Source organism: Numenius arquata, chromosome 10 (genome assembly GCF_964106895.1).
Source record: "Numenius arquata chromosome 10, bNumArq3.hap1.1, whole genome shotgun sequence".
Lineage (NCBI taxonomy): Eukaryota > Metazoa > Chordata > Aves > Charadriiformes > Scolopacidae > Numenius > Numenius arquata.
The window spans coordinates 23,756,839-24,014,435 of NC_133585.1; the positions used below are offsets into that span (position 1 = coordinate 23,756,839).

At 40.3% G+C, this 257,597-nt stretch overlaps 1 protein-coding gene across 5 annotated transcripts; it reads right to left on the bottom strand.

The window, feature by feature from the left end:
* Window positions 1–55,572: 55,572 nt before the first annotated feature.
* On the bottom strand, window positions 55,573–234,189 carry MAPK10 (mitogen-activated protein kinase 10). 5 transcript variants are annotated; one of them, XM_074155185.1, is made up of 14 exons: window positions 234,128–234,189; window positions 233,752–233,845; window positions 148,278–148,349; window positions 138,326–138,495; window positions 113,733–113,862; window positions 109,916–109,974; window positions 107,966–108,104; window positions 106,523–106,688; window positions 103,281–103,352; window positions 86,675–86,857; window positions 84,366–84,490; window positions 63,557–63,620; window positions 62,859–62,936; window positions 55,573–55,715 (listed from the first exon to the last, which is right to left on the bottom strand). In XM_074155185.1, the coding sequence occupies exons 1-14, from the start codon at window positions 234,187–234,189 to the stop codon at window positions 55,573–55,575; spliced, it is 1,557 nt and encodes a 518-aa protein (XP_074011286.1). The 5 variants fall into 5 exon arrangements, with proteins under 5 accessions (XP_074011286.1, XP_074011288.1, XP_074011287.1 ...); XM_074155187.1 differs by lacking the exons at window positions 103,281–103,352; window positions 233,752–233,845; window positions 234,128–234,189 and adding an exon at window positions 95,140–95,211 and having other exon boundaries at window positions 148,278–148,343; XM_074155186.1 differs by lacking the exons at window positions 233,752–233,845; window positions 234,128–234,189 and having other exon boundaries at window positions 138,326–138,551; window positions 148,274–148,343.
* Window positions 234,190–257,597: the final 23,408 nt, after the last annotated feature.

A 257,597-nucleotide genomic window follows, 5' to 3' on the forward strand; every position in this document is an offset into this window, starting at 1 on the left:
TTTGTCCAGACTGTTACCTCCAAAATCTGTGGCTCCTGAGGGCTGGCCTGAGCAGTAAAAACTGAAGCAAAGAAGGCATTCAGCAACTCCACCTTCTCTGCATCCTCTGTCACCAGGGCACCTGTCCCATTCAACAGCAGGCCCACATTTTCTCTATTTTCCCTTTTACCTCCAATATACTTGAAAAAACCCTTCTTATTGACTTTGACATCCCTTGCCAATTTTAATTCCAAGGAGGCCTTGGCTTTCCTTGTTTCATCCCTGCATACTCTAACCACATTCTTGTTATCTTCCCAAGTGGTCAGTCCCTTCTTCCACTCAGTGTAAACTTCCTTCTTCCACTTGAGCTTTTTCAGGAGCTCCCTGCTCAACCACACAGGTCTCCTGCTTTCCTTGCCTGATTTCTTGCTCTTAGGGATGCACCAATCCTGAGCTTGGAGAAAGCGATATTTGAGTATCGTCCAGCTCTCTTGAGCCCCCCTACCTTCCAGAGCCCTATCCCATGGGATTTGTCCAAGCAGTTTCTTGAAGAGCTCGAAGTTAACCCTCCTGAAATACAAGGTTTCAGTCCTACTTGTTGTTTTGCACATACTACCCATGATCCTGAACTCTTTCCAACGATTTCCAACAATTAATGTTCAAAAGTCATCATCAAAAGATAATGGAAGGGAAAACAGATCCAGACCACATTTAAAATAAAGATGAAATCTGAATCCCCAAGAGAAAAATAAATACACTATTAAAAATGGAAGGCTAAGGACCAATACAGACTTGCAATAAATGGATAGAAAACCAGAGATGAACAGGTTTCTAGTCAGTATGGTCTATTGGTCCAGTCTAGTCTGGTCTATCATCCGTACCAAGGAATTTTTTGATTTCATGACACTGTCTCAAATTTCAGTATGTCCACTTACAATCGAATTGGATTATTCAGATTAAAAGATCTTGTCTTTTCCTAGGGACTAAAAATACATGATCTGCAAAAGCAAACTTTTTGTGCTAAACATTCTAAAGGAAGTATGCCAAGCATAACACCGCCAACAAAAATCGCCCCCTAATCCTTATCTACCACTCCACTTTTCCCCATCCTGCAAAATCCTGATTCCTTTCAGCTGTGACTAAATAACAGTATGGACTGTTCTATAGCAGGTATAAGCTGATTCCCTATTTAACATCACTAGGGAGACAAGAAGCATGTCTGCGCAAACTCCCAAACATGTTACATCAATAGTAAAAGAATCCTACAGAAAACAATTTCTTGATCACAGTGAGACGTGTATGAATACCCACCCAGACACCCAGGCCTCAGCTGTAGCAGTGTAAGCTTGACAAATAAAACCAAACATCACAAGACACTAAACACATTTCAAATTGGTTTGGAAAGCCCAAGCAACTTTCAAAACATCAATCATTACAAACGCAGCCACACGCAAAATGGCACAAATTGGGATTTGAGTAGGACTCTCATTGAAGCATAGCTGCCTCAGTAACTTTTTGGTAACTTTTCTTCCTCAAAACTATCTTGAAGCTGCTGTGCTTGTCTATCACAGAAAAGAGCAGGCCAACACATTGGTTATGAAGATTAAGGAAGCTTCCACTAAATGGTTCTCTGTCACCAAGGAACTGACCGAAGCCAGCTGGGATAAAGAGTTTATGGGTAAATGCACGGCCAGAGCTCCCCATCTGTACATTCCACCTGGTAGCAGCCAGGGACCATTAATTTAACAAGATGAAGCTGACAGTGAAAGCGCTTGGCTGAAAACATACTCCTTACCCACTAGTTTGTTTACCAGGGATGTTTTTCACAAGGAGAAAAGAGAAATTTGTAGGAATGATAATGTTCGCAATGCACAGTTCTTCCCAATTGCCTCCTTAGATTCTGGGAGTCTTCAGTAGTGTCTGGACCTTTGTGAATATAGAAGCTAAAGTGCTAAGTGCTCAATACACACAAGAGCTTTTGGTTTGGTGAATGCCTGAGCATTTTGATAAACTGCAACATAATGACAGTCTCGAGTAATTTATGTAAGAGAAAAACATATAAAGCTTTCATAGAATACAGTGTCAAAACTAAATGGATTGCCTACCGTCACATCTTAGCCCTCTAATTGCAGTTACGTCCATGATTAATGTTCACTTTCCAATTAAAATTAATCACTATTTTAAAAGTTTATTTAAACTCTTACGGCTAAGACTCAGAGAAAGGACATTGGGCGATGGCAATAAGAGACAACAGACTAGGAACTGCAACCTCTTAAAATGCAGGAAAGAGAAGACAGAGTAGAGTTATCTCCCTTAAGCGTAAACTTTTAGCTGGTTTCAATTGAGGAAAGAGGGACTAATCCAAGGCGAGAAGGTGAATGGAACTCAGGAAAGCTGAACAGTATTGGCCTAAGATGACAGAACACAGAACAGCAAGTAAAGTGAAGCTTTACTCTTGTACCAACAAACTAGTCTGCTTCAAACTTCCAAAGGTGCTTCTAGCAGGCACTCTGTTTTTCAAGGTATCGAGTTGACTGGCAAAGAAAACTAGATGCACTGGCAGAGTTCTCAATGGACTCTCAGATTCCTGTCAGGCCACTTTCTTGCAATGAGTCCTCTCCCTGACTCTTCTTTGTTTAAAGTAAGCAAGATCTGTTGTGCCGGCATCCTATGCCCTGTTTCTTTCACTTCTTCTAATAAAAAAGGACAAATTAACATTGAAAAGGTGCAACTTCTACAGATGAGTTCACTTCCTTTTTCCTTGGGACAGCGTTATGGTGGCATCTTAATACGAAGCTGGAGATGACATGAGGAGTCTTAAAAAGCTAAGCACACCCTGTTTCTGCACCTTGCCTCACAAGGTGAGAAGTCCAGGTGCAGTCATGATCAGGAGGCATGTCAAAGGTCTCGGTGGTATGAACTCAGCATGAACTGTGAAGGCGTGGATTCCTTATTCAACCTGAGAACCACACAAGATCCTAGCCACAAAACATCCAAAAAAGGACATTCACACAGCGGAGAGCACAACACAATGTAGGAAGACAGCAGAAAAATAAAATAGTTAACACTGGAGAAGCATAGACGTGAACATTGCCTTCAGATTGCTTGCTCTGGGATAGAATTTGCTCCTAGACCATATAGGAGTACTACTTCCATAGGAAAGGAGTTGCATCATGTGGAGGCAGCTCTTTTTTGCTCCAGGACAAGAGAGTAAATTCAGGTGTAAATCATCTGTATCAACAAGCCCTGAATGCAAGTTCTCACCCTCCACACCATTCAGCCCTAAGCTGTACAGGCAGCACAGTTCCAAAAAAGAATGCTGCTTAAACCAAAGGCCTCTCCCGTATCTCAACACTTCCTTTAAAGAGCCTGTTTACCTCTGAAGGACCAACTGCCAGCTCCTGCCTCTAAGGCAGATGGCTTATACACTCCTTGATGTATGGGATGGGTAGTTCTGCCTCTTCCCTGTAAAGCAAGCTCACTAACCTCCTTGTCCCTCCCCTCCACAGTCCCAACAACCCGTGTTAAAAGCACAATACCTATGGAACATCCAGACAGTGCCAACATAACAAATGAAGCCACAAGGCAGCCTGACACTCTCTCAGTCCAAGGTAAGAGGGAGAGCACAACAGGAGCAGCCCCTCACACCAAATAATACTGTCAAAATTACTATTTGCAAGGTGTATATATATTTTTTTTCCCACAACTTCCAAAGTTTTCAAAACACCTTGCTTTTTAATTATTTATGTACGCAGTACAGATGTTAAATGCTCAAAATTCTCATTTCCCCCAACCACCAACTCTTTTCCTTATGCATTTTAAATTTGAAATTGAAGGTCTACAACAGCAGTCAAGAATTAGGAAAAGCTTAATGGCCTATTCTTTCTAGATTTTGTTGAACTCTTGCCAGCTGAAACATTAAGAAGCTACTGCTATAACTGTGTTTAATAAAGACTGTAACATCAGTAATTTTGTCCAAAAGCTCATAAAACCAGACTGAAATTCAAAGGCCAAACTGCTTCAACTTAACTGGTGCTTGACAACTTTGTGTTTTGGTTTTAGTAACATGTATCCCTTGCTTTTTTACTTACCTTCTGCATCAGCATTTTTCCCCATGTTTTAACTTCAGAACAAAAACTTCAAGTCAAAAGCTGTGCTTTAACAACATCAGCTAACTAAGATGCTTGCAGCACCACATACTGATTTGATATCTCATCGGGATACACTGTCAAGAAACATGGAGAGCAGCTGCTCTAGTCACACACTCTAGGTTTTTAGAAATATGAAACAGTGAAAAAAACATAAAATATAAAAACATTGTTAGTTTCTAGATAATCACATAAAATACTCTGGTATTTGTTTTTATCCTTTGAAAAAAATTTAGAACAGAAAAGAGACAGCAAGGAGGCTCTATAGAAATCCAAATTTTTTTTTTTTTTTTTTTGTGAGAAAAAGGACCTTATTTCTTCCATATAAAACAGTTCTAGCTGACTTTATCCGTCCTAAAGGGACATTACTGCCCCTTTGCTCCACAGGTATACTTGGGCAAAAAGTGGCAATTTCTGAGGAGCACTTGTTCCTTCGTGGATAAGCAAAGAGCCCTTTCTCAGCCTCTCCTCCGTAAATACAAATGCCTGAAAGTAGAAACAAGTTTAACAAGACAATTCTGTCAAAAGGATCCTTTTAAAATTCACCTTTCTAAAGCCACGATTAGCTACCTAAAAATAAAACACTGACACTTTCTTTATTCAGCACCCACTAAGTATGAAGTGCTTTCTAAAAGCACTCAATAGACACAAATCCCAGTGAAACCAAACTGGAGCTATACCTGAACAGTTTGGAACGTCTGGCCCATTTCAGTACCTAAGCATCTGAAGTCATTGCCATTACCCGTAATTTCAGAATGCTGGCATCTATACTATTTATGTTGACTCATGTCCTACATCCCTGAAAAAGATCCGGAATGCATCTACCAGTTAGTTTATCCCAAATAATACTATTTCTGAAACCGTGCTTGAGTGTGGAACCCTGGAGCCAAGTTAGAAAGATTGTGCTTCAGTAGTCTTTGAAACCTTATTTTCAAATATGCACATACTTAGATGGGTGCACATAAAATGTGGTTTCCTATAGCTGCAGATTAGGCTATCCATAAAATAAAGCATTATTTGCAAATATTCAAGTCAAGCATGTGATTAAGGTACATATACAAGCTAATCAAGTCAACTGTGTTTAAAGAATTTTTTTTTTTTTTTTTAGAATCCTGCTCTCAAGTTAATTACTACACATCACTCTCGTTTATTGTCTTGAAGGATACAGAAATAAACCCTCGTGCCATGACCACTTTTTTCACTTCTTCTATAGATACAAAAAGGGGACAAAAAGTCCCACAAGATACAAATCCCATTCTCCCCTCCCCCCCCCTTTTTTTATAAGTCTCTAAATAGCTGCCAGAAATTGTGTGAATCTTAGTTTTTGAGAACAAACACTTCCACGGTGCTTTTCATTCAATCAGCTACCTGACAACAATATTATCTTAGTATAAGCACTACTCCTTCTTCCTTCATTTTGGAGAGGTCGGCAGAGATTAGTATTACCGCCCAATAACTTCCTCCTCCCAGCTATGGAAGAGATTAGCTTCTTCCACTCACATTTTTCCTTCCATGTACTCCTCTTTTTCTCCTGTAGGAAAACAGGATGAAATGTCATCAAAACAGTCCCATGCTCCTAGGCCAATCCTCAAACTATACCAAGAAAATTTCTTTAAAATTGCATCTCCTCTTCAAACTGACAGCTTGCTCCTTACCTTCTAAGTAAAGGAACACAAACTAGCTCAAATTTGTGATAAAACACAAAGAACATGAGGACACTGTCCTGGTTTGAGCAGCACAGGATTAATTTATCTTTCAGTAATTTTACCTTAGAAGTAAGGGAAAAATGCATTTTTAGAAGACTCAAGTGTCTGAATTTGTGAAAATATTTACTTTATAGCCAGGGATGTGCGGTATGTGAGATTCAAGGTCTCAGTGTTTTTGAGTTAGCCAGGTCCGTGGATGAGGAGGAGTGAGACCTGGGCACCTGACCCAGGCTGGCCAACAGGATTACTTCATACCATGAACGTCACACTCAATATAAATTAGGAAGTTTGCTGAGAAGTTCTCTCTCTTCTCAGCTGCGATTCTGAGAAGTTCTTGCCCCGGTGCCAGACCCCTGAGTCCTTCCCCTTCCTCCCAAAGCCGAAGCGCTCGCGGTGTCCGGCGCTTGCTGTCCACTGCTGGGAGTGCACAGCTTCCTGCTGACAGAATTGGCCGAGTATAATCCTTGTATGTTTGATAATGGTATCAGAATCAATACTGGCTCTTTAGTATTATTCTATTAAATGTTTATATCTCAACCCTCATGTTGATTTGTTTTTTCCCCCAATTCCCCTTCCCAGATGGGGAGAGGTCATCAAGTGAGAGAATAATTGTCTAATTGACAATAAATTGTTCTGGGTTCTTCAAACCATAACACACTCCCAGAACTATAAGGCACTGTTGGCCTTATACTTGAGCACACAGCGATGCTCTCACACTCACTGTAACACACGAGATGTTAGCATTTCTCCTCCTAAAGCCTTAAATTAATCTTGTATTCCCATGTCTGGAAGACAGAAGAATGTGACACATTGAGAATCCTGGCTCGCAACTCTGGGGCAAGCAGTGTTTATTTTACTTGAGAAGTGCTTGCTTTCTTTCCTGGAAGGTGGAAAGAAATCAGTTTTTGGCATTGGACTGAACTCACAATGGAAGCAAGGGTTATTGCTGACTCCCTCTCTTTTCTGTCACCAGAACCAGATAAACAAGTTTATCTGAGGCTTCCTGTAAGGCAAACTAGTAAATCCAGTCCAAAGTGTATAGAATAATCATGAAAGTCATGTTTTCTAGGCAACCGTAGAATGTTCTTTTATACATCAGGGTAGCTGATGTTTCACATCTGATATTAAAATTGTATTCAGAAGACTACATAATTACCACTACAAAGTAAGCTTAATCCGCATAAATCGGGGCATGACTCTTGTATCACTCTCTTAGTTTAATTGTCAGTGTGAGATCCTCGGGCAACTCCCTAATTTTGCTGTTGATCTGCTCCACCTCTGAAAGGCACGTCTCCTTGGTGCATTTCTCATACTTGCAGCTTTCATTTTAAGTGTTAAACGGGAACAGAGGACCTGTGACTAAGACAAACTTTATAAATGGAAAAGCAGAAATTTCAGGACTGCCGAACAGCTTGGCAATAGTAGCACTTCTCAAATGGCAGATCAAAAAATAATACCCTTGTTCACATGAAACTCTTCCAATGACATGAAATAATCACAAGCAAAAGACTATTGACAACGTAAGTTCATGATGTGGTGATGTACTGTCTATCATGTAACTTCACTTACAACAGAAACTCCAGACTGTGCAGCAGTCTTGACGAAGATGCCTTCCTTGGCATCCTTCCATACTGCTTTTTTTCAGTGTACAGAGACAGTAACACTCTTCATGAAGTACATGGGGTACACGACTGTTGCTAGGGCTGCGTGGGTGACGTGCACCGGTCACTATGGCGAGGACAGACTATGCTGAGAGAAACTAAGGATGGCACCTCCAGCTTTAGTCCAGCAGTTATTCCATTGTTGCATGCCAGAGCTACACATTCCTCACATACTATGAACAGGTCGTGACTGAGGTCTGTCCTTACTCACTTGTGGCCCTTAGCACAGATGGAGAGGGAACGGAAGTTATCGTCAGAGGAGCAGAAACAGTAGCACACACATGATTTAGGTATCATGGAGTCACTAGGAAGCATTATTCTAAGCCAGTAAGTAGCACTTCCCGCCATCTGCGGCATTTTAAAAGTACCTACAAGTAAGACAGTGATGAACAAGTCAAGCAAGTAGTGACGATTGGACAGGACAGAGTAACTGCATTTCCATACCACTACAAAGATTATTTTCTTTATAATCAGTCCCCAATGTTTGAGAAGAATAACTGTCAAATATTTAACACCAAGGCATAAATTGCTAGACTAGAGACTCAGTGACTCTACAACTAAGTTTCAATGATTTAACAGGTACAAATTAAGCCACTATTGCTCAACAGATAACTCCCCTAATGGATAAACTTACTCGAGTGGGTTTTTAAAAGCTTGTGGTACTGAAGAAATAAAAATTTTACTACATTAAATAAATTCTCTAGTACTGAAGGCTGCAGATTCTGTTCAATATGAATCCTTCCAGTTTCAGTAACAGACAATGATACCTTGCTTTATAAACGCATCTTAGTATGACAGCCCTTTGCTGCAACAACCAGTGTAAGGCAGCACAACTGGATCAGCAAGAAACTAAGTGTGATATGCCAAGGGAGTAAGAGTCCTCAAATTTCTTGGCTGTGGCATTAGAAAGTCAACTTCAGGAAGCTTTACAGCTTTTTTTCTCCCCCCCCTAGTCTCCCTGAAAATTGCTGACTTTCAGATAAGTTTAGAAATATCATGATGTTAGTGTGCTAAAATATTGGGGAAAATAATTTTTAATACCCACCAACCTTAGTAATAAAGACACGTTAGGGTTGTAGTATATTTGTAAATCACTGTTAAAGTCAAAATACTCTTAACAAGCATTAAGACTGAGCCCACCATATGCTATTTCAAAAACAGATTTTAAACCTATATATTCACGTCCAGTCCTTCAACAAAGGACGTTTGCTGCTGTTATGGTGGGTGAACTGTGGGGTTCACTTCGGTTTTTTTAGATTTCTTCCCCCTGTGACAGAAGGGTGGATGTGAGCAAAAAAAAAAAAAAAAAAAAAAAAAAAAAAAAAAATCGCTATTAAAAAAAATCATATATTTGACTGCCAGACATTTTAGAAAAAGAAATTAGCAGAAAAGATACTTTACTATGGCATCAAAACAGTTTCTCCATAATTAGAACAGTTTAACGTATGGTACTTATGTGACAAATGTACCATTTTCAGAAACAATTCTGTTGTGGTTTTAGTTTGAAAGGAGTACCCTCGCACACTCATGTCAAGAAAGCTGTCTGCAGGCAGGGAGCATAGGTTGTGTACTCAGCCACAACAACCCTCTAGTACCCAGAGGATAGCTCATACTAACAGCTACTTCATCTGGCCTGTCTAGGAAGGAAACAATATCTAATAGAAGAAAAACTGGTGAAGTAACAGAACAAGTTTGAAAATGACATCTATCAGCATCTGTTTCCTCCAGCACTGCTTTACCTAGCCAGACAGGCAGAAGAGCTACACTACTACAACACAAGGATTTTTTTTAAGTACACTTTTAGTTCAATATGAGAGCTAACAAATTCCCACAATGGATCACCCCACAACTACCAATATTTCTACTAAACTGTACTTATATGTATTTTTTTGCTATGAAAATGAAAAAAACCCAACCAATTTAAAAATTATCACCTAGCAAGTGTTTGCTTCAGCTAATCATCAGTTGCTTTAAATAGTCTGATGGCTTTCTTACCCAATGCCCTAAGTCAATCTACATTCTCACATTTTTTCTGCTCAGGACTCTTGGTGAAAACAGCTGATGAGAGTCCAAATAATTACTAATGAAGACAGACCATCTCCCAAATAACAACACTCTCCTCAGCCATGACCCTGAATGACGTTTTAGTTTCTGGTGACTGTCAAAAACAAGTCCAAAGCAGCACTACAGCTGGGGGAAGAAGTGATCATGTTCTCAAACTTTTAGGATGCCTGAGGACGCTATCCATCTGAAGGGTTTATCTTGTGCCATTTCTTCAGTCTTTGATGCTCAAGACAGTAATATTCCCAACTCCTTGGAAATCTAGACTTCTTTACATGACTACATATGCTCTACGACACAGGCAACACCACAGAATCCCAGCATTTGTAGCAGAAAAAAAAAAGCATGCTACCTGACCAGGCAGTTGTGATTTTTGGTTCATTTCTGGGGGGGGGAAAAAAAAAAAAAAGAAAAAAAAAAAAGAAAAAGAAAAAAAGAATGGAGATGTGGCATAAGGAACCAAACATTATGAGGTCTGCAGCTAGATGACACCATGGATATCTTATCTGTGAACTCACCTGTCTGGGAGTAAAGCTATTGCTCACACAAGTGATGACTAATTCTTATTGTGAAAGACTGAATTTCTACCGTGAAAAACAGACAAGACTGAACACAGACCTACATTTCAGCTGTCAAAAACTGTATACACAAGAGCAGCTGCATCTTGCATGGGACTGTTTAGTTTGACAAAGAGGAGGCTGAGGGGAGACCTCATCACTCTCTACAACTACTTGAAAGGACACTGGAGAGAGGTTGGTGCTGGTCTCTTCGCACAGGTAATTAGCGATAGAACAAGAGGGAATGGCTTCAAGCTGCAACAAGGTAGGTTTAAAGTGGACATTAGGAAACAATTCCTCACAGAGAGAGTGGCCAGACACTGGAACAGGCTGCCCAGGGAGGGGGTTGAGTCCCCATCCCTGAATGTGTTTAAGAGTCGCTGAGATGTGGTGTTGGGGGATATGGTGTAGGGGAGAACTTTGTAAAGTGGGGTTGATGGTTGGACTCGATGATCCCAAGGGTCTTTTCCAAGGGTCTTTTCCAACCTCAATGATTCTATGATCTTCAGGACCAAGACATAAGTTGAGAGATCCTTCCTCTACTTATCTGTAAGTTGAAGAAAACACTAATTCAAGCTCAGTAGCAAATATTAAGTGTTATTCAAAGAGCACTGCATTTTCTTTACTCTTCTGTAGCAGGAAAAAAAAAGTAATTTTGCTTTCAGAGAGCCTTCCTCTACTCAGACATGGTAGTACAAGGCATGAGATTTATGCTTTTTATAGGCCCCAAAATACAATAAAAAAAGGTCTATGATGTATTGCCTTCCTGTTAGGTATGAAAATCTGTACAAAGATATATGCTAAAGAAATTTAACGCAGGCGGAATCAGTGACTAACTTTATAAAACAACTTCATACATTACCAAGTGAGAAACAACTTCAAGTGAACTACCTCTTCAAAACAGAGGTATCTGATGATATTCCATTCTCACACTGAGACCTGATCAGGAAACCCACACACTCTGAGGCAATAGCAGACATATGAAGAGGCAGCTGGCTGGATTTGACCTGGAACAACAGTTCCTACACTGAGAAATTAGAAAGACAACAAATGATAAGCTGCTGCCTTATAACTTTCTCGTCAAATGAAGGCAGACTGATTCTAAGGAAATGAGAAGCACTGGCATGTGAGATTCCATACCTAGCACTCTGAACTTTATGTCAGCCTTCAGAAAGGATGTTCTTTTTATAGTGCACACCAATTTGAGAAAGAGTGTGTGTGTCCACATGTATACATGTGTGCATATACATATGCATGTATTATGTTACCACAAATCAACATAAAATGTAGATGTACATTTATCTGCATGTGTATACTTAATATACACCAAACAATTCACTTTTAAGTCTATGCTGCAGGACAGGAGAAAAACCCTGAAGCACAAATGGAGTTGTAAAGGGGCAGAAACACTGATCTATCTCTAGAAGTCAATATCGGGTACCTAAAAGCCTTGTTAGAGGGTCTCTAAAGCCTATTAAAGGTTTTGGCCAAGGCAGATTTAAAGTAGGATTCTGTAAGCATTTGTAAAACCAGATTTGATACCAGCAGATGGGCTGCAACTGTAGTAACAGACCTCCATCTGTCCAGAAACCAGCTCATCGTTCTACACACGTGGTACTGCAAGTGTAGTGCTAACAAGTCTTAAAGGGTAGAACCATTTCCTGAGAAGCATTTCAATGGCACTCATCATCTGTGTATACACCTGTCCTCATAAGAGGCTTTTCAGCTACTAACTTTCCAGAGAAAAAAACAACCTATTTAACTGCTACTTCTTGAAAGCACTCAGCTGCTGTTCAAGTGGTATAAAAGATGTTTCCACTTCCTGAAGTGATGCTGAGCTGAGGAGCAGACTGTTGGAAATACATTAATGTTGTCCTTGAACAGGATACATCTTTTTTTCACTCAGTAACTGAGAATCTGTCAATGTAATCAGGTGAGCTACTGATAAGGTCCAGACATGAACTATATTAAACAGCATTGGGTGAAATCAATAATGAAAAAAACCACAAATGGATAATGCAGAAGATAATTGAGCTGTGAGTTAGATGCACACAGTGCAAACATGGAGATTCCTTACTATGCCTAACACCTGCTTGTCCCAAGCACAGAACTCATGACAACTAAGGTGATCATTTGTCCTTTCAGATTGCAGATCCCTTCTTTCTGCGCTTCCTTCCATACTCACGCATACAGAAAGACAAAAGTTGTACATATTGTCTGCCTACACACTCCCAACCAGTAACCAATTTGCAGGGCACATGAAAATCTGAGAGAGCAGAAAACACGCAGCATATACTTTCAAGCTGTTAAACAGACCCGTTGCCCAGAAAAAGGAAGACAAGCTTTATAGGAATGACAGGAATCCCCTACTTGTTCATTACAGGATTTCCAAATATTCTCAATCATCTGCTGCTGCTGTTTCCACACTCCAGTATTTCTCAAGCTCACAAGTTGTTTAGGTTCTCTGTTAAATCTATCTTTAGCAGGGTTTCTAAGCACATTACTCACCACTATCTTGCAGGTATTGAATAAATGCTGGGTTTTTTTAAAGGTTAACTTTCTTTATCCAACCATCCATAGTCAAACCATTTCCTGCAACTGATAATACATATCAAGATTTACTTACTGTTTGCTCATCTGCTCCACTCAACTCTTTAGACGCTGTATGGAACAAGTATTGAGAACAGAATAGTCCATGTCAAAACTATCACCAACTAATTTAGCAGCACGTCCAGAGATACCTATCAGTTGAAAGATTCCACACAAAACATGAAGTTTTTTGGTCATGGATGCCTGTATTTTAAATGAGCTCTTTATGGAGGCCAAAACCTTCCCTTCCTGAGCAGCTTATACCGTCTAGTTTAAATCCTGCAATTAGGAGGTTTTAGCTCCAGATTAATTAGTAGACAAAGCTACTTGAAGACTCGGAATGCCTATGGTTAGGAAATCACAATCTTGCTCCAAAACATGAGTTGACACAGCACATATGGCTTTGTACCAAAATTATATAAGTTAGTTGGAACCTGACCGATTAACCAGAGTCCCTCAGCCTGTCACTCTGTTCACCGCACTTCAGAAAAATATATAATTAAATACTGCATGATTCAGTATGCTGTTCAGAACTTAACAACTGTTAAATTGATGTCGCCAGAAAAAGAAAGTTCAGGGAAGTTTTGCTTTGACTGTGTAATAAATATATTCACATTAGCAGAGTTACAGGGCAATGAGCCGTATTACACCCTCGGCTGCATAACAAGGACAAACTAGCAGAAACTTTTCCTCTACAGGCTAGAAGCAGTGAGAGGAAAGCGAGAGCGAGTCACAGCAGCATCTTTTTTTTCTTTTAAGAACATTCCTATGAACAATAATGGAGAGCTAATCAGACTGAGTACATACGCAGACAATGCCCATGTACAAATTATACTTGCTGTATTGGAATGGGACCAAGCAGAAGGTCTTACTAACCTCTGAACCCACTGCCCTAGTGAGGGATTAAGTGAAAGGAGAATAGAAGGATAATATAACAGTGTGTGAATCTTTTATTGATGCAGCTGGACCACAGGGAGTTAGACCAGTTAAAGAATGCATGACATTTTGCTGCCTTCTCAATTAATTTGATAATTCCGTGTACAGCAGCTTAACCCCATCACTCTTATTTCATGGAGACCCAAGAAAACACTAACTAGAACCACCTAAAATAAAGAGAGTGACAAAAAATTTATCCCTCCAAAACCTGAGAGTTCAAGTCTTATACCATACGGTCTGTATACGACATTCCAACTTTCATCCTCTCCATGCATGACTAGAACTTTTACAACAATCCACATTTCTCTCCAGTCCCGAATATAGTATTTCAATTTTAGTCTTGCAAACTTAAAAACAATTGCTGTTAGAAAAAATAATATTTGCAATTTCAGCATATAAATGGCATAAACTTCTATTATAAAGTGCTGCTTTTAGGAAAAAAAGCAAAAGAATCTGTGCAAGAAAAAAAATGGGCTGAAGCTCTCAACTCCTATTTCCATCTTTCATTGCTAAATAAACTCTTTGGAAAAGAAGCTGAAGAGATTATTCGTTGATACATCACATAGAAAATTAATAAATTTAAGGCTTTAAAAAAGCACTTGGGCAGTTGCCTGAAACAGGTTTCAAAACTTTAGAATGTTTTATCAATATTTTCAAAACATTTTCAATTTTGATATATGTTGTCTCGCTACCCTGCCCTTCCTATAAACTTTACTTATAAAATACCGCATTTGAAGGATAGTTTATCAAACTGGACCGGTTGTATTGGTTTACCTCAGGCTTATCTGAGAGAGAGTAGTACTAGATAATCAGTGAGAAGCATCAAGGGTTTATCACTACTAGAAATACCCAATGTGGTATTAATGAAAGGAGGCGAGGAGGAAAAAAAAACAGGGAGGGAAGCAAAAAATTTTACAATCTTGAGATTTAAATCTTAAAGACAGGAGAATGTACTATCTGCTCAGTCCATAGTGGGAGAAACAATCCATAGATTCCTCAGTGTGCAGAAGCATAGAAGTTGGAACCAAGACTTCACCTTGTAGAGAGAAAAACAGAAAGAAAGTGTGCATACACAAAAGCATACACGTTATGTTTTAGGCAAGGAAGAAACACCCAACTTACAGACAAAGTAGCAGTTAGGGGCATCAGAAACTTTCACATAAGAAAAATAATTTAAAAAATCATTACGGATGCCAAGCCTTGCTGGCAAACCTAAGGCATTCCATGGACCATTACTAATCAAATATAGAAGAAAAATACTTATGCATAATTGTTTTGAGTATTATTATGATTTGGTTTACACTACTGGCCATTTTTCATCCACTTACCTAGAAGCTGAGTATTACTTCAATCATTAAGGGGAAAATAAATGCACAGAATCATTCACAGCCTGCATTTTAAAGGCTACAGATTTACAGACTATAATTTTTAGTTTTGGCAAAAAAAAATTACTGAAGACAGTTGGCGCTAACCTAACTTTTACCTTTTATCACACTGATGAGTGATCTCTCCAATATTTTAGTGATCATTGTCCACAAAAATCAGACTTCAGTAAAAGTGTCTGTAAAACTTTACCCTTAATTTTACACCAACTGTCTACAGACGGGCAATAGAAAACCAAAAAAGTTTATCCAACTGACAGATGGGGGAGGTGGGGGAACAGGGGGGAGAGGAAGGAGAAGGAAAGACAAACCTTCCTCACCCAGAAGTCACACACAATTTACAATTGCTCTATATCGAAGAACCTGCTGGTCATTAATTAGAGCTTTTGTCACACAGAAAAATCTGAGTTCCACAAATTCTTTGAAAACAGTTTAAACACAGTATACCTCAGGCTTCAAAAACCATTATAAAAAGCAATCACTCTTATTAGATGCATTTTTTTTTTAACTGGCCTTTATAGCCTATTATTGAAAATACTTCATAAGCCTTGAAACAAATATTGTCTACATAAAAAGTAAATTTATATATAAAGTCTAGACAGGGAATAGCTTTTCTTCCACTTCTCCAAAACCACTGAAGAGGGAAGCAGAACAAACGTATTTTGCATCATCATCAGACTTCCCAAACAGCAGTTCATATTACAGTGAAAAGTTAAATTCTGTGATCTTCAGTTCCTTAATGTTCTCAAAGCAAAGGCAATGGGTGGTACAGAATCAGTGAGAATTAATGCATGTATCAAAGAGCTCAGTTAATGTCAAGCACAAAGTATTTTCTATAATATTGCAAACTATATTCTGCACTGTGCAAGCACCAGGGAAATTTCCACATACCACCGTAAATGCAATTTGCCGATTCTATTCTGCTCTTCAATACTCAGTACTGAAAGACACAAATCCCATCAGCGTCTGACAGTATCACAAAACTAAAGGGTTTGCACTGAAAAATGCTCTTTTGACTATTCTATGCTTATATCAGCATGCAATGCTAAAGAGCACACAGAGTAAAACAGCACACGTGCTACTATCACCAGAGAACAAGAATCTGATGTTGAGGCAAGCAAGAACAAAAAGAATGCTTTCTATTATTGCAGAATGCCCTTTAGTTCTTAAGTAACATGTTTCTCATCTGTAAAAGAAATCAAACTATTTATGTCTCCACAAGTTCTTTGTTGTGTTTTTCATGCTACCATTTAAAATGACAACTACTTACATAATCTATTTTATCATTTCATCAAGTAGTATATTTTCACTTTCTTCTTTAGCAACAGCTAATACTGCAACCAAAACTCTGTGACATCACCAAAGTGCTCCTGTCTTTTTATCATCTCTTCCCAAGAGCTGTATGCATGAAAATTAACTCCTTTGATTACTTGACTATCCACCGTTTAATTTCTCCTTAAGGGGTCTGAAGAAAAGGGAATATGGATTCCATGACAGACGGGGTGAAAAAACAAGCAAGGAACTGCAGCTCAACGGCCTGTTTACATTTTTTTCAGCTAGATGGAAATTTCTCCCATCTTTCAGGTACAGCCAATGCAGAGCACTGACTTCACTGGAACCAAGGCATTGCTGTAATGCAGCCTCTCATGGACAGCACAGCAGTCCCCAGTGTCCGGATTCCTTCCATTCTTAGGGATCTTCTCTCAACAGCAAGCCCATGTGCACACACAAGCTTCAAAGGCAGATCACAGGAGTCTTCTTATTAACCCTTTTTTCAAAAAAAGGTTAAAGAAATTTTCAGTTTTGAGAAGCTTCTTATTTCTTTCTTTTTTTAGAAGCCTAAGCAATGCAATACAAGAAGAACTGTATGAACCAGCCCACCTCTCCCATCAGCCTTCCCTGGCAATCACCAGTTGCTTGCATTCCTGAGCTAAAGGTTAGAGCTGCGCAGTCAAATCTAATAGTCACTAGCAGTCTCCGTTCTGTTAATTTCTCTAATCCCTTTCTGAACACATTTACGCTTTTACTTCACGTGACATTTTGTTTCAGCAACACAGCTGTAATTAAGCAGTTCACAAGAGTATTTTCTTTTGTTTGCCGTGAAGACAGTAACCTATCTTCTCAAATTTGTCTAGAGAAGAACATGGTAAGGGTCTTCAAGGACCCTGTAATGCCTCATGGTCACCAGACTTTTACCAGCCCCTCAGCAGTAAATGTTTGCAGCTACCGAAAATAACAGAAAAATGTTTTCTGCTGCCAACCTTTGCTGTGTCCGCTACTGCCACAGTGACTTCCAATAATCTTCCAGCATACAAAATATTTTCTATTCTGAAGACAATGCATGCAAATAAAATTACAAAATTATAAGAAAAACATTTTTAGGGTTTTCCTTAGTATTTTGTGGCAAAACAACAAAAAGCAGCCTTAAGGTTTTCTTCCTTTACATACCATATTCCTCAAACTCACAGAGGACAGAACTGTACCAGGGAGCAAGGGAAAAGAGAGAACTGTTCTTGCTGGAGCCATTTGCCAATAGACTAAAGCAAACACTAGTGCTAGTGTGACAGAACGGTATCAAAAACTACTGAAAACAAACAAGAAAAAAACCAACCAGAGGTCATTTTTTTACAATGGATCATACTGTTCTGAAACACCAGCATCTTGTAACAATCATTCTGAGCACACACATTTTAATTTGAGGTGAAGGACCTTTGCAAAGCTATCCCAGTAATGCAGTTGTACACAGTTGTCCATGCACTTAAAGCTCCAGGCTGATTTGGCTGTCCCACACGTGATAACCCAACTGCAAAGCCACTCAACTAATAAGCCTATATAGCTGATGAAACAAACTTTCATCACTGGCAGCTAGCAAATCTTTATAATCAGATAATCTTTAAATTTGTTATTACGGTCACTCAAGGGATTGCAATGACAGGGCACACTGAAAAATTAAGCTGTTCAAAATTTAGTGTTCTTGGGAATTAGCTTGTTTTTTTAAGCATGCACGTTTGCCAGATAAATAGCATCAGAAGAAACCTCTTTCAGCAAACATAATCTCTGAGTAATACATGCATACAAGCAGTACTCCCTTATTTCCTAGAAGTCAAATTAATGTGAAGACATCCAATTTTAAGAGTTACAGAAGATGAAAGCAAACTGGCTTCAGAAGAACAAACAGACAAAAAATGCTCCTCAATCATTAAAAATAGTTAAAACATGCAAAGGCACTTGAAAGAAATACCATTACAAAACCTCTGAAGGAAAAAACAGTATTTATCACCTGTTGAAACATACGATTTAAGGCACTTACATAGTCTTTAATTAGGCTGCTAGAGGGATAACTCTAAACAAACCCAACCACACAACTATCCAGTCAGCAACGAATACGACAGAGATGTCTCCCAAAGTAACACATGTGCTGTTAGTCACTGACATTAAAAAGTAAAGAATAAAAGTAGCACTTGTACCACTGTATCAACCGTTTGCTTGTCAGGATGCAAACTCCCAAGCTGGTTCATTGAAAGCAAATAACAGCTTTGCATTGACTTGGGAAAAGTAAGCCATTATTTCACTGACCATAACCCCAAGCACTAGGAAGGGATTTTCCACTTACTGATTTTACAGTAAAGATTCTAAAAGGTAAAATGTCTGCTCTCTTTCCCTTCTCTAACTTTTGTCTTTACTGAAACACTAAATTATACAAAGAGGGAAAAGGATAAAATCAGTAATAATTTACTGTTGCACTTGATGAATTGTGACTAGAGAAGAAGAATCAGCAAGATTTTTTACAGTACTAATACTCTAATGAGAAAACTAGGTAGAAAATTTATATATTGTTTAACTATCTATGGACGACAAGGATAAAAACTTAAGTACTCCATTTTTTCATGCCTCTATTACTTAAGGCAATATGCAAGTCCAAATCTTTCATCATTTAAACAAGGCATGACTTTGCTAGCACAACTATTTCTAACATTTTAAGTAAATTTCAATCTTACTTAAAAAAAATTTAGGCCCCTCTTTAGTCCATTTAATCTTCTAATAATTACAATATATAAAAGGGGTTAGCAGAAAAAGACAACAGCCCCATCAAGAAAGGAACACAAGACCAAATAAGGTTGCTTACAAGTCTCACATTTTGTAGTTAATATTTCAACAGTGATGTCCTATAAGGTCTCTAAATACCTGCTGCGCAGCAGACATGGCTTTACATGTCAAGTCCCATTACCTTTCCCTGGTTACCCTAAGAAAGCCCTGGAACCACTAGCATCACAGGTTTGTAAATCACTCACGTACAAAAACCTGAAAATACAGTAGCCCGTCTACACACACTACTGAGATGCTAACGAAATTAGTATTAAAAAAGAAAAATCCTTATCTGAAACATAAAATTAATCACTGGTAACCGATTCCCCTGCACAAACAGGGAACTGCAAATGAGAGTGTCTATAACCCTTGAGATAATGAGATAAACCATGTTCTGTCTCTACTCAGTAATAACTTAGAAAGCCTTTGCACTCAGTTCCTTGGGGCTTTTTTTCTGTAACAGGTTTTGAGGGTCTGTGTGCTACCCGAGTACAACACTATTACATGAATAAAAATAAAGACAGACTACAGAACGGACATGAGACTCATGCTTACATTTCCAAGCATGCAACTTTACTGTAAATATTATTCACATTAACAACTCTTCATGCCTTTCAGTGTCAATTCTGAAATAGCACTGAACCCAACAGAGAATGCAAAAATACATTGACGTAACTACAGTATTGCTATGAACTAGTATTGTTAGTTTTGTACAGCACGCAGCAGTGGTGGTTAGATTCCAACATACAAGGACATCCTGCAACCTACTGGGAAGACTACTGTCATCTGGCTGCTAGAGAACATCAGCTTCACCTACATATGTATATATGTACATATGTAGTCAAAACAGCTTTTACAGCTGTTGTGACACTGAACATGAAACACAGGAGAACACGGTATTTCCACTGATATATCCAGTAAGAGTTTAGCATTTGTTATGATGGAAAGCGTTTTACCTTCAAAACATGAGGAATTTCTGTTTAAGTTCTCTTACTTGAGAAAGAGTTAAACAGGAGTGTTTCCTATTAAACTCAGAATCAATTCCAAGCTTACAGCACAAATATAAGTCACCCGCAACAGCATTGTTGAAAAAAAGACACACAATTAGCCTTCCGCTCAAGATATTTTTTTTCCTAAATAAAACAGACTTCAGATATGCCACTTCTGAGGTGCCTCTCTGCACATGTGCCTGGAATCAAGTACCTACAATACATACAAATACTCAGTTGTGTAAGATGTCAACATAATATGAAAGCCATTTTTAGATTCACTTTCAAAAATTTCAGCAAGCTCTATAGGATGTTCCTTCCCATATATCTCCCACAGATACAGACAAATGTTCTTTACTAAGATAATTTTCAAGAAACAAAAAAAAATAAATTTTGTTATCCAGAGTAGGGAGAACACCCCAGAAAACCATGTCCTTCCTCTGACATAGTAGAAATAAACAGAAATTTAAAGCCTTTTCATCTCAGAATCCGCTGAAAAAAGTGTGGTTTTTGACAGCATCATATTAGTTCATGGAGAGGTTTGTGTTTAATTACAAACTTGTGCACTTAAATTTTCATTTTTTGTAGGTCAGTCAATTCTTCTCCCCATGCTTTACTTCTAGCTATGAAATGGGAGATAAAGCTTCCCTCTCTTTCCAAAGTGTCCCATCTCATCTAATTTAACATCAGACTGTTTGGAGCAGGAACAATAAGCTAACACAACACCTAGTCCTAAATCTGACATTACCCTATCATCTACAAATCCTTAATAACACTCAACATCCTGCAAAACTACAGTACTCCCTATAAATACCACTAATCAAAAGTCAGCAGTTCTAACACTAGGTCTCCTTTAATTCTTGACATATTACTTGCAGACATTTCTGTGGCATATTAAATTTACACATAGAAGATAAAGAACAACAAATGAAACCCTGAGAACAAAGCCTTCTCACCTCTGTTACTCTACCTACAGAGTTTCATAAACTAACTGGAGCAGATCTCTATCGTGCCACTGGATTTCAAATTCACAAGGCATATCATTGTCCCAAGGCAGCCTACTCAATTCATTGCCTCTTATGAAAGCACTTTAATAGATAATGATGCACAAAGAATATGCCTAGTTGCTTACCACATATTTAACTGGCACAGGAGAAAGAGAAGCCCGGACAAAATAAAAATGGCACCAAAGAGTCGTCTTCTGCCCTTCCCATCTGCAAATGCCAGCTTCCTTTTCTCCACTTCAGGAGGAGGTGGGGCTGGGAAACACTTCTTTCAGAAGTTCCACCCTTCTTTACAGATGCACAGATTTCATTTATAGTTAACTGGCGACATACAACATTAACTTACTCTGGTATTCATAGCTTTCCATCCACGGTTGTCCCATGATAAACAACAGCTTAGGGCAACTGCTTACTAATATTTTCTGCACCACGACACACTACAAGACTTAACTTTTCAGTCTGTCTCACTGACTGGCTCATTTTAAAACAGCAAAATTCCAGCCAGTTTTTCTGCAAGCAGAGAGGAAAAAAAGGGAGACTGTCAGAGCATTGGGCTGCTAACCAACACTCCCTCTCAAAAGTCCAAATGCAGCAGCCAGATCAATGCTTAAATGTTCTTAGGTTTAACAGACTCCTGGCGAAATCACCTTGAGTTTTACCGATATCATCAATGGACTAAAGGTTCTAGGCTTGTTGCGTGGGTAAACTGGAATGTTCTTCAAAACAAAATCATTTCCCTTAAAGAGCTGACCTTGCTCTTGCTGAAGTTAGTAAGTCTTGACAGGTGCTTTGAAACAACCATTAGAGAGACTCTTGAGTGTGAGGTGACCTTAACTGTGAAGGAATTGGAACAAGAGGATGTCAGTATTAACTAGGCCCTCTAGGCCATATTGTCATGTATTTCAACATATATATACTTGAAATCATTTAATACACAGCAGCATTCAGAGACTTCAGTAATAAGAAGAGCTTTGTCCAACTAACTGGCACTTCTACAATAAACTCCACTTAAGATTCGGCCCAGTCTCATTTTATCTGTCTTACTACTTACCTCTCTTGCAGGAATAGCATGCTATTAAGGTTTGCTGATTAAGATTTGAAGGCACTTCGAAGATTTGTTGTACTACACAACTGGTAATTACTGTTGTTCATAACTGCATTTGGTTGGGAGGAAAACAGCTATGCACCAAATAATTTCCGTTCCACGTGTAAAAGTGAAAATATTTGCTTTGCTGTGCTCTTTAAAAAAGTAAACAGATAAAAGACTGCATTTTAACTTGCAATCCTTCACTGTGGTACTTACTCTGTAAGAACCACATGGCTGAAAAAATCCCACCATAAAGGAAAAAAAGCAAAGAAACACACCACCTTCCTTCCCACCGGAACAGGCAAATGCAACATTTGTGCCTTGGTAACTTCCCACCTGCAGGAATGCAATCTCCTCTCTTTCCTTGGCTTCTTCACTACTTCCCTTCAAGGCATCCAAAATGCAGTGCTATGCACAAGTTATCACAGGTTCAAGATGACCAGTTACAGCGGTTATTCACCACTCATCCATATCACAGCCCATTTTTACTTTCAAGGGCTTGTAAATAGACCACTGAATCCCATCCTCTCCTTACACTCTGTTATCCTGGTGAAACTATGTGCAGTGAACTCACTTAACGCTTAACATTCAGCCCATCCTTCTCCCACTTTCTTGCTTCATGCATGCTCTTTCATCCATTCAAGTGTCGTCCAGTCTGTGGCTCTCATAGCCTCAAATTCCACTCAATAACTGTCTCAGAATGAAGAGATTTATATATTTTTTCATTAAGCTGTTATAACTACACCCTGTCTCATTTTACATCTGATATATTCAAAAGTATTCATGTTTACTGCATCTTTAACTTAAAAAAAAATCACACTGAATGGCAAAAAAAAAAACAACAACCCAAACAATAAAACCCCCCTCATCTACAGAAGATTCATTTTTTTACCATACAACAGCAAAAGAAAAAAAAAAAGGTCCATTATGGGCAGAATATACATTATCTGCTTTTCCAGTCATCAGATAGGATTCATTAAAAATTAGTAATAAAATCTTTAAAAGCTATACTGTAGGCTTTTCTATCTATTCTGTCATTCTTTTCTTTCCTTAAATTACTGCTTACATTTAAAAACTGTTTATGGAAAGACATGCTTGTTGACAGATAAAAAAAGACACTCCAGATGAAAAACATATGCCCCATGTGAAAGCTGAGCAGAGAGGTACGTTTGAAAACACTAGGAGTGGTAGCAAATTCTGTTGTAACTGCACTACCAAAAGATTCTAAGACTAGATTTACTCTTTCCTCATCAGTATTTCTTGCACAAGAACCAAACTATTTAAATTGTTTTCCAATTGTATCTCAGTAGTTTTTAACTCTTGCAGAAATGTCTTTAAAACATATTTCTGGTCATCCAGAAATGTATCAGTCAGAGAGGCCTGACACATAATGTGAACACAGAAAGCAGTCCTACTCTGGAGTCATTACTTCAGGTATTAAATGTCATCACTTCACTAGCCTGAGCCCAAATGAACGACCTGGGAGTCAAGACACCTAAGAACATATGTATTCAATGACACCTTTCCTACCCCAGGAGAAAGTCTGTGTATTTTGACCCAGTTTCACTGTACAGTTTCACAAAACATGTTCTCTTCCCACTGAGAAGGCTTCATGAACTGATCACAGTTACTGCCCCAGCTAGTTCCACATGCAAAGACTTTCATATTCGCTCCGCCAAAACTCACACCTTAATAAGATGGCTAGACGCAGATTACCTGCAACCAACCTTACAGTTTTCATGTCCTACATTTACTTCTGATCCCACCTACAAAACCAAACCGGTTCCCAAATGCTTCCCCAATAAACAGGAGGGGTACAGAGTAGCTCCTGGCGGTTCCCTATGAAGTCACTGCCTTTGTTGTTTTAAACATGCAATTTAAAGAGAATGACACAATCCAGAATATGAGAGAGATTATCCTGCGGTCTGCGGAGGTGCGGATTGCTGGGAGATAAAAATCCAATGAAACCTACGCTATTTCTCATCACCGGTCAACACATTTATCCTTCATTTCTGTTCCTCCAAAAACGGCTAATAAGGCAAAAAGTTTCCCCCCGTTAAGGAGTTCGGGGGGTCGCTTCGTTTGCTTTGCCTCAGCAAAAACCAAGCCCTTTGCCGACGGCGGACGCACCCCCCCCACTCCCCCCCCGCGTACTGTTGTTACCGAAAGCCCAGTCCAACCCAAAGGGGCCCGGCCTGGAAGCCCGGGGAGGGGGGAACCGCCGCCCGTCGCTCTTCGGGCAGCCCTTCCTTCTCTGCTCCCGCCGCGCTCCCAGGGCTGCCACCCTGCGCCACCCCGCACAGACGCGGGCCCGGTACTTCGCCCCGCCCGCACACCTCCACGGGGCCCGAAACCTCCCTCCACAGCGGCCGCCAAGCGACCAGCGGCCCGGAGAGCCGCGGACTTACCGGCCGGTCCAGAGACGCCGTTGGAGCATGCAGGGCGGTGATGGAGCCGAGGAGCCCGAAGCTTCGCCCTCCCCCGCTGCAGCGCTCGCCTAAGGTTGTGGTCGACGTCTGTAAGGGAACGCGGGGAGAGAGTCAGAGCGCAGCAGCATCGCCTCCCGCGCCAGCCGCCGCACGGCGCGGAGAGGGCGGGAACGGCGGCGCTCCCCGCCCCACGGCTCCCTCCCTTCCTCCCCCCTCCTCCTCCGCCCGGCCACCCCGCCGCCAGCAGCCGCCCCTCCGACCCAGCTGGCAGACGCGGGTACCCACCGCAAGCCACCCGGCCCCACCGGCCCGGCCCGGCCTGGCCCTCCCGCTGCCCGCTCCGCTCCGCGCCGCTCCGCCGGCTGCTGCCCCCTCAGGGCCGCCAGCAGCGCGGGGAGGCAGCCGCGCAGCCGCCCTCCGCCCCCGACGACCGCTCCCTCCCTCGCGCCCCCGAGGCGGCGGGGAAGCTGCTGACACAGGTCCAGCCCGGCCCGCCCTCTCCCTCAGCACCCGGCCCTGGCCCGCCCTCAGCGCCCCGCCCGGCCCCGGCCCCGGCCCCGAGCCAGACCCCGGCCTCCCCCCAGCGTTCGGCCGGAGCTCGAAGGTAACTTGAGAATTGACTCTCCCGGGGGTAGAGGGCTGCGCTGGTAGCGGCAGTCTGTTCTTGGGCCCAAAGGCGGTTTTGTTTTCGGGAATGATCTTACTTCTGGCTGCTCCCGGTCCTTGGCGCTTAAACTGGCAGTCTTGGTTCTCTGCTTGAGGAGTCCGGTGCCCTTCGCACAGCCACCCGTCCCTGAGGGAGCTGAGGGGATGGAGGAACCAGGGGAGACAACTGTGAATAAAGGTTTCCCATCACTAGTCAAACCGTTGCTATCTTGTCGTTGCTATCTTGTTTGGGGGCAAAAAAGACCAAAAAAAAGTTGCACAAAGCAAACTTACACAAACAAAAGCGTTAATGGCAAAGTTTTCAAATATGGCCGATTGTTTTTAGCCTGTCAGACAAATTGTGGTGACAAAAAGGTCTGCTTGGCTACGTTTGGTTGGGGTTTTTTTGAAAATAAGGCTTTTTTCCACTTCGAATGTGAGACCCATGGTGGGCACCGACTGACCACCTGTGCCATGGGGTTGGAGCTTCTCCAGTGAGTTCCTCTGGGGTTTCTGCACGAGCTCCCTCCTTTGTGGAGACAGACTGTCAAAGGAAATAGTCACAGGGTAGGAAAAGTACTTTTAGTTGCAAAGAATACTGTCACCACAGATGTGGCCCCAAATTCAGGCTCTGTGAAAATGAACTTTCTCAGATTGATAGTCTAGAAGAATTGTTTCTGTTTAAAAAAAAATATATATTTGTTGCTTTAGAATAAGTAAAAAATGTTTGGCTGTAACTGTTTCATAAGTAAATACCAATTCCTTTGTACTAAGTATTAAGGACTCAACATGAAAGTAAGTCTGCCATAAGTAAATGTTGGTGACTTTGTGTTGTCATAACAAAAATAAAGATGAGTAGTAGGACTAATTAACATTTTAAGAAGCTACAGTAATCTAAGATGTTGTTAGTTATGTAATTCAAATATTATTTTCTTGTAATACAAGTTCTTTGAGTTGATAACTATCTACTTAAATTTTAGGATTAACTGAATATATTGGTATCTACATTTCCAACAAGAGCTCATTTTGATCTCTGTACATCCCATGGTAAGGGTCCACCTCGTCTTTCTACAGGTCTTACTGAAATAAGATTTTAATTTTTTTTTATGGATGGGGATAATCTGTAGTAGATTTTATCCTAAAACTCTACTTCCATGCCTCAGGTCAATTTATAGTTGCTATAACCCATATTACTATATATTCTGTCTTTTTTACTGTGTTTGAAGATGGGGCACAGAAAGAACTCTTTGTAGGAATACGGTTTTTTGCAAAGATACATTATTAATTCAAGTAAACAGAATAGGTAAGAAAGGACTTACAGATGTGTTAAAACCCAACCTACATAATAAGGCAATATTGTCTTCTTGTACTAGAATATGCCTCTGAATATGGAGGTCTCCTCCCCAAAAAGTCACCTCTCATAAAAAACTGCAAATTTAATTGTAATTTACTTTCCTCTAAAGAAGACTTAGTTCCTTGTTCTTCTTTATAGTAATGAGCATCAATTTGGGACAGCATTTACCTTAGCCCTGTAAGTGTATGTGAATGCCTTAACTATTATCTCAGCCTATTTGATTATTTTTTTTAAATTAGACATCTTCAACAAGGAAACCTGAGGCTTGGGATCAATGGAAAATATAATTTCCATCTTCACCTACTGTGCATTTTACAGGGATGCAAATACATGGAAAACATTGTAATAACTTGAGAAACTTCTTACATCACTGACTAAAAGAAAGACAGAACACGTCGTGCACAGAGACTGATGCCTCGGACTGCCTCCACTGTGGAAAATGAAATGGCTTTTGTCAGTGTGGCTTTTGTCAGTGTGGTACTTCTGCCATTTGTCATGAATGCAACGTACATTTATTGCAAAGACTGACAGTACTTAACCTCATGGATTCCTGAGTGTGACTTTTTCCTTAGCTGTTCAGAGGAAGTTTCCATGCTAACAATACTTACAAACTTTAAATTTTCCTCTGCAGAGACTGTCTGGCAAATAAATATACTCCAATTACTCCACCACCAAAATCTCACATCATTTCCTCATAGCTTTTGCTTACTGTAGTGCAACTTTGCTAGGAAAAAAAAGCACCAAATTGCATTATTTGCTGTTCTTGTTGAAACTTCCTTAATAAACAGGTCTGCCTCTCTATCTATGTCTAAGGTGGGGGATTTATGAGCACCTCCAAGTTCCTAGTTTAGGATGCATGTCTGGCCACACCTTGACTGCGTATCAGGGCAAAACCTGTAATAAACTAGAATCCTCCCTTAATCTCATGCTTACGGGTAGCTGAGGAGTCAAAAATTGTGTGGCACGCTGCAGAGTACATGCAAAGGTCAGTTTAGAGGAAGACTTAAGTCTGACAATTCACACTTTGCGACTCAGGAAAAACATTAACGAAGAAAGAAAAAAGCCCAACATAACTGCATGTTGGGGCAATTCACACACAAGTTCTTGGCCCACAAAGCACCTTCTTTTTGAGTTAGACTGTATTAGGGTGTTAGGGGTTGTCCTTACATTATTAAAGCATCCTAAGGAAATGACATGAGTTGCTCAGAAAGAAGCAGCAAAGAGAAATAGCTACCACAAAGATTAAATCTCTGAGAAAGATTAAGACTTTGTACAGTGACTGATTTTCAAAAGCGACGATTAATTTTGGGTGTCTCCCAGTTTTGGTGCCCAAACAGGGACCTTATTTTCAAAAAGTGCAAAATAAGTGGTGTCTGAAGTTTGTGACTCGATTCACAAATCCCTTTAGAGCTATTAGCCATTTTTTGTTCTTTGGCTAAATGACAATCAAAGGACAGGGAGAACACTGCCTACAAACATTTAATGAGGCTGAATGCCAGTGAGAGGAAGGAAGTATTTTTGGTCCTTGTCTGCAATGAAATCCATTTGGTAGGCTAACGCCAGTGAGGTTGAAAGTGTGCTTGTTGACCTAGATTGGTACAGTTGCAGAAAAGAGGCCTGAAACGTATTTGGGCATATGTAAAACAGAAAAAAATAGAGATTTTACTAGGAAAATATTTCTTATACCAAGATTTACAGCTCTTGAGGATAATCATCAAGAAAATCTAATTTACAGAAGCGAATTAGCTTTAGATACTTAAAACCAGACAGGTTGAAATAGTAGTAAATATACGGTAGAGAACAATCTTGCTCAGACAGAAACTACTTGTTCAAACAGGTCCGTTCTGCGTTTAACTTTGGAGTCTATCTTAATGAAGGTTTTGTTTGGGAGTATTGCAGTCAAGAGTTAAATCACAGCAGCGGAAGAGAGACATTAAAATGTATAGGGGGAGTAGGAGAAAAGGAATTGTTTTCATTTGAGATTTGAAATGAGATGAAGAGTCTCCAAGGCTTGAGAAATACACAAAGGCTGTCCCAGACTACAGCCTGTTTTGAAGAAAAGGCCCTCACATCAACAGTAGCTAGATTGTGAGGAGGGGCAAACCAAAGTCTAGCCCAGTTGCAGGGGGGAGGAGGCACAGAGAAGAGAGAATTTTTTCCAAAATTGTAGTGTTTCTATAATTCCATAATTGATACTCTCATCTAACCAAATTTTAAAGGCCAGGCAGACAATTTGGATTTTGGTATTCCTTTGTTGTAGCTCTCCAACATCTAAAAGCTTTGTGTTTATTTTCAACAAATTCATTGTTCTACTGCTGCAATGCAATTTAGCACCATCCCGTGTGCAAGTGCTAGTGTGACTTTTGCTGAACACAGGAAGAGCTTCATAGCTCCCTTAAACAGAGAAGGCTCGGACTTGTAAAAATTACTGCATTATATTTTGCACTGATCTTCACTACTCACATGTCAACAAAAAATTGAGCTTATCCCTTGCTAAATTCTGTAATTTGGGGGTCATCCTTTATTTCTGTTTTTAATGTCATGCAGTGACATTGTGCACAATGACAGTGTCAGTAAGCAAATGTCTGCAGGCAAACAATCTTAACATGTAGATGCAGCATTTACAGCTCATGCAGTAATTTATTGCACTTCCAGAGCTTTTGAAGTGCCTAAGGCTACTCACGTAAATTTTTTCTGCTTAATCAAATCTCACTTTTCTAAGGTGATAGAAGTGACTGGAAACTAAGTTTTTTATGGTAATCCTTAAGGATTGTATAGTTTTGCTATTTTTGACTAGTGAGTATGTGCATATTCACATGCCTGATCTTAAACCTAATTGGAAAGGATGGGAACAGAATGTATTAATTGCAGTACTTCTTATTAGAAGGTAGCAAAAGCAGTAAAAGAAATACAAACCGAGTTAACATAACCCAGCTTTTTTCCAGAACTTTTTTACCACTGAATTTCTTTGTTGACATCTAAGAGATTTTTTTTGCGGTTTCTGGCATTGATAACATTCACTCAGGGACACTGGTTGTAGCAACAGTGCAACAAACTCTCTGGTCCTGGAAATTGTGCTTAGTATTTTCTTCATGCTTTCTATATTCCCAGTGCCATCTTTTTGGGGACAAAACCTGGGTCAGCATTTTTTGGTAGCAGCAAAACGTACATAAAGAGATGGCTGACATTACAGGTTATGAAAGATCTTGGTAAAGATTAAAATATCCATGAATGAAGAGATAATGATAAGAGAGACACATCTGTCGAATCATTAAATGCTTTGAAACATCCAACAAAAAAAGGTTGAAAATAGACTCCAGGTAAACAGAGTGAGAGAATCACAGAATTAAAGAGGTAGGATCCCTGTAAAAACTAGTAAAAGTACTATCAAAGAGTCAAAAGAAGACAAAAATTAGAGTGTACATTTAATGCCTTAGAAATATTGTACTCCCTTTAATGGTGCTAGAATTTCCATACTCACCAAAATCTCTTCTACCTGTCTGTAAATCTCTTGAGAGATTTACCCCTTAAGGGTATCATTCTCTACAACAGTTCCACCAGAGTAAATCCAGAGCAATTACACTGAAATCTGTGGAATTACTCCAGATTTACATTTATGCTGCAGAGACCATAATCTGACTTTATAGGGGACGGTTATTGTTTCCCCTACTTACTCTAGAAACTACTGTAATTTACATTTCTACTCACATTTGCCATAAAAAAGCTGTGAATTAATTTGACCAAAAAGCTGCTTTGTTCCTAAGAAATGCCTCTCTGTTCTTATGTAAGAATAGGGATTATTTTAATATATTTTTTTAAGTTGTACAAAACTGAGCTTTTAAAAAGCTACACGCTGGGATATCTGATCATAGTTTTTTACCTAATCAAACAAAACTTACTTTGTCAAACTAGAGCTTGACAAGTTTCACACCAGGAGTTACAACCTTTTCCCATAGTTATGCCCACTGAACGGGGTTACTTTTAATTTTTATTGGAATAACTGTACATGCTTGTGCACTTTTGCAGGCATTTTTTCAGGACTTTACCTTGCTTTCTTAATTATCAACAAGCTACCATGGTATTGTTACTTTTTTGTAATTCATTACCAATTAGCTTTGCTCTCATGGATTTTAAATCAAGTGACTTTAAAAAAAAAAAGACAGACACTTGCTTTTCAAGATGAGAACTCCTCACAGAGTAAGTGGCATCCCTCTTTTCTGGTAAATTTTATCCTCAGCATACCAGCCACTCTAGTTGACTTGTGTGAGAATTGCATGTGACCATGTGTAGAAGTTTTACATTTACTTTGGTGATTAAAAGAATTATATTGATTAATATATTATCATTTTTTTGACACTTCTTTCCTACTTCTCTTTAGCTGTGTCACATTGCTTCCCTTAATAACGTTTTACTGCTTTGTTAACTGGAAATTGTCTTTGAAGTATGAAGCAGATGACACAGCATGTTGGACAGTCCTTTTTATGTTACTGTTGTACCATATATTTCCACAACTGGAAATCTTAAACAGAATTTATAACAGTCATTAGCCCCAAAGAGAAATTTTTTTAGTATCCCCTGGTCATAAATTACTTTAGAACAAGCAGAGATGGAAAACAGTTTGCAGTAGAAGCATGCCTTTGGAAAAGCTTCTTGCTTCTAAAAGGCAGGTCACTGTTTAATCAAGGGGAATTCTTGACAGTTTGGTTCAAGGGTTGATGAAGTGCTTAATTTTCAATTCTGTCTTCATAATCCCAGTTATATATTTTCATGTGTCATTCTATCCTGACAATATTTTGATGTCTGTAACTCCTGCCTCTTGAAGCTTTCAAAGCATGTCACTATACTGGTATGCTAAACCTCACAACACGTATGGAAAGGTAATACTGTTCACATTTCAAATAAGGAAAAACTGCTATATTCAGGGTTATGCAGGAAACTTGGTGCAAAGTATTGGAAGTTTTGACTTTCAGTCCCACACTCTTCCTACAGAAGAGCTGGTAGTCTCGAAGGAATCAGACTCTTGCTTAGTCTCTGGAAGGTTTTATTCTGGCTACACATAGCAATAGTTATTAATCTATTTTCACTTCACTACCTTTCATAAGGTATGACCTGGACTATTTTGAATCTAAAACATGCCCTTGTCTCTCTGCAACTGTGGGGATTGTTAGGTAGAAGACTATCTTATTTAAATTTCAAAGGGCTGCTTTGTAAAATACTTCCTTATGGTGGAACCACTAGTTTATGCTTTTAAATAAAATCTACTCAACATGTTTAGAAATTACAGGGCATCGCACACAAGGAGCATTTCAGGCTACATCTGCAACAGAATTTATTGTGTACAAGTGCAGTCAGTGTAAGAATGTTCTGATTTTTTGAGTAACTTCCATTGTTCTGAGGTTGCAACTCTTTGGCTTGACATTACTTTAACTAATTTACCCATGCCACCTAAAAATCAAAGAAACCGTACCTCATTTTCTTTGGCAGCTTGTATTTTTAAGAACCTAAGCATAAAATACACCATGTATACTTACCACATGACTAATTACAATCCAACTACTTTGCACTCACGGAATGCATCTTATGTCAATTACAATCAGTCATTAACCACACAACAGTGGCTGAATCCATTAATATGAGAAACAGCAATACAGGGTGGACTGATGCAACAGCAGGTTTTCATAGCCTCATTAAATTCTCGAGCACTTTCTACATCCGCTTTTCCCAGTGAACCATGGCAATACATGGCACAATTTCATCAGTGAACAGAGACAGAGGTTGTACACCGGCAAAATCACCAAATGGGCCTGTATCATGCATCTAAGACAGCACATACACCCTGAACAGGTAAGGAGAATTCAGGCCGTAGCTTCTCCTTCTGCTGCTCCCCACATGAAGACTGCCATTTGAAAGCAAGAGCTGCTGGGGCTAAATAATTAGCTAACAAACTGGATATGCTTAGTTGAAATTTGAGTTGCTGGGGCTGAGCTGAGTGTGTGCCAGGGGCCCGTGCAGGTAGGTGTGCATGGGAGGGCTGGCTGTAAAGCCTGTGACAGGTGAGCAGAGCTGCGTCACTGGAGTCAGGACGTGGGTTGGTAGGACAGGCTCAGGAGCATGTCAGGGAGCTGTCAGACAGACTCTTGTTTGGTAACAAGGCTCGAGGCACAGTGCTTGCCTGCCACATCCACAGCAGCTCTGAGGCAGGCAGATACATGATAGGCATAGAGTCAGGAATAGGAAATTCTATGAATTCGAGTGTCTGTGATGTATACGGAGAGCACAGCCTGTGCCATGGCATTTGAGTGATGAGAAAACAGAGCCACTGGGAGACATTATTTGTCTTTTGTTACCACTGGTGCAAAGAATACTCTGATTCTAAAATGATGGTCCTCAACTAAGCTTTTTAAAGCGTTTAGTTCCCATTTAAGCAGAAAACGTATAATTTTTCTTTGTTTCTGGTACTAGGATTTGATTGTGTTCTCCACATCTCTGTAATTTATCACATTGCATGGAAATAGAAAATAGTGGTGCCCCAGGGAAGGCACATTTACCATGAATGCAAAATATGTCGCAGGGGTATATTCAAATTGTACAGAATGCCATCACAGCAAATCATAACCACATTACCAGTTAAAGCTGGAGAAAAAAAAATATGTATACAGGTCATCATTAACAGAGGACTTTTATTACTTGGATTATACTATTGCACGGATACAAATAACACGTAGTCCCCTGTGATACATATAGTAGGTCTACCTGAGGTCAGAATTGGGAAACTGGCATTATTTACAGAGAAAAATATTGACAAAATATTGGAAAAATGTTTTTCCACAACATATTTTCTGACTCTCATGTACCATAGTTCCATAGAGAAGTACCTTGACAACTTCAAGAACAGCAGACTATTTCTGGGCTTTGGAATGGAGCAGTAGTACATTTTCGTGTTATTGAATTTTTTTGCCTTGTTAAGGAAAAGCTGACCTTTCTCCACCTATAGACTTGCATAGAGATAGCCCATTTCTGTAATGATTCTTGTTTTTTCTAACTACCTGTATCTTGTTTTTCTGTCAGAGGATGCTCTACTTTTTCCTCACTCTCTCCCCAACTGTGAATTTCTCATTTAAGTGTTCAGAGGTTGTTCTTCCTTAGTAGGGACACTCTCTGCCCTTTCTACAGATCATCAATAGTGAATGGTCCTTTAGAGATGCACCATGAAGGATTTTGCAGAACCAGAGCTCCATACCCATGTGGTAGACAGCAGCTGTCCAGTGACAAAGGATCTGCAGTCAGTAAAAGCAAGGTGTGAGCTGTCATGACTTTGACAGCTCCTCCCCCAACCCCAAGACTGAATGGAAAAATCATTCTGTGTGACAGCACTGTATTTAGGGATGAACTGGGAAAACTGAAGAATCCTAATCTAGACATACCTGTAGTTCTGTGAGGTTTGCCCATTGAACAGTATTTCCTGGTAATCTGGAAAATTAGTTTAGTAGTGGAAAATTAGTGTTAGTACTTTCAGGGTCTGAGGGAGTCATTATAATTTAAAAATCCATGGAGATTCTTGACTTCGAAGCATCATAGACAGAAACAAAAGCTCGCCAGCTTTCATGTAACTATTAGGAAGAAAAAGGAAGAAAAAAATCTAGGTGAAATAAAATTAATAGGGGGCTGTCTAGCACCCTCTATTAATCAAATCATCTCCTTTATTAATCTCTATTGGGGAATGCACCCAAATGCAATGTGACCAAGTCTGTGACTAACTTACCTGGTTTGTATGACAGTTTAAAATGAAGCTTAAGATAAGGGGGTTCAGCATTTCCCACTGGATCAGATGGTGGCCCAAACCCTTAGCTGCATGCGTTTGGGGAGAAGTCTTTTCTATTACAGGAAACTGTTGGGTGTCAATTATTTCCTTTACAACTTCTAAATAGAACCATTTTCTCCAAGGCTTGTCAGACAGAGGTTTAAACAAGTAAACTTAAACATATGTTATGCACACAGGAAACAAAATATGAAAGAAAATATTTTTCATTTATTATTTTAATCTGAATGAATTTATTATTGCTAGATAGCCGGAGGAATGCATTAGATATTAAATCACCAGAGGAAAACAACCACGTTTTTTAGGCTATGTAAGAGTGGGAGTAAAAACGTGAATTAGGGATAATGAATTTATCTGGAGATCACTGAAAATTTGAAGAACTTACTTATCTTTTCACAGTTCCTGGGAAAATATATTAGTATTTTTAAAAATAGTCTCTAAGATTTGTATTCACTGCTGGTATGGCTGCCTTATACCAATATGAACCGTACATTTTATACAAGTCAGCCTGACAAGTTCCATTATTGCATTGTTGGTTTTAATTTTTCTAAAGAGAAGCAGGCATGGCATTACTCTATTTTAATATGAATGAACTTTTTGACAGTAAGCTAGTCTGTGTCAGCTCAGGAAACTTACCTGGTGAGTGAAACATGGCTGAGAACTGAAACTACATTAGCTCAAAAGTTACTGAATTATTTAGCTGGAGAAGTCTGCCCTGTGATTTATGAATTCTCTGCATGTAAATTGTGAACTTATTTTTTAAGTGGTCTGAGCAGTAGTATGTGTAAATAAACATGAGCCTGTGGATGGCTCATGTTTGTTCAAAACAAGTATAGTTTGGTTATTCAGTCTTTGGAATTACTCAGGCAGACTAAGTGGGAGCGCACTTAAGTCAAATGCTATGGTTGCTCTTCCATGAGTAGACAACTCGAATCTGGAGGCTAAAAGCAGATGTACCTTGCAATTAAGAAAAAACAAGATTCTTTTGCTATTGGGCCCTAAATCGAAGTTGTCTGAGTATCACTAGGCATAAAATAGGACTTAGAAGAAAAGTAGTTACAAAAAGAAAACAAGGGAGGACCAGAACAATCTTATTATGTAATTTGGAAAAGGCAAAAGAGGAGGAATTCCTTCCAAAAATTCCACTGTGTGGGTGGGTATTTTTTCTTCTCAAGTCTTTTGGTGTTAATAGTTGTCCTTGTGTTTCTTGGGCAGAAAATAACAAAATAACCTGTGGGGAGGTCTTAATAATTTTAAAAATACCATATATACGAGCCATCAACAAATCAGCAGTCATTTGAGTTGTACAAATTAACTTCCTCTTGACCCACTGGAATTCAGAGCAGGGGTTTTCTGTTATTATTACTGTGCCTGCAGTCTTCTTCCCTGCTGTGTAAATTGATGTGGTACAAGGAGACTTCACTGGAGAAAACTGACTTGCAATTGAGGTCCCACATCCAGTGACAATGTGATTTGCTTTTGGAATTTAAACACTTGAGGAAACAAACATCCTTCGCAGTAGCACATCTTTACAGTTACAGAGCTGTAACAGGAGTTTCCTGTCTTGTCTGTCTGATGCTATCCTGCACTTAGGCTCTGTCCTGACAGTCCTACATACACACCCCTTTCTTTCAGCTTTCCCAAGAATTTCCAGGTTCAATGAGGTTAGGTTTCTGTGGCACAACCACACTCTTGCTGCAGGGGTGTGGGTGAGATGGCTTCATTCTTGGTTGCCACCTTAGCCATTTCTATGTCCAACTAAAACTTGCTGCTCAAGTGTTTGTAGTTCTCCATGAACACAATCACCTTTTGACTCAAAACATCGTGCATGTTTCCATCCACATTTCCCTTTCCATGTCTTTTCTCTCCTGCTCGTGTTGGGAGTTGCTTTCACCAACAGTGCAGCACCCACTTTTATTTTATACCTAGAAATCTAATTTTAAAGCAGTTTTTATTTGTTTTAAGTGCATTAGTCTACTCCAATGCCAGCGTCATTTGTCTGTCTTCATAATACTTCCAATGGTCAAATGTGCTATGAAGCGTAGGAAGCATAACAAGAATTATTCTGCTTTAGAAAATAGAATGCCATGTGGTTTCTCTCTAAGGGAGATGTTGCAAGTAAGATCATTTACTGATATTCCATAAATACACTGAAGTCAATGGAGCTGCACTGATTAACTATGCCTGCTAAAGCTCGGAGTAAAGTCCTTGTTACCATTAGTTGTGTAATTATTACCCAAGAAGGGGTCCAGAGGATATTTTTTACAACACTGCTGGAGTGCTTTCTATTACAAGATACTAGCAAAACAGTAATCCAGAAGCAGGTACTTCAGTCTACTGCTCACTTGTAATTGACTTAACACTATAGATACTCTTTTCTGTCTCAGAAACACACTGTACTGCAAACCACAGACTGTTCCACAGACACTTTAAGTCAAGTGACTTAAATGTTCAAGGAAAGAAATCTGAAACTCAGCTGGTTTTGCTAATGTTATTTTGGCAATGCTGCAGAACTGAAATGCATTCCTTACACAAGGGACGGCAGTCTGATGCACGTGTTCTGCTCTGAAAAAAACAAAGTAGCTCTCTTTTCACCCTGGACATCTTTTGTTTCACTGTTAAAGCAAATAATGAACAAAATCAGGTAGTCTAAGAAATGCACATGAAATTAGCATGCTGCTTAATCTTTCAGTCTAATATTTTGCCATCTGCATGCTTGGGTGTTAAGCCTGTTTTATATTTCATATAATTTGCTTCAAGTACTTGCATCAAAGCAACACCTTCTTGGCACAGCTGGCACACCGTTAGCATGGATGCTGTCACCAAAATCTGTCTCCTTCAAAACACCAGAACAGACAGCTTTCTGGAATAGCATGTTTCTCCCCAAAACCTATGGTCCCATAGTGCTATTTAAACAAACAGATGAGCGCGACTGAAACTCTGGAATTATTTATACAAAATGTTTTTATACGTGTATTTTCCCTGTACCATCTGTTACTTTCTTTGTAATTAAATTTACCTCAGTCTCTTGCTATCTCCTGCACACTTACGCATTCATAGATGTTTTAAACAATAACAAAGCTCTTACCTCTATTTCTCCATTCTTTAGGAATGCAAGCTATCTTTTTATAATTGATAATGAATTAATATCCAGCTTCACAGATGCTTGAATACAGGGAGGCCCAGGCAAATTTTAATTCAGACTGTGTGTGGGATAGTAAAAAATTAGCATCATCAGCATAACAAAAGTTCCTTAAGGGACACCGTAGTGTTATTTGCAACTCCTTTGACAGTCTCTTATTTCTGATAAAAACAGGTGGGGAAGAGGGACGTGATTGGTTTTCTGCAAGTGATTTTGGATGAACAGGTAGCCATCCTGGGAAGTTTGGCTCCAAACAGATGAAACTGAATTTGCAGCAGGTTTAAGGTATGCTCACACATGGCCAGTCCTGATTTGTAGTACTTCTACTAAGACAAGTGAGGGATCGCAGGGTGCTGTGGATAACATAACAAAAGAGCTGTAACATTTATACAAACATCCAATCTCAATGTATGGCAACACTCATAAGACGGGAACACGTGAAACAGGAGCACACCGTAGGTAACAGTGAACATCCTGACAGCCTAAGAAAGTGTATGTATATATAATGTTAGTTATTGAAACAGTAGGATAGACTGTGGTTGTGCTGTTTGTGCCAATAGATCTGTCCTTGACTAAAAAAAAAGATATGAATAATTTTATAAAATGTCAATATAGAATGAGTTTCAGATTTCCCTCTATAAAATGTGATTTAATTTTTGTCGCTTGGAAGAAATATCCTGATGATGGTGGAACTTCAGAATACTGTTGGAAATGTTAGATTCTAGTCTAGTATCCTAACGAAATTTGTAAGATAACAAATGATCAAGATGCAATATGAAAAGCATTTCACTTTTTTTAAAAAATCAGAGTACCTTCCTATTTCCATTCTAATTCAATCTCTCATTGAATAAAGGTTACAGCTATGTATAAAAACTATTTATGAGCAATGTCTGGAGGAAAAACAGGGTTTTTCCTCAGTGCTGTGGTTGTAAATTGATTTGAATTGTTAGAGAAACAGCTGTAATCAAAGCACTAAAGTAAGTATAGCTAACATTTTTATACCGTTCCTGAATACCAAAGTATCAGAAAATAAACCAAAACAGAATTCATCCTGGCAGTAAATTGTTTTCTAGTTCGGTATATTATTCAATCTTTAATTCTTATGTAAAGTAAGTGGCTGAAAATATTACATCGTATCAACTGTGTACCACCACAAGCCAGAGTATTACCACAATACAGAAACTAATTGTATCTAGAGATCCAGTTTCTCTAAATTGCAAGGCAAAGTTCTTTTTATTTGCTTCGCTGTTCTATGGAGGGTAATTGGCAAACATGACTGTCCTGCATTTAATGATAATAATACTCTTGAAAACCATGGTTTGAGATGTCAAAGTGTATGAAGCAGTCCACACTATGAGTTTGATTTCGAAGACTTGCTTTTATTTTCAATCACGTACATATAGTAGTTATTCATACAGAGGAACTTTAAAATCTTGAGCATCTTTTTGGTTCTTCCTTCTAAAAAAATATAATTAGTTCAGGATAGGAGACATAGGTAAGTTGTTCCCTGAAATTATTACGCTTTTTTGAAAAGTCTGGGGTGGTTGAAGTTGAAATTCAGGGAGCATAGAAGGGAATGGGGCTGTCAGACTCTTACACTGTACTGCTGTAGAGAAACTGTGCATTCAGCTCCTCTTCACACCAGAACAAAATCAGTCACAATCAGTACAAAAGAAAAAAAACACACAAATGCTTGAGCTGCTATTTATTTAGATATTTTACAGAAAATAATTACATTTAGTCTCAGCAGTTAAACAGTTTCTTTCTCCTCCTCCATCCATATATAAGGTTTGACCTTGATTCTGAATTCCTTGTTCAGCCAAATATCCTCTTAGACAGTGAAGGAGGATTTTTTGCCTGAATGAGGGATACAGCCTTGGACCTGTGTTAGTAAAAAAGGATGTACGCATGGGGCATGGAGTCTGCAGGGCAGGAATGACTGTAGCAAGTAACTGCATCTCCCTTTCTCATTGAGGTCTTAACTCTATGCCGTTGTGGCATCCATGACTGAGATGAGGAGGAAACTGTATTGCATCACATTAGTAACCTCTGCTCCTACAATGTTTATATCCTGAAAGGGGGGGACAAGATTTTAGTGTGTCAAGAACGTGGAAGGAAAGGGTTAAACTTTAAAGGGTACTCTAAAGGATAAGAGTACACCACTCCTAATTTTATCACTATCAAGTTAGTTCTTTTAATTGCTATTTTACCTCCTGCTTAGTTGAAGAATAGTAATTTTCTTTCACAGCCTTAGGAGCTGCCTGCCTTAGTCTTTTAACTATCTGAGTGGGTAGGTCAGAGCCATGTGAGTTAGTTAGAAGAGGCCTCCCATGGGCAAACCAAAGACTAGTTCTTAGCCTGTGTGACAATAAACATTCCAGTTCGCATTACTGAACCTCAGGGAAAATATCATGCGCTAACTGAAGCAAAACCTACGAGTCAAATTATTTGTCATCAAAGGCCACAACCCCCAAACCAGCAATTGCTCTCAGAACACTGTGCAGAAACAGGGAAGTCCTCCTGGCACAGAGAGGAATGATGGATGGAATGCAGTGTAAAAACAGCACGCCCGTATTCACACGGTGCGACAATGTGCTGACCGTCCCCAGCTCTCTGTTCTTCCCTACCCTGATGCATAAGCCTGTGTGTGGGTGTTTCAGGGGTAATCTTACACAAGGTTACAAAAGCCTGATGCTCCAACAGCACGTATGGTATTGAACCAATTTCTGACCTGGGCTGAAGGTGAAGTTCTGATTTGGTATTAATTACAACCATTTGCCTACAGGAAGACTGTTTCCAATAAACAGGTATTACTTTGGTCTGTTATGCTCATTAAACTTATTATTTCCTAAAAGAGTGATGAGTATAACCAGCGTGGCTGTCAGGCATTCATTCATCAGTTCAAAACACTGAACAACAAATGAATTGCTTGTAGTTATCAGAGCTGTTTCAACCAGCTGCTCAGCACTCCGGTAGTGTAGAAGTTCATTAGTGTTGGTTATTTGCACAGCTTGGCTGAAACAATTGTCCAACATTCTTAAGAGCCTGCTTTGTTTTCTTTCAATATAAAACCTCCTAAAAACATCCAATGCATTCTCACATAAAGACTTGAGTAACTGCAAAAAAAGCCACTACGGTACATTATTTGTTGCTACTACTGAGACAACTGTACTCCTCAGTAGTTAAAAGAATGAAAGGAAGAGAAAATATCCTCCAGTGACCTGGGGACAAGTCTATGGCCGTATGTCAGTGTTGTGTTGTAACAAAAAAAGAGAAAATGCTATCGTGCCAAAATGTTTCTAGGGACATTTCACCAAAACACCCCACTAATTTAAAGCAACTGCTGCCTATATACAATGTCATTTACTTTCCTAACTAGCCTTCAAACACATTAAACATTGTGATATGACTTCCTAACACACACAAACCACACATAGTAGGTAATTCATACTTGAAGAAATACTTGATAGAAAGTCATTGCCTGAGACGGGCCTTACTGGATTCTGTTTTTTAAAAACAAAACAAAACGCCACCACACAAAAAACCCCAAACCAAACCAAAACCGGTAAGGAAATATTTTGCATTTAGCTTGGTGAATTAATTGCAATTTTTCAGTTAGTTGCTATGTTGTTATTGTTCTGACAATGATCTTTTGTGAAGAAAGAAAAAAAGCTCTTGTGAGCACTTACTATGTTTAGTAGCTGTCCCCTGCATACTAACTGTACCTCACCTACACCATCAAATCAATGAAAATATTAATCCTCTGCATGCGCTTCACTATGAAGTGCAAAGTCATAAGCTCCTCACAGCAAGATTATAATGTTGATGCAGTAACATTTTTTTCTTTCCTTGCAATACACTTATTACAGGCAACGTAGCAGGAATTTAGATGTAATCGTCATTTCAAGCAGCTTCTCTGACATGGTGAAATGAGAGATGTGATGATTACTGAATGCTGTTGTCTTTAAGAGAGCTCGTTTCCTGAGCTGATGGAGTAGCATCTAATAAATACTTGCACTAGAGTTTAAAACCAGAAGACACGAACTGTATCAGTTGGCAAGATGAAGGTTTTCTAAATGTTACAATGGTTGCTCTGTGTGGGAGCATCAGGTTCAATTGTATAGATCTAGCCTAAAGCAGTACTTAATTACAGTAGTCACGTGTGATTTCTTTCAACTACTCCTGACTGCTTCCACTGCTAAAAAAGTTGTTATAGAGATAAGGACTAATTAATATTATGACAAGGTTAATCTCCTGTAGTTTGGTTGCACTGATGAGACCCCACCTGGAGTACTGCGTCCGGGTTTGGAGTCCTCAGCACAAGAAGGACATGGACCTGTTGGAGCAAGTCCAGAGGAGGGCCACAAAGATGATCAGAGGGCTGGAGCACCTCTGCTATGAAGACAGGCTGAGAGAGCTGGGGTTGTTCAGCCTGGAGAAGGCTCTGGGGAGACCTGATTGCTGCTTTTCAATACTTAAAGGGCGCTTATAAGAAAAATGGTACAAGCTTTTTAGTAGGGCCTGTTGCAATAGGACAGGGGGTAATGGTTTAAAACTAAAAGAGGGAAAATTTAGACTAGATAAAAGGAAGCAAATTTTACCATCGGGGTGGTGAAACACTGGAACAGGTTGCCCAGAGAGGTGGTAGATGCCTCATCCCTGGAAACATTCAAGGTCAGGTTGGACGGGGCTCTGAGGAACCTGATCTAGTTGAAGATGTCCCTGCTTATTGCAGGGGGATGGGGGGTGCTGGACTTGATGACCTTTAAAGGTCCCTTCCAACTCAAACTTTCTATGATTGCTCCTGGGTAACAAGGCAGATGTTACTACATGTTGCAGTGCTACAGAATTGTGGAAGAATGGCTGGAAAGCTGCCTGGCAGAAAAGGACTTGGGGGTATTAGTTGACAGCCAGCTGAATATGAGCCAGCAGTGTGCCCAGGTGGCCAAGAGGGCCAATAGCATCCTGGCTTGTATCAGAAATAGTGTGGCCAGCAAGACTAGGGAATGATCATCCCCCTGTACTTGGCACTAGTGAGGTCCCGCCTTGAGTGCTCTGTTCAGACCTTGAGGGGCTGGAGCGGGTCCAGAGAAGGGCAACGGAGCTGGTGAGGGGTCTGGAGAACAAGTCTCATGAGGAGAGGCTGAGGGAGCTGGGGGCGTTCAGTCTGGAGACAAGGAGTCTGAGGGGAGACCTTGTCACTCTCTGTACCTACCTGAAAGGAGTTTGTAGTGAGGTGGGGGGTCCATCTCTTCTCCCAAGTAACAAGCGATAGGACAAGAAGAAACAGCCTCAAGTTGTGCCAGGGGAGGTTTAGGCTGGATATTAGGAAAAAATTCTTCATTGAAAGGGTTGTCAAGCATTGAAACAGGCTGCCCAGGGAAGTGGCGGAGTCACCATCCCTGCAGATATTTAAGAGACATGTAGGTGTGATGACACGGTTTAGTGGTGGCCTTGGCAGTGTTAGCTTTACAGTTGGACTCAACAATCTTAAAGGTCTTTTCCAAACTAAATGATTCTATGATTCTTCATTACACACCACAATGGTGTGCAAGACTGAGTCAATGACAGATTCAGTTAGCATGGCAATCTTTTTTTAGGAAACAGTTACCATTACAGATGTGTAATTACTTTTTCTCCAGTTTTACTATGTGCCTTTCTTTTTTTAATATATACTACCTCAGTAAGTACAGGTGGAATGTCTGGAGGGAGCCCATACACCATCAGGGCAGAGTCCACTGAACAGGAGAGTCCTCAGAAAACAGGAAACAGAGACTGGCAACATCTTCCTGCCTGGGAATTGCTTTGTGTTAAATATAGTAGTTTAACCAGAAAAAAGTTCTGCACAGATTCCAAAAGGTACTGCAGTAAGTCAGAAAGCTCCACCTTGTTTTTACTATTACCAGAAATTGAAGGAATGCATATTTAAGATATGGTTCAGACAATGCCTTTCTGTTAAAGTGGACATAAAAGGAAAAAAAAAAAAAACTAGAGCAGAGATTTCCAGAGAGAAAAACACAAAGGAATTTCATGTTGTCCAGTTGTCTGCTGTCTGAAGGCTGAGCTATCTAAACGGAAGAGAAATCTGCTTACATAGCATGTGTATTTGGACATATCTGTATGCTCTGTTGGAAGAAGTTTTTACTGTGTAATTTCATGTAGACACAGACCAGCCAAGTAGAAAATTTGTGAAAGATAGTTACCTAAATTCTTTGTGGCCTTTTACTTCCAGGACTCCAAATAGTTTTGAAGAGATTAATGGTGGCCAAATACACCCACTCCCAATCGGTCTAGCACCAGTCATTGACCCCTCAATTCTGCTCATTTGACCATCTTTCTTGTCATCCCCTGTGCTACAGGGAGCAATTTACACACATTAATACAGAAAAATTATTGGAAAATGAAGAAAAATTAATGAAAACTTACTGAAAATGTAGAATTATGCTTTGTCCAAGAAACGCTCCAGACCATCAAGTACATGACGAACTATCCAGGGTGAGTCTGGCTGGAGAAGAAATGCAACAAGCTGATGATTTACAGGGTGAAGGGTGCACTCAATTTTGCGCTTCCTGGAGCCTTCAAGCACATTTTTGCCTTTAGGTGGCACTCTTCACCTGTACTGTGCATCTTCCTTGCTGAACGGAGCTGTGTCTATACAGCTCTGCAGTACCACATTCTGAGGAGTAAGATGAGCGTAATATTAACCAGAGATAAGGGATCTGATCTAACACAGAGCAGAAGCCAGAATAATCATGGTTGCCTTCCTCCATCAGCTTTAAAAAAACCTCTTTGCACTGCACACTGATTTTTTATTTTTTTTTTCTCCCCAGTTACTGGACGGTTTTGAGAACTGGCTGCAAATTCGTTGTGGAATCATAGTCCGCCTGAATTCAGTGTTACATAATAGTGGCAGTGATTTTTTGCAGCGTTTGCCTTTGTCTGTGTGATAACTGCTTAAAAACCCAATGCTAAAACTGATGGATAGCTTGGTTATCCTGTCAGTTTGCTCATGCTAAAAATTATGGCCAAAAAGGGAAATTAAAACTTCCTTCATATATTTCAAAAATCACAGGACATTGTTGGCAAATTAATTATTTCGGCAATACATGCTGTAATTTTATTGCCATGTCCACTAACCTTGTGCTAACTTGTGCTAAAACAGAGTGAGAAAGTTAAAACTGATGAGGACAACTGTGTTGAAACCTGGCCAGCATCCTCCCACTGACCCACCTGTGGTCAGCAGCATGGTATTGGGCTGCAGTGTTGTTCAAGGAGATGTTACTTTTCTCCTTCTGGTGCAGAAAAGATGAGAGGTCTACACATTGCCAAAAATTAGTGTTTTCCTTTATGCAGAGACTCACATTTCAGAAAGACATACACTAAAAATTTCAGAGGACTCCTGCTCTGAGAAGAAAACCATGTATTCTGATCTGTTACACTGCATTAGGTTTTTGAAGAAGAATTTGTACAATGTTCTGGCTCCTTGGAATGCTGAAATTCATCCGTATTCAAACATGAGGTTTGATTCCTGGACTATTTCTTATAACGTTCATTGATTTTAAAGCCAAAGCTTCATCTTTCAGTCCACTCAGCTACACACTGGGCCCTAGAGTACTTCCAATTTTGTTGAAGAGCGCTTTTGTTAACATACTCTGAATATATCTGTGTTCAAACCCTGTTAATTCTGCATTGAGGCTGAGACTAAGAAGGAGTCTCCATTCCCCTGTGAACACCTACGCCTGCAAATCTTCTGAAAGGCAGAGTGCTCTCTGTAGAACAGCTGTGGGATGGGCACTTTTAACAGCACCCTGTAGTGACATACCTCCAGGACTTTTGCTATTAAAGTACTTAGGGAAATGATTCATACAAAAAAGAAGAAAACCAAAAAGTGAACATTTATTCTAGCTATGATTTGGCATTCTGATGAGAACACTTAAGATATATCCTTTCTCATCTAAGATGATGCAACTGAACTGAACAAAAGGTAACTCCAAGAGCAGTAATATTATCTAGAGAATGCTGAGGACAAATCCAGCAAAGCATGTGCATAAGCATATCTTCCAAGACAAAAAAATTCCAGAAGTAATCTTTCTGAATATTTGTTTATAACTAAAACATTTGTTCAAGACTACAAGATGTTTTCATAGTATCTACCATGAATTTCTTAATCACTAACAGCGTAATCTTGTAATGTCAGGCACGTCTTTACCTAGCTAGGGTTAACAGCAGGAAGGGGACATTGTACAGCTTTTTACCTCATCCACACATTAAACCATTAATTGTTCTGGAAATTGGAAGGAGTATTTTGTTGCAGCAGCAACTTCTTTGTAGTTTCTGCCTCATGCGTTTGTAAGAATCAAAGATAATTCCCCTTATTCTGTAATGTTAGATGTGGAGTAGAGGTGGGAATAATTTCACACATTTCAAATTTAGCCTAGAGAAGCATTAAATGTGCCCATCGTTAGTTCCAGGCTTATGATGCAAGAAAGGCTAAAATCTTCCAGACAGCAACAGTCAGGCACTGCCTGTAATGGGACTTACTTAACAAAAGCCCCAGTCTATCCATTAAGTAGACATATTCAGAAAGAGAGCTATTTTCTCCAGTACCTTAATTACTATTCCATATGTACGTGCTCCTGGAATGTGGACAGAACATCATACGGAAACATCAGGAGACTACTCCTTCCCAGCAGTTGATTTCAAAATAAGACAAATACAGTAGGAAATCAGTGTTCATTTAACCAGCTAAAATTCCTCCCTGGCTCCTTACACTATACCAATAATCATGTTTTCTTGGAGCCACGGCTTTTTTGCAATTCAGCTTCCAAGCTCTGCCATTTGGAAGAGCATGTTGAAAAGCAAGAGAATGTCGGTCTGTATCTGTATGTACTCGACGAGAGTCCCAGCCACAAGGCAGCGTATGGAGCCTGCGGAATTGTTGCTTTCTAAACATCAGCACACAGGTAGAAACAGAGCCAAAACTGAACAGCCTCCAGCAGAGGGTTCCAGAGGAGAAGTGATACTTCAACTCTGCCGTCAAACCAGCAAATTCCTGCCACGTGCAGATCACACCAGCCATACATACTGTCAGGGACTGTGAACTGGTCCCAGTGCATTTAAATGGCCATAGTAAACACTCATCGGTTTGAGCACTGACCTTCATCCCATTTGTTTGCTTCAAGTGGAGAAGGAGAGGGAGTTTTGCAGAGGCGCTCCGATCTCCTTCCTTCAACTCTGCTTCAACACAGACAATTCCACGGATTTGCTACAGCTCATCAGTGTGCAACACACGCTCCCCCTTACCAGACAAGAGAGGTTTAGGCTATCACGCAAGATGACTGAAGAAAAATTCCAAGGCTGGTCTGTTACTACGAAAGGTACTTCCACTGAATATCAAGGAGCATTATAGGAGATAGGCCTGTTCAAATAGATTAGATTAGAATAGATTTTTTGGAAGTTAGGACTCTGCATTATTTGAAGCTAAATCACAGTTACAGCTGGATTCAATGACGCATAAATCCCTGGAATATGGTCATAAAAACTCTTAGTCCTGGAAAGGGTAAACCTCTCAAGAAATATGAATCTTCAATTCTCTCAAAAGGTACCAAGTAAAACAAAAAAGCTGGTCCCTATGCTGCTCATTTTGCAGTAAGAATCACAAAGCCAAAATTCCCTAGCCAGTGCAAAGCAGAGGTTTGTATTAAACATTGTAGCTTAGCCAATCTTTGCACATGCAAACTGGGAGAATAGACCTTGAAAAATCATCCTGTTTTAGCAAGTCAGAGCAAGAGTACCAGCTCTGCACAGGATGCTTGAAATGGCATTTAAGTACCAACAACTGTAAGAATTTCTTCCTTTACAGTGCTGACAAGGTGCTTTAATTAATTCTTTTCTAGAGCTCCCCCCTTCAAATTATTTCAACAGAAGGCTGTTTGTGATTTTCATCTCTACACATGATAAATTAAAACATAAAAATGTCCTTTGTGTCCTTTGTGTTTGACTTCCTTGGAAATAAAACTGGCACAGATAGCTTGTACAAGAATTGGGAAAAACAGCAATGTTTCCCCAAAAGCAGCATTTCTCTCCTTTTTGTTCTTTTTTCACTTGGAGTGAAGTGTATTCAACTCTGTGAAAAATCAGTCCCCAAATAGGAACTGCAGTTGCTATGGTGGTTTGGGGTCTTTTTGTTTTGGTTTGGGTTTTTTTATTGGCTTGATTTTGTTTCTCATTTTTTAATGGGGGAAGAGATGGGAGAGGGACTAGCTTTTACTTGGCAGTTTTTCTTCACTCTGTCCAGTCATATGGTCATTTTTTCCCCAATATTTTTAGGCAGTCAACCAGAGGAATACACTCTTAAGCTACTTAAAGATAAATCTCAGAGTCACGTGCATTAAGATTCCTTTGCATTCCTGTAGCGCTGTAAATGTTTCTTAAATGACTGATGGTATACAGGATTAAGCCTGTGAAGCATATCAGATAGATCACTAATGGGATTCTGTAATCCTGGCAACTTCCACATGTTTACAGCTTTATCTGTGTCCCCTAGCGAGGGCTGAAGGAGAAGAAAGAAGAAGCCAGGAGACCTATACGAGCATACTTTGTATATTCTTCATTGATACCCTTCACACCATTCAAATAGGACTTCGGAATACGCTATTTTAACTAGCAAAGCTTGTTTTAAGGTAAACAACACAAACACTCCTTATAGAACAGTCACAGCCTGCGAGACATACAGGCTTTTTGGTAAGATCACATTCAAACAGGATGAAATTCACCTCTGTGCATGGCCCCCCAGGAGGCCCTCCCACCGCTGGAGCTTCCACGTAGCTGCTCTGGGTAGCAGCCAGAGGTTTGGGGGGTAAGGACCTAGGTTCATTACAACTTTCCTCCAAAAAAAAGATGATCCAAATCCACATCTGTAAAGATCAGCAGTTTTAGCACTATAAGGTCATAAAGGTGTTATCTAGGCGTCATGCATACCGTATTGCAACTGAGTCCTGTCCCTGCACGACCTTGAGCCCCTGTGAAAGTACAGATGCACAACACACATGTAATGAAACCCTCAATCAATGCAGTTTGCTGCGTTGTGCTGTTTATTGGGAACACTGCAAAGTCATTCAACTGACAGGAATCAAGACGGCAGTGAGAAAAGTATCCTCATGAGGAAGCTCTGACAGGACTCCTCTTGACATACGGGAGAACAGGAGATTCCCATCTTAATTCAGTAATTGCTAAACAAACAGAAATGAGAAATCATTGATGCGACATTGACCCATAAAACACTGATGACTGAGGCCCGTTCCCCCCTGTACGACACAGGGAACAACAGATGGTCAAAGGAAAACAGGGTAAGAACAAAACAATATGGAAATAAGGTTGGTTCCTTAACAAATGTCACTACTGCAGTCCGTTTATGCTGACTGACACTGGTTGTTCTTTTTAGCTATAAGTGCACAACAAAATCAGACATGTCTCATCTTCCAGTCTTGATACTGAACTGTTGCTGTTGTTGATTTTCTTTTGTTGGTCAAGTTTTTTCTTTTTTCTTTTTTCTTTTTTTTTTTTTTACATCTACATTTATCAACAATGATACATTACAGATTACAGATCTTGTTAGGTATACTTTGAAGTCTGATCATGCAGAACTACAGGCAGGTGCAACTTAGATCTTATTACAGGATGGACATGGCAAGGTGAACGGTTGTTTTTGCTAGTTAAGATCTGGAGCTTTGTTACTGTCGCGGCTTAATGTATACTGACCATAAGTCCCACTTACTCAATTTACTAAATATACATGATTCTATATGTACACTGAAACCTACAGCACCCTCCTTTTCAGCATATGACTGACTTAGGAAAAGGTCAGAGGTCAACCATATTTAGGCATACAGCGGCCTTATTGTAAAAGATTTAACAGAAATAGTGTGTTGGATTATTACATATTAATTACAGAGAAAGGAAAAAAAAAACCAATGCAACTATTTACATTATAAATATCTTGCTTCTCAGAAGACAAGGATGGCCCTGTTCAGTGAAAATTAGCAAAAGAGACAGGCTTACCTGTTTGAAATTATAAGCAAGTAGAGATACATTTATTTCCCAAATTGACTGTGTCTTCCTTCAATATGTGCTTTTCAGCTTTTCGCTCTCAGGTAAAAAGGCACCATTAGCCTCAGTTGAAGTTTTTCAACATTCTTTTGTTGAATCAAACCCTCTTTAAAACTCAAACTTGCCATGGGTCAATGAGCCCAAACAGAAACTAAGTTAAACAGTTCACCTCTTGCAATCAGTAGTTAATTACACCAAAAAAAAAAAAAAAAAAAAAAGGAAAAGAAATTTAAAAAAAAAAAAAGGAAAAGAAATTAAAAAAAAAAAGAAGCAGGCCACACTGGCAAGTCTGTAATACACTAAGCAGATTCCACTAAACTCCACTGGACATGTCGGTTTTCCAGCTCATCAGGGAAGATGACACATTCACTATTCCCCCACCTCCCTCAAGTATCTTACTAATTAAGACATTACGTATTTGCAGAATATTCAAACCTACTGCACAATGATTTTCTTTTTTGTGTGTGTGAAGATCTTGCAATTAGTTGACTGTGTCCTTTGTAAAGTGGTGGAAGTTCAAATAAGCACAGCCATCAGATTCTTGAAGATGCACCATTATGTTACAATTACGCTTTTTACCCACACTGAGAGCTTGGATCAAAAGCGAATAGAACACAGGCTCTAAAAATTGCATCCATATGCACTCCCTCTCTTTCCCACACGCACATACAGAAGCAAAGAAAAATAAAAGCCTAAGCTTAAAGTGAACCACCAACTCAGACTTTTTTCACCAGGCTATTAAAAGAAAAGTCTAATTCTTCCCCGCAGGTTTTCTTTCCTGTTGCTCTCTCTGGAAGCACACAGAGTTTGTTGCAAAATGCCATTTTTCTTTGTTTGTTTTTGCATGTTTGAATTCACACAAAATTTTAAAATCTCAATAAGCATGAAGAAAGAAATATAGGTAGATCTGAAACTAAAATAATTTTTGATCCTTTGAAATACTGCAAAGCTTGTAATATAAATAAGCTAACACTGGCTACTAAAAGTTATTTTGAATTAAAATGTTTCAATTACATTTTAAAAGATGGGTTGACATAGTGCTCAGTAACATGGTTTAGCGATGGGTTGTTTTTTTTTTTTTTAATCAGAGTTAGGTTGATGGTTGGACTAGATGATCTTAAAGGTCCCTTCCAACCCAGACGATTCTATGATTCTATGATTTCAGGATACTCAGAATACATTTTCCCTTTTTTCTTTTTTTTAAAAAACAAAAAATTTGGGAGATTTGACTCTCTCAGGCAGTTCTAAAATTGACAGCATATTTTTCATCAGAAAATATGTTGGTGGAAAAGAAATCACTGGTGCTCCCTGACAAACATTATAATACAATCCAAATCAGTGAAGTAGCACTACTGTGGAAACCTTCCTAAAGGCGCTGCAACAAGTCTAATTTCTTCAGTATCATTAGCCCAAAGCTTGAAGGTAAAGCAATATACATGAAGATAAAGCCATATATATGAATCTGTTCTTGGTTAAGAATAGAAGATAAGTTCAGAAGAGGGATACAGTGGCACAGTCATCTTTCTTATGTAACCTCTGGAGGCCAATACTGTGCAGGAACTGGTGATTTCCAGAGGAAAACCTGATCAGGCTTTCTGTGGCTTTTTCTTTTTTTTTTTTTCTTTTTTTTTTTAATATACATTACTATACTTGCATTTCAATTTAAGCTCCACTTTATATAATGCAAGCGTGCTAAGATTCCTGAACCTATCTGTGCCATGGAATTCTAGATAGTATGGGAGGATTATCAACAACAATATGATTCGAATAAATCTGTGTGACCAACTCAAATATCTGAACTTTCTAAAGATCTGTTACATTTTAATGGAAGATACTATTCCAGCTACCAAGTCAGTACCTGAAGATTGGTTTCAAAAATTACATAAAATTTTTGATTGAAAACATGCATAGCCTTGCATCAACTTGAAGTAAATCAATACCACATCCTCATTTAAACTCATCAGTGAGAAGGAAAATGGAGGAAGGGTCTTTTAAGAGCAATTCTAACCTTTTTTTTTTTAATTATTTTTTAGTTTCTCATACTATCCAGAAGTACTCCATCTGAAAATAAAGCAGGAATGTTTTGCAGCAGCTTTCCTCTCTACCTTCTCAATGCTATTTTTTGCAGCTAGTGCTCTAAGCAACCACTGATAGTTAAGATTCTTTTGCCATTTTTCTCACCCTGCTGATGGCTATCTACATTAATAAAGCCACTTGGGACAGAATTCCTTTTGGTATTCAGGCACTTAAGATACTGATAAGCATTTAGGTGTATTTTCAAAAATACCAGAGTGTCCAGATGCCATTCGTGCTCATGGAAGGTGTGCCACTTCTGGCATAGGCTCTCTGATTGCCCTGTTAGTGCCCAAATACCTTCGAACGTCTCTGCAGTGGTGGCAATTATGTTTACAACTGCAAACCTCAGAGAATGAAGTGAAAATTGTTACTCAAGTACTCTTTAGTGACATTTTAAACAGAGGTAGATTTAAAAGACCACTGGCAAGAGAAATAAGCATCTGTCATTATCAAACTGAACCGAATGTTGGAATAAAGGGGAAGAGATTTGAAGAGAAGGGTATCAAAACTTCTGTAATCTGAAAGAAAAAATTTGTTTACCTTAAGACAGCTACAGAGTGTCATCACTGCATTCAAGAGTAGGTGCCTTCTTGTAAGGTATCAGCTGACAGCACCAACTTCCTGACGCAACACAAAAGGATGCTATTCCTGTTCCATGGTTGCCGCTTCAGTTTGGACATACAAGGGCCAGAATTGTAACAAACTATTGCTCTTCTTCATTGGTGACTTTTTTCTGGACAGTTCCAAATCTCCTCCCCCAGACAGAGCTTCACATAAAGGAGACTAACTAATTTGAGGACAAAAAGAGATGCAGTAATTCTTGTAGGCCCCATTTCAGCAAGGCACTTAAGCACATGCTGATGTCGCTCACTGCGAAGCAAAGGACAAAAGCACGTGCTAGTCACAATTATGTATGCCTCCCTAGAGTCTCCATTAGATGTTTGTACAAGCACTGGTGCTTAGCAGAATCAGGGCTTCTAGGAATAAAGCTATATATCTTGTGAGTTCATTTAATGCCAGTCACTAGGACATCTTCTGTGGTGGCTTGTTCTCCACCCAGCACTTACGAACCCGGACAAGACTGAATTACACAATGAGACTAAGAGCACGTTTTTGGGCTTCAATGGATGAAACATGGGAGACCAGTTAAGTGTCTGTCTACTATAAATGACTTCTCTGCTATGCCAATGCCACATTTCCATAATACCACTGGCAATGAATTGTGATTATTCCTGGTTTCTGTGGTCTACATTTGTGGTATTTTTGCAGTTTCTCTTACATACAGCTTTGCCTCTTTGAGACACTATTTTTTTCTGTTTTGTTTAAATAACACACCCAAATGGTGCACACTAAGGAATGTAAAGCAGATACTAGTTACCTGAATATTATTAAAACATATCTATGGTGAATTAAATCTGGAGGCGATACATTTCATTATTGCTAAGAAGTCACCCTTGGTGTTATTGCCTTCATACCTACAGAGCATTGCTGTTCTACCTTTCAGTACTTTTATGATCATTGGCTTTGAAGTGAGTTGCATCACTCAACAATGACATGATGTTTCATGGCTTAAGAGAGAATATTGCTAAATATTTTTAGCAGTAGTAAATTATTGCTTCTACAATTACTGCTCTGAGTTTTTAGAACATTATCAACCTAATTTTATTCTCAAAAAAAATTCCATAAAATGTCCCAAAAATATACCTGGGGAAAAAAGAATACCTACTACAATTATAAGACAGCTCAGACCTACCAAGTCTGAAATTATTTCATATCCACTTAATTCTTATCTCCCCTCCTCACAACCTGGAGAGAAATTTTTTTCTTTGCTTTCTTCCCTTTGAACACAATCTGACTTGATACTCAATTTTTTTTCCTACCACAGAATGGCAGGCTTGTAAGCCATGCAGTGGAACAGTCCTATTTTGGTAGAATTTTGAATACATAGGAATTAGTGAATTTAAAATATCCAGTAATACATTCTAAACAGTTTCTCTCTCTGGCATTTGGAAAAGCATTAGAGTATGATTTAGCTCATTTCAGTTTACATGGCACACTTTGGTAAGAGGAGAGATGACTCAGATTTTAGTTCATTTCAAACTCAGGTAATGAAGACCTTGCAGTGGAAAATGCTAGTTGCTATTTTGGCTGGAAAAATACTCAGTTGTTCTGAAATTCTATGTGAAGTTTTGCCATTCTTTGGTAAAAACACTCACAACTGGAAATCCTAGGTATTATTAGCTGGTAAAATCAATTTGATATTCAGTCACTGTTGGGTTCTTCGGAACTTGTCAAAACTGCCCAAGACACCTGATGGAGAGCCTAAGATCCCTGACTGAGACCCCTTCAGCCCAGCGCACTAGCTGACTGGTATCCTCTGCTATTACTTAGAATATAGGCGTACCAGACCCATGCACTCTGTGGTTCTTTTCCACGTAACATAGCTGATTGATTGAACTTCCTGGGGAGTCAGATGATTTGTCTCGAGCAAATGAACAGCCAAAAGCACCTGGTGAAGGCCTGTTCTTTTAGCAGTGGAGAACTCTGCAAGGGAATAATTTAAAGGGCAAACGACCTCTAAGCCACAAACATACACTGAGAGGGAGTGGGCCACAAATATCCTTTCTCTATTTAACCTAGTAAAGATCTAGACATAAAATAAAAACAAGTTGTTGCATGTCCTTTTGCCCATAATCTGCCCGTTCCCCAGCCCTGTCGTACTCCCCAGCGTACAAGCATATGTGTAATTCATAACAGTGAGCCTGTCTATGAACTAAGATGATAACTAACTTAACATTGACAGGAAAAGTTGCTTACTGAGATAAATCTTTCTGGGCTTAAACATGCATAAAATCCCCTTCATTCTTGTTCCCTGTAGCTTGCAAATATATACGTACTTCCTTCTAATCTGGTCATAGTTTGGCATGTCTGCTCTAAAAATCAGAACAAGTCTCACCATTCACAAACAAACTTTTTTCTATGAAGCTCTGTGGCATTTTCTTTCAATACAAATTGGTTATTATTTCAAAATATATATACAACTCAGCAGAAATGTTGGTGCTACATCTTCAAGTGTCTGAGGGAGCCACAGTTCAATGTGGTTATTTACACTTCCACAAATCCTCATACAAGATATGCAGCTTCATCAGTGAACAAACAGATAGAATATATACTAGTACTATCACGTATGTAGTTATGCAGTTCACCTGAAATGGGCCATTTATTTGTGGAGTGCACACTAAGTACACACTGCATAGATGTGCATGTTCCTACAGGCACACAGCTGCGTACACTGCCAGAATTCTATTGGCATGTGTGTGTCTGTGCTATTTGTATATGAAGAAAAATGCATGTCTATCCCTATCATCTGCTTCACTGGGCAGAGGATGACGGAACAGAGGGTGAAGGCAGATACACACTTGTATGCTTGAGAGTGGCTACTGCACACCTTGTCATGCCAGTGTGGAAAGGACAGTTGCAGGTTGCTGGTTTTGCAGCCGTTAATTTTACATCTTATAGGGAGAGGTTAAAAAAAAGGATTTTTGAGTTCCTTTTTTTTCCCTCCAGTAAGCGTCATTGGAAAAAGACCAAAGCAGAGCAACTATAAGTTAAATATACACTTGAGCTTAGCTGCATTACATAACTCTGTAGGAGAAGCAGGCTGAAAAGACTTTTGTTTTGTTTGTGTTTGTTTGTTTTGTTTAAATCTTTGTATTTTGTTTCTCTTCCTTTTCATCTCTTAACTCCTGTTAATTTTTACTCCTAAATTACATCATCCTCTGAAGAACGCTGGGTTTCGCAGGCAGGCGGCTAGTCACCTGCAACAACCGAGGGGTCCCGCAGAAGCTTCCAGGCTGCTGTCCGTGTCAGACGCCAGTGTTTGATCCGTGGACATGGATGAGATGTCATTGACAGATGAGGATGGGGGGAGGCTTTCACTGCTGTTCACTGCTGCACCTGTGCTACGAAAACAAACACCAACGTGATTAAACCTGAAACCCCCAAACTTCTCACATTTTAAAAAGCAAATGATTGCTTTTTAAACAACAGACATTTAAGTACACAGACCGTTTTAAGCAATGGCAAACATTAGCAGAAAATGGGCCATACAACTTTAGGCATTAGATAATATTAAATATTTTACCAGGAAATTCTGTCCCTCAACAGTCTGTTTCGAAGAGGTAGAGCTCATGTTGGGTCTATCACTGCACTTCTTTCCAGCCTTAGAGTTAGAAAACACCCGATGATCAGATGTCTGCTAGGATCACACAGGCACCAAAAAGATGATTAAAAAAAGCAACCCAATCCTCCAAACTCTCTCATAAAATCCCAGTTTCCTTGTAGATCGTTTAGTAGAATGGGTGGCATCAAATCACCTAGTGGCAATGGAGAGAAGATGGCTACGTGGGAGGCAAGGCTGGTTTCTTCCTCTTAGTTAAGGACTAGGTAGACTAAGCCCAGGATTTCAGTTCTGATAGTATTTTTGTGCATCCTAATTTACCTGCCCTCTGTAAAATGATGATAGTACCAGGTATTATCCAAAAAATCCCTTTGACTTTGTGAAACGAAGAAAGTACTTTCATGAGATTATCGTTAATGTGACTGAACATTTTTCACATCCCTGAATATTATCAGGCATTATCTGTCCTATAAATGCAGATGAATGTGTGAAAAGTACAGAGCCACGAGAAGAATGTATTTATCGTGCACCTATGACTGCTCGACTGTCACTCTGCCCATTAATCTCAACTCATACTTAAGTTCTCAAAGTAGCAAACAGTTTGATTAGTATTTTTTTCCACTGAACTTTGAGGCAGTGTTTTGTTGTCCTCTTTCTACCAAAATTAACACTGTCTTCAGTTTGGGAGTTAATTTTCATTAAATATTCATGACAATAAAATGTGTGATTTTGTATAATATTGCACAGCTGGAAGTCATAGCTAATCACCCTGACACTCAGATCTTTGTTCTGCAGATAGATGCTGTTTCATCCTTATGGCCAAAAAGTTTTCTCAGCTGACTCATTTTCTCAAAATGTACAGAAATTAACATCTATTGCCTTGAAAAGCAAGAGAACACACCTAAAAACCCACACCTAGTAGAATTACTAAATTCTTATAATCTTAATACAGAAATTAATAGCCATCTATAGAGTCTAGGCAAAATATATGATGCTATGGACAAAAGGAGAGGATTTCTGTCACTTTCCAGTTTGCAATAAAAACAGTACTTCGAGAAAACAAGTCACCGTACCATACTTCCAACCACTCTTCTATTTTCCTCAACTTTTTCTTCCCTTTATAGGCATCTACCATAAATACGTACATAACAGAGACAGATACATTCAGGGCTCTGGATGGGAGCTGCTTTCTGCTGTTGCAGTAGTACAAAGATATTCTGGCACCAGAAGAACCTTTGAATTAGTTTACTCTCCTGATAACATTTGGAAAATAAAATAGTTACTTTTGTAAAGGCTGTGAAAAGACAGAGCAATCTCAATGATGTCTCACTGGTGACTGCAGACAGCAATCATCCTTCTTTTCTGACAGAAGATCTGTTTTTCTAAGGGTTATTTACATGTACCTCATTCCTATTGATCAGTAATCACCCAGCACAATACTGTTACTTCATGTTTACCTGTTATTAAACCATGTGGCATTTTATGAAAATACTAACCGCTCAAAATAAATGCATTTAGAAATAGTCAAAATATGACTGAATTTAATGATATTAATGACTAAACAATATATTACTTTTCTAAATGTTTACAGTGCTGGACAGAAGCCTACCATTAAGTCATGGATACTGTCCCAGGAATCAAATGGAAAGAATTCCAGTATGTTCAGTTGACTTTTGATCAAACTGTTGCTGTGCAGCTTGCTTTGACGAACATGCGATTGACTTAGCTACACAAAATAACTGCAAAAATACCTGCAGAAATTGTATAGGTGAAGATTTTGTCTGCTTTGATTTGATGCTCTGTCTGCTTTAGCACCACTGAATTCAATAAACTCTGCTATGTTCATTTCAGCAAGTACCAACTCAGCTCCTAAGTTTCTGGAAAGCGCATTTTTATGCTTATTCCTAGCTTTCAGCACAATTCCATGTGACACGACACACAGACCTGATAGCTACTGCTGCAGCCCCAAAGCACCCAGACTCACAAAATACTCACAAAACCAAAGGAAGCCACACTGAACATAAATGACAGAACGAAAGAATAAAGCAGCGCTTATGCAGCAATGCTTGGAAACCCAGCCACAAGCTCTCCTACTCAGTAGGTAATGCTTCATTTGCTATTTGCTATCATTTTGGCACCTGCCAGGTGCTACAACAGCTTGATCCTGAGGGGATGGGTGCCAGGTGAAACAGTGCAGAAATGACAGCTGCGCATTGAAAAGAGAAAAAGGGACCCATTTATGAATATGCTTGTTGGCAGGAAGCTTCTCACTGGCTGCAGGCTTGAGGAAAAAGAGCAAAAGGTTAGAGCAGGTGAAAAAAATGCTCCTGGGACCTGTTCCTGGCTCTGCCATTGACTTGACAGCTACTCTTTTAAGCCACGCATCAGCTTCTCTGCTGTAAAGCAAGGATTCCTTCCTCAGAGGGCTCCTGTGGAGCCCTATTTAATTAGCGCCTATGGAAGTGCCTTTAAGACTTCAGCTGTGAAGTGGTAGAGGTGTAGGGAGGGAAAAACAAAGGAGAACTGCAGCTGTTTCCAGAAAACACCTTGTGTTTGTCTTGGGGATTTGCTCAGCTTCTTATAAATGATGCCATTAGTAACTCTTGGCATTAGCTTGGCAGGTCCATCAGCTGTTGATTTTAGGCTCTGCACATGACACAAGAGGGCTACTAAAGGCATCCCGTAGTTCTTGGGTGATAGCAACAAAACTGACCAAATCAGACAGCAACAAAAAGACAGGAAGGGAATAATAAAAGAGCAATTTTCAGCAAGAAAGGGGACTGTGAAGAATAAGCTGCACTGAGATGAGCTCTATTTACTATACTCAGTATCCAGAAATGACAAGCCGGTTGGAGAGAGTGTGAGAGGAAGTTAGATGGTATGCAGTGTCAGAGCAGAGGAAATCTGCAAATAGCAGCAAGGTTATTTAATTTGAACAGAACTTAAGTTCCCGACAACTGGAAAAGGAGAAACATAACTCCCATTTTTAAAAAGGGAAAAAAGAAAGACCTGGGGGACTCCAGGGTGGTCAGTCTCACCTCTGTGTGCGGCAAGATCATGAAGCAGATCCTCCTGGAATCTCTGCTAAGGCACATGGAAAATAAGGTGGTGATTGGTGACAGCCAACATGGCTTCACCAGGGACAAATCGAGCTTGACAAATTTGGTGGCCTTCTACGATAGGGTTACAGCACTGGTGGATAAGAGAAGAGCAACTGATATCATCTACCTACAGTGTCCTGCACAACATCCTGATCTCTAAATTGGAGACACATGGATTTGATGGATGGACCCCTCAGTAGGTAAGGAACTGGCTGGATGGTCACACTCAAAGAATTGCAATCAATGGCTCGATGTCGAAGTGGTAAGCAGTGACGATGGTGTTCCCCAGGGATCAGTACTGCGACCGGTGCTGTTTAACATCTTTGTCAGCAACATGGACAATGGGATTGAGTGCACCCTCAGCAAGTTTGCTGATGACATCAAGCTGTGTGGTGCAGTTGACATGCTGGAGGGAAGGGATGTCATCTAGAGGGACCTGGACAGGCTCAAGAGGCAGCCCATGTGAACCTTATGAAGTTCAACAAGGCCAAGTACAAGGTCAGGGCAATCCCAAGCATGAATACAGGCTGGACGGAGAATGGATTGAGACCCCATCTGGAATACTGCGTCCAGCTCTGGAGTCCCAACATAACAAGGACATGGGCCTGTTGGAGTGAGTCCAGAGGAGGGCCATGAAGATGATCAGAGGGCTGGAGCACCTCTCCTATGAAGACAGGCTGAGGGTTGTTCAGCCTGGAGAAGAGAAGGCTCCAGGAAGAGCTGGATGGGGCTTTGAGCAACCTGCTCTAGTGGGAGGTGTCTCTGCCCATGGCAGGGAGTTGGAACTCAATGGTCCCTTCCGACCTAAACCATTCTATGATTAATTCTAAATAATCTACAACCTTGTATTAAATCTGTTATTTAATGAAAATACCTGCTGTTTTATAATACCAGTCAGAAACACATTTTTTAATGCATTAACCAAATGAAAATGGTATTGGTAAACTCCTCCCATACCTTTGCATAAAACAGTTTATATCCTTTGCTGCTCTGCTTCAGAAATGACAGAGCAGGAGAGCCTAAGACTGCTAGTGAAAAGTTCTACTGCACTTCTTGGTAAAGAGAGTAATTTAAAATAAATAATACATCTTCTGTGGAACCCGTAAGGAGACCTCAACAGAAGATGCACATACATATATATGGCTATCACACATGTATATGTGTATTTTGGAGAGGATATAGGTGTATGAAAGGTATATATCTTCGTGTGGGTGTGAATTAGTCAGCAATCCTGAAGGTTGATTAAATGTAATGGCTGTTTCTCACATGTGGTGTTGTGACTGAGTTCCGCTGAGAAAACATTTTATTGTACGCACTTTTATTCTCCCGGCCAAGTAATGACATGGTATAGACCCATTGAATAGAGAGCATGTCAGCAAGAGGTACCACATCTGAATTTATAAATAAAACAGAATGATTTAGCAATTGTGTAAGATAGAGAGAATAGAAAAACAAGAACTAATCTAAGATTAAATTCAATGTTTATGTGTGCATGCAGACATGCATATGTTGTTTGCACATGTCGCTTAGATATTTACATCACACATATAAGCACACCTACACGCAAATCTTTCTACTCTGTTCAGCGCTGCTAGTGCCTGAAGCAGATTGGTTTGTACACTGTGATCTCTGAAAGACAGAAATCAGCTAGATAAAGTGTAGAGAAAAGCTGTAAGTCTGAAAGACTGAAAGATGCAGGTAGTGAAGTTCAAGGGAGGGCAGACTGATTAGGGATGTGATAATGAGCTAAAAGCTGCCAGAAAGAAAAATGCAGGAAACTGTTCTCCATGTCCTCTGGAGGCAGGACAAGAAATAACAGAGTTAAACTGCAGCAAAAAAAAGATTCAGGCGTGACAACGCAAAAAGATTTTTGAAAGTAAACAAGTAGCCTACAGAGGTTTTGTGGAACAGGCAGCAGAAGTACCTGTTGGGAACTGTTTTAGACACAGCTCATTTTGTTCATTGGACACGAGCACAAGGGGGACTTGAGGTCCCCCCCAAGCCCCACATTTCAAGCTTGTATGTTGCTGTATTAACTAATTCCTCACAGGCCACAGGACTAAGTGACTGACAGCCTGATACACAGGCACTCCAAGTAGTGTGCACTATCGATGGGCAACTATTACCCTTGACGCTGTCGATTGCAGCTGTCTCCCCAAAAGCTCGGATCAATGGATCACAGAAACTCATCTCCAGCTTGCTTGCTGTGATTACAGATAGGACGCCTTCTGAATTCTTGCCAAGAGCACTGACCAGTGATCGATGTGTGTGCAGTCTCCCTCATTTCCCTTATGCTCAGAACTGGTGACTCGTTTTACCTCATTCTTTCGGTATTTCATTCAGTTGAAAGAAACTTAGTCAGGTGCAAAAAGTGATGAAAAACATAAACCATGCTGATCTCAAAGCAATTTTTTAATAGTTGCTATAATACTTTGTGCCTAACAATCCAAAAACAGTCAAAGGGGAATGGCAAAAGAAAGACAAGTAAGAAATGGCAATTTTGTGTGTTCGGATGTGTTTTAGATAAACAATAAAAACCTTCCACAGAGGAAAAACAGAACGTGAAATACATAAAGAAATCCCTGGGTAGTTAATTCCTGAAACCAGCAACTACCATGTTTGTTGATGGTAAATCAGGCTGCAACCATCATTCTATAGGGGACAGAGATTTAAGAATGAGGATTTATTGCATACTTGTCAGGGGCCCAGATTTTTTTACTGATTTACCAAACAGTAGTTTGGTAAATTAAATTTGCAAGTCCTATACTTCGTTTGCTACTTGGCAAGAACACAATGGATTGTTTTCAATACCTTGCTTAATCGATGTCAAAATCCAGATGCAGTTCTACTGCTCTAATTATTACCACCAAGCACTTTATTAACTTCCTCCACTGTTGCCACGTTTCCCCTTGTCCTATCAGTTACTAATGATGCATTCTTGTTCTAGCCTTAAGTTAGCTCAGAAGCAAGTGAAAAATGAGAATTCAAAAAAAAAAACCAAAACAAAACTATCTCTGAAAATATGCAGAAAGCACTGAATTATTTTACTTTGAGAAAAGGCTCTGCAAGAGGTAGGTAGTTTTACCCGTAAATGCTACTGGAACACTGTGCTCAAAATCCAGACACTTCAAAGTCTGCCAGTGAAAGTGTCTCTTCACAAATATATATTTCTGTGTACTGGCAGTCACACTTTGCATTTCTGTGGAAAGACTGCTGATGTGAATTTTCCTCAAATAAAACTTAGTTGTGACTTTTTTGTGACAGTACTTTAAGAATCTGTGTTTGAAGACAACTTTCCCTTCTCATCCAAGTGTCAACCAAGTTTGTCAGTAAGCTGTTCTAATGTTATCAGACTTCTGAAAGGATGAACTACCAGAGTAGGTACCAGATGCTCACCTGGGGGATGTGTGTGTGTGTGTGTGCAATGTCACGTGTCCAACAGATGAATAAATACTAACATCACCAATTTCTATTATATCAGCTGGCCGAGTATTAGTTCAGTTATACATCCATAAGCAGTATAATAATAATAGTGTGAGATGAACCTCCTCGCCCACAGGAATAGTCTGTAACCACAGATCTTTCTACAGAAAATACCAGGACACCTATATCTCAAATAGCAAGCAGACTGATTTTTAAGTATCGACGTGACACTGGAGCGCAATTAATCATGGTCAACCTATTAGAAGCACTGAATTTCATAAAAACCTTTTAACTTGGGCTACATAGCTGCAAGTGTAGCCCAAGTGCTTCAGCTATCTCCGTTTTCTTTTTGTCAGCACAGAAAACACATCAAAATTATTCAATGGGGCTGAGTACCTGAAGGAGAAGGCTGTCCTTTTACTACACCATTTTTAGTCTTTTCTTCAGAATTCATTACTTCTTTGTAGATGAGTTCTGGAAGAGAGAATTGCAGCAGTTACACACAGGAACCCGTGGGTGTGATTGGGAACAAAACAACCACCATGAGCCCTCCCATGGGCTCCCTCCGCCTGCCCTACCTTGTCTTCACAAGCCTGACAGCTCTACTCGCCTAAGACCTCTCTCTCCCATTTCCCTCCTCTCCTCTCATCTCTTTTTGGAGCTGAATTGAGACAAATGGGGTTAAATTAGAACACGTGAATTGTTTAATGCTGCATTATCTAGAAATGAAGCGGCACAGTAATACAGTGCTTTTCACTGTGGGTAAAATTTGGATGCATTGTCCTACTGAGCAATGTCCTGTTCTCCAGATGATATCCTTAGATTTCAATGAAGCACTGGAATCTGCGCCTCCTGGGCTAACACTTACCTGTGTAGATAATGGTAGTCCTCAGGACATTGCTTATATTTTCACTACCAAAGCAGCAGTTTGTAGGGCTAGCGTTAATTCTTTGTGTCAAAGGAATTTTTGGTTTTGTCAGTTCTTCATGACAAAGAAATTCTTTTGTTTTTACACAGATGTCCCAATTGGTGGTGGGACGTGCCCGTTTTGCCACTGAAATATCCTTTCCCATGTAATTCCAAACTGCGATTACCTTTCCATTCCTCGATTGTATGTTCCCTTTCATCCAGCTGTTTATCGTATATCTGAGGAGGAGGCTGCAGGAGAGAAACAACTATTTAGTCAATTGTCTGTTATATGGTAAATAATTAGGAGTAATTATTTAAGTAAAGATAAATTCTCTTCTCCTTCTTTGTTATCCATCCTGTACATGCAAAACCACATGAAACACATTTGAGATTAGCACTTCTGGAATTCAACAATGTAGAAGAAATCAATATATATCTTCCTTTTCCTCTTTTAAACAAGAGGCATAATTGCAGTTGAAATAGAACCCAGGTCAAAAATGCCACTGTGCTTATACTGAGCTCAGAAACTCCGCACACAGATTGTTTGCACTGGCAGAGAAAGTACTGTCAGAGTACCAGACAAATACCAATCCTGATTAATTAGTAGTAATATTACTATATGAATTTTTAAGTTGCCCTTTAGACATCATACTCGCTGCTATACAAACGTCTCAGAGTAACTGTAATTTTAAAGTAAATCTCCCTGCCAGAATTTCTCGTCCATGTCCCAAATTCCCAAGCTTTCCAGTATACATATTTTTAAGTAACTTTGCTTTGTTTGTTTGTTTGTTTGTTGTTTTTCTTTTACTGTATTTTTTTTAGTTAATGGGAATGCCACAGAAACAGCAGATCCTGGAAGTTACTGAGACAAAGGCAACTGGAGTTTCTGAGAGCCTGAATACCTGCTTTCATTAGGGAACTAAGCCATGTGTTCATTGTCTGTCCTGATGTTAGCTGCCAAATACAGCATCCAAGTAAGGCAGAGGACTCTCTCCTTCCGTCTACCAAGAAGCTTCAGCATCTGAGGTAAGAGTGTCTCATGAAGATGGAAACAAGACCTATGAGACTTTTATCATTCCTAAGTATTTCCTCTAATTTTCACCTTGGGCACTCAGCCATTGCTTACCTTTTAAAATATCCTACTAATAAATGCACATTTACTGAGCTGTTTTCTGTTTCACTAAAAAGCTGGGAATTTGCTCTCTGGACTCTAAACACCATCAGTCCATTAAGCTATTTGCATGCTACAGATACAACTGAGAAAGTAATAGCTCAGTGACATAATATGGACCAGGACAATTATATGATAGATGAACTGGACAGGTCCACTGAAAACAGGAGATGTTCCTGCAGAGTGACACTTGTATCAGTGCTAAAGATAAGGGAATTAGGTGAAGCCTGGATTGCCAAGTCTCATACCTGAAAAAGTGCCAAGACAGAACCTGAAACACGTGCCATGAGTTAAAGTGAATGCCAACCCTCAGCAGGAGTACCTGAGGTTTTGCTGATGTAGCGAAGTAGGACACAACCACAGAAGAAGTCTGAGTCCAAAATGAACGCAGCTGTTTTCTTAGTCAACATAACAACCCTTCTCAGTCCCTTCCAGTCAGTCCTGAAGATAAATTCAAGTAAAATCAATGCAGTCTCTGTGGGGCGGGCGCTCCATTTTTCTGCTGATTGTGATCTCAGGGAGCTGAATGCTACAGAAGAGTGGAGGTGAAGCTCTCCACTGAGCAGCGGGATGCAGTCAGCAAGTTCCACTCTAGCTGAACCTGCTGGACCACTGCTCGGCCACTCAGCCAGCATCCCCTACCGAGGAAAAGCGGAGAGAGCTAGCAAAGACAAGGACACCCTGGGGGTCTAAGAATTTACAGGAGACTTACAGGGGCTGTCAGCTCCACTACACAGCTGGCTCGTGGCTTGTATGGTAGCGGTAGGGGAGGCGTTTGGCTGAGATGCAGTCTGAATCACAGCAACAGGCACACTGCTGCTCTGTCAGAAGGAAAGCAGGTCAACCAAGTTGGACAAGAATACCCTGCAAGTACCTTTCTTTCTAAAAGCTTCTGGGAGGGGCTTACAAAAAGCACAGGCTGTAGATAAAATTGCTCCTACAAAGTGTAAACACTATTTTTACACCTTCTGTAGAAAAAAAAGGGTATTTGTCCCCCGGCCAGAAATAAGAGGATAGATTCCTTCACTACTTCAATTCCCAAATGCAAATTACAGAATCAAAAGGAACAAGTGATCAGATGTACATTTCTGTCCTCAGTTCATACAACCACAAAATCTTTGACTTATGTTTCTTCTAATTTATTTCAGCTATGACTTAAGCAGGCATAATTGGCTAACAGGCTACAAGAAAAGCAGCAGTAATTATTTCCTAGATTAACACATTCTGGAAACAAAGACATTTTCCAGGGACGGAGACCAGAATAATCCAATTTGTTACCGAACTCCAGTTTTGCTATGAAGACAATCAAGGGAGAGCAACCGAACTGTGTATTTCACACCGCACGGGATGCCAGAAACCGCCCCTGCACAGTGTTGGGTTGCTGTGCCAGAGTTCATATTGCAAACCTTTATTTGTGAGCTAGCAGAACCCAGAGCTATAAAACATGGCTGTCAGCAGAAAGGCGAGAGCCAAGGGTAACAAATATTCAGCATGATAATGACATGAATAAATCCCTCCTCCTCACACAGGCAGGATCGATAACCTCTGAAACCTGCACAGAACACAGGCGAATGGCGCTCCCTTAGGCCAGGCCAGCCTCAGGGGAAGTGAAGCTTTCCTATCTAAATTCCCTGAGATAAGGAAATGAGTCCTCATGACATATTTTTGTGGATTTTGGGCACAGAGCTGAGCTGAGAGTGCTGCAACAGTTTCAGGAATTAATTTATTTTCCCACAATCCTCATTAATCTTAATGATAACCACAAAGCTTAATACATTGTTATCAACCTAGATAACCCCCTCCAGGCCAACCACCTATTTTCTGCTAACTTGTTTGGTTTGGGTTTTTTTTAACCAGTTTCTAAAATTAGAGGTAGGAACAGAGGTTTTTAACACAATGTCACAGCAATGGAGCGTACAGAGCAGCTGCCATACCTGGGTCCTCCTGGGCACTGGATTTCAATCTTGGTGCAAAGGTTGGCTGACAAATGACTTTCCTGCCTAACTTAAATGCCTTAAAAAAAGGTCCCAGTTCACAATTATCAGTTTTCTCTGGGGATGCAGCTGCAATATTATAGACATTGTTATAAATCCTTCATACAGCACATCCCAACTGAAAGTTACATAGTTTGTACAGATTTCAGAAGAAAAAAATAGTTAAACTAGCATTAAATCAAAGCAGAGTGTGGCTCAAGCCTATGGGTGGCAGCATCTAGCTTCAGTTTAAGGCAGCCATTTTCTCCTCAAATCGGATTGATTTGTAAGCAATTGCATTGGCAACAACAACAAAGAATAGAATCTATTTTTGGATGTGGAAGAGAAGGAATGAACTGCATTTTTCTCGCATATATTAAAATAACTCCTTGCTGTTTCAGTGGCTCTTGGCTTTTACATCTTACAAATTGATTTTTAAAATATTTTTGCATTAAATTTAACATTCATTGAGTATAATAAATATTACCACCACCCCCCCCCCCCCCCAAACAGAAAAAACCCACACAGATCTTTTGCTAAAAATACCCAAAGAAAACAAACCAAACAATAAAACATCCCCCAAAAGACAGCTTTTTTCATGTGGTGAGATAAGCATCAGGAAACTACTGGGTTTGTTAAATACCTTTCTAGTATCTAGGGAGAAAAAGCTTTTCACTAGGGAGAAAAGCAAAACCTACGTTGAGATTGATGTATTCTAACAGCAAGGTGGATCGGTTTGTGTGCTACTGCTAGAAAGCAAAGGGAACGGGCTGGAGCTCACAGTCGAATAAATCCATCTATGTCCCTGCCTCTGCAGCGCTAGTGCCAGCACAGAGAAGACCTTGGGATGAGCTGTTTTTAGAAAGCCTGGCAGGAGCAAGGCATGATTCTGCATCTGTTCCCAGAATTGCAGGGTCAAGAACAGTAGTTGAGCAGTAGTGGAGCAGCACACAAGGCAGTGACAGAATTAGCGATATACGAATACCAAAGGCAATGGAGGCTGTAAAAATTAATGGTGTGAGGTTAAACAATTTGCTAAATGGCTTAGATTCTCATAATATCTGCATATAAAAATTCCTTTGTGTTTTGCTACAACCTAGATTGTGTTACTGATACAATCTATACATTTATTTTTGCAGTGCAAGCCAAAGTACACCAGTGTGCTGTCACCAGAAACCTGAAGTCTCTTTATCTAGAGAGGAAAGTGTCAATGGCCTTGGATTTCTCCCTGTGTTGCCCAGGATCTCCGCAGTGGGGTGGACATGATCTCAACTGTGGATATGGAAGAAGAGATGCCTCTGTGCCCATTTGTTCCTTGCACTCTTTGCAGAGCCTTTTGGCAAACTCCACACATAGTGTGCATCAAAGAAACCGTGGCCTGAGCTGTTTCTGCCCAGCTGGACTGTGAGGATACCATGCAGCAGGAGTCAAGATTACTTGGCTACACGCAGGTGACTGAGCAGCTTGCAGATATGTACAACAGCAAGATGGGAAAAGATTTAATTTGGTTTGGAAAAGAAAAAGAAAAGAAATGCCTCTTCTTTAACCACTGCTTCTCACCGACATCAACAAGGATTGCTGCAGAAACTATGTTCAACTTCCATAATTAATCAGCTATAAGTGGATAGATGTTGCTGACTAGAGGAAATACCCGTGCTTGTGTACAAAGCAGAGCTGCAGGCTTCTTTTCTGAGACAACAGACGTGCACCATCAACCTCTAAGCAGAAAACCAAACCCAATAACTGATTGCTACAAAAAAAAATCTCTGTGGCAGATCACCAAGGACTTTAGATACAACATCTATACATACAGGGCTGAGCAAGAGAAAAGAACACCAGAAAAGACACACAGTCTGACAGCCTTGATTTTGCCATGAAGTGTCACACGTAGTGAAGGTGACACCTTCTTTGAAGTGTTGTTTGCCAAGGTCACAGAGCTCTCCAGAAGCACATCTTGGATGCTCAGCACCCACAGGTAAAATAAGAAATTGGTGATTTAATTTTTTTTTTTTTTTATGACAAACTATGAAACTTTAAATTTGTTGGAACAGATTGTATTTAACAGCTGGTCATAGTTTATACAGGCTATACAAGACAATACAGCGGCAGTCTCTATCCTGGACAAGGCCTCGGACTGAGAACCTCAAACCAACCTCTCTTCATAAGCGTTGTAGGAAACGGCATCAGATTAATAAAAGGTAACATGCACACAAAAATGAATGATGATTCACAACTCAGCCCCTTGCGGGTGGTCCGAGATGCAGAGTTACCCCGGTGAAATATAAATCCTACGAAAATAAAACCAGTAATGAAAGCAGTGTGAGTTACAGTGAATAAAACCCCATGTTGTGGTTTGGCCTCAGAGAGCAACAAAGAACCGGGTGGGAGCCGCTCTCTCAGCATCTCGCCCAGCGCCCCCCGCTCTCCCCCGGCCGTGAGGGGAGAATCGGCAGAAAAAGGCAAAACCCGTGGGTTGGGGCAAAGGCAGTTTAACAGAACAGCAAAGGGAACAACAAAACAGTAACACTGGCAGAGGAATGTACAAACACAATTGCGATACCAGCGCTCGCCCACCGCACCCAGGATGCCCCAGCCCGCTCCCAGCTGCAACTTCCCAACCTCCTGCCCCCTCCCCTGGCAGCTCCCGGGTACCCCCGGGCATGGCTCCCATGGGAACGGATACCTGTGTCCCTGCTGGAGCCTGGGGAGAATTAACCCTAACCAGGACACCCCACAAAATCTATCACTGTTGTAAAATTCTGTCAACGTAGAGAAATGCTTGAAAGGAATATTTTTAACATCTGATCTTTCAGTATTCTAAGAAATCTCTCTTCTAGTGGATGGCATATGTCAGATAACAAGCAATAACTACAGGTACAGTACAATCTAAGATGAATTTGGAAACCAGTTACCAGAAACAGAAAACATCAGATAATAATTGACAGCAAATTTTCCTCCTAGATTTGTTCCCCTGGAATGGAACAATACTGTTCCCAAGTAGTAACCAATATGAGATTACACGGATATTTAAAAGGTTCCAAAACAAAGTGATTCCTAAATCATTTATAGGTGGAAAAAAAAAAAATGTGCAAGATTAAGTCCTAAACAATTGCTCCTAAACAGCAAAAATTCTTCTAAGATAGCACCTTCCAGAACTGTGCAAGCAAATCTTTTTGACTAAAAAATACTTGGTTATTTTTTTATCAAATAACATAATAATTGAAAAATTAAGGAGACGAATATGCAGCAGCTACAGTCTTCTATAAGAATGTGACTTTGATACCAATAAGTAGGTATTACTCCCATTCAAAATTATTTCTAACGCCAACAATATGGAAGGAATTAGACTGGAGATCAGGCACCTCAAGCCAAAGCAGGTCTAGAGAACAAGCAGCACGAGTGTTCTGAAATTTGATTTCAGAGCCCCCTGGGTGGCAATGCTAAAGCTGTTCTAAAATACGCGTCTAGGAATCCATTCTGTTCACAAACAATTTAAACATTTTGGGATAAAAACAGTGGCATGCACATAGGCAGCATTCCATAAGCACAGGGGAGATAAGAAAAATTCAATATCAGATTTGGGATTTACTCACAGATAACCTCAATGAAGGATAAGAATGCATAGCAAGTTCAAAATAAGGCAGCTTTGTAAATGAAAAGAAAGTCTCAAGCACAGCATTTTCAGACAAGAAAACAGAGAAGTAATATGTCATCAGGGAGATACTGAGTTTATCTACAATAAAGAGGATAGTCTACATATGGAGGCAAGAGATGTTGGAAATGTCTTCTTTCCTAAAAAAGAATAAAAGCACTTTGAGGGATAAAAGGTATCGCGTGTCTCATTTATTCATGATAACAGACCAAATGCTGTTATGTAGGTAAAGTAAGCATCATAACATGAGAGTAATAAACATAATACTTGTTTAAAAGTGGAACCGAGACAGTTTCTGCATATAACATACAGGAAGACGAAACCTTTAACTGAAATATAAATCAGAGAAATAAGGTGTATAGGTTCCTATTCTGATTTTACAATAGATTTTCTGTGTAATATTAGCAAATAATAATTTTCCCCTTTGTACTCTGGTTTCCCTACATATATATTAGTTGTGAAGACTGATAACAGATTTCAACAGTTCCTAAAATCTTGGGAATTCCACACAATCATAAACACACCTTATCTGTATGTTTTCATATTTTTAAAAAAACACATATTTTAGTTACAATTGGTTGAATACAGAAATTATCTTAGCTGTGATTAACACTATTCAAATTCATTTTAGAGCAATGATGTATGCTCTGGAGGGCCTAACTATGACTTCATTATCAAAGATGCTGCAGCAAGCTGAGTGGGCATGAAAGAAGCTGACTAACTAGGTTAGGATGTTAGACGTAAGAGTTTCCTCTAAATCCAAAATCCTTACCCACTCACACCACAGGTACACTTAAAAACTGAGCAAGGCCTGTTTCTAAATGTAAATATGACACCTGCTCCAGAGCTATTGAGGGCTTTGGATGTGGTTTGCTTTTACGCTGAAGTCTGTGGGAGAGTCACAGCGCTGCTGTGCAACCTCCTGCTGTTAGTCAACAGCAAGTACCACATCTAATAACACATCCTCTTCCTCTTCCTCTCTGTATCAGGGAATCGCAACATGGCATTTAAGGCCAACCAGTAGATTTTAACGCTGTTACACATCAGGGGGGAAAGGGTATTACATTCCTACTGCTTCCCATTTGTGTTACAGTCTTTGTCCATTAGAATGGACATAATAGTTTTATTGCCCCCATACAGCCCATGAAAAACCATAAACTTTCAATAGACTTATAAAAAGAGACTGTTACTGTCTCACTAGTCTGCTTTTTAACTGGACAGGGCAATTTTATCTGTTCCCTTCACATTCATAAAGCTGTAAATCTGGGCACACATAGAGGGTCGTTACTTCTAGGTTAAACTTTCACACCAAATTGTCTGCTTATTCCCTGAACTGTTTTTAGTGCTCTTCATGGTGTATTCCAGCATACACTGACACTTCAGGATATTGCAACAGCTCACTTCAAAATTCCCATCACATTAAATGCCTTCAGTCACCTGTCCTCCTAGGCCTCTGAACCAAGTGAAGTCCAAATAAATTGTTAATTTGAACCTCTCAGCGAAGTCCTTTTTCCTGTTTTGTCACAAAAATGGCGCAGCGAGCAGGGTGTATAATGGACGAGCTATTGCAGAAACATGGTTGTAAACCCTGTCCTGCAGATAGGGAGAAGGCTAAGAGGTTGTGGAAAAGTGAGGGGAAAGTGGTGGAATGGGTAGCGCAGTGTAAGAAGGAACAAAAGAAAAAGGACGGAAAAGGTAAAGGTGTTCTGTGTACTGTTTTTGTAGCATGTTTAGTCTGTGCACAGGAGGAGGCACGGAAATCTGAGGCTGTTAAGAAAATGGGTGTAGCTAACTCGGAAGCAGACGCGCTAATTGTAGTAAAAAGGTTTGTGAATTGCAAACTGAACTTGAGGCTACCAAAGCTGCTTTAGAGGAAGAACGAAAGACAAAAGAGGCCTTAAGGGCCCATGAAGGACAACTGGAAGTTGAAAACATGTTTTTGAAAGAGGAATTAGCTGCTGAAAGGGAGAGGAATCGGAGGTTACAGGAAAAATTAGATCTTTTGCTGTCGAGTGTTCCAACCCCCTCTCCCACCCAAGTCAGGAACTTAATTATGTGTGCCGACCCTGATACTTGGGATGGGGACATCTGGGGTGACCCAGATGACAAGCCCGAGGGGACAAGTAATATTGAAATTCGACCCCTCATTAAAACGGAGGTGCAGTCAAACGATAGGAATGATCGGAGATGTACTACAACACGTATCACCCCATGGTCCGGACCCGAGCTTGCCCAAATGCAAGAACAATTTTCACGCAAGCCAGGGGAAAGTGCAACTGAATATTTATGGAATGTTTCGCTAAAAGGAGGCGATCGTATCTTGCTGAGTGAGGAGGAAGCAAGAGGTTACTGGGGTCCTGGCGTATTTCTGGATAGGGGTCCGGTAGGGGATCAACACTTAGAGTCACCCACTGGGCAGGGGGGATAGATTCTAGAGAGCGGGGCGAGCCACTGGCTATTAAAACTGCTGGGCTGTCTGGGCTAGCTGAGTCCGTACAAAAGGCTGCCTGTATACAAGCCATGTATGAGCGTGGTGAGCAGGGCATTCCCCTTGCCGCTCCGGTAGATCCGGTCCACCTTAAACCATTGATTAGAGGTCTCCCTGATTCTGTGAAAATGTATGTGCAAAACCTAAAGGAAAAGATTGCACAGGCAATTAACCATAATACTGGCAACCCGCACCAGCGGCAGCAGCCTGTTTTGACTTGGGGGGAACTACTACAAGAAATAGTGATTTTTGGTAGAGACATGGGTTGGTTAGAGGAAGGCTCACATTTACAGCGCCGGGTCCGCCAGGCACGGTTTGTTGGGCATAATAATCCTCGTCCTCCCCGACAAACTAATTCTCGCTTTGACCCCCAGCGTAATGAATTGTGGAGAAAGGCTTTAGCATTAGGAATACCCCGATCAATGTTACATGGGCAGTCCACAGAGAATATTCGTATTATGGTAAACCTGGTGGAGCAGCCTATTAGCAAGACTACAGAACATACTGATACTGCTAAAACACAGAGAGATAAACCCTCTGCTCCTGCGAATCCTTTCTCAGATTTAAGGAAGGATTTAATAGATCTAAAAAACTAGAAAGTGCGGGGGGTATTTTAGGCCGACCCACCCGCGTAATATCTAACTTAGAATGGCCTAACCATTTAAGTGACCCACATATTATTTTAGCTACTGGCCCCAGACGAATACCTGTAAATTTTCTAATTGATACTGGAGCTCAAATAAGTGTCATCACTGAAAAAACAGCAAAAAAGTTAGGTTTAGTCCCCACCCGGAAGAAAATAAATGTAATAGGAGTAACTGGAGTCCCCGAAACCAGACCAATTGGTACGGTGTGTGTCTGGCTTCCAGGAGAAAACCAAATGACTAAGATAAAAGTAGTCATCGGTCCTTATCGTAATAACATTTTGGGATTTGATGTATTAGCAAACAAAGTCTGGAGATTGCCAGACGGGACAGTGTGGAGCTTTGGAGCCCCACCATGTGAAGCTCGGTTACTGGAGACAGCCACTAGACTGCCTCCTTCCCAGGTAACGAACGTTAATCAATATCCACTACCAGCCGCAGCCAAAACGGGGATCAGGGAAGTTATTAAAGACCTGGAAGCCCGTGGCATTATAATCAGGACACACTCACCCTATAACTCCCCAGTATGGCCCGTACGTAAAGCAGACGGTAGATGGCGACTCACAGTTGACTACTGGAGGCTTAATAGCAATGCAATGCCCCTTACGGCCGCTGTTCCTAGCATTGCTGACCTGGTTACCCAGATTCAAGCTAACCACCACACGTGGATGTGCACATTAGATGTTAAGGACGTGTTTTTTATGATTCCTCTTCAGGAGGAAGATAAACCTCAATTTGCATTCACGTGGGAGGGAGTGCAATATACCTTTAATCAGCTCCCACAGGGATACAAACACTCTCCCACTATTGCCCATAATGCATTAGCAAAAATATTGAAGGAGATAAAAGCACCAGATAGGGTAAGCATGTACCAATACATTGATGACATCTTAATAGGTGGAGACAATGAAGAGGCAGGCAGAGAAGTGTCTAGTGAGGTCTGGGACACACTGACTTCACTGGGATTAGAAATCCCTCCTGCTAAATGTCAGGGACCAAGTCAAGAGGTTAAATTTTTAGGAGTTTGGTGGCTAGGAGGAGTCGTGGCTATACCAGCTGATATCCTGGAAAAAGTAGAAGCTGGTAAAGCTCCAGAGAACAAAAGGGAACTACAACAGATACTTGGGACTTTAGGTCATTGGCGAAAACATATCCCTGGATTTTCTATAATTGCTAGACCCCTGTATAATTTGATTAAGAAAAATGCTGTGTGGCAGTGGACCCCTCAGCATGAGGAAGCCTTGAATTTACTGATTCATGAACTTCGCATATATCAGACTTTAGGCCCTGTACACCAGACAGATCCTATACAGATTGAGTGGGGATTCAGTGAACATGGTTCTCATTGTAATTTATACCAACGGGGACCAGAAGGCCCCAATAGACCCTTGGAGTTCTCTTCTCATTCATTCAATGATACTGAGCAGAGATACACTGACTGGGAAAAAGGTATGTTATCACTAGTGCGGGCAATAAAAAAGGCTAAGAGGATTTGCATGAACCAAGATATGGTCGTCCGGGGGCCTTTCCTTCTCCTGGAATCAGTTAGGAAAGGGACTCCTTCCCCTGAGGGAATTTCCCAAAAACCCACTGTCCAGAAATGGTACTCCTATTTGGAAGGTATTTGTCAGTTAGTTACTATTACTGAAGGGCCGGTAAAAATATCTAAATTACGGAAGGATGTTAATGCAGACCTTTCTACGTTAGTCAAACCTAACAAACCATCACCTATTTTAGAAGCACCCCCTTTCACAGCTGAATCAGATCAATCAGGAGTATGGTTTACAGATGCTTCTGCAGTTCGCAAAACCCGGATTTGGCAATACACAGCGGTAGCTCTAGAAATAAAAACAGGAAAAACTGAGATTGAGAAAGGAGAAGGTAGTGCCCAAGTAGGGGAGCTACGGGCTGTGTTAGCTGTGAAACATGGAGCTCAAACTACATACACCGACTCCTATGCAGTGTTCAAAGGGGCAACCGAATGGATTGGCCATCAGGAAACTAATGATTGGCAAGTCAATCGAGTGCCTGTGTGGAGAATAGAGGACTGGAAGCAGCTATTAGCAGTGGGAAAGGAAAAGGCACTGCGAATAGGCTGGGTAAAGGCACATGATAAAGGTATAACTGAGGTTGCCCACTGGAACAATAGAGTTGACTATCTCACCCGCATACATACATTAGAAGCGGATGAGAGTACAGATGCACAGGAGTGGGTAAGGTTAAGGGAATGGTTACACAAAAGGTGTGGCCACACTGGGAAAGCTGATCTGTATAAGGAATGTCAAGCCAGAGGGTGGCCTGCTACACTGGCAGACTGTGAAAGGACAATAACACACTGTCCACAGTGTCGCCTATGATTAAAAATGAATCACCCAAATCAGGCCCCACCTTTACATATTAGGGCAGGGAAAACACTCTGGAAAACTTGGCAAATTGATTATATTGGGCCACTTAAAGCGTCTAATCATTATAGATATATCCTAGTAGGTGTAGAGGTGGTGTCAGGATTGACCCAAGCCACCACAACCACAACAGCGTCTGGAGAACGGACTGTTCGAGTGCTAAAGGAATGGTTTAGTACTTTACCTATGCCTTCTGCCATCCAAAGTGATAATGGTTCACATTTCACAGCAGCCATCGTCCAGCAATGCGCAAAAGGGGAAGGTATTGACTGGGTCTTCCATACCCCTTATTACCCCCAGGTAAATGGAATGGTAGAATGGATCAATGGATTAATTAAAAGATTTGCAAAGGTCCATGAATCAAATTGGAACCTGAGACTATCTGAAGCAGTATATACTGTTAATAACAGATGGGGTGAAAATGGAAATGCAAAAATAAAAGCGTTTTGTCCTACTAGAGAAATGATCTCCAAGGCACCACAAAAAATTGACGAAATCCCTGTACCATTGCATCCTGGTCAACCAGTAATGGTCAAAATACCTCAAACTGGAGTTATACCCCTGACATTGACCAATCCAAGGGGATCACATGCATGGGAAGCAAAAGATAACTCTGACCGCATACGTCGAATAAGTAGTAGGTGGATCATACCAGAGTTTTAACTGACTCATTGTCGATCATATATATGGTCGAGCAGCACTTTTCCATTTGCTTGCAGGTGCGCCTCAACAAAAGGAGGGACGAGGAGTACGATGGGGTGGAGACCTAAGATGCGTCGACCCGAAGTATGAACTGTGTTTGCATGGAATGGACAAACTGTGCAGAACTTGAATGTGGACCAGAAGTTCTTGGTTATTTTCTGGGTTGTTGGGTTTTTTTTTCTGATCTTTGTATGTTTGTTTTGATAAGGGTAATTTTTGGTTGTTTGTTAACCTAAGTTTTAATATTAAATGCTGTATCATGGCAGTGATTGTAAGGCCTTTTGTAATAATAGTCATTAGCTCCATAATAATCATAGGTATAAGTAGGCAATCTAGAATATGGAATAGACAGCCTCAGGCTTTTGAACAACATGTTGATGGATCAAACCTTACTAATGACAACTTTGAATTGCTCAATGCCCAAGTGCAAGCTGTTTCGAAAGTCACACTTCAAAACCGACTTGTGCTAGATATGATACTACTCAAAGAACAAGGAGTGTGTGGATATCTAAAGGCAAACCATGAACAAGAAGAATGCTGTGTCACGATTCCTAATGTGTCACTACCTCTCCGGGAAAACCTCCAGAAGAAGAAGAAGATAGCTGAAGTGACATATGAGCTGCAGGACCAAATGAAGGACACTTGGTTGGGAAATATTTTCGCTAAAATAGGATGGGTATTTACTGGATGGATTATTAACTTGTTGCAAACATTGATTGTTATCATAATTTGCATTATTGTAGTATGCATTGCCATTAGTTGTGTCAAAAGAATTATTGTAAAATCTATCTCTCAGGTAAGGGTCCACCTGGAAACTGGGGAATACCTGGATCTACTTAAACACTCAGATGAAAATTATACAGACACGTTGGGTGATGATGACATATCCGTGATGGATCTGTGACTCAGGTCACGGGGTGGAATGTATGGGAGCACCCAGCCAAACCGGTTCCAGAGCACAGTAGGTGAGATGCAGGGAGTTGTCATCCGACTCAGCTTCATCTCCTCCTTGCCTTGTCTATGCAGAGATAACTTGGGGGGAGCTGCAAAAACAGCTCAGCCCGGGGTTGTCTCAAGATTGCATCACAATAAGAACCGAAACCGAATGGAGCCTTAACTCCCTTAACAAATAAAATGCCCTGAGTCCCATCCCACCACTAGTCCCATGACTTTGAGTGCTAGACATCACAAAATTGGCAACAGAGACTTAGCCATCACACCACCAGAGGTAAATATCCCAGATAGTGTAATCCACTCGGGCATAATCCTGCACCCCCACAGAATCAGGAAATATAAACCACAAGGTTTGAGGAGAAAAATGGGGAATCTTCCAACGATACAGCTGGCCTGTAGGAGATTCGTCCCCTCCTTGTCCAGGACGCTGTACAGGGTAACTTTCCAGGGATTGAGCGACCTTACCTGAGAGAGAGGGTAAGTGATAAAGAAACATATGTATGGTATAAGGCATGCTATTAAGATTGTGATTTGTGCACTCTTTTAAGGTATTAATATCTAGTGCGCTTGTCGTTTGTGTTGTTACTTTTCAGGATCACTTGTAGGTTGCAATAGTGTGTTCCGCGAATTGCTTTTAAATTGCAATAGTGTAATCGCCATTGTACACATAGAACTCGCAATAGTGATATATTGGACCTGTGAGTGAAGTCCAAATAAATTGTTAATTTGAACCTCTCAGCGAAGTCCTTTTTCCCGTTTTGTCACACCAGCATACACTGACACTTCAGGATATTGCAACAGCTCACTTCAAAATTCCTGTCACATTAAATGCCTTCAGTCACCTGTCCTCCTAGGCCTCTGAACCAAGTGAATACTGTACAACAGATGCCTAGCTGCCCTAGCTGCTTTTGATGAAGGCATTTACTGGGCAGAAGGAGTAGTCTAACTAAACAGCTAAATTACCTGAACTCCCCCCAGTGCTATACTGGTTGAAAATGCCATCTTGTTTGATATCTCTGTATCCTAATTTCTGTATTATCCCTACTGTACAGGGTTAGTGATAGTGAGTCCTACCTCATGTTATGCACTATGGGAGGAGGACTCAAAAAAACATTAAAACAATACCCCACCACCAAATCTTTAGTCACATGCTGAAAGACTCTACGGAAAAGTGCTTATCAAGTGCTACAAAAGAGAGAGTGCAGTGAACTTGGGGAGATGCAACACAGTGCAGGCTTCTAAGCCCCAGTGGGGCAATCAGGAAACACAGTGGTAAGTTAAGCACAACACAAGTGACTAAAAGCATCTCCATCACTCATTTTCCTATTGCTCTCTTGTCAGGTTCCCTGGCTTACACATTTGCAGGGCAGTCTATGAAAAAGCACGTTTGCTTCTTAGAGCCTCGTCATGCTGCAGATCCTAAAGGAAAATTCATCTTTGCTAGTCCATCCTTTCTCACAGTCCCCCTTCCACCGCATCCTTGCCTGCCCCCTCTGCAGTCAATAGCGAAGGCTTCTATGGCACCCATGGGAACCTAGTCCATGAAATGGATGCAAATCTCTGCAGCTGTGAGCTAGTGGGGTGAAGTGCTCATCTAGGAAGAGACAAGGCCTGCTTGGGGAAGGCGAAGCAAAAACTGGGGTTAGTCCTTGTTGTCTGTGATATAGAAAGACAGAATGTAAAATCTGGCTTACAGCTTTTCTTCTCCCTGCACCAAGAATCAACAGAGCTATTACTTGACATCTAATAGGCAGGTACACCCCCTAACACAATGTACTTCCTTGTGTAAAGGAAGGGAGGAAAAGATGAAGAGCACCGCAGTAGCTAGTAAGCTTCTATAAAGTCCTCTTGATCCCTCTGCCTGACAGGGAAGTTCTGATCTGGCTTTTCCTCACACCCAGAGTGATGTAATTCAGCTCCTGTCAGAATCCAGACAACAGAGAATTGAAGTTTTGAGCTTTTATTAAGTCAAAGACAGCCAGGCTTTTCTCAAATTTCTGTCTCTAAAGCTTTGTTCTCAGACAGGAAAAAGAAATTTATGCACCTTGGATAGGACCCGTTACAGAAGCCAGATTCTGACACAAGAAAAGACTCACTGAATGCAGTTGTAAAAACAAAATTAACAGGCTCCAAAACAGTATGTTTGTAAAATGCAGGAGCAAGCAATTGCAAATTAGTAAGGCTCATGACTACCTGAAGGAAAATCCACAAAAAGAGGGTGGAAAAAAAAGGATCAAATCTGGTGCCAACTAACTGTGGCATTTCTAGTGAAATACAAAACATAAATCCTCACCTAAAACCCATTTAAACAAAAGAACATCGTGGGGTAAAGATGCCAAGGGACAAATGCTTCAAAAATGGCCAACATAGTACAAATAGCACTTCTGAATTTCAACATGAAATAAGCAAAGAGATAGAAAACAAGAGTAAAACTTAATACTCGGAAAGCGCAAATGCAAAATCCATTAACTGGGTTATCAACTAACTGAAGCAGCAAAGAGTTACAATAGCCCAATCCCCTGATAATCAAAATATGAGTCAATACCTTTAAGAAAGAGTGAAGAGTTGAAAAAATGTTGCAATGGACATTGTTTTTAATAAGAATGACTACCGTGCTCCACACTGGCTCAATCTCTTTCCATCACTTTACTGTTACGTAAGTTTGCAATACTGTCATGGAAAGAGAAAATATCATCACCTCTTCCTTGGGTTGGAAATCTTCCAGGCAGGGAACACAAACAATTCCATGCAACTTATTACACACTGATAACAGAAACTTTACAGTAGCAGATTCACCTTAGCCTGAGGCACGTTTGTGTAAACCTTTTGTCAGCCTGTTCCAATCAGGAACACAAATCCTAAATCTGTACACGAATAATCATAAGGAAAAATGGGGCTAAATGGTTTGAAAAACTTATTTTGACTGTAGTCTTTCATTTGCTTTTGTCCTTCATTTATAAAAGCTGTCTCCCAAACACAGCTGATATAGGTAGGCACAAAAAGTTGACATCACACTGGGACAAACTGCATTCAGTGAAACAGTTAATGATCAGCACACGCTTCTCTACCTTTCCCATGAGACATTTTTATAAGCGTCACAAAATACAGCATAGTTTGTGGGCAAAAAGGACCTGGACTAGTAGGATGAGGATTTCAACACACTTCAACAGTGCTTTGATCTAGAATCATCTTCTGGTTTACATCTAAAACAGGTTCAGCTGCAGAACTGGGGTCCAGTAGCAGATGTAAATTCCATTTGCACATTCCAAAATTCAGTCAGCTAGATCCAGAGATCCATTAGAAAAGTCACTGATGAAATGTAATAGGGCAGTTGTTTCATAGCACACATTAATAAAATAGCTTACCAGGACAGGGAAAAGTGACTTGTTCCATTCAAATTGTAATCGGAAACTTAAGATGTACACAACCTGGAAGAATCAGACGGCAATCTGTTCTTCATACAGATATCCCTGACGTTTGTTTTGGCAAAAACTAATATTAATGAGCCAGAAAACCATTTTTAGGTTCTTACATGTTATTCAAATACTACTTCTCCATGCAATGGTACCCCATTGTAACTTCTGTGGTTTATTCAGTACAGACAAATTCACAGATTCAGATTATTAAATGACTCTGCAAAAGTACCTACCTTTCAAACAGCTCATTTGGTGGATGTTTTTAGATGAGTACCAAGTCCTACCCCTACAAAATTGGCAAGATCTAACAAAAATACATCAGACAATAGTAATTTCACCATTGCCCATGACATGTTTAATGCATGGTGTTAGGAAATGTTTATTGAATTTGATCCTAACTCTTCTGCAACTGTAACAAGGTGGATATTTCAGTGAAGTATGTATTTGAGAGACATGCAAAAACTCTTGTTACAGTAATTCAATTCTTTATCCAGTCCGCTTAATTTTAACCAAAATTGCAACAAGTAACAAAGAACTAGACCAAGGGAATTAGCACAATGCAGAGCCTGAGGCTTACAGCATAATATAAACTACTGCACAAAACTGTAATCATTTAAGACACCGGATGTCAGTGCAGTGTTAGAAGATACTGCAAATAGTATTCTGGATGTTACATTAGGTTCCCCTCGTCCATGTCTGAGGTCACAGACAGATGGACACAGCCTGTTGTGCACACCAACACAGCTTTTTCCAAGAGGAAACAGGTTACTTCATGCTTGAAGCACTAAATCACTCACGTTACCAAGAAACAAGTTTATCACATACAAGTACCTTGCTGTCTTCTAAAGAACTAATAGCCAATTGGATACCAAGCATTCAGCCAGGAGTAGCTGAACATGGATCCACAAGTGAAACTTTCTCTCTGGTGTAGCAACAACTACTCTTCATAGAGGCACTGCTCATTAGCAGCAGTCCCAGGACCTCAGGACACTCTTGAGAAGGAAGAGAAAGCCACGAGTCTCCCATGAATCTGTTTTAGGAACTTATTCCATGCACTTCAACAGCTGAATCAAGAGACATAGAAAATCCAACTGAGTTAAGTTTTCTCCAGAAAATAACTTGTAAATGATTCACAGCTAGCCCCTGAAGGTGTGTCAGGGAAAGACAGATGGAAAAACTTGGAATTTAATAAACTGTTAATCGTGAAAAGAAAGTCCTCCAGTTTAACTTTGCCTCTGAAGATGAGACTGAAGTGAAGCCAGGCTGTTTCTAGAATTCCTAGCACTGTGAAAAAATACAATTAATATTTATTAATCCCACGTTCTTCTATTTAGGTTACACTGCGCACGACCTGAACCTTCCTGGTTTTTAACCTGCCGTGATCCCAAGAGAAGAAGGGTCTCTGTGCCATAGAGCGATTGGTGTCAAAGCAATTCAATAACACTTCACTGTCAAAGTACTCACGACAAAAGTATTAGTATGATTCTGTAGTATGTTTTTTACAAGATATAGCATATTTTTGAAGAGAAAACTTTGAAGCTAGGAGAGACAGAGCAAGCAGCTGGCGACACTGATGTTCAGCTGGTGGTAACTACACAATAACTGTGCAAAATACCAGATGGGTGAAGAGTATAGAGGGTTATCTAAAAATATGCAATTCAGACGAAGATGAAAACTACAAATAACTGGGGCAACGCTGGCATTTGAAGTTGAACATTTAAAGGCACTGTTCCTTCCTCACAGGATGTCCTCTCTTCTTTGAGGTGCTATGGGAGCAATGACAGTTTGGTTTTCCACTGCTTTACACCTTCTGTAGTTCTTTACTGAGCTATGAAATGCAGCCAACAGTGAAAATGCAAGGAATGTGATTTGATAGCAAGTGGCACCACATTTGTACAATGATAGGAGGTACATGTGAGAGACAAATGCCTCAATGAACTAGAATGTAATTACTGCAGGCTTCTGCAAGTTAGTGGGTTCATTAAATTCCAGCCAATTCACCCGGCAGGCAAAACAAATAATTTTTATTCATGTTTTACGGTCACAATCCAGAGAAAGGATGTGATTTGTTCTAGATCATGTGAGGACTCAATGGTACAATCAGAAATTAAACCATTGTCTCTTCAACCATAGAAGTACCTCTCATGTAACCCTGGCTGAGTAAGAAGACAGTGATACGAGGTTCAATTCAGCTCTAATTCTAGGTGGGTGTGGCAAGTTTTTCCTTCTAAAAGGGAAGCCTCATAATGACAAAAATTCAATCTCCGCTTCAATCTGAAATACAACTAAGAGCATAGATTTGGAAATTGGGCAAATCTTTACATCGAAATATCCACTATACCAAATTCCCTTCCTGTTCTGCATCAGAAGTGGCTCTCTGTGGTTAAATTCACAGGCAAAGCCATCTAAAAAGGGACTCAAATCTGAGTTCTAACATCAGAGTAGTTCCGTAAAACAGAGTTAAGAAATGCATGGAAATACAACAAAAGTATCTGACAATGAAATGAGATCTTCAAGAGGGAGGGTAGTAAAATGTACATGTCAAAGGGTAAAGTAATGCAAGGTATCACATGTTTAAACTTCAGACTGATAAACTTTTTTCTTGAAGAAAACTAAACAGGACATAAAAACTAAAGGCTCTCTAGGTAGCAGAACCATCCCCTATAATGCGCTTTTAAGTAACATACTCTGCACAAATCCTACGTGTGTGAAATTTGATGGTTTTATGAATTCCGTTTACTTTTGAAGTTTACTGCACTTTCACACTGAATTGGAGCATATTGCTAAACAGCAGTGATTTAATTTTGCAAGGTTCAGGGTCTTAGGAAACTAGGACCTAGGTTAAGTAAGATTTCTATATCTGTTGAAATACTGAGCTCAGTTTTCATACGTGATTAGTCTTACAGAGAACATCTCTGAATTTATAGCTATACATATATACTATGTCACTGAGGTGCCTACAGATCGCGCTGATTCCTCTTAAGACCAGCCTCATCAAGGTATACAGGGAGGTGTCTAGAGCATGACAGGATTATAGGAAAAATTCCATTTCTGTTTGCACCCAGTGTACATGATACAGAACATTGACCACATGAGCTTTATTTTAAGGAATAATTTATGTCTTGCTAAGATTTGTTCTGAATCCCGACTTCAGGATTTTGTATTGTTTTGTTTAATTCTCCTTGTCTTCACATATATCCTTGAACACAAATATAGGAAGTGATGTTTGCTGTTTTCCGCATGGAAAAGTTTAGAGAGAAAGTATCATTTGCCAGACTGATTTATATAGCTAGAAAAACCACATGAGCTACTGGGTTCAAAATACTGTTTTTTTCACGTTGTCTAGAAGAAAGCAGAAATGACTTCATATGCTTGAAGTGTTTATGCTTCTCCTATCTATTGTCAGTTAACCTAACAAAGAGATATATCCTGTCACTACAAGTCTCATTTCATATAATTCCAAAGACCACCACAGTCACACCAACGTTGTTTCTTTATAGCATGCTCGTTATCAAGCTGCTGTAAAGCAGCAGGAATCTATGAATACTATCTGCATTTAGCAATCTGAAGTAAGGAGTCATGCCTCACTTACCGCCTCCACTTCTGCTGGGTCATACCAGACATTAATGTATGGATGCTGTAAGGCTTCATCTACTGATATTCGCTTGGCTGGATCAATGACTAGCATCTTTGATAAAAGGTCCCTGGCTTGGCTGGCTAGAACAATGGAATCAGATAAACATAGTATTAGTACAAAACAATCACTGCCTCCAGAGGAGGGTTAATTAGGTTAGGAAAGTAACAAGGACACAACCCTTTTAGAGACTGTATGTACTTCCGCCCCTTGCCTTGTTATACCAAGAGTTCTTCAATAATCATTTTAGGTCAGATTCATTAGGAAGGTGCCAACATCAGGACTGCATACCATAAGTCCCCTAACAAGGTTCAATGAGATTTTACATGTTGTATGCAGATTCCATGTCCGGGGCTGAATAACATACCCAAGAAAAATGTACTTGAGGTATCTGTATTATTGCCAGGATCAGAAAACACAAGCTTGCATAATGAAGTCTAAAATCATGGCACTACTAAATCAAAGCCTGAAACTTACAGGTACTCTTATGGTGGCTCAGAAAAACATCCAAACTTTTCTGGATGTTTTAAAGTTTTTCACCTACCCTGCTGGAAGGCATTAACTGTTTTAGTGAGGCTTTAGGTACCAGGATTATCTTAGGGCATCCCATTAGAAGCAATAATGTCAAAACTGTAGCCTGGGATCAACACATAAGGAAGTACCTTGGAACTGCTCAAGTCTTGTTTGTCCCCCGTAACAAAGTTTAAATCAGTGGGACACATCATCCTCCACTACAAAAATGCACAGCCTTATATATACATTGAGTTTTATGTTGCAACATTGATTTATTTTACCTGATAATATAGCCCATTGTGCCTCTCGGGCCACAAACTCATCTTGCTATTACCCAAATTGTTTTTACTGTTTAGAGTTTGTAAAAAATATAATACCATCTAAAACCATGTAAAAAAATGATAACAACATACATTTCTATTATTACTATCAATGTAGTGTTCTAAGCTCTTCCATGCTCAAAATTATTTCCTGTGTAAATGAAAAAGAAAATTAAAGGAAAAAGAACATAAAGAGATATAAGTGCAAAAATACTATTAGTTATCTCATCAGACATGGGTGAGTAAAAGCAGTATCTAATTAAACCATTAACCTTACATTATGGTAAAATATTTAGGCAGGGCATGGGATGATACAATGACGCACAAGCAGAATTTTTTTAATGCAGTGCTTCTTGTTCTGTAACTATATCTTAGAATCTGGTATTTGGTATGCTTAAATGCATGTGCTTCCTGTATCCAAAAGATAACAGCACTGTTTGAGAGTAATTTCTGTTCATCAGCTCCAAATCCAAGAAAATTCTGTTATTAAATTTTATTGTAGTAGGAGTATAAAATTCTGTGTATCCAAAAGCATCTGCTCAAACCTTTCACTTTGATCCCAGAGATGAGACAACAGCCTTGCTATGAAACAGTTGTTAATTGGAAGAGTTTTCTGGGTTATATAATGACATGCAAATTGAAAGCAATTGAAAACCATCCCATGCCACTGTAATAAAGTGGCCCCAAGTACTCAAGTGGTGCAGAACTGATACACAGTACAAGTTTGCAGGGGTTACAGAGCTGTGTTGAGAAATCCTTTCTAAACTAAACACACATTCTTTCCAATTGAAGGTCAATGTCCTGTTCAAGTAAAACAAGACCTCAGTATATGATTAAAATCATTGCAACTTACATTTTACAGGGGCACACCTAGTCACACTGTAAGTTAAGTTAGTGCTCTGCTTCACATATCCAAACTGACTCCCAGCATTTTTCAAAAGAAGAAATCCACCCACAGTAGATCTAGAACCTCAGCAACATGAAGACCATTTTGGCTGACATTGCTAATATTTTTCTATTGTCTAGCAAAGGTAGAGCAAAGGCATCTCGTTGAACTGGTATTTCTCGCCTAAAACAAAATACTGCAAGTGCTGTGATTTCCGATGGAAGTTCTGCTGTTCCTTTGTGTTACAAGTTTAAGAATGACAGTAAAGGAACACTTCAGCTCCTTGTTGTTAAGTAACATCACACAGAAAACCCCAGGCATATGCTCAACACGAGTGATAATGTATGTTCCCTTGGCTGCCCAAGCACCAGGGCCTCCAGAAATTATTTCCAAAAGCTGCCTCTCAGCTGAACAAAACCCATGCAGTTATTTGTCTCTGCAACTAACTGCATTACAAGGGAGTGCAACTAGAGAGAAGAAAAATAGAAAAACCCCTTCATTGCATTGTAGCTGTTGACAAGTCAACCGTGTCGCTTTCTCAGACATACCTTTGAGTTTGTTGTGTTCTGAGTCAGCTGGGAAGAGAGAGTCTGGAAAAAGTTTGGGGAAAGTGAGGCCAGCATACTTGGGTCTGTTCTCAACGTAGTTCCGTACCGTTGGCTGCAGCTTCTTCATGAATTCTGGACAGGGTGTTCCCAGCTGCTCAATAACTTTATTCCACTGATCAATATCTGAACATAAGTAGTTAAGGAAAACAAAACGCAAACCTATGTAGTCTCCTGACATTTCTGTTTGAGTGTTCCCTGGGAACCCTCAGAGGTGTTTAACTCCATAACACCTTTGCAGTTACTACTTTTTTTCATCGTTATGCCTCCAGGTCCTACAGCCTGCAAAGGACAAAACTCTCTCTCACAGCTATACTTGCTTGAGGGCACTGTGCAACCCTGAAGCCACCACCACCAAGGGAAAATACACAGCTTCCTCTCTTTGGGTCAAGACTTGTTACCATCTTTTTTTTTAACTTGCAGTCCAATGACTTATACTCCATTTTTTTACATGCAGGTAATTGCCTCCAGGACACCTTTTGGGTACACAGGCACAGCAGGGAAGAACAAGATGTTCACCTGCCCTCTTTGTTCAGTCTGTGGAGAGTGAGACCCAGCTGGCCCAAAAGACAGAAGTCACCTTCAACTCATCTGCTTCACACTTGTATGTTTCCTTTCTCCAATAACTTTACTGGTTCTAATTTTGCTAAAACCGCCCAACCAGCATGTCCTCAAAAGGAATTTGTTTGATTTTATAAGAATGCACTGGGATTCATTTTCTATAGACAAAGGATGCCTCAGGTATAGACAGATGTTTCTCTTTAACTGTAAATGTCACGGCTACGTTGCTAAACTGTTACTGAGTGATAAGAAACAGGCTCTCATGCTTAAAAATAAATTGTATTACAGGCAATTTGTACTGAGCTTTTTGTTTTGTTTTTGGAGTTGATTTTTTTAGTTTTCTTTAGATAACAACTAGGCATCTGATAGGTGTTGTGTAGCTTTTCCAGCCACGTTCAGAACTGTGCAAAAAAACCTCTGAAATTATGAAGCAAATGTCTATAAAATCAGCACCATCTCTACATCACACTAGTTCACAGTGCTAAGAATATGAAGACAACATAAAAAAAGGAAGAGTACATGCAGCTGTGAGTACATTGATGCTCAAAAATGTGATGAAGGGAGTTTTGTTAAAAACATACTAGAAATAAAAAGCTTTTAAAAAGACAAACATTCAAAGCATTTCACCACAGAGTTTTTGGGTTTTTTTAACTATTCTTCTAAGCTCTATGGTCATGAGTGTCATAAGTGTGGAGGAGTTTCCCAAATACTCAAGACAGTTCCCCACAATCTAGGAGAGAAATCAAGTCAACAGAATAAAGATAACAAAAAAAAAAAAAAAAAAAAAAAAAAAAACCAAAAAAAAAGAAAAAAAAAGAAAAAGGCAAAAGCAGCTCTTTGGTGCAGTAGCAATTTCAGATTTTCAAAGAAGTGGTTGAGTTTAGGGATATGGAAACTTAGTATTTTCACATACCTTGAAAATTCAAGACAGACTTAATTTCGGTTCACCTGAACTGTCTTCAAATAATTAATTTTAAAATTGAAGCTTTACTAATCAAAAGTGTTTAAAGTAATGAAAACAATTTAAAAATATGCTTTAAGAATGCTGAAACAGTGTTTTGAATTGTTTTGATTTCAACTGAAGAAGGTTTCTAGAAATAGCAGTGGTCTGTAAACTTGTGAACAACTTTCATTTTTTAAACTAAATCAAAGATTTATGTAGAACAATGCCTCCCACACAAACACTCCATAGATTGTATGTATCTTGTGCTGTCCATGAAAAATATCTTTTTCTTAACAGAGAACTAAAGAATTGCAACAACAATAGTTATCCAAGACTATAGCTGCTCAAAGAGTAGCTTGAATATTTCATTAAACATTTCATTAGAAAATAAAGTGTTTTGACATTTTAAATTTGCAATCAAGTTAACATACCTCATTGTTTGCTGGGGGCACTACTTCAGAAACAGGTCTGACTAACTTGAAAATATAGAGTGTGTAAATACTTTGCAAAGAAGAACAGAGAATACAAAAATGAAGGTGCTCTTAGTTGTGCCAAGAGAACCTAAGTGGGTGAAAAAGCCAAGCTATAACAGCAACACTGGAAGCATTACCTGTGCAGATTGAGGGAAGGCCATTTGATAAGCAGGGAGGGCCAAACACAGGACTTGCTTCAAAGCAGATGTCAGAAGCTTATGCTTGTACCGAGCAGGTTAACCATTTCTCAAGGCATTTAATGAAGGCCAAAGTGAGAGAGATCTTTGGGACTACAGAATGTTGTGGGACTTGAACATGTTGAGAGAGAAGATGTAGTAAGATGTTATGCAAGTGTGTGATAAAGGAAAAGAGTAAAAAAAGATCCCAGAATAGAGCCTACATGGCAGGAACTAGTGTCAATGGTGATGGGAAGGGGAGAAGGAGAGTCCTCAGACAATGGGACACATTTCTTCTAAGCTGATGGAAACACTCTCACTAAGAGTTAACAGATAAGCAGACTACCACCCATGACTGGAAGATTTTAAGAGATGGAAGAAGCTTCATGAGTCATCAGTGCAAAGATGATAGCCAAAGCCAATGGGGCTGGCAGAGCCACCATGTTCCACTCCTTGACTAACCTTGATTTGCAGGAGGACAGCACTGGAGCTTTTGCAGCTCTGGCTTGCACCAAGGACCAAAAATGTCAGGCTTTACATCGCGGCAATTTCAGGGACTGGTTTTGAGTAACTGAATGATCTGAATGGATAATTGTGCTTCTTTACTCTAATATTTCTGACTTATGTTGCTCAAATGCTGCCAAAACCCTTAAATAAAATATATTCATTTGCTCTTTATATATATCTATGTGCACACACACACAAATTGACATGCTGGAGCACTTAGGACCTGTGAGCAAAACCATGCTCAGCGAAAGCAAGTGGAGATGGAAAATTTTTCGGTCAAATGGACACACACATTTTCTCTCTAGTATTGTTTCTCCACTTACACAGGCCTTACTAGCACTGGATTATATTCTGAGGTCCAACGCATGAAAACGTGCAAGAATGTAATAATGTTCTTGCTGAATGCTGGTCCAGCTCCATTTCATTGTCATGTTTTACACAGTCACTGGTTGTAATGCGTCTGTGGTGCCCCTGATGATAAGAGGTTGTACCCATCATGATACAAGATTTTAAAAAAAGTTTTGAAAAAAATTCAAGGTCTATTTGTTGAAGCAGAGAGAAGATGTGTCTGTAGCTGGCAGTCAGAACTGACTTCAGCAATTCTGCAGAAAACAGATGTTACTATAGAACAGTCCTAATGTAAATCAAAACCTACTGTAGGTTACATTCACCAATGAGTGATTGTGACTTATAGATGTTACTTGCACACCAACAGAAAAAAATGTATTTCACATAACTCTGACAGAAATTTCCCAGGCCAAAAAAGATTAACCTGTATTTGAATGAAAAAAAATTACAGAAAACCTTCTGCTAACAGAAGACACTGGTTTTCCCGCTTGAAATTAAGCAAATGTTGGGCAGACTGGAAGTTGGAAAGAATTACTATCCAAAACTCTGGAAGATGAAGAAATGTCTGCTTTAGAGCTATTTGAATCACGTCAGCTATCCCTGACCCCCAAGCAGAGTCAAGGAAAACACGTCAACTATACACAATAGCTGTATGCCTTAAGACAGAAGAAAGGATCTAACCTGGATTTATTAGTTTGTCCCTGGCACTAACACTGCAGCATTTTTACTGACATTAAGATGACCAAAGTTACAGCAAATACATTTATTTAAGAAAACAGTTGTAAAATGTATAGCTTTTGAATGAAGATTTATCTTTGAGTGAGGCCTTAGGTTGCCTCAAGTCCCAACCACATTTTCTCTTTGCACTCTAATACTATCTTAAGGATTGTTCTCCTTTGCTTTCTAAATACTTGTTTATTTACTTGGAAAATAACCAGAATCTGAACTTCAGGTTAAGAGCCATATTTTTCTAAAGCAAACGTGCAAAATTTCTACTGGGAAGTGCAGTGAAGTATTTCTATTGCAAAAATCAGATTTCACAATAAAGTCATCTATTTAGAGATACAGGCTGAAAATTTACCATTACTGTTGTTTCTATTGCCATTGATGCAATGTGTGTTTAGTATTTCAGAAGTGTGAATTAAGGACCACTGTTTTGTTCCCTCAGTTGGCTTGCTGACTTCAGTTAAATGACACTTCTGCAAATATTCAAACAATTGAGGAAATGGAGCTGGCTATACGGGAAAACGTACAATTCTTCTGTCTCAAACAGAAAATATTAAAAGCATTTCTACAGTTATACGAATTAATAGCTTGTGATTAAAAAAAATGAAATTTAGTCAACAAATTACTGTCTGTATACCTAGATAGCCTCAAAATGGCAATAACTTTTCTTTTTCATTCTCATATTATGTCTGTATAAATCATACAATTTTTTTGAGTGAAAGATTATATTTTCTTATGATCAATAGCAAGGTTTTTCAGGAGATATTGTTTGCAATAGGATGTTTTAGTTCTTCTGCAATATAAATAACAACATACTATGATGCATGTATAGTTAAGTCCATTCATTCTTCCCTAGTAGTCAGAAACTTGTCAGTGCTTAGCTGTTTAAACTTAAGCAATAACTTACTGCAGTCATTCATGTTTCTTTTCCTGAAAAAAAGGGGAGAAAAAAATCTCCTGTTGCAAATCTAACAGCTAACCAATCACCAGATACCAACTATCACTTTTCCATGCTATTCCAAAGTGTAGCTGTGCTAGAAAAGCCTCTTCCTAAAATCCTCACACCAACTGTAATGTTGATAGCTCAACCCATTTTCATTTTTTTAAATTAGACTTTTTTTTTAAAATTAATCTGTTAAGAAAAATCAAGCTAACCAACTTCACTGAGGGAGACATCAGCATCAGATACCTATTTTTTCCACAGTCCCATAACTTACATACTGATGTCAACACAGTTTACAAAAAACACGCAAAATAAATTTAAAATGTTAGCATCCGACAAGACAGCAAGCATGGAGCATTTTCCGTGCCAAGATGAATGCTTTGAAAAGAATGTGGCATTTGTAAAAATTTGACTGTAATAGAAAATATTTTGCAACTTCAGGAATAGTAGTTGCTATTTATATGCCATAATAGTGATTATATGGTGGTAATAAAAATAATGTGTAGCACGTAACTTTAATTACTTCAAAAGATTACTATTGATCATTTGGAAGTCAGAGGATAGCAGTGTTGGTTGTGTAGCTGTCATTAACCCTTGGGATGTATATCTATGATGACACCTCCACTAAAATTTTCAACTGCTTTTTTTTTTTTGAGCTGGCAGTTCATTCAGTTGTTGAGTGTCTTTGCTTACACAGCAGCAGGCAAATTAATGCTTAGTGGATAGTCCAGATATTGCAGCACAGGATTGCAACGTTGCCCTTGGATAAGTACTGCCATTTTCCTCGTGGATGTCTCCTCACCACTGCAGTATCTACTTGTATTACTCCAGGTTGTTTCTGGGCTTCCAGAATCTTCTATTGTCATACACTTCTGTCTTTGTAACGTGCACAGCTGTGTGCATGACTGTGTGCATGATGATCATGTACCTATCCTAGAAGGTGACGTATGAACATTAGCATTATTAAATACCTTCTAAATGAATGACCTGTGTAAATCTGTGCATAAAACGTCTATATCCCAATCTCTGTGACATGCATAACATGATTTCTGTTGTAAAATAAGGCTCTATAATTGATAGCTTGTATGGCCATCTGTCATTTATACTAGGAGAAGCTGGCATCATGCTAACCTTACATTTCTTTACTGAATATATACTCATCTCCCTGTAAGCAGTCCCAAATAGAGAATTTAAAGGCACATTCTTCCTTGTCTGCCAAAAATGCATTCAGCAATCTAAAATAAAAAATAAAAATTCCATGTATAACTACCACTTTCGCAACTCACCAGAGGACTAAGGTACGTTCTTAACTCCTTCAGATCATTTATGCAGTGGTGAGAAAAGAGTAATTGTCTCCTTCACAAAATTTTGAGAACACCACATGGAACAAGAGTCAACTCACAGGTACAGTCAGCTTTCCAAATTGTTCTTGAGGCAACACAACAAACCACGTTGTCGTTTTCTCCTTGCTCAAGGCACAAGTATGTCCAAGCTCCATGATAAGAGTTTCTCTGTAAGCAGAACTACTGCTGTCAACCTTGAAAAGAAGTTTAATATAACATCTTTAAAAAAAAAAGCTTTAGCTCACAATTAACTGCATCACATGCACACACCAAAAATGGTAGAGAAATAGTAAAATTTGAAGGATCAGTAAAGACCCAGGGGATACTGGACACTGCAAAGCATTCACTCACAAATGGAGTTTAAAAAAGAATAGAGGTGGATTCTGTCCAGGGGAGGGGTGGGGGTGGATGAATTTGGAGAACAGGTGGCTTTGAGGAGGAGTGCTCAGCGCCCTGAAAGAAAGCAAAAGCATCGTCCTCTCTTCGCAGAACAGACACTCATGCAACAGCAGAAGAAAAGCAGAGCAGTACATAAAACACAGTGCAAATTTAGCAACATATTATAAATACAAATGAAGAACATGAACTCAGTTACAGAACAATCCCAAAAAAATCAGCAGCTGGTAATGCCAATTTCTGTGGGGTTATTGCAATATTAAACAGCAATTATAGAGGCTTTCCTTGATTTCTTTTAACAAATATGCAGCTGTGTCAAAGAAATCAGTTTTTGAAGTGCTATATAGGACATGTTCAGTTCTTTTGGTACTTACTTGGAGATTTCTTTAAATTATGTCTTACAAAAAAGTAAGTCTATTAACATAAAAGCAGCTCCAATTAAAACACTGAACTATGCTAACCCCCCCACTTAAATTTCTCACTCCACATTCACAGAAAATACAAGCACAGCCTGGGCCAAATCTCCATGGAGCGCAAATAGGTGCTAGTGAGTTATGTTAATACATAGAAGGGAAAGGTTTATTTTCACATATGCAGATGAGATGTGCTCCAGATCACGTGAACACTCATGGGAGTTTTAGCATTCATTTCAGCATGCATATGATCATTCAACTTTTTGGACAAAACACAAATCAGAATCTTACTAGACAAAGCTGTCAGAATATTAATGATACTACTGTCTACTTTCATTTCTTTAATGCTCTTCAGATATTCCTTTTTCCACATCTTAATCAAAAGCCTTTGAAGTGTAAATGCGGCCAAAAGTGGAGTGCTAAACAGAACTAGTAAGTATGGATATATATGTACACACACATATACACCTAAGAGTACACACACACAGTCAGACAAAATTACATAAAAATGAATAATGCCTGGAAACTCTTCTGTCATCTAAATACAGGGTTTAAATTTGAAGGAAAACTTGTATACAGGTCATCTCTATTTCTCATTTGTGGAATCCTACGGACCATGAATCACTGGAGTTAGCCCAAGTATGCTCAGAGTTCAGTTGCTGTTGTACCCAAGAAGAAACCACTTTCACAATCTGATAAATGATAGCATATATATCAAAACTTTAAAAAAGCATCAAGTAAGGTAAGAATTATGACTCCCTCAGTCCTGAATGCAAAATGTTCTCTAAGGAAAACATACATATACCTAGTCTGCTTGTACCGCTTGTCTACTGATTTAATGCATTTATCCATAAATCACTTCTGTTGATGTCAAAAATACATTCTGCTTTCACATAACAGCTACATGTACTTAAATAAAGGATGACAGACTGAAGTCCGCTACAACAGTTTCCAAGGAAATTCCCAGCCTTTTGAGTCATCAAATTGCTACAAAGTTAAGTGAAAATTTTAGTCCTGGGAAGCAGAAGTCATCCCCAAAGTGAAGCTATTTCCTGCTTTCCTACTTCAGTACCCCTTGCAGAGTAAGCAAGCAAAGAAATAAGGATTTCTAAAAGCCATATCCAAGTTAATCATACCTTCTTCCTAAAATGCAGAACCTCTCACACACCATCCTGAGGTAAACAGTGAGTACATGCTACATGTACCATGCTAAAACCTGAACTTAAAAAAGGCCGTCATTTATGAAACAACCCACTCCACCCCTGCCATTAGTAAAGAGACATTTATAACAACAAAACTAAAAACAAGTGGTCACTGGCTGCAGAAATTGATTCCTATGAAGCATGTAGGACGTTGTTTTCCGTCTCCTTACACTATACTCCCTGTGGTTTTCACCTAAGACTTTTACTGAGAGGCAATAATGGTTTCTTCATATTTTGCCTTGCAAGGATTTTGCAGTGGGACTTAACCCAGCTCTTTAGATACAGTACAAAGGTACGTCAGTGCTAGAACAGCAGGAAGGGGCTGGAGCAGAAAGGCTTGCAGGTACTGAGGCCAAAACAGCTGCTAGGAAGGATACGATCAGTGCCAGGAAACAACACAGCACCTTTAATCATTTCTCCCATGATGCACCCTACTGACCACATGTCAACTGAAAACAAAAATGAAATGAAGGTAAACAAGAAAACAGGAACAGAACAACAAATAAATGAGAAGACTTATCCAATCATGCCATAGCACAGAGCCTGCTGCCTGCACTGCAGACACGGACCTGCCCTTCGCTCCCCACAGATACTTTTCTGCTTGAGCATGCAAGTTTCATGATAACACAGCAGGTCTGAGAAACGTCAGCTCCAACAGTTTTCTATAGCCCAGTGTGGATGAAAAACAACACTGTTAAATAAAGAAAACCAAGTGAGACCCACAGCTGGCTACTGTGTCATAATACAACTTTGACATGAAAATTTACCAATTAATTTTGTCTTTTTTAAGCTTTCATTTGCATTCATTACCTAGGTTTATACTGCTTTGTATTGTAAATGAATGCTGGTCTCTGTATTCAATGAGAATATACAAATTGCTTTCCCTTTATCCTTTCAGTTACCAGAGGTCCACGCATATTTTCACAAGCTGAACTGCCAGAAGCCACAAAAGGAACTTGAGTCCTTGTGAAGACATATCTACCTCTTATTCAGTGGGATGAGTAGAATTTGTTGAGATCACTGAACTCCAATTATGCTTGCTTTAGAGCCTGTTGCCTCACTTTCATTGAATCTCAGTGAAGCCAGCAGTCCATAGTAGAGATCTTGAGAATCTCATAAGATTTCCATTTGCCATGATAGGAAATGGTGATTTCTAAATAGGACAGTTGAGACACAGAAGCACTAAGCTGTACCTTCTGCATTGAAATTCAGAGCAAACTGGGGGACTATTTACCTCGTACAGAGAAGAGCAGTTCAGCGGGATCAAAGCTAACCACAATCTACACTGGAACACAAGATGAAAATCAGACTCCTCGTATCCAGTGCAGGGTTAAGGTGGCATTTTCCCCCATACCAATACCATGAAACCACATTACCTCTGCTGTCCCTGCTCTATGATAAGCCATAAGGCATGCAAGAAAGAAAAGGGACAGACTGGTTTCTCAGGGCCAGAAACTGGGGGGAAAAAAAGGAACTGTCATGCTGCTTGGTTAAATTTATTCCTATAATTTCATATTGAGCAACAGTTTAAAGTGGATCTGACTTTGACAGCAAATGTCCTATCTGTGGAAATCTTTACATGCCTGGGTCTAAGGTTCCCTATTGCTTTATTTAGCATATGAAAAGCTTCATCACTACACAATAAATAAATCAATAAACAAAGACATAAATAAAAGGCTACTTGTTTGGAAACAATAAGCAAACCTAGAGATGCAAATTATTGCTGCTTTCATGACAAGTTAAATGGCATGCAAAATATCAGGAAAAGATAGAGCAAGCAGTTGTTTGTTCATCTGTTATTAAATCCTTTTTTAATTTTCAGAGACTGTCTTCTGACATTACTGCTCTGTGCTGTGCTCAAGGGCACACACGCAGAAGTTGAACTAGTGACTTACTATATTGTAAACTCTGTAAAGCAGAGATGATTATTCTCCTCTACTCCTGAGGTTTTAGGAAGGAAGTTCTTTGAAAATTTCCAAATCAGAAGAAGCAAAGATGAACATCTGAATGTAATCAACATTCTAAGAGAAAATAACTGTGCCTTCTTGACTGCTGCCTCTTTTTCCTTTCCTGAGCCAATTAGAAATGTCAAATTAGAACCCAGAGTTTCACCGCATATCTAAGAAAAGTAGTTAGTTGGAGGTTAGGAGTTTCAGCATGTATTCTGACAGCTTCAGCTGCCAGAAGCCCCAGTTAAGGCACTGAGACTCAGGAAAAGCTCCAAAAGGGACTGCGGTACAGAAACCTAAGCCTCAATCCTCAGTTTCATTTAGTCCAACATCAATCCAGGTGTAGGCTGAGTAATTCCAGTCATACAAGCATCAGAAAAACAAGCCAACTACAATCTCCAAACACTTGCACGCAACTCCAAAGCACTGAAAATTTACATTTTGTTCAAGATTTTTTCCAAATGGCAGGTATTCACAATGACTGGCAATGCTCCACCAACATGTGGAATATCCCTAAGCATCCCAAATGCAGGCTAATTTACAGTCACAGAGATCACTGTGTGATTCTAGGTAAAACTTCAGTTTAGCAACAATTTGCCTTGATGTTTTAGGATCACATGAAAATGAATGTTAAGGAATTAAACCCACAACTTCTCACCACTCTCTGAAGTGAAATAGCTGAGATTTGGGTAGCCATTGATGAGAAGCCCCCTCATCATCAGAATACCCATGTTCTGGATTACTAAAAGCAGGGTGTTTTTAATTTGTTCAAAATTTCTACAAACCAGATTATTGCACAGAGCTGCTCTGAAATGCATTCCTGAGTGTGTACATATACTTCAAAATTTAAGACACCAAATGTCTCCCTGGCGTAGCCATCTTGAATAAATGCTCACCAAAAGCCACATGCAAGTGTTTTCCTCAACAAAGGAAATATTTCTCTCATACAGCAAATCTTAACCTTTGGGCCACCTCCTGGTTCTGATTCCATGCCAAACAGTTAAAAAAATGCCCTCTACAGTGATTGTGTCAGGGCTGTCTTGCAAAACATTTGGGAAATGAATTTGTCCTCCACAGGAGCCTCAAAAATCTCCCCAGGGGCTTGAATAGAGTTTGGGGAGACTGAGCAGAAGTTGCTCTCTTGCCACACACACATGTTCCACACTGCCCAAACCTTCCTGTGTCTTGGGGAAGCAGTCTGGTCTGGCTGCTGACATGGCCCTTCACTGGGAAGGTGACCAGAAGAGAGGGAGAGGGAGAGGAGAGGAGAGGAGAGGAGAGGAGAGGAGAGGAGAGGAGAGGAGAGGAGAGGAGAGGAGAGGAGAGGAGAGGAGAGGAGAGGAGAGGAGAGGAGAGGAGAGGAGAGGAGAGGAGAGGAGAGGAGAGGAGAGGAGAGGAGAGGAGAGGAGAGGAGAGGAGAGGAGAGGAGAGGAGAGGAGAGTTGGGATGGAAGAACATTAATAAGGTATCTGTTCCTCTTTGTGCTTTAGTCTCACATACTTCCTGATCCAAATGAGTGTTTACTCATCCTTCCACATTTCAGATTCCCTTCAGCAAAGGTGCTAAGGACCAGGAACTGTAGAACTAGCCAAAGATGTTTTTATATGGAAAGGATCCAAGCTAACCTTCCACGGACACCTCCCTTGTAACTTGGCTGTGGATGCAATTTCCTTCTCTGTTTCTGCAGAAGGCTGCTCTTACCATGCTGGATGAATTTGAAAAAGCATGGGTGTCACTCTAATACTGAAGACACCATAGTTTCCTTCCTCATTCCTCCATAGTGGCCATCCATTCCCCTCCTGCCAAACTGTAGGTTCTTTGAGACTTGATAAAACATAATGAAAGGGAGCTCATAAGGAAAATCTACAACTGTCCTTGCTAAAACTACTACTGAGGTGGCTCTTCAGACCAGAACTCAGTCAGCTCTGGTTTGCATTCAGTGAAAATCATGACATTCAAATTAAAATTCAAGAAATGCATGCTATGGGAAATTCTGGAAACCAGAGATGCAGCTGCAGCTGAATGAGCTTTGCTGTCTTTTCCAGCCTCACAGGCTAGTTCACACTTTCTCTCTGCCCAAAGCATGAGAATGCCAACCATTTGCATTTGTAATAACTCCTGTTTTAGTGATGCAGAAATCGACCCTCTGCAAGCTGAAGAGAGATGATCATGTCCTCAAAACTGACTTGGGAAGACTGCAATAGACATATTTATGAAGCAAATCAAGATACCAGATTTTATTTGTGCAACTGCAGTCCAAAATATTTAGTACACATCGTTGTTTCCCAAGACTGAGGTGCAAACTGTAGTAAAATTTCAAGGCGACAGCATGCCTGTCACAAAACAGTGAGCTTCTCTCTCCAAATCCTCCTCAAATGGAAAGACACCTTGCTGGGTAGGACCTCTGTTTACCTCCATCTCTATTGTTGAGTGCTCCTACACATCTGCACTGAGGTCTGCTCTGAAGAACCATGTCTAGGCCCTCACTTGAATTTTCAGGAAGAAAAATACAGCAGACTGTATAGGACACTGTACCTTTCTTTTACAGGTTCTTCTGTTATTTCTATGCAATAAAAAAAGGACATGGTTCTAAAACCACTTGATAATTCTTGCTAATACATGGGCAAAGCTGATTTTTTTCAAAAGCTCCATACGGCACAGCTACAAAGGCTTCAGACTGCCAATGCCAAGGAAAGTTTGTAATGAGCAGCACTGGAGTACTGTGTCCAGCTCTGGAGTCCTCAACACAGGAAGGAACGAGTCCAGAGGAGGACTGCGAAGATGATCAGAGGGCTGGAGCACCTCTCCTATGAAGACAGGCTGAGAGAGGTGGGGTTATTCAGCCTGGAGAAGAGAAGGATCTGGGGAGACTTTATAGCAGCCTTCCGGTACCTGAAGGGGGCTACAGGAGAGATGGGGAGGGACACTTTATCAGGAAATGTAGTGACAGGACAAGGGGTAATGGTTTTAAACTGAGAGGGGAGATTTAGATTAGATATTAGGAAGAAATTCTTTACTATGAGGGTGGTGAGACACTGGAACAGGTTGCCCAGAGAAGCTGTGGCTGCCCCATCCCTGGAGGTGTTCAAGGCCAGGCTGGATGGGGCTTCGAGCAACCTGCTTTAGTGGGAGATGCCCCTGCCAGAATGCTGTTGGCCTTTTGGCAGCCTGGGAACACTGCTGACTGATATTCAGCTGGCGGTCAACCTGGCAGTTGACCAACACCCCCAGATAGCTTTCCAACCACTCCTCCCCAAGCCTGTAGCGTTGCATGGGGTTGTTGTGACCCTCTGCAAAGCCTCTCTACCCTCCAGCAGGTCGACACTCCCACCCAACTTGGTGTCATCTGCAAACTGACTGAGGGTGCACTCGATCCCCTTGTCCAGATCATTGATGAAGATGTTGAAGAGAACCGGCCCCAGTGCCGAGCCCTGGGGGACACCACTCGTGACCGGCCGCCAACTGGATTTAACTCCATTCACCACTGCTCTCTGGGGCCGGCCCTCCAGCCAGGTTTTAACCCAGCAAAGGGTACTCCTGTCTAAGCCATGGGCAGCCAGTTTCTCCAGGAGGATACTGTGGGAGATTGTATCAAAGGCCTTACTAAAGTCCAGGTAAACAACATCCACAGCCTTTCCCTCATCTACCAAGCGGGCCACCTTGTCACAGAAGGAGATCGGGTTTGTCAAGCAGGACCTGCCCCTCATGAACCCGTGCTGGCTGGGCCTGATCGCCTGGGTGTCCTTCATGCACCACATAACGGCACTCAGGATGATCTGTTCCATGACCTTCCCAGGCACTGAGGTCAGACTGACAGGCCTGGAGTTCTCTGGATCATCCTGGCCCTTCTTGTCAATGGGCGTCACATTTGCTAGAAGCCAGCCAGTTGGGACCTCCCCAGTTTGCCAGGACTGCTGGTAAATGACGGAAAGTGGCTCAGTGAGCACTTCTGCCAGCTCCCTCAGTGCCCTCGGGTGGATCCCATCTGGCCCCATAGATTTGTGTATGTCTAGGTGCTGTAGCAGGTCCCTCACCATCTCCCTTTGGATTATGGGGGCTTCATTCTGCTCCCTGCCCCTTATCTGCTAGCTCAGGGGTCTGGGTACTCAGGGAAAAACTGATTCTACTAATACAGACTGAGGAAAAGAAGGCATTAAGCACCTCAGACTTTTGCTCATCCTTTGTCACCATGTTACTGCCCCCATCTAATAAAGGATAGAGATTCTCCTTAGTCCTTTTATTATTATTAGTGTATTTATAGAAACTTTCTTTTATTGTTCTTAACATCCGAAGCCAGGTTAAGTTCTAGTTGGCCTTTCGCCCTTCTAATTTTCTCCCTGCATAGTCTTACAACACATTCAAGATTTCAACGTTTTAACAAGTGTTCAGCACAGTATCAGCTCAATCCATTAAGATTTCCTGAGAAAAGTCTTTCCTTTCTACTTTGAAACACCATGTTCCACATGATGTTATTAAAACCTTAATATTTCTCAATAACGGTAATAGGGTTCCAAAGTGTTTTGCCTATTGCATTATTGACTTATAATTTACTACCTGTAACTGAAGCTGCAAAACACTGTAGAGTACAGCTACACTCCTGACAGATTCTAGATGGACCAAAAGCGAGTTGCCACAATTTTACAAGTGTGATGTTTCAAACCAATGTAAGAATTTCTCTCTCTTTTTTTTTTAAACTTTCTGCAAGTTCCAAACTGGTATGCATCATGCCTTCTTATGACATAGCTGAGCTGTCACTCTCTGGGATCTAGCAGATGCTCACCTTCATTTGGCATAGACAGAATTGGTCTGCAGTAGACAGGCAGGGGCCAGAGACTGGCCCACTTGGAAAAATGTAGAAGGAGGTATGAACCCCATCCAAATCTGTGCTCTTCCTCAGAGGTTGGCTCTTAGGTTGCAGTGCCAAACAAGTGCTGAAAAACTATTGTTTTTCCTTGGGAACTTGTGCTTCGCTGTCCCTTTCAGAACTGCAGAGCTTTCAGGGGGACTGGAAGGGATATCACAGAATATTAAGAAGCACACATATATTAAGAAAAGTCCATGGGAATCCTGAGATGCAAGCTCAATAATGAGTGGAGGCACAAGGAATGACTCATACCCTTCCCTGTCTCCAATTTTCTTTTGAATATAACTATATAAAAAAATCATCACAGTAAGACAGACCCATGGAGAATCTTGCCAAGGAATCTGAAACACATTACACTGCATCTAACAGACAGTAACATTTAAAATATGTTTTGCAGATCCTGCAGTTGATAGCTTCAGGCCCTCTTTTTAGTTTAGTTTAAATTTTGACTTTGAAGTATCTCTTCCCAGGTCTCAAAGAGTATTCAATTACACACATTTTACGTCTCCCACAGATAGTCTCTCCTGCTACAATACAAACAGATTAGGATATCATATAAGTATACATATATTTTTTCATGTCTGATAAATGATATGTAATTTTGAGTGTGTTCCAGACCTCTACTTTGATTCTGACCAAATACCTACATGCTCTTGACAAAAGACACTTCAATACTATCTTTTTTGTCAGTACTTCCATGACTACATAATTGTAAAAGCTGAGTTTTCTCCACACCAACTGCCAGTGTCTGCTGATGACAGATTTTTATGGTATCTTTCTGCCAACCCGCTGAAAATGATATGCCTTTTTGTTTCTGAAAGTGGAAAACATGTTATGTTGCTGCATTTTATTCTGATGGGCAAAATACACACTACTTACACTTCCCAGCCATCGCAGGCAGGTTGTCTGGCTCAGCCTTTGATAATCTGAAGGCTAAGTAGATACCTGTATTTTGTTTTCATTTTCTAATATTGCTTTCACCACCTTGGAAGTGGTAAAAATAATATCACCCAAGACGGGAAGAACAAGATGGAAGGGAAATACAGTTAAATTAATGATACAGACCTCATGCAAGTAAAGGAAATTCCATTTTTAAATCAAGAGAATCTGATTTCAGGCCAATTTGGAAACCACAGCAGATAAATGGTTGCCTTAAACTCGGCGAGTCAAATTCTTCATTTTGTTTTAAAGAAAAAAATGTATTGACTCAACTCTGAGCCCTTACAGCATTGAGATGGACCCAAATCCATGATGCATTAGCAAGCAAAAGATTATGATGTCACCACAAATGTTACGATGTCACTATTTCCAAAACATAAAAACATAAAAACAGATTTACAGGAACCAGATGGGCCAAGTTAGGATTTTTTCTTTTTTTCTTATTTTCCTTTGAAGAATAGGTAAAGCTATCCAATTTGCAGTCATACTGCTTGTTTTCTATATTGCTTATTAGTATGACTACATAAAGTGGAATGTTTACAGGTTTTAAAGTAACTTATTTGAGTGAAATAATTCTGTGCATCTATTTTTAATTTTCAATTTCGTTCATATCACTAGTGCACTATTTTCGTTTACTTATACATCTGGGATTCAACTTTTTGCTTCTATCTTTATAGTCCTGGTATAGTCATTGTATGGTAAAAGGGATGGGGTGGAGGAAAGGAACAAATAATAGGTGAAGCTGCAGCAAATGGCACAAGGATACAGTCCCTTCCTGGAAAGAGGATTTTGTGGCGAACCATTTCTCCCATAATGCATCCCACAGACCATATATCCACTAGAACAGCAGAGACAGGGAAGTGAAGAAGGAGGAAAAAAAGCAAAGTTAACTACAACATTTCACTCCTAAAGGAGGGGAAAAAGAGCAGTTTGATCAGAACAGTACAGTTTGGTTTGTGATTTTCTTGGTTGGTTTTTTTCATGTCTTACCAAAAGCTGAAACAAATAAGTAAATAAGTAAAAGCTGTGTCAGTCAATGGTAGTAACAACGGTGGAAAAAGCTTAAAATCAACATTTTTGGGAAAAGCTAGCAAGTAAAGGTCAAGTAACAACTGCACAGACCTGTGGTATACACTGAGTTTATGGTGAAAAACAACCTTTTTGTTGTTGTTGTTTAAGAAAAAAACAAAGGAAAAAAAACCAACCCAAACCCAGACAATGATCATCTGGAATAAAACCTACTTGCAGCCAGGAAGTTTCTAGGCTTTGTCCCATAGGACTAAGTCTCTCTGCAGCAGTACACAAGAGGTTCCAAATGGACCTCTCACAGAAGTAAAGGCTGTGTAGATAAATACTCCCTTAAGGGTTATTTAAAACTCCTGCTTCATGATCTGTAACTATGTCCTGTCTATAGGTATCTATCTATCTGTATCTGTCTGTACCTACATACCCACTGGAAAGAACTAGAGAGTGTGACCTGTGTGGACTCTGCTTTTTATTGTGTAGGTACGCAAAATAAATGCTAAAACAAATGCTTTGCAGGACAAGTACCAACAAGACTAAGAGCATTTCTTATCTTCCTGATCCTGCATCCAGCTTTTAGATGCAATATGCATATATACCTGCTTGACTTGGGTGAGGGATTCTTTTGCCCTTTAAGCCTTACAAGAAAAAAGGCTAGATAGATAGTGACATAGTATGCGCAGAAAGAAAAGATCTGTATTCCGTGTGAAGGGCAAAAAACTCCTTTCAAATTACGTTGTTTCTCAACGTTGAATCCTCAGTTTGTGGTCATGTTTGACCTACACAACCAGTTTCTCCTCTTTTTCTTCCCCCTTTTTATCCTTCAAAAGCAATCCAAAACAAACCAAAGAAACATACAAACAACTAATTTCTTGGTAAAACAAAATAAAGGTGAAATGTTCCATTTGGGAAAAGGAGGGTACAGGTATAAGGGTCATGGGACAGCAAGAGCATGCCTGAGGCAGTAGCAGTTTTTTCTTCATAGTGACAGTTTTGGGACCTTCCACAGAAGTGCAGCAAACTGGTGATAATTATGCATCTTTAGCCAATCAAGTGCAGAAAGAAAATGAAATCTGTGAACAGTCCTTATACAGGCACTGTATATAGTAAGAGGAAAAAAAAGTAAGGCAGCTTCAGTAATGTGGCATCATAGGCCAGAGCAGGGAAGCAAAGAACAACCCTTTCTGTTGACTTCCTTGGGAGCTGGATCAGAGCCTCCAAGCAGACTGGCTCCTCAGACAGCTGACCTTCATTTGCAAATATTTTATTTTCTTTCTCTGTTTACTTTATTTTTGCTTTGTACAAGTAAGATGAGATCATTCATCTTGAGCTAGATTCAATGTCCAGGGAAGTCAAAGAAAGTCTCTGTGTTAACTTCGATGGGCATTTGATCAGGGACCTTTGGATGTGGTAAAGATTCTTAGTACCTCCTCAGCTGTGTACTTCATCACAAAAGCATGTCTAACTTTGCACTAATGTGCCATGTTAATCATGGGAAAAGCAAGTGCTTTCTCTGTCCTTTCAGGGACAATAACAACAATAATGGGAATCATTTACTAAATATCTGGAGAGGAAAAAAAAATAAACCAAAATAATTCATTTCACAATAGAAGGAACTCTGGATATTGACTAAGGAACTATTTAAAGCATGCTAAGCTTAGTTCAAATCTCTAACGGCATTTATCATGCCAATCATATCAATTACAAAATCCTTTAAAGAAGATTACTCCTTTTTCAGAAATTATTCTGTATTCTCTGCTTAATAATTCTCTAGTTTTTAGACTTACATATTAAACTGTGTACTGTAAAGTCATAAATATTACATATAATTCATGAGATTTACTAATTTTGGAAGAGTTTGTATGAGCATGCCTATATTCTTGCTTAAGTCATGGAATCAGCTCCCAAAATCAGTTTCACTGCCCTTTACATATGGAGTTGGCTGTTAGTAAAAATTCTCCTGCAGAATTACCTCCTCAATGTAAATTAGGAGACTTTTTAATAATTTCCTGGTTTGACGTTTCCTGTGTTTGTTATCGAAAAGTCTCCTTATCAAACAGACAAGTGGTACTTTTAACAACAGAATCTGAGTCATAGAGATTTTTTTTTTCCATTATATGTTTTATCCCCTCTTTTCCTGCCTAGTCTACCTGGCACTCAGATGCAATTCTCAGTTTTGTTACTAAATGAGAATAACTTTTCCTTTCATCCCCTGCAAAATGTGAATTCTTCCTTACCTGCTTCTCTGTAATGAGCAACCCCTACTTGCTTTTCACAATCTCTCCAGGGACCATGGAGGTATCCAGATCCCTCACAGACTATTCAGAGCAAAATCCTATTTACATCTAGGGAGATTACGTACAAATTACGTGCATGGTTTTTTAGCTTCAGCTTTTCCCCTTCTCTCCAACTCTATTTTCCATTGAAAAAAGATTCAAACTGCAAAATTTATTCCTAGATTCACATGAAATCTGTCAGCAACACCTGGGACTTTAGTTAAACCTATCAGAAAGACAGAAACCACTCCTGAAATTCAGATCTAGCTCTGGATATGGAGAAATTCTGGAAGGGCAAGGATTCCTTATTTCAGCTTTACCTCTTCTTCTTCCCTCAAACAATTCAGAGATCCAGACTCAAATTTATCAGCAATTCCAGTGGTTCCCCGACTGTTTCACAGCCCCAGAAGGCAGAGACATTCTGGTCAAAAAAGCTAATTTTATTTGTTAAGTTTAACCATAACTAAGATCAAGTTTCTCATTACTCTGCAATCCCACACTGATAAATTCTTCAGCGTTGTATCCCAAGTGCATTCCGTAGCTGTAGCTGTACACAACAGTGAGAAACAGCTCTAAATGACCTGCCTTTTAAATTCAAGGTGCCATTTCCCATTTTGTTTTCTTTTTCTCCCTCTAGTGCCCATTACAATTGTAGAGGCAGACCTTAAACTTCACTCACACTGTGCTTGCTATGAAATTGCAGCCCTACCGTTCTCCTTGTAGCCCATTCCCAAGATGACCTCTGGTGCTCTGTAGTAACGTGTCACCACATATGGAGTCATCATGAAGCTAGTGCCCGCAGTCCTGGCCAGTCCAAAATCCAAAATCTTCAACGTGCAGTCAGATTTTACCACAATATTACTTGGTTTTAAATCCTGCAAAAGATGGTGAAAAGACATATGACTGTTGTTTATGAAGCCAGGCACAGCTCTGATATGGACTGATACTTTAGGTCACCCTTCAAATATTTTTACTCTTTGACACTTATAGTCACTATCAGAAATACTGGTAAATACACAGCAAAACCCTGCTACTGTTTCTCTAGCAAACTCTTCTGGAAGATGTTCTAACTTGGCACACAGTGTGGGGCTTTACCTGGATAGCAGGAGCCTACTGGTGTTAAATTAATTGCATCTGGCAGTTCAAGAAATTAGGATTAGTATTAGAGTACTGTTTTGAGTATTATTTTTTAATACTGTGAGCCTAATAGAGAAATTCTAACTGTACATGTGGAAATAACTTAATGCTTCATTTATAATGATTCAACTCATCCTTTGCTGGAAGGACTGTCTGGAAGCCAAACCTAGCATCCTTTGCTAAACATACAACATTCCAAGAAAGGAGACCTTTGTATATTGTAAAGCAACACCACTTTGTAATGCATTTTATCACCCCTTTTTTTCTTCCTCCTATAACAGAAGGGAAACATTCTTGGATTATTTTTTTCAGCTGGAAATCCCAAATCCATGAAAGCACATTTCAATAAAGAGATTAACTCAGAATACTTTCAGTGCATTCAGAATTGCCTCCTGTTCACAGTCACATGAACCATTCCCTCTGTTGTTAACAATCATACATAATGCCACCTCTGGCACTCACAGCCAGGTACCACATCCTTACCAGACACAGCACTCTGACACGGAAAAGCAAAATGAGAGGATGCATTGAATATAGACTTAGCAGTCTTTTTATTTATGTTGGCACACACAAATAATAGCAAATTCCAATTCCACATGCCTTGACCTCTGCAGATCTTCATCAAGCAATATCTGGACCACACTACAACATCAATTCAAAGTGTCTGAATGTCGTGTGTGGTAGATGCAACCAGCTGCATTTTAGGAGGAAATAACATTCATGTACACGTTTCAGAATTCATCATCACTGATGATTTCCAGTGCTTATTATTTGGTTATTACCTTTTTTTAATAATCACATTACCTTTTTGTCTGATATAAATTCACAAATAATCTCATTCCTAATACAAGCACGTAGCTACTCTGCTAGGGGATAGACTACGACTCATAAGTTTATAGTCATTTTACTGGGAGATAGGTCTGTGGTCCACAGTACACAGGAAGCTCAAATGGTTTCTAAAGTCTTCATGATGACGTCACATGCTGCCCTAAGTTTCAAACCAAAGGTCCCTTACCCTGTGAATAATTCCTGCAGAGTGAAGATGCTTGATACCACAGAGCATTTGGTACAGTAGGTAAGACATTCGCTCATGGTCTAGCTCCATCTGAATGACCTGGCACAGATTGGCATCCATTAACTCCATTACCAGGTAACTGCATGAAAAAGCAAAGTCATAGCGTTGTTGTTTGTCTTGAAGAGGAACCACAGCATCATCTCAAATAAGTAACAATGCCTTTTCTTGTTTCAAAATCCACTTTATTTCTGCTGACTGGGAGTAACACAGCTGGAGATTGGGCCCATTCACAATGGTACTGTTGTGGTGTGTGTTTCTGACTGCACTATCTCGCTGCAGAGCCATCATTCTTTTAGTGTCCTAGCACAACAGGTGGATCGCTGGCCCTTTCTTGCACATTCCCCACGACAGAGACTGTATCCTATGGACAAACAGGCAGCATGACACCAAAATGTGCCAAAATCAGAAGAGCCACAAGCACCAAATGACACAACTGCTTGACCATTATGAGGAATGGCTAGCCAGCACATGTAGGAATCGGAGAGTAGTAAAGATGTCTGGCAAGCTAAAATATGCATGCCCATGCAAAATGTTTCCAAAAATAGAATAGAATAGAATAGAATAGAATAGAATAGAATAGAATAGAATAGAATAGAATAGAAATGGTTCAGGTTGGAAGGGACCATAAAGATCATCAAATTCCAACCCCCCTGCCATGGGTAGGGACACCTCCCACTAGACCAGGTTGCTCAAAGCCCCATCCAGCCTGGCCTTGAACCCCTCCAGGGATGGGGCAGCCACAACTTCTCTGATTAATCTGTACCAGTGCCTCACCACCCTCACACTAAAGAACTTCTTCCTGATATCTAATCCAAATCTCTCCACTTTCTGTTTAAAACCGTTTCCCCTCATCGTATTGCTACACTCTGATAAAGGGTCTCTCCCCATCTCTCCTGTAGGCCCTGTTCAGGTACTGGAAGGCTGCTAAAGGCTGCTACCGGAACCTTCTCTTCTCCAGGCTGAACAACCCCAACTCTTTCAGCATGTCTTCATATGAGAGGTGCTCCAGCCCTCTGATCATTTTCGTGGCCCTCCACTGGACCTGTTCCAACAGGTCCATGGCCTTCCTGTGCTGAGGGCTCCAGAGCTGGACACAGTACTCCAGGTGGGGTCTCACCAGCGCAGAGTAGAGGGGCAGAATCACCTCCCTTGACCTGCTGGCCAATGCTATCTGTCTGTTATCACTGCTGACGTCAGAGCACAGAATGGGAATACATTCCCATACAACATTACAGAATATGGAAAAGACTGAAAGATAAAAGGAATACAACTATATAAAACACTGAATATTTAAAATTTCATTCAGTGCAGGTTCATACTACACAGAGTAGTGCTTGTGCAATAGGGCAACAATCAGCAGAGATGCTAGTTGTCCTCTACATACAGCACTAAGTTCTGCAGGCAAATATTTTTACACAGTCAGAGGTTAAATCAAAACAAATATGGAATGAGGAAACATTTCACATTAGTGTCTTTTACAGGAAGTTATTTCAGAATGAACTGCCACAATTCAAAACCTCATACACGTCAGGGAGTCACATAACAGCCATCATTTCCCAAGCAAATTAATAACATGCAAGCAGGCCCTTTTAACTACTCATATCCCTTCCTCTGAACGTGAAGGCAATTGCACACACATTAGAAGAGCCACCAACAGGCTTTGCACACTATTACAGTACTTAGGAAAGGTATCTAGCACCTTTCAAGTGTCAAAAGTGCTCTCAATATGGGAATGCATAATATCTGCTTACCCACAGTATAGACTATACATTATCTTTTTTTAGAAGGGCTTGTAACCTTTGTATTTTGCTGAGTTATTGCATTCAAGATGCACTATAATGCCACACATGTCTCTAAAGCTTTAGTTTAATTACTGCCTGTGTTACTTACACATCCTGGAACTCTTCCAGAGATTTCTGTGGTGTGAAGACATTTAATAAACTGATAATCTGAAAAGCAAAGCAAGACAATAGGATAAATAGAAGTGATGAATATAAGCAGCTGAACGCATTTTGAAGTGTGTGTTAAGGATAAACTCTGTTTTTTTCACTGCTCAATTTATACTAACACTTTATGGATCAGTAAAAAGTCAGCAACATTCAAAATAAAATACCACATATCTCCAAGATTTTTTCTAGGTGCACTTGAAATGGTTTCTGAGAGAAGGATTAGTGATTAGTAACAAACCAATATACTAAGGGTGAGACAGTTCTCTGAATTTTGAAGTTACACGTTCAAAGACCAAAGTCAGCTCAATCTACCATAGCAGTTCTTGTGCTCAGCCAGTAATTTCTTATATATGAAGAATTCTCATCTGAGGGCGCAAATAATCAAGGACCATCTTATTGAAAATACACAGAAGATCATCTCTCTAACACGGCATTAATTCTTTTGAGGGCACATACTCATACATGATGACACAAATTCCATCATGACAAGTACTGCTTTTCAGAAGAAGCACTTTAAAATGGTCGGCACATTCTGGGGAATTTTTTTGTTCGTTTTTTTTTTTTGGGGGGGGGCCAAGCAGTTGAAAGACACTATAAGAATGTGTGAAACAGCACAGAGGAAAAACATGACCTCAAGAGTCTGAATTTCCTGTGCTTTCCTTCTGTGTGGGCAACAGCCGCCATGAAGACAACATCTAAATGTCTCCCTCCTCAACTCCATCACCACCCTAGGCTTTCTAACATGAATGGTTCAATATTCTTTCTGTCTACTCCACAGTCTGACTGATTCTTGCCTCTGCACGGGTGCCTTTACAATCCTCTCCTTCCTTTGCACTTATCTGTATGGACAGATTAAAACTCTGATCCAACCATTGTGGGGCTGTTACTAGCTCTTATGCAACATTTTAAAAATTATATAATTATATATCACAGAATGATATGGGGTTGGAAGGGACCTCTGGAGATCATCTAGTCCAACCCCCTGCCAAAGCAGGTCCTCCTAGACTGGCACAGGAACGTGTCCAGGCGGGTTTTGAATGTCTCCAGAGAAGGAGACTCCACCACCTCTCTGGGCAGCCTCTTCCAGGGCTCTGCCACCTTCACAGGAAAGAAGTTCCTCCTCATGTTTAGATGGAATTTCCTATGTTCCAGTTTGTGCCTGTTACCTCTTATCCTGTCACTGGGCACCACTGAAAAAAGACCGGCCCCCTCCTCTTGACACCCTCCCTTTAAGTATTTATAGGTGTTGATCAGATCCCCCCTCAGTCTTCTCTTCTCCAGACTAAACAGACCCAAGTCCCTCAGCCTCTCCTCACAAGAGAGATGCTCCAGGCCCCTCATCATCTTTGTAGCCCTCTGCTGTACCCTCTCCAGCAGTTCCCTGTCCTTCTGGAACTGGGGAGCCCAGAACTGGTCCCGGTGCTCCAGATGGGGCCTCACCAGGGCAGAGCAGAGGGGCAGGATGACCTCCCTCCACCTGCTGGCCACACTCTTCCTGATGCCCCCCAGGATGCCACTGGCCTTCTTGGCCACAAGGGCACATTGCTGGCTCATGGTCATCCTATTGTCCACCAGGACTCCCAGGTCTTTTTCCTCAGAGCTGTTCACAGCAGGTCAGCCCCCAACCTGTCCTGGTGCAGGGGGTTATTCCTCCCCAGGTGCAGCACCCTATACTTGCCTTTGTTGAAGTTCATCAGGTTCCTCTCTGCCCAACTCTCCCTTGTGTCACTGTATGGCGGCACAGCCTTCTTATGTGACAGCCACCCCTCCCGGTTTTGTATCATCAGTGAATTTACTGAGGATAAGTGCCATCCCTTCATCCAGGTCATTGATGAAAATATTGAAGACGACTGGACCCAGTACTGACCCCTGGGCAACACCACTTGTTACGAACTTCCAACTAGACTCTGTGCCCCTAATCACGACTCTCTGAGCTCTGTCTTTCAGCCGGTTTTCAATCCACCTCACTGTCCATTCATCTAACCTACACTTCCTAAGCTCACCTATGAGGATGCTGTGGGAGATTGTGTCAAAAGCCTTGTTGAAGTCAAGGCAGACAACATCCACCACCCTCCCGTCATCTATCCATCCAGTCATGCCATCGTAGAAGGCTATCAGGTTAGTCAGATGTGATTTGCCTTCGGTGAATCTGTGTTGACTACTTCTGATAGCTTTCTTTTCCTCCATATGCTTTGAGATGATGCCCAGAACGAGCCACTCCATCATCTTTCAAGGGATGGAGGTGAGGCTGACTGGCCTGTAGTTTCCTGGGTCCTCCTTCTTGCCCTTTTTGAAGACTGGGATGACATTGGCTTTCCTTCAGTCCTTGGGCACCCTGCTTGTTCTCCAGGACCTTTCAAAGATGATGGAGAGGGGCCCAGCAATGACTTCTGCCAGCTCCCTCAGCACTCGTGGGTGCATCCCATCAGGACCCATGGACTTGCAGATATCCAGTGTATTTATATTTAAAATTAATACTGCTCCTGCCGCCCTCTGCTCTTTCCAGTCCATTAAAAATATGAAGTGAGAATGCATCATTCTCCTACTTACAGAGAGAACTGCTCACTCATCCCTGTATTTCAAAGCCACGTGCATTGGTCTGACTGAGGGTACTTTCCATGCAAGTCAACAGGGAAAAGACAGGTACAGTCCTGATCAACCAGTGGAAGTGTAAGGATATGTCAATGCCCAAAAGTGGGGCAGAGGTCACTAAAGGTGAAAAGACCCGCTGTTTGCCATTTTAGGGTTAGTTCATTTTCCTTCTGTGTGAATTTGCGATTGAGAACAAGTGTCAAATCTCACCTTACATCATGCTTTTGAAAAATTCACTCCTAATGAAAAGGAAGGGGCACACAGGTATGGCACCAAGCCACAGCAGAAATCAAGGAACTGTAAGAAAATTAAATCCTTGGGAGATCCCTTGACAATGCAGTGGGGCAATCCTACACATCTCATGACAAAAAAGCAAGCTTATATAGTGTCAAGTAGATAGTTCTAACTAATAGATAGATGGTTACAATTAACATACAGCCCTGGAATAACTCTTTTGCTGTGGTGTAGGAATATTTTCATTCATTATGCATACTAAATGTTATACAATATGTAGTGAGTGTAAGAAGCAGGAAAGTCTGGAACCTGCTAGTACTGTTTATTTCAACAAGAACACTCTGCATAGAAGGAATGGCCTAATGTCTTGAGGCTTGAGAGTCCCTGGCTTCACAACATTAGCTTACACATGAATATGTGAGAATGGAAAAGTGCTTTTGGTTCTAAATTTTCTTCAGCAGTTTTGCAGCAACCTTCACCATGATGATCTCTCATCTTGTACAATCTATACAATGCATCTATGCATCTAGGTTTCAGCTGAAGTCCAGAACAAGGAGTGACACCTATGTATGGGTACTCCAACCAAAGGGGCACTGCTTTTGAGTCACAGATCCTAGTGACAAGAGAATGGAGCCAGGATTCCAACAACCACTTACACATTTCTGGATAAGGAATTTACAAGAATGTATTCTGCTCTCTCCCCTTCTATCACCTTAGCCTTACTAGCAGCACCTCCATTTGGCATAGCCTTTAAATAAGCACATGGAAGATCCTTACTCTCTCATGTGGGCATACAGTACCAGAAAGACTGTAGCCCTTGAGCATAATTTACTTCTCGTTTCTTCTGTTTTAAAAATGCACCCAACAAAACAATTTTCTTTCTAACAAACCAATATACATACCACTTCTCCAGTTACCTACTGAAAACTTACATTTTTATGATTCACGCACTTCATGAGGACCAGCTCCCTGTAAGCTCGCTTGGCATGAGTTTGGTTCTGAAATGGTCTGCTGAGCTTCTTAATGGCCACGTTTCTGTCAAGGACGGCATCATATGCAGCACTGCAGTAATTACAAACACAGGGGTTATGCATCTTAGAAGATATCCTGCATCTCTCATGGCAAGTTTCTGACCCTCACTTCTACTATTTCCTTTTTTTCCACTGAGAAAAATACTGGGGCAAAGGGAGAGAATTTCTAGTGAGAATAAAGACGACATCAAAAGGAAACATGTACCACCACATCAGCAGAAGACAGCATGCACCACTACTTCTGAACTCCAGTTCCGTAGGAAATTAACAGTTATTTTCAAAGGGTGGGAAAAAAAATAACTTTAAATAAAAATACAACAAAAACTGGATGAGACAAAAAGGTGTTTCATAAAGCAACTCTCTGTGCTTTGGGTACAGCAGAGAGGCTTTTGCTTTTTCTGTCATGATTAAGGACACGTTCACGAAGTGGCTCAATGAACAATTGCTCACTTTCATCTAAAATGAAGCTTGTATTTTCCTTGCATTTCTAATGGAATCAAGTTATTAAATCATACTTCAAGACCATATCATCCAATCCCAATAACATAATTAGAAACAGAATCGTTTCACAAAGATCTTTACCATTTCTTTCTGATCATGAAAAAATTTGTTACATACACTTAGTTAAAAATTTTGAAAACATGAAGAAAAACCAGCTCTGGTTTGCAAAGTGGGCTTTTAAAGCTGGGCTCCTAAAATTCTCCTTAAACTTTTAAATGTTTTGTACAACCATCAGTTATTTTGATAATCTTCATCTCCTATGAATTTGAACCACTTATTTTGGTGGTTCAAATCTGACTACACAAATTTTGACTTCTATGTTTCACAAAGCACACTAATTCTTAGAAATGTTCCCAAACATACAGTTCTCGGACCCTCCTCCTGATCCTCCCTTTTACCAAGAATGAAGAAAGGCATGACACAAGTTTTCTCCTACTCCATGAAGCACAACAGTGCATTTCCCAAAAGACAAACCAACAAAACCACTGGTTGTTCTAAAAATAAATACGTTTTAAAGCATCAAAGTAAATATTCAAAACCCTGTAAATTTTTTGGTTTCAATTCCTTATTGTAGACATTCACTGACATTCACTGACAGAGTTTTACTGACCAAGTCCAGAGCAGAAAGCAGACAAGCACCAGTAGGTTAGTCACAAAGCCAACAAAAATGTACAAGTGCTCTAAATAGAAAAGTGTTGGCAATGTATGTCTTAGAAACCACACAGGTGGAGAAGAAAAAGTAATATTTCAATTATACTACTCTGCATAAATAACACACCAAATACATCCCATAAATAAGAATAATTGTTTGCTAAAGGTGACAAGGAGTTTTGTGAAGAATGCTTTAGTCCACTGTTGACATTTGGGGCAGGATCTCCCCTGAAAGTATGTTCAGAGGGAAAAAAAGTAAAATTCTCATGACTGCCCTTGCAGGTATTCTGAACCTATCAGGAAGTTCCATTTTAATATTTTCACAGTGAAACTATTTCAGATCAAAATGTTAAGTTACAGAAAAAAATAAAAATAAATACTGAATTTCCCCAAATTATCAACACTGTGAAATGCCGAGTCCTGCACCTGGGGAGGAATAACACCAGAAACCATTCATTACATACTTGGGGAGTGACAGTCTGGAAAGCAGCTTTGCAAAGAAGGACCCACAGATCCTGGTGGACAAAGAAGCTGAGCATGAGCCAGTAACATGCCCTCATGGCAAAGAAGGACAACAGCACATTGGGCTGCATTTAGAAAGACTGTTTCTAGTGGGTCAAGGGAAGTGATCCTTCCACTCTGCTCAGTGCTACTGAGGCCACATCTGGACCCACATCTGGGTCCAGCTGCGGGCTCCCCAGTGCAAGAAAGATAGGAACCAACAGGAGCAATTCCACTTATGAACCATGAAGATGATTAGGGACTGAAACATCTGTCATACGTGAGAGGCTGAGTGAACTGGGTTTGTTTAGCCTGGAGAAGGCTCCAGGGGAATCTTACCACTGTTCTTAAATATCTGCTGGGAGGAGTAAAGAAGGTGGAGCCAGACTCTTCCAGTGGCCCTGAGCAACCTGCTCTAGTTGAGTTGGGTTCCAGGTGGGTTGTATGAAGTGCTCTCCAGCATCATCCATTCTGCCATTTGGTAACAATTCTTTTTCTTCTTATTCATTAATAAGGCATATAACTTTTATGACTCAGCTAATACCATCCTAAGCACATGCAGAAACAAAGATATTGCACTCACTAGTTAAAGCATATATGAAGCAGCTCAGGTGCTAGGGCTATGAAAGATCCTGTGTGACTTGACTTCATTCTGGCCAGAGAATTTCACTCAACTAAACCTTACATTAGGAGGAACAAGATGTGTGATTCATAAACTAATAGTATGCAGCAGAAAGCAAATCTCCTGTAGCAACTGTCAGAATTGTGCCTTTCATTCTCATTTAGTTCAGCCACAACAGGGCATCATGAAGACCACAACTAAAATACCCCTTAATTCCATTAAGAAAGTATTGAAGAAATAAAATGCAAAACCAAAGGATTTAAAAACCATGATCTTTCAACAGTAAAATGTCTCTGTCATTCTTGGGCATATATTGCAAATATACTTCAGCAGACAAATCTCTCAGCTAATCCAGATTACTTGATCACCCAACTTCTTTTAAGAAGAAAAGCCTACCTGAGACTTATCTGAGTTATGTAAGAGTACTTTGATTTTAATAATCTTTTCTCATATTTTAATCTCATTAGTTACATCATAAAATCACTGACTAGGAGTTAGGAAACAGTAAGTAAGTTTGTCTGGGCGACCATTTTCTCCAGTTTCTTATCTCCATTTGCTCTTCTGAATTTTCTCTCTCCATCAAATCAAGAGATAAAAAAGCATCAATCTAAAATCAGAAGACCCAGTACTTTACATATCATAGAGGAAAATAAAACAGCTAAAAGTAATCATTTGTACAGGGGTATTTATTTTGAGATACAAGGATCTTGACTGCAGTTCTGTCATTGTCTTCTATCAAATCGAAGGTGTCCAACTACTTCAAGAAGTCAATATGTAAATTCATTGCACTGCGTAAATTAATGGCACTGATGTGTGGTTTTTTTCTATTCACCAGAGAGAAGCTTTTGTTTACAGACAGCCAAATATGCACTTTACTACAGTGAAATTTCAGATACCACACGAAGGACTTCTCTCTGGTGCTTGCTACACAAAATCCTTACCTTGGAACACCAAGGTTAGTATTGATGATCTATCAGCCTTCTTAAGACAAACTTCAATCACTGGCAGAAGAGTGTCTGTATAAACAGGTGAATCAAAGGAGCAGGAATAAGAGAGAGAGATAATGAGTGTCTGCAAACTGCTATGAAAAGGCTGAGTGTGAAAGTCAATTTCAGTATCTCCAATAAGAGACTGGACTTGCATCTAAACGCCTGCACTCCTTTCTCTGGAAGCTCTATCATAACATCTCTTGCTCAACTATGAACATCTCTTGCTCAACTATGAACGTCTTTTAATTTTAATTGATACAGTTGCCCTATTTTTGTAACAAAGACAATAATTCACCCCTGGTCTTGTAATAAAATGATAGTTTTACTGCAACATAAGCTCAGAAAAATCCTCCAAGTTTACTACCATACCTCTGGCAGCTGTACAGCTGCTATAAATTCTGTTTATAGCCAGTTTGGCAAGGTAAATGTTAGTGTTAAATACGCCTTTTTAAACTGTAAATGATTTGAAACAAACCTATTTAGCAGGGATAAAAAAATTTAGCCAGATGTGAATATAAATTCTTGACTACCTAGATATATATGTAATCACAGCTATTCAACAAGACTCTGCTGACTTCAGCAGGAAAAAAAAAAAAAAAAGAAGAAATGAATGAAACTCATTCTAGTCAGATTTACACAAACCCAGATCATCATTTACCACTGATATTGTGATATTGTCTGTGAGTTCAGACTGTAACGCTCAATGAGCAATGCTCTGTTATCATACACTTGAAGAACCAGCCTTTCATTTTTATACCTATTTCAAAAAGCAAAGAAAAGCATTCTGGTTTCACATTCAAGTTTCTATTTCAATAGACACATACCAAGTAAATACTCAAACTTATTCTTTCTATCCAGGAATAACTCTTATAATCAACAAAGAAACATAACATTTATCACTTCCTTTATATTCTACCACAGAACAGACTGCCAAAACCACAGAAAACATATTTTTTTAATGGACTCTTAGAGATGGGTTCCTAGGATAACAAATGGCAATTTTTGACAGGTTGAAGATCCTTCGGACAAGGCGCACACATCTTTCTCAAGATGCTTACCCTTTCTCAAGCCACTACTTCATTAAAGTACTATCATTAGCTCTCAGATGACAGAATGGAAGCCTGAAACAGGATGGGAATCTCCCAGCCTCCAGCCTCTGGGGGCAGGCTGTGAAATGGAGACTCTTTGCAATCTCAGCAAACAGCTTTCTATGTTAAGAAAGTCTCTTCACTGAATGTTGTAGAAATCCAAGGGACACTAAAAGTTTCTCTGACCTATCACTATATATAAATATATTTATAGCGACAAATACTGTATTAAAATCTTTCTGAAAAGCTCCTTTCTAAAGTGACAAGCCGGTCATTTCTGCCTTCCTCAAGAAAGATTCCAGCTGCAGCTCTGTTTATTACAAATCACTGCTATTTATATCTGCATTACTTGATCCTTTTAAGTAAGGTAGTTTTGGCACTATCATTAGCATTTTGCCTAATTTCCTTCATCGCACCACACCAAGAAGGAAGAAAGCTGAAACCGATCTTGTTAAACAAAGCACTGATCTGTGTATTTGAAACCCCCTGGTTACTCAGTGCTGAGATCTCCATCAGTGGAGAGAATTCGTAACCTTGAAAATCATGTTTAACAAGGACACTAATGATAGCTCATCCTCAACAATCACCACTGATATATGTAGCAGAACACATTCTGTATACATACACAGATACACATCTAAATGTATATACACATATACATAAAAAGAAAAGCATAGCTGGATGTATATATAAATCCTTTTCACAGCAATTTCTCTGACTTTGGTTTCAGATAACTATCACTACTGAACTTTCTGAAGAAGTCATTTTAAGGTACAACAAGAGCCAGATCTCTTTTTTCTGAATCAAGCAAAATTTCTGTAGAAGTGGTTTATGAAACTTTAACCATAAAATATTTTAAGTGATTTTTCTTCTCTCTACTTAACGTCCCATTTCAGGTAAGCACTCTAACAAAAAGATTGAAAACATTACTTTGATTTAAGCAATTTTTAAAGTGTATTCTGGCAGGAGTTTTTGTGGTTTGCTTTTTGTGTTGAGCTCACTTTTCAGTCCAAATTTTAGAATGAAATTAGACCTTCTCATTCTTACCTCTTTTTTTCCTTTTGACATATAACTTCTGAGTTTCTAGAGGCAGACATTGATACATTTCTATTTACAAACTATGCCTATTCCTCTCTTCAGTAATTACTTTTAAACAGAAAAAGATCATTATTTTTAGAATGAAAACTTCTCTCCAGAAAATATCTTTAAAAATAGTGAATGTTTTCCTTGAAAATGGTGTAAAATAAAAGAATTCCATACATGTACCAACCTGCAGAAAGAGCTTCTCCCTAACAGTAGAAAGTCAAAGGCCACTGAAATGGCCAAGAGCGTTTCAATGCCCTTATTAGTTTTGGAACCAAGCCTGTGTGCTGAAAACCCAGAAAATTATCAATATGACCCCAATGAAGAGTTGCAGATCTGTTGTCAGGAATGGCTGCTCTACGCTCTGGATCAGGTCTTTTTCTCCTCAAAATGCAGAGAAACTCAGTGGCTTCTGAGACAATATTCAGAGCTGATGCTTAAGACCACCAATACAGTTTCATAACGAATGACTGCTGCGCTTCTCCTGTTACTATATACAGTTCCAGCTATTATTTCTGATTTTCCATCAGGTCACAGCTTCTTGCAATCAGCTGGTAACAGACTAGGAAATACAATCAAAGCTGCCCCCCCAGCTGCAACACAAGTCGTCATTTACTTTTTGACTATCGCCATGGATGTTTCGCAGAATAAATAAATCACTCTCCAAGACCTTCTGTGAGCTTCCTCATCATGGCAGAGATATCTGACTGAGCTCAAAAGGTTCCTTCCTGGGCTGCATGGGGCAGCAAAGACTGTGTGTGCTGACATGCAGCAGAGGAGACAAACACAGGCATCCTGCCACAGCAAATACCTTGCCAGCAAGGTGTTCCAGCTGGTGCCCTTTGGAGCCCCTTCACATGCCAAGATGATATGAAACCTAAGCAGCAAAGATAAAAAGAAAGGTAAAACTAAGCTGTCACCTCAGTGCATTTTAAACAGCAGCAGGTCCCCTCTCTGGGCTTTTGGGAACTTTGCAGCCAAAGCAAGGTAAAACTCCCTGCAAAATACTCAACACATCACCTCTTATCCTGTGTTGGAATGAAGTAACGTGGGAGAGGACAGAAGTGCTCGAATTGTTTGGGATTATCATCTTAGTCCTTGGAAGAGAGTTTAACCTTGCTGTCAAGATCATATATGAATTCTGTAGACCCTAAACTTCAAAGATGTACCATTAAAACTGGATGATTTTAAGACAAGAGTTCAAGATGGGTGGCTCTATTTCACATTTCAGTTTTTAATCAGGAAAGACAGGTTTGTTTTCAAAGAAAATTCTTAGAGAATCACACCCACCATTCAGTGTGCACATGCTTTCATATATCTAACAAATCTATGGCAGGAAAAATCCAGTTAAAACCAGAAAGGACAAGTCTTGCTCTCTGCTTGTACAATGCTCTTCACCTCTTCACTTAGGGTTCTACACTAGAAAATGCTTGCTCTCAAACTTTGCCTGTAAGACTTAAGGTTCTGATACAGAAATAAAGTCCTCTGAAAATGAAGGACTTTATTGTCCAATTCATATTATGGATTTTACATTTAGATATTAAATATTTTAGAACAGAGAAGAGCATACAAGGCACATTTTGACTGAGAAATGTCCACGTCTCCTGTATAATTTCATTATAGTGTCACTGAAATTATTAATGTAGAATTTTAATACAGTTTTTTTCACCTAACTACAACATACTTATTGTATTTCCCACCTTGCAAAATATGGCTCTCTAAAGGCCCTGGTTAAATGGAAATATGTTTTAGTTGAGCTACATTTTTTTTTTCAGAAATCAGACCTAAGTGCTCTGGTTATCCATACATTAAACAAGAACAGGTGATTTAAAGAGCTCTATATACATTTCTGTCTGAAAATGTAAGGAAATGCCAAAAAAAAAAAAAAAAAAAAAAGAACTGCTCACATGTCCAGTCATAACTGTGATTATTGAAATGGGAGTCAGACAGAAAAATCTTCAGCACAGCTAGAAAGTACTTCAACAGGGATCTTTCCCCATTCAGATCTGTGACAGTGTATGCCTAGATACTTATGATCTTAAAGAACTTGTTCAGAGGTCAAGATGCACTCAGGCTTATTCTTAAAAAAGCAAACACAAAGTCCAAGCCCAGAACCCATGCAGTCCCTCTACTGTCACCCATAAAGGATTCCAATAGTATCATTTTCATCATATCCATGATATCTGCAGTCCAATTTTGAATGAGTAATCCATATTACTCATTCTGTTTAAAGTATTACAGTCATTGCCTTCTATGTCAAAGCCAAGCAGCCCTTTCCAGCAAAGATGAACTGGGAAGCACAATGAATTTGTACTTCTAAGGGCAACTAGATTTAAAAACTTTGCTGTGAAATCTATTTTACAATTCAGTCATGCTGAGACGGCTCTTATCTGCCAGACTTCCAGATGTGTGTTCTGAGGGAAAATTATTGAGCCATCATGCATAAGACAATGCAAAAAAAAGTTGCACAGGAAAAAAAAGGCTGGAAAGTATATTTTTAGTAAACATATTTACAATAAAAGTTCACTCAACATCTGTCACTGGTGGCTCCAAATGTACTATATTGTAAGTAAAACAACAAAATAATTCACTATATGGCAAAAGAAGTTACATACTTGGAGAACTGCTGGGAGAAGGGGAACCACAGGCTGGAATCTATTAAGAAAACGGAGGGTCTGCAGTAAAATTTGCTCTCTATTACTTCCTGACAAATTCTTCTTTTACTAGGCTGAACCTGCTCTGCTGACATCTTCTCTTAAAACAATTACACACATGAAAGTATCGAATTTGTTCATGTTAATAAAGTGCTCTTCCATCAAACCCTCTAGCAGTTCTTAAAGGTGACCATCCTCTCCACCTCCATCACCACCACAAACCACAAGCCTGTGTATACAGAAGCTCCACACCTTGCACAGACTAAAATTTCTTGAATGGGCTGACAATTCAGATGCATAAGGTTATGCCCTTTTGGGTCAAGTTGTAAAAAAAAATATCTCTGTGACTCTCTCATCCACAGCTGGAACCTCAATTTAGTCATCTTTCTAATTACACGAGCTGCTGATGCCCTAACAAGAACCATTTGGAATCCACAGACCAATTCTGTATACTGATGCAAGATAAACTCTTTTGCCGTAGTCATTCTCACTCACAAAGTTGGTGCAGGGGGACTGTAGGAAAGGCAATGTGGAAACAGATATACTGTTCACACATCACCTGGCACTCCTCTCATAATGGGTGCTATTTTAGTTTGCCTGGTGACTAAAATATTCGTGAGTATGCTGAATATATATCCTTCTCATTTGTATGCATTCTGCTAATTCTTGGCTCTGAAAGTGACTTGGTTGTAGAATACATTTTTGAACAGAACTGTAAAACCAGTACTTTCTGGTTCTGCATTTCTCGTCACTAATTCACTCTATAGTCTGCTAGCTGACAATAACTTTTGTTAACTGTCATCCTTTGAAATTCAACCTGGTCAGTGAAAGCAGCCAAGCTTTTTTTTTTTTTTTTCATTCTGCTTTAAAAGGGCTCTAGGCCAAAATGCTTTCCTTTATGCATGTGACATGTGAGAGATGACAATCTCATGGTTTCCAAAGCATGCTACGTTACTCACTCTTTGTATGCTCGAGGATTTACTGAAGCTAGAGCAAGGTAAAAATCTGAAAAATAACTTAGAGCTAGGGGTGCCTATCGATATTCGGTGGCGGATAATACAATGGCAAAGGAATTTAAAGCACGATTTGTAGCTAAACCATATTGAGTAAATGTTTGCCTGGCATACAGAGAATGGGTATAAGACACTGAATCCAGTAAAGGGATCACACATTCAGTGCTCTGACCTGTCTGTATGGTATATGAACTTTGGACAGTTTGCAAATTCTGTTAAGCATCAAGGCACCAAAGCCAGAAAAAGTCCAGTTTCCTCATTTGAAAACAATTAACAAGACCAGGGAAATATGGACACCATGTCAGAGTCTGTCAGAGTCTGTGCATCTGGCTGAAGTTGAGTACCTAGCACACTAAAACTGTCAGTCACATGATAAATCTGTTGGGTTTGTATCTACAAACTAAAATAGAAACCAGCTACTATCTTCCATAGCCACCCTCACAGTCATAATTTAAAAGATTTGCTGGCTTGCCTGAAAAACACAAAATGAGCTGTCAGTTTGGAGAAAAAGAAACATTATTTCACAACTGCATTGTTGTCACATTATTTCTTGCTGCATTTCTCAACTGATTAAAAATCAAAATTTAACCAAGCACTAAAAACGTATTGTCAGCAAGTCATCATCTGAAATGTGATAATCATGGAAGGAAAAAAAGTTAACGTAAAAACGTTAACCCTAAAAGGCTACTCAAATTCTAGTTTCCTAAAATTAACCCTGCAATCTCTGCAAGGCTATTTGAAGCAGACAGAAACATAAGATGGGAGACACCAAAATGTGGGTGCTGGGAAGGAAGAAAGCCAACGCTACCACCTATGTCACCTTTACCCTCCCAGCCAAAGGGCCAGTCCACAGCCTGCCCCTACACTGACACTAACTCAGCCAACCCAGGTTGCTCTAACCCATTCAGCACTCTCTCATCCAACTGGGGTAATTCCGTATCTACAGTCTCTCATACTGAGGGACATCTCTGACACAAGTAAGATGCTAGCAGGTAAAACTGATGATTTGTAAGGATACAAAAATGTCTTTGTTCAACAGGAACAAAATTAAAAATTATTATTAATTAAAAATTACTTAGGTTTTCGGGTTGCCCTCTTACACCAGAGATTTCAAGACGCAGATGCTCTGACACAATTTTAAAACCAGATTTTTCTTTGAATTAGAAAATCTACCCCCCTTCTGTGACTCATGGTAAATTAGCAACCCCAGAGCTACAAAATTTATTTCCAGTTTGTAAATGGGCACCAACCAATTTTGGATGGAAAACTGTAAGATCACAAATCCAGAAAAGAATAAAAGCAAAAAACAATCCAAAAAAAAGGTCAATGTCCTATTTGCCACTTGTTTTCGCTCCTGCCTTTGAGTATTCCTCCTTTCTGCTTCCCTTCCTAACTGCCTATTTCTTTATTGCCACTCTTGCCTCACACTGTTCACAAACTTCATCTAGGCTTCATACACAATCTCTTGTTTCATATTCTCTCTGTATTTTGCACAACTTCTGTTATATTCGATTTTTTTTTTTGGCTTTCACTGTTTTTTATGATTGTCTAAGGATAGGAGGTCTTGGGACTAGGGACAACTTTTTGCTTTCTGTAAACTACTATGAAAATCTGTAGACCATATTAATATCAGAGAATAAGTATCAACAATGCATGCTGGCAAAGAAAATTGAATTATCTGAGCTGCATTTCCTTCCAGATTGGCTCTAGTTTTTCTATTTCTGGTTTCATTGCTTCTGTGCTTCGATATCTGCCCTTTTATTTGGGCTCTGTCCTACAGTCCCACTCCTCTGATTCTATATGGTCACAGCTATTCTCCTATCACAGGAGAAAACCCTTGTCCCTAAGAGGGAACAGAAGGTGTTTAGTGCAATTGCTCTCCTGTTAAAGACATAAGAATCAGTGATGACGATGCAAGAGTCTTCATTTCAGTGGTGACAGGATTTCAAGTGAATGAAATAAAAGGATAAGTCTGAACTCAGTTAAGTAATGGCTCAATGCACTAACAGTAGTTAATTCAAACTTGGATTTCCTCCTTGAACTGAAATTTTCTGAATTTTAGGCAGACAACCTCACACAACAGGAGAAGAAAGGAGAGTCTTGACAAAAAGCTGTCTGATATGTCGAAGCGTAGGAGTGAGGTAGAACAAATGTGAGAAAAGGGAGATCTGGCAGTGACCAAAAGGAAGGTTTTGATAGGATAGGAGCAGATAGGTGCTTGAAATCCATCAAGGGAGCTATAAAATTTTACTGCCTAATAGCAAAGGGTATACATTAAATCGAGGTTTTAATCAGTCAGCACAGAAAGAGCTTAAGTTATACAAAAACAACTTACTTCTCTGTGTCCACGGAATTTACAAACAGATGATAAATTTTTTAATGGCTCTAACAGGATTATAGATGTGTATCCAGTCATGGCTATGAACAAACCTGCTCTATACCTAAGAATTGTACTGATCCAATTGAAAATCCTGGTGTCAATGCTCTCAAATGAGCCTGACTGTGCCTTTACAGTATTGTAGTTTATGACCAAGTAAAGTGAGTATTGCTATCAGGGGTCACAAAAACAGGTTGCGCAGAGATAGTTTCTATACCAGCTTATTTACTTTTTTTTTTTTCATAAACTTGCAGAGAGAAAATTTGGAATAGGTTGATAAATTGATTGATTGGTAAAAAACTGATAAATATTTTTTTGTAAAGTAATTACAAGTCAGATGTCTAAAAAAAAGATACAACAATTCCTGCTCAAACATTACATCTCAGGAACTCCTGTCATAAAAATGGGTCTTCATCTTGCCTCAGGTGCCTTCAAGCACTGCTTCTGCATATATACCTTTTTTTTTGCTTATTTCCCACTTACATTACACATCAGTAGTTTGATATATGGCAGCTGTTCCCTATGATCCTAACGGCAGTTTCCTCCATGTCCAAGCTAAATTCTTTATTGAGTCATTGGCAAGAGTACTTACTGCAAGACATTGCCTTCTCCTCTCACCCTGTATCCAAGTAAACTGTCCCCAAATATGTGTTACTATGCAAGTTCTAACAATATCACCTTAAGAAACACAAATCTGACCAACTTAAATAAGCAGAATCACAGAATCTTCTTGGTTGGAAGGGACCTTTGAGATCATCGAGTCCAACCACAACAAAAAGAAACCAAACCAAACAAACAAACAAAAAAACAACCCCCCCCCCAAAAACCCACCAACAACAAACAACACCAAACACCAAACCCAAAACCAAACCAAAACAAACACCCACAACCACACCCCACACCCACCCACAGACACAACCCAACAGTCTCGGGCACTAGACCATGCCCTGAAGTGCCACATCTACACGTTTCTTAAATACCTCCAGGGATGGCGACTCCACCACCTCCCTGGGCAGGCTGTTCCAGGGCCTGACCACCCTCTCAGGAAAGTCATTCTTCCTAATATCTAATCTAAACCTCCCCTGCCCCAACTTCAGACCATTTCCTCTGGTCCTGTCATTACTCCCTTGGCAGAAGAGGCCAACACCCACCTCTCTACACCCTCCTTTCAGGGAGTTGTAGAGGGCGATGAGGTCTCGCCTCAGCCTCCTCTTCTCCACCTTCACTCAATATTCTAGAGCTCAAATCCACAGAGATACTCAGCCTTTGCTGTGCCCACTGGGAGTCTCTCAGCGCTTTAAAATTCCCGTGCTGCTGATCCAGATTCTAAATACAATTGGGAAACTTGCTCTTGTTCTGAAGAATCAAGACACAGATATATCAGAACAACAAACCAGAACGTGCTCCTCTAGGTGTACATCAGATGGTGATCAGTGGCTAGTTGAATACATGCAATTAAATTTTTGACATTTCAGAGCAACGACACACTAGAAATTCCAAAGAATGCTGCAATGTGAATGCAAATTGGTAATTAGAGAAAAACGTTGCAATGCACAAATAAATGGGTGAGGCTTGAAGCTTGTTGTGAGCTTACTTACAGTATTTAAACATATAAGAACTTACCAAAGTGAAAAAAAAAATCTGGCAATAGTTTAAACCACTTGTTCTCAGGAGAGAAAAAATAATCTCATCTGGTGTTGACATTGTATGAGATGATACTAGCATTGGGAAACATATGATAATTTGTTTAAACTGACATACTTATTTCACTAACAGTACAGTACAAACTGACATTCCTATTTTCTACATTATTCTCACACAAAACCCTTGCAAAACTCTATAAAGTTTGTCTTCAGAAACCTCCTCAGGAGCAGAGCATCAAATCACATCAGTGAAGCACACAACAGCATGAGAGAGAGTACACAAGCTGAACTAATGGATACAATTTGGAGAATCTTTAACAGAACAGGATAAATCTGCAGTGCCAGCCAACAGAATGTTAAGCACAAGAAGTCTGTGAGACGTGACTGTGTAACTGAAATGCAAGTAACTGAACTCATGACATATGCTCGGTACTGATTTACTGGAGAGACTGGGACCGACAAAATTAACACTGCCATTCCCTTCAGAGCCACTGAAGTTCTAAGCATATCTGGGTACATGGTTCACTTCATTTTTCCTCAGAATTACATGTATTCTTTGTTCTCCTCTTCTGAGGAAAATTAGTGATCTATCCCGCAGTGAGAATACCTCTGAACTATTGAACTATGCCAGTTTATACAAGCAGAAATGCTGACTTCTATCAAGGATGTAGTATTTTAATTCACTGGCATAAAGAAACCAAAACATTACTGGGATAGCAGGGTCACTATGGAGAAATATATTGATCTCTCAAGAACTTTAATAGACAACATCCAGCTAACCAATATAAATAAGGTTCTGCATTAACTGTCTCTTCCACTGCACCACAGCGAAAGCATAGGCTATTCTTTGGTCAGTGGGGGCTCAGAATTGATTATACTCAGAAACATCAGCTCCTCTTTTGTATGGCTTTTACTATTACTCCCACTGCAATATTGCTTTAGAACCTCATACTCAGGTGAGGAGTCAATTGTGTTACACAAAACCAGAACTGAAGGATAATCACCATACAAAAGAGCTCAAGTGTTTTTGCAAACTCCAAGATCTGATCCTCTTCATTTACAGGCACATTGCACACAGATGGTAGTCATATTAAATTAAAATCTATTTTGAAGTCGTTCTATTGATTAACTATGTTCATATCTTCACAGACCTCCACCAGAGCTCTACAGGATGCAAGAGGTTTCCCTATAATAATTGTCTTAATATATATAATACATGAATATGTGGAGAATAAGAGGAAGTTTTAACCAACTCCATCTTAACAAATTTTCCATTACCAGTATCATGATACAGTATCATCATACACTTGCCTATGATAGTTCCAAGGAAAACAGCAACAAAAAAATCTTCTTACTGGGTGTATTGTAGTGGACAATATCCGTCGCATTCCTCCTCTGGCCTTTGAACACTATAGGAAGTGGCTGAATCACCATATCGGAGGTATCTAAAAGATGTATAGTATAGACGTGGTGCTTAGGGATATGGTTTAGTGGTGGACCTGGTATGTCCAATTGGTTAATGGTTGAACTCGATGATCTTAAGTGTTTTTTCCAACCTAAATGATTCTATGGTTCTATGACTACTTAAGGGAAAGAATATAAGCTACAACAAGCACCATTATTATAATATGCTGATTTAAAAGAACTCTGCACTCCTTAAGATTGCACCAGCAAATTAAATCAGCAAAAGAGAACCTACAGTAACCTTAGGCAATATAGCAAGCTATCAGTTGACTTGCTGACTCTACTTAGATTCATAGATTCATAGATTGTTCCAGGCCGGAAGGGACCTCCAAAGGTCATCTAGTCCGACCTTCCCGCAGTCAGCAGGGACACCCCCAACTAGACGAGGTTGCCCAGGGCCTTGTCGGGCTTCACCTTCACCCATCTCAAGGGAAGGGGCCTCAACCACCTCCCTGGGCAACCTGTTCCAGTGTTCCACCACCCTCAGAGTAAAGAACTTTTTCCTAATATCCAATCTAAATCTCCCCTTCTCCAACTTAAAACCATTGCCCCTCGTCCTGTCATTGCCGGCCTTTGTAAACAGACCCTCCCCAGCCTTCCTGTAGGCCCCCCTCAGGTACTGGAAGGCTGCTATTAGGTCTCCCCGGAGCCTCCTCTTCTCCAGGCTGAACAACACCAGCTTCCTCAGCCTGTCCTCATAGCAGAGGTGCTCCAGCCCCCTGATCATTTTAGTGGCCCTCCTCTGGACCCGCTCCATCAGGTCCATGTCCTTTCTACATTGAGGGCTCCAGACCTGCACACAGTACTCCAGGTGAGGTCTCACCAGAGCAGAGTAAAGTGGCAGAATCACCTCTCTGGATCTGCTGGCAACGCTTCTTTTGATGCAGCCCAGGATGTGATTGGCCTTCTGGGCTGCGAGAGCACACTGCCTGCTCATGTCCAGCTTCTCGTCCATCAGCACCCCCAAGTCCCTTTCCTCAGGGCTGCTTTCTAACACCTCATCCCCCAGTCTGTATTGATAGCGAGGATTGTTTCAGCCCAGGTGCAGAATCCTGCACTTGCTTTTGTTGAACGTCGTGAGGTTCATCTGGGCCCACCTCTCCAGCCTGTCCAGGTCCCTCTGAATGACATCCTGTCCCTCTGGTGTATCGACAACACCACACAGCTTGGTGTCATCTGCAAACTTGCTGATGGTGCTCTCAATCCTTCTGTCTATATCGTTGATAAAATGTTGAACAGTACCGGTCCCAGCACAGACCCTTGATGGACACCACTTGTCACTGCTCTCTATCTGGACTTCAAGCCATTGAGTACCACCCTCTGGGTGCGACCATCCAGCCAACTCCTTATCCACTGAACAGTCCACCCATCAAATCCGTATCCCTCTAATTTGGCAAGCAGGATGTTGTGAGGGACCGTGTCAAAGGCCTTATTGAAGTACAGATAGATCACGTCCATAGGTCATCCCTTGCCTACTGACCCAGTCACTCTATCATAGAATGCCACTAGGTTAGTCAGGCAGGACCTGCCCCTAGTAAAGCCATGCTGGCTATCTTGAATCATCTCTGTGTCCTCCATGTGCCCAAGCATGGCATCTAGAAGGGTCTGTTCCATGATCTTCCCAGGTATGGAGATGAGGCTGACAAGTTGGGAGTTCCCAGGGTCCTCCTTTCTACCCTTTTTAAAAGTGGGTGTGATGTTTCCTCTCTTCCAGTCCACAGGGGCTTCACCTGACTGCCACGACTTTTCAAATATCATGGAAAATGGCTTGGCAACTACATCAGCTAGTTCCTTCAGGACTCTGGGGTGTATTTCATCAGGTCTCATGGACTTGTATATCTTCAGGTTCCTCAGTTGATCACGTACTATGTCTTCACTTGCAGTGGGAGGGACTTTGTCACCTTGGTCACTAACTTGTGGGCCATCAACATGGGAGCTAGGAGGAAAGGGGTTTCCAGTGAAGACTGAGGCAAAAAAGTTGTTGAGAACTTCCGCCTTCTCCTCATCCGTTGATACAAGTTCCCCACTGTTGCTCATCCAGGGGGGTATGTTTTCTTTGACCCTCCTTTTCTGGTTAACGTACCTGTAGAAACCTTTCTTGGTTTTTTTTACATCCCTTGCCAAATTCAGTTCTAGCTGTGCCTTGGCCTTCCTGACCTCATCCCTAAACAGCCGGGCAACGTCCCTATACTCTTCCCAGGATGCCTGTCCCTTTTTCCATTTTCTGTGTAGCTCTATCTTGCCCTTTAGTTTGACCAGCAAGTCACGGCTCAACCATGGTGGTCTCTTGCCCTCCTTGCCCAATTTCTTACACGTCGGGATTGAGATCTTTTGTGCTCTATAGAGAGCATCCTTAAAGATCTGCCAGCTTTGTTCCGCTCCCTTGTCCTTGAGGGCCATTTCCCATGGGGTACTATTTACTAACTCCTTGAAGAGTTGGAAGTTTGCTTTCTTAAAATTTAGAGTCCTAACTGTGCTTCTCGTGGGCTTCAAATTTCTTAGGACAGTGAACTGCACTAGAGCATGACCACTGCAGCCCAGGCTGCCTTCAACTTTGACATCCCTGATAATTTCGCTTGCATTTGTGACCAACAGGTCCAACAGTGCATCTCCTCTAGTAGGGCTGTTAATTTCTTGTCTCAAGAAGTTGTCGTCTAGGCACTCTAGGAGCTTCCTGGAGAGCCTGCAGCCAGCCGTGTTGCTTATCCAACAGATGTCGGGGTGGTTGAAATCCCCCAGCAGGATGAGAGCCTGTGATCGTGATGCCTCCTCAAGCTGGAGTAAGAAGGCATCATTGACAGGCTCCGCCTGGTCAGGAGGCCTGTAATAGACTCCTACCACAAGGCTCCCTTTGTTGTCCTGATCCCTAATTCCTACCCATAAGCTTTTGACCTGTTCATGGCTATTCTTTTCCAGAGAACACAAAGACACTCTGCAATCTCCTCCATATTGAGGCTCAAAGATATAATCAAATCAATAATTCCAAGAAAAAAAAAAAAGAGAAACAAAACAATTTGCCCAATTTACAACTTCAAGGATATATTTATAGTCTCCTCTATATCTGCAGATGAGATACCTTTCTAAATTTGCAAGGCGTTCATTGAAGACCTACCAGGACTCTTCAAAATTATCCTCAAACCATCATTCCTTCTCCCATACTTCCCCTCACCCCTACCCTCCACCCCAACATTACTCCAAGATACAAAAACTTCTTGCATAAACTAGATAGCATAAAGCACTTCCCAGCTAACACTCCTCTGGTCCAGCTTGACATATCATTAGACCACATCCCATCATATAGCATGAAAACTTGTCTTCACTCTTCAGAAAAGAGGAAGATAAACATTCCAGATTTCAGCTGAAAAACATCATCAGACATATATTTGATACTCACCCAGACAGCTTTGTCTTCAAAGCTAACACTTTATCCTGATAATGCACACCGGTATAGGCACCAATGTGGTCACAAACCAGGCCAAATGTCTTCACAAGATCCTTCTAAGATTTTAATTACTTGTATCCTCAAGCCTGTAAGTGATGTCTTCACTGCCTGCCATGGAAAACTGGACTTCACTTATGCTTCCATCATAAATTCAAAAACTATCACAGCCCCTTCAAAGGGGCTTTTGAAATATTTCTAGACATCACAGGCAATATCAAAAATATCACAAGCAATATGAAAAAAGATAGCTTGCCAACTACAGCAGAAAACCTACAGATCAATTGCCTTGCTTCCAGGCAAAAAGCATTTATTTAAAACACAAAGAAACACCCATTTCAACATCAGCATATTTCTGTTGATTTTGTGGAACATGAGATTTCTCTCCCTCTACCCTCATCTAAACCACTCACAGACTCAAGCTGAAAGCGACCTGTCTGTCTCACTCCCCCTTGTAAAAGAAGGTAGCTTTCAACTCTCTTCTAACATTGCAGAGGGGTATAAACTACCTCTTCTCTCAGTGGTTTAAGTGGCATGTATCTAATTAAACTCAGAAAACTGTTCTCAACTAATTTTACCTTTGTAATTTTCTGTTTCTATCACAGACTTGAAGATAAACTCGTGTGGTTAAAAGCCGGTTTAGGTTTTACAACTACAACTTAGTCTAATAAATTACAAGCTCTGTTTCAGCTACGTCCCATTGTCACCATGCCTATAACAAAATGAAAATTTTATGCAAACACACCCTATATAGTCTTTTTCACAGATATCTGTATGATGTACAGTGAGCAAACAGCCTACATTTGCATTAAAAGTAGTTTTTGTAGAGTGAAGAGGAACTTCCCTGCTCAGAAGACTCCAAGCAGCTTGCTTTCTTCCTGCTGGTAAAAGCAATTTTGTGAACATAGTTAACACAAATCCCATTGAAAGTTCCCACAATTAATTTCCAAAGATATTGAATGCACTATGTCTACAGTCAATATCCCTTTCTCACTGAGTTCATAATTATTTCACATGGGTACAATGACAATTATAACTAATACTCACACCATATGGCTTTCTCTTTTTCACGTAATTCAATAAATTATCAGAATAATCAAGTGAAATCATGTCCCAACTTCTTTTATAACCACATTCCCTGCTTCTGTTCCACAACATGAATTATTTTCCACTGAAATTCTCCTGCTTTTGACATCTATTTATGGAATTGTATGATAAAGGTTTCATTACTCTGTGGCTTTGCGTAGGAACCCTGAAAAACATCAAGTCTCTCCTCCAACTCGCTCTGCCTCTACAATTACCTCCTGGGCTACAGACAGCTTGCTCATCCAAGTATATCTAGCAAGGTGCTACAGCACCCAGTGTGCTGGGCACACGGGGTTCCACATGCCAGAGGGAAGCTGTTGCTAGCAAGTGGAGTTCGGTCCTGAAGGTTGTCCTTAGCATGGAATATCTTATACCTGATCAGTGATGAGAGATCTGATGTTAAATTATTGAAAAATCTATTACTGAATAGGCCACTTTTTCTCCAGTTGTGGGAATTACAGTCCTGTGGCCATGTACTAGACAAAGTAAAAAAGTCATCAGCAGCTCAGCTCTTTCAGCCTTGGGAAGAAAGATTTCACTTGCCGAGCTGCAAAAATTTAAACTAGTCAAGAAGCAGGATGCTGGCTGCAACAGCTGGCAGCAGCTCAGTCCTGAAAGGGTAGTTAACATTTACCAATAATACCCTACCTTTATCACTCCATAAAACCAGATGTCATTATGCACTAAAGCTGTCTCCAGTAGCTGGGTAGCCCGTCACTCCAGCTGGACAAACAGTAGTGCCCTTTAACCTGCAATTATCCAGAAGGAAAATCCAGAAATAGTGCAGGCTGTGAGAAGTCTGAGCCTAAAACCCTCTGAGCTATCATAGAATCAGAGAATGGTTTAGAGTTGGAAGGAACCTTAAAGATGATGATCTGTCCCTGCCATGGCCAGGGACACCTTCCACCAGACCAGGTTGCTCAAAGCCCCATCCAGCCTGGCCTTGAACACCTCCATGGATGGAGCAGCCACAACTTCCCTGGGCAACCTGTTCCAGTGCCTCACCACCCTCACAGTAAAGAATTTCTTCCTAGTATCTAATCTAAATCTCCCCACTTTCAGTTAAAAACCATTAGCCCTCATCCTATCACTACACATCCTCATAAAGAGTCCCTCCCCATCTCTCCTGTAGGCCCTCTTTAGGTACTGGAAGGCTGCTATAACGTCTCCCCGGAGCCTTCTGTTCTCCAGGCTGAACAACCCCAGCTCTCTCAGCCTGTCTTCATATGAGAGGTGCTCCAGCCCTCTGATCATTTTCGTGGCCCTCCGCTGGACCCGTTCCAACAGGTCCATGTCCTTCCTGTGCTGAGGGCTCCAGAGCTGGACACAGTACTCCAGGTGGGGTCTCACCAGAGCAGAGTAGAGGGGCAGGATCATCTCCCTTGACCTGCTGGCCACACTTCTTTTGATGCAGCCCAGGATACAGTTGGCTGTCTGGGCTGCCAGTGCACATTGCCAGCTCATGTTGAGCTTTTCATCCACCAACACCCCCAAGTTCTTCTCCTTGGGGCTGCTCTCAAGCCATTCTCTGCCTGGGATTGTCATGTCCCAGGTGCAGGACCTTGCACTTGGCCTGGTTGAACTTCATGAGTTTTGCACAGGCTCACTTCTCAAGCCTGTCCAGGTCCCTCTGAATGGCATCCCTTCCCTCCAGCGTGTTGACCACGCCACACAGCTTAGTGTCGTCAGCAAACTTGCTGCTATCCTACCTGTGTCTTCCCTTGGTAAAGGGAACAATCAGAAATCAACCATTCAGCTCCTACACTTCTGCTAATTCTCTCACTAAGAGACAGAACTGCAACCCAGATCTGTTATGCTTCTTGAACAACAAGTCATTAAATATAAACATAGCCACTGGCTCTAAAAGAAACTATGACCTAGGTTTTTCCCACTGTTTTCATAGAGGTACTACTCATGGCTGTTCTTTGCATAAGAAGATGAGCAGAGCAAAATACCTTGTCCACCAGAGCCAGCAGCACTCCACAGGTAGCCAGTTCTTTAATATATTTTTTCCCTTAAATGAATCTGCTTTTTCTAGATGTAACCCTATATCCATTAAAATACCTATAGTTTCTAAATAGCATGTTTCCACAGTAGAAACTTATACTATTTAAGTTTACTGTGTAAACTTATTACTATATAATTATTAGTATTATGCAAGTAGAAACTTACAAAACTGAAGAGCTTTTCTATCATGTATTGTCTTCCCTTAGCTAAAATATATATCTTTATTTCACATTTTTTTTCATTAATTTATCACTTCACCATTGATTCTTCATGTTTCACTCATAACTTGTTAATGTATTTCTAGTAAATTATGGCTCATAGAATCATAGAATTGTCTAGGTTGGAAGGGACCTTTAAGATCATCTAGTCCAACCATCAACCTAACTCTGATAAAAACCATCACTAAACCATGTCTCTAAGCACTATGTCAACCCGTCTCTTCAATACCTTCAGGGATGGTGCCTCAACCACTTCCCTGGGCAGCCCATTCCAATGCTTAATAACCTTTTCAGTGTAAAAATTGTTCCTAATATCCAATCTGAACCTCCCCTGGTGCAACTTGAGGCCATTTCCTCTTGTCCTATTGTCTGTGACTTTGGAGAAGAGATCGACTGCCCCCTGGCTACACCCTCCTTTCAGGGAGTTGTAGAGAGCCAGAAGGTCTCCCCTCAGCCTCCTTTTCTCCAGGATGAACAACCCCAGCTCCCTCAGCCTCTCCTCATGAGACTTGTTCTCCAGAGCCCTCACCAGCTCCGTTGCCCTTCTCTGGACCCGCTCCAGCACCTCAATGTCTTTTTTGTGGGAAGGGCCCAAAACTGGACACAGCACTCGAGGTGGGGCCTCACCAGTGCCCAGGACAGGGGGACGATCACCTCCCGAGTCCTACTCACCACGCTGTTCCTGATACAGGCCAGGATGCTGGTGGCCTTCTTGGCCACCTGGGCACACTGCTGGCTCATGTTCAGCCCACAGTCGTCCACCAACACCCCCAGGTCCTTTTCTGCCAGGCAGCTCCAGCCACTCTGCCCCAAGCCTGTAGCGCTGCGGGGGGTTGGTGTGACCCAAGGGCAGGACCCGGCACTTGGCCTTGTTGAACCTCATCCCATTGGCCTCGGCCCATCCATCCAGCCTGTCCAGGTCCCTCTGCAAAGCCTTCCTACCCTCCAGCAGGTCAACACTCCCACCCAACTTGGTGTCATCTGCAAACTGACTGAGGGTGCACTCGATCCCCTCATCCAGATCATTGATGAAGATGTTAAAGAGAACCGGCCCCAGTGCCGAGCCCTGGGGGACACCACTCGTGACCGGCCGCCAACTGGATTTAACTCCATTCACCACCGCTCTCTGGGGCCGGCCCTCCAGCCAGGTTTTAACCCAGCAAAGGGTACTCCTGTCCAAGCCATGGGCAGCCAGTTTCTCCAGGAGGATACTGTGGGAGACTGTATCAAAGGCCTTACTAAAGTCCAGGTAAACAACATCCACAGCCTTTCCCTCATCTACCAAGCGGGCCACCTTGTCACAGAAGGAGATCGGGTTTGTCAAGCAGGACCTGCCCCTCATGAACCCGTGCTGGCTGGGCCTGATCGCCTGGGTGTCCTTCATGCGCCACATAACGGCACTCAGGATGATCTGTTCCATGACCTTCCCAGGCACCGAGTCAGACTGACAGGTCTGGAGTTCTCTGGATCATCCTGGCCCTTCTTGTCAATGGGCGTCACATTTGCTAGAAGCCAGCCAGTTGGGACCTCCCCAGTTTGCCAGGACTGCTGGTAAATGATGGAAAGTGGCTCAGTGAGCACTTCTGCCAGCTCCCTCAGTGCCCTCGGGTGGACCCCATCTGGGCCCATAGATTTGTTTATATCCAGACAGGTATAGTTTATATCATGACAGGTAGATTACAACATAACACCTAGTAAGCAAAAATGTTCATTATCTTCCCCATGGAATACTTCTGCATCTGTATCATCAAACCATAAAAGACCTTTTATGGTGCCTCCATGATGCTCAGCCATTTCAGGGGATTTGTGTTAACTTTCACTTGAACTTGTTTTCTCATTTAATTCTCTTTCCCAAGGCATTCTTAATTTTTGCCTGTCAACTGCACGATAGACAAATTTACAGGATGTAATTGATTTTATTTAGCTTAATTTCTATGGGGTTTTTTTGCTTCTCATAATTAATCATTACAACAATTCAGTTGCAGAGACAAACAAAATTTGATTTTTCTCTAAAACTAATAGAGGATAGTAAGTAGGAAGAAAAAACATCTGTTGTTACATATGGAAGTAGACAAACAGTGCAAGATGTTTGATTAATAGTACTCAACACAAAGTATGTTTCTTTCCCAAAGCTGATTTTAAACTAACCTTTAGCCATTTTGTGTTTAAGATATGAAATAAAGTACTTGATCATTTAAATCAATCTTTGGGCTAGTGTGACCTCAAAGTATACTAAACACTGGAAGTGACAGACTGAGACCTAAGGATGTGTTGCTAATTGCTGTTACACTGTCAATTATAGTGCCAAGACTAATGATCCATGGAAGCCCACTTGCTCCTAGATTAAAGGAACCTGTTGCTCTACCATTGCCTCCAACTGTAAAGGAACACACACTACATAACATCAGAAAAGAGCAGTGATAAAGACGACAGACGGAATTAGACTTCATCTCTGATCAAGTTACAGATGAAAAGGATCGTGTTAGTTACCCTACTGCCTTGTAATTAAACAGGTAACAAATGCCTGCACAGAGACATTTAAATACAAGTCACTGAAATTTAAGAGCCATCTCTAAAAATGTAGAGGCAAAAGCCAACCAGTATATCAGAACTTTTGAACATAATGAATTCAAATTCCATAAGCCTTTTGTATTTATTTAGGAGAGCTACTGAATTTGTGTCTTTTGTTCACATTAATTCACATCATTGCAACGTCTCCTTTAAGAAATAAAGGAAATATTAGCAGTTACCTTGATTCAAAAGGCTTCTATTCTGAATATTAGAAAATATTATGGGATGTGACAAGTTTTTATATTGCTCTCAGTGACTTTTACAGTACAAATAATAAAATTACAGGTTTTACTTGGGATCTTATAAGCACTGCCTCTGGAAATAGTGCCACAGTTGTCAATGATGATAAGATCTTTCTCTCGCTTTCTTGCTAGTTACATTTTGCTATACGGAGAAAAAACCCTAGTGCTATCATTCTCACCAGCAGGAGAATTTATTAGTGAACAACTAGGCTCCTTCTGCCTCAGGATGTTCATTGCCTGACTGTTATTTTTGCAATTTTAGACAACGTCTGTGGCTAGCAAACTGTGAAGAAATGCAAAAGGCAAATCCTATTTAAAAGCGTAAGAAAAACTGCTGATACTTACCAAACTATTCCCTGAGCCCCAGAGCCAATAGGTTTCAAGTTCTGGTAGCGTTTGAGAACTGTGAAGGTCGAGTCACCTACTTCCACACTGTAAAACTGGTTGTCAACTTTGCTTTTGCTCATGTTGTAATGTTTGGCAATATATGACACATCCACTTGTTTCCCAAATCCCTGTTGTACAGAAGAAGGGAAGGGGGGAGGGAGTGGAGAAAACACAGAAACCAAGGCTGGTAAAACATCAGAATACTGATAAAAAAGAGTCAGCCTAATTTTCCAATATAAATTCTTGTCATTTTAAGTTCATTGTCATAGATCTACTTGAATCCTCAAATGCCCTCAAAGACTGTATCAAACCCTCTTTCACCCAGGAAGTAACCACAAAAAGCCACTGATTAGAGCAAGCTAATGAATTCTCCAGCTGATGTTTATGACACAGTTACTCTAATCTACCGGTCTCTGCTTGCTGTTACTGCTGCTTTATGACAACTGCCTTATGTGTTCACGTTGATTCTGCCCTCATTTGTATTGCAATAAATATCTTAACAGAAGAAGACTTACATCAGTGTAGAAGTGCATCAAGAGACAGGAATTCGAGTCTTCATCATTGGTCAAATGGAGCAAATAAGTCTATTCACATGAGCGCTAAGGCCTTCCCTGAGCATATGGTAAAGGCCTTGAGAACCTTTTAACAGGAGTTGCAAAAGGAACAGCAGTTTATGAGACAAACTGTGACCTGACATGTCTCAGTATCATGGAGAGTATTCAGTAGTGCTCAGGAGATGTTCCCAAGTTCTGGGTTCCTAAGGATAGAAGAGTTGCTCTCATGACCTGACAAATACATTAGTCCCAAGGAAGGGTCAATTTTCATGACACAAAGACAAGTTACTGTGAACTTTTAATGCTTGCACTGAATTTAGCACGGCAGAGCTGTAACCTCACCCAAATTTGTAGAATTACTATGGAGAAAGTTACATTATAACCATTTTATGACTCCTAGTGAGCTCAGTTCCCTGAAGACTATGGAGCAAATTATATAATAATTTGAGATAAAAATCAGAATTTAGTGTTTGTAATTTAGGATTCTGTACTACGTGATGCAAAGCACAGGATACAAGAGTTCAACATACTACAACAGATTGGTCCTCAAGTAATTGACAATTCACTTATGGAAATCAACACTTTTCCAAATACCTTCTATAAGGAGAAGCAAAAAACAAACTTGACTCTCTCTGACTGTGCATTTATTTTCAGCGCTCGCAAATGCAGCTTCTAAATTTTCTTATTTGCTCTACTACCAATTGCTCTCCCCCAATAATCAACTGTGTTATGTGACTATGGACTACTAAGTTGAATTTTGATGGAGCAGAGAAAAATGTAAAGTCGATTTGGAGAATGTTATTTTTTCCAATTTCAAAGGACATAATTTCATTGTTCCACGAAGCTGATCATTAAAAACAGATAACAGACCTCGCTGAGAACTTGGATTCTTAGGTTTGCCATAGGACAATTAAAATTATTTTTCTGTTTGTAATCTCACCAGAAGGCCCATTGTCACTGGACAGTATACATTAATCTTAACCACCGCATTTAGAGACTTTGAAACATTTTAATAAATGTAGCTGTTCATTCAAACAGAAAACCTCATTTCTGAAGAGCAATTAGAAACATTACATTACCTGTTAATCAGACACAGGGCAAGGCTTTTTTTTGTTGTTGTTTTGTTTGGTTTTTTTCCCCTCAAATGCAGAAAGTGAGAGATTTATGGACACTGACATAGTGCTTAAGTCAAGCTTACAGAGTGAAATTACTCTGAAAGAGGCTTGAATTTTTCTTATCTGAAGACAGACAGACTGCAACTGATTTGCACTGCATAGCCTTAGTCTTAAAACTCCTTCCTTTACGTGAAGCGAGATACGTAAATTTGGCTGTCTATCTCAGCTATTCACACCAGACCTGGAATTAAGAGGCTTCATTTTAATAATATGCTCCTGATAGACAGGAAATAATCACTGCTCCCTCTGGCTAAGTTTGCAGCGTGTTTTTTTTTCTGATGTCATTATCAGAACAGTGCAGATGATATTCAGCATTAATACTCATTACTCTGAAACCAATGTTATATAAAGTGTCAGCATAAAAATGAATGTATGCAATCGCTTCAGTCATTTCAACAGCAATTAATGTGGTGTTGATCAATGGCATGCAAAAGACCACAACCAGTGGTCAGAATAAACAAGTATCCTGATGAGCAGCTCTCCTCTGCCTAACACAGACCATTCTTATGACAATCTGCTCCTAACTACGTGCGAGTAGGAAAGGTAAAGACTGTTTTGGTTTTTTTTTTCTTTTTAGATTAATATTTTTTTCTCAAAGTCTGTCTACTTAAAAATCTGTGCACCATAAGAAGCTTTGGTAGAAAATATCAACACCATAAATTACTTATAAAACTCAAGACAGACTTATTTAGTTTGAAGTTCACTCCAAGCAGAATGCCTCCTCTGAGTGACAAACATTTCAGCTTTGTGGACAGGCCAAACAGTCTCCAGGTCATCTATTAATTTGTCTCCTCCCTTTAAACCCACACTGCTGAAAAAAAATACAAAAAACCCCTACTCTTTATATTTTGCTGATTTTTACAAGCCTAAATAAGCAAAATTAAACCACAGTAAGTCTACTGCTTAACCCCAAAGTATTGCTTACTTTTATAAGAACCAGGAAATGAATGATACAACTATCCTTGTCATGACTGTAATTTAAATCAAATCCCTAAATCAATGAATTGACAGTGTTATTGGATTAATCCCATTTGATCAGACCCCCAAAGCAAGATGGCACGCAATCAAATCATGAACCATCTCTAAGTTAACCCAACAGTCACTTCCTAAATGAGGAAAGGCCAGTCTTGTTTCGTTCTAAAATTAAGCTAAAAAAAGCTTTTCCCATCAGCAAGGAAGCTCATACTCCTAACAGAGCACATTAATGTTAGTTTTAGTTTCAAACCCTGATCAAAAGATTCTTCTCAAAGTCTTCAAATGCACCTTGTTGATCCTAAAGAAACCTACACAACACATTTTGGTCTTGTTCTGTTACATTACCAGTGCTCACTCAAACACTTCCAGAAGCCTAGGTGTTTATATAGCAGTTAATATCCTCTTTCCCCACCCCCCCACCACGTAAGCTATTTCAGATTCAGGTTTCACTGCATAACGCTTATAAGTTCTGCACTGGCACTTAAGTTAAAGTTTTGATTATCTGGCAGCAGAAAGGAACACAGGGCTAGAAATTTCCAGTATAGACCCTTCTGTATACCCTTCTGTATACGCACCTAAGACAGAAGCTCTTTCAAATTTGATTGATACTGACATCTTAAGAAACTAGGAACTAGCACTTCTGTCCCGGTTTGAAGTAAAACCGAACCAATTTTCTGTTCAGTAATTTTACATTTTAGCCAGGCCTCTTCTAACTCTCTGAAATTAACGGCATATTGTGCAGAAAACTGCTCGTTCTCAGAGTGATAAGACCAACGTTTATAGCTCATGCCAAGGGATGGTGTGCAGAGGCCCTTGCTTATACTTATTGCTGTAACAACCAAGGGCAGCCAATTTCGTTATTTGCCCCCTTAGAGGGTCGGAAACAGAAAAGCGTAGAGGGGTCCCACCTGTGGGGAGGAGGAGACAGGAGAGGTGACCCAAAGCTGACCAACAGGGTATTCCATTCCATCTGCCCCATGCTCAGTGTAAAAGCTGAGGGATCAAAGGGTCAACTGTCTTTCTTCCATGGCCGACGTCCAAAGAGGACTCTGTTCATCTGCCTTTGATCCCGATCCATGTGTTCCTGACTCCAGAGCTGGAACCCAGTTCCCATCCATCACTGAGTCCAGTCTGGGACTTCCCCAGTGCCTGCCGGTGATGTGACTGTCATCCTGGGAGCTTGACACAGTTTTGTATATATTGTATCTATTTCATTATTGTCTTCATTTTTATTTTAATGTTAATTCTTCATTAAAGTAGTTTAGTTCATTCTAAACTTCTAAATCTCCTTATCTCTTTCTCTCCTCTCTTTTTGGAGGGGGAGGGGGGGAGGTCCATCTGTCAGTCTGGTTTTGGTAAATTCAGATGAAACCATGACAACTTCATTAAGAACTGGCTGGGCAAAGCAAGGGTATACATACACATGGCGATCTGGTTTACTTCTTAGGATATCATAGTAAAGATGCATAGGTCTTGTACAGAAAAGGGAGTTTCACCAAGTTATTAAATTTTTAGGTGAGCTTCAAATGAACTTGGGTAAACTACAATACCAGGGCCCCAAAATAACAGTAAACATTGCAGGCGTGAAACAAAAGCAAATTTCTCCATGCTTTTTGCTTTGAACAAAACACATCTACTTCTCTGTAACGTGAAAGATTATTCCTCAGAGACAAAGTATGCATTGGAGTGCTATTTGTCCTTGGTTTCCATAAATATCTGGACAATGGAATTACATTGCTTCAGCACTGACTGGAACTTAACTTTCATTTTACATGTGCAAGAATGCACACACCATTATTTTCTCTTTCCAATAGTATCTAATTGAAAACTTCTAACACTCATCCAATTCCATTCTCTTTCCTCCATACTGAGAAATTTAAGAGTAAGAAAAGTAAAAGTTTTTCAGACCTGAAAACATAGCTGTCCTTCCTGGATCACTTAAGCGCATAGCCACATCTGTAATGATTTTTGCTTACTATGCCAGAAATTGGGGATGAGTAAAGAAATTGAACTGTCAAGACTCAAGCATTTGAGATGAAGGAAAAAGATACTCTCACCATCACTAAGTGCTTAGAGAACACATATTTTGCTTTCAAAGAACAACTGCCTCACACACAGCCACAAGTTGTATTCTGTTCCTTTTTCTGTTTCACAGCACAGAGAGCAAAAGAGAGCATCAAAAAGCACAAAAGAAACAAAATGAAGTTATTTTCTATATTATGAAGTGAATTCTTTCCTGATATCCCACTTCATTTGTCCATTTCTACCCCACAAAAGATTTATATTTATATTTCACTGAAAGACCTTTGTTTCTGAACACCATTCCTCCTATTATTGATGAGCCTAAAATATCAGAATTTCTTACAGTTCAGTATCTCATACATCTTAGATTTTATAAATACAAACCATGCTAATGGCAGTTTAAGCTAAACTGCTCTCCTTTGCATTTCCAAGGCAATGAGTACTGTCACAGAGTCTGTTAGCAGGCATCAGCTGAGGGGAGACTGCTCTTCTGTTGTTCCGTCTGCACACACAAAAATACATACAGGAACACACCAACTTCTAAGGGTGTTGTTATTCAAGTCTAGTGAAAAGAACTAGAGGGAAGACTGAAAGGCTGACTCCTAATTTGCAGTTGGCACAGCGCCGAAAGATGAGCAGGATGAAAAGGAGAGGATGTTCTGAGCTAGCAATCCCAATGGCTCCCCAGGGCCCCCCACTGTCTCCACCTCATCGCAGACAGAGAGACTGGTATGGGCGACAGCACGTTTCAGAGGTGGATGCTTTCAATTCCCTCAGGATCTGAAAGGACAATATCTCAGAAACTTCTTGCCAGCTCCGAAAATGTGCATACAGGCAAGCCCTGCCCACCTGTGTGCATCTGCTAAGTCAACAATGCTATTAATTTAATGGCTACCCTCCCACTTGTACAGCTGTCATTTTCTCAGAAGATTCAAGTGCAAGAATTCTGGGATGAACAGTCATTTACTGAATCCTCTGCTTTAGATTTAAGGGTCACAGGTTTTGCTTTGTAAATCTGGATGGCCACAGAAGCCGCCACTTGCGAAATACGAATAATATTTGCACAGAAAGGCTGACTAAATTATTTTTCATTGTGTATTCTGTATATGCCACATTTATGGCACAAATATTATCTATTTTTCTCATCATAAAGTCAGACTTACTCTGGCTCTCCCTGGACTTAGAAGTCCATAGATAGTGGTAAAGTGTCCTACAAAAAATAGGTTTCTCATCTTTGTGTGTGTTTGGGTGTAGTATTACAGATTTTTATCTTATCAGCCACATCACACCACAGTTCCCCACTTTTCTAGCTCATTCTAACCCTGTAGGGATTGTATTAGTCACCCAGTCTTCCTGATTTTACTGTGTTTTGAGTGGTTTGGGGTTTTTTCACAGGTTAATTCTCTGCCTTCTTTTAATCTCTCTGCAGCAGTCTTGTCCTAGCCCCCAGGCACAATCCACTCTCCCTTATGAAGTCAATCTTTCCAGTGGCCAACTGACTCTTGCTTTATTCCAAGCCACACTACTAAGAGATGAGCAATATGCAAGTATCTGCACGACAAAACAACTAGTTCAAAATGATTTCTCATTCCCTTGATGCCTCAAGAATTCAACACTGACACACAGGTAACATCCAACCAAAGAAGGTAAGGATGAGAACACTGATCAAGAAACCCTGAGATTCCTTGAGAGTGAAGCTTCTTTATGGAAAGCAACTTCAACAGTGATGCAAATGGAAAATGTAGCCAAAAAGATAAGGCAGAAAGATTTAAGAGTACGTGAGAAAGCTACGGTAAAGATGTTTGGAAACATCTTTTATTTAGGCACAGCTCCAGAGATGGGAAGCTAGCAAAGATACACTGAGGAATTGTGTCCAAAACAGAGGAAAGCTGTGGCAGCAGCCACATCTAACTCGCAGGAGAACTGATAAGAGAGGAAACACTGCAGTTTGTATTAATCAGTTTGTTCTGTGGCCCTAGATTTGAAAAAGAAGCAATAACATAGGAAGAAGCGAGATACAATTAAGATTAGGGAAGAGAAACGGGATCACTAAAAGTTGGCCAAAACATTGCAACATTAAAAAATGAAAAGTACACTCTATTTATTAACAGTAGTGAAGGGAACATAGAAGCACAGTGTGAAGAGCCTAGGAAAGCCAAGATGGGATTACCAGCTCCTCCTTTATTTATTGCATGTATTGATAATACAGTATATTTCAAATGGCTTGCACTTCTCAGGAGACTGGAATTACACTGAAATGCTGGATTATTGTTTAGGAAGATTTCTTCTAGTACACAAGCAGAGCAGCAAGAAGATTGACTACATGAAATACTATGCCCCAATGTACATCATGGCTTCCTTTAAAAAGAAGGGTAAAGAAGAGGCATGTAACAACAGTACTCAAAAAAAATATTTCTCAATACAACTATATGATCACAGTATTCACTGTGAAGATACTAATCGCTAATGAAAAGATTCTGTCTTTTATAAGTAAAGAGTATAAGGAGCCAAATAATTTAATCACACCTTTTGTTAGAAATAGAAAGCTCTTGATACTATAAAGTACCGTTTTAGTCCTAGAAATCTAAGATCTAGATCACTATTCATTGATGTCTTACAAATACCAATTAATTTCCCATTGGATAGAAAGCATGATTATAGGACATTCTGCATCAAGACAGTTTCTTTAATGGTCAAAGTAGTAACTCCACCCAATCTGAATAAAGCATTAGTTATGATTAAAGTGGCTTATCAAGTTAGGATAAAATTAAAAAACAGACCAAATGAATCAACCAATCAACAGAGAGCAATGCGATTAATAAAGCTGGTCTTTTCTGTGTGCAAAATGGAAAGTTTTCTAAAATCAGTAATTTAAAAATCAATAATGATTTTTAAACAGTCACTGATGTAATATTGCATCTAGGAAGTCTATACAAGTTTTGTTCAAGATAGGTAAGCATGACTGTGAAAATAAAGCAAGTTAGCAGAATACAGCGGAAAAAAAGATGTCAAGAGAATTTAAAGCTTTTAAAATCTTTTTGGTTTGGGTTTTTTTGAAAGCACAAATTGAGTAGAAGTTCGCAAAAATTCCCTCAACATGCAAACTAAAATTTCATTCTAAGGTTTTCTTTCGGTGGCATCAGTACAGCACCAATTCGAATTTCAATATGCAAAAATGCTGACGTACTCTGTCTGGGACGTGAAAGGAGAATAGATCTGAAGACCTTGAAGAGGTATTTGTGCGTTAAGTGCTTAAAGGATAGGAACCTGTTTCCTGCAATGTCAGGATAGTATCTCTGGCATGCATTTATGGGATGACTCCTCTTTGGGTACTTGCTGTAGGTGTTAAACGTGAATCATTTTCATTTAGTAATAAAAATTCATCCAAAACGCTGTTGATTTCATCAATATGTGCTTTAACAGAAACATCGTAAATACACTTGGTTTGGTATGTGCCTCTGAATACCTTTAATTAAGTTAGGGTAACAGCAAAGGAATAATTACAGTGGTATTTTTCCACTAAATCAAGAACTCGGAGTGTAGTGACAGAAAGCATTGGCTATACATGGTCATGCACCGATTGATGCCAAGATTAAAGAGGCACTGTACACAAAAAGAAGTGATTAAGAGTACCTTGCCTCTGCATGAGTGAAACAGAGATGTTTCTATACAGCTCTGCTCTGGTGTAAGTAAAAGGGAGAGGAAAGTTGGCAAGCAGAGCTATGCAGAAAACTCTATTCTGCATGGTAAAAGTAACTTTTTCATCAATTATGTCTTTTTCAAACAACCTGAGGAAATACCTTTTTTTGCAATTTTTGCAAAATTTTTTAAATTTTTTTTTGCAAGTGAACTCTGTCAAAAAATTACAAAAATACATTTGACAAAATCCTTTCTTCTCTAAAAAACAGTGGAAGAATTAAGCTAGTTAGATCAACATATGCACTTGAAGAACGGGAGATAAAAAGGGACAGAGAAGACGGTTAAATAGATTATCAAATTGAACAGCAGAGATGATGATGAGCTGATGATTTACAAAGGACAGAGCCAACGTTCTCAGCAGAAAAAATATGTAGTACTCCTGTGTTAAAAAATACAAAACAAACCTCCCAACACCCGTTATTGTGTTAAATGCTTACATACAAGTTATAGCCCTTTCTTTTCTAGAATTATACTTTCACTTACTTGTACTCCATAAGTAATATAAAGGGGAGAACCCCCAGTGTTTACCATAATTCCATTTCTAAGAATGCAGCATTGTTCTCACCCTCAAAAAAATGAAGAATGTCCCTAGTGTCCCCCCAGCTAGTTAGGTTACTGGTGTCTCATCTCACCAAAAAAACTATGAAGAGACAGAATTCAAACACAAAACACTGTTCAGAAGTAAGCAAAGAAAGTCATCTTTCATTCATGATGGAAAAACATGCACACAGATTTGTGAAATATATATTTATGTTAACTAACAATCTAACCAAGAGAAACAAAAACTGGACAAATCAATACACTTTTTCCTTCGTATTACAAAATTAGTTTCAGCCTTGTAGACTTCCAAGCATTGTGCCCAAACAAATTCAAGGGTAATTTAGAAATAGAGAATTGGCTATAGTGCAGTCTCATGACTCCAGAACCTGCATAGCACATGGTGTTCAACTGGAGACAAGACATACTCCACAATTTCAATTGCTCTCCCTTCACTTCTAGTAAAGGTAGACTAAAGGTAGAACAGAAAATAGTAGTCACAGACTACAATGTAAAAGGCTCCATCTCACACAAACAAAGGCTAAGATAAAATAGTTTTAATTTGCATATTTCTGTGTAAGCATCTGTGTTTGTAGTTATGTTGTTTGATTCATCATTAAGTTTATTGGAAGTGCAGTCAACATTTTTTCTGTTTGCAAACTCCGCTATTATTTTTACCTGCAAAAAACCTCAGATCATTATCTGACATTTTAGAAGAACCAAATTAAAATCATTCATAGCAAAATACAAAATAAACTTCAAAATAAATAGAAAAGTAATTTTTGTGATGCGTTCTTCTATTTTTTATATTTATTCTCATTCTTATAACCAGTTACTCGCAGTAAGCTGCTGAAATTCACTTCTATTTTTTCTTTTGTTATGGCATGAACTGCAAAAATGAAGTACAAGTATATACTGTACCTTGTTTTACCTGTAAGGAACACACACCTGACAAAAGGCAATCTTCACATCCAGAGCAGGTTCACCACAATAATACAGGAAATGGCGGCTCATAAATACCTGCAATTAAAGAAAAGTAAAAATAGAAATCTTGTATGTCTGCTGATGTGCAAATACAATGCAGGTCTATCTACATTTGGATTATAAAACCAGCCTGAGTTGCTACCCAGCTCATGAACAACAGAAATCAGTTAGAACATTGAACTCTAAATAGGATCTAAATTCTTTCTGATGCTTGTCAAGGTTGTGGCCTCAAATATGATGTGGTTACATCTGCAAAATTTTACAGTAACCAGTGCCATTACCGCAAAGTTTATCATGTCACTTGCGTATTCCTACATCAACAAAAATAAAAATCAGGTTAATAATGTTCTAAACAATGTGTGAATGGGAGACAGTTACTATTATGGGGAAGAAAAAAAATGTCCTATGGACAGTTATAGAAATTGAAAGACTGTCACTTTATAAATTCATGGCACAACCACTTTATGCATGTAGTTCTGGCTTTCGTCTTAACATTTTACAACTAGAAAAGTTACAGAAAAGGGTGGTAAGAAAGGTCCAAAGCACATACAGATTCCTTACATGAAACAACTGCAGAGACTAAGAATTTTTTTTAGCCTAGAAAAGAGCTGTCCAAGTGGAGATATGCTGGAGATCCATCAAATGAGTGGCATACCATGAAGTGAAAAGGAAAACACTCTTCCCTGATTTTTTTAAAATAAAAGAAGTACGTGGTATCAAACAACAGATTCAGACTCAGCAATAAGAGAGAATTCTTGTATGAAGAATTCTTTCATCGGACTGTAAAGCTTCCTGCCTCATGTTGCTGTGGATGTCAGAAGTCCCTGTAAGCCCTAGTATAATTAGAACAATTCACATAAGAAGGAATCTGCTGATGGCTGTTAACCTCAAAAATATCACCTCTGACTCAAGACAACCCTGAGTCCCAGTCTGCCACTATATGCTCACCCTATTTTTAGATTCTTTCACAGGCACCTGATATTGGCAAAGTACACACTAGACTAGACAGCTGTTTTAACTTAATTCAGCTCTGAGTAACCAATCCTTTCCTAGCTGCATTCTAGCATGGGACATCAATGTAAAAAACACACAGTGAAGCTACCAGGCTGTAGCTACATCACAAGACTTTGGAGCACATTGATTTTGCTGCATAACTCCATTTAAAAAGAAAAAAAAAAGAAAAAAACTTTTAACAGTACAATTAAAAAATCAGCAACTTTTAGGTAAAAAACAATAAATAATATAGAACTTCATGATTTTCTTTTAAATATAAGCTCACTGCAAGGACTTAACAACCAATAGTCCATCAGTCCATTAAGATCCAGCCATGATTCTGAAACACTATGTGCCTCCTTGCGACACTTGTTTTAGATAGGAACAATTAAATAACTTCAGGGGAAAATGCCACTAATAAGACAAGACTTAATTTGGCGTAGTTTAATCTCATACAAACTGATCAGGGCTTAAGAAACTGTAAGAAAGTATTCACTAATACTTACCAACTTGAATGCATCATGTGTTCGTACGTGTTTAATTTTTAATGAATGAATGAATAATCCTGTTATGAAAGCAAGCGCATGACCTTTTCTGAATCATATTACAGTGTCTGAGATTGCTGCCTCATTGCCCAGTGAGTCATTACCAGAGCCTCACATTCCACAGAGGGGTTATGTTAAAATGAGAAGGAGAAAGAAAGAAACAAAAAAAGCTTTTAACACTAGTCATATTGCCAGTGATTTATGGAAAGCCAGCAGATAATTACACTCTCACGCTGCAGATATATACAGTATGAAATCCTACTGACTGGATACATTATATTGCTATAATAATCAATGCCTGAAATGTCATTAGTTGTAACGTATGACATTCAAAACAGAGTCTAATAGTAGAAGGTGAAGATAGGAAAGGAAGGGAATTGGGGAAATTTGTTTCCCCACTGAATTTGCTGCAAGAGCCTACTGAGAAGACACACTTTGTATTATATATGCATTACTAGTCATACACAGCTCCTCAGCTTTCCACAGGAATGACTATAACTGTTAATAGTCACCCTGGGCAGAGCAATAGACTGGTGAATTTTATGAACTGGAATACATTTTACAATTTATTATGTTGTCCTTCTATGCAGTTACTGCTTATAAAATAACAGAAGTATGATATGCTTTAATGGCCTAGATCAATACTCATAATCCTCTGTACATGAGTTATATCAAATGAATCACTACAGAGCTGAGATCCTCCAATTGTACACCAGGAATGAGAACACCTTTCTGTAGCACGGAGGTCTGTAAGACTGTACACCCAGGGTAAAACAGATTTGAGTTCATGCTTTATGTAGTGCGTCTTTCTATATTGAATTCATACTGGATTCTCTTCAGTCCCCTGTAAGTAATCACACATGTATGTAATTTCTAATTTCTTCATGCAGGAAATACATTCACACTCAACTTTGTAAATACCTTTGATTGCACCTCCTCTGGTGCTGGCTGACACTGCATCACTAGAGACATTGAAGAAGTGTCAGTGTAAAATGAATAAAGAACTGGTCTGATGCTGAGATAATTGTGTCACAACATAAAGCAGTTATAAGACAAGAAGCTACAGACAAATGACATCACTCACTAGGGATCTGAGCTTTAGGTGAGAGTGTAAGTATCCAGTATTTCTTTACCTTACTTTTGATGCTTTATCTTTTCAACCTTGAGCAAAATCACCCAGGGTGGGAAGAACTGTGAGAACGGAACAGTGCTGATACAACAAAACACTGTGTAATAACCCAGGCTGGCATCCAGCTGGGAAGCCAGAGACTGCAGTAGCATCACAGGGAGAAAACCTGCCTATGAAACAGAATTTTCATCAGGATCAAGGCATCTCTATGCCAGAACCTGTAAAAACGTACAAGTCTCAGCAGCAAATACATGATCTACTTTCAGGCAAGACAAAACGAGGAGGTGTTAAAAGAGGAGGAGAAAAGTAGACATGAAGGCAAAAGTAAGAAAATCCTGAAAATCCTCTGAGCTGCTCAGTGGCACAACCCCCAAGTGAACTGTTGCCTGGGACTGGGAAGATACCACTGAGGCTTGGCCTCTGCCTGGCATGCTGCTTTGCCATCCTCTTCTTCTTTGCCATCCACTCCTCTCCTCCCTTACCAACAGCTACTCTTCCAAAGAGAACGTGGGCCAACGACATGCCCCAGTCTCAGGCCTGAAATTCCCCCTCCCTTCACTGTTGTCTTTTCTGGAGAAGGACTGTTTGTTTTTAATAATGCTTATCTTTCTCTCCAGGGGTCAGGAGGATTGTCTCATTATTATTCAAACAGCCTTTGAAGACTGAAAGGATTAAATCAATACTATCAGTATAATTTTTAAGAGCAGAGAGGAAACCACGCAATGACAAAAGATAAAGCAGAAAAACAATAGTAGCTGTAGTTCTCAAATATAGCCTCCTGCAGTAAATCTTTCTTCTCATCCTTGAATTCTTTCCTCACCCTCCAAACTATACTATTTTGGTACCAGTGAATGTCCAGACAATTTAGCAACCAGTCTTTTGGCATAGGGAGCCTTGTTTTCCTTCTCAGACTGCACTATTGTTCTCGCAACTGGCTTCTGGATCATGAATGAAGAGCCTATGTTTGCAATAGATGCAAACTTTGAGACTGAGGGGCCTGAACTGGTGCTGTACTGGTCTGAGGAGAGTCTCAGCACTTGCACCCACCACGTTGCCTCTAAGCTGCTTCTCCGGCTGACACTTAACAAGCTCTCTTGGCTGGAGAAAGCATCACAGCCACTTTCTTCTCAGAAAATATCTCCATGATGGTTTCTCATCACTATGTCTCCTAATCAACAGGCAAATCCCTCATGCCCAGTGGATGTTGCCTTGGCCTGTCAAAGCATACTTAAAGCTTTTTTGTGACAATTCAGAAAACAAATGTGGAGCCTCAGGAAAGTTCCATATAACTTTTTAATTGAGAGAGACAAAGGAACCAAGTGCCCTGCTGCAATATGGCTCTCTTCATCACAAGCTAAGCAGGCAGGACTCTTCACCTTACCCCACAGCAAAATCATCTATGTCAAATAGCAACAAGATTCTTGATAAGAAAAGCTGCAGCAACTGTTTGATGTGTATTGCTGCGGCTGTAACGAACCAAGTCCCAAACTAGCCCTGGTGCTGTTCTCACCACCTCCCACACTCCTGAGGCTGTACTCTGAGAGGAATTTACATGTTCAACAACAAAACAAATTGGAAACTAATCCTTCAAATCCTAATCTAAAAATATCCCTGCATGAAAAAAAAAAATAAATTAAACAGTATGAGTTCCAATTTAAACAGAAATCAGATAGCAGCTGAAGATATCATAGACAGAACTACTTGTATCTAAAACACCACTAGATATAAACCTGGCAGAGTATGGCTGCAAACGGGAAAGTTTTGACAGAATCGCAGTACATCCCCCAGTCACATGCTATAATCTATTCCCAGTCCCATGCAGTGTGATAAACTCAACAATAAGGGGAAACTGTACATATTCATATCAAGAGCCAAATCCAGCCTTTCTGCTTATTTGATACTACCATCCAAATACACCACGTACACAACAGGTACAGTGAATGTGCTCTCTGTCTTCACAGGCATGTAGCTCTATATTTGTGCTACAAAAGGCTAATTAAAGTATATATTTCTGCCTGGTTATATTTCATTCAGGAACAGAAACATTCAGAGCATGAAAAAAATTAATGAAATAGCACAATGATTTAAAGTTATTTAAAAAAAAAAAAATCCTGCCCCACTTCAGTGACAGGGGGCAATTTATCAATTCAGATGTCACTTAAAAACCTTCTTGTAATACATTAATCTTCAAAGATTAACATTTATGAATTATTAATGCATCCTGTTTTGAAAATGGGTTTGAATCATTTCATGGATTTCCAGTACTGGAATTCCTCTCTCCTTCATCTAAAAATATATACTCTCGTCACAGTAGCTTATCAGTTCTCTGAAGCCTTGAGTAATGCTCTCACTCCTGTATTTTCCCTTTACCAAAATTTGGCTATTCCGCTCTGTATAAATAACAAAGGGAAAAATAAAGAAGTTACATAATATTGTCAGTATACTGCATCCTTCCATTTAACATCTTTGTATCCTAAATGTATGAAATAATGAAGTCCTGAACAAAGTCACATAGCATGAGAAAGTGCATAGGAAGAAAATAGTAATTTCTGATCCCCAGACTCCTATAAAATTTCATAGGCAGGCTCTGTCTTCTTTAACACATTGGATTAAAAAAGAAGAGCTGCAATTTGCCCAGATTTTTCATATAATTGCTGCCAGTTATGATTAGATATATATGTCCAAACACCCTGTCAAATTGGTATTCAAAGACCAAACCTTCAGGCTTATCAGCAACATTTATAAAACTTATTTTTTTTCACAGCTAATTTAGAGCACTGCAACAACAGAACATTTTCAGTATCAGCTTCAGTGAGATCCATTCCTTGGCAAGAAGCTTCAAGACCTGACAGAAGATAAATAGGAACTGAAATTTGCAAGCAGATTAATAATAGACAAGGAGAGTGCTACTGAGAAAGAGTGTTTTTCTGTTGTGTCTATGGTCTCATTTTAATTACTTTGGAACAACTGGGGAAAGCAATTATGTGAATAGGTTAATTATTGAGGTTAAATCCCAGTAGAAACAGATCATCTTCAACTGGGATGAGAAAAGATGGCATGTAAAAATTCACAAGAATCATGCAGGCAGCTCTAAAACTGAACTGCTGGAAGAGAAAAAGCGAGTGGTAAAGAAAGAATTTAGGAATACCACTGAAAAGGCTTTTGAAGGAAATACATATGAAATAAAAAGGAGCATACAAACTGAAAAGATAGGGGACTGATAAGCAGATTTTCCTAATGATCACAGCTCACATGCAGAAGACAGGAACAATGAGCTCCAAGACTGGCCTTGCTACCAGCTTCTTGTGTATTCTCAAGTCAGTTATTATGAATCAGATTTCCATACTTAACAATACCTTGTGTAAATGTCCAAGTTGCAACACTCCAGGATATCACATACCTAAGTAATACTTACATTTATGAACAGGCAATATCAGAGAAGGAACTTGCTCCTGTGAGATGCTGCAGCAGATTAATTAGTCAAAGTTTATGATGATCTTGTCATAATCTCACACCATCTTTTAATTTGGAGCTGAATATCTTCACTCTCTGATGCAAATTCAAAGAGAAAATAAAATCTAGCCACTTCATAGAGGCATTAAATTAGACTTTGATGTTGGAAGTAGCTCTGAATTTGCTCAGGATGAATCTCCAGTGGTAAGTGTGCAAGACCATGGCTACTATTGTCACCAAAAAATGAAGAAATATTAATTGGAAATAGCCGAGCACAGTAAATCACTACTTGCCTACCATAAGATAACAACCTTTACCATAATGGTAAAACCAAGATTTTTTTTTTTCCCCTGTATTTTTCTATTCTGGCACTTGATTTTCATCTGTTTTCTCTTTCTGGGGAAAAAAAAAACAAACAAACTAAAACACTATTTACACCTCATGGTTATTCAGAAATAGAATCACAGAATCAGGCACATAGGAAGGTACCTTCATCCAACCTCTCTGCTCGAAGAAAGGACAGTTGCTTCACTTGTTTGCAAAGTTAAGATGCGTGATCCCCACCTTTGTTTTGTAATTATTTATTTATTAATACAGTAGCTACACAACTAAAATACTATTACTCTAAAAAAGGTGAGAGGCTTAGTTCTGGAGTAAAAGCCTGTAGCCATGAGCAGATGACACTGTAAATTCTTCATCTACAAACCAGCTTATTTCTCAAACAACTACAATCCAGATTCTTTCCCTTCTGAAAAGCTTTTCCCCCTCCTAAGCTCTAACATTTGTAAATTTTAATTATTCCCATAACAAAAATGCTACTAGAACTACTCATCTCAGGAATGCAAGTGGGATTTATTGCAAAATCACTGCAAACTGTAACTATCAAATGGCAGTTGCATCTTGTTTAAGAAAGCACTGAAAATATTTTGATACCTTCTGGGTTGTGTTGATTAAGACTCTAAATATATGAGAAAAAATTCTTAATGGAGTAAGAAGAGGCCTCCTGTTTCTAAAGATCAATAATTAAATTCAATATGATGTGAGACTGGAAAGAATAATGATATTTATATATCTAGTGAATACAATTAAAGTTCTAGGGTCTGACAAAACAATGAGAGAACTATTTAAAGAAAACATATCTACTGCTGTTGAGTGGTGTTGCTGCAACAGAGTCATTTGTTTCCCATAAGCAAAACCAGAAATACAGAAGATAGAGAACCGTGAAGATTATTGTTAGTTACCTGTCGTACAGATGACCACTAACTAACACATTAGAAAAAAATTTACAAATTTGTGAACTTAGACTGGACAGCTAGGGAGCTATTAAAACCAAGTCATGTTCCTGTTAGGTTCTTGTGTACGAGTGAAACAAGAAACGGTGTGTTAAAATGCAAAAGTTAACTGTCACAAGAAAGTAAATTTTTTTTGGTTTCTTTGTTCTGTAGCATTGGAACAAAGTGACTTTGATAAAGTCAGAGGGTAAGAATTTCAAAGATAGTAATTAAATGAAAATTTCCTTTTAGACCAAGGAACTGATTTATCATTATCATTTATTATTTCACCAAGGCCAGAAATTTAATAAAGGAATTTGAGCCTTACATGAAATGCAAAGCTACCCAGGTTTGTAACAGCTAATAGTTACAGCAAATAAGATGTTCTAGTTTAGGACTTCAATTAGGGTCCTTCTATTCGAGGCCTATTGTGCGGATAATGTCCTATATGGTTATTTATGGATTCTTATACTCCCCTGTGAATCTTCTGTGAGAGACCATGAGAAGCCGATACAAAGAGGGCAGACAGAGCACTCCCATATTCTGGCTTTGCTGTAACAGCAACCTTGCATCTCTGTTGTACGTACTACAGCAGCCATTTCTGAAGATCTATTTAGAATCTTTGCTTCAAGGTACTTCCATTTTTAATAGGCTGTCAAGGATTAAATAAAGGAACTGGGAAAAGAGATAATGGGGAGGAGTGTGGACTTTCTTGAATCCCATGGCCAGACCTGGGATGCTGGCTCACTTCAAATATTACCCCACAAAACACTGACCCCTGCAGAGGGCCCAGCGGTCTATTTCAACAGACAGGGACTTCAGAGAGAGTGGGATGTAGCACACTCAGAATTGCATATGAAAATAATCCTAACTCCGGTTTTACCAGCAGGAATCACATGTGACAAATTTAGTCTACTTTCCTGTGCCAAATGGCACAAAACAACTCACATGAAGTTACAACAGCAACACTGAAAAAAGATAACTCTGCTGCAAAATACTTCCCTGTAGTTATATTTTTGTAGTAAACAAAAACATTACAGCATAAAAGACATTGCATTTTCATGGGTCATCATGTTCTTCTCTAGTTGCAACTGCAGAGCTATTTTTCTACTTACATTTCCCAATTTCACATTCTGAAAGGAAATTGTTCTCTCAATCTCTCTCTCTGAGTTTCCATTACATCAGACCATCACATCATATTCCTGGAGATGCACAGCAGAATATGGAGAGAGCATAAAGACGTGTTTGGTCCTACTTTGCTGAGTGGCAAAAGAATCAATGATTTGAGGGACTCAGGAATTAAACTTTTACATCAGACGCTATCTATTCAGAAAAGTGATTCATCCATTCCAAATGAAAAATTTTAAATGCAATTTTTCATAAGCCATTCATTAAAACAACCAAAGAGAGAGGAAGAGAGAAAGTGAATCATGGAGGTGAACTAATGCAGCAACAAGGAAATTTCTACAGTACTGAAATGGAAGGCATCGTATCAAGATTCCAGTAACACTGTAAAAGCTGTTTTTCACATGACTGCAAACTAAGCTGAAGGTGTAGGGGCAGAGATGCCCTCTTAGCATGCTCCTTTTAACCAAAGAAGAGCTTTTCCTAGTGCTTTGGTAAGAAAAAGGGAGCCAAAGAGACAAAGTAGGCCATTTTCCAGACGAACGGTTTGGGAAAAGAGAAAATGGAAAGCAAAACAAGCTCTTTTGTAATTTTTTCCTCCTCATAACCACGAAGACACAGAGACACTAGCCCATACATCTTTCTAACTGTAAGGAAATGTGAGTTGACCCTGGCTGGACACCAGGTGCCCACCAAAGCTGCTCTATCACTCTGCTCTTCAGCTGGACAGAGGAGAGAAAAAGCAACAAAAGACTTATGGGTTGAGATAAGGACAGGGGAATTCACTCAGCAATTCCTATCATGGGCAAAACAGACTCAAGATAGGGAAAAAATTTAATTTATTACGAAGCCAATCAGAGTAGGATAATGAGAAATAAAAACTCAATCTTAAAACACCTTCCACTCACCCCTCCCTTATTCCTGAGGCTTAACTTTACTCCTGCGTTCTTTCCCTCCTCCCCCTGGAGTGGCACGAGGGGACTGGGAATGGGGGTTGTGGTCAGTTCATCACACGTTGTCTCTGCCACTCCTTCCTCCTCAGCGGGAGGACTCCTCACACTCTTCCCCTGCTCCACCATGGGGTCACTCCCAAGGGAGACAGTCATAGAATCATAGAATCATCTAGATTGGAAAAGACCCTTGGGATCATCGAGTCCAACCATCTATCCTACTCTACAAAGTTCTTCCCTACACCATATCCCCCAACACCACATCTAAACGACTCTTAAACTCATCCAGGGATGGTGACTCAACCACCTCCCTGGGCAGCCTGTTCCAGTGTCTGATCACTCTCACTGTGAAGAATTTCTTCCTAATGTCCACTCTAAACCTACCTTGTTGCAGCTTGAAGCCATTCCCTCTTGTTCTATCGCTAATTACCTGTGAGAAGAGACCAGCACCAACCTCTCTACAATGTCCTTTCAAGCAGTTGTAGGGAGTGATGAGATCTCCCCTCAGTCTCCTCTTCCTCAATCTAAAGAGTCCCAGCTCCCTCAACCGTTCTTCGTACGATTTATTCTCCAGGCCCTTCACCAGCTTTGTTGCCCTCCTCCGTACCCGCTCCAGCACCTTGATCTCTCTCTTGTATTGAGGTGCCCAAAACTGGACACAATACTCCAGGTGTGGCCTCACCAGTGCTGAGTACAGGGGCACAATCACCTCCCTACTTCTGCTGGTCACCCTCTTTCTAATACAAGCCAGGATGCCGTTGGCTTTCTTGGCCACCTGGGCACACTGCTGGCTCATATTCAGCCGCTTGTCAATTCAGCCGCAAGTCCTCCACAAACTCCTCCAATGTTCTTTGCAAACTGCTCCAGCGTGGGTCCCTGCCATGGGGTGCAGCCCTTCAGGAACAGACTGCTACAGCGTGGGTCCCCTACCGGGTCACAAGTCCTGCCAGCAAACCTGTTCCAGCATGGGCTCGTCTTCATGAGTCACAGGTCCTGCCAGGAGCCTCCTCCAGCATGGGCATCCCACAGGGTCACAGCCTCCTTTGGATGCATGTACCTGCTCTGGCACAGGGTCCTCCACAGGCTGCAGGTGGATATCTGCTCCACCGTTAACCTCAATGGGCTGTAGAGGCACAGCCTGCCTCACCATGGTCTTCACCACAGGCTGCAGGGGAATCTCTGCTCTGCTGCCTGGAGCACCTCCTCCCCTTCCTTCTTCACTGACCTTGGTGTCTGCAGAGTTGTTTCTCTTATGTGTTCTCACTTCTCTCTTCTGGCTGCTGCCATGCAGGTTTTTTTTCTCCTTCTTAAATATGTTAGCCCTGAGGCACTACCACTGTTGCTGATGGGCTTGGCCTTGGCCAGCGGGAGGTCCATCTTGGAGCTGGCTGGCACTGGCTCTATTTGATACAGGGGAAGTTTCTAACAGCTTCTCACAGAAGCCACCCCTGTAGTCCCCCTGCTACAAAACCTTGCCACGCAAACCCAATACTCCCTTTTAGGGGTAAAAAGCAATTTTTAGAGGCACACAGTACCATTTAAAAGCATGGGCTCTCCCACAGTTACAGAGAATTGCTGTAAGTGCATTAAAGCAGAGATACAGTGCAGATATTTCAGACAAACAGGTAATTTGTCTGCCTCTCCTATTCTCAAGTAGCTGTCAGAAATACTTGAGTCTGCTGAGGAACCAGAGAGTCCAGAGACAGGGATAAAAGACTTTCAAAATCTATGGAAACACACAAGGTCAGATACCTCGTATGAAATCAAGATTTTCACAGGTACTGAATATAATTCAAATGTGAAACATCATCAAGAACTGCACTCTTTCTTGAATCTCAGTTCTCCTTAAAGCTGGCCAGAGGGGTGAACCGCAACAAATATGCGGTGTCTGATCCAGTAAGCCATGAACAGTACAGGAACGAGTTTAATTTATCTGAGTACACCAGATGGATTGAGGACTTCTCTCCCTGAAACACTTCCATTAATAAGGTATTGTATAGCCTAGCAAGAACAAGCTGAGCATCTTTGAGAAAATCTTTGCCACCAGAAGAACTCTGCAGTGAGTAATGCCAGGAAGCAAGAGAGAGTGAAAGACAAAAGAATAATTTAAATGACAAACCTTTATATTACTTTGAAAGAGTTTGGACTGGAAGATCCGAGATGGGTACCACAAAGTGATACATTACCATGATCAGGGCAAAAACATATTTTACATGAGTTACTTGTCCTAAAGAACTTGTCCTTATCCAACTTTTGACTGCCTAGCAGCTTCTTACGTATTTTTCCAAATATGCTGCAATCCATAGGTTGCTTTTCTAATGTTTTTGTCTTCTTTTTCAGCTGTGACTCAATTACCAGAGCTTCCACACAGCTAGAACACCTTCTGATGTCCATAGTGCCAAGCTTTCTTTAGGTTCACAACAAAATAGCAATGTAAATACTCTTTATTTTGTCAAGCCCTTCACACTTGATTAATTTTACTTCCTATAAATCATTAACCCATTTGCCTAATACTCATCCCTGTTAGACTATAAGCTTGGAAAGTATAAACACGATACATTTTGTAGAGCTTCATGCACTCATGCCATCAGATCAGTATTACATAGCAGTAATAATAATCACATCCCTTCCATATGTGCATAATGCACATGGTCATCCAAAGAAGAGAAAGCTCTTAAGGAAGATATTAAACCCACATGCCCTTTTTTCCCTAGGAAAATCTCAGTGATTTAGTGTGGGCCCAAGGCATAAATGCTTCCTAGAGCTCCCACGGGGACAGTGCAGCTTCCCATTAGCCTCACTGGAAGTCTGTGCTCATAAAGTATAACATGGACCTTGCACAATTCCATTGGAGCAATGGCATTCACACTCCTAAACTAGAAATGTAGATGTGAATAAAAAATTTAGAACTCAGTTGTAGGCCTGGGCTCTAGAGTTTTAGATTAAAGTTTCAGGATTCTCATGTGTTTTTCAGGTGGCAGCCTTTATCGAGGGCTCAACATGGGATCATTTTCTATTCCTGAAACATCTGTTGGCCAGTAAAGTCACACTTACCTCCTTCCTTGCTGCAGGCAAGGGATACAGATCACAAGCAAGCAATTGCCATTTGAATGAACAACGGACAAGCAAACATAAGGTTTTCTGGATTCACTTCCTAGTGCTTTTACACTTCAACTACAAATGTAAGCCTTTCCTGAACTAGGCAGAAGCTAGCAGCTCCTTGCCTAATTTTACTCTTATTAATTTCTCATCTTCTAGACTTTTCAACAGGTATGAGTATTATGAAAAACATATTAAAAAAAAGAATATGTATATATAAAAATATATGAATACTTTTCTTACACACTAGCAGACAAGTCTCAAACCTGATGGACTGGGACTCTTTCCAGTACGCTCAAGTTCCCACACTTGAGCGCACTAGAGCCATTGGAGCCATTGGAACTTCATTTTCCAATCTGCGGTATATTCAACACTCTAAAAAATATTTCTAAACTAGAAAGAAAACATTGAAAGTCAAAATTTAAAGCAAAAAAAAAGATATTCCCTAGAGTACAGGAAAGCACAAATTAATTGAAATATTTAGCCTTTGATCTATTTTCCTTAATCCCCCGGCCCCCAAATGTTTCCCCTTTGCACATGTAGCCTGCTTTGAAAGAAACTTGATGGAGAGGTCTGTGAGGTGCTTGCGCCATCTGAGAGGTGCTAGTCTGTTCACCACCTTTCACTTCAAAGCTATGCTGTTAGGCAGAAAGAGCTTAGGATGGCACAAGCTAAAACACTAAATCAACATTGCCAGACACATTTTAGACACTACTGAGCATATCCCTTAAAAAAAAAGAGAGAGAGAAAGAAAGAGTAGCCATTTACAAGGTAATTGGAAATACATAAATACATTTGAAAAAATACAGCAACATTTCCAGCATGTAAACATAGCAAAATGGATAGGACAAGATTGACTGCTGACAGGCTGCAGTTTGATCACCATCTTGTAAATGCTATAATATGCTTCCTCTTCCCAAGGTCAACTGCAGTATTTTTGCTCAAGTTATACAAAAACAGTTTACCAAACTGTGGCAGGGGAAGAGGAAATCCATATTAACTTTTTATTCACAGAACAAGTCTATTCCACATGAATTCAATTCTTTAAGATCATTTATTTCAGTCCCAAGGTGAACAAAAGATGCAAGTTCATAAATTCCCTTGAGCTTTTTCCCCTAGTCTATGAATAAAATAATTATTTTTCTTCTTAGAAAGGCAATAAGTATCATGGATGTTTTTCTGAAAAAGAGACTGGTGTTTCAGGCAATTTTAAGAAAGTATCCAGCCAGTGAGAAAAAGACAGAAACTACTAGAAATAGGAAAAGACATATGATATGCCAGAAGAGGAGCAGTTTCTAAGTCACTTCATAAAATGCGATAATTGCTTCCAAAAGACTGGTTGAAGAAATACTGAAACATGAATTGAGAAATAAAAAAGAACTTCCAGAAATGACTGTTCCCAATTTACAATGGACATGAATACATGAAACAGTGAATGAAGTTTAAAGTCCCAGGTAACTGTTATAGGAGCATCCATCACTGACAGTTGCTTTTATTGCTGCTAATTACACACGCCTGGCAGCTGAGATGTTGTGAACACTATACCAATAATATGCACCAATCCTGATTCATTCATATTTATCATATTCTTGCCTTTCTCCCCTCATTTTACCCTCATCTTGTCATTTATTCTCATCTTGGGTTATTTCTACACTGCAATCCAGCTAGGAAGTGCCAATAACAACCTTTCAGTACCTACCTGGAAAATACCAGGGCTAGTAGCTCAACCTATTAATGCTTTTTGTAAATATTCAGCAAAAAAAATCATGTATAAATATGTGGTTGGTTGGCCTGTAGAAAGCTCTATTCTGTTGTCCCCAACTTGCAATCAGAATTTGAACTAGATACTTTAAAGTCAGTTGAAGTATGTTTCCTCTGAAGTAACTGCTTACTGTGTCTACTACATCATCTGCTGCGGTGGCCCAGCCGGCAGTCTGTGACCCCAGTCTTGCCCATGTGGTGCTTACACTGAGATACCTGCCCTTCTCTGGGGCAAGCGGCTGCTGCTGCCACCCCAAAACAGGTACTCTTTTGTGCCTGCACATGAACCGCTGCCATTACTCTCGAGAGAGAGCATTTTAAGACAGACTGCCTCTTTCTCTGTTCCTATTTCCAGAAGGTTAGGAAATTCCATTTCTTGTTCTCTTAAACCTCACAAAGGCCACGTGTCCACAATATAGGCACAAGCTCTGCTGTCTGCTCTTCAATGCCGAGCTGAAAAAATGCACTGAAGGACACTCATTTCCTGTATCATAAGTAAGCTTGAGCCCTGCTTCCTAAACAAGAGCAGGTGCCCAAAGAATCAGATATGACTGTCCCTACGTATTTTCTGATATCATTTCCAGCTCCCACAGAAGCTGCATATAAGATAAATCAACTCAAATCCAACTGATCTGATATCATTTGGAAGTGAGACAGCTGATTTATTTCTCTTCTCCACGTCAAAGTGGTAGCACGAGCTACCACAACATGCAATGAATATCATGAAGCTGTTCCACACAAAAACGACTCACTGTCCATGAAAAATACCTGAATTTAGACGAGAGAGTCTAAATTCTGTCCCTCTAAATGTGGTGTCCCCTTCTTTGGAGATTTTCAAGACCCGCCTGGATGCAGTCCTGAGTAACATGCTCTAACATGCTCTGGGCAATCCTGCTTCAGCAGGGGAGTTGGACTAGATGATCTTTATGGTCCCTTCCAACTCTAAAAATTCAGTGAAATTCAGTGAAATTTGCTTCACGTGGTTTCCAGCCTCCTTAGACTACAGACCAGAGCATACTTTCCATACCCTACACTACATCAACCCTTTGCAATAATGTGCATAGTTCATGTATTTCCTAGGTTAATTGACTGTTAACTGCTTTTTTCAGCAAAATCAGTAAAAGACACAGGGAGGAAACCTCATGATAAAAAAAAGCTTTTTAGACTTCCCTCCACAAAGTACAGTGTGCTAAGCAAAAGCAGGAGCTAGATGTTTTACAAAACTGGGTTTACAACACTCCTCAAGAGCTCTTTCACACACATTTGACAGATAATAAAACCAAGGCACCAGCCAAACAAATGACACATCCACTCAGTCAGGAATAATGGCGTGGGGGCCTGCTTTTAATCCACCCATTGAAAGTGCACCACTGAAAGCTAATATAAGATGGGTTAAATTCCTAAACAACACAAAAGTTAAGGAAGGCTGGGTTTCACTGAAATCCATCCTTCTGACAGCTGCCCCAGAAACAAAGGAACAAAACCCAATTTTGTTTGCATAGCCAAATGCTTTCTTTTTCATATTTCATTTTTGAATCCAAACATTTTGGAGTGTAGAAATGAGCAGAACGAACTGATATACTTATCTTTAACACTTAGAACTTTTTCATCATCCTTTTTTTGGGGTTTGGGTTTTTTTTTTACTTTCTAACATGATTTTTTTTTCTAGGACATCTTTCTGGATTTTGGTGTGAAATGGATGCATGAATAATAACAGACTCCATATTCTTCTGAGTAGCAGGAAGTTTTAAGTTGGGCTGGGTCCGACTTCATTTGTGAATGATGTTGGGAAATAGGAAAAGGAACATAACATTTCTGAAGCACAATGAGTCTTTAAAGCACTTTCAAGTGTGGCTATAAAAGTAACCTTCCTCCTGCCCCCCGCATCAGTACAAACACCTTTTATCAATCATTCCATGTCTCCCTTGATCCTCTTTCTCCTCCATACTCTGTTCTTCAGGGCACGGCAAAGAGGAAGGCTTAGATTTTCACAGAATCACAAAATGATAGGGGTTGGAAGGGACCTTCAGAGATCATCTAGTCCAAGCCCCTCCCAAAGCAGGTTCACCTAGAGCAGGCTGCACAGGAGCATGTCCGAGCAGGTTTTGAATATATTCAGGGAAAGAGCCTCCTCAACCTCTCTGGGCAGCCTGTTCCAGGGCTCCATCACCCTCAAAGTAAAAAAGTTTTTCCTCATGTTCAGATGGAATTTCCTGTATTCCAGCTCGTAGCCACTGCCACTTGTCCTGTCGCTGGGCACCAAAGAAGAGTCTGGCCCCATCCTCTTGATATCCACTCTTTAGAAACTTATAAGCATTGGTAAGATCCCCTCTCAGTCTTCTCCAGGCTATACAGACTCAGGTCTTTCAGTCTTTCCTCATAAGACAGATGCTCCAGTTCCTCTTTGTAACCCTCTGCTGTACCCTCTTCAGTAGTTCCCTGTCCTTCTTGAACTGGGAAGCCCAGAACTGGACACAGTGCTCCAGATGGGGCCTCATCAGGGCAGAGCAGAGGGGGACGATGACCTCCCTCAACCTGCTGGCCATGCTCTTTTTAATGCACCCCAGGATGCCATTGGCTTTCTTGGCCACAAGGACATATTGCTGGCTCATGGTCATCCTGTTGTCCGCCAGGACCCCCAGGTCCTTCTTCGCAGAGCTGCTTAAAAACAAACAAACTAAAGATAAAATCTTACACCAGATCCTGACCTCACGAAAAGAATTTTCCAATCATAGAATCATTAGAGTTGGAAAGAACCTTAAAGATCATCGAGTTCAAACCCCCCTGCCACGGGCAGGGACACCTCCCACTAGACCAGGTTGCTCAAAGCACCATCCAGCCTGGCCTGGAACACCTCCACGAATGGGGCAACCACAACTTCCCTGGGCAACTTGTTCCAGTGCCTCACCACCCTCACACGAAAGAGTAAATCTCCCCACTTTCTGTTTAAAACTGCTACCCCTCATCCTATCACTACACTCCCTGATAAAGAGTCCCTCCCATCTCTCCTGTAGCCCCCTTCAGGTATTGAAAAGCTGCTATAAGCTCTCAACGGAGCCTTCTCTTCTCCAGGCTGAACAATCCCAACCCTCTCAGACTGACTTCACAGGAGAGGTGCTCCAACCCTCTGATCATTTCTGTGGCCCTCTGCTAGACCCATTCTAACAGGTCCATGTCCTTCCTGTGTTGAGGACTCCAAAGCTGGACACAGTCTCCAGGTGGGCATGTTTAGTTTGGAGAAGAGGAGGCTGAGGGGAGACCTCATTATCCTCTACAACTCCCTGAAAGGAGGGTGTAGAGAGGTGGGTGTTGGCCTCTTCTTGGGCCAAGGCCAATGGGATGAGGTTTAATAAGGCCAAGTGCCGGGTCCTGCATTTTGGTCACAGCAACCCCAAGCAACGCTACAGGCTTGGGGCTGAGTGGCTGGAAAGCTGCCCAGCAGAAAAGGACCTGGGAGTGTTAGTGGACAGCCGGCTGAACATGAGCCAGCAGTGTGCCCAGGTGGCCAAGAAGGCCGATAGCATCCTGGCTTGTATCAGGAATAGCGTGGCCAGCAGGAGCAGGGAAGTCATTGTGCCTCTGTACTCGGCACTGGTGAGGCCTCACCTCGAGTGCTGTGTTCAGTTCTGGGCCCCTCACTACAAGAAGGACATTGAGCTGCTGGAGCGTGTCCAGAGGAGAGCCACCAAGCTGGTGAGGGGTCTGGAGAACAAGTCATACGAGGAGAGGCTGAGGGAACTGGGCATGTTTAGTTTGGAGAAGAGGAGGCTGAGGGGAGACCTCATTGCCCTCTACAACTCCCTGAAAGGAGGGTGTAGAGAGGCGGGGGTTGGCCTCTTCTCCCAAGGGAATAATGACAGGAGCAGAGGAAATGGTATGAAGCTGCGGCAAGGGAGGTTTAGATTAGATATTAGGAAGAATTATTTTACTGAAAGAGTGGTCAAGCACTGGAACAGCCTGCCCAGGGAGGTGGTGGAGTCACCATCCCTGGAGGTATTTAAAAAACGTGTAGACGTGGCACTTCAGGGCATGCTCTAGTGCCCGGGATTGTTGGTTTGTGGTGGGGTGTTGTGTGTGAGGTTGTGGGTGTGGGGTTTAGTTGGTGGGTGCTTTTTTTTTTGTGTGGGGGGGTTTTTTTGTTGTTGCTGTGTTTTTTGTTTTGTTTTGTTTTGTTTGCTTGTTTGTTTGTTTTTGTGTGTTGTGGTTTTTTTTGTTTGTTTGTTTGTTTTTTTAATGTGGTTGGACTCGATGATCTCAAAGGTCCCTTCCAACCACTAAGATTCTGTGATTCTGTGATTAATGGCAGGAGCAGAGGAAATGGTCTGAAGTTGGGGCAGGGGAGGTTTAGATTAGATATCAGGAAGAATGACTTTCCTGAGAGGGTGGTCAGGCCCTGGAACAGCCTGCCCAGGGAGGTGGTGGAGTCGCCATCCCTGGAGGTATTTAAGAAACATGTAGACGTGGCACTTGAGGGCATGCTCTAGTGCCCGACATTGTTGGTTTGTGTCTGTTTGTGGGTGGGGTGGGGTGTGGTTGTGGGCATTTGGTGTTCTGGGATTTTTGGGGGTTTTTTTGGTTTTGGTGGGGGTTTTTTTTGTTTGTTTGTTTGTGTTTGTTTGTTTTGTTGGTTGGACTCGATGATCTCAAAGGTCCCATCCAACCAAAAATATTCTGTGATTCTGTGATAAGAGCAGAGGGGCAGAATCACCTCCCTCGACCTGCTGGCCACGCTTCTTTTGATGCAGCCAAGGATGCGGTTGGTTTTCTGGGCTGTAAGTGCACATTGTCGGCTCTTGTTGAGCTTCTCATCCATGAACACTCCCAAGTCCTTCACCTCAGGGCTGCTCTCATTCCAGTCTCTGCCCAACCTGTATTTGTGCCTGGGATTGCCATGACCCAGGTGCAGGACCTTGCACTTGGCCTGGTTGAACTTCATGAGGTTTGCATTGGCCCACCTCTGAAGCCTCTTCAGGTCCCTCTGGATGGCATCCCTTCCCTCCAGAGTGTCGACTGCGCCACACAGCTTGGTGCTATCGGCAAACTTGCTGAGGGTGCACTCAGTCCTACTGTCCATGTCTCTGACAAAGATGTTAAACACCACTGGTCCTGAGGAACTGACGCCTGAGGAACGCCACTCGTCACTGGCTTCCACTTTGGACATTGAGCTGTTGACCGCAACCATTTGAGTGCAGTCATCTAGCCAGTTCCTGATCCACTGAGTGGTTCATCCATCACATCCATGCCTTTCCAATTTAGAGACCAGGGTGTCATATGGGAGAGTGTCAAACACTTTGCTTAAGTCCAGGTAGATGACATCTGTTGCTTTCCACTTATCTACCAGTGCTGTGGCAATATCGTAAAAGGCCACCAAATTTGTCAGGCATGACTTGCCCTTGGTGAAGCCATGTTGGCTGTCACCAGTCACCTCCTTATTTTCCATGTGCCTTAGCAGAGATTCCAGGAGGATCTGCTCCATGATCTTGCTGGACACAGAGGTGAGACTGACCAGCCCATAGTTCCCCGGGTCTTCCTTTTTTCCCTTTTTGAAACTGGGGGTTATGTTTCCCCTTTTCTAGTCAGTGGGAACTTCACCAGACTGCCATGACTTTTCAAATATAATGGAAAGTGGCTTGGCAACTTCATCCGCCAGCTCCCTCAGGACCCATGGATGGATTTCATCAGGTCCCATGGACTTATGCACCTTTAGGTTGCTCAGATGGTCTTGAACCTCAACTCCTACAGTGGGCGGTTCTTCATTCTCATAGCTCCTAGTTTTGACTTCTACAACTTGGGTGGTGTGGTTAGAGCCCTGGCCCATGAAGACCAAGGCAAAAAAGTCATTCAGTGCCTCAGCCTTCTCCATATCCTGGGTGACCAGGTCTCCTATTTCCATCTGGAGAGGGCCCATATCTGCCCTAGTCTTGTCTTTATCTCTGATGTACTTACAGAAGTTTTTCTTGTTATCCTTGATGTTCCTGGCCAGATTTAATTCTCTCTGGGCTTTAGCCTGCCTGATCTGGTTCCTGGCCACTCAGATAGTTTCTCTGTATTCCGCCCCATCTACCTGTCCTTGCTTCCACCCTCTGAAGGCCTCCTTTTTGCTTTTGAGCTTGTCCAGGACCTCCTTGTTGATCCATGCAGGCCTCCTGACTTTTTTGCCTGACTCCTTTCTTTGGATGCACCACACTATCCATAATACTGGATTTTTTTTTATTTTATTTTTAACCTCGATAGCCTGCCAGCTTGAATAACAATTTTCTAGAATCCACTGTTTACCAAACCAGTTGCTACTTTCACAAGTTGTTTTGGTTTGCTTGTTTGTTTTCTTTCCTTTGGTTTTTGTTTGTTTGTTTGTTTGGTGTCTGGGGGGTTTGTTTTGTTTTTAGCTGGGGCTAACAGTAAAAGAGTCTTTTGCTTTTATTGGCCTGAGCTAATCACCACTAATAATTCTGATAATTTTTAAAAGTAGAGTTGTAATTCTACTCTACACCACAGCTTTTTAAAATGGTACACACACACTGAAGAGAAATTCCCCTTAAATTAGAGCACGACTGCATTATCACAAGATCTTTAATATAATAATGTTTCATGATATTTACAAAACAAATAAGAACTGGCTACAATGCTTACCATAAGATGCTTGAAATCTGGGTAACCATCACTGCTGTTTTCTTGTTCCAAACTTTTTCTTAAGCTGCCATTTGTTCTTACCTAACGCACCCTTAAGTGAGTTGTACAAGTGCAGTTTTCACCCTTCCTGCACTACAATAGAGCACACTTGAAAGATGCCACATTGAACCACCTCAGTTTCAGTGAAGGCTACCTAAAGGTGCCTGCTAACGCGTTTTAAACTGGACAGCCTTAGACAGCTCTTGCAGCATCTCAGCGTAAATGGGCATCTTTGCAGACACCGCCAATCAGGATACCAACCACAGAATCACAGAATCACAGAATCTTCTTGGTTGGAAGGGACCTTTGAGATCATCGAGTCCAACCACAACAAAAAAAAAACCAAACAAACACAAAAAAAAACCCCAACCAAACACCCCCAAAACAAAAAAACAAACACCAAAACCAAAAACCACAGGAAAACAGACACCCACAACCCCACCCCACACCCACGCACAAACAGACACAAACCAACAATCTCAGGCACTAGAGCATACCCTGAAGTGCCACGTCTACACATTTCTTAAATACCTCCAGGGATGGTGACTCCACCACCTCCCTGGGCAGGCTGTTCCAGGGCCTGACCACCCTCTCAGGAAAGTCATTCTTCCCAATATCTAATCTAAACCTCCCCTGCCCCAACTTCAGACCATTTCCTCTGCTCCTGTCATTACTCCCTTGGGAGAAGAGGCCAACACCCACCTCTCTACACCCTCCTTTCAGGGAGTTGTAGAGGGCAATGAGGTCTCCCCTCAGCCTCCTCTTCTTCAAACTAAACATGCCCAGTTCCCTCAGCCTCTCCTCGTATGACTTGTTCTCCAGACCCCTCACCAGCTTGTGGCATCATTGCCACACAGACAGAAAGTTTTAGCTTGTTTTCCTACTGGAATAAAGCTTGCCAATTCATCCTTCAACTTGAAATAACTTTTGAAAGTGTAATCAATCAGGAGCTAGAAATACAGAGAAAACCAAGTTTTACTCGTTTAAGTATTCATTAATTAATTTGAGTGAGTTTACAGTCATTTTGTCCTCTAGGATGTTGAGTCCAACAAATTCACTGCAGTAGAGAACTGGTGAGACACAATGTTATAAAAACATTGCTAATTTACACAAAACAGGTTAAAACTGAAGATAGACATTTTTATTCCTTTATTGATTTTCCATAAATATATGTAGATAAATGCAGTAATACAATATAAATAAAATTATTCAGACACTTTCCCAAACAAATGCAAACAACAGAAATGCCATGTATTGGCAACAATAGAATAGCAGGGAAAATGTTGTCCTGTTCTCCTTCTCATTACTCTAGCCTGTTTCTCTAACTTACAGGGCTACATCTCTGGAATAAAAAAGCATCAGAATTAATCCTTTGTGCCAACTGCATTTGCTTTGCTCTCACAGGGGCTAGTACCCCATGTTACATAATTTAAATGAAACATATCCTATGAAATAACAAGAGAGAATTATTTCAGCAGATTACTGTGAGTTGTGATGTATTAGACTGGTCCTACTTCAGTCTTATCCAAAAACTGTCTGATTTCAGTTCCCTCTCACAATCTCTTAGGCTTTCTAATTTACACCATTTTATCTGCAGGTGGCATGTCTTTGTAATTTACAGCTGAAGCTACCATCTTTGAATAAAAAAGAAGATTTAGGGAATGGTGTTACATTCTGCCCATGTAATTTTATACCTCAAGAAACACTGAAAAGCTATAAACTGAATGGAATGGGCTTGGCAGGCAAGTATGCAACATAGCATATGGGAGATGTTCCTGTGCTGAAAAGTACTATTTATCCTCAGATGTAAAGCATAAAGAATTTGCACATATTCAGCATGATTAAAAATATTCTGGGACATGTGTGTGGTGAGAACTTTAGTGTTCTTTCTTATACCTAAACTATGTAAATAATGACTTCCTTCAAAATTTAAGCCCTGTACATCTATCTAGCTAACAGAGACTATGCTATCAGAGAGGAGGACTATTGTTGTTTTATATTAAGTACATACATCCTACCAAAAATGTAAAAAAAATGACTCCTGGGGAGGCACGGAGCCTGCATGCTTCAGCCTAGATTCTCCCTTCATTAGCCATAAACTGTCAACTCCACCACTGGGGGAGTGGGAGGGGTGAGGGTAAGAGAGTGGCTGCCACGTGGTTCTTTGTTGACATCTGAGGCTAAACCAGACACCATGTTATCCTGCCAAACAGGTCCTTCAAGACGCCAAAGTCTGCTCTTCTGAAGTCCTGGGTAGTGAGCTTGCTGTGTACCCTCCTCGCTGCCCTAAGGATCTTGAATTCTACCATTTCATGATCACTGCAACCAAAGCTACCCTTGAGCTTGACATTTCCCACCAGTCCCTCCTTGTTGGTAAGGTCAAGGTCTAGCATGGCTCCTCTCCTCGTTGGCTCCTCTAACATTTGAAGAAGAAACACATTCCAAGATCTTCCTGGAGTTCTAGTGCCCTTCTGTGTTGTCCTTCCAACAGATACTGGGGTGGTTGAAGTCCCCCATGAGGCCCAGGGTCTGTGAACGTGATGCTGCTCCTATCTATCTATAGAGGGCCTCACCCGCTCGGTCGTCCTGGTCAGGTGGCCTGTAGCAGACCCCCACTGTAATGTCACCTGCCCCTGTGTTCCCTTTAATCTTGACCCATAAGCTCTCCGTTGGCTCTTCATCCATCCCCAGGTGGAGCTCCATGGACTCCAGCTGGTCATTGGCATACAGGGCAACATCCCCTCCTCCTCTCCCCAGCTTGTCACGGAATCATGGATCACGGAATCACAGCATTGTCAGAGTTGGAAGGGACCTCTAGAGATCATCCAGTCCAACTCCCCTGCTAAAGCAGGGTTGCCCAGAGCACATCACTCAGGACTGCATCAAGGTGGGTCTTGAAAATCTCCAGAGAAGGGGACTCCACACCCTCCCTGGGCAGCCTGTTCCAGTGCTCTGTCACCCTCACCGTAAAGAAGTTTTTCCTCATATTTGAATGGAACTTCCCATGTTCCAGCTTGTGCCCGTTGCCCCTCGTCCTATCGCTGGAAACCACTGAAAAGAGTCCTTCCTGAAGAACCTGTATCCTTCCATTCCAACACTCCAGTCATAGGAGTCATCCCACCACATCTCTGTGATGCCAATAAGATCATAGCCCTGGAGGCACGCAGACGTCTCTAACTCCTCTTGCTTGTTTCCCATGCTACGTGCATTTGCATAGAGGCACTTCAGCTGGGCACCCTATGGAGCTGACTTACTGGCTGGAGTGGCTGCATTTCCTTCATGCTGCTCCTCAGGTGGGCTCCTCTGAGGTGTTCTGTCTGTGGCTCCCCGGTTCCTATTACCTCAGGAGCCCCTGGGTCATCTCCATAAGACTTCGAGTGTGCCGCAGGGTACCCAGCGCATCTCAGAGCAACAGGTTGAGGGCCTTCACTAGCAACCCATCCCTCAGACCTTGGAGCATCATCCCTTGGCTTGTCACGAGCAAGCCGGATAATAACCCCCTCTCCCAATAAGTCTAGTTTAAAGCTCGGCCAATGAGCCCCATTGTCTCATGAGCGAACACCCTCTTCCCCCTTTCAGAAAGACGAACCCCATCCAATGGCAGCAAGCCTGGTGCTGCATAGGCCATCCCATTGTCAAAAAAACCAAAATTGTGGTGGTGACACCAGCCACGGAGCCATGTACTGGCAGACTGAGCACGTCTGCTTCTTTCAGAGTGACTGCCTGTAACATCTGGGAGAAGAAAAGATGACCTGCACCCTGGATTCCCTCGTTAACCTTCCCAAGGCCCTGAAGTCTCTTTTGATTACTCTTGAGCTATGTGTTGCCACCTCATCGCCACCCACATGAAAGAGTAACAGCCGGTAATAGTCCATAGTCTGAGGGCTGAACCAGACTAGGAATTTTCCTACTGATGTCCCTGACCCAGGCCCCAGGGAGGCAGCATACTTCCCTAAGAAGAGCATCAGCCCAGCATATTGAACCCTCTGTTCCCCTCAGTCAGGAGTCACTTACAACTACAACTATGGCTATGTTTCTTAAAATAAAAAACAACAAAACAAGTTAAAACAAAAAACACATCCACTAAGTTAAAAAAAAAGTAGGGTACATAAGGTACAGGAATGCTTTCTGATTTTCTTTAGCTGTTATCTGCATTGCTTAGCAAATGAATTTAACACAGAATGCCATTCAGAACTATCTTTAGTCCTCGTTAGTGTGTTAGCACATTATCATGATTAAGTGGTGTTGTCATATTAATGTACAGGCACTTAAAGATGAACTAAGAACTGTCACGTTGTACCACGTGTTGCCAGCTAATCTTTTATATTACCATTTACACTGTTATTGTATTCTTTTTGTATTGTAATACTACACATCCGTGCCACACAGAGAAGAATAATACAAGTGCATTGAGGTCTTGATTTTGCAACAATTTAAATACAGGTCTAAAGGAAATATCAGTATGCGCAATGTCCTCTAGTCCACAGAGGTAAACATGTGCGTAACACTTTGCATACGATCCACTTCTGCAGAGTCATGCTCACGGAATGGAAGTGATACTGGAATTAGATTTAGAGGTGAAACTTCACAGTAAGATACACAGCTAAATAGGTCACGTCTACAGAATACAGCCTACCTCACAGACACACTGTCCAGGCTCAGAGCTATCATGCAAAACATCATGTTCATTCAACGTTTTTTCAAAGGTTCATTCACTGGTCAAGTCAAAACCAGTTCTGTATATAACACAGGCTTTTTACATAAAAGAAGGCTTTGGTCACAGCCAGTTCTTGCTCACAGGGAGCAGACTACAAACTGTAGCTGCAAAAAACAAACTACAAAACACCTTTAGAAAGTGTTTCTTTTCCTGAACTGATTCTCCTCCTATTACTTTGTCTGCATTTTTACAGGAAACTCATCACAGTGCAATATGAACATTTCACAAGCATGTAACATCTCCTTAGTAGTTCACTTTTTTTGCAGGGATTTCACTTTTTACCAAGCTTGTTTTTATCAGTAATTAGGTGGCCCCAGACGGCTTACCAGGGATAGGATAGTCTGACAGCGAAGTTTTACATTTTGTCCAGGTGACACACTTGCAATTGTTCTGAAGTCTTCCCAGGGAGAGCTGCAAATCTGGGGAACACTGCTCAACAAATGCAGCCTGGCGAAGTCTCACCTCTGTCCCAGTGGAAGACAGCTGTCAAAGGAGTTAAAGACATGCAGGGTTAAGGAAGCCTTGGTCTGAGTTGGGACAGTTAGCTCATTTTACCGCGCTCCAATTCAAAACAGCACAGATAACATGAGCAAGGGACACTGAGCGGTCCATTTTCTCTCCTTAAACTAGCTGTTTTCCTTCAAACCCCCTGCAGCCTCTTTAATGTCAGTACTTTCATACACTGGTATACTCTGTTGGATTAAGAAAGCCTAGAGGTCACTACCATGCATTGTGATAGCTACTGACCGCAATATCCTGCCCATCTCCAGGTAGAGAACGTTTCTGTAGCTGTGGACCTTTGGGTACAGAGAACAGTCCAAAGGGCAAATAAATAAGCAATACATTATTCCTTAAATATGCCATTTTACAAGAATAAGGAGTCCACATCCTGGATCTTCTTTCTGTACAATATTGGAATACAATAATGTACAATAATTGGAACATAGGAGGTTCCACTCGAATATGAGGAAGAATTTCTTCACGGTGAGGGTGCCAGAGCCCTGGAACAGGCTGCCCAGGGAGGTTGTGGAGTCCCCTTCTTTGGAGATTTTCAAGACCAGCCTGGATGCAGTCCTGAGTAGCATTCTCTAAGCAATCCTGCTTCAGCAGGGGAGTTGGACTAGATGATCTATATGGTCCCTTCCAACTCTAAAAAAATTCAGTGAAATTCAGTGAAATATTGAAGGCTTACAGAAAAGGGAAAATTCCTTATTTGGAGAAATAAATAAAGCTGAGGAAAGGTAAATTAAAACCCCCAAAACATCAGTGTTGAAATACCCAAGAGTAGAAATTTAATAGAGGCAATCAATGAAATCTTATCAACTGCATATTGGTGAGGAAAGGGTACATTAGAAGGATGTATTGCTGTCCGCTCTGACACTTCAATTTCTACGAGACCCATGAAATTACAATAGCTGTTTATCATCCTACCTTTTCTTGGTGCTGCAAACTATACATTTCATCTTTCTTTTTGCCTTGCCTGTCCTGAACAATCGTAACATCTTATTACGTTATTACGTAATTAATGAACAGGGGAGCAGAGGGCAATGGCAACCAACAGTTTTGCAACTTCTCCCATAACTTATTCTCCAGGCTGCTTAAAAGTTACTCTTAAAGACAACTTGGCGAAATATGCACTTCAGACCACCCTGTGGTGTATTTACCTCCATATACCCTTACTCTTCTACGACAGGTTGAATTGTATACCACACCTGATTTAAGGTATAAGCTTTAAAAGGAACAAACAGCTGTTTGAGGTCTTTAAGACATCCTTAGGAGTCAGTGAAAAACAAAGAAGCATTTGTACATTCAAAAGCCCCTAAATCTTCAAAACCAGTATCCATACTTTTTGCTTTTTGCTTGCTTTTTTCACAGTCATGGAAGAATAAGCCTCTGTCACAAATCACTGTGCAAAGCCAAGAATAGAAGATTAATAATAATCTTTCCTTTCCCTTTTTTTCCTTACATGCGATTTTATGCTTTTTCTCAACATTTTGAGTTAAATTCTGGTATTACAGGTAAAAAGCTATAGAAAATATTGCTGAAAGTGACACCAGTAAATTATCCAGTCTGCATGCCTACCCAACAGCAGGATCAACTGTAATTATTTCTGACAGATATTTTTATAACTTGTTCTTCACGATGGAACATGCCCTTGCAATTTATATTACATTCAGTAGAGAAGTCCCTGTTTACAAACAGTAAAATCTGTAGCTTCGGAAGAACAGTACTCAACAGAACACTAGACTTACAAAGATATAAACAAATTCACAGAAAATTTGCATACTTCAGAATAAATTAACACTGGCAGAAAGGTTAATTGGGGTTATGCCCACTTCCATCATAAACCAGTATATGCCCTCTATAAAACTTTTAGTTTTATTGTTAATGAATGTTATTGTTCACTGTACTTGTCAGTTGCTTTACACATGCCAAATATAATTTTAAACAGCCACTGCATTTGAATTACTGTGATCTGATGACGTAGGCCTAATAAACCTAAACGGAAGAGCTCAATGTTTCATTTAAGTCAAGGAGTTTTCTTATCCACTTCACAACAAGCAGAAAAACTACAGCCAACAAGGCTTGATCTTCTGGCTCCAAAGCACTTTTCCACCACATCTGCATCAAGTTTAACAACACTGAGAGTAAATGCCTTTGTATTGGTTTACCCCTGGATTTTGAAAGTCTGCCAGACACGGCCTATTACCCAGTAACTATTTATGGTTAAATTATCAGTGTCACTTCAAAAGTTAGCACAGCAACTATCAATTGCTGCTCAACGTGGCGTGGGTACCTACTCTGAGAGCTCACAAAGCATCCCTGGAAGACATAAGAAAGCACATGGCAGCTGAGAGACCATCTGACTGCAGCACATTTCCTCTGTATGGGGATGGCCCTTAACACTCCCTGTGGCATTTTCAAGGCCCAGCTTTCATGAAGTGATTCCAGGGTTGCTCAGTACAAATCTCATGAGGTACTGGGAGAAAATTTGGAAATAAAGTACCACTGGCTTAGGTTCACCAGAGATGAATCACAGATCTGGAACAAGATGAGTGAAACAACCAGTGCACACTGTAAAGCTCAACAGGAGTGAAAATTCATAGCACGATTTCAGATCCACCATAGAAACTTCAGATTTATTTTAGACCTTACAACAGTATCCAAGCAGGACAGGCTATTTACCCCTATTTGGGAACTTGTAATGTCCTACTTGTAGGAAATCTCCAACACAAGAATTATTGTGTTTATTTTGCAGCTAGTACAAGGGATGTGTAAGCCAAGCAAACCTTGGTCACAGAGATAATCTTCCTGGCTTTGCACTCCTACTGCTGACTCGCATTAGAATTTTAACATTTTACCACTCTTACAAAACAGATGCTGGCATGCAAAAGAAATCACTGTCTGTCAACATCTCTTTCCTAAAGGAAAGCCACTCAGGTAGCAATGAAGCATGCCATAATGAGCAACAGCTTACAACACACTTCTCCTTCAGAGGCAGAATGCTTTCATCAAAAACGTGTCACTATATTTCACTACTTAGCAATTTCATTAATTCAGAGACATGTTTCAGAGTAGTTACTCTCCCCTTCACTTCTTTGGGGATTTTTTCCTTTAGGAGAGTTTACTCTCTCTAAACCAGACACTGTCTTTTGAAACATGTTTTATTTTTATCGCTTGCCTCTATCTCATTTAAAGCATGTATTATTATAATTGCATGTCCCTTTTCTCTGTGTAATCCAAATAATGTCCGAAAGCTGCTCAATGAGAATGCCAGTGCTTTATTTTAAGCAGAAGCTCCTACCTCAAAGATACACTGAAAGAAAAATGAATTCACGTTTGTGGGATACTATTCCCACATGATTGCAGAATGACACAGTCAGTCTCAGTCACAGGAAGGTGAGTGACAAGGAACCATTATTCTATGACAAATGCATCCGTTCTGTTCTATAGTAGAACATCATTTCCCCCAAATTAACAGCCATATACTACCAGTGAAACAATATTACTGGATTGCAGAAAGGGCATTAGTTCATGAAGTTTATAACTTAAGCCTATTTAATTTGGTAGAATTGCTTCATACTTAAAGAATCAGACAGCATGTGCTGTAAAACTGACATTGGAACACTAAGCACATACTGCAATGTTTGGAGTTTTGGCGGGTTGGGTTTTTTTGGTAGACAGAACATACCTGTGATGAGGTAGGGATAAGAGTGTCTCCACAAACAGGTGATAAGGATAGGAGTGTCTTCACAAACAGGGAAGTTAACTGAAATTGCAGGAGTGAGATAACGGAAAAAATAGGGGAATTAACTGAAGCTGCAAAAGTTAGACAATTAAAAAACCACAAAAGTTAAACTTTTATGTAGTAGGCACATCGGGAAGTCTGTACCTTCCAAGTACCTCAGCCAATGGGGAAAGGAAGAGGGTTACATGCAGCTGGGGAATTAGGATAAAATGGAGACTGCATCCTCTGGCAATTTGAGAGACCCCACAGGGGAATGCCCCAGTGGACTCTCCCTTGATCCAAATAAAGTCTTTCCAGGACTCCTCTGTCTCCTTTGTGAACACTGACCTCCGGCAACAGGATTTCCTGCACATGAGCAATACTTGAATGGTTACAGAAAAACATCGGATCCTTTTCTAGACTAGCCATCATGTGCTCTTCAACAGTTAATCAGCTCTGAAGAACATTCAACATGATGTAAAAAAAGATGTCTCCATCCTACTGTTAAGCAGGATGCGGTTTATCAGTTCATTTGTTGAAACAGATGTCGCACAAATGAAATTCACAGCATCAGCAATAATGAACTGAATGTTTAAAAAGCTCCTCACAGCAAGATGGACACCTCCAGTTCTCAATTAGAATGGAGCATTAAACCAGCCACAGAAAGACATTTACATTTCCAAGACATTTTAGCGGATTCGTGCCTAGTCCTGGCTGCATTTCAACGAAGATAAAAATAAAATGACATGTGCACTATACCAGCTCCACAGTAGGAGCACTTCCATGACTGGGAATGGAAGAAACAATTTCTGAAGCAGAACTTCTGTCGTGGTCCCTCCCTCTCCCCACTGACCCCCACTGCTGGCTGTGAGGGGAGAATCGAAAGAAAAAGGCAAAAAAGGCAAAACTCATGGGTTGGGACAAAGGCAGTTTAACAGAACAGCAAAGGGAACAAAAAAACCAACAGTAACACGTATAAAGGAATGTACAAACATGATTACGATACCAAGCTGCGACCTCCTGCCCCCTCCTCCGGCCATGGGATGGAATACCTGTGTCCCTGCTAGAGCCTGGGGGAAATTAACCTTATTCCCGCCAGAACCAGGACAACTTCTCAAAGACATGCAAAGCCAGCAGAGCACAAAAGCAGCTACCACTGCTGACAGGATGGAAACCGAATTTGCAAGTCTACTTCTAGTTGAAAGGGGAGAAGGAGAAAAGGAGAAAAAGAATGTGACCAACACATGTCCACAAAATTTACCACCATTCTTTCCTGGACAAATTTCAAAGGGTAATTTTAAAACCAAACACCACCAGTACAGAAGCACAGTTTTGTTGTGATTATTCATAATCCTCACAACTGAAACGTTTTACTCATTTGCATAAATCCATAGCATAGTGTAGCCCCTTCAACTTCAGGTGTGTGTGCTATCCTCAAAAGTGTGTGAGCCGCTGCCCAACATGACCAGCCTTTGCTCACTTTTCCTATCACTATTATTGCTAGTGTTGACAACTGTTATTTTTGGTATCACAAAGCCCAATGGTATTTGCTCCTCTTCTCAAAGCTTCAGATGAAGAATTTTAACTTTCGTTTAAAATAAGTTTCTGTCCCTAACAGTTGCAGAAAGGGAGCAAACTCAGCAGCAAACAAGAACACACAAAGATTCTCCATTTAAAAAAAAAAAAAAAAAGACCCAATAATTTTTTGAAACTTCAACTCATGAGTTATGAGAACACAGAGACAAAAATTCACTTTGCAAATGGCAGGCAGACCTAGGCATATGCTTATTTAACCAACCTGTAGCCATAAATTCAAGTCAATTTATTGTCTTAAAAAGATTCCTTGCTCTAACACCAGTATTTAAAGAAAACTCTACCAGTTATTTCAGGGGGAGAAAAAGCAGGTTCATTGGTGAATGGTGTTAATCATTCCTAGTGACGGATAAATTAACTTCTTCACTACGCAAAAGTTTCATGATTGTTAGAGTTAAAATAAAGGCCAGAGTAAGTTTCTGCTGAATCGCAGTGTTGCCAGGGTTAGGGGCCTTGCACAATGGCCATGCCTAAGCCCTGAATACTTGCTGCGACACTTGATGTTGCAGCAACTGACTGGAATACAACTTGCACGTTCCCTGGCTAATTCTTCTCCCAAATGCTGACCCAAGTCAAGTATCAAAGTATCTAATGATGTGAAACTTAGTGGTCAGAACGAATGCTAAATATTTAAGCATGAATTACAGAATCCTAGAATGGTTTGGGTTGGAAGGGACCTCTAGTTCATCTAGTCCATCCCCCCTGCTGTGAGCTAGGACATCTTTCATTAGATCACGTTACTCAAAGCCCCGTCCAAGAGTAGCCTACATACATTTCATTTGAACCACAGTTCAACATGAAAGCAGACTGCCTTTCACAAAGGTGGTTTGAGTTCATCTTTACATTCCTCTGAGGTTACACAGGAGCTTTCAGCAAGATGGGATTTCTTTGTACAATGTGTATTATCCAATCCCTCTTTGAGTGCAAGTTCCCAGTGTCTACGGGAACGTAAGTTATATTTCAAACTGGAATGCCAAGAGAGACAAAAGAATCCCTCCCTAGCCAAGATACTTGTTATCAGACAAGGCACATGGGTGGAAAACAAACTAACGGGACCAACTGAATGGATTTTAACTATGGATTACACAAGATTTTAACACTATCGAGGGAAATAATTTTGTTAGTGTTTCACCGTTTAATTATGATTTATTTTCACCATTACGTTATAGGTATGAATCCACGCTGCCATACTTAAATCTACTCTCTCTCACTTGCACAATAATGTAAACCTTCTATATGAAGTTACCTCTAATGAATCCCAGTTACTGCAAGTGAATGCTCACTGAGGAAACACTGAATGGCAGTTACTTAAGATGAAGACTGGAACTGTTTAAGCAGCTAATAGCTGGGGAAGGAGGGCAAAAGGGAGAGAGAGGAAGAGAGAGACTGACTTTTTGTTTTCTTTCTATTATATTGACTAAGCCAGCTATTTTGAAACACACCACCCTGAAGCAGTTAAGCGCTCCTATCACTATGTGGCAGGCTGTTTCACAGTAGAACCCAGAATTCTTTCTGTCACAGACATTACATCTGCTAAAACTACTATAAAGTAGGTAAGTGTAAGATAATGTGCTGAATTGCCCTGACCTAGAGAAAATGTGAAGCACCTGGCAGCACAGGTTATAAGACAGATATTAACATTAAAGATTGGACAAATTGTTTAGGAGACATCCTCTACAACATCAATAGGTCATGTTTATAAACCAATAAAAGATTTGAATGCAGTAAAACATGGAGCTGTAAAAGCTCATGAAAAGATTATATTTGGGTTGATCACCAAGAGGCAATCACACAACCTTAATTTGGGCTGAGACTATGTGGTCTAGTTTTGGACAAGCAAATCTTTCTTTTAAAAATAATTCAATTACTCTGTAGGTCTTCACCCAGGAGACAACCTCTCCACCCCAGGCTCCCTTATTTTAAGTTCTGAAGATTGTATTTTGTCACATTTTTTTCTTTGTTTGTTGGGGTTTTTTTATAACTTTAACCAAACAGCATAAGCCTTGGATTTCTACATGTCATTTTCAAAATAAGGGCCTGACGGACTGAAGGATCTCTTTAAAAGAGGGCGGGGGGAGGGGGGGGTAGAATTATTTTTGGTACTGCCTACCTGACTCAGAGGGAAAGAAGGAAACCAAGGCCTTAGTCTCAGAAAAAAAGACACATAATTAAAAAACATAAAATAGCTTAAGTAATCAAGCTGCCTAAAGTCCTATGGGTGAGGATATGTCATCATGATATCATAAATCATGAAGGCAACAAAAGCTTACAAGATTTCCTCCCACGTCTGCAAGGCATGCAACTATCTGCTGCAGAAGGAATATGTTTCCTTTCCAAATATCAATATTCACCTAGCTTCACTAATGACCCTCTATTTTTGGGCCTGTAGCTGTGTTCATAGTCCTAATGATACACCAAATTGACTATGGACCACAGGGTCTGCGATCTTCAGGAGCATCCCTCCCTATATTTATGCAGACCTTATACATGTCAGAATTTGCAAGTATACAATCTAGGATAAGCTGAAATTCTCTCTGGATCCTTCAGGATCTTCATCTTACAACATGCATAGTCAAATCAGTGATGAAAAAAATCTATAGCTAGTCTCATCTTGAACATCAGTTCAAGTATCCTTGACTGTACTGAGATTCCTTCATTACTGTTCCCACTCAATGAGTCATGAATAGACAAATTATTCCTCTGTTCAGGCTCATGTTGGAAAATACTGTGAAAATACTTTCTTCTTCAAGAAAGATGATGACTCAGTTGGAAGACAGCCACCTGATGCTGAGCAGTATTTAATCACAAATGTGAATGTGACTGTAGATCACAGAAATACTATGCTAATACCCTGTTTTTCTCATTTCTTGTCAACTCTAGCTCAATGTCTACAACCACCATGACAGACTTCACTGGCTGGCCCAGCCCCTGCTCAGAAAGAGAACAAAACTACTAACTGCATACTATGACGGAATGCAGTTCATAATCTGGCATCAGCACATTTTGCTGTATGTTCCTACTTATCCCACGGAAACCACAGTCAAATATCTAATTCGCATTGTCTAGTGCCTAAATAGCAAGCTCAGACCATACGTATTTAAAATATATATAAAGGAAATTTATTATCAGAAACACCACCCCACAGGGCACTAGGTTTCACTGCCAAACAGATGCACATTCTCTCTACTTACAGCACCCAGGAGCCCCTTATGTCCTTTATCTGAAAAGACTTCAGCTTACATGTGTCCGTGTATTGATCACTTGTCATTCCTCAAATCTATACAGGTACAATGAAGCAACACTGATTCCCAGCAGAGTTACATCTGGGATTTCCCAGGCCCGCAAAAAGAGTGTCCTTCAAAGAAATAAAGCATTAAGTAAAAAACAATCAAAATTACATTGTCTTGAATAACTGTCCATAAGAAACATGAACAGAAACAGCAATGTACAACAGAAACAGAAGACAATCCTATAAATAAAACAACGATACAACTGATAGAGTAGTTGCATGTAAAAAAAAAAAACAAACCAACAAATCTGCTTCTTCATCAAATGTAAACTTATCTACTGTATTCTATGCAATATGCACCACAAATTCTAAGTGTAAGTCATGTAAAGATAAGCTCAGATTAGCAGGTGTTCATGAATATATTAACATGCAGCAATCCTCACAAGCATGGGTCTTTGTACAGTTACTCAAATAAATTTATGTAATTGGGGTAAATTTATACAATCTAATGTTTGATTTCATCAACCTTTTGTGAAGTGCTGCACTGGTTTTCAGACAATGTATGTTCAAGGAGCTCACAGAATGAATAGCCAAGAGATACTGATGTCTTTGCAAGAAACGCCAATACTGAGTTATCTCCAGTTACAGAGTAGGAGAGTTAAAAATTACTCCCTTCAGAGACTAGACACATATGCAACTGTCACCTGAAGCAAAGTATGGAAACACCACTACCTCTAAAAGGACCATCACTCCTGGCAACATGAAGACAATAAGTTGAAAAACATATCCATATTTATCAGAAATTATCGTTTCTTTACATACTGTGCAAAATCAAGTATAAGGAGTTGTGTAGGCAGGCTAAAATAACTATTGTAATTGGTGCAATCATCTTTCCATAAATAAATGTATCACAAAGGCACTCTGCAAATTTATTAAGGTACACAGGAGTTAACATTTTTCTCAGATTCAATGGGATAGCTACTTTAATACCTTTCCTAGATTTAGTACCGCTACTTCACTCTGTATACTGCTAGATCACTCATGTGAGAAAGGAATCTACAGCTTTTCCACCTGTACAGTGGAATGAAGTACATCAAAAGGCAAGATATTTAATAACTTCTCTGACAGAGAGCAAGCATGAGTCTTCGTCCTTTACCTCTTTGTACTGTAAGATATGCATATCCTTAATGCATTTAAGCTCATCAAAAACTTCAAAACAAAACAAAAAAAAACCCTTCATTAAAATTTTGGCTGCCCAATGCTGTTGCTACAGTCACGCGTCACACGAGAACATTGTGAAGTTTAGGGACAGATGAATAAGGACATATCGGATGAGGGAAAGGCTGTTGATATTGTATACCTGGACTTTTGTAAAGCATTCGATACTGTCCCCCATACAATTCTCGTGGAAAAACTGGCTTCACACGGCCTGGATGAGCATACGATCCGCTGGGTCAAGCAATGGCTGACTGGAAGGTCCCAAAGAGTGGTGCTCAATGGATTTAAATCCAGCTGGCGGCCAGTCACAAGTGGTGTGCCTCAGGGCTCAGTGTTAGGACCATTTCTGTTTAACATCTTTATTGATGATCTCAACAAGGACATAGGGTGTATCATCAGCAAGTTCGCAGATGACACCAAGTTAAGCAGGAGTGTTGATTCCCAGGAGGATAGGGAAGCTCTACAGAGAGACTTAGATAGATCGGATCATTGGGCCAAAATCAATGGCATGAGTTTCAACAAGGGCAAGTGCCAGGTTCTGCACTTGGGCCACAATAACCCCAAGTAGCGCTACAGGCTTGGGGAAATGTGGCTGAAAAGCTGCCTGGAAGAAAGAGACCTGGGGGTTCTAATTGACAAGCGGCTGAATATGAGCCGGCAGTGTGCCCAGGTGGCCAAGAAAGCCAACGGCATCCTGGCTTGTATTAGAAATAGCGTGACCAGCAGAAGTAGGGAAGTGATTGTGCCCCTGTACTCAGCACTGGTGAGGCCACACCTGGAGTATTGTGTCCAGTTTTGGGCACCTCAATACAAGAGAGATATCGAGGTGCTGGAGCGAGTACAGAGGAGGGCAACGAAGCTGGTGAAGGGCCTGGAAAATAAATCGTATGAAGAGCGGTTGAAGGAGCTGGGACTGTTTAGATTGAGGAAGAGGAGACTGAGGGGAGACCTCATCACTCTCTACAACTGCTTGAAATGACACTGTAGAGAGGTTGGTGCTGGTCTCTTCGCACAGGTAATTAATGACAGAACAAGAGGGAACGGCTTCAAGCTGCAACAGGGTAGGTTTAGACTGAACATTAGGAAAGAATTTTTCACAGAAAGAGTGGTCGGGCATTGGAATAGGCTGCCCAGGGAGGTGGTTGAGTCACCATCCCTGGATGAGTTTAAGAGTCGTTTAGATGTGGTGTTGGGGGATACGGTGTAGGGGAGAACTTTGTAGAGTAGGGTAGATGGTTGGACTCGATGATCCCAAGGGTCTCTTCCAACCTAGACAATTCTATGATTCTATTCTATGACATAAGACCTAGCTCCCTTTGAAAAGGAAAGGGTTTGATAGCTTAGATCTTTTCTCTGTTTTGTACTAGACCTAGACACTAAAACCAAATGCCTTCAGGTCTCAGGAGAATGCAAACTCATGTTATGAATCAACATCAAAAGTCAGGTCTCACACTACCTGCTGCAATATTGAAAGCAAGCCTGAGTTCCAAAACAAGTTTAGCATTCTCCCATTAAATTATTGGTAAGTTCAGAGTTCTGTGGCTTCAGCCTAACTACACAGAGCACACAAGCTTTGAACAAGCCATCTTGGGCACTGCTAATAAAATAGCCACAGCAGCATGCAGACGAACAGCAACAGCTGGGCATCAACCCATTTTTGCTGCAGTTCATAGCAAGTTCCATACTGCTGGAACTCCACTCTTCTCAGTACTTAAGTTGGCTAATTTAAAACCAGTTGCATGAGCACTATAATCATGCACTGAGTACAGTGTAAGACATACTGTGCTGTTTAACATCTTTGTCCGAGACATGGACAGTGGGATTGAGTGCACCCTCAGCACGTTTGCCGATGACACCAAGCTGTGTGGCGCAGTCGACACACTGGAGGGAAGGGATGCCATCCAGAGGGACCTGAAGAGGCTTCAGAGGTGGGCCAATGCAAACCTCATGAAGTTCAACCAGGCCAAGTGCAAGGTCCTGCACCTGGGTCATGGCAATCCCAGGCACAAATACAGGTTGGGCAGAGACTGGAATGAGAGCAGCCCTGAGGTGAAGGACTTGGGAGTGTTCATGGATGAGAAGCTCAACAAGAGCCGACAATGTGCACTTACAGCCCAGAAAACCAACCGCATCCTTGGCTGCATCAAAAGAAGCGTGGCCAGCAGGTCGAGGGAGGTGATTCTGCCCCTCTGCTCTTATGACACCCCACCTGGAGTACTGTGTCCACCTTTGGAGTCCTCAACACAGGAAGGACATGGACCTGTTAGAATGGGTCTAGCAGAGGGCCACAGAAATGATCAGAGGGTTGGAGCACCTCTCCTGTGAAGTCAGTCTGAGAGGGTTGGGATTGTTCAGCCTGGAGAAGAGAAGGCTCCGTTGAGAGCTTATAGCAGCCTTCCAATATCTGAAGGGGGCTACAGGAGAGATGGGGAGGGACTCTTTATCAGAGAGTGTAGCAATACGATGAGGGAAAACAGTTTTAAACAGAAAGAGGGGAGATTTAGATTAGATACTAGGAAGAAATTCTTTTGTGTGAGGGTGGTGAAGCACTGGAACAGGTTGCACAGGGAAGTTGTGGCTGCCCCATCCCTGGAGGGGCTCAAGGCCAGGCTGGATGGGGCTTTGAGCAACCTGGTCTAGTGGGAGGTGTCCCTGCCCGTGGCAGGGGGGTTGGAACTAGATGATCTTTAAGGTCCCTTCCAACCCGAACCATTCAACGATTCTATACATTTAACAAAAACTAAATAAAGGAAAGAGCCAGTTCTGTACACCACACAGTCTACCTAAAGTATATAGATACTTCAAAATAATTTTTGTTTCCCTGCACTTCATGTATGGATGAGTAGTTTACAGATCGGGTAATTGTGTTAAAAATAGGAAAAGATAAATATTAAGATAGTAACTAGTAAAAATAATAAAAGAAAAAAACAAATTAAAATAGGCCAGGTAAGATCCACAAATAGCAATGTACCTACAAATGTGGACAATTAAATGATATCTGCAATGTCTAGACACACAAGAAAATGGGGAAAAAGACCAGAGTTTTAATATTTTGCTCTTAATAATACCAAAAAGGTTGTCTAGTCAACCTAAATGGACAGTAATGCTGCAACATCACAACATTAAACATTACCTTAAGGAGAAAAAATATTTGCATGATCAAAGCACTTGTGAGAATCTCTGTGGATACAAATGTACCTGTAAAGCTACATTTATTTTCTATCAAAACAAAAGATACTGTACACAAAACCACCAAGACAACTGAGTCTAATACAATGAAAAGACTGCAACTAAACATATATAAAGGGAAGCAGTAGAGAAAACTAGCAGGCTAGTCCCAACTCATCTCAAGATAGCCAAAACAGGCTGTACAATTACTTTAGGTTTTAATAGAGACTACAATATAAGAAGCTTAGTAAGGAAAGTACAGAATGTGTCACTGTGAAATTAAATTTTCAAACAGACGAAAAAACAAGGGCCAGAAGGTAGTAAATAAAAGGCAAGAAAGTACTATCCATACTCTCAGCCAGGAGAAGACATACATATATCTCCCAAAAGGCATTCACACTCAGCAAGAATAAGCTAACAGTGGGGCAAAGACAAGATAAATCTTCCTGTACAGTCAGACACTGACAGCAATTGTTGATGCCCATTCCCTCAGTATCAGTGGCATCTTGTCTTTGGATTACATAATTTACATCAAATACAAGATTTCTTAATCTCATAACAGAGAAGCTTTCCATGAAACAGCCATAGGTTTCAGCCTTAGGAATCATTTTTTGTGCCAGTTCAGTAACTTAAGTTCTGATTATACAACACATTCACAATCTCCAAAAAATGACTGCAGGTCACACTTTGTCTGGTACTGAACTAGTGTATTCAATAGATACCTTCCTACTGATTTCACTGGACTTTGGATTATTACATTTAATTGTGTTCTAGTTTGCAATAAAGGCCTCGTATTTACAGTGTCAACCCAATACCTTTCAGTTATGTCTTACAGTCAAGATTCAGCAAATTAGTCTACTAATTAGCAAATTAGTCTACTATGCGTCTACTTCCCTGATGGATGTGCTTAAAGACTTTGTGTAACAAATCTAAAAATCAAACTGAAAATTGCTTAAATGATAAGCTGAATTTTAAGCTAAAGCATCCCTATTTCACTAGCTTTCTTCTCACATCCAATCAGTATCATGCCTGTGAGAAAAGTTTGTAATTTTAAGAGAAAGTTATCACCACTTAAATATTCTCTAATATCCAAGACCAACCAGACGCATTTTAGTCAAAGCTGTATAATACAAAGTAAAAGTAAAATAAATTAGCATCTTAACATAATATCTTAACATAAATCAGTGTGACATTACTGACCGAGCTGCAGCACTAGGCCATTGTTGTAGTTAATGACCAGGGAAAAGAAGCAATGTCATAGAGGAACGGACAATGTTATTCAACCCTGGCACTCACAGTTCCTCCTGTGATACAGTGAACAGATGGAGACTGTGTCCTACTACTGTGGGAGCAGCCAGCACACCTCTCTGGGCAGCAAGAACAATGGCAAAGCCACCTGGTGAGTCTCTGTGCTCCTTCACTGATTGTACTCTGTCACTGAAAACAAGTATCTAACATTCACATTTTTACGGTGAACTGTTTGTTATTTGGTTTTGGGGGTTTTTTTGGTTTTTGTGTGTTTTTTTTTAAGACCTTAACTCTCAAGTTATGTAAGGATCACTATCTCATCTTTCATTAAATATATACACACATGGTAAATTCCTATACGTTAATGAAATAGATTATATAATCTTATTTATTATATGAGACATATCTTCAACTATATTACAGATATAGATGATTATTTTTTCTTTATATATACATGTCTTTTCTGCCACCCGGGTTTTAGAGTTTAAAATGCAAAATGAAATGGTGTAAAAAGTTTAAAAAAATTATTGCAGATGCTGCACCAAACAAGTGTGGAAAAGCACAGCAACTATGTAGATGAGATCATAAGAAACATCATCATATCCAGCTACCTTTGACACCCCCAAAACAAGACACTAAGTTAGATTCATCAAGCAAGTTTTTTGCTGCTGGACATCTGAAGCAAAGCCCACTCCACATCACTCACCTAGCATCTCCAAAAAAATCCCCCCACTGCAAGGAAACCACATAAAAGTCAGATAAAAAGGTCTGCCACTGATGATATTCAAACTTGTATTTTTAAGACATTTTCAGAATCTCAAAGGAATATTTCTTAAGATTATTTTTAATAACTTGAGAGGATAATATAAAAGCTGTTGCAGGGCTCACTCTATCAGACATAGTTAAATACTGGCTTACACTCTTGGTGCCAAGGTCTGCATGAAGCATAGGTAGAAGAATGAACAATAGCACTCCTGAAGCTCTGTCTCCTCTTCCACCCTTTGAAAAAGTATTTTGCATAAGAAAAGCAGCAGAATACCTAAAAGCTGAAATATCAAAGTGAAATCACTAGCTCATATTTCATTTAGCTCAGGTCATAATTGTGTTGTGCTCTGAGATCATTTCACCGTCTGGTTCTTATCTTCTCTTGATGTGGTTACTCTTTATGCCTTTGTGATCTGTGGGAACATGTGAATACTGACTGATTTGGGGGCTGCTTTTGTAGGTGTACTGTGACCTTGTACATACTAAACAAGATTTGCTACTTGGAACAATGACTGAGGCTTCAAGCATAATCAGAAGCAAAGCACTACAGGACAATGTTGTATTTCCATTTGGCTGCTCTTTGCTCAAGGGCCTCTCTAAGTCAGTACATGAACTGCCAAAGAAATAACAACTCGCAATCAAAGTATGTTTGAAAGTCCTCTATGTTTTTTCAAGAGAGAAAGCAAAAACCCACCAAAAATCACCTAAGCTACTTGCTCGTCTGCTACAGCTGGAGTTGTTTTCAAAAGACTCATAAGTCTTTTGAAAACACATACTCATGAAGTATGTGTTATAGGTATTATATTAGTAAGGAAATCATACCAATTACTACGTGACTGTTCTAGAAAGTTAAAGAAGCAAGCAAATGAGATAGTACTGCTCTGGAGTTCTGTAAAACCACTGACTCAGCTACAGGATTTTCCTCTTGACACACTCACTGCTCATGCAGCTAGCTTATACTTCCCAAGGGAGAGCCATGTCTTAATAACTGCAACTGCTTAGCACATTAGCTCATTAAAACTACATAGGAAGCATTAGGTTGGACAGACATAGACAAGCCCCACTATGCCCCTGATCCCATTTCCTCATCTAATTCTTATCAGGTAGGACAAAATGATTAGCATTAGTTACCTACATCACTTTAAACACTACCAAAGGCCCACCCCACTACATTCAACTGTACCACTTGAATAAGGCCTCTTGATACGTACCAGTATAATTCAGATCAGAAGGAATGGCCTCAAGGACAAGGTTGCCAACTTGTGATTTTGCAACTCTAAATTGACTTTAGCAACAAGTCCTAGGGTAATGCTGAGCAGGTGATGTATAAAATCCAAACAGTTCCTTGCTGCACGCCATTCCATGACTTCCCATAAGCCAATTATTTCCTGCGCAGAAACCACACTAGCACAGCAATGAGCCCCAAATAATAAATGTTGCTGAGAAATGTGGTAATAGCAAACACTGAAGTTCCAAGGCTATAACTGGATTGTTTTCTTCAGCCAAGAAGTAAGAAAAGGCAGGTCAGTCAGAAATTTAACTGGTTGACCTAGATACTATGCGCCTTTGTTAAACATTAGCCAGTTACTTCTTACATCTTTATTTCATGGGTTTATCTTGCTGGAAAAAAATTCATTCATAAGTGTTCTTGCAGTTGACATATTTAGACAAATATCCCTACGTATGCAATATTCAATGGACAGTATTTATAGTATTTTTAGCTTGTTTTGCCTCAAAGTATCTAAAGACGCATTTTTGCTGGCTTTAAAAAGAATGCTTTTCAGTTCAGAAATCACAGGTTACAGTGATTGAAGAGAGTTCTGTCTCAGTAATTCCAGTTGGCTCCCCCATCAGTACAACATAACATGACAGCTTTCACAATGCATCACCTTCCTTAAACATAAACGCTATCTTTCTGAAGTACCGCCAAGTTGTTTGGCACAGTTGCCAGTCTGGATTACAAGGAGCAGACCACTACAGCAGTGACTTGATCATAGCAGAATGCCATTTGGGCAAATATATCTATCCTTTTGCAAAAATCAGAGAAAACAGGTAAAGTAACAGTCACAACCATGGTAGTCATCTACCTATGATATGTACAGCAGGTAACCTTCAGTGATAAAACTATAAGCATCAGCTCTTAATGCTCTAACCTTACTGCCACCAGTGGAGTTTGGAGGCTCTGCCTGGTCCTAATCAATTTTAAGAAGAGACAGCCAGAAATTAGGCGGAACACATTCATCACCCACACTGCTGATGTTTCGATTTCCAGGACTGATTATAACGTTCCACTCTATTACCTGCAGTATATTCAGCTTGCCATCTAAAGTTACCTGTGGGTTAACTGGAGTTATTTATTTACCTTTATAGATTTTAGCAGTAAAATCTGTCATTTGGCTGGATAACTAGCTGTATCTTCCACTGAATTTATTATTAAGAATACCACACAACAGCTGAACAAGATGTAAGCTATTGCCATGGCACCGCACCACACACTTCCACAGCTTTCAGATGAAGTACTAAATGCTTTAGCAGGAAAGACCAGTTATTGCTTCGTTGTAGCTGAAGGCAGGTGTAGCTTTTTGTGGTAATTGCTTTATGAGCAGTTATTTGTAGAGCAGTCACATCCAAAAAGACAGGATCTGCGCCCCACAGAGCTGTTTATCCAAAATGGCAGTAAGTCATACAACAAGAACAAACGTGAAACAGACAATGGCAATGACGACTAGAAAGCTGAAAATATGTACTATTTGCATCAACAATTGATCTCTATTTTTTATTTTTTAATGCTTTATTATCATTTTATTATTATTGCTGCTAATGATACCAAGGCTCCTACTTTTGCTACAATGATCAAAAGGGCAGGTCAGTGCTTTGCTGACAAAAAAAATGAGGCACCTTTCAGATGTTGTTTGGGGCTATGTGGCTCACTCCTATTTTGCCTCACCCCACAAGCCTGTACAAATTAACTGCCAGAGTTCCCAACTCACTAAACCAAATGGTTTAACAAGCTGGAGGTCACTATAAGCAAGAATTCCTTAGCTGCTGCCTTCATGTCAGACATTTTGGTTGATATGTGCTGCCTATCAGCCAGAGTTATAGCTTGTAATACCAAAACACAGCTGTAAAACACAAATATAGTGAAAGATGAGGTCAACAAATTGTTAGTGTTCTCATACTGATAAGTGTCAAGCTCTCAATTAAGTGGTAAACCAAAAAAAAAAAAACCAAAAAGTTAAAATAATTTTTAAAAAATCGTTTCTTCCATCAAATAACAGATGGGGTAAATAGTTTTGGGTGTTTTTTTTTCCCAAGAGAATATCTCTTGAATGTCTACCACCAACGAAGAAAATCCCTCTTCCAAAATTAAATGAAGCAAACAAAAGGGTTCTTCAGATCTCCCTGTGTCCCTCTCCCCACCTCTCAACCCTGAGTATTTACCAAACCTTGAGAAAACGTTTGTCTCCATTCCTTTCAAGTCTGCTGAATGTACTAACCAACCACATCCTACTCGTATCTCTATTTTCTCATCACAAGAAATGGATATGCTGTCAGACTACTGAAGGCTTTCTGTGGTTTCCATTTTTCTCCCCTTCCCTCTCTCTAAACTGCACACATCCTTTCTGAACAGCCATCTCCATACCCAGTTTGCTTCCATCACCACAACACAGTCACCCTCAATACAGCCAACCGCTGTCTGCTCTTGACATGCTGTCCAAGAACACTCCTCCTCTCCAGATTTTTTTCTCTATTGTTATAGCCTCACCTGCTTTTGAAGATAATGTAAAAAGAGCATATGCTTTGGATATGTTTTTTTAAACAGCACCTTTCTTTATGGTATAGGCATGTTTGCCACAAATGACATCTTTGTGTTGCCTACCTCTCCAGTCCCCAAATTATGCATTTATTTTCTTGCAATATTTCTTATTGTGCTTCTTTTCACATATTTTTTGTGTGTTTCTATTAAAGCTAACAACATAGCATCTCATATTTTAAGCATTTTTCTACCCTTTTCTGTGTGTTTCTAGTAACTTTTGGTCTCATACAGTGTGAAGCTGTTCAAAATTACCTATTTTGGGCGTGCTGGTGTGTCAACGGATTTGTATACACCAGAAAACTTTCTGGAGAGTGTCTCTATAATCTTTGGAAGAAAAAGTACTGTCCCTTTACTAACTACTGCATACTTTGATATCTTAGATATATGTACCTAAATCTATAACCTCCCCTCTGAAAAAAGTTTTCCTTTCCTTAATTCTGCTTAGAGATCATTCTCTGTTTCCTCATAGGTTGCAGCTTTTCCCAGCCTGTTAGCTCTTTTCAGAGCACCTAATTTCTGTTGCAGTACAGAAGAGTAAGGAATATCCATTCAAATTACGAGTAAACATCTAATGTTCCCATGTGGGTTTTCTTTTTAGGTTCTATCTCATCTCCTCTATGATCAGAAACTTCCAGCAACAATCACACTCAACAAGCACAAATTTGCTCACCAAGTTTTAACAGTTTTCTGCCCATTGGTGAGCCCCCTGGAGATCCTGAGTCCTTGACATAAGAAAACATAAAACAATTAAGACTTTATTTAGTGAGTAATTTAAAGATTGTCAACTTTATGATGTAGATTTTAACTTACTAAGTCTATTTTAATAATTTCATAGATAATAAAAATCTTACAGAAAAAATATTCTGACTTCTGAATATACAGGAAAAAAAGTATTGACTCTTCCTACCCCGTCCTCTCCAGGGAGACTCAGTATACCTGTATCACAGGCTTTTTTTAAAGAGTCCGATTTTAGGAAGCTGCATTAATTTTTACCAACAATCTAGACAGATAGCCAATGTCCATTTCAGGCTTGGTGTTGCACACCTTTGTCCTTGGAGCTTATATTTACCTCCTATTGTTCCTACCACAAACCCTCCAGCAAACAAACAGTAGTCACAAGCCTGCAGTTGTCACTACAGGATTATCTGTCAGAAGCAGTGAAAGCACAATTGTGTGCAAGTAGAAATAAGGAACTTGACTTCTTTCAATGAACTGTTTGTCCTTCAACTTTCAGAGAATCTGGGCACTGTATTGCAAGGTGTCCTTAACATCTGAAGTTTAAGATCAGACACTATAGTAAAAAAATCTAAGAGTCTCTACAGGGCAGATTTAAAAGTCATCAGGCAAGGAAATCCTCATTGATTTCAACATGACCATTAGAAGTAAGAAAATATCAAATTAAGAAGCTGTAACTTGTTCCAGAAAAACTGAACTCTTTTCTGCTCCCTGTCTGAGGTTACCAAAAACACTTTGAAAAGCTCCCAGACACTGCCAAATATTTTTGGAATTGCAGCTACCAGCCAAAATCACTAAAAACTGAAATCACAAAAGGAAGCCTTCCAGAAATTATTTAACAAAATGAAAATATATCTACAATCACTTCCTTTCTCTGGGATGCACAGCAAGTTGAGCCATTCTTTATGTCTGCTTTCTGGGATGGGAGTTCACTGGAGCAGAAATTCCCTTTACGGTTGTGTCGTGTGCAGCACAGATAACATCAGTAGTATTCTGCAAATACAGTGATGCATCAGAATGTCAGCTCCAAGGAGCTGATTGCTGAAGTGACTTTATAAACTTTAAACTTTTTTTCTAGAGCATGGATGTGCTCATGACTTTTTTTGGTGCTTCAAAACTACAAAAAACCCCAAACTTCTGCAGGCTTAAAAAAGCATGGGTAATAGGCTTAACTAGGACCAGGAAAGGGGTAATATTGCCTGTTAATTCAGTTTCCAAACTACAATTTGCTATATCAATCCACATAACTTTACATTTTAACCCAAACAACACAGGAGGAAACTTAAGACAGTACCGCTCCACCTCTTCTTGTTTAAGGGAAACAATACAGCTAGCACAGACAGGCTTTTTCTTGGCTCTCTTCTCACTGCTTGGGAATGTTAGGACAGTTCAAGGCTAGCCGATGTGTTCCCCCGCTCTTTTACAAGATTATGTGCAGCTATTAGAAAGCAATCTAATTAGGAGAAAAATAAAAAGAGTAAGTCAACCATCTTTCTGCACACATAATACATGCTAGAAAACCAATGGGTTTTGATAGCATGCCAAAACAATGTATGACTCCAGACTTCATTAATGACATTAATCTTTTAGGTTCCCTAAGACGAAAAAAGAACACTCGGTATGAAAAACATTATTGGGAATGCAGAAGTTTCAAAATCTTAGTCTATAATGCCCCTCATAATATGATTGCAATTTAATGGAGGTGAGGATACTAAAGGGGGGTAATTCCTTTGCTAAACAAAAAGCCAAAGACCCTTTTTTACAAAAACTTACCAGTTTCATAAGAGGGTTCGACAACTTTTTGCATGATACATTGCTCTAAATGAACTCTACTGGGTGTCATTATCTGTTAGTTAATATTGGAAGTGACTGGAAGGCCCCACAAACAAATCTAACCTTCAAAACAGCAACTCAAATAGTCTAAACACATCAAACCAACTGAAATGGTCATAATTCAGTAACCCCTTACAGCTGAGGTCCACTTGACACAGAACACATGACTACTTCAAGTCCTGGGACATATTCTTAAACATGGACTTTCTGGTTTCCTCCTTCTTTGAGATGGTTATTACCCATTAGTCAAAGCATTTAATAAGCAATGGTTCAGGCAATGGACTGTGAACTACAGATACTGTTGTACCAGAAACCAGACTATAGATGCAATGCACAAATATGTTTTGCTATTTTTGTGTATCATACTCTGGTCTACAAAAGCCCACTGTGAGCTTATCAATGTCCCATACCAGCAAGTCAGATATATTACTGTAGTGCAATTATTGGACAGGCAATAGCAAACTGTAGACAGTTATAAGACAACAGGAAGAACTTTCCATAGCAGTAAAGCAGTCTGATTCATTGAGCCAAAATATGCATGAAAGGCCAAAACAAGAAGGGAGTAGAGATGGAAGAAGGCATATCATGCAGCATATTGCAACTGAAACTGTGTCTGATCATCCTGACGTATGCATGTATCAAAAAACATGTCAAATGTCCAAAATGTAGAACAAATGAGAAATGCAGAAATAGAGGATCTTCCTCCAAAAACAGTTGGTGGTGGTTTGGTTTTTTTTTCTCGTCATTCAATGTGTTTACATATAGTTAGGGTTTAAAATATTAAAAATGAAATGGCAATGTATTTTCCTTTTCTCAAACTACTGCCCATCTTGTAATCACCTTCAGGTGGTCCTTCATGGTTGTTTTAAAGAATTAATTGATCCAACTTTATTAGAGCTACATTCCTGTAGCTGAGCCTCCTCGTGCAACACAGTTCCTCCTCCCTGACAGTCTCCCTAGATTCATTACAATGAAGTCCATTACAAATGTGGGCAGATACACTTCCCTAATGACATTTCTACTTGCATAAAAAAACTGAAGGCTTGTCAACCTGTCTCCTAGATCCACATTACGATATCCGACCGTGTCCTTAATGATTCCATCTTTAACTGAATTCCAGAAATGAGCTTTCATCCTTAGACACCAGGGAGTCATAATACTGATTTTTAACTAGGGTGAAACTGCAAGGATGTTTTCAATGTATCAAAAAGTAAATTGCTTCTTTGTTAACAGGAATATAAGCAGAAATTTACTGGTTTTCAAGTTATTGAGGAATGCAAAGGATACTAATTATTTTCAGAATGTCCTGTCAAAATGGCCCTTCCATTATTTTAGTGGTTGTCCTAAACCGCCAAGTTCTAGCCATACAAAAAGTTCATTATACAAGGACATTTTATTCAATCGTAAATGAAAATAAAATTCTGTTTCTATTTCTCTGCCACTTCATCACCCACTTCATCACTGTTCTTCCTTTCCTATTTCCCAATTTTTCTTACCATTTTTTTGTTCTGAGGAAATCTCCACTATCCCAAAATACGGAATCTTACTGAATGGTAGTCAGCATTTTAAGGACTGACTTAAGTTCACATAAGAGGAGTTAATATATCTCACATTTCAGCAAAAGCTGACCAAATGAAATAATTTGGGGTGTTAAGTTCAAGCAAAATAAGCAACTACTTACAATAGCATGGTTCTGGGCACAGCACAGGCCTGTGACTCCTCTACTTAATACATTTGTGCCCAAGCCCTAGAGAGACAGATTTCCCATTGCTACTTGATAAAAGTTAGCATATGTGGAATCAGGGCTACAGAATCAATTTCTGTAGTCCCTTCTCTCTGTGCTCCCCTTCCTCAGCGCTCCATCAGCTGCAAGAACATCAAGCCTAGTTTTCCAAAGATCTTGTCCCATCAGCTAGGTCCCATAATTCATCATTTTGATGACAAAACTTATGCTGATAACACACCTTCAGCAACCCTTGACTGAATACTTTGAGTGACTCAACTTTGAGACATTCTTTAGGTCTCCTTCCAAGCGTATTAACCAGAGGAATATGCCTTGCATCCTCTCACACCAAGTCCTGTGCAGGCAAGGCAGACTGTTGCAGAGTGAAGTGGTTCCCCAAAGAAGCTAGTACCTGTAGTTTTTTTAATATAGTTTGAATCCTAATTTGGTAGTATCTTTTCTGAAGCTCAGACCCTGCACGCACTAAACCAAAACATTTTAACAGTTTAAGGAAACTACCTCACAGAATATGAAAGGAAAAGTTTTGAATTAAACTGTTTCAATCTCTGATCATACACTGCGAAGCTTTCTGGTGTTTTCCAAAAAGAACAAAAATACCTACGGTAATAGTATCCTAATGAGATATGATAATGTAATTATTACCAGAGTACTTTAAGTATTAAAAACAATGAGGTCATACTATAGATTTGATAAGGTTTCTAAAAGACTAGGTGTATCATCAGAATACCTAAAGTTAATTAGAAACATATGCAACAAATAACTTGGCAATGCTGGCACAAATTATATTTACCTTCTTCTTACCTCCTTACAAAAAGACCAATATCCATTCCAGCCATTTCAGTCTCTATAACCAAAATTCACACTACTACTACCTACAAGAAATTCTACCCTCCTCTCTCTGTTTCCTAATAAGAAACTATCCAAGGTACCTGTTGAATGCTATTAATGTCTATAATGTAATATCCACAAAAGAAAATGCACTCCCTATTCCAAAGGCACTTCTCTTTCTCTGCATTGTCCCACTTCAGCAAAATAATTTAATATGTGTCTAGCTTCACAGATAACATTTATTACATTCATTTCCACGGCATTTCTTACATGCTTAGGAACTTGCTAGTGTGCACTTATCAAGGACAGCAGTAAAAACTGTAAAAAAACCAGTAAAAACTGTAAAAACAGTGCAACAGATTGTATTCCTGACCTGAAATTACTCACTTCACATGGAGATTTAAATTTATGATTAGTTAAAATGTAAAGGCAGAAAGCACATTACAGGAGAGGAGATTCACTGTATAATCTGAAAAAGTAACTGAACTTGACAGACTGTGGTGTGATTTCAGGATGAGGTCCTGCCATTTTGCACATGCAACTATCTAGAGCGATTTCACTGAAAACAATTAATCTATGTGGTAAAATTACATGCAGAGCACACCCTAGCTAGGAGAGCCCAGTCTGTATTCTTTGTGTGGCACCTTGTCAATCTTTATGTAGAAAGTTATGCTTTGCTTACAGAAAAGATGCCTCAATGACAACCTTGTTTATTTTACTAATTGCTCTTCCTTTTGGGAAGAGCATCTCCTTAACATCCAACAACAACTTTCTTCCTCATTAGCTTCAGGTCACACTTCTTGCCCTAGATTCAACACAAGCACTTGCAAAAGCAAATAGGGAAACAAGCATCCCAGGCTGGTCTTGTTTCATTATTCTCCTGTTTATTTTCTGTACAATAGATAGCATTACCTTGTTGGTACAACACAGAAAGCCTCATTTGGAAGGGCTGTAGGCGACCACAGTTCTGGCTGTCTTTAAAATATCATCAGCTGTTCCAATACACGAATAATACCCATATCTAACAGCACACTGCATATCTGAATGTTATCCAGGATAAATCAAATTATCTATATGAAATTATTTAACCAGTCAACTGCTGAAAAGTTTTTATTACAATACCTGCAGCCTTCCTCCTTCCTGCTGCTGTCAATAGAAAAATGCCTATTCTCAGTACTAAATATAAGCCATCATCCATGGAATCTTGGATTGTACACAAGTCACTTTTAAGTGGTATTTTAAGTTTTCACATGCTACAGCAAATCTATTCTGAACCAAAGCCATTGATGATAAAAGTAGATGTGAACATATTTATTTGACGAATACATGATATCTTTATACTGCCAGGATGTCATAACATGAGCAGAGCATAGCCTTAATCTGGATAAAGAAAGATGAAGCCATTGCAAATACAGGAAAATCTCTAAATAATTAAAGAACAGCTTATAGATGAATGGGCACATTAAAATCTACAGTAAATTAATCCCAATTTATTTTAGTAAGCTGCCCTACAGATTCCACTGCATTAAAGAGAACTAGAAGCACTGATAGTGAAATAAACCAAAATTAATGCAGACCATTACCCATTTCATCTTCCTATGTGACAATGGGCAAAATCCTGAAAAATATAATTTCCAAAATATTAGCTAAGATACAAACATGCTGCATCCAGAACTGAGAAGGGAAAGTTAGAAATTATTTCTTACCATAAAAACATACTAATAAGCAGAAGTCAGGTGAGGTAGATCTGTCATGTACAATATGGGTGCTGTACCATGCACCATACACTGTTAAAACACAAAGGGACTTCAAAAAGCAATGACACCTTCAATCACTTCTTATGTATTAAATACAGGTTGTGGCAGAGACTTTCTACAAACAGATGCTTTTTGAAAAGATGACATATTGGTGGAAATAAAGATTAGTAGGACAACAGCTTGAAATATAATTGACCCAACCAGTACCTTTTTTAACAGAACTCAACATGTTCAGAGATTAAATGATCTGACAATCCAGGTGAAGCTGCTTTTACCTGCACATACAATGCAAAAATTCTAGTTACCTGGATTATTGCTATAAATTATCATTGTATGTACATTTCTCAATCAGGCTATTCTACACACAGTAAATGAGGCTGAAAACAAAATATCCATGTGGATACTTACGTATTTGGTTTGTCTCTGGAGCCAAGCAATAAACCAACACGCATGACAGCAAGTGTTAATTACATAAAACACAGGTGTATGTCCAGCTACTTCATCTTCTGCTCATTAATAAACCTTGCAGAGGCAAACAGTACTTAGATAGATCGTATCAAGCATAATGCCAGCATTAGGTCAAGAGGTCAGGTCTCACTCAGGGGCATTTCACAACCTTTCAACATTACACCAGTGACAACAATATGAATGAGGTTTTTGCAATAAACACACACTTTCAGAGGGACAGGCAAAAGCCATTTCTGTCATCTGTGCTGTCAGCTACTGCCTCAAAGAAACATGCCTTCTGACAAATACCAAAAAGGGGATGAGAAAGTACAAAGAACAAAGCAGGATTTTTTATGCCACCATACAGTGAGACCTGGACAGGCTGGAGAGTTGGGCAGAGAGGAATCTGATGAAATTCAACAAGGGCAAGTGTAGGGGGCTGCACCTGGGGAGAAATAACACCCTGCACCAGTACAGGTTAGGGGCTGACCTGCTGGAGAGCACCTCTGAGGAGAAAGACCTGGGAGTCCTGGTGGACAACAGGATGACCATGAGCCAGCAATGTGCCCTTGTGGCCAAGAAGGCCAATGGCATCCTGGGGTGCATCAGGAAGAGTGTGACCAGCAGGTTGAGGGAGGTCATCCTCCCCCTCTGCTCTGCCCTGGGGAGGCCCCATCTGGAGCACCGGGACCAGTTCTGGGCTCCCCAGTTCAAGAAGGACAGGGAACTGCTGGAGAGGGGACAGCAGAGGGCTACAGAGATGATGAGGGGCCTGGAGCATCTCTCTTATGAGGAGAGGTTGAGGGACTTGGGTCTTTTCAGTCTGGAGAAGAGAAGACTGAGGGGGGATCTGATCAATGCTTATAAATACTTAAAGGAAGGGTGTCAAGAAGATGGGGCCGGTCTTTTTTCAGTGGTGCCCAGGGACAGGACAAGAGGAAATGGGCACAAACTTGAATATAAGGAGTTCCACCTAAACATGAGGAGGAACTTCTTTCCTGTGAGGGTGGCAGAGCCCTGGAAGAGGCTGCCCAGGGAGGTGGTGGAGTCTCCTTCTCTGGAGACATTCCAAACCCGCCTGGACACGTTCCTGTGGGACCTGCTCTGGGTGGACCTGCTTTGGCAGGGGGTTGGACTAGATGATCTCCAGAGGTCCCTTCCAACCCCATATCATTCTGTGATTCTGTGATTCTCTGATTTTAGACTGCTGGGGTTTAGTGTGTTTATCTTTACAAAAGCCAAAGATAAAATCACTGCTGTGGATTGTTCTCATAAAGCTATGTTTCTCTAATGGCAAGTCATGACTGCCTTGGAAGACATAAAAGTAGTCAGCAGCAACTCACTTCTACCCTAATCAACAGTGGTTTAATTCTTGCAAGGTAGAAGGAGAAAACCCTAAAATTACCAGCTGTAATACTCACACAAAGGAACCTCTAACTGTCTTCAATTGCTGGCAACAGCTTCCATTCTTCTAGAGCTTGAGAGGGACTGTAAACAACTGCAGTGAGGAATTAGTGCATGGAATACAAACTAAGACTGACTGAAGATGTCACAGGAAGACAAAGGAGACAAAGGGGATCACCCTTCTGAAATTCTTGAAGAAAATGGCCTTGTGGGAAGCACACAATTCAGACAGGGGATGGTATCCTCCTTCACCAATTTCACTCCTTCTTAATTCCATTCCTAGACTTGCTTGCTGCCTTCACAATTCAATGCATTCCTTCTCTCAAGTATCTTTTTCTTTTCTTTATACTGCCCAGAATGTCCTCTTCTCATTTCTTCATTCAGTATGTCTCTTCCTGAGCCCACCCTTCTCACTTCTACACTTTCTCCTTCTCCTCAAGAAGAAGCATCAATCAAAACAGGAGGGCCGGTTATTGACTTTACTAAGCAAAGAAAGTGAAACAGACAGACGAGAAACAAAAGGAATCTAGTCAAGAACAGTACTTTGATCATATCAATGCTGCATCTCTAGTTGTTGTAGTCTGGAGATCACTAAGCCTTACTGCTAGACTCCAATACTTTCTGATCACTCTTTAACTTAAGTATCCTCATTTCAGCTGGGGTGAGTTGAACAAGATTTTTGAAGAGGGGACATGATTCACACGAGACTGAGTAAGGGAAAGAGAAGAATCCCTATTTTATAATAGAGCAGACAGAATGGTGGTTTTTCATGCAACCCTTGGATACCTATGCTACCTGTAGACAGGTAACCAGAGCAAAGTTTGTTGGGCAATTAAAGACGTGTTTTGAAGTAGTCTGGGAGAAAAGAAATGGTAGGAAGCAAGTGATGGATTTTCCATTGATATGCACCATAGCTAAGTTATCCTGGAGATAGGGAATTGGAGTTCTGAACTACTTGACAGCTCTACCCGTAACTCCTAATACTGCTGAACATGTCAGTGAACTCTGCACATGAACTGAGGCATAGCCTCAGCAGACAAATAAAATAAAAAAGCACACCAAAAAAAAAAAAGAAAAAAAAAAGTAACTTTTCATACATTGGCAAAAACAACAAATGCTCAAGTCACCCCAAACTCAATTCACGCATCTGAAGTTGAAATAACTCCACATAATTCTTTTCAGGAACCCCAAGACTGGGCTACCTGTGTTTGTTTAATTATAACACTGATTAACCTATCATCGGTGTCCCTGGTTCTCCAAGCTTTATAATGAAAAATAGCCTTTAAAAATTTAATCCAGTGGAGCACCCAACTGCCAGAAAACATGGAAGGGCTCTCAGCATAGAAGGAAAATGTGCTCCCTGGGAAACAGTAGCCTTACTCACCTATTCTTTCACAGATTTCTGAGGAAATGTGTAAGGACACAAATGCACAAGCCCCTGAACTCAGAATATACATATTAATGGACTTTATTCCTGCCAGGATAAACTTCATTAAAATCCCTTCATACACAGCATATTAAGTGCAATTGATCGCATACAGAGTCAGACAGAATTGGAAAATCAGCTGTTATAGAGATGCAGTGAGCAGTTAAAAGCAGCTGATATTTTTCATTTAATTTTCTTAATAAAGAGCACCAGTAACTAAATTTAGTATTACTTCTCAGCTGGGGCGGAGAGGAAAGGAGCTGTAAAATCAATTAAGACCTGCTAACATTCTGCTAGTTTCAGAAGTTATCCTATGTCAGACAGTCTGGTAACAGTCTCATTTTGGTCAGGAATACACAGGATTTTAAAACCCACAACATACGACAGTTTCCTTCCAAGTCCTTCTGTAGCAACTGATCCATTCCTCACTTGACTCCCATAAGGAAGTCCAATTCTAGATCTCCAACTGCCCCTGAAAGGAAGGAAAAGATTTCTGAATGCCTTGGTGTCTATCTTCTCTACCTTTGCCTGTCTAACAGTTGCCTAAGGTCTAAGAGACAAGGAAAAGAACAGTGCAGACTTCAGCTTCCCACTGGACTCCTAATGCTGCAGGAATACGTGTGGTCCACCTCTGCTGTTCACTCTTCAGTCCCCAAGTTTCCAGTTTAGCATGAAGGGAGGACAAGCCAAAGGGAAGGTGCAAGATGAACTGGATCCCATGAAAAGCTATAAAGGAGGTGAAACGGAACAGAACGCTGATGGAACAAGACCGTGTGAAGTTATGCATTACAAGCCAAAAAAAAGAGATACTGATAGGGCTGAGAGTTAGGAAAGCTGTTGTAGACAGGAAATATTTTAGATCATAGCAAAGAGTAAGCGTTTTCCTCTTTCAATGCAGAGGCCGTCAAAATATGTTCCTGTAGCTTATACCTGAAGAACAAAATGGAAAGAAAAAGTACCTATTTATTCTCTGCCTTTCTGATCTCTTCTTTGGAAATATTTGGTTTGAAATTTAAAACAGTTCACACTAGCAATGAGGTAGAGTGAAAAGCAAAATACCTGTTGTTAGAAACTGCCTCTTCCTTTTCAGAGATTTTGCTTCATTATGGGAAAAGCAGTTAATATATACTAAAAGAAAAATGTCCTGGAGAACAGTAATCTCAATGCTGTACAGCAGAAAGATGCTATTGACTGTGCATGGAAACACAGTCTTATTTAACCCCCTGAGAGCAATTCCTACTGATAAGCACTTGAAAGAAAAAAAGAAAAAAAAAAACAAGAAAAAAACCCAAAACAACAAAAACATGAACACCAAAATGCATAAAAGAAGTGTTAATAAAGTAACACATGCATAATATAAAGAGGATAGTCACCAGACAGAACTGTTGTGGGGTTTATCTCAAATTTTTGCAATTTGTATCACCAAAAAACCAGATCTTCCCACTTAACCTCTACATCTTTTTGCAAAACTACTAAACAGTCTTTACTGAGGAACCTTATAAAATACCAAATCTGCTGGTAACATTGCTATCCTATACAACACATATGGACCAAGCATCACATCTGCTCAGTCAGGCCAAAACCAGCAGAGTTGAGGTCTCTAACTGCCTCCATCTGGAAGACAAGATGTCTGGTGGTTTTTGATGTGAGGAAGAAATGACTGCAGACTGCTTTGAGAGGATTAAGGGAGTGAACTCAGAAACAGAAGAAATACAGAGGACCTGAGTGAGAAACAAAACCAGAAAATAACTGGATCCCTCAGGAAGATAGGACAAACAATTCAAGCAAAGCAAAAGGAATCCAAAGGAAGGGGACATTATCCTCACACACTACCTGGTTATGAAACACATTGATATGAGAAGCGTATTTATAGATGGGTAACCCAAACTGTGGTTATTCCAACATTAAAATGCAGCATGCCCCATGTACAAAATAGACAATTAATCTATATGCAGGATATATTGGCCTCCTGCATTATACAACCCAATTATCAGAGTAAAGCAGAAGCCCATCCCAGATCTGAAATAAACAGGAAGAGGAAACGTAATGTAATTCCAATTTTCTTCCTCTTATCCTCTCACAGGAAAGGAGAGGGACAGAACCAGAGAGATTAACTGGTCTAGCAGCTGCTATTGTTATGAATTTACAAATGCAGAGGCTGCATGAAAACATATTCAGTCTACTGCTGCAGGATTTTTGTCAGTTTTCTTCATTATCAGTTTTTCTTCTTTAGCTGTTGTGCCTAAAACTCATTTTTAGAATCAATGCTCCTCCACAAGCTTAACTGCATTGTTTTATCTGCTTTGTCCTGGTATTTGCCTGCCGATCAATCATCTCTCATTCCATACACTTTTCTATTTTGAATGATCTGGCCGCAACAGAGAAACCATGGGGATAATACACTTACTTTGTGTGTGTGTGTAAAGCAAGAGATGCCAAAAATTTAGTATCTCCATTCCTTCTCACAACCCCTTGAAATGGTAAGGCCGGAAAGTGAGGGTTTCTTTACCACTTGCAATGAAAGACAATGAATGGAGCCAGCAAGAAAAAAACCAAAATGGATGGTGTTGACCAGAGTAGCTTCAAATGTAGGAAAAAAAGGCTTCTAACTGCAGACTGACAGAACAAAAAGCCCCGTGAGGAAGTCCCAGCAGGTAAAAGAAAGGACCTATCTGAGAAATGAGACCTTAGTGATAGCATCAGTGCAAAGTGACTTACACTACCGATAGGCAGAATGAGCATATAAGAATCAAGGAAACAAGCACTGTATCTTTATACTTAAAATATAGCTTGTTTATATTATCACATACACCTTGCAGCGCAACTCCTGAGTAGCAGAGGTAAGGAGACGTTTCTATTGCATGGAAAGACATGCATTTGTGGGCAGCAGTAGGTATGATCATCTCTTCTATCAATGAACTAGTCTAGATGTACTGTAACTTTACACTTACAGCTGACTTTTGTGCTGAATACAAAGGCAGAGGAAGAATAGACTGGAAGCTGCCATCTTGGTCAAGCAACAGATAGAACAATCACAATGCATTACTGCTGGAACTGACGCCCACCGTTATCAGATGTATACAATATAGAAATATTTAAATTTACTCAGAATATTCCTTTCTTTTGCAAAATTTGTTTTTGCTATTATCTGGAAAGTGGTCAAGAGGAAGCCTGATGCTGGAAGGCACTCCAGTAAAGGGATTTCTTTTCTCCAGGAAATAAAGGTACTTAATGTGTGTTTTTAACTAGTTCCAGGTATGTCTACATCTAAGAGCTTAGAGAGATAAAAATAAAAACTGTTCAGAATTAAGAAGAATTAGAGTTATGGAGCAATGGATAACTAGATAAAAATAAGAGGTATTGAAAGTCATTGTTTAAGGTGCAAAAAGCACCTGTGTAATTGCAGAGCCTGCCTTCAGTCACAAGAACCCAAAGGTCTCATTGACCAGCCTGTGTAGCCAGCTGCATGAAAGCAGTTTCAAGGTAAAGGAAGGAGGAACTGGACCAGTGAAAGTAAACACAGAATAACAGGTCACACAAATTGGAAAGACTCTGTAATTGTACAGAGCTACCCAGAATACGCTCAGTGTTTGAAATAGCAGCAAACAATACAGAAAATTAAATGCATGTTCTCCCACACAAATAGCCAAAAATTTAGCGATACAAGACCTACAAATTGTTTGCTGAACTCAGATGTGATCAAGCTGTTCTTGTGTATAATGTATCATAGGTAAAAAGTAATTACACGGTACAGTGGTTTCCAAACTACAGCTTAAGAGGGCAAACAGACCACAAGCTATCTGTAGATGCTTTAAACCTCATACGAACAGAGGCACACTCCTAGTATGCAGAAAATCTTTGCACGAAAATACCCAAACTGCAGACATGCTCCTCCCAGGCAATGCAAACTATTAGCCAGACTCGTTGGGTGTACTCCTGTGTATTGGGTCTCCTTTCTGAACCGTACAGCTGGGGAAGGAAACCTGCTAGTGGAGTGAAAGACTGGAATTCAACTGTATTTTGTTCAATATGAAAGTAATACACCTATGCATTTCAAGTTTGGTTCAGCAGCTAAAATTTGTCTATTTCCCTACATTTGGAAAAGATACCAAAGGTATTTAAAACTCACCTGAATATTGTGTTTGTAATACATGGAAATCAAGGAAGATGGTGAAATCCTCCATTGGAAATGACAACCAAGAACAAGGCCACTCTTAAGTTCTCCCCACTTATGTTTTAGTGTGAACTGCATAAACGTATGAAGTTAAAACTAGCACGCATTATAGTCTTACTATAAACAAAGTTTTGCAACACAAAAAAAGAGCTGATTACACAATATCCAGAAATTTTGATGAAGTACAAGAGTTCGTGAATAAGCCTAATAAATATATCAGTCGCTTAGTCACCATCATCATATATGGATGCAGAAATAGGTTCTTTGCAATGATAGATGTAGGGAAATGTATGCACAGAGCTGGTAAAAGGAGGGGCTCATAGCTGAAGCAAATAAGTCCACTCTACAGGATGATAGCCTAGCAAAAACTTGAGAGAGCCATAGCGGAAATAGGATCCATCTGTATTTCAGACATCTTAACAAGGCTATCCCGAAACAGCATCCCTCAGTCCCCATACCAGGCATTCAGTACAGCCTAATTGCTAAAAACATACTTAGCAATGCATACAGATGCTAACAAATCAGATCAGATAACCAACTGTCTGAACTACATACTAGGGCTAAGAGGGAAGGAAAAAAAACAAAACATTTTCCATCTACTTATTTTTGGCAATTGAATCAGCTGATGAAGTATTTTTACTAATGAACAGAGAAAAACCTGAAGGTGCTGCCAGCATTGTCCTGGTTCCAGCGAGGATAGGGCTAATTCTCCCCAGGCTCCAGCAGGGACACAGGTATCCCATCCCATGGGAGCCATGCCCGGGGGTACTCAGGAGCTGCCAGGGGAGGGGGCAGGAGGTTGGGAAGTTGCAGCTGGGAGCGGGCTGGGGCATCCTGGGTGCGGTGGGCGAGCGCTGGTATCGCAATTGTGTTTGTACATTCCTCTGCCAGTGTTACTGTTATTGTATTCTTGATTCTTCATTCTCATAGCTCCTGGTTTGACTTCTACAACTTGGGCAGTGTGGTTAGAGCCCTGGCCCATGAAGACCAAGGCAAAAAAGTCATTCAGTACCTCAGCCTTCTCCATATCCTGGGTGACCAGGTCTCCTATTTCCGTCTGGAGAGGGCCCACATCTTCCCTAGTCTTGTCTTTATCGCTGACGTACTTACAGAAGTTTTTCTTGTTATCCTTGATGTTCCTGGCCAGATTTAATTCTCTCTGGGCTTTAGCCTGCCTGATCTGGTTCCTGGCCACTCAGACAGTTTCTCTGTATTCTGCCCAGTCTGCCTGTCCTTGCTTCCACCCTCTGAAGGCCTCCTTTTCGCTTTTGAGCTTATCCAGGACCTCCTTGTTGATCCATGCAGGCCTCCTGGCTTTTTTGCCTGACTTCTTTCTTGGGATGTACCGCTCTTGAGCTTGGAGGAAGTGATCCTTTAATACTAATCAGCTTTCTTGGGCCCCTCTCCCCTTCAGTAATTTTTCCCATGTGTCCTAGTTCTGGCAGGGACAGGGTTAATTCTCCCCAGGCTCTAGCAGGGACACAGGTATTCCATCCCATGGCTGGGGGAGGGGGCAGGAATTCACAGCTTGGAGTGGGTATCTAATAATGTTTGTATATTCCTCTATCAGTATTACTGTTATTGTGTTCTGTTAAACTGCCTTTGTGCCAACCCACGAGTTTTGCCTTTTTCTTTCAATTCTCCCCTCAAAGTCGGAGGTGGGGAGGGGGGAGCTGAGAGAGCGGCTGCCACCTGGTTCTGTGTTTCTATCTGAGGACAAACCACGACAGGCATTCACATAATAGCTGATGACATGATAAGAGCATCAGTTCAGACAGAGACTGAAGGTAGAGATGGCAAAGGCCGAATCAGAAAATTTCAAGGTCGGTCCAGGTAAAATCTAGTTTGTGCTGAAAGATGACAAATGCCTGGGACACCTACTCTTATCAGAGGGAACCCAGTCAACGAATTTGAAGCCACTTCTAAACCTGAAATTGGAAAGAGTGTTTCAGAAGACCAAGTTGCAGAATATGCCAGATGAAACCTATTTTGACTTAGAGTTGACTGCGGCAACTGCTACATGACAACAGCTTAGCAACAAACAGGACAAGTACTCCTGACAGGAGAGCCAGGTCACCTTCTACACTCCAGATAGCATCTACACGTACATAACGATCACTGGTGCCCAGCACTGCAGTCACAACAAATTGAGACATCGGTAGAGTATTGGGGCAGCATAAACGGGAAACACCTAACACTTAGCGTACTTAGCACACAAAGCATAGCAGAAACAACAACTGACATTTGCACCAGCAATTAGAACCGCCACCACCATCTTTAGAGATGCACTTTATACAAGAAGTGTCAGTAAACAAATTAACAAGTGTAAATAGGTTATGCATTCTGGCTTGGCACTATGACACATAAGACAGTTTCATTCAGGCACTGCATGAAGAAACAGACTGAGAGAGCAGTAAAGACTGAGCTCTGACCAGTTAAGTGTTAGTAATACCTGACACATGGATAAGGATTAACCAGGGAGTTATCAGAACTGTTATAATAATGACTGCTTGAAATGCTGTTCAGCAGGAGTGATTCTAAAAATGAGAATATGTTCACTTAGCAGTATATTGCAGTGTTGTCTTTAAAATTAATCATGAATTAGAGGGCTTCTGGTTGGAGGGATGGAATATTTCACACGACCCAGATCCTGGCTGTAAATCTATACAGATGGAATTATAGCTGTCTGGTATCTAGTAATGAGAGCTCTGTTTCAGACTTACACGTTTTATTTCACTCTTGGTCTCTAATATTGGGAAGCAATGACAGAAAGTTCAGCAGCTTTAGCCAACAAACATGCTGATGTTTCTAGGTCTGAAGAAAACTATGATGTCAATACAACTGTGCATATGGGATGTTGTCAAAGATATATACTAGAGAGAAAACTGTGATTTCTGCCTTTGGAAACCTTTTTTTTTTTTTTGCTATGTTGCAATTATGCTTTTATGCATTCAAATCTAATGTAGTAATGTTCTTAACGCTGTGCTTAATTTTAAGTACTTGAACAGTCTGATTGAAGCACTGTTCAACTGCTTCAAGTTAGATGTCAGGATGATTCAGTTGCTTAAAATTAAGTATGCATACAATTATACTGGTAAATTAGGTTCTCTCTTTTTTAGTCCTGTGGGTAGTACTGGATCCAGAAGTCCCGTTGACGGTAATAATAAAGTAGCTAGAAAGGACAGAATGCAGCTGAATACTTTTTTCCATAACAAGAATTCGATAGTTGATGGATGCTGTTGTTTCTCATATCAAAGTTAAAAAAAATTAACTGCAGACTAATATTGCAGATGTGTATACCAAATTTTGAACTTCTTCCATTCCAAGCCCAGTACCCTGATTACATTGCCAACTTTGCTTCCCTCACTTTGAGGCTGTCTTACTAGTCCTCCTAGAGACAGACTAGTTACTTCTAGTCTACTACTAAGACCAGCAATGCAGCAAAAGTATTATATTCTTTCCTACTAGAAAAAAATTCCTCCTTATCATAACTGTTCACTCCTAAAAACGAACCGAGAGCACTATTTTAATTTATTTCCCCTTCTGTTGTAGTCAGGTACCAAACACTGTCTCATTGCCCCATTAATCTGTGGGTCAAATATTAATATTTTTGAATGCAAATTCTATTTAATAATTATTTTAGGGCCAAATACTGCTTAGATATGGTAAGTACTTGGATGTTCTAATTTACATGAAGGTTAAATACTTATCAAAAATATCTTATGTTCTCACATCTAAATTACCTCTCAGGAAATAACACATTTCTCATTCATGCCAAAATGTTTTGCCTGTAAATTTGTAGTCTTGAATTTATGATACATATAGACAGATTCATAAACACTATACAACAATGTATATGCTGTTATATGGGGAAGTGCCTTTTCAGCCACAGGGATGCAAGCTGTTGTTCAATGTGAATGGCTTTGACTTGTGTCTTTGTGAACTATGTACATAGTATATAAATGCTGTAGTATATAAATATATATTTACTATATATACACTAGTGTATATAAATGACACTAGTGAAGGATATTTGGTAAGCAACAACGCAGTGTAATTTAAGGAGACATCAGCAGCCTTTGGCCACACTGAAATTCTCCTTCTCCCCAAGAGGTGGGCTTTTAATTTCCAGGCGAGGTGGTTTAATCACTATTTATGATGGTTTCCTTCCAGTATTTTCTCTCCCCTCCCCCCCCGCCTTCTAGTTTCTCACTGTATGATTTAATTTTTTTCTTCTGAAGGAAGGAAGGTTGTCTGTTCTTTGCCTGCTGTGGTATGCCTTGCATCGAGGCACCTGTAATTATTTATTCTGCATTTCATGCTGTGGTGCAGGTGAGGATATATAACCAGCCACTTCCAGAAATATATGTCCCCTCTGAATTTATGCTAGAAAAAAAAAAAAAAAAGGCAAGATCAGCCTTTACTTAGTCCAGCAATTTTATCTTAGTCTATTAGGTTTCTTATTCATTAAATGCATCCACCTACCTACTTCCCAACAGAAAGGAAAGTTTTCCCTATGTTAACATGCAACTGATGACAGACTGCTTTATTTTCCTGCTTACACTCTTCTCAGCGACATGCCCTGCGTCCTTCAAATCCAACTTGGGCTGGGCATTTTGTCAACGGCTGGAGCGAAGTGCTATATATCCCAGCCAAGATTCAGGGTCTTCTCCTTCAGAAGAGAAACTACTATTTTTATGGAAAAAGATGAGCAGAAGACCTCAGAAAAAAAAGGCAGATCAACCAGAACACCAAGTCCTTGTCCATTCCCCAAAACTCAGACCCATACTTTCTGCCACAATGTATGGTATTTACATGAAGTTTTTTCATCTACATTAAGTATTGTTGAACTCATTTTTTTTTTTAATTAAACCCTGTTATTTAAGGATCTACACAGCTAGCTGCACTTTAACACTGTGCTCGACACAGTTGGAGGAGTGTCCAGGAGCTGCTCGTAGCAGTATTCGTCACTTCAGATAAAATCACTTACCTTCCATTATGTTTACCCAGCTGTAAAATAGAGGCAATAAGCCTCATATCAACTTTGAAAAATAAGTATTATTAATGCTTGTTTAAGTGCTTTGTTATGCTTGAATGGAAAAGGAAATTATTATTATAATTAAGCTATAGCTTAATTATAAAACTGTTAACATAAGCGTATTAGAAAAATGAACTCTACATCACAAGCCAGCAATTGCTCACTTACCCTTAAACCAGTACAAATGATTTCATATGCATCTTGCTATCACTAATCTCCACTTTTCTAAATCCTACATTTGTTTTCCACATTAAAGCTAGGAAAAGGCAACATGCAAATTAAATTTAGTGTCTAATCAATCAAGAAACAGCATCCACTACCTTACTTGGTGACATTCCAACACTGGAATCTTGATTAAGAAATAGCCTCCATCCAAAACTATTCTGTTTACAATTGTAACGGGTTTGCATGGCAAGGCTTTGGTAGCAGAGGGGCTACAAGGGTGGCTTCTGTGAGAAGCTGCTAGAAGCATCACGTGTCCAATAGAGCCAGTGCCATCCAGCTCCAAGACAGACCGACCACTGGCTAAGGCCGAGCCAAACAGTGGTAGCACTTCTGGGATAACATATTTAAGAAGGGGGGGAAAACTGTGAAACAGGAGCAGCAGTCAGAAGAGAGAGAAGTGAGAATACATAAGAGAAACAACTCTGCAGACACCAAGGTCAGTGAAGAAGGAAGGGGAGGAGGTGCTCCAGGCAGCAGAGCAGAGATTCCCCTGCAGCCTGTGGTGAAGACCATGGTGAGGCAGGCTGTGCCTCTACAGCCCATTGAGGTTAACGGTGGAGCAGATATCCACCTGCAGCCTGTGGAGGACCCTGTGCCAGAGGCACATGCATCCAAAGGAGGCTGTGACCCTGTGGGATGCCCACGCTGGAGGAGGCTCCTGGCAGGACCTGTGACCCATGAAGATGAGCCCATGCTGGAACAGGTTTGCTGGCAGGACTTGTGACCCGGTAGGGGACCCACGCTGTAGCAGTCTGTTCCTGAAGGGCTGCACCCCATGGCAGGGACCCACGCTGGAGCAGTTTGCAAAGAACATTGGAGGAGTTTGTGGAGGACTTGCGGCTGAATTGACAAGCGGCTGAATATGAGCCAGCAGTGTGCCCAGGTGGCCAAGAAAGCCAACGGCATCCTGGCTTGTATTAGAAATAGTGTGACCAGCAGAAGTAGGGAGGTGATTGTGCCCCTGTACTCAGCACTGGTGAGGCCACACCTGGAGTATTGTGTCCAGTTTTGGGCACCTCAATACAAGAGAGATATCGAGGTGCTGGAGCGGGTGCAGAGGAGGGCAACGAAGCTGGTGAAGGGCCTGGAGAATAAATCGTACGAAGAACAATTGAGGGAGCTGGGACTGTTTAGATTGAGGAAGAGGAGACTGAGGGGAGATCTCATCACTCCCTACAACTACTTGAAAGGACATTGTAGACAGGTTGGTGCTGGTCTCTTCTCACAGGTAATTAGCGATAGAACAAGAGGGAATGGCTTCAAGCTGCAACAGGGTAGGTTTAGACTGAACATTAGGAAGAAATTCTTCACAGTGAGAGTGATCAGACACTGGAACGGGCTGCCCAGGGAGGTGGTTGAGTCACCATCCTTGGATGAGTTTAAGAGTCGTTTAGATGTGGTGTTGGGGGATATGGTGTAGGGAAGAACTTTGTAGAGTAGGGTAGATGGTTGGACTCGATGATCCCAAGGGTCTTTTCCAATCTAGATGATTCTATGATTCTATGACTGTCTCCCTTGGGAGTGACCCCATGGTGGAGCAGGGGAAGAGTGTGAGGGGTCCTCCCCCTGAGGAGGAAGGAGTGGCAGAGACAACGTGATGAACTGACTACAACCCCCATTCCCGGTCCCCTCGTGCCACTCCAGGGGGAGGAGGTAGAAAACGCAGGAGTAAAGTTAAGCCTCAGGAATAAGGGAGGGGGTGAGTGGAAGGTGTTTTAAGATTTAGTTTTTATTTCTCATTATCCTACTCTTGGATTGGTAATAAATCTTCCTCACGTCAAGTCTGTTTTGCCCATGACAGTAATTGCTGAGTGAATTCCCCTGTCCTTATCTCAACCCATGAGCCTTTTATTATATTTTCTCTCCTCTGTCCAGCTGAGAAGTGGAGTGATAGAGTGGTTTGGTGGGCACCGGGCATCCAGCCAGGGTCAACCCACCACAGATATATACTGATTTAAGCTATGCATGTGATTGTCGTTGGCACAACTCCTAACCTGGAAAATAGGCTAATATACCAAGATATCTTAAAATTTCTAATAAGATTCTCTCGCAATGTTATACACAAATCCTACACAGAACAGCTCTTCCTTTAATCAAGCAACAATATAAAATCCTTTAAGTGGCTTGCTTAGGACTTACAAAAGTATATGATATTGAAGATAGTACGGTTTTTGTAAGGAAAGAATTACGGAAAATAACTTGCTTTTACCCGATATAGCTTATTTGTCAAAACAAGTATCACGTCAAATCCTCACTCCCAAATCTTCTGCAAGTATGTTCTATGAGCTTAAGCTCTGTCACTTATACAATTTATGCAAATAAAGACAGAACTCCAGGCTCATTTTCACAATAAACACAAAAAGAAGTCCAGTATCTCACTCCATTTCCCCCTTCTTGTACTTACCACCTACTTGTGCTTCAGAGGCTCATCAGAAGAGGTAATAACCACACAATCAGTTTAAATGAGCCACTGCTCACAAACCTTTTAAAAAGAAAGTATTTGAAACTACAACAATATGTCTTTAAAAAGGCTCCTCTAGAGTTGTGTGTTAGTGCTACTCCCTACCCAGAATTGGTATCTTTTTGAGAAGGCAGCAGTAGTTTTCAGAAACAGTCACATGAAAATAAACACTTCATGCTGGAGAGGGGTGTGGGGAGGCAGCGTGTGAAGCAACAAAAACCTAAAACCTAAATTGATATCCAGCAAAAAACCTGTCTTGAGATGAAGAGATGCCTGAACGGTTGTTATTAACCCATATTTATTTTTTATAATATTTATATATTTATATATATTTATAAACAATTACATTTATATTATATATAATTAAATTATAATTATAATTAAATTTAAATATAATATATAAAAATATATAGTATATATAATATATGTGCTATATATAATATAAATATTGTATATAAATATTATATATAATTGTATTTTTAAATATAATTATAATTAAATTGTAATATATTTCTAATATAATAAACCCATATTTATTTTATTTATAACCCAATATTAACCCAAAGCAAGTGTCTGTATCAGCAAACAAGATTTGAGCAAAACTGAAGGAGACATTCATTCTCCACTGAATGCCAACAGGAATATGTCATCTAAATTAAATGTTGTAAGCTTAAAAATCAAGACTTAAAAGGAGATACAACTCTTTAGATTTACAACAGCAGTAAGAAAACTGTCAGTAAAATCAACGGATTTCTGTCAATCATGGTCATAAGATGCAACAACACTCACGTGTGGTTAGAACTTGCCCTGGAACAAGAGAACGCATAGCAAATTGTCACCACTATTGCCCTCCCATCTCTATTGGGATAGAGCATCATCTCATGTGCCACCCCCAGCACCCCTCCCCAAAGACAAGATGGGAGAGGGAAAACAGAAAGATGGGGGAGTAAATTCACCAAAATTATTTGGCAGAACGGTCTTGATGCCTTCTAGACAAAGGGAAAATATGGACTGTACAGAAAAGCCTTAGTACTAACAGGTCTCTGACAGATGAGTGAATACACAAAACGTCACAGAGTTATAGCAGAGTTCTGCTACAGAAGTGACCAGGAAAACTTCCAGTTAAGAACCAGAATGTGCCTGGTTCTTTCCGCAGCTGTACCTTGCCTCCTCCCCCTGGTGATAGTCCGACAACTACTAATTCAGAGAGCCACAAGGTTATCCACTGGCTTGCTTGGACTTCCTTCCTGCGTGCAACCATTATGTCTTCATGGCAACTCCCCCATCTTCCAGAGAACTTAGGTGAAGGCAAAGGTTTCACTAATTTTGAACTACCAATAGTGTCAGACACTTACTTCTACTTTCCTACTCCAAACTTTATTAACAGATCAAAATCATAATTTGAATGGATATTTCAAATGCTTGTAACTAATTGTACTTGTTTCGTATGCAGATTTTCCCTTCGCTGCTTGTCCTACCAAACAACTTCAATGACAAAGGCTTAATATCATATTAGGAGGAGGCTTTTTCTGCCTTATGCAAACACCCTTTACATTGTCCTCCGTGTTTCTAGACGACTGGTTCTGCAAGCATAGCACACTTGTCAGCTTGACTTATCGAATGTTTAACAAACACTCACTGACTATGTGAAAGTCTCCTGCAAATAAATTGCAGTATGTCACGTATACCATCAAAACTACCTTGAAGTAGCAGGACTCCAAGAACAACCATGTCAAAGTTGCCACCATTTGCTCTGCACCATCTTCCCTTTCTCTTCCCCTTGTTTTTACTCCTGGGGTTACATTACATTTCAATACCAAACACGGTACTTTGCAAACAAACAAACACTTATTTATCATATGCAATAACAAACCAATTCATTCACTGACTTAATTTAAGTCTCAACAGCCAGCTATGATTTACTATATGTTCCATTTATTTAAAAAAAAAAAAACAAAAACAAAAACAAGACTGACAAGTCAGTGTAAATAAGCAATGCTGATGATGCACTGTGCTAGAGAATTAACCCATAAAATTCTATAGCATGGAAAATAGTGCAAAATACCACATGCACAAAGAAGCCAAGTTCTGTGTCCTCAGCAAATAGCTTTGTATTCCACAAGTTTACTGCATTTTATATCTCACAAAAGAAAAGTACAATAAACCCCAGAAAAGCTTACTTTTTTGGTTTTTTAACTCCCTATTATGCACGTGAGAAGGCCATTATCAAAAAAAACCAAAACCAACCTGAATATAAGGACTAAGTGCCAAAAAAGAAGTGCAATACCAAAGCAACACCATTTTCTGATGTTAAATTTGAGCTATTTAATAGCAGCATCTGTTCTTTTTGACAAGTAGGCAGATATATTTTGGGTCTCACACTAACCAAAAGAAAGTGCTTGCATGACTTACTAAAGGGCAATATTTAATATCATCTCCTAATACCAAAACTATAATGAAAATCTTATTTATTCTGATGACTTCCTAGCCTAGAAGAAGCTTTGAGCCCAAATATTTCCTTTTACTACAGGAACAAAGTGGGTCTAGTGATGAATTTCATATTATCTGTCTGCAGTATTACTCATTGAAGTATTGAAGATGGAATAATGGCTTAGATCTTTCTTGACATTTTTTATTTTCATACGTGGTAATAATGAGCAGAAAGTTTTATTAGTGCACAACCATAAAACCTACAATGAGATACACCGATACTATTCACCATTAATATAAATAAAAATTTTGAGTTTTATGGCTAGTTACATATTCATTAAAGCCACTGTAAACAGTATCAGGTGGAGGTGTGATCAACGTGAAAAAGCTCTCTGTTGGTTTAGGTGTAATCAACATTAAAAAGCTCTTCATGTGCAGTAAGTGAAATGATGTAATGGATATAAATTCATCATAAGGGCACAGTCAAATTTAAGTCTTATTTTGTTTAAAAACTAATTCTGCCTCTACCTTGCTACATCTATCCCCATTCTCCCTCCAACTAGCTGTCAAGCCTGCTAGTTATCATTACATTTGATTGTCCTTTGGAGCAGTGATGCACAGTCTTTCCAAACTGCAGCTTGGTGCTACAACACAAAATTCCTGGAGGACGAAGACATTCCTTTTCACGGACAAACAGAGGGCATTGATGGTGCACTCTCTCTCAGATAACTCTCAACTCCAAGTTGAAGCTTGCCTTATAACAGTAAAGATTGCAAATAAATAACAACAGATGTTTGAAGTGTCGAAAGCAACTGTCTCATATGGAAAAAAAATCAGCAAGAGAAATCCCACAAGACAAAGGTACGCTGTTTTTTTGTTGTCTGTTCTATCTTTTCCCAAGCCAGAGATATGGCACCCAGTGAACTAACAGAAACAGTTACTGATTTCTGAATTGGACAGTGGCAAGAAAATGTTGAGAATCTTTCAGAGATTATACTACGCAATGAATTAAGGATTTACTGATTGAATAAAGGAGCATCCTAGGCAAGGAAGTCTGCTTCATTTCTAGCACAGCTACTAAACAGTCCCATTACAAACAAGCTTTTTAAGGTACAGACTTGTAGTTTGAACTTGCTCTTGAACTTGGACTTGCATTTTCATTGTTATTGTGTCAAGGAAGTCACTTTCTTTGAATTTAACATCATGCTTACGTATCACCTTGAGCTGCAGTAGACACAAAATGAGCCTTCAGATCTAGCCTAAAATTATGCTGCTGCTCTTCTGGGCATTCCACACAGTATTACTTTGAGCATCTTTTTTTTTTTGAGAGATATCCACCAAACCTTTTCAAGGACAGTTTCTAACACAGAACCAGCAAAGGATAAAACTAAAGAGGTAATGGATGCCAGACAGCAGCACTGGAGGTTTAACAGCTTTGGGGGTAAGGCACAGCAATGAGAATAACTTGATTCTGGAAAGTGTCTTCATTTCAGAAGCAAGTTCTAAGGCAAAAAACTGGTGATCCTGGCTGAAATAAAAAAGAAAGCTTCCTCCTCTTCACCTCTTCAAAGAGTTCTTGATGGGATCAAAACTAGAGTTCTGCTGACATTGCAGAAAGCAGAAGAGAAGAATTTAGGGAACTAGTGGAAAGGCCACATGTTCTCTGGTTTGTTTTTTTGGTTTTGGGTTGTTTTTTACTGATATCTCCAAAGATTTTGTAAGACATTTCTGTTAAAAAGAAGTATATAACCAAGCAGAGAAAAGTGTATAGCTACAATAATGTATGGAAAGCCAAGGCAACTGTGTCTAGCATTTGTGCTTCACCATAACCTTAGGTATTAACTTTCACTTTTAGCATGCAAAAAGAGTAGCTAGGAAAAAAATACGAAGGGCATGAGACTAAAAGTCCTTGTAAATAATGATGTAGCAGAATCCCTTCAGAGGATGCCTGCATGCAAGAGAACTGCATTAGTTGTGAAAATGACATGTATTTTAATACAAGTGCTTAAATTGCAGACCAAGTCAGCAAAGCAGTAGAGTATATTTAGAGCAGCAAGAAATGAAGTAGGCCGTGGTCACATCACAAGACCAGGAGAAGCTTCAACTGGACTTTGTAACCCAGCAGGACAGGTAACAAAAACCTAAGGTTTGACGCCGCCAAACACTGCATGAGGTGTTACTGGAAAAGGGAATAAGAATGCAACTTCTAGGTCAGGTTGCTTGATGAAGACAACTACTGTGAAATAGCATTAGCCCTACTTCAGGGGTATTGGTTTGTATCTTGTTTATCTACTTTGCCAAGTTTTTCTTTTCACAGAATGGCTTGGGTTGCAGGGGACCTTTAAAGGTCATCTAGTCCAACCTCTCCTGCAATAAGCAGGGACACCTTGAACTAGATCAGGTTGCTCAAAACCCCATTCAATCTGGCTTTGAATGCTTCCAGGGATGCAGCATCTACAACTTCTCTGGGCAACCCGTTCCAGTGTTTCACCACCCTCATAGTAAAAAATATCTTCCTTCTATCTAGTCTGAATCTAGCCTCCTTTACCTTTAGACCTCGCTCTATTGCTACAGGCCCTACTAAAAAGTTTGTCCCCATCTTTCTTTTAAGTCCCATTTACGCATTGAAAGGATGCAATAAGGTCTCTCATGAGCCTTCTCTTCTCCAGGCTAAACAATTCCAAGTCTCTAAGCGTTTCCTCATAAAAAAGGTGTTACAACCCTCTGATAATTTTGTGGCCCTCCTCTGGACATGCTCCAACAGGTCCATGCCTTTCTTGTACTGAGGGCTCCAGAGCTGGATGCAGTACTCCAGGTGGGGTCTTCACCAGAGCGGAGTAGACTTGCTAGTTAAACTGATTTATGCTTGCAGATGATTAAAATTAGCTCACTGAGCTAATTTTGAGAAAGTTTGTCTGCAATATTTCCAGGTGTGAGGTCAGAGGCCAAACTTATTTTGGTGATCACCACTCACATCCCAATTTGGACTTTGTTGCTGACAGTAAACTTCTGACAGGAGATTTAGAATTTATTACTTAATTTTTTTCTCTTTTCCCTATTAAAAAAAATGAAAATAATTGTCATGTATGATGGACTACTGTTTGATTTACATGCCCTAGGGTCTCTAAGGAATAATTTTACATACATTCTTTTTCATTTTAAAAACTGCCACTATTGCCTTCGTCCTGTTAGTTAAAGCATCTACCTTCACCAGTAGATTGTGTTCTCTCCTGTCACAATTCAGCAGTTCCTCTTGAACCAACTCAAAGTCTGCTTTGATCTATTCTGATCTCTTACCTGTTGTGTAATACAGAGCTCACACATAAATTAATCATTAATCCAGAAGAACTCTTACAGTGGAGAAAAAAAACGGTAGTACTTGCACAAGGATTAGCAATTCAAATGCACTTGATATACATTTACTCTGAAATCTTGGATATCATGACTCAGCTATGATTTTCAAGGCCACCAAAGCCTAATTTGATTATAGCTCTCTTCTTTGCAGTTCTCTCCAGTTACAGGAGAGCCATGAAGAGCAGCATCTGGTCCTGTATACTAGCTAAACCCTTAAGAAAAGCTGCAGCGTAACTAGCTCAGATAACAGTATCACTGACAATTACACAGGACAGTATGAGATGTTCCTCACTACTGCAACAGGCATTTGAGAAAGACAGAGGTATGTGTGGCTTCATTTTCCTTTCAATAACACTACAAGAACCTAGTATCAAAAAGCTTATGTTCCTGATATCATTCAAAATTTGAGCCAAGTTTTAATTTTTCTTTCCTTCATTGAGATTAGCAGGATAGCCACAGAACTACAAAAATAGACTTCACAGCACAAGTGATAAATCTAGATTGTCTTTGTCAGTGCTGTTTCCATGACCACACCAAGTTTTGCTTTGTTGGTTAATTCGTATGGATTATCTGGTGTCCACACCATTCAGATGAACAAACTCATGAGCCAACTAGCCAAGTCCTTACTAAGTTGCAGGTGGAAAACATTTTGGGGCAATGTGCATCTAAACTGATCATGGGAGATGCAACCCAGGGCAAATTCTCTTTCCAACTGCCCACCTTCAAGATACAATAAAATGTGTCAGAAAGTTTCCTTATACACAAGGAACTATATTTCATTTTATAATCTTAACATCTGATAGCCATTTAGGGGGAATCTTGTTAATTATTTTCAAAAAAAAAGTAAGAACAGCTCCTCAGGTCAGATTCTACCCGGTAAGGATGCTGGGCAGTTGATCCATGCATAACTGTGTTTCCAAGAAAACGTGCTATAAAATTTGTCCCACCACTGCTGACACTGAAAACTTTTGCTCTAATTTTCCTATTAGCTGGCTTGTTTCCTGGAGCCTGTCTTAGGTTTTTATGCCTTTTTGGTTTTCAGAGAAAACCTTAATGAAACCCAAAGGTAGCCTAGAAGCTCAGAAAATGAAAATCAAACGGTCTCCGAGTCTGAACATTCCACTCAATGTTTTTGAAAACTTCAGTTTTGACAATACTGCTTCACATATGACAGCTTCAGCCACATGTAATGTTGACAGACAGAGATATTTTTTCCACATTAGTGAGACATAAGAGGTCAGAAACAAAGCTTGGGTTAATTGGAGAAAAAGTCTGTAGTCCAGAAACTCAATCTCCAACGAATCAGAGAATAAGTTTTCTGCAACAAACCTAGTGCCACTTAAAAAACATTACATCAAATCTACAGAATGCAAATCTCAACTGGTGTAAATTGTCCCATTCTTACTGCAATCAAGGTAATTATACAGAGGATTTGAGGCTACGCATGTAAGCTCAACTAACAATTGCCACAACTACCTAAAAAAGCCAAAACCAAGCAGATATCCTGGTCTTCATTTTTTCAAATCCTCAAAAGAAAAGCAGAGGATTGCACTACAAGTTTGTTAGATTGAGAAATATACACCACCTTGAAATCACTGTTTTTATGAAAGGCTTTATAGATCATTGCCATTTGTGCAAACATCTAGGTATTTTTTTTTCTATGTTCTTCTGTCATGGAAGACATGCACAAGATTCTCTTCATGCAGCTTGACAGATAATAAAATTAATTTTAAGTACAACAGCAAATCAAGCATTCATGATGCCATAAAAACATCTATCTCCACACTGATGACTGAAATCTAACATAAAATTAATGAAGGTATTTAAGTAGCATTATGATTCACAATTAAGCCATGCAGATCTTTTTCAGGAACAGCTCAGAGAGGATTTTGGGGTGGTTTTTTTTCTTTTGTTTCAAGAAAAGCAGCATTAAAATGTATTTTTCTTTTTTGCTTGCTTTTTAAAAAATGTTCCTATTTAAGGATATGAGCCAACCTAAATACTATCTCTGAATTTTCTGAGGGAAATTATATACACAGTTTTGGGGACGGGTATGAAGTAGTGAAGTTAAACAGTGAAAACCCACGAACAACAGTAATGACTTAGGTTCAGAGAAAAATTTGTATTGAGAGTATAGGGACAGGAAGATCCGGGTACCATCGTAGGTCATTATGTCATCTGGTTCTGATGTGCAACCAAGAAAAACCACATCCACTCTATGATACACTGGGTAATTAATTCCTCCCTGCTTTCTCTTGCGTGCTCTATTTCAATCCTAACAGCTTATAAAGTAAGAAAATCCTCCCATCCTTCTCCCCTCTTATACAAGATGATGCAGTGTTGGCAGGTCAGAAACAGAGAGCACTGACACCTGCTCAGCCTGCCCCACGTGCTGCTCCAAGAAAAGTGGTTTCCTACTAGCCGGATACTTAACTGCAGTTACATTTTTCCAGAAACAAAGGCATTAAGGAAGCACATTAGGAAGTCTCTGTATCATATGCTGTGTTTGTCCAGACAAACTACCTTGGGATTATGGCCATGTTAACACTAAGCTACATACACGATAAATTACTCCAGAGTCTGCTGTATAAACATTACCTTTAGCAATGATTTCACATCTGCTACAAATCAGAACTATCTTCAGATTATTTTCAAAGACCCTGCAGTCTTACAGTGGGTTCATACAAGAAGAAAAAGATATTTTTTTTCCAGGACAGGATTAATATCTACACTTGGTATCACCTTAAAACAAACAAACAAAAACCCCAGCATTTATAATGCAGCCAGAACTTGTTCTTCTTATTGAGCACCTAGAAAAGATGTCATAAAGCATGAACCGGGCAGAAAATTTTGAATCAGGAAACTGAATTTTTAACACAAAGAAACATTTCTGACTCAAAAAAACCCCACCCAAACCCAGACTTCTGAAATATGGGACGACACAGCAAGAGAAACATTAATAATCGTTTATCTTGTTCTCACTTTTCTTCACCAAATATTTAGCTAATGACCAGTGAGGACAGAAGCCTTTGCTAGATGAATTTTTCCTGTGAGATTTATCGCTGTTCTTATATTCTTAATCTTCTTTAAAATGATTAAAAACTGTAACCCTGAACAATTTTGATTTTTATAAAACAAAGTCAGAGCTATTCAACATCTAGCATCTCAAGAATACCTATTTAATATTTACGCCTCCTCAAACTCATCGCAGGTGAATTGCTCTATGCAAAAAAAAAAAAAAATTAAAAAAAAATTGCCAGGAATTTAGACCATATTAAGAAGGCACAAGTAATGCACCATGCCTGCAATATTCGCTCTCTTCTTGCCAACCTACTACTGCACAGCAGTCTGCATCCAACACAATAAGGATACTTCAGGTCCTGTAGATGAGGCTGTGGATGTACGAGTTTAAATAACCTCACCCTCACCATCACGTGTATTTACCTCTGACCTTTCACTTGTCTGCTACATTCCATCCCAACACACATATAGTTAAGAAAGAAGGATCAGGACGTTAACAACCAGGACATTAACATCATACTTGCTGCATTGCATCAATAACCCTGTACCTATCTCTTTCATTTGTTTTACTCCTTTTTCATAGTTGGGAAATGACTGCCCCAAGAGCTTAAAGCAGGTAACCTGGTGCCTGTGCAGCAGTCAGTGTACTGAAGCCTTAAGCCAGCTTGACCTGAAGCCCAGTGCAGTGAGCATGAATGAGCTGATGCTGCCAGTACTGGAGACACTTCTCTTTACAAGACCTATACTCTTCACTTGCAGTCAATGCTCCCCATTCTTCCTGATACACACAACAGCAGAGGGAAGGTGAGCAGAGGTAAAGCTGGTGGTATTACACGGTATATTCAGGTTTCCGCTCCTGTTGTCAGATAGTGATAAGAAAAGGCTTTTTTGCTAAGAACAGTACACACAGAAATAGGCAGAGTCAACACACCACACTGAGAAGTCTAAAAGAGGAAGCAGGCAAAGTATTTCCCCATGTGGTTACAAAATACTTCCCACCACTTTATATAATATGGGTTCATGTGCCATACCTATTAACATAGCTGAATTTACTGCTGGCTTGGTCTCTTTTCCACCCTTCTGCTGGCACCATTCTCTGTGTTTTTTGTTATTGATTTGGCATTCTTCTGCAGGCTATTCAAATTATTTTATTACATTCATAAGGATCACACTCTAAAGCTACTCAAAGGTTCAGAAAATATTTGTCTGACATTCTACTCCCATACTCTACAGAAATAGTCCTGGCTATTTTTCATAAGGTTGGGAGAAGAGCCTGCCAAATACTGAACTAGCCTGCCAGGTGGTACAGAGTTATTTTTTCTATCAGTAACTCAAAAAATGCAGCAGACACACAAATATTTCATCTGATATGTTCACAGGTCACACCTAGCACAGCAAAGTATTAAGCTTGTAAAGTGAGTACACTCCTTTTCAATAAGGACAGACTGACGTACAGCAGAATAAAAGCATTTGATCTATCAATATTTCACAGTGAAATTAAACAACTAGAGATCCCCAAAGACAGACATCTGCACTTGAATCTTTTAGAAGAATTTTGTTTTCACTTTTTAAATGCACAAATAGCTCGACTTTTCTTAGGCCAATCCAGACTACTGGAGGAATGCAAAGATACAGAACAGAGGTATGCCCGTGTCTTTACAAGCATTCCCTGGCAATCCTCAGCAATACATGCATCCCTGGCAAGGGACGTCAAGGTTAACAGGAAGGGTGTCTTCAAGTATATCAGAGGCAAAAGGAAAACTAGAGAAAATGTGGGCCCGCTGTTGAATGGGACAGGTGCCCTGGTGACAGAGGGTGCAGAGAAGGTGGAGTTGCTGAATGCCGCCTTTGCTTCAGTCTTTACTGCTCAGGCCAGCCCTCAGGAGCCACAGACTTTGGCGGTAACAGAGAAAGTCTGGACGAAGGAAGACTTCCCCTTGGTTGAGGAAGATCAAGTCAGAGATCAGTTAAGTAAACTCGATATCCGGAAGTCCATGGGTCCTGATGGGATGCACCCACGAGTGCTGAGGGAGCTGGCAGAAGTCATTGCTGGGCCAGCATCTTTGAAAGGTCCTGGAGAACAGGCAGGGTGCCCAAGGACTGGAGGAAAGCCAGTGTCATCCCAGTCTTCAAAAAGGGCAAGAAGGAGGACCCAGGAAACTACAGGCCAGTCAGCCTCACCTCCATCCCTTGAAAGATGATGGAGTGGCTCGTTCTGGGCATCATCTCAAAGCATATGGAGGAAAAGCAAGCTATCAGAAGTAGTCAACACAGATTCACCAAGGGGAAATCATGTCTGACTAACCTGATAGCTTTCTACGATGGCATGACTGGATGGATAGATGACGGGAGGGTGGTGGATGTTGTCTGCCTTGACTTCAGCAAGGCTTTTGACACAATCTCCCACAGGATCCTCATAGGTGAGCTTAGGAAGTGTGGGTTAGATGAATGGACAGTGAGGTGGATTGAAAACTGGCTGAAAGACAGAGCTCAGAGGGTTGTGATTAGTGGCACAGAGTCTAGTTGGAGGTCCATAACAAGTGGTGCTCCCCAGGCGTCAGTACTGAGTCCAGTCCTGTTCCATATTTTCATCAATGACTGGGATGAGTGGACAGAGTGTACCCTCAGCAAGTTTGCTGATGACACTAAATTGGAAGGGGTGGCTGACACACTGGAAGGCTATGCAACCATACAACAAGACCTGGACAGGCTGGAGAGCTGGGCAGAGAGGAACCTGATGAAATTCAACAAGGGCAAGTGCAGGGGGCTGCACCTGGGGAGGAATAACCCTATGCACCAGTACTACAGGTTGGGGGCTGACCTGCTGGAAAGCAGCTCTGAGGAGAAAGACCTGAGAGTCCTGGTGGACAATAGGATGACCATGAGCCAGCAATGTGCCCTTGTGGCCAAGAAGGCCAACGGCATCCTGGGGGGCATCAGGAAGAGTGTGGCCAGCAGGTGGAGGGAGGTCATCCTGCCCCTCTGCTCTGCCCTGGGGAGGCCCCATCTGGAGCACTGGGACCAGTTCTGGGCTCCCCAGTTCCAGAAGGACAGGGAACTGCTGGAGAGGGGACAGCAGAGGGCTACAAAGATGATGAGGGGCCTGGAGCATCTCTCTTGTGAGGAGAGGCTGAGGGACTTGGGTCTTTTTAGTCTAGAGAAGAAAAGACTCAGTGGGGATCTGATCAACACCTATAAATACTTAAAGGGAGGGTGTCAAGAGGATGGGGCCGGTCTTTTTCCAGTGGTGCCCAGTGACAGGACAAGAGGTAACAGGCACAAACTGGAACATAGGAAATTCCATCTAACCATGAGGAGGAACTTCTTTCCTGTGAGGGTGGCAGAGCCCTGGAAGAGGCTGCCCAGGGAGGTGGTGGAATCTCCTTCTCTGGAGACATTCAAACCCCACCTGGACATGTTCCTGTGCAACCTGCTCTGGGTGGACCTGCTTTGGCAGGGGGTTGGACTAGATGATCTCCAGAGGTCCCTTCCAATCTCATATGATTCTGTATCATTGTATCCCCAGATTATCACTGCATATACTACTAAATGTAAAATTGCTAAAAGTGGGGATAATCGTCACCCAGCTTCTTCAAAAAGATTTTTCTATATATACAGCAATTTTTAAAATGTTAATGGTGAGAGGAACTGAACTGCCATGATTATGGGCTAACTGTATTAACATGTACACAACACCATAAAAATTCCATGCAACTGCTCTTTAGCTACTGTTCATTACAGACACATTAACAAAATCCTTTATTTGTGATAAAATATTGCACAACGCTATCAACTACGGTAAATCATATATACTTTACTGCTGCCAGTTTATTTAAAACTCTCATTATCTACAGCTAGCAAGTTAGCTATATGCTCTTAAACATAGAAAGTAAAATAATTTTAAAAAAAAGGTCATATGGTTTTGGACTTAATCATGAATTCAAAACTCAACCTTTCTTATAAGAATGGGTTTGGGTGTCACATTTAGAGTCCACATATTAATCCAAGATGAAGGCTGTCTTGCTAACAAGAATTGCCTTAGGACAAATGCAACAGGTCTTAAAAAACATAACAAGTTAAAAATATCGTACTAGTAATCCAGGGAGGTTTTTAAGTCCTACATAAATGTTATGCTTCTCCGGATGTCCACAAGTCAAGGACATGAGCATCCAGACTGGGACTCTTCATGCCACAAATCACTATTCATGACCAATGTATGGTTTCTCCCCTTGGGAAACTCCTTAGGATCCAACAGAACACAGATTCTTTAATGGACTACTAGGCACTGTTTTCTGCTACTTTCTCTCTCAAATTTATTTAACTTACAGCTGTTCAATGTTTTTCAGCAGCCCTACCAAGGATGAAAATGACATGCCATCGGAGCACTCATTTCATTACAGTTATATTAGCCACATGCCACTACTACTCACCAGTCAATACGCACTATATGTTTCCATTTCTGCCTGAACTACAAATAATAACAGAGTTCTATCTCCTAATGAAACAGTAGAAACATTTTAGCATCTTGGATCTCCACCTTATTTGTGTTACAGCACCAGGAATAAGATTTGACACTGGTAAAGGCCAAATCATACAAGATCTGCTTGAAGTCTACAGATCAACTTACATCTGTGGCTTCTTTTCAAAACTGTTGGCTTTCAGTTTATGCTGCTTGTGGTGAACTGCAGCTGGCAAACATCTAGCTAGCATTAGGGGAAAAAGAATTAATGTAAGCTTGTTTTGAACAGAAAATTGGTTATCTTCACGAGTTACAAGATTTTGCAATAATTCTATTGTGATTACATGGGACATCTGAAAACAACTCCTCATCTCCCAAAGGTAGAGATGGTACCCAGTGGTATCAAAGCCATCTTGAAAAAATTATCAGGATCAAAACTACTTATTATGTAAGAAATATGCATTGAAATTATTAGCAGACTTACAGATAGTTAAAGCCACAGACTATTTTAAAAAAGGCTATTTGCTTTTCATCACCATTCTCATAATTTATTTTCCTGTCCAAGGTTAAAGAGATATATAGAAAAATTCTATCAAGATTCCTCAGTCTTCTTCGGTCATCTCAAAGAGAAACAAAACAACTCTTACTTTTCCCCACCCCAAATCAAACAGATGCAAAACATTAATTACAAAAATTGGTGTAAAATAGAGGATATCTCAAGCCCAGAACACTGCATATGTAGGCCTTTTTTAAATTATTTTGCTATCTTCACACTTTCACCAGAATCATATTCCCAATGCACTCCATCTGATAACTACATCTACAATGCAGAAATTATACATTTGAAAAAGGCATTTAGAAAAAGCGAGCATTATGCTCATGCATGCTAAAAATTACTAGAAGTTGTAATTTTAATGTTCCACCTCCTTGGGAAAAAAAAAAACCAAACCCAAGCCAAAAAACACCACACCAAAAAACCAGCATGCACTTTGGCATTAAGCAGTATTTCCTTTTGCCAAGGAGTATGATTTAATAAAATAATACATTGTTGACTCACCACAGCACGTGTTATGTCTCATCTATACGAAATGGTTCAAAGGCATCAACTTCATGCACGGGTTGCCATAGCTGATATTTGAGTCTGGCCTGCTGCTGGTACAGGTTTCTAATATTAGCCCTAGGCACACACACACACACACAAAAAAAAAAAAAAAAAGAAAAAAAGGAGAAAGAAATATTTGGGATTTATTTTTCAAGTCTGATAGACACAGAAAAAGTTCAGAAAACTAAACTAACCTAACTGGATAACTAATATTAAGCAGAAAGTTTGGGCAACATTTTCTTGCCACTGTTTCACAACATGTTTTCAAATACTTCAGAAGAGAACTAAACTTTGTAAAGAATAGATTACATATCCTTATGAGAAAAAAACTGCTTAAGTAGATGGGGCCCATTACCCTTCACTGAGCTGGGACAAGAGTTGCACATACTCACACTCCCTGAAATCCCACTTCAAATAGCAATTCCTAATTTTCTGGGTTATCTGACCTCTTAGTGTAGAATCCCAGTGAAGCAGCTACTGACGGCTAGAAGGCTCTTCTGGGCTTCCAACTTTTATTGTTTATTACAATGTAAAAAGCTGACAGCAATCCCGTAAGACTAAAACACCCAAAAATTCCCATGTCACTACTGTGATGTGAGCAAGGATCTGCACTCATGTGATCGTCAACCTCTTCTTTTCCTTGGACAGGAGAAAAACCTGCAAGCCTAAAAATACAACAGCTGCTTTTTCTTTTTCTTGCTGTAACAAGGGCTCTGACTCTGTCCTATGCTACAGGCATGGTCTGGGATATCCTAAAATACATGACTTCACATCCCTTCTGTAGGGATGAAGCTGAGGAGAGCATTCCACTCTCACCAGTGAGTTCATGTGCCAAATCCTTTATTAAAAATACCACAATATAACAAACAAACAATACTGGAAAGTATTGGGACTTGAAATTCCTGCCCTTCTCTTCCAACAACTAGCCAATACTGATTCTAAAGCTTGCTAACAAAGCTACAACTATCAGGTTAAAACACAGTATAGCAACTCAAGGAAAGCTGTCTAACTTTTGCAAATGGTGGACGGGGAACCATTAAATTCTGTCCCATCCCCTGTACTGCTTTTGATCTATACTTTAATCTCGTTATCACAGCATAAGAGAAAGGAAACATAGCTCTGACACCTGATATTTCACACTAATTAAAGTTGTACATTGCTTTCAGTTTTAGACCATCAGTTTTAGGTGGTTACTTAAGTACAAAAGATTTTTTTGTTTCTGTGAAAGACTATTTTTCTTATATCTGCCTCCACAGATGGTGCTGCAAGAAAGAAAGAAAAAAAGAACTCACAGCAAATGCAGCATTTTTTCCTTTAACTGGTGCCCTTTCATTAGGGTTAATTTTTCTGGCAGGTGGCCTTCAAAACAGTAAGCATGCAAGAATCATAGAAAAGGGTAGCAGAATACAAGTGTTGGAAGCCTGGCTATGTTTATATTCAGTATTGTGGTCCAGTGAAGTCTCTCTCCTTTACTCCTGGTGACAGAGCAGCAACTGTGGTAATATTGCAATCACTAAGCTTTTAGCTTATAATTTCCAGTAGGGCTATTATTACTCAAAATGTAATAAGTGGAATGGGATGGGCTACGGGTATAGAATGCTTCCCATTTTAAAAAAAAAAACAAAAAAACAAAAACCGAACTTACTTTGTTTTGAAAAATTATCAACAAGCTGGTGATATTTTCTGTTATTCAGGAATTGTCCAAAGAACTGGGTAGCCTTGACTGAACAACAGTTTAAGAGATAACCAATTTTAAATCTGTGGACCTTTCTCTAAATGCAGCTTTTCTGCATTCCAAATCTTAATAAACTTATGATGTCATCTGCAAAAGCAATGCTAAAACCCTCCTCCTTTGGGCCTGCTTTAGCTCTCCCTCAAATTGTATGAGTTTTGCAATGGACTGTAAACCACAAGTGAGCTTTATGACATTCTTCAATACCATGGTAGAGAAATTTTGATAGCTGTCCCTTTACTTTCACAAGCCAGATCTGGTACTGTAACACTGCTGGAAGATATTTTGTCTTACAATTATTGATCCAGTACTATCAAATCTCTAAATAATGGCTGCAAACATGCCAATTACTGACAGTGGGGGAAAAAAAACCTACAAGAAAACACTCATCCCCAAGGTCTGCTCATAAAAAAGCTCCTCCAGTGCACACACATATTTGTAACCATGAGAAGGACATTTCCTAATATCAAAAGGATATTAGGAAATATCCTTTTGATATTAGGATCCTGATATATATATATCCTGATATTTAGGCAGCTAAAGGCAATTTATTTTTCATATTAAGCAATTTTTGTCCTTACCCTGTTTAGGAACATCCCTGTAATCCAAATACTCCTCAATAAAATCATAATTACAAGAGGACCCTGACAAATTATGCATGCTCTGAAACAGCAGGAGAGAGCAACGCGCAAGAGCGTGAGTCAGGGAGAAAAAATATTGTTAAATCACCTCTCTCATTCACATCTGTGTCCTCGTAAGACAAAGTCATTAGTTGAGCCAATTGAGAAGATATTTCTATGCCACCTTTCCTAGCAGGAATACTAAGCACACAGCAGAGGCATAACAGAAGAAAATACTATTCCACAGTGTTTCTGAGTAATAACTACAAAGCTATGTTCTGAAAGAGGGTTAAAATACCAGAGGTTCGGTATTTTCACTTTCCCCAAGCACAGGAACCAAAGATAGCTTACATGTGGACAAACAGCCCTGTGTAGTACCAACACCATTCTATTCTATCTTAACCTTTCTCTTTTTCTGAAGCTGGCCTTGCATGACAAGCTCTGTGTCCTCCAGCAAGCTGATTTCAGGCTTCTCCTGATCCTTTACAATATACTCATTTGCATTTTCCTCCTAAAAAATTTTTACTCTATACCCTCATTTTCTTCAAATAGCATTGGTTTGTCTTCAAACAAGTCTCTGGCAAAACTCACTGTGAACATATTAGAGAAGGGGAAGGCTGCATTGAGGATATCATAGAGCTATGCAGCAAAAAAGAACCCATGTAAACAAGCTTACAATCGCTCAGTACACAAATGGCGTGAAACTTGCCCATGGTGGTTCACTGGAAGCAGCACCTGCTTATTAAACAATGCTGTAACACTTAATTATTCAAGTGAAATTTGTATTATTTCTAATAAGGCCTCTCTGCAGTAAAAACCAAAACCAACACTTCTTCCTGTAGCAACAGCTTTTCTGCCAGAGAATTTCCCTGCAAAGCAACATTGATTTCACTGCAGTATCTACAGATTGTTAATTCTCTTTTGCAAAATAACTGGCCTGTAGCATGCTGGAAACATTTCTCCTAAAAGCTCTTGGTGGTTCTGTAAGACCCAATAGGCTGAGTTGTTCGCTTGCATCTGACAGTAATGCAGAAGAGTGATGATTACCTTAAAAGACCATTTAAAAACAATCCCCATCACCACGTCCAACACAGTTTGTCAAACACTTGCTTCTCCACACACATTACTTATTTTTTTTATTCAACCACTTTGCAAAAGGCCAAGACTACTGTTCTCTGGATCTTCTAGTTGCTTATCATTACACCCTCTTTTTATTTTTGCAAATTCAAATTTTATATGGCTCTGTATGGACCCTTTAACTCACATAAGGTAATCATTTCTACTGAACTGCAAGCCAAGACACCTCCTTCCCCCAAAAGCCCCCAAACAGTGCTAGAGGTGATGAGGCTGAGTAAAACACTACTGTTTACATGAGCCAGCTGGTAAAGCACTGTCACACTCCTGTCCCTGATGTGCCTCCGCACTGCTTTCACAACCACCGGTCACCTAAAGCGCCCGAACAGAAAAGCTCATACACACCCAAACACCGGAAAATGATGGTTCTCTGGCCACAAAACATGCAGCTGCAGCTTTCTTGCTTCGGTTAGCAGTTTACTTCATTAACCTGTCCCTCTTTTCCTCTCACCCATTTTTTTAAAAACAGAAATCAATATTCATCACCCCACCCTATGAAAGCAGTTAGTCATAGAATATTAGCATCAACCACCTACCATTCCGTGCTCGCGAGCTATTCTCCTTGTCCAGAAACCTTTCCCCCAAACTGCGACTTTAGGTGGTATTTTTAAAACACATTCCAAGCAGTGCCAAGGAAAAGATGGGCTATTTATAATACTAAAAAATAAAAAGATGGGCAGTTGGATTCAAGGTAAATCAACGTTTTCATTTAAAGAATGAAATAAAAGCCTTGGGGAGAGGGTAGAGCAGAACAGAAAAAGGGGAGGCAAAATGTCTGATAATAATGAAATAAAAGAGGGGGGGGGAGGAAGGGAAAAAAAAAAAAAAAAAGAGGCTTGCTGAATCACGCTCTTTCACTGCCTGGAAACCATTGTGCAGCGTGATGCTGGCTGTACCATTGTGGAACCTACCAGAGGAGACAGGCAGAGAGCTTGGGGAATGGGGCTGCTATGGCAACTGAAAGGAGCGCACATGACGTCAAAGCACACAGAGGTCTTGCAGGGGGAGGGAGAGAAAAGTCTAATCTGCAGCCACAGCTACCGAATCTCCTGGTGAATCAGGGGACAGAGCAGAATATGCAAAGGGAAGCTAAATAGTGTTCTGTAGCATTTACCAGCACCAGCAGCTCGGGCATCTGCAGCATCAGGGAGCAAGTCAGTACAGAGAGGAGATAGTAACAGCAGTGTAGATCTGCTCTTTTGTTTGCATTAGCTGTTATACAAAGTCATAAATGCCCATTACCCTAAAAAAAAAATTCCAAATATTTGAAATTCTTGTAAGTTCTATGCTGGGGGGGAGAGGATAAAAAATAAAATTAAAAAGAAAAAATAAAATCACATCTTCTTCCCAGCTATTCATGCAGCTATTGCTCATATGAACAAGCAACACAACTCTAAGAACAGAGTCCCTTAGAAGCCCAAGGAATTGCTAGGGACCTCCCCATTAGGAGGCCCACTACTAGAATGCCCCAAATCCCCAAACCGAAAACCTGGTACTCCTGAAAGGTCCCATTGTACAGAGGTACTATTGCGTTTTGAGCTCGCAGAACCAGCAGAGTTGGTGATGGCTTCTGATGTCCTCAAGTTGAAAAGTTATACAAACCACATTTCTTCTACATATGCCGAACTACAGGATGTCTCCTCTCTTCTGACATTAAAGAACAAATAAACTACACTGGTAAGATGGCCACACTGAGCAGGACTTCCATAAGATTTAGGCTGGGATAAGAGCTAGCCATAAATATTATGGTGAAATGCAATCTTGCTAGAATACCTATCTTCTTTGAAAAGCAAACCATTTCATTCAGTATATCAATTACATTTTTAAGAGGAACTTACTGCAGCTTTCCTGCCAGTAGTCGGTATGTTCTGGCTTTACCACAGCCAGAACCAAACAGCCCCATGTAACCTGGAACTCTTAACACAGACATTACCTAATTCAGGTTGGGTAACTCTTCCCCTTCTGAGGGCCACCCCAATGCCTTCAATAGGCCATACACTGGCATAGGACATGGTCATGGCCAGCAGGTCGAGGGAGGTGATTCCCCTCCCCTACTCCGCTCTCATAAGACCCCCAGCTGGAGTACTGCATCCAGCTCCAGAATGCTCGGCACAGGAAAGATATGGACCTGCTGGAGTGGGTCCAGAGGAGGGCCACAAAAATGATCAGAGGGTCAGAGCACCTTTCCTACGAAGACAGGTTGAGAGAGTTGTTCAGCCTGGAGAATAGAAGGCTCCAGGGAGACTTTTTTGCAGCCTTCCAGTACATAAAGGGAGCCTACAGGAAAGATGGGGACAACCGTTTTAGTAGTGCCTGTAGCAATATGACAAGGGGTAATGGCTTTAAACTAAAAGAGGGTAGATTTACACTAGCATCATGGTTTAACTCCAGCTGGCAACAAAGAACCACGCACTGCTCTCTCACCCCGCCACAGCTGTGGGATGCAGGGGAGAATTGGAAGAAAAAGGCATGGGTTGAGATACAGGCAGTTTAATAGAACAGTGAAGAGAAAAACAACAATAACACTGTCAGAGAAATGTACAAAACACAATTAATGTACCACCACTCACCAACTGGACCCAGGAAGCACCCAGCCCACTCTGAGTTGCTCCCATTCCTGATCCCTCCCCTGGCCAGCTCCCCTGGCTATATATTGGGCATGGCATCACATGGGGTGGAATGCCTGTGTCCTATGCCAGCTCCTTGTGAAAATTAACCCTATCCCTGCCAGAACCAGGACAACTAGATATAAGGAAGAAATTTTTTACAGTGAGGGTGGTGAAACAATGGGACAGGTTGCCCTGAGAGGTGCTGGATGCCCCATCCCTGGAAACATTCAAGGTGAGGCTGGATGGGTCTCTGAGCAACCTATCTAGTTGAAGATGTCTCTGCTCGTTGCAGGGGAAGTTGGACTAGATAATCTTTTAAGGTCCCCTTCCAACCTAAACTATTCTATGATTCCATCCACAAGCACTTAAACTATTCAGCATAACTACAGATGAAGTCATTGGCTGTGTCTGGCCCCTGAGCTATAGGTTACCTCTTCTTGTCTTGAACATACCGTGTTCCTCCACACTCCTTTCTTCATTAGCCTGTTTCTCCTGTGTGTTCTGCTATTGGCACTTATTTTTTGGAAGTGAAGGTTTTCATCTTGATCTGCGTATCATTCTTGCATACATTTATACATGCATGAAGACCCAAACACATTTATTTCCAGTGAGAAAAAAACCTATAGTTCCAGCTTTCCATGCTGTTGTCTTTTTCTTTTTTTTTTTTTCTTTTTTTTTTTAATCTACTTAATAGCTCTATCACAAGCTAGCAGTCACCACAGAAAGTTCTCCCCATGCTCTGCCTTATACTGAGAAGACTGAATAGGACCTAGTGAAGAAGTGTGCACAGGTACATCATGTGCCCAGAGAATGTCCTGCCATTGTCACCTGGGTCCTGACAGTTTCACCAATGTTCTGAGGAGGCACGAAGGGCAGCACAGCACAACCTCCACCACAGTTTGCAAACACCTGCATAAGAAACAAGCCAGATAGTTTTAGTGTGTCAAGTAACTGGTCTCAGAAACCATAGCATATTTGACTGGGTAAGCTTCAGAAATCTACAGTTTACTACAATTCTTTTTTTTGAATGATGAGGGGAGGAGGGGCAAGTAAAGGAGGTGCAAGATGCATGGCAGAAGCTACAAATAGCAGTAACTACAAGATAATGAAACAAAAACCCTCAACCCAAACCCCCATCACAAGACTGGCAAAACAGGAAAGAAACCCAGGAAGTTTTCATATTGTCACTAAAACCACCAAAGCCTTCATTCCCTTTTTGGCTCTGTAACGATATTCTTGTTTCTCCCATACCATATCACACCTACTATCTTAAGGCATCTACAACATCATTTTCTCCTACCATCCAACTGTCATGTTTGCACCAGAACTTCTGCTTCTAGCATGGAGAGGCAATAAAACACTCCAAGAAAGGTTTCATCCCTTCCAGACCCAACAGAATACCACAACAGAATACCCTGAAAAATTATGAGTTTTGTGCTTACAGTCTTATTCAACAAGACTTTAGAAATACACTATTGTTAGGCAGAACACCAGAATGAAATTACCTCTATGAATAAATGTCGTGGTTTCGGCCGAATTTACCAAAACCGGACCGACAGATGGCCCTTCCCCCGCTTTCTCCCCCCCCAAAAAGAGGAGAGAGGAGGAGAAAGAGATAAAGGAGATTTAGAAGTTTAGAATGAACTAAACTACTTTAATGAAGAATTAATATTAAAATAAAAATAAAGAAGAAAATAATGAAATAGATACAATATACACAAAACCCTATCAAGCTCCCAGGATGACAGTCACGTCACCGGCAGGCACTGGGGAAGTCCCAGACTGGACTCAGTGATGAATGGGAACTGGATTCCAGCTCTGGAGTCAGGAACACACGGATCGGGATCAAAGGCAGATGAACAGAGTCCTCTCGGGATGTCGGCCATCGCAGGAAGGGGCTGACCCTTTGATCCCTCAGCCTTTATACTGAGCATGGGGCAGATGGGATGGAATACCCCAGTTGGTCGGCTTTGGGTCACCTCTCCTGTCCCCTCCTCCCCACCGATGTGACCCCTCTACGTTTTTTCCGTTTCCGACCCTCTAAGGGGGCAAATAACGAAATTGGCTGCCCTTGGTTGTTATAGCAATAAGGATAAGCAAGGGCCTCCCTGCACACCATCCCTTGGCACGGAGCACAAACATTGGTCTTATCATTCTGAGAACGAGCAGTTTTCTCCACAATATGCCGTTAATTTCAGAGAGTTAGAGGAGGCCTGGCTAGGGTGTAAAGTTACAGAACAGAAAATTGGTTCTGTTTTACTTCAAACCGGGACAATAAAGTCTACATATTAGCCTCTTTTGGGGTCATAGGGGTGTCTGTTTGTTTATTGCAAAAAACTATGAAAGGCTTCTGCTCATTATTAAAGACTCCACTACAGCAACCATATACAAATATATGTATGAGTTTATTACTAATCTGGAGCTAAGGGGACTTATTTTTTTTCTTAAAAACATGTTCATACATATTTCACCTGCATTACCTAAAATGTTCTGGATACATTCAAAAATAGGTTTCCTGGAAAAAAACACTATTGTGTGAGTCAGCAGAAAAGCAAATATTTTGAAAATAGCATTAACTGACCAATCATTAGTGGAGAAGGCATAGGAGGTGGCTGTTTTTGGCACAAAAAGACTGGGGTCAGGCGAAGGGAGAAGAAACCAGAGCCTAAACCTTACAGACGTGTCAGGGGCTTTGTACTGTAATTAGGGTATTTTTCCTTGGAGGAACAACTCTAATGGAAAGATGCTGCTTTTTCTAATGAAGGGATCCTGCTTCCTCCACCTCAACAGCCAAACTAGCATTTCACTCCACACTGATCTTGAGTGATTACAGCTCACTCTTTATGGTATCTTTCTGAGATGGCTTACTGATGGCTTACTTGGCTGGGCCAAGATATACAAAGATGCCATAAAATGCATTCCAGCCTCCTATAAACACTGTTATGGCCTAACACAGTGCAGAAGATTTGAGTCAAGCAATTTAAACAAATCATTTTAGGCACCTGCTTCCCAGAGCAACTGCACCAATCTTAAGGTGCAGACATGCTCTCCATGATAGGCAAGGCCAGAAGTGGCTATGATCTAAATTTAAGATCAACTGGACTAAAGCAGATGCTTACAACACAAAGACAGCTACAAAGGTCACCATGAGCCAATTAAATTCATTTTAGCTAAGCTCTTGTACCCTCTCTCCTTTGTGCCTCTGAAGCACTCATTAGTGTTGGTCTTTTTTAGCACAACACTTCATGCTGTTTTACTTTAAATGTGAATTCCAAAAAAGTACACTAGACTGTACCTCTGTCATCGATTTTCATGAGACAGACTGGGAGCACTGAGGCTGGGAGAACAATTATGTCAGGACTTGTATTTACACAAAGAAAGAGAGATCACTCTTAAAATAAAAAATAACAATTTCAAATTGAAATTCTGGTCTATCTGCATTTCTAATTCCTTGTTTGTTGACACTGTTTAGTTAAAAAAAAGAAGAAAAGAAAAATAGATGCAGGTAAGTGAGGCATTTTTTAAAAGAATTAAGCACTGCTTTGAACAGATGGAGGAAAGCAGCTGTGACTCTGCTCGCCATTAACAGTTTTGATATGAATCTTCTGAAATGGTCCTACCAGGGGACCAGTAACTATAGAGGTACCAGCTCCGCCTACTGTGGAAGCACCCAGTGAATCACTGTCAATCCACATGAGGTCCAGGACTAAACTGGAATTGCTCAAGCAGTTTATGCCATTCCTCCCAGAGCCTACTGCATGGATGGCTGAATGTAGCAACTCCAACTGTGAATTCCCACAGTTCACAATCCAGCATATTAAAGTAATCTCAAATTGTCAGTGTCTTAATATTTTGGATTGCAAATCACGATGGTTTAGGAGCTGCTACACACCCTGTTCAGCCCTATCTGCCTTACAGAGGTCATATGCTTCTCAATGGCTAAATGGATCACATTAAGGCCACTAAAATAAAATCCTAGTGAGCAAGTGTCTTCATGTTTTAAGGCATAAAGCAACAGACCAATCTCTAAACAAATTCTTCCACCCAACTCATCTCTAAAGCTAGAACAAAGTGATTTCCCAATATCACTTTCAGCCATAGTTTTCTATGATTCCAATCTGATGTAACGTGCTGTCAAGTGGAACAGTGAAGAGGTGTGATAGGCTATCTACGGATGCTGGAACTCAGACTCACTATGCCACTGCTGTTCTCCCCAGGTATATTCCCACTGTACAACAAATCCAAGAACTCCTTTGTTCCAAAGTTATTTTTCAAGCTTGACGATTCACTAAGTGAACGTTTTTTGGCAGCTCTCATTTGTATGCAATACAACCCTCCACTGCACAGAACTTCTCAGCTACTTTTAATAAAATAAAAAAATTTGCAATGTCCTCATTGATTTTATTCAATCTCATTCTCAAGAATAATTACTGACGAAGGTTGACCTGGACTTTATCGTAGGCAAAAGAAAGAATGATCTTGGATTTTGTGCTCAACTCTCAACTCCATCAAAAGGCATTTTTTACATTTTCCACATGATCATTACACTAACGGCTGAGAGAGGCTCTTGGAAAAGTTAAGGAAGCTGCACATACTCCTGTCACCCCTCTTTAACTCCCCTTCCTTCTACTACCTCTTCACCATCATACCATAAAGAAGACTACATTTTAAACACAAGATTTATTTATGTCCTGGTTCCAGCGAGGATAGGGCTAATTCTCCCCAGGCTCCAGCAGGGACACAGGTATCCCATCCCATGGGAGCCATGCCCGGGGGTACCCAGGAGCTGCCAGGGGAGGGGGCAGGAGGTTGGGAAGTTGCAGCTGGGAGCGGGCTGGGGCATCCTGGGTGCGGTGGGCGAGCGCTGGTATCGCAAATGTGTTTGTACATTCCTCTGCCAGTGTTATTGCTGTTGTTTTCTTGTTCCCTTTAAAACTTTAAAAGGTTAAACTGCCTTTGTCTCAACCCATGAGTGTTGCCTTTTTCTTCCAATTCTCCCCTTACAGCTGGGGGGTGGTGGTGGGGGCACACGCCTACGAGAGCGGCCTCCACATGGCTCTTTGTTGCCGTCTGAGGCCAAACCACGATGCTTTGTTATACAGATGGACAAACATAACAGAAGTGAACCGAGGTGGAGAAATAACTACAACTGGCATCATGTCCGCTTTCTGGCTGACTCTGCCATTGAAAAGCACTGTCTAAACAGTAACTTATATGGCCTGACCAATACAGAGCTGTTGCAATTATAATGTGTGACTGGAGACTGTCCTGGTATAAGGTAAAACAGAACCAATTTTCTGTTCAGTAATTTTACATTTTAGCCAGGCCTCTTCTAACTCTCTGAAATTAACGGCATATTGTGCAGAAAACTGCTCGTTCTCAGAGTGATAAGACCAACGTTTATAGCTCATGCCAAGGGATGGTGTGCAGAGGCCCTTACTTATACTTATTGCTGTAACAACCAAGGGCAGCCAATTTCGTTATTTGCCCCCTTAGAGGGTCGGAAATAGAAAAGCGTAGAGGGGTCCCACCTGTGGGGAGGAGGGGACAGGAGAGGTGACCCAAACCTGACCAACAGGGTATTCCATCCCATCTGCCCCATGCTCAGTATAGAAGCTGAGGGATCAAAGGGTCAACTGTCTTTCTTCCATGGCTGACGTCCAAAGAGGACCCTGTCTATTCATCTGCCTTTGATCCCGATCCATGTGTTCCTGACTCCAGAGCTGGAACCCAGTTCCCATTCGTCGCTGAGTCCAGTCTGGGGCTTCCCCAGTGCCTGCCGGTGATGTGACTGTCATCCTGGGAGCTTGACACGGTTTTGTATATACTGTATCTATTTCATTATTGTCTTCTTTTTGATTTTAATATTATTTCTTCATTAGTTTAGTTCATTCTAAACTTCTAAATCTCCTTATCTCTTCCTCTCCTCTCTTTTAGGTGGGGGGGAAGGGCCATCTGTCAGTCTGGTTTTGGTAAATTTGGCCGAAACCACGACAGAGACAAAGCCTGATAACTGAGAATAGGCAAGAATATCAAAGGGAGGGCAGAGCTGTTGGACAAGTTCACTTGATTCATTTTTTCACATGGAAGGTTTTAAGTGAAAGAGACAGTGAATCAGCATAATAGATGCATCAGATGAATTAGTAAAAGACAGAGACTGATTAACAGCAACTGACCTAAGGAGTTACACTGATCACCTGCTCGTAGATCATACAAACAACTGCAAAATCAGGCAATTACTCTGGTATTTTACAGAAATGTATTAGTTTAGAAATTGAAAACCTGGTTTACATTTGGTAGAGGAAAGAAGTATTTCCTGAAAAAAATGTTCTTCAAGTCAAGAGCGCTATTCATTACCCGTACATTTCTAAACCAAGATCTTATAGAGGATAAAACAAATCTTAGCAGATTTACATTAAGCAGCAATAAGACAGGCACTAACACAGCAGAAATCTGCACACACATGCATATGAATACACAAATTAGAAGGGTTCAAGTCTTTACACCCATTGTAATCAGAAAAAGGAAGTCCTGATCCAAAGCCCATAAGTATCAAACGGAAGGATTGCCAGAACTAGTATTGAGGACTGGCATTGCCTGCAAGTTAAATGAAGTAGAACAGCTAAATTTTCATTTGATTTGTAGAAAATTCATTCACAGCAAAACACAGGGAGATAGGTATGTCAGCTACCCAATGTAATATATATAGGATGTGTGTTCTCAAAGTACATAAAAATTCTCTTTACCATACCCACTTTCTGCATTTGATGCCTAAGGAATGGTCGCAATGCTCTCAAACACTGGGTGAGGGGAGGAGAATGTGGAATGCTGTACCAGAATAAGACCCTTAGAGTTGTTATTTCCATGATGTACTCAGCTGCTTCTACCATACAGTGTTATTCACATATGGCAGAGCAACTTTATTAAGCACTATCTTTTGATATTGATTCTGGAACAAAACAACAGCTAAGTGAGGATGATGTGCAAACTGGCCAAGTTTGACAGGTCCATAAATCTCCCAAAGGTGCAGAACAGTGCTGTGAGAAGATCCAAGCCAACATAATTTAATTTCAGAATTGAAGTAATAGCTCAGATACAGAGATCACATTCTCTAGGCATTCTCAATTCCATTAATTTAGACACTGTTTGGGGTTCTAGCCCTTCCCCCTTCTTCACTGTCTCAGCATACGTCTCTTTCATTTCATACTGCCATATTGCAAAGGATGTCATAGAAACAGCAAGAAAGAAAAAAAAAAAAGACACACTCATGAAAATCCTGCCTAAGCTAGAGAAACATAAGGATCCCAATCTGTTTACCTCACTGAAAAAATAAATTGAGAGATGGTGTGATCAGTGTCTGTGAGTACCAATACTGGAAAAAGGTATCTGATCAAGACACTCGTGTAGTCTAGTAAACTGGGACAAATCTACAGCCAGCAATTGGAATACGAATCTAGGCAAAGCCAGAAAATTCGATAAGAAAAACAAGTTCTGCAAGTTATGCCAGAAGCACATGGCATGCATCAATTTAATATTGCATTATTTCTGCTGACAGGAAAGTCAAGACAGTAACCTGCCTGAATGGAAATAAAAGCTTAGAGAACCACTTCTGTTGACTGAGAATAGTTTGCAGAGGCCAATTTCAGGAATTATTCTTATAACTTGTGTCATCACTGAAGAGGACTGCAGTATCATACTATGTTTTCATCAGGAAAAAAAAAAGAAAAAAAAGAGTACTTCAGAAAGAAAGAGTTAATCCTGCTTATTAAGTCAAAAGAAAATTCAAAAGTTAAGGATTAATAACTACTAAAATAGATAACAGACTGATGGAAAGAAAAAAATTGAAACCAAAGTTAGGATCTGCAGGAAACTTGTGCCTGCAAGGCAGAAAGGGAGGCTCTAATCAATTAGCTATTTTAGAGAGAAAAATAACACAGGATCTCTATATTTCAGTCCTAAGAATTAAAATGCCATGGAGATTGATTTATCTACAGTGATTTTTGTGGAGGGCCATTGCAAACTTTCACAATACCCTGTGTTTATTTTATTTGAGCCAAAATCCAGGACAAAAACCAGAAAACACTACTTATTGACACCTACCTGGCAGGTCTATCTCCTACATTTTCCCCTCAGTGACTTAAGCAAAACAAACACAGGATGGAAATCATACGTTTTTTACCCAAACAACACTCTCAGGTGGGCCATACTTCTTGCAAGCATCTCATGAGGCACAATTAGGTCATCTCATCATAGGCACCCGGTGCTATTTGAGATACCCTATGAAATCCAAGATAATCTGCACAGACTTGGGGAGTACCTCACTGGACATTCAGGAGAATCGCGCCATTCTTGAATCAGCAGCTAGGTAACAGATAATATCCTCTGTGGTATTTCATATCACACTGATATCTATGTTTATGCAACTGAATATGGCCCCTAATGTCCTTGGACATTAACCGTACGCTAGCCAGCTCTCTGTTGTCCTCTCCAAGGCAAGCTGCAATTTATGACTCACTCAAATTTATCTTTCAGTGCTATCACAGACAGATAAGGCGAGATTAGAACATGCAACCACAACATGGAAGATGCTCATGAAACATCTTGTGTTTCTGCTTTTGATCATAGATGCTAGGTGAAATCTTGTACAAGGATTGCTTTCAAGCACAGTGCTTCTCCTCCCAAAACAAAGCATCGGGTGCCCCAACCAATCCATGTGAATCTCAATCAATACACTGAAGCATCATTCCAGTTGTAGGAAAAAAAACAGGGATGGTTCTAACCTATTCTATCACACCCTGTTATCTTTGCCTCCGAGAAATCTAAACATAAAAGTAAACTCCTTTGCATTTGTGAAATAAAGTCCTGTATAAATCTTCATCTCACAAGTGATTACATTTGTGTATAATACAATGAGACTTCTCCCCAAGATAATTACAGCAGCTTTCTGTGATGTTCTACATAGCACAAAACATTAAATATAGAAACTGTTACCTAGATAGGTAAACCAGAAATACCCACAGCAGACAAGGTGCACAGCAAAACAGCTTTTTGGAGCTCTTTCATTTGCATGCAGTATGCATGCATTTGCATTTAGAGATATCACCAAAGCATTAAACCATCTAGTCAAAGCAACTTTGAGATGAAAGACACTATATGAGTTAATTAATTTAAATAATATAATAGTTGTTAATATCATAACTTCTGAACAGGTATCACCTTCATATGAAAAATACCACATTCACATTTTACTCAAATTGCAAGGTTTATGGGAAAAGAACATCTTTTTTTAAATTACTTCCTGCAATCAAGAAAAGTACTCAAAAATTCCTATCAACTAACAGAATTTATAAGAAATTAGTGAGAAAGCCTCTTGAAGGAAAAAAAGGCATAAACGACAGCAGCAAAGCTCTCTACCCCAGACCTCAACGATCAGTGTAAAAATTCAATAAATCAAGTTTACGCAAACAGAAATTATAGAATGGAGTGCTTCCATACCTTCTTTTTTAAAAAGTCACTTTTCTTAAATTAAAAAAAAATTAAGAATTTCAAATTGCAACCACATTTATTAACTGGACCATAGAGAAAGCTGCATTGTCTTTGAGTGTTTATATAGATGTAATCTTAACATTTGTTATAAAAAGTTCAAAGCTGCTCCACTTTTGCATCTGTGCAGCATTTTTTTCTTTAAGATAGAAATATCGTTTGTCCATATTTTTAAATTAACAGATCTCAAAGATAACCTCATAATCTGCACAGTTACATTGCTTTCTGTGGAAATGCTCTCGTTAACACAGAACACTTTTGGAAATGAGATGAGAAGTTCAAAGGTTTTGTCCTAAAAAAGCATGAAAAATAAAAGCAAGTTGAAAGAGTTTACCATTACTGCCAGCAGCAACATTTTGAAAATTGCTGCCAAATACACGCAATTCCTGTAATTTTTGTGGTTACCCAGCAAATGTTTATAATAAAACCTTTGTTTTCAATTGGCATTGAAAGGATTGGGAGAGAAGACATGAGGAAAAAACTCAGCTCTTCAGATGTTAACTGGAAAAGAAAGCATGCCAATCCATGAAATTCCTATTGAATTCATGAAGTTTCACTTCACCTCCCCCCAAAAAAATTTAAAAAAAAAAAAAAGAAATCACAGAACAGATGGACAAAATGCTATGCAATGAAACCTTCACTGAGGATTGTACTTAACAGAATATCTGCCTTAAATAGCCACTTGAAAGCTGCCCCAGATCATTTCACCAAAACCAGACTTTACTACAGATCTTCTTTTGACATCTGTGGGTTCAGTAAGAAACCTAGATACCGAGGAACAGCACTGTCTTTCAGGGCTGTTATTTCCTGGATGGAATCCAAATCTCAGAGTTGTATACCAATGCTTCTCATGAAATGGCTGGGGAGAAATGGGTGTTCTAGCAAAGCTTATCCAAAGCTGCAGGCATGAAGGATGACAACCAGCTACTTAAAGATAGCTACAGTTAAACTAACTGAAGACAAAGGAAATAGTTGACAGCGCAGCATATCTGAACTCCTTGCTCTGTCTAGAACACAGACAGTCCGGGTCTCCTCTCACAATCCTGGGTGCCTACAGCTGTTCTACAAATGAGTCTGAGGGACTTGGGTCTTTTTAGTCTGGAGAAGAGAAGACTGAGGGGGGATCTGATCAACGCCTATAAATACTTAATGGGAGGGTGTCAAGAGGATGGGGCCGGTCTTTTTTCAGTGGTGCCCAGGGACAGAACAAGAGGAAATGGGCACAAACTGGAACACAGAAAGTTCCATCTAAACATGAGGAGGAACTTCTTTCCTGTGAGGGTGGCAGAGCCCTGGAAGAGGCTGCCCAGGAAGGTGGTGGAGTCTCCTTTTCTGGAGACATTCAAACCCACCTGGACACGTTCCTGTGCAACCTGCTCTGGGTGGACCTGCTTTGGCAGGGGGTTGGACTAGATGATCTCCAGAGGTCCCTTCCAACCCCATATCATTCTGCGATTCTGTGAATGGCCAGAGAAGGACTGCTGTTTATTTTTGTAGCAGAGCTGGAAAAAGTAGTAGCAGCTCAGTGGCATAACTTTTTTTCCAGGCTTGGATTCACCGTGCAGAAGTGAATGCGAAATCCAAAGTCAGAAATAGAAAGCAAGGGAGAAATAACTCACTTGGGCTATTTCTCACTAGATTGCCCCAAATAGAGGATTCTTGGGTTTGTTCCTGTAACTGTTTAAGCAAGCAGAAGCAGTTTTGGGACACCAAAAATAACCCAAACCTGTGCTGAAAATGCAAAGCCACTAAGATGGCAGGTACTACCCTTCATGTCTTTCTCTCTCTGGCTGCCTTTTCTAAAGAAAATAGTCACAGCTGCATTCATGAAGAACCCAATTTAACTGATACAGATGTTTTCAGCTTTGCAATACTTAGCTACATCTCTACTCTACTTGTCAATCCCTACGCTTAACAGAGATGTAGGTGATAATCTTATCAGATATGTACAGATGGGCATAGGATTGCAGGTGCCAAGATAAGGAAACAGTAAGACTTCATAGCTTTATGTATTAAAAAAAAATACATAGCTTGTGAACACTTACCCCTGTTGCAACCACTCTTAACAGCGAAGCAGAGATCACACTGACGACGGATGAGACACAGACAAGTCTCAAAATTTCAAACAACGTTGTTTTTATTCTCAACTCCTAACAGCTGAAGATGAATCATTTATCAAACATATTAGTCAAACATTAGATACATTGGATACATATTAGATATCATAAGTCTGGTGCTGTAAGGGTGGCTCTGAGTTATTTGATGAGTTTTAGCCTTCAAGGTAGATTAAGTAAGGCTAAGGAGCTTTTCAACAAGAGGAAGTTGCAATCAAACTAGGCCTCTTCTCTCTTCCCCAAGATCATCACTAGTGTTTAATTCAAAGCTTTCCACAGGTCAAGACTAGTCTGGTCCAAAAGCTTAATGCTACTACTCATTGCTGAAAATTGGCTTAGCCTTGCTCATCCACACATGCATTACCTCCTAGGTGCTACTCCAACCTATTCAGACCTATTTGCAGACCAGGTGCCAGACATCTGACTGTTTCTAATTGCTGCAGACTGGATACCATTTTCCTAGTTTTATTGTTTTTATGAACTATAGCAGCTAGCAGGTATTACCAAATAATTTACTTCCTGCCCTGGAAGACATAGTCTTGTGCTATGCCTGAGAGCAATTAAAAAAAAAAAAAAAAACACCAAGAAAACCCACCCACGCCATCAACAGGCCTTCATCCTAGAGCCCCTTCTGTAGTGTTTTCATTTTTTCCTCTCTTCTGCTTTTTGCTGGCTTCCTTCATTTAGCAGCTTCATTACTTCTGAAAGAAGCAAACCTTTTAAATGTAATTATTTACATATTACTGGAATGCTTCCATCAGCCCACCAACCGCAACATTGAAGTGGTTTGCCTTAGAGAAGCTAAAAGGACGATTCAAGTGTTTCCAAATGTAAAAGAATTACAGTCAGACCCTTGGACAGCAGAACCAGCAAATAAATAAAAGCAAGGTTTAACTACAATGATTAGCTTTACTTACTATTAACAAAAGACTAATTTTGCTTTTTATATCTACCCTAATACTTGTGCATTTTGTTTATTTAAACTGTTAACATTCTGGTTTACGTTACTTGAAAGTATTTTGAAAGTTCTGATCAACAGACCTGTTCTGACATAAGCTGAATGAATGCCATTATACGAATAGTTATCCTGGTGACTTGAGAGACTTCTTGTAAACAAAAACCTTGTATAACTCTCCAGTCCTTTCCAGGCCACAAAAGTGCAAAACCTAGCAAGACAGAAATCTCAGTGCCTAAAGAAAATGCTGGGAATGCAGATTCCAGAAGTCACTTTCTGCAACATTTAACATTTCTCCAACCAGAGGTGCTATTTTTATTCAGTAATGCTTACTGTTCTTGTTTGCTTTTTGCTAGTAATTGCTTACCATGGGACCGATTGGTCCATTTTTACATCTTCACAGAAAAGATGATACCACAGTGAAATGCCGCCACCAAATCTTCTTTATGTAATTGTATCTCTTCTTGAAAAGACAAAATTCAGCAGTAACACTTCAAGCCCTTCGGCAGACCATTCGTCAAGTGTTATGCAAATCTGTGCCTTATAGAAAAAAATTGCTCTTCACATCTGTCCTGGTTTGAGCGACCCAGGACTAATTTTTCTTCTAATGCTGAGGAAAACTGCACTTTTAGAAAGTTCTAGTGTCTGAATTCACGAAAATATTTACCTTATAGCCAGCCAGGCTCTGTGGGACTCAAGGTCTCAGTGTTTTCGAGCCTTGCCAGGGGCAGGGACAAGGAGGAGCAAGGCCTGGCCAACAGGATTATTTCATACCATGAACGTCACGTTCAATACAAATTAGAAAAGTTTGCTGCGTAGTTCTCTCTCCTTTGATGGCGGCGGTCCAGAGAACTCCTTCCCCTGGTGCCAGAGCCCTGAGGCCTTCCCTTCCTCTAAAAGCCATTGCACTCACAGTGTCTGACATTTGCTGTCCACTGATCAGAGTGCACAGCTTCCTGCTGATATCATTGGCTGGGTATAATTCTTGTATATCTTATATCATTATCGGGATTAATACTGGTTCTTTAGTATTATTGTTAATTATTTAGTCTTAGTCTATTAAATCTTTTTATATTTCAACCCTCACATTTCTTTGTGTTCCCCGATTCCCCTTTCTGGATGGGGAGGGGTGATTGGGTGATAGAGTAATTGTCTGGATGAAAGTAAATTGTTATGGGTTTTCTCAAACCATAACAACATCTTAAAAGATGCAGCAGATTATTTTAAATTTGCTGTCTTTCTATCAGAGAAGACGAAACACAAGAGGAACAATAGGTACAGAAATTAATTAGCCAAGAACAGAGGGTGAGAGAGAGTTAACAAAACCTCAGTAACTACATGAAAACATGGCAAAGCCCACAGTTAAAACAAAGACAAGATTTTAACAAATAAATACAGAGTGGTTTTTTGGGGTTTTTTTGTTTTTTTAAATTGCCTCTCTCTTCCTGACCCAAATTAATGGTCTTAGACTGGGCATTCACAGAAGAATCATAGAATCATCTGGGCCGGAAGAGACCTTCAAAGGTCATCTAGTCCGACCTCCCCGCAGTCAGCAGGGACACCCCCAACTAGACCAGGTTGCCCAGGGCCTCGTCGAGCCTTACCTTGAATATCTCAAGGGAAGGGGCCTCAACCACCTCCCTGGGCAACCTGTTCCAGTGTTCCACCACCCTCATGGTAAAGAACTTATTCCTAATGTCTAATCTAAATCTGCTTTTTTCCAGTTTAAAGCCATTACCCCTTGTTCTGTCATTGCCGGCCTTTGTAAACAGACCCTCCCCAGCCTTCCTGTAGGCCCCCCTCAGGTACTGGAAGGCCGCTATGAGGTCTCCCCGGAGCCTCCTCTTCTCCAGGCTGAACAACCCCAGCTCCCTCAGCCTGTCCTCATAGCAGAGGTGCTCCAACCCCCTGATCATTTTAGTGGCCCTCCTCTGCACCTGCTCCATCAGGTCTATGTCCTTTCTATATCCAGACCTGCACACAGTACTCCAGGTGAGGTCTCACCAGAGCAGAGCAAAGTGGCAGAATCACCTCTCTGGATCTGCTGGCAACACATCTCTTGATGCAGCCCAGGATGCGATTGGCCTTCTGGGCTGCAAGTGCACACTGCCTGCTCATGTCCAGCTTTTCATCCATCAGCACCCCCAAGTCCCTTTCCTCAGGGCTGCTTTCTAATACCTCATCCCCCAGTCTGTATTGATAGCGGGGATTGTTCCGGCCCAGGTGCAGAACTCTGCACTTGCTTTTGTTGAACCTCATGAGGTTTACTTGAGCCCACCTCTCCAGCCTGTCCAGGTCCCTCTAGATGACATCCCATCCCTCTGGTGTATCGACAACACCACACAGCTCGAAACACACACTGATTTTTGTGTAAGTACAATAGAATCCCAATTATGATCACAGCCTACAGCTACAATAGGATGAAGAATTAAGACTTAAAGATGCTGCTTAGGCTGTTCTTGAATGTGATTAAAACATCAAGGCACCTGTCTTAAAGAATCTGAGCTATTTCAAAAAATCTCTCCCTGCAGCTGGAGCCTGTATTTATAGACCAGTGAGGCTTTATCTTTTAATTTCATTTTGATATGATCAAGAGAATGGAGTACAGACTGCAAACAGCATTCCAGATTCACTGGCATTAACACCTGTGTGTATCAACACAGTCATACAAAGAAATGGTATAATATAAGCCTGTTTCGCAACACCTGCAGTGGGCTTCCCATCTACAGGCAGAGTTGAAACAGTTCAAGATCCTAGGATAAATGGTGCCAGGAAAGATAGACCCATTACTTATTACTCAGCAACCAAGATCAAATATAAAAGATTAACCAATAGCCTTTCCAATCCCACACTGCCAGCTGGCACTGAATAAGTGAAAGCACTGCAAAGTGCTTTTTTTCCTTGCTTTTATAACACTGCAATTTTAATATGTAGTATACAGCACATTGCCATTTCCATTTTTTTGAGTGCAAAAGCCTTGTACAGGAAACAGGGAGTACAGCCAATAGAATCAGACCTACTGAGAACTTTGAATCAAAATTCATTGTTTCATAGGTGAACAGCAAACATTTTTTTCTTGGTTTACTCTTCATGTTCAACACTACTTATTTAAATGAACCATTAAGATAAACTTTAAAAAAAAGCATCAAGGAGCCAATTCTTCAGCTCTGCTTAAATTCATTTTTGCCAAAAGGTTTTACAGCCACCTATGTGTGAATCAGCATTCTCATAGTAGCAGCAGAATGCCTCACATGACAGTCTGTAGTGGGCAATGGCATAGCACTGTCAAATCTCAACACACATGGATGACATGGGAGTCACTGCATTCAGCCCTATTACATATCTGCAGAATTTGACAGGCTCTAGAGGAAACTTTGAATGACTTATCCTCAATGTACCAAGCATGAAATCATTGAAGATGATTATCAAACTCTACATTCATAACCATCTCGTTTCAGAGAGGCGAGCCTCAAGACCAGAATGTCCAGATGGTACAGATAACGCAGAAGGCTACATCTGTGTCTGAGACATGTACATAACATATGCAACATAAGTGAAAACAAGTAACTACTGATACGATGCATTCACATTTATTTTCTCATGCAGATAGAAGGCAAATAGATATCATTGAAAGAATAACCTCTTTGATCCAACTTACTTTATCCTGAAAAGAAGAACAAAAAACAAAAACCCAAACCAAAACCAAAAAAGTAGCGTTTACAGACCTACCCAAATAGCAGAGATGCAAGATTCTTGATGGATTTTCTTGTATGTGATTATCTGATTCTTTAAAAAGCCAAAGTAGTCCTCAAGGAGGCAATTTTTTTATTTTTTTTTAAATTAAAAACAGTACACAGGCTCACAAAGAACAGGACCGGTCACAAAGGAGAAAACAGACACTATGCAACATAAATCATAGTTTCACAGTGTAATCCTTTAAGCCAAGGGTCCCCTTTTCTAGACTGCAAGGAATCAGTATACTTGGTTAAATTTCTATCCCAGCTATAAAGCAGCAAAACTTTAGAATATCCCAATCATGTTTTCAGGATGCTTCTTTCATAGTTTTCTCAGATTAATAGCTTTTTCTGTCCATATTACCTACTAAATTGTATTTGTCGTGCCTTGCTGTAAGTATCGCCTTGCTGTAAGCATCGCCTTGCTATGCACGTGAATTGTTATTGAGCAGGATAAAAAGGCAGACTATGAGACAGACTTCTTTCAAAACCTGGAGACTTCCGCCTGGATGCAGTCCTGAGTAGCATTCTCTAAGCAATCCTGCTTCAGCAGGAGAGTTGGACTAGATGATCTATACGGTCCCTTCCAACTCTAAAAAAATTCAGTGAAATTCAGTGAAAATGATTCTAAGGAAACTGGTGAGCGAGTCAGAAACCTGAAAATTCAAGGACAATAGCAACAGGATTAAAAATAAACACAACTCAGAATAATAGTAATGTTATAGCATGGCAAAATTGCAGTATCACACAGGCATAGCAAAACACTATTATTAGGGTTGACTAAATTAACTGCTGTACTGCCAATAAAACAAGAATACAATTTAATTTAAAAAGCCACAGCACACAAACAAATGTACAGAAAATACTGTTTTGTGAACATCTGCCTCTCAGAAAAACCGGACAGCCCTTTAAGGTTCTGAATAATCCCTTCCATCTCTGGCATCTGAATTTCCCCTAAATGACATAGCTTAACTAAATCTCCTGAAAGAAGTCTACTTTTTTTGTCAGAAGATAACTCATTTGTCAGAAGATAACAAGATGCACCTTCATTTCATCATCAGCCAGTCACTGTCAAAAATACCTATTTAGCATAGTCTCCCTTCAGTGTATCGACCAGACCTTAAAAGCATTCCATCACGTATTATCTTGCCCTGTGAGAGCTCTGGAAAATCTAGATGAAGGCAAAACAGCAGACAATTGCTTTCCTTATGCAGAACTGACACTCATTCTGAAAAAAAACCCTTTATTTTGAAAATGAACCACTAAAGCCAGTTTGGGCAAACGTGATCACCGGCTAAAGTGAATCTACAACGACTACTGCAAAAACAAATGCTGAGACTGAATAGAGTTCATGTCTGACAACTTCATAGAGAAAACCCAGGTTCAGATTGTTTAAAATGGAAAACCGTAACTCTGAATCAGGGGGTTTATGCAATGCCAAGCCTTCACTTTCAGTGAAATACGCATGAAATTCAGCTACTGACTTTCTCAGTTTGAAAATGAGAATATAAACTAAGCCTTTGAAAGGTACACAAATTTTGTTCAACAGGAATGAGATACTGGTGGCTGTTTTTTAGCCACCAGTGGGTTTTTTATTACCCTCATGGGACTTATTTTGAAATAAGAACAAGAATATCTGTTTGAAAAACTGTAAACTTACATATATATGAGTATTCTGGTTCAATTAGAACAATCTAACTCATTTCACATGGAGAAAAGTTAAAGAGAAGGAGGGGAAAAAAAGGCTTTAGTCTGGTCTACATTTAAACAATTATTTAAATTACCTCCAACAAATAAGAACAGAAAGAATTCTTTTCAAAATGATACTGATATTACCATTAGAAGTGCCTCCAATAATCCGGAAACCTTTAAGGGAAAAGGATTTTCATATATATACTGAGTAGACTTAAAAAAAAAACCTAAATAATTGCTGTGGGCTGTCAGACTCTTATCTTATAGCGGGTTTTTCTGCCAAGTACCTCAAAACACATTGTAAGTGTTATTTCAGTAAAGCAAATGATTTTTTAAGATTGTTTAGAATAAACACACAAGACATAAGGAAACATATTTTTTTTTGAGTGAAGATTAAACAATAATAAATCTTACCAACTCCAAGTAGAAATCCTTCATGAGAGAACTCTTTATAGCTTTGCAAAAGTTCAGGTCTCAAACAGTTGAAATAGACTCAGAAAAAAGTTTAGGTTATAACAGCCTTCTCCATCTACAATAGAAAGAAGTGGACACCTATCTTAATTAGAATGTATCGGGACTATGGAAGCAACAAACAAAAAGATTCCGAAACCAGAAGACATAACAATTTGCCAAAGGAAGGAAGAACCATGCCTAAAAACTTCAAAACCAGGAAATAAATAATTTATTTTTTTATATAATCAGAAATGTGATTTGATTGTGGAAGCCATATAGACAAAGAGTACAAAAAAGTATCTGTAAGAGAAGGCAAAATGAAATGCTTTATAGCTGGCCTGAACTCACAATGCCCCTCAAAAAGCTACTTGATGTTCCCCTGAAGAGGCAGCATGACACAGAAATGCAACATCATTCAAACAGATTTTGAGAACAAATTGATGGGTCTCAGAAGCACTCTTCCCCAGACATTATATTTCCTTAAATGGCTTCAGAAAGCAATTCACTCTAAATGTAGTAGCCCTCAAGTTATCCTCGACGTCTTCTCTGTTCATAGCCTTTAGTTTCTTCTTGCTGAGTGTCTTCTCCATTAAGCCTTTATCTGAAGTTTCAGGGTCAGTAACACTTTTTCCTTTCCTAAGGTGGTTTGGGTGCAAAAAATCATAAAAGAAAAGGTTGAAGGTGCTGAAAGTATATTATACAGTGATGACAACTCGATACGGCCATAGTTGCAGAGGAACTTTAAGAGAGGCTGCACCAACTTCCCAGAGGGCTAGAAGAGCCAGCCTTCAATTTAGGCAAATTCAGAATTAAGCATCTGTCAAACCAGCCACCTGAAAACAGGGTACAAATAGACTGCAGCAACTTACAAATATGCTACCCTCTAAAACTACAGAGAATGAAGGGCACTAAAAACGGATGCTAAAGCACGCTGTGAAGTTTGCATTACTTTTTGTCCTGGTTTGAGGACAGAACCAATTTTCTGTTCATTAATTTTACTTTTTAGTGAAGCCTCTTCTAACTCTCTGAAATTAACAGCATATTGTGTAGAAACTATTCGCTCTTAGAGACATAAGACCAAGGAATGGTATGCAGAAGCCCTTGCTTATACCTATTGCTGTAACAACCAAGGTCAGCTAACTTCATTATTTGCCCCGTTGGAAGTGGAAAAGCGTAGAGGGGTCCCACCTGTGGGGAGGAGGGGACAGGAGAGGTGACCCAAACCTGACCAACAGAGTATTCCCTCCCATCTGCCCCATGCTCAGTGTAAAAGCTGAGGGATCAAAGGGTCAACTGTCTTTCTTCCATGGCCGACGTCCAAAGAGGACTCTGTTCGTCTGCCTTTGATCCCGATCCATGTGTTCCTGACTCCGGAGCTGGAACCCAGTTCCCATCCGTCACTGAGTCCAGTCTGGGACTTCCCCAGTGCCTGCCGGTGACGTGACTGTCATCCTGGGAGCCTGACATGGTTTTGTATATATTATATCTATTTCATTATTTTCTTTTTATTTAATTATTATTTCATTAAAGTAGTTTGGTTCCTTCTAAACTCGTATCTCTTTCTCTCTCTTCCTCCTCTCCTTGGAGAGAGGTTGGGGAGAACATCTGTCATTCATCGGTGGCCAGTCTGATTCAAACAACATCTTCGCAAAAAGAGCATGCAGCAAGGAATTCATAAAGACATTTAAGAAATTCCTTTTTGTAGGTATCCAGCACACAGAGAGCACTGGATGCAAAAGAATGCCATCAGCTAATTACTGCAGAAACAAAGTTAACGGCCAATTCTGTTTCTGCATGTGTTTGTAACATTTAATAAAACCACAGTCACCATTCACAGTGCTATCAGTGCCTAAAGAAAGTCAAGTTTTTGGTTTATTCCTAAGAAACCAGTCATAACAAAAGATAACTGCAAATCTGTTGTATTTCCAGTATTAAGTGACAAGTCCTCTGGAATGCAAGTGTTTTCTCAACCACAACTGTATGGTTCAATACGACAATACGAACAAGGAAAATTAGTGAAAACTCTCAGAAGTATCTGATATAACACAGAAGGGGTGGGGAGCACGCTCCTTCTCAGTGTCTCCCACCTCACTCGGGCTATGGGATGCCACAGTCTCAACTGCATGTACCACGCTGGCAAAGCCACACATGCATGTTTTTATACCATCATAAACTGCTTGTAGTAGAGAACCTAACATTAAAAACAAAAAAAAACAAAAAAAAAACAAAAAACAAACAAAAAAAAAAGGCAAAATGTGTACTTATTATAACTGTGAGGCATGTTACCACAAAAATCAGTATGCCAGAGAAGCACCATGGAACGGACCAAAACAATCTATTTTACTATATGATAGAAACACACAAATTTGCTTTTTGAAAGAGTCTGACCAAAAAAAAACACCAAAAAACAAAAAAGCCAAGGAAATGGAAGAAACAAAACACATCTACATTTGACGTGGCTGACAGTGACAGAAACAACCCGAAACACCCACCAGCTCTTTCCAAAACGAAAATTGAGACACCGACACCACCACACCACTCTCTACCGCAACCAACAGCCTACGGGAAAAGGATGCAGAGGGAAAGCAGCATTTGAGACCTAGAGATGTAAAACGGCGGGGACTGGAGCAGCTACTGGGCTCCCTCGGGAGACGCTCCCCGCACCGACATGGCAGCGGAGGCCGTGACACTGAGAGGCTGCGCGGCCTCGCGCCCTGCCGCCTATCAGAAGCCTCTGCGGCTGCGGCGGGCACCGCGCCCTCTCCCCCCGCCTCCCGCGCTTCCCGCCGCTGCCGGGCTGCAAGTGGCTCCTGGAGGCGGCGGTGCCTGAGGGGCTCTGGCGGGTCTGCGGCGCTAGGGACGCTCTACTCGCGGGCGGCGCCAAGCTCCTCGTAACGGCGGCCGGTCAGCCGTTGCCTGCCTCGGCTCCTTAGGCCCTTTCGGACAGGCTTGGATTTTAACGCCAGGTACCAAAATGCTGAAAGTTCAGAAAATGAAAATGCTAGAGCCGCAGAACTTCCCTCCCTTCCCCTCGGCAGCCATCACACCTGGTGTTGCTGGACTCAGACATCGCACCTTGCAAACCTCCAAAAAGATGCTGGGGCCTTTTCAGCCCTTTTCCTTCCTAAAATAGTGAAACCTGGTGGCATATTTAGCTGCTGTTGCGGGAGGGAGGTACGGAGCTGGAGCTCCCTGCGGGGGGAGGTGAGGAGGGGAGGCAGTGGCGTCCCTCCCCAGGTGGAAAAATTGGGAGAATGTGGTGTACGCATGCCCGTGTTTCAC

Excerpts from the sequence above, each read along its gene's own strand:
- MAPK10 (XM_074155185.1), bottom strand. The coding sequence starts at position 234,189 with ATGTGCGCTCCTTTCAGTTGCCATAGCAGCCCCATTCCCCAAGCTCTC. Across the intron at positions 148,350-233,751 it reads TAGCTCGCGAGCACGGAATG|GTATTTATGAGCCGCCATTT; the intron begins GTAGGTGGTTGA and ends CTTTAATTGCAG. Across the intron at positions 103,353-106,522 it reads AATGGGCTACAAGGAGAACG|TGGATATATGGTCTGTGGGA; the intron begins GTAGGGCTGCAA and ends CTGCTGTTCTAG.